This window comes from Miniopterus schreibersii (assembly GCF_964146895.1).
Source record: "Miniopterus schreibersii genome assembly, chromosome: 12".
Lineage (NCBI taxonomy): Eukaryota > Metazoa > Chordata > Mammalia > Chiroptera > Miniopteridae > Miniopterus > Miniopterus schreibersii.
The window spans coordinates 69298545-69515315 of record NC_138112.1 but is presented as its reverse complement, the minus strand read 5'-3'; the positions used below and the strand labels follow the sequence as shown (position 1 = coordinate 69515315).

The 216771-nt window shown below is 54.4% G+C and overlaps 15 protein-coding genes and 2 long non-coding RNA genes across 55 annotated transcripts; 6 read left to right on the top strand and 11 right to left on the bottom strand.

Annotated features, from left to right (window-relative positions):
* The first annotated feature begins 5454 nt into the window (after positions 1–5454).
* AP5B1 (adaptor related protein complex 5 subunit beta 1) lies at positions 5455–8725 on the top strand. Its single transcript, XM_081153027.1, has 3 exons — positions 5455–5525; positions 5870–6037; positions 6125–8725. Exons 2-3 carry the CDS (start codon positions 5888–5890, stop codon positions 8609–8611), a joined length of 2637 nt encoding a protein of 878 aa, XP_081009153.1. The 5' UTR covers positions 5455–5525; positions 5870–5887; the 3' UTR covers positions 8612–8725.
* An 8225-nt stretch (positions 8726–16950) lies between these two features.
* On the top strand, positions 16951–18157 carry RNASEH2C (ribonuclease H2 subunit C). The gene is made up of 4 exons (XM_081155719.1): positions 16951–17197; positions 17386–17549; positions 17629–17748; positions 18061–18157. Exons 1-4 carry the CDS (start codon positions 17026–17028, stop codon positions 18085–18087), a joined length of 483 nt encoding a protein of 160 aa, XP_081011845.1. The 5' UTR covers positions 16951–17025; the 3' UTR covers positions 18088–18157.
* A 105-nt stretch (positions 18158–18262) lies between these two features.
* On the bottom strand, positions 18263–25657 carry KAT5 (lysine acetyltransferase 5). 11 transcript variants are annotated; one of them, XM_081155716.1, is made up of 14 exons: positions 25329–25657; positions 25163–25229; positions 24805–24873; positions 24577–24713; positions 24140–24295; positions 23976–24050; positions 23798–23872; positions 23210–23458; positions 23042–23131; positions 21352–21492; positions 21179–21272; positions 19114–19273; positions 18902–18983; positions 18263–18817 (listed from the first exon to the last, which is right to left on the bottom strand). In XM_081155716.1, the coding sequence occupies exons 1-14, from the start codon at positions 25338–25340 to the stop codon at positions 18683–18685; spliced, it is 1542 nt and encodes a 513-aa protein (XP_081011842.1). In that variant the 5' UTR covers positions 25341–25657; the 3' UTR covers positions 18263–18682. The 11 variants fall into 11 exon arrangements, with proteins under 11 accessions (XP_081011842.1, XP_081011840.1, XP_081011836.1 ...); XM_081155714.1 differs by having other exon boundaries at positions 24140–24322; positions 25329–25421; XM_081155710.1 differs by having other exon boundaries at positions 24577–24752; positions 25329–25359.
* An 11864-nt stretch (positions 25658–37521) lies between these two features.
* Positions 37522–46614, top strand: RELA (RELA proto-oncogene, NF-kB subunit). Of its 2 annotated transcripts, XM_081153807.1 has the most exons (11): positions 37522–37835; positions 38397–38423; positions 38525–38676; positions 38821–38969; positions 39868–39959; positions 40300–40431; positions 41265–41369; positions 41587–41799; positions 43933–44013; positions 44108–44182; positions 45228–46614. In XM_081153807.1, exons 1-11 carry the CDS (start codon positions 37829–37831, stop codon positions 45818–45820), a joined length of 1626 nt encoding a protein of 541 aa, XP_081009933.1. In that variant the 5' UTR covers positions 37522–37828; the 3' UTR covers positions 45821–46614. The 2 variants fall into 2 exon arrangements, with proteins under 2 accessions (XP_081009933.1, XP_081009934.1); XM_081153808.1 differs by lacking the exon at positions 44108–44182 and having other exon boundaries at positions 37739–37835.
* A 2738-nt stretch (positions 46615–49352) lies between these two features.
* SIPA1 (signal-induced proliferation-associated 1) lies at positions 49353–59775 on the bottom strand. The gene is made up of 16 exons (XM_081152914.1): positions 59684–59775; positions 56608–57374; positions 55817–55944; positions 55555–55731; positions 54477–54651; positions 53645–53748; positions 53252–53409; positions 52555–53164; positions 51991–52265; positions 50898–51116; positions 50669–50780; positions 50465–50573; positions 50270–50371; positions 50124–50178; positions 49829–49907; positions 49353–49732 (listed from the first exon to the last, which is right to left on the bottom strand). Exons 2-16 carry the CDS (start codon positions 57278–57280, stop codon positions 49586–49588), a joined length of 3123 nt encoding a protein of 1040 aa, XP_081009040.1. The 5' UTR covers positions 57281–57374; positions 59684–59775; the 3' UTR covers positions 49353–49585.
* Positions 59776–60426: 651 nt separating this feature from the next.
* On the bottom strand, positions 60427–81753 carry PCNX3 (pecanex 3). 7 transcript variants are annotated; one of them, XM_081154710.1, is made up of 35 exons: positions 81517–81753; positions 80951–81138; positions 80615–80714; positions 80455–80494; positions 80264–80359; positions 78914–80038; positions 78305–78428; positions 78048–78226; positions 77477–77567; positions 76926–77061; positions 75572–75732; positions 74650–74803; positions 74345–74377; positions 73927–74098; positions 73713–73823; positions 73271–73362; positions 72988–73097; positions 72692–72797; positions 72490–72582; positions 72149–72299; positions 70952–71096; positions 70455–70632; positions 69340–69448; positions 69052–69181; positions 68543–68601; positions 68224–68439; positions 67301–67554; positions 63426–63656; positions 63158–63261; positions 62725–62872; positions 62395–62625; positions 62043–62317; positions 61530–61663; positions 61148–61446; positions 60427–61073 (listed from the first exon to the last, which is right to left on the bottom strand). In XM_081154710.1, the coding sequence occupies exons 1-35, from the start codon at positions 81667–81669 to the stop codon at positions 60879–60881; spliced, it is 6123 nt and encodes a 2040-aa protein (XP_081010836.1). In that variant the 5' UTR covers positions 81670–81753; the 3' UTR covers positions 60427–60878. The 7 variants fall into 7 exon arrangements, 6 of the variants coding, with proteins under 6 accessions (XP_081010836.1, XP_081010840.1, XP_081010837.1 ...); XM_081154714.1 differs by having other exon boundaries at positions 75572–75693; XM_081154711.1 differs by having other exon boundaries at positions 78048–78223.
* Positions 81754–82266: 513 nt separating this feature from the next.
* On the top strand, positions 82267–98270 carry MAP3K11 (mitogen-activated protein kinase kinase kinase 11). Of its 2 annotated transcripts, none has more exons than XM_081154719.1 (10): positions 82267–84611; positions 88846–89026; positions 89218–89366; positions 89460–89635; positions 89768–90011; positions 90506–90619; positions 91485–91620; positions 91711–91802; positions 96368–96784; positions 97427–98270. In XM_081154719.1, the coding sequence occupies exons 1-10, from the start codon at positions 83876–83878 to the stop codon at positions 97738–97740; spliced, it is 2559 nt and encodes an 852-aa protein (XP_081010845.1). In that variant the 5' UTR covers positions 82267–83875; the 3' UTR covers positions 97741–98270. The 2 variants fall into 2 exon arrangements, with proteins under 2 accessions (XP_081010845.1, XP_081010844.1); XM_081154718.1 differs by having other exon boundaries at positions 82276–84611; positions 97403–98270.
* Positions 98271–99505: 1235 nt separating this feature from the next.
* KCNK7 (potassium two pore domain channel subfamily K member 7) lies at positions 99506–102304 on the top strand. Its single transcript, XM_081154720.1, has 3 exons — positions 99506–99997; positions 101334–101732; positions 101966–102304. Exons 1-3 carry the CDS (start codon positions 99679–99681, stop codon positions 102166–102168), a joined length of 921 nt encoding a protein of 306 aa, XP_081010846.1. The 5' UTR covers positions 99506–99678; the 3' UTR covers positions 102169–102304.
* A 218-nt stretch (positions 102305–102522) lies between these two features.
* EHBP1L1 (EH domain binding protein 1 like 1) lies at positions 102523–117902 on the bottom strand. 4 transcript variants are annotated; one of them, XM_081154706.1, is made up of 20 exons: positions 117538–117902; positions 114967–115024; positions 114666–114761; positions 114260–114313; positions 113992–114170; positions 113771–113913; positions 113256–113291; positions 113099–113167; positions 112853–113015; positions 110644–112687; positions 110041–110198; positions 109905–109953; positions 108635–109282; positions 104874–104979; positions 104698–104753; positions 104477–104600; positions 104109–104208; positions 103300–103373; positions 103102–103216; positions 102523–102989 (listed from the first exon to the last, which is right to left on the bottom strand). In XM_081154706.1, exons 1-20 carry the CDS (start codon positions 117639–117641, stop codon positions 102890–102892), a joined length of 4476 nt encoding a protein of 1491 aa, XP_081010832.1. In that variant the 5' UTR covers positions 117642–117902; the 3' UTR covers positions 102523–102889. The 4 variants fall into 4 exon arrangements, with proteins under 4 accessions (XP_081010832.1, XP_081010834.1, XP_081010833.1 ...); XM_081154708.1 differs by having other exon boundaries at positions 111949–112687; XM_081154707.1 differs by lacking the exon at positions 113256–113291.
* Positions 117903–119823: 1921 nt separating this feature from the next.
* Positions 119824–122637, bottom strand: FAM89B (family with sequence similarity 89 member B). Of its 2 annotated transcripts, none has more exons than XM_081155660.1 (2): positions 121112–122637; positions 119824–120649 (listed from the first exon to the last, which is right to left on the bottom strand). In XM_081155660.1, exons 1-2 carry the CDS (start codon positions 121409–121411, stop codon positions 120371–120373), a joined length of 579 nt encoding a protein of 192 aa, XP_081011786.1. In that variant the 5' UTR covers positions 121412–122637; the 3' UTR covers positions 119824–120370. The 2 variants fall into 2 exon arrangements, with proteins under 2 accessions (XP_081011786.1, XP_081011785.1); XM_081155659.1 differs by having other exon boundaries at positions 119824–120670; positions 121112–122417.
* ZNRD2 (zinc ribbon domain containing 2) lies at positions 122294–143797 on the bottom strand (the record flags this gene model as incomplete). Of its 3 annotated transcripts, XM_081155658.1 has the most annotated exons (6): positions 143677–143797; positions 129240–129500; positions 123500–127976; positions 123253–123404; positions 123036–123120; positions 122294–122637 (listed from the first exon to the last, which is right to left on the bottom strand). In XM_081155658.1, exons 3-6 carry the CDS (start codon positions 123516–123518, stop codon positions 122294–122296), a joined length of 600 nt encoding a protein of 199 aa, XP_081011784.1. In that variant the 5' UTR covers positions 123519–127976; positions 129240–129500; positions 143677–143797. The 3 variants fall into 3 exon arrangements, with proteins under 3 accessions (XP_081011784.1, XP_081011782.1, XP_081011783.1); XM_081155656.1 differs by having other exon boundaries at positions 123500–129500; XM_081155657.1 differs by lacking the exon at positions 143677–143797 and adding an exon at positions 130998–131320 and having other exon boundaries at positions 123500–129500.
* LTBP3 (latent transforming growth factor beta binding protein 3) lies at positions 131345–145865 on the top strand. 2 transcript variants are annotated; one of them, XM_081155645.1, is made up of 28 exons: positions 131346–131724; positions 134675–135004; positions 135147–135349; positions 135516–135621; positions 135789–135881; positions 136056–136178; positions 136665–136823; positions 136912–137097; positions 137678–137694; positions 137771–137843; positions 138022–138108; positions 139850–139975; positions 140070–140201; positions 140317–140445; positions 140683–140805; positions 141106–141228; positions 141334–141456; positions 141694–141813; positions 142697–142825; positions 143135–143302; positions 143460–143543; positions 143813–143941; positions 144036–144173; positions 144264–144404; positions 144523–144684; positions 144774–144854; positions 144946–145077; positions 145207–145865. In XM_081155645.1, exons 1-28 carry the CDS (start codon positions 131394–131396, stop codon positions 145356–145358), a joined length of 3900 nt encoding a protein of 1299 aa, XP_081011771.1. In that variant the 5' UTR covers positions 131346–131393; the 3' UTR covers positions 145359–145865. The 2 variants fall into 2 exon arrangements, with proteins under 2 accessions (XP_081011772.1, XP_081011771.1); XM_081155646.1 differs by lacking the exon at positions 137678–137694 and having other exon boundaries at positions 131345–131724; positions 136912–137098; positions 137770–137843.
* On the bottom strand, positions 145733–157918 carry SCYL1 (SCY1 like pseudokinase 1). 9 transcript variants are annotated; one of them, XM_081155649.1, is made up of 18 exons: positions 157729–157918; positions 157233–157373; positions 156954–157076; positions 156648–156874; positions 156128–156218; positions 155897–156052; positions 152898–153056; positions 151910–152017; positions 151051–151164; positions 149127–149282; positions 148361–148549; positions 148164–148239; positions 147729–147893; positions 147351–147493; positions 146582–146653; positions 146276–146488; positions 146130–146184; positions 145733–145998 (listed from the first exon to the last, which is right to left on the bottom strand). In XM_081155649.1, the coding sequence occupies exons 1-18, from the start codon at positions 157837–157839 to the stop codon at positions 145874–145876; spliced, it is 2424 nt and encodes an 807-aa protein (XP_081011775.1). In that variant the 5' UTR covers positions 157840–157918; the 3' UTR covers positions 145733–145873. The 9 variants fall into 9 exon arrangements, with proteins under 9 accessions (XP_081011775.1, XP_081011773.1, XP_081011777.1 ...); XM_081155647.1 differs by having other exon boundaries at positions 146573–146653; positions 157729–157904; XM_081155651.1 differs by having other exon boundaries at positions 146288–146488; positions 146573–146653; positions 157729–157904.
* Positions 157919–160658: 2740 nt separating this feature from the next.
* LOC308565053 (archaemetzincin-2-like) lies at positions 160659–161578 on the bottom strand (the record flags this gene model as incomplete). The annotated part of the gene is made up of 2 exons (XM_081153834.1): positions 160659–161233; positions 161377–161578. The coding sequence occupies 2 exons, from the start codon at positions 161576–161578 to the stop codon at positions 160659–160661; spliced, it is 777 nt and encodes a 258-aa protein (XP_081009960.1).
* Positions 161579–171472: 9894 nt separating this feature from the next.
* On the bottom strand, positions 171473–184483 carry LOC308564835. Of its 3 annotated transcripts, XR_013999992.1 has the most exons (3): positions 184184–184483; positions 183618–183732; positions 171473–179587 (listed from the first exon to the last, which is right to left on the bottom strand). It is a non-coding gene; the product is annotated as an uncharacterized lncRNA (long non-coding RNA). The 3 variants fall into 3 exon arrangements; XR_013999993.1 differs by lacking the exons at positions 183618–183732; positions 184184–184483 and adding an exon at positions 180648–180908; XR_013999994.1 differs by lacking the exons at positions 183618–183732; positions 184184–184483 and adding an exon at positions 179811–180896.
* Positions 184484–187939: 3456 nt separating this feature from the next.
* On the bottom strand, positions 187940–204705 carry LOC308564834 (ubiquitin-like protein FUBI). Of its 4 annotated transcripts, none has more exons than XM_081153592.1 (5): positions 204550–204705; positions 204204–204394; positions 203958–204102; positions 190287–190389; positions 187940–189424 (listed from the first exon to the last, which is right to left on the bottom strand). In XM_081153592.1, the coding sequence occupies exons 2-4, from the start codon at positions 204276–204278 to the stop codon at positions 190292–190294; spliced, it is 318 nt and encodes a 105-aa protein (XP_081009718.1). In that variant the 5' UTR covers positions 204279–204394; positions 204550–204705; the 3' UTR covers positions 187940–189424; positions 190287–190291. The 4 variants fall into 4 exon arrangements, with proteins under 4 accessions (XP_081009718.1, XP_081009719.1, XP_081009717.1 ...); XM_081153593.1 differs by having other exon boundaries at positions 204540–204657; XM_081153591.1 differs by lacking the exons at positions 187940–189424; positions 190287–190389 and adding an exon at positions 200354–203594.
* A 2268-nt stretch (positions 204706–206973) lies between these two features.
* On the bottom strand, positions 206974–209655 carry LOC308565414. The gene is made up of 3 exons (XR_014000038.1): positions 208755–209655; positions 208418–208531; positions 206974–208013 (listed from the first exon to the last, which is right to left on the bottom strand). It is a non-coding gene; the product is annotated as an uncharacterized lncRNA (long non-coding RNA).
* Between the last annotated feature and the right edge of the window lie 7116 nt (positions 209656–216771).

The window sequence follows — 216771 nt, the reverse complement described above, 5'->3', positions numbered from 1 at the left end:
CGGGACGGAGGGATGTACAGTCCATGCTGTCCACAGCTCTCTCTATACCTGCTATTGTGGGTTGCCTGGCATAGTTGGTCAGCAATGATATTTATTGAATGAATGAGTACCCTATTTTTCTTGACTTGTATGACCCATTTAGCCTTTCATGTTCTAACTTTTGGTACAGGCACGGATACAGGGCAAAGTTCTTCATTATAAGGAGAGCAATAGTGCAAATTCAGTTGTAAAAGGCAACTGGCGCTGAATGTCAGGGAGAGACTAGAGAGTGGTGGGGACTGTGGAGAATGTGCCTATCTAAAGGGACCATGACAATTGTGTCATGTGAGCACAGAAACCCAATGTGGCCACATCTGTCCATTTTCCAAGAGAAGCAGAAAATTCAAGCTTGTATGTGAATGCTATCAGGTTTTTGGGGTTTTTTTAAAAAATACACTTTTATTGATTTCAGAGAGAGGAAGGGAGATGGAGAGATAGAAACAGCGACTGCTTCTGCACGCCCCCTACTGGGGGTCAAGACTGCAGGCTGGGCATGTGCCCTGACCAGGAATCGAACCGCAACCTCTTGGTGCCTGGGACGATGCTCACCCAACTGAGCCACACTGGCAGGCTGAAAGCTATCAGTTTTTAAAAGTTCACTCAGAAAACAGAATGAGTCAAACAGAATACCTATGTGGGTCTGATTTGACTCAGGCTGCTGGTGTGTGGCCTGTGGTTCATGGGCAGCTCTGGACCCAATGTGTGTGAACTTGGGTAAATGCCAAAACTAAACTATGAGCTCCGCGAGGGCACCGTCTGCTGTGTTCCCACAATGCCGGTTAGATCTCGTTCATTCATTCCTTAATTTAGAGAACTGGGATTTATTGAACGCCAACTATATACTAGGCACCTAACCTGTTAAAGAAAAGACTAAGGAAACTATTAGTGTGACACAGGACTTTAACTAGTGATGGGTAGTGACAGGTGTGGGTGCTGAGCTCTGAATTGAGCGGTAGGAGCCAGCTGTGTAGAGCAGGGAAGAGCCTGACCCGCAGAGGGAGCAGCTGGTGCGAAGGCTCCAGAGTGGGGGTGAGCGTGTGTGTGTGTGTGCGTGTGCCCATGTGTGTGCGTGTGCGTGCAAAGGGCAAGGTGGCGGGATTGTGAGGGGATGGGAGGCTGCGGGAACTGAGGTTGCAGAGGCGGGTCGGCCATATCACGAGAGGCTGTGTGGTGGGAAGGCTCAGGGTCTGGTGACGGGAGAATGGAGGGGGGGGCGCGCAGCAGGGAGACCGGTAAGGGAGGCTGCTGTAATAGTTGGAGCAGGAGGTGGTGGCCTGGGTCAGCTGCCAACAGAGCCATGAGCGTTGACTCTAGCTGTTCTGACTGGACACTTCTCGGAGGCAATAGGGGACAGGGGTGTGAAGGAAGGTGGAACCCCAGCAGGCAAGTGAGGACCATGATCCCCAAAGAGTGCTTGGCTGCCATCTGGAGCAGCCCAGGGAAAGCGAGGGCACAAGTTGGATGGCAGGAGGAGAAGGTTCGGAACCAGCCCTGCCTGTTCTCAGAGAAGGCTTCGGGGAGCCGGGATGGTGTGGAGGCTGAAGGCAGGAGGGCTTCTGGAAGCTGAGATGTGCTGAGAGGGCAAGCAGGAAAGAGCACTGGGCCAGTCGGGTGCCCCAGACTTCATCTTGGGGACCTGGGCCAAGCCACCTCACCTGGCATTGCCTCAGTTTATACATCTGTGAAGTGGAGCTCCTAGCTCCCGCTCTGCTCCTCAGAGCTGAGTGGTGCTGCCGATTTGTTTCTGTCCAGAAGGCTAGCATCCCTGGAAAATGGGCACAGCTTTAAAGCAGGCCAGTGGTGTCCCCAGCCACCAAGGCCTCTGCTCTGCTCAAACAGTGGTCTTTCCAGCCCTGACAGCAGCACTGCGGAGGCTACAGAGCCCCTAACAAAGTGTGAGGTGCTGTGCGTGGCTGATTCCTTCACCTCTTGCTGAGTCCCTGCCCATGAGCCTTTCAGTTCACCGCCAGGGTGGGTCATGGCCCCTTAGGGCCTGGCAGGGAGTGGGGTTGGGGGGCTTCATGTGGGTAGAAAGCTCCTGAGGTGGAGGTAGGGGCCACGGGCAGAGGAGCAGGCTCCCTGGGCCAGCTGGAGCCTCGGAACGGTGCAGGGGGATGGCGCAGGTTCCTGCTGGAGGGGCCCAAAAGCCTGGTGAGGCTCACTGCTGTGGCCAGGTGACCTGCCAGACTTTATTTCATCCTCGCAGTCCTCACAGCCTTCTCCACCTCAGATACTGAAACCATCTCAGATTCTCAGGGCGAAAGCTGGTCATCCTGCTTCCTCCACCCACCAACAAGGCCCATCAGCTCCCAGATCACGGGCATCCACCCACACCGCCATCTCCACTTACCACCCTGGTCCAAGCCCCTGTCACGTCTCCCCTGGACCACACACCAGTCTCCTGACCCAGCCAGATGTCTCCCCTCTGCTCCCTCCAGTGGAATCCAGTCCTCAAGGCCGGCGCACACTGGCCCCTGCTGGCCTCCTGACCCTTCGCCTCTCCTTCCCGCTGGTTCTGTGAGTTCCAGCCATACCACTTGCCCCTTGTCCACTGAACAGGCCAAAGCTGTTCCCAGCTCAGGCCTGTCCCCTGCTATGCCTTGTGCCTGGAACACCTTTCCCTACTGGACGGCTGCCTGCCTCTCGTCACTCAGGTTCCAGCCAGATGTCCCTTTTTCCAAGAGGCCTCACTGACCTCCCCAACTATATCTTTGTCCCCTAGTCACCTCTGTCCCATTACCCTATTCTGTTCTCTGCAGCGCCTTTGCTGTCTGTCCCCCTTCCCCCCCATGTAAGTTCTGTCAAAAGGAACCTCTTTTAACACGACGATGGTAGCTTTATTTAGATATAATTCATATATCATAAAACCCAACCTTTTTAAAGTATACAATACAGTGGTTTTTAGTATCTTGAGTTGAGCAGCCATCATCCCAAATGAAACCCCGTACCCACGAGCAGTCATTCCTATTCCTCCCAGCCTCTGGCGCCCACTACTCGGCTTTCTCACTATAGATTTGCCTCTTGGCATGTTCTTTTTAAAACATCTCCTATTAACCTATGCCACCCCAATACATTTAATTTTAAAAAATAAAATAAAACATCCCTGTGCCCCCCAGTTCCCAGTGCTGTGAGGATGGATTGGTCACATCCCCCATTTTACAGGTGAGAAAACTGAGGCTCAGGAAACTGAAGTCCCCTTTTCCAAGCCTTGTGTTAGCACCTCCCCAGAACAAAGCTGCACTGGGGAGCACGGAAACTCAGCAGGAGAGAAGCAGCGAGCTGGGGCCTCCAGTGGGAAGCTCCCTTCTCAGCTACTATGGCCCACACCTGGGTGCCTCTGGGAGGTCACCTTCAGAGGCAGGTCTGCTGGCTACAGATTGAGGGAACATTCATGCCCTCAGTGCTGGTGGGCCGAGTTCAACTCTGTGTCCAGCCTGTGCCAGGGACAGACCAGCACCACCCTCCCACCAGGGAGCAGGGCAGGCAGGTGAGGGCAGGGCCCATCCCAGGATCTGGACACTCAAGAGGGTTGAGGGCAGCTGGTGTGGGAAGAGGGCCAAGTCAGGGGCCGCGAGGGGCTGTTTGCTTAAGTCCGGGCTCTACCTCTTAGGAGCTCTGTGACTTTGGGCAAGTGACTGTACCTCTCTGGGCCTTCCTTTCCCCATCTCAGTGGGACCCATGCTTGGGTACCTCAGGGTTGCTGTGAGCCAGTGAGTCCATGTGGATCAGCCCACCACAGCCCACCACAGCATCGGGCCCCACATGTGGGTGCCCTCCCTTCAGACCCTGGGCTCCAAGGAGCCAAGGCTCAGAAAGGCTGTCAGAGGCTGAGTGGGGGCCAGAGCCAGTGTCGGATTTCCTGACCCTTTGAAGCCTGTCTCCTCAACTGTTTAATAATCATTCCTCCCTCCCTGTGCGTGGTGAGGGCTGGGGATGTGCAGTTATCAGCACCCTCTGGGCCTCAGACAGGGAAACCAGACAGGCTCCCTCCCAAGGCTGCTCTCATCCTGGCCTCTTTCATCTTAGGCTTAATTGGCCAGGCTGCCCCACCCCACAGCCTCTTGGGTGGGACTCATCTCTCCCATTTTATAGATGGAGAAACTGAGGCACCTAGAGGGAAGTGGTTCAGGGCTGCCGCCTGTGAGTCAACTGTGGAGCCAGGGCCCAGAGGAGCTGGGACCGGGCTTTCCAGCTGGACCTGTCCCTGGGGTTGGATCCTTGTCTCCATCCCCCTGGCATCCAGAGAGCCTCTTTGCCAGCTACCCCACCACCTCCTACCTCCTCCCATCTGGAGGGCAGCAGGATGGGGTAGGGAGGGAGGGACCAGTAAAGCCTGGAGAAAAGAGAGAAGCTAGTTGGCAGCTGCTAGCATGGGGGCTCAGGTCTGTTTCATCTTCAAAGCCGGCTAATTAGAGCCAGAGGCGTTAGTCAGGCCAGCTGGGCTGTGGGGTCTGAACGCTTGCAGTTCAGTGCTCAGGAAACCTGCAGTCACTGGGGCAGCAGCCTGGGTCCCCGGCCCAGAAGAGGTTACTAGGGACCCCCTGGCCCAGCTCCCTGGTGGCTCCAAAAGCCGTGATCCAGCCCTCTAGAAGTCAAGAGTGTTGGGTTCCGGCCCCAGGTCTCCCGGCGAGGCCTGGGTTTCCCGGCGGCGCTAGGCAGGCCGTGTCATGACCCCGTGGCGCCCAGGCTCTGCCAGTCCGCATGTCTGCATCCCGTTGTTTTCCGGCTTCACGGTTTATGGTCTTGTCCCTTCAGCTTTACCCTGGCCTGGCGGCCGCGGCCGTGGCCGACCGTCGGTGCAGCCTTTGGCAAAAGTCATCAGCTTCTTCTCGCGGTGACCTGGGCGCCGGCTCCGCGCCCCCAAGCCGAGCGGGTGGGGGGCCCCCCCGGGCCGGCGTCGGAGAAGCGAAGCCAAGCCCCGAGGCGCCCGCCCGACCGGTCCAGCCAGGGCCGTGGCGCGCGCTTCCTGCGGGCGCCCTGGGACCGCACCTCGCACCCCCCAGCGGCCGTCCTGGGAGCAGGGGGACCCGCACCCTACTCCGCCCCCAGGGACCGCGCGCGGGTGGCGCGGGCTGCGGTGCGCCTGGGCGCCGGCCGGGGGCGCGCTGGCTGCTATCGTCGCCAGCCCGGCGGTCGCTGTCCCCACGAGGGCCCTGGGATCGCAGCTCGCGCGCGGGGAGACCCCGGCATCGGGGAGCCGGGTCCACCCAACTCCACCGCCCCTGCCCCGGCCTGCGGCGGTTTCGGGGAAGGGGGGCCTGCGCGCAGCGGGACAGTTACTCAGCCCAGCGAAACCGGCGAGTCGGCACCTGCCGGCGGGTGGGAGAGGAAGGCGGTGGCCCCGTTACCGCCCCGCCCGGCCTGGGCCCGGCCTCCCACGCGCCCCGCCCCGCCCCGCGCTGCGCGCCCCGCCCCGCCCCGCCCCGCGCCGCCCGCCCGGAAGGAGCCGGCTGGCCCGAGCGCCCGCGGCGGCTGAGTCAGGCGAGGTGAGCGAGGCCGGCCCGTTACAGCAGGCGCTGGGGGCCGGGGCGGCGCTGTGGTTTCGGTGCCGGCTGCGGGCGGGCGGGCGGTCTAATGAGCTCTCGGCACGCACCCCGCGCGGGCGGCTCGCCCGGCGCCCCCGCCCCTGCTCTCCCGCGTTTCTGCCCCGCGGGGCTCCTGGCGGCCCGCCCCGGCATCACCCCCGAAACTTCTCGGTTTCATCGCGGGACCCAGGCACGGGTCCCCGCTGGCGTTTGCGCGTAGCCGAGGGTGGCTGAAAGCCGCACAGGCCCGGGGTGACGATGGCTCCCTCGGGGTTGGCCTGATTCTCCCTCGCTCCTCCCTTCAGTGACCCGCGTGCCCGACCATGGGGCTGCAGAGCCGGGAAACCTGGGCCCAGCGCCTGGGCGCCTTCCGGGCCAGCCCGGCCGCCTTCATGGCAGCTCCCGAGGGTGAGGAGCTGGGTCGGGAACTGCTGAGCGACCTGAGGAGTGAGAAGCTGAACGAACAGACCAAGGTAGGCCTTGAACGCCCCCGCCCCGGCTCATGTCACCTCAACCCACTGCTCCCTGAACTCCGTCTTCTCCAAATCCCCCATCTCCAGGTTTCCTTGCTGGCCCTGAGCTTGGAGTACCCAGCCCAGCTGTGGCCGGATGCCCCTGGAGCTGAGGCAGCTGCCACCTCCTTTTTGGACACCCTGGTCCTTCTACCCCCTCGGCCGTCAGCTCTGCGGCAGCCCCTGTTGCTGGCAGCAACCACAGCCCTGGTGGCAGGAGGTGTGCTCGGCCCCACCTCCGGAGCCTCCCTCCGGCTCCTGCCCCTGCTGCTTGGCTTGGCTTCCGGTGGCGATCTGGGGCGAGGCTTTGTCCCTTCCTCAGAGCAGCGACCCCTGCAGGCCACCGCGTTCGAGTGCCTGCGGGAGCTGGAGAGCTGCAAGCCTGGGCTGCTGGCGGGCTGCCTGGGGCTACTGCGGGGCCTGCTGGGGCAGGAGGGCCTGGTGGCCCCTGTCCAGCCAGTCAGCCTGCTGCTGACACTTGTCCTGCGCAACACCTTGGTGATACAAGCTAGGGCCAAGGCCAGCCTGCAGGGCCTGCTCACAGTCAGGACCTCTCCCACTGGGGGTGGCCCCTGGAACTGGACACTAGCCCAAGAGGGCGATGCCCACCTTCAGCCCCAAGCGCCTAGTTGGCCAGCAGCAGAGGAGGAATGTGGCCTTTCAGCTCTAGAGCCTAGTCCTGAGGAGGCCCGGGAGCTGCGGGCTGCAGTGGCCCAGCTTCTGGACACTTCGTACCTGCTCACGCCTGTGGCCCAGGCTCAGGTTCTGTGGCTGCTGGGCTGGGCCCTGCGAGGTCTGCGGGGACAGCCACCAGTGCTCTTCAAACCACAGTTGGTCCGGCTGCTGGGCACAGCACAGCTGACATTGCTGCACGCTGTCCTGGCTCTGAAGGCAGCCTTCGGCGAGGCGCTGTTCACAGCCCAGGATGAGGCCTTGCTGCTCCGCCGGCTCACCGTGGCCGCGCAGCACCCAGCCCTGCCCCTGCCCACCCATCTCTTCTACCTGCACTGCCTCCTGAGCTTCCCGGAGAACTGCCCACTGGGGCCCGCAGGCGAGGAGGCCGCCCCGCTGCTGCTAGAGCCCCAGCTGTGCCGTGGCCTCCTGCCCAGTCTCCTTCACGACCCCATGGCCCTGCTGGCCCGCCTGCATCTGCTGTGCCTGCTCTGTGCCGACGACAAAGAAGAGGAGAAGGGCCAGGGCCAGAGCCCCCGGTGCTACTTGGGGGAGCTTCTGGCCGGACTGCGGCAGAGGGCGGCCCTTAGTGGGGGCCCCCGGGCCTTGACTACTCTCTGCTTCCAGGCCTCATACCTGGTTGCTCACTGCCTGGCCGGGCAACCTACAGTGCTGACACCCTTGACCCACGGATTGGCCCAGCTCTACCGAGCCCGGCCTGCTCTGGCCCCCCATTTTGTTGACCTTCTGGATCAGGTGGGCCCTGAGCTTGGGGAGCCCCTGAGGGTGGCGTTGCAACAAGAGGTGGTGTCCAGGCCAGGTAGGGATGAGGCCCTTCGTTGGCACCTGCAGATGCTGGCAAAGGTGGCAGACAGGGATGCCCAGAGTGCTACCCTCAGCTTCCTGCAGGCTGCAGCTGCCCACTGCACAGACTGGGGCCTCCAGCAGGCCTTGCTTCAGGTCTGCCGGGCCCTGCTGCGGACAGGCATTGGGGGAGGCCTGGCAGACTTGCTGCAGACATTGGCCAGGCAGCTGGAGGACCCTGATGGACGGGACCGTGCCCGCCTCTACTACATCCTCTTGGGCCATCTGTCGGAGCCTAAGCTGGGGGTGGCCCTGGGCCCCTCGCTTGCTGTGCCTGCATTGGCCTCTTCACTGGTGGCGGAGAACCAGGGCTTTGCCACAGCACTGATGGTGCAGGAGGCCCCGGCCCCGGTTCGGCTGAGCGTGGGGCCCGAAAGGGGCGAGGGCCCGGTCCCAGTGCTGCAGCTCCAGGTGGAGGTGCTGGAGCCAGTGTACTCTCTGGAGCTGCGCTTCCGAGCGGAAGGACAACTCTGTGCACCTCTAGGGGCTGTCCATGTGCCCTGCCTGTGCCCCGGCCGCCCCGCCCACCCTCTGCTCTTGCCCCTGCAGCCCCGGCGCCCAGCCCCCACACAGCTGGATATCCAGGCTCTTTACACCAAACCCACTGGTCTCACATGCTATGCCCACCTGCCACCCCTGCCTGTGAAATTCGCTGACCTCTTCCTGCCTTTCCCGAAGCCCCCTGAAGGGGCCCGGCTGGGCTTCTTTGAGGAGCTCTGGGACTCCTGCCTTCCAAAGGGCACTGAGAGTCGCCTGTGGTGCCCTCTTGGGCCACAAGGTCTGAAGGCCTTGGTGTCCCGCCATCTAGAGCCCTTTGTGATGGTGGCCCAGCCCCCCACTAGCTATCACATAGCCATCCGCCTGCCCCCAGACTCAAAGCTGCTGCTGCGGCTGGAGGCAGCCCAGGCGGATGGAGTGCCTGTGGTCCTGCGGACCGATGACTGGACTGTGCTGCCCCTGGTGGGGGACTACCTCCGCGGGCTGTCAACTGCTGTCTGAGCCCAGGGCCAGCTGGGAACAGGATTGTGGCCCTTGTAGGGTCTTGTCTAAGAGAGGCGGCTAAAGAACAGGACTCAATCTTGTGGCTCCTTTATTTAAAAACACGTTCACCAATGACCCTCGTGGTTTGTTTTCTTCTGGGCCCTAATCAGGAGCAGAGCCCCTGGGATGAGGGTCAGAGGCTCCCAGAAAGCTTCCAGAGTAGGACCCCCAGACTGTGGTGTTCCAAACTTCCTGCCCAAATAGGCTGGGATTCTCCAGATCCCTGCCCAGGAGCCAAGAGAATCGCCATCCTCATCTCTGCTTCCTGGAGGGTCTGGTCTTGCCCAAAGCCACCCAGCAATGCAGCAGTGAGCCTGGAGCCAGGCCTGGGCCTCCTGACCTGTGAGCCAGCATTTTCCAACTCCTGAGGTTTGCAGGGTCCCTGACCCCAGGAGCTTAGGCTAGAAACTGAGGAGGCTTCAGTGGCCTCTTCCCTGGGGAGTGAGAGTCCCCCAGGCTGGGGGTTGGAGCTCTAGGAAGGGCCTACTAGTCCAGTTTTGGTGCTGAGAGGGGGCCCTGTGGTCTGGGCTAAAATGAAGCTGGCTTTTCCTCACCCCATCTAGGAAACTCCTCAATAGACCTAGGAATCTTCCCAGGTAAGAACCAGCCCCCCTAGTTTTTTGATTTTTTAAATATATCTTTATTGATTTCAGAAAGAGGGGGGGAGAGAGAAACATCAGTGATGAGAGTCATTGATCGGCTGCCTCCTGCACGCCCCCTGCTGGAGATTGAGCCCACACCCTGGGCATGTGCCCTCACCAGAAACAACCTCGATCTGGATCGTAGGTGGATGCTCAACTGCTGAGCCACGCCGGCCGGGCATGCCCCCCTAGTTCTAATTCCAAATATGTAAGATGCTCAGGATTTCCACGTATTGAGGCCAGCTCTGCTGCTGGGCGCCAAGCTAGTGTTTTCCACGTACATTGCCTTACTTTATCCTTGCCACAGCTTGTCAGGGCCCCACAGACAAGGAAACCTGTGGGCCAGAGGAGTCGAGTGATTTTCCAATGGTCGCCCAGCTGGTTGGTAATCATGTTTTGGTGAGTTTTGTAGTTATTTTGATCGTTGATGGTAATTGAGTTTTGTCATCCCGCAGCAGGTTTCTGTTACCACACCGTCAGAGGAAAGCTCTGCACAGGACACAGGGACACAGAGGCTTGGGCCTCACTGTCCTGGGTGCAGGGCCTCTCCTGTCACCCATGCTTCCTGGGCTCCCAGGTCACAGGTTCCTGTGGACCAGCCTTACCTCTCCTGGTGGGCAGGCTAGGGAAGGAAAGGGCCTGGGACAAGTGGGGCTGTCACAGGTCAGGTCAGGTAGTCTGTCCCAAGCTCAAGCTCCAGCAACAACATGCTGTGCGATCTGATCACACCACTGCAAATCAGGAAACACTTCTCCAGCTGCTTCCAGCAGAAGGGGGTCTAAGAATCAGCTACTTATAGAATCTCCAGGGAGGCTAGAGGATGATCCTGCAGGAGGCCTCCGCTGGGACTGTTCAGTTCCGGAATACTTTCCTGCCTGCAGTTCAGCTCTCAGCACCCAGGAAGCTGGGCCCAGACCCTGGAACATGGGGTAGGGCTGCTGTCACAACCTTTTGACCCCCAGCAAAGCCTGAGAGCTGACAGTGCTGCAGAAAGACTGGAGCTTCCACAGCTGGCAGGCGGCTGTGACCTCATGCCCTCTGTCATCCAGTTCAGAGAGCTAATGAATGGAATCCATTTCTCAGACCTCTAGTAGCAGAGGAATCTGGAAAATGTACTTGTGTTTTCTTTTTTACTTCAAAGATGGTATTAATCCTTTGCCCCAGATTAAGACAATTGGTCCATGTGAGGACTCACCAGCCATCCTTTCACCCATCCCTACCCATCCATGCGTCCATGGTCAGGCTGTCTGGGCACTGAACCTCCTGCAGTGCCAGTGGCTGGGGCCACAGCTGGCTGCAAGTGCATTACACAACAGCCATGCAGTCCAGAAAGTGCCCAGGGTGTGACAATGTGTACAGCTGCAGTTTAGGTCTTGGGCCATGGTGGTGACACAGAAGATGGGAAGGTAAGACTCCAGGGTCACCCATGTGCCAACACAGTACTCACACCCCAGCCCATGTCCCACGGCAGGCACTCTCCTAGGTCATTGAGCTCCCCACCATCCAATTCTGGCTTCACTGGCCAGACTTCCACCTGTTCTCCCACTCCACTCACAGTCCCTCCTCTTGCAAGAGATTACGGAAGAGACAAAACCTGAGTGGGGAGGAAGGAAGCCTGCAGCCAGCTGTGTATCCATGAGCCCAAGAGTCACAGCTGTCCTCTGTCTTCAAGAGTAATTCAGCCCCGGCCACGTGGCTCAGTTGGTTAGAGCATCATCCTGTACACCAAAAGGTTGGGGGTTCAAGCCCTGGTCAGGGCACAAACAAGAGGCAACCAATTGGTGTTTTTCACAGCAACATTTCTCTCTTCCTCTAAAATCAAAAGCAAAAACATGGCCCTGGCCAGTTTGGCTCAGTGGTTGGAGCATTGGCCGGCAGACCTAAGGGTCTTGGGTTCGATTCCGAGTAAAGGGCACATACCTCGGTTGCAGATTCGATCCCCAGCCCCAGTCCAGGCATGTGCAGGAGGCGACCAGTCAATGTGTCTCACATCAATGTTTCTCTCTCCCCCCCTTCCTCCCTCCAATTCTCTCTAAAGATCAATGGGGAAATATCCTTTGATGAGGATTTTAAAAAAACACCATATCCTCATGTGAGGATTTAAAAAAAATAATTCAGTTTACAGCTATGGTACCTGGAAAATTTGCCAAGGTGGAAATGCTTGAATATCAAAGAACTTCCAACACAATATTCACACAGCTCCCAAGCAACTCTTCCAGGAAGTCAAGGAGGCCCTGTCGAGTGTAGACAGCTCTGCCAGCCTCAGAGTGGAGCCACTGAACAAAGTCACAGAAACATTCAACTTTTCAAAGGCCCCAGGACTAGGTTCAGGGCAGGTAAGACACCACACAAACCACCTGCTCCTTTGGGCCTTACTGTGCAAAAATTGACCCTCTCCCCCGACCAGCCCCTCCTACTACAGGAGCTGGGTGTCCTCCGACACCTGAAATCAGGCGAGGGACAGAAACCTAAGCCCCAGGGCAGCTGCTGGACACTCTGCAGGTAACATGAAAACAATCTGCAAACAAGGCAAGAGGGCCTCGTCTTGACCTAAACTAGCCCCAGAAAGACTAAGTCCACTGTAAGTCTGAAAATGTTAAAAAGTGCCTGGGGGCCTAGGGCTGGGACTACAGGGAAGGGGTGTTTTAAGTATATGTACCACTTGAAGGGGCAGCCTTTGAAACACGTAATTTCTGGGGGAGTGAAAAACACAAAAAAGAAGAAGTCTGGGTGTGAAAGGGGAAGTAAGTGGAGAAATCTCATGGTTCTGCAAGACAAAGCAAAATTGGAGGACCTACAACTCCTCCCCCACTCTGCAAGCAAATCTGTTGAAGTATCTGGACTCCGCAGTGTTGACAGAAGTGGGCACACTAAATGGATTTTATAAAACATCCAACACCATAGAAATGAACAAGACAAAGAGCAACAGGTTCGTACAGAATTATTACAAGATGTCAGAAAATGAATCTCACCACATATCAACGGGTGATTCACACACATCCCCCTGGAAAAGCAGCCTGGAAGCAGAAGAAAGCTGTAATATAACACAATGAAACAGACTCCAAACAAGTATGTAAAGGTAGCAAAACTGCCTTGGATGAGAAATTTATTTATTTAGAGAGAGTGGGAAGGAGGGAGGGAGAGAAACATCGATGTGAGACGCATCGATTAGTTGCCTCCTGCATGTGCCCTGAGTGGGGCTGGGGATCGAACCTGCAACCCAGGTATTAAATGAGAAATTTTAAAAGAACAGAAATAGACAAAACCCAGGAAGAAGTGCACAAGATAAAAGAAACACAAAAGGTGCTCACTTCAGCAGCACATAGACTTAAAAAGAAAGTATCTAGAAATAAAGATTACATCACAGGACCCCCAAGGGAGAATAGCCTTAAAATATAATAAGGGGCATTGAAGGAAGACCCAAAAACGATTGAGAGAAAGAAAGCGAGACAGTGCATCTCAAGGGGTCACAAGGAAGTAATGGAAACAGCAGATAGTCGAAGAAGGAACCACGTTTGTATTACAGGGTCCCTGAAGAAGCACTGAACGATAAACCAGCACCGATATTTATTACTGCATTCTAAGAAAACTTCCCAGGGAAGGACAGTCTGCACACTCAAAGGGCCACTGGGAACCTTGGAAAATTAACCCAGAACAATCAACTTGGAGACGTATCCTCCTAAAACTATTAGATTTCAAGGATTTTTTTTTTTCCCCCAACAAAAATCCCCAAGATCCCCAGGCAGAAAGATCAAATAACTTACAAAGGCAAAAGAGTTAGAATGACAACAAACAAAGCAAGACAACACTTGGAGCACCATCTTTTTTTAAATTTATTGTTGAAAGTATTACAGATGTCCCCCTTCCCCCCACTGACCCCTCCCCCTCCTCCCATGGAGCACCATCTTTTTTTAAATTTACCTTTATTGTTGAAAGTATTACAGATGTCCCCCTTCCCCCCACTGACCCCTCCCCCTCCTCCCATGGAGCACCATCTTTTTTTAAATTTACCTTTATTGTTGAAAGTATTACAGATGTCCCCCTTCCCCCCCACTGACCCCTCCCCCTCCTCCCACGGAGCAGCATCTTTTAAATATATTTTTAAAAATATATTCCTTTTCTATTCTCACAAACTGTTCAAGTGTCAAGGCTATAGGAAAGTTTTCTGGTTTTCAGCAAGTATTTATGCACCCATAAACTAATCTGATATGTGACCTAAGACTAAAACGAAGGTGGGCATGAGGGTAAATAACTAAATAAAAATGTTATATACCGCCACAAAGTAGAAGTAATATCGCTGAAAGCATGAGGGAAGAAGGGCGAGGGAGAGAGAAAGTAAGATAAGCTGACTGGTGGCTGTGCAGGCGCCTCTCGGCTGCAAATTCCCTCCTCGGGGCCTGCTCGGCGGAAGCAGATCCGCACCCGGCTCCCCGCCAGCTGGCGCGTGGCGGAGCTTCGTCGGTAGAGGGCGCAGAGGAGCCACGCAGAAGGGCGTTTTCCTTCCTCGTGGGCGCCACTGGACGGGACGGGCCCCTGCAGCGTGTCCCGTACCCGAGCGTCGCCAGCAGCCGCTCCAGTCAGTGCTCTTGGCCTCCCCAGCGCTAGGCTCCTGCAGTGCGTGGCAACCAGCAGTGCAGCGGGCGCCCCGAACTCCGCTGGGATGACTTAAGCTCCCACCCCCACGCTGTTCGCCCTGACCCCACCTTGCCTTTCCCTCAGAAGCCCAGTAAACACTGGGGCCTATGCTGTCCCCTGTCTTCCTTCTGCCTTCCAACCCGCCCCAGTGCTTCCCCACGTGGTCCTGAGACTAACCAGCAAGCTCTCGTCTGGCAGCGGGTGGCATAACCGAGTGGGTAGCACGCCCCGGGTTCTTCAAGCCTGCTGTTCTGGGAGACCGGCTCAGGGTAGGGCCAGTGATGCCCATGGCTCTGGTCCCATTACTTCTTTTGTAACCAAAAGAGCTATCACACTAGGAAGCAGAACTCCGGGGCAGGATGGAGGAGCTGGGATACTGCCCTGAAGATGTTGGCTGAGGCACTATGGTCAGAGAGGACAAAGCCATGCCCAGAAGCAGCAAATTCTGCCCCTTTCATAATGGAAGGGATCCTGTGTAGTCACCCTGAAACTGGGTGTCTGGCTGGTCTCCTGAGTTATATTCTGCTATTTTGGGAGCTCAGTTCTGGTCTCTCCTGGACATTAGACAGTAGTCAGATCAGCTTTGCTAAGGAGAAATTCAGCATGTTGAGCTCACCAGGCATCACTTGCATCCCTCACCCATGATGACTTTTTTAAAAAAATTTATTGACTTGAGAGAGAGAGAGAAACATGGATTTGTTGTTCCACTTATTTATGCATCATTGGTTGCTGCTTGTGTGTGCCCTGACTGGGAATCAAACTGCAACCTCCGAGCATTGGAACAACACTCTAACCAACTGAGCTACCCGGCCAGGGCCTCCCATGATGACATTTTTTGTGAGCCTGTTGGACAATGATAGACATGATTTGTAAAGGAAGGTGCTGCCTTCTACCTGCAGAAAGTGCTCTTTGGTGAACGTTCACAGAACAGTTAATATTACACTCTGGATCCATTCCTAGAAGCCTACTAATACCAGAAATGAAAGAGGGGTCATCACTACTGATCCCACGGACATTTAAAGGATAGTGGCCGGGCTGCCATCGCTCAGTGGTTGAACGTCAACCTATGAACCAGGAGGTCACGGTTCAATTCCCAGGCAGGGCACATTGAGCACACTGGGCTCAATTCCCAGTAGGGGCTGTGCAGGAGGCAGCCGATGGATGACTCTCATTGATGTTTCTATCTCTGTCTCCCTCTCCCTTCCTCTCTCTGAAATCAATAGAAACATATATTTTTAAAAATCTTTTTTAAAAAGGATAATGAAATATTATGAACAACTCTATGACCATAGTCTGATAAATGAAATGGACAAATTCTTTGAATGACACAAAGTAAGGCATAGCTCGAACATATTTAGGGTTTGGTTCCAGACCACCACAATAAAACGAGTATTATAATAAAGTGAGTCACACAAATGTTTTGGTTTCTCACTACCGGCTTTTACAAAAAAAGTTTTATTGGAACACAGCCATGCTCATTCATTTACATATTGTCTATGACTGTTTTTATGCTATGACAAAATTGAGCTATTGTGACAGAGCCTATGTGAGGTTTGCCAACCTCCGCTATGTAATAACCAGAAAGTAAAATGGAAAAAAGATCTAATTTGTAACAGAAACACAGTTTCTCTTTCTCAGAACATGCTGTTTCTGTTACAAACATCTAGGAATAAATTTGAAAATATGACATCTATTGTATATGAAGAAAATCTCTCAACTGTACAGATAGACATAAAAGAAGATGAAATTGGTATCTTATTCTTGATAGAAAACTAAAGCAGGACTCTCTCATTTGTCAATACCCTCCAGCCAAAGACCACCAGGAACACATTTGTAGTTGAACGAATGGGTTTATTACTCTTGCCCCCTGGGACAGCTCAATAAGTGGGTGTTAGGAAGGATTTATGGGATCCCTGCTTGTTAGGTGACTTGGGGGAGGGCTTAAGGAAGTGGGGCTTCTCTCTGGATTGTATGCTGTCGGGAAGTGGAAGTAGTTCTGTGATGGAATAATGTTAACAAATCTCAATTAGACTGAGGCTAAAGCTGTAATTGGTAAAGAAACAAGTCATGTATAATCCAAGATAGAGGGATGTTTAATCATTTTTGTGGCTTGGACAATGCTTGTGCCTTTGTCCATTTTCACATGATTACAGAGTGACCTTGTTTTTCTCTCGATCCCTTATGTCACAGAGTGACCTTGTCTGATAATCTTTGGAATTGTTCATGTTCAACAGAACACCAAGGCCAGCTCCAGATGTCTGGGGACGTTTTTCTCTTTCTCAAATCTATGAATTAAATGCAACTTTAATCTTAATCACCAGTTCGTATGTGTTTGTTTTATGAGAAAACTTGATATGTAAGTTGGGTATCTTTACAAATAAACATTAGAGAAGAGTTAAGAAACCAAAAAAGTATTGTGAAAACTAAAAGACATTTAAAAAGGTTGATAAATTTGACTACACAAAATAAAATTCGCCTGTGTAATAAAAAATCGAATATACACAGATTTGGAAAACAAACCACAAATTCGTATGAAATACCTTCAACTCATTTGAGGACGAGCTGATGTCCCTCATAAAATTTAAAAGAACCTCCCTACCAATCAACATAAAAGATTTACTTTTTGGAATCGTTTTAATTTTTTAAAGTAAAAATGTACCATTCTACACCTGGAACTAATATAATATTGTGTATCAGTAGAAAAAGATTTTAGTTAAAATAAAAAATACGCCATTGAAAAACGCTTCAAGACCAGATGGTTAGAAAGTCGCCCTGCTGCACTAAGGTTGCCACGGTTGTGTTTGATCCCTGGTCAGGGCACATACAAGAACCAACCAATGGATGCATAAATGGGTGGGGCAACAAGTCGATGCTTTTTCTCTCCCCCCCTAAAGTAAATAAATCAAACTTTAAAATTTCAAGAAAATAAAAAACTGGGACTTAAACACAGGGAGGTGGGGCTTGCAAAGGAGCCTCAGAAACGGACTACGCTTCCCAGGAGGCTCTGCGCCGGCGGTTCAGGGCGCCCCGGGAGGCTTCGCGCGCTTTTCGCGCTGCTCGGGTCTCAGTCAGCGAGACACCGCAGCTGGGCAGAGGATGGAGAGCGGCGACGGCGACGACGGGAAGAAGCACCGCATCCACCTGCGCCCCCTTACTCTGCGCAACGCCGCCCCTGTCACGCTGCACCTTCTGCCGTGTGAGGTCCGGGTGAGCCGGCCCGCCCCTGTGGGGCGCTTCTTCACCCCGGCCATCCGCCAGGGCCCCGACGGTGAGCGCTCGCGGCCGGACTGCGGCTCCCGGCAGCCTCCGCGCCGGCGCCGCGCTGTCGTGGGCGAGGACCCGCGCGAGGGCTCCTGGGAATCGCAGTCCCCCGGAGGCGGCGGGAGGGCCGCCCCGTGCTCGCCCCGCTGGGCCTGGGTCAGGCCCTCACTGTGGCCCTGCGCCTGCCTCCTTCAGGACTCGAAGTGTCGTTTCGGGGCCGCAGCCTGCGGGGCGAGGAGGTGGACGTGCCGCCCGGCCTCGTGGGATACGTGATGGTGATGGAAGAGAAGGGAGACGCGTCGGTGGGGAAGCAGGACTATTCAGAGGGTTCGGGCAGTGCCGAGCTGGAGCGGGACTTCGTGAGCACAGGGGCACAGGGGTGGCAGGGGGTGCGGGCGGGAGCGGCGGCCCCGATGCTGAGCCGGGCGCCTTCCGCAGGACCGCTTCATCCGCGCCTCCGCCAGTTTCAGCCGCTTCACCCTGTGGGGCCTGGAGGCCATCCCTGGCCCGGATGCCAAAGTACGTGCCGCCCTAACCTGGCCCAGCCTCGCCGCAGCGGTGAGTAGATAGATGGGCCCTCTTCTTACCAGGCTCATCCATCCCCCCTCTCTGGCTTCAAAGTTATTTACTGGGTTGTCCAGAATCTTGCCCTAAGTGGATTTGGGGCATTGGGGTTGTGGAGCACAATGGGGCTGCTGGAGCCTGGCTCTGACTGGAAGGTTAGATGGGGTTAGAGCCGCGTGGCTCCCCCACCATTCTCGGGCCTGCCTAGAGAGGCTGTTATTCTGAGCAGCTGAGTCCCTCCCCAAGTATGTGGACCACCCAGCCACTCCATCTCAGAAACAGTAGTAAAGGTGACTCCTGTTGCAGATCCATGCACAGGTGCGGGAGGACTGACGACCAACCACAGCTTGAAATTGAAAGCCACCAATCCCTTCACACCAATAAACGAGCTCTTCACTTTGGACCTACTGATTCCATCACCCCGATAAACGAGCTCTTCATAGCACCCGTGAGTTTGCCCGCACCTTGGAGCAGCTACTTCCCCCACAAGAACCTTTCACGGCTCTGGTCTATAAAAACAATTTTATTGTCAGGGAGCAGTGGGGGCAAAAGAGGCCAGAATTTTGCAGCCAGTACCCACCTCACCCCCAATTCCTACTTTACAAAAGAAATTTTTTACAGCTACCAGCTCTCTGTACAGAGTGCCCCCACCCCCATCTCACTGTACACATCTGCCTGGCTCCCTCTGGTCCCTGGATCACAGCAAGCCTGGGCCTGCAGCCAGCTGACCTTAAAGTTGACCTGAGCCCTGAGCTCACTTCGGTGCTGTGCACCAACTGGCCCCTACCAGGCCAGTCCTCTCCTTGTGGAACTGTCCTCAGCCTGGTCCGTCTCCCTTAGTGTCCCCCTTGGGGGTCCTGATGGGGGCGGAATGGCTGTCAGCTCCAGTTCTGCGGGCTTTGTCAGTGCTACCATGGGCTGTGCCTGGTCACCACTTCCCCCTCTTGCTCCAGTCCTTGGGAGTGAAGTGCAGACACTTGGAGTCGATGCGGAGGAGTCGCTTGAGCATAGCCCGTTCGTGCCCATCCACGATGTCCTCTGACAATGTGAGGATATACTGGCCCTGGGCAGGGGGGACAAGGCAGGTCACCCACGGGGCCTGCACTCCGCACCTCCACACACCTGTTTCCCCCATCCACCTCCCTACCTTGTAGTAGTTGATGAGGTTAAGGTACTGTAGAGTGGAGATGACGTCCTCTTTCTTGATGCTGGTGATTTCACTGATCTCACTGTGGGAGCACAAAGATCAGGTCCCCTGGGGCCCTTCATCTTTGTCCCAGGCCTCCAGGAGCCCCAGGGTAAGAAGCCTGGAAACACAGGCCAGGCCATGCACCCCCAGGTAGGTGGGGCCAGGCTCACTTTATGGTGATCTGTGGCCTCTCCCCACTCTCAGACTTCAGCCCCATCAGGATCTCCAGGATGGTCTGGGACCAGTAGCTTCGGTAGGACAGGAGGCCAAGGTCCGAGAGGGGCTTCTCAGGGGTCCCCGTTTTCCCTTCCACTTTGGAGAGTTCATAGCCTAAAGCAATGGAGAGGGAGGGAATGGGTAAAGGGTCGCAGCTTCACGTGATCAGCGCTGAAGAGCACAGGTGGCAGAGGCAGACTGCCTGCTTCCCATCCTGGCCTTGCTGTGTCGCGGTTCTGTGAGCTGGGGTGTGTGGCTTGTCTGCTCTGTGCCTCAGTTTCCGCATAAAGGACTAGGGAGCATTCACTCTTCACCTGTGTGCCAAGCACAGTGGAAGGTATTGAGGGCACTGAGAGAAGTGGCTACAATCAACTGGGAGGGGTGTTGAGTCAGTGAGAGGTTAGAAGTGGGGCAGGAGAGGCAGAGAAAATGGCTTCTAGAAAGAAAGTGCCTCCAATTTTCCTGTGTCTTCCCACATTCTCTCTGAACTTGGGTATGTGAGGAGGGAAGGGGGCAGGCCCAACCTGTTCCAGGCCTGAGATGCTCCCCCTAGCTGTGACCCCAGGAGCATCAACAGCTCTAAGACCAGGCTGGCCTGACCAGATGGTTGTGAGGCTGCGGAGTGCCAGAGTGCTTCCCAACTCAGAGGGAAGACATTTCTCCCTCTTGAAGCTTTCCCTCCCACTCTGACTGCACCGCCCTCCCTCCTGCTGACCCCTGGGCACTGGCAGGCAGTTCCTGGTGAGACCTCAGGCCCTGCAAAACCCTACATGCTTCACATTTCTTGGTAGTCTTCATTCACCCAGTCAGGACCCTGGGATGTCTCTACAGCTTGTAGAAGCCCTTCCTCACCCTCAGTCATAACCATTCCGTGTTGCACCATAGTCTGTTCTGCTTTCTTCCCCTTGGTGCATCTTTATTTATCAGCCAGTCTGGCCCTCTTGCCCAATCTTATGACTTCCACCAAGAAACCCGGTGGTGAGAAGGACAGAGAGGCTGGTGCTTTGGGGAGAGGAGGCACAGAAAAGAATGGGCACACGCTGGGTTCCTACTTAACCTTGCTGGGTCTGTGGTGCATGTAGAGTCCTGACAGATCAACTGGACATCACCGGCCACCTCAGCTGTAGGGAAGGCCTAGCCCCTCCTCAGTGTCCTCCTAACATCCACCCACCCTGTGTGCCAAACTGAGCACACCTCCTTGGTGGCCCTGCCTGCATCCCCTCTCCATTGAGGTCTGAGCTCCACAGCCCCATTAAGCAACTGCCTGCTTTACCAGGCTGAGGGCTTCCTAAAAACATGACTCCCATCTTACCATCATTCTACCAATAAAGTTTCTCAAATGGACCATGAGTTGATCAAGTCAAGCCTTTGTGTCTTTCCCGAACAGCTAAGGCTCTCTCCCTGTCTTCTAGCGCAGAACTTGGTTATCCCAATTGAATGGTGAGTTGAATAGAATGGGAGTGGGAGGCTGGGAAGCAGAAGGGAGAAGGGGTTGGGGGGACACTGAAGAGCTCATGAAGGATGAGGGGCAGAGGCCCTTTTGGGCTTTAAGAGACTGATGTGACATGATACAAGGAATAAATGCCATATCCATGCAAGTCAGTGCTTCCATCTCCCTGCTGAGTTAACAGCATTTTGAACATCTGTCTACCAAGCTCAGGAGACAACTAGTCCTCACCGAGGAACTCACACAACAGTAGCAGAGGGATGAGCAACAGTGGCTCACTTGGCTTCTGCTCATGACCCTGGGCAGGAGTAGATGAGTCAAATTTGGGGGATGCTTGGATCCTTGGCCAAGGAACAGTGAGGGGCTGAGAACCTAATCTAGACAAGAGAATGAAAGAATCTTGGAAGAGTCCCATCTTGATTTTTGGCCAAGGTGAGTGGGCTGCAAGGCCAGAGCTGAGAATCACAACAACCCGGCGTATCTGTATGTGAGGCCCCGATGGGAGTCCTGGTGCTGGGCCTGGGCCTGCCAGTACCCACCTCTAGCCCCTGGCCGTGAGCATAAGTACTCACTGAATTCAATCAGCAGCTTGCCATAGCCCCGACGCTGGTAGGGAGGCAGGGTCAGGATGCAGGCCACATTGTAGTCTTCTGTTGATTCCTTTTCCTGTAAAGGTGCAGGTGAGTGTGAGGGAAGGGGACCCTGTTCAGGGTAGGGCTGAGCGACAGGCTGGATAAGCACTCACCTTAGAGAAGTAGCCCACGATGTGGAAGCCCTTGCAGTCATACTCCGTCATGACATAGAAGAGGAAAGGGTCTGTATCATAGTACAATGTCTTGTGGTCAAGGAAACACTTGGCCAGAAGACACAGGTTCTGGGAATAACTCTGAAAAGGAAAAGGCCTGTTACCGCTCTGGGTACCCTGCTTCAAGCATGGCCATTGGGCCAGGGTCAACCAGGAGCTTGTTTATAGCCCAGGCTGATTGGTGATGAGCATTCCTCCCTGAGGCCTGACCCATTCCATCAGTCAGGCTGTTCCTGCCACTCAGGCAGGGCCACTTCACAGTGAAAAGGAATCCATGGACCAGCCCATTGAATAACCTGCCTCCTGGTGAGTTGGGCAGGTTTACCCCTGCTCCCCATGCCTCCACCTAAGTGGGTCCTGGGGGCCTCCACTGCCCTCTGCTGTAGTTAACAGTCAACAAACTGACATGTACCTAAGACTGACCAAGGCTTATAAGAAGCTCTGCCCATGTGACAGTCCTAGGAGTCTGGCTGTCACAATTCTTCTGCCTACAGTCACATCTCTTAGGAAATGACCTGGTAGTCTACAACTCAGGTAAGGAATTCTGAAATTTAACAAAATAACAGCCTTAGGAGCCCCACCCACTAAAAAATTTATAATCTTGCTATTTTACCTCTGCACATAATTTATCCTGCATTTTAGACATAACTTTCTTTTAAAATATATCTTTATTGATTTCAGAGAGAGGAAAGGAGAGAGAGAGAGAGAGAAACATCAATGATGAGAGTCATTGATCAAGCCCGAAACCGGGCATGTGCCCTGACCGGGAATCGCACGAACCCTGATCGCCTGGATCCTAGGTCGACTCTCAACCGCTGACCCATGCCCGGCCGGGCCAGACATGACTTTTTAACTACATGCCAGGCACCACGATCTGGATGCCCAAGTCCACACTTAATAATACGTAACAGTGGTTAGAAAAGTATCTTCCCCTCAAGCTCCCCCTGCACCCAAGTCAGAGCTCTCCCCTGCCAGTCAAGGTACCTGCCTTTCCCTCACCACCCTCTCGGCCCCCGGAATGGGGGAATCTCTCAATGGTCCCTCCAGTTACTCCTCCCTACAGCCACAGACTAAAGTAAGTATGAAGCCCCAAACTTATGGTGTCCCCAACTCCTCCCCAACTGACCTCATTCCCACCTCTTGAGCTGTCCCTTGTAACAGTCTTCCCTCCTCTCTGCCCTTCAACCAGAAGGGTCTTTGCCTTTCACCACACTTTCTCTCTACATCCATGCCTGCCCTTCAGAACCCCCCTGCTTGGGAGTCCCTTGCCCACCTTGTCCTTCATGTCAAGGCTCAAAACTCACCTCCTCTGTGAAGCTTTGCTGACTATCTCCTCTGGGTCCTAATAACTCATTTTCTGCTTCATGACACTTAACACTCTGGGATCTAAAGTGGCCATTGATGTGTCTGTTTTCCCCATGGACTGAGCTCTCAGAGAACAGAGATTATGTCTAATTTCTGGTCATATTTACATCTCTCAGCATCTATCCTTCAGCAGGAACTCAATAAAAATGAGGTGAACCGACATGTGGCCAGACTGGTCAGTTTTCCTAGCAGGAAAAAGCTGCTCATTTGACTTCCCCCAGACTCTTAAGTTCCAAGGACTCCCCGTTGTCCCCCAGCCACTGACCTTATTCTTACGTCCATCAATCTCGAAGAAGGAGATGGTGCCCTTGCGGTAAATCTCGTTGCCTGGAGGATGTCGCAGGTCACACTTGGTCTGAGGGAGAGAGGTGGATCAGGGGAGGGGGAGGAAGGGTTGGGGTGCTAGTAGGGCAGCACCTGGAACCCCTCATACCAAGTGACGCTGCAGACACTTGAGGCTACGACCATACTTGAGGCAGAACTCGCAGAGATAGAGGACTGGCAATGTGGTGAGCTCCTGTGGGTACGGGGAGAAGTACCACGGCTTGAGGCGGTGCCGGCCCAGCTCGATGCACTCGATGTTCTTCATCCGGGTGACGATGTCGTCGTGGCTCCGGTCAGACACCAGGCTCCCAGTCATGCGCGGAGCTGACGGTATTCCATCTGAGCTGTCCTGGGAGTCCTGCCCAGGGCCAGTGGAAGACACCAGGTCACAGGAGACTACAGCTCACATACCCCCCTCCACCTCCAGGTTCTCTTGTTGAAGCCTAACAGCAATCCTATGGGGGAGATACCATGTAATCCCCACTTTCCAGATAAAGAAACCAAGACTTGGAAAGTCTTAATTCAAAACTTGGGTAAGATCACCCAATGACTGACCTCAACCAGCTCTGCCTAGCTCCTAATCTCATGACCACCATGGCTACCAACCAATGGTTTATTTCTAAACTAGCCACTCAACTCTCCACTCCTCTTCTATGTCCCCTCCTTCCCACTCAGCTTCCCTCTTCCCGAGACCTACCTCATCAGTGCCCAAGCAATTTGATTTTCGCTTCCGTCCTGGCTGAGCCGCCACTGCCCTGCGGGCTGATCCATTCTGTAGGTGAGGTGATAGGAATAGAAGTGGTTATAAGATGAGTCTGAAAGGGGCTACAAGAAGGTACAAGAAAGGAAGGGAAGAGATGGTTTGAAGGACTCACCTGAGGAAAAACTGAGGCTGGAGCTGTCTCACAGGGCACTGGAGTTGCTGGTGAAACCACCTCCACCTTCCGTTTCTGCAGAGAGAAACCAAGAAAGGTGGGTCAGAGGGTAGAGAAGGGGGGACCTGAGAGGAAAGCAAGGTCCCTGGAATTGCTGAGGGTACCGTTGAGCGGTGGTTGGGCTGCAGGCAGGAGCTGGAGGAGAGCGGCTGGTCGGGCTCACCACCGGGAATGGCCTCCCGCTCCTTAGGCAGGTTGAAGCGGAGTGTGATCTGGACCGGGATTGGCAAGGTCTTCCCGCTGGCCTGTGCAGAGGCCGGCTGTAGAGATAGGTCCAGGGTCTTCCTCTGGGGTGGGGATGGTGGTGGGATGGGGAAGGGGAGTAGGGGCCCTTCAGCATGGAGTGACCAAACCCCACCCTCTCAAGGACACAGGAATAGCCGCTGGACTCTGGAAGCTACATCTGCAATATGGTCCCCATCCTTTGCAAGCTGAAGCCAGGGTGGGAGGGTGCTGCCTCCAGCCCATCCAGGAACCACTGAGGCCAAGAGGAGAGAAGTAGGAGTCAGGAGAGAAGAGTTGAAGTTGGGGACCTACTCACCACCTCTCTCTCTGGAGAGCCAGGGCGTGACCCAGGAAGTCCGTTCTTGGTGGGGGTCTTGGCCTCTTTCTTGGGGAACTGGATCTTCTTCAGGTCCAGCCGTTCGTGGGTCACCCATTCATCCAGGCGTTTGTTGACTGCAGCAGTGGGGATGGCTCAGGAAGGAATGCCAGAGACTACCCTCCAACCCCACCTTGCAGCCCCTCCTCACCCCCGCCCAGCACTCACAGTCAATGTAGTGAACATAGAAAAGCTTCCGGCCACTGATGTCCTTCACGCTCAGGATCTCGGCCAGGGCTGTGGGAACAGCATAGGGACATTAGAAGGGTCGGGCCATGAGGCCCCACCCTTCTGCTACCTGATGAACTCCACCGCCAAGCCTGATCCCTACACCCCAGCACTTGGAAGCTCTCGCCCAAGCCCCGCCCTATCCATCTCCGAGCCGCTACAAGCCACGCCCCTCCAGTGTATCTGCGCCCCGCCCGCCCCAGAATGCTCCAGGCCCCTCCCCCTCCCTTGGGTTCAGTTGACTCCCTCCCGCCCCTCGCCCTTCTATTCCTTAGCCCCGCCCCCCGACGTCACTCACGCCACTCATCTTCGTTGTCCTGGTTCCGCCGCAGCACCGGCAGGCGGCAGCCTTCGATTATCTCCCCCTGGGGAGACAGCGCGGCGCCAGGGTCGGCTACTGGGGGTCCTCGGGCTCTACCCACCTCCCCTGGCTCCCTCCGCCCCGCCCCGGGCACCGGACTCACCACCTCCGCCATCTTCCCTCCCTCCACTGCCACTTCCGGCCCCTCTGGGAGACGTCACTTCCGGGACTGAGCGCGTCGTAGGCCCGGGCTTCCCGAAGCCGCTCTGGACAAGGACCTTTGAAAGACACCAGCGCCCAGCTGGAAGAGGGAGGCCGGCCCGTTTGGCTGGCAGGAGAATGAGGTGTTTTAAGTCTCGGGCCAGGTCCTGGGTGAAATCCCCACAACGTGCACAACGATTGGAGGAAAGCTGAGTCCGTCACGTGACGCTCACCGGGTGCGACGCCAGTCACGTGGGTGCAGCGCGGGTCACTTGGTACCTGAGTTGTGCTGAGGCGGTGGCGGGTTCCGGCGTCTCCTAGTGGCGGTGAGAGGCGTCTAAGGGAATGAACTGCGCGTGCTCGGCGGGGTGGGGCGAGGGCGAGGGCGGGGTGGTCTGGAGGGTTGGGAGGCTGGAGAACTGGGTGGGACTGAAGGGAGTGCAATGCCTGGTCAAGTTTGTGCACTTCATTCCTTACTTATGGGGACTCACGGAATATTTCTAGGGTTTTTTGTATATTAGGTTTATAGTTATAAAAGTAGTGCAACATTATTCACTCAGACATTCAACAAATGCTTAATAATCTCCTATCATGTGCGAGGGGCTATTCTAGGAGCCTGGAACGCATCAGTGAGTGAAGAACTGTGCCCTCATAGAGCTTACATCTGAGAGTTGCGAGGAAAAGAAGGGTTTATGTAACGAACAGTAAATACACTAAAAACGAAATTATTTAGTATATTAAAGACAGATATGTGTTTGGGGAAACCTAAAAATGCACAAGGTAGGGATGATGGGCAGGTAGGTTGCAATTTTCGGTAGGGCACTCACGGCACACCTGGCTGGAAGTATTACTTGAGCAAAGGTTTAGAGGGGGAAGGGAGGAGCCCTGCAAATACTTGGGGGAGGGGGAGAAAAATCGAACTTCAGATCATCTTGGGGGGAAATGTCCCCAGTGAACATTTTGGTTTGAGTGTCCTATAGAGTCCTGTGGATAATCTATGGCCAGCTGGCCATATCCAACCTTTGGCTGGTTTTCCTACAGCCAGTGAGCTAAGAATGGGTGTGTGTGTGTGTGTGTGTATTTTTAAATATATCTTTATTTACTTATTTATTGTTAATCCTCATCCAAGGATATTTTTTCTGTTGATTTTTAGAGAAAGTGCAGGGTTTTGGCTTGAAGAGTGTTAAGTGTTCGCTCAGGGAAATAGGCCTCTGTCAGGTTGAGCAATCTACCTCAAGGTGTCACCTGCCTTCCATTCTACGTCATCAGCACAGGGGACCTCAGCTCCATCCTACCACCTTCAGAAGAGCTTCTGTGCCAAAGCAAAAGAGAGATTCTGGTTGCTGTATCACGGGGACAAAAACGGGAACACCTACAGGTGATGCGTGTGCAGGTTGGGCACGATGCTCAGCACATGGTGAGCACCCAAATATCAATAGGTCTTCTTTACCACAACAGTGTGGTTAAGTGTTTTCAATGTCTCACTTGTGCCTGCTGTTGCAAAAATAATTCAAGAAGAAATAGAATAGTCCTATGTCTATTAAAGAAATTGAATTCATAAGTTAAAACCTACCCACAAAGGAACTTCCAGGTCCAGATGGTTCACTGGTGAATTCTATCAAAGTTAGGGAAGAAATAATACTGATACTACACAAATTTCTTTTAGAAAACAGAAAAGGGGACACTTCCCAACTCACTTTATAAGGCAGCATTACCCTGATACCAAAATCAGCTATCACAAGGAAAGACTTCACAGGCCAATATCCAGGTGAACATAGATTCAAAATTCTTCAATAAAAGATTATGAAATAACTCCTCTTCTTCACTGCACTTATCTCTGCTCAGTATTCACATGCTTGTTTATTACCTGTGTCTTCCAAGTAGAATATGTTTCCTGAGTGTAAGTATCCTCTCCACACCACCATCCAGCATCTAGAACAGTGCTTGACCAATATTAGATGTTCAACAAATATTTGTTGAATTACTAAGTGAGAGATGGACCTCCTGTTGATTTCAGGAGACACGTTGTTGCCCTTGTGAGCCCAACTATAGACAAAGGTAATGGGGTACATTTTAAAAACATCAAAATGAAGATTGCAGTCCTCACCCACTCTCATATGTTCTATTTTTAAATGCAGGTAGATGTATTAATAATGCTTTAACTTCTGTTTTGTTAAAACATACATAACATAATATTTATCCTTTTAACCATTTATGAATGTACAGCTCGGCGACATTAAGGACATTCACAACATTATGTAACTATAACCACAACCCAGCTCCAGAATTTTTTCATCGTTCTGAACATAAACTCTACACATTAAACACTTATTTCCCACCCCCCTCCCTAATTCCTGTAATCTCTACTCTGCTTTCTGCCTTCTGAATTTGCCTATTCTAGGTACCTCATATAAGTGGAATCAAACAATATTTGTCCTGTTGTGTCTGGCTTATGTCACTTAGCATAATGTTGACCTTAAACAGCCAGTTATTAGACCAGCAAAAAAGGGTTTACTCGGGAAGTGCAAAGAATTGTAATTCAGGGCAAGCAAGCTATATAGCAAAAGCCATAGGCAAACTGACAAAAGAGAAGAACATTATTTTGTGGGGAAAAAAGGAAGTTGGGAGGAGTTGTTTTAAACAGAAGTCCTTTGGAGAAAGGCAAGAGCTCAGGGAGATGAAGGTTTCTCATTAGCTGAGTTGCTGGGGTGGTCAATTTCTTGTAGGAAAGGCAATGTAAATCTTTTCTTGGTGGTGCCTGTAATTGATCATTCTTTCCTGGAGACGGTTCTCTTGGGGTCTGTAATTGACAGGTGTTATAGTTGGCATCAGTGGTACTGTTTGAGAGCTCCCCCTACTGGCCTTCTGGCTCCTTTTTAATGAGGTTTTTCTTTATTTTCGCAGTGTCTTCAAGGTTCATCCGCAGTGTAGCAACTTTCAAAAATTCATTCATTTTTATGATTGAATAAAATTCCATTATATGGATAGAGCACATTTTGTTTGTTCACTCACCTGTTGATGGGCCTTTGATTTGTTTCCACCTTTTGGGTGTCGGGAACAATGCCACTGTGCACATTTGTGTACGCATCCGTTGGAGTCCCTGCTTTCAGTTTTTCTGGATATATACCTAGGAGTGGAATAGCTTGGTAGTGCAATGTCTAACTTTTTGAGGAATCACCAAACTGCTTTCCACAGTGGCTGTGCCATTTTACATTCTACCAGCAATGCACAAGAGTTCCAGTTTCTCCACATCCTCACCCACATCTGTTTTAATTAAGAATTTAATTTTAATAATTATTCAGATTACATCAAGTTTGGTTGCTCCATGGCTACAGTTAATTAACTACATATTCTAGAAACTTGATTTAAATATGTAGTTTCCTTCTTTGTTTGTTTTCCTCTTTCTTAAAATATGTACTGTTTCTGGCCCTGGCCAGGTAGCTCAGTTGGTTAGAGCATCATCCTGATACACCAAGGTTGTGAGTTCGATCCCCAGTCAGGGCACATGCAAGAATCAACCAGTGATGCATAAATAAGTGGAACAAATCAACGATTTTTTTCTCTCTCCCTCCTCTCTCTAAAAAATCAATCACTAAAAATATGTACTGTTTCTAAGCAGTCTTTCTTATTTTAAGAATGAGATTTGCCCTGGCCAGTTTGGCTTAGTGGTTAGAGCGTCAGCCCGCGGACTGAAGGGTCCCAGGTTCGATTCCGGCCAAGGGCACGTACCTCGCTTGCAGGCCCGATCCCTGCCCCTGTCAGGTGCGTGTGGAAGGCAACTAATCGAGGTGTCTCTCACATCAGTGTTTCTCTCTCCCTTCCACTCTCTCCGAAAAGCAATGGAAAAAATATCCTCAGGTGAGGATTAAAAAAAAAAAAAGAATGAGACTGAGTTTTATGGGTTCAAAAAAGAATCTTGATCAAAATCTCATCAAACTTTATGGGTAGAAATTGACAAGCTGATGCTAGAGTATATAGAGAAATTCAGAGGACCTAGAATAGCCACCGCAGTTTGGAAAAAGAGGAACAAGACCAGAGGTAGTGTAACGTTAGCATAATAGAAACAAGTGAAAACAGAGATCTACGGCACAGAAGAGAGCCCAGAAACAGATCCGCACGTATACAGTCAATTGATTTGTGACAAAGTGAAGAGAATTCACTTTGGCTTTTTAACAAATAAAGCTGGGATAACTGGACATCCATTTGGAAAAAAATGAGCCTTGATTCTTCATACCCTATACAAAAATAATTAAAATTTGATTATAAACCTAAATGTAAAACTAGAACTATTAAACCATAACAACAAAACTATAAAACTTGTAGAAGAGGGCACTCTCCCTCCTGGGAACACACCAGTGCCATTCTCTTCCCCCTGTTCTTGCCCCACAGGCACGTATCTCCTGAGCAGTAGGCAGTGGCAGCTCCTCCCGGGCTAACCCCCTGAACCTGTCTCCAAGGCCTCCTTTTCTCTGACTTCCCAGTGAGCTAGAGCAGCCCTGCCTGGGTTCTCCTGTTCTAGGCCCTTCCTCGATTCACTGTGCTAAGTGTGTTTTTGGTGCAGTCAATAAATTCTTGCTTGCTTTTGTACACTTTATCTCTTGATTGAAATCTTTCCTTCAAGAAGACAAGAAGTGAGGTTTCATTGTCTCATGGGTAACACTTTGGATTGATTTATGACCAAAAGGGGAAACTGGACAAAAAATAAAAGGGCCACATACTAAACCTGACAAGCTCACGGAAGGCCTGCATGGTGAAGACCTTACAAACTCAGAGACCGAAAGTAACCACACAGGATGGTCTGAAATGAAAACTTTATAACTAAAAGTGAGTCATCGTGGGTAGTCATAACCTAGGCCAGTATCTTCCTTGAAAAAGGTCAATCTTTACGTTAACTGAGCTTGTCTATTGTCTTTTTGCATCTAACATAACATACTTTTGAAGTATCAGAGTAATCCCCTTTTTTCCAGATCCCTCAAGGCACACACACACAAATTCTGGAAGGAAATGCAGGAGAAAATTTTTGTGACCTTAGGGTAAGCAAAGATTTCTTTGATAGGACATAAGCATGAGCCATACAGGGAAAAAATTTATGAAATAAATAAAAATCTACTCTTAGACATCAACAGTTGAATGAAAAGGTGAACCACAGACTGGAAGAAATGTTGTACATCTTGATTGTGGTGATAGATACATGGATGTGTATATTGTTAAACTCATTGAAGTGTACACTCAAAACATATGCATCTGTTGTATGCAAATATATCTTAATAAAATTGATTTCTAAAAACAAGTGAAAATACCTGCCCTGCCACTTCTGTGCTGAGTCCTAGAGTGAGTGTCTTCGTTTCAATTCACTCCTCCAAAAAATTGGAAGAATAGCGTCTCACAAGGTTGTTTTGAGAATGAAATGAGATTCACAATAAGGGTTCCTGTTGTGAGCACTCCACAAAAGCTAGATATTACTATTGGGGGAGGGGCATCTGGTCCTTGCTGCCACGTGTGCAAAGTGGGCTTGGTCCCTTCAATCACGTCCCATGCCTCCCTGCCCTGAGGGCAGGGCCACTCCGGGTCTACCAGCTCTTGTTTTAAATGCTTCTTCAAGGCCTTTGTGCTTGTGGATTTCTTCCCCCAATCCCCTTAACCCTCCTTTGGCAGCTCGTTCTCTGTATCTATGGGTCTGTTTCAATTTTGTTTTGTTCATTCACTTCTTTTGTTTCTTTAGATTCCACTTCTAAGTGAAATCACATGGTACTTGTCTTTTTTACCTCACTTAGCACAGTACCCTCTAGGTCCATCCATGCCACAAATGTCGAGATTTCGTTCTTTTTTATTGCTCCATAATATTCCATCACACACACACCATATCTTCTTTATCCAGTCATCTATCGATCGACACCTAGTTTGCTTCCATGTCTTGGCTATTATAAGTAATGTTTCAATGAACACAGGGATGCATATATCTTTCCAAATTAGTGTTTTTGCTTTCTTCTATCAGCTCTTGATATTAAATCACACAACTCTTTGGGCTAGGGAAGCCATTATTTTGTGTCCTGATCCCTCCCAATGCCCAGGGACTCTGTGAAGCCCCTCAGACAGAATCCCAGGCTCCCACTTGAGTACCTGAGTGCACCCTTGACCTGGCTCCAGCCCAGAAACGGCACAGGCATCGGGGCTGTCAGCAACCCAATCTCTCTGGGTTCTCTCTTCCTTTCTACACTTCAGCCAGGGTGGGGGCTGGTGGGGACTGAGGCACAGGTTCCTCTGGGGACACCTCAACCTCTCCACTTCTTTCTGAAACTTCTGCTATTTCTCTCTTTTTCTCTCCTCATCTTTTCATGATCCCCCTTGGTGGGGGGTGGTAAGTTGATCATTTCAATGTCTGAGCTTTCATTCATCCAAATCTATTAATGACCCTGAAACCAGTGACTTCTTCTGTTCCACTATATCCTGAGTCAGTGACTAGAGAGGGAGTATCACAGGGTAAAAGGAAGAGTGTGTGTGCACGACCTGTGACACTGTCTCCAAGTGTTCTTCTGTTCCAAAGATCTGTCAGGCTGGGGAGCTGAGGAGGAAGGGTTCGAGTCTGAGGAAACAGCACTGACTCCTGACCTAGGGCTGAAGAAAGATTTTGGAGGTGGAAGAGGCAGAGGATAGAGGAGGGACTGAGACGTGGGTGTCTGGGGAGCACAGTGAGAACAGGCCAGCAAGCTCTGGGCTGCCGAAGGCGGAACGCGAGCTTGGGTAGCAGTGCGTGGGCCCTGGCTCGGGGAGCGCGGAGCCGGTGCGGGGGAGAGCTGGGGGGCGGGGCGGGGCTGGAGTTGGGGACAGGAAAGGGAGGCCAATGGAATGGGCGTGTCTTACTGCCTGCTGGTTTGGTGTATGGCAGTTGCGAAACAGGATTTTCTTTTCTTTTGCCCCCCAGGTTTTGGACAGAGTGAAGCTCTGGGATTGTCCAGGACCTGTGGCTACTCCAACCCCCCGGGAACAAGCCAGGGTATATCTTGGGGGGTCATTGCAGGTAGCCCCATGGCCCTGTTCTTTGTGTGACTGCCTCATCTGGGGCCACATTTCCAAAGGGTATCAAATCTGGAAATCTGGAATGATCCTGAGAGGCTTGAATGCGACAGGGTATGAGTGTGTCACTGTCAATATGAAACTTATTGTCTGTCTGCTTTTAGAACGTTAACTCCACCAGGGCTACGACTTTGTCTTGGTTACTGCTCTGTCCCACGCACACTGAGGGCACACGGTCAATATCGGGTGAATGAGTGGGTCAGGATCTGAAGGGATTCCCTAGCATGGGGAGCAGCCTTATGTCTTCTCTAAGGCCCCATAGGGCAGAAGGCTGACCATTCATGGAAGCCAAAGGGAGACAGATTTTGACCCTACATCAGAAAGGACCTGGAAACCCCAGAGCTGCTGTGAGTATCCTGCTGCCGGAACTGACCATGTTGGGGCCAAAGGTGGATCTGGAGGGACACTGAGGAAGCTGACTTGCTTCCAGGTGGACCCGAAGGGCCCCTGAGGGCCCTTTTAGCCACTGCATCTGGGACTTGGCTCCTGGGTCACATTGTGGTAGGTAACTGCATCAAAATGTCAGCTCTCAAATCAGACATAACTGGGATCAAATCCTGACTCCTCCATTAAGCTGTGTGACCCTGGGCATGTTACTCAGTGTCTCTGAACCTGTTACCTCATCTGTAATGTGGAGATAATAATGGCATAACACCTACCTCAAAGACTGGCTGTAAGCTTTAGATTCAAATGGTCACCCAGGTACAGCATTTAGCTCAACATCTGGCACTCAGCCAGTGCTCAGCAAGCATTGGCTGTCACCACAGTGCTGGAGACGGACCAGAGGGGCTGCTTCCCAGGGCCCGTGAGCAAGGGCAGCTTGCACCTGAAGTGGAGCTGAGAGACGAGGCAAACGCGGCACAGCCAACCATTTATGTAAGCTGAAGGAGGCGTGTGTGAGGTTAACACTTTCTTTAACATTGAGCGTGTTTGAAAACGTTCATAATGAAAAAGTCGAAACCTTCCTGCCGAGAAAAACAGCTGCAGGCAGTTTTACCGGCGAGTTTTACAAATCTTTAACAAACAAATCATTCCAAACTTACATGGACTTTTCCAGAGAACAGAAAGGGGGTATTTTCCCTCAAATCATTCTCTGAGGCTGGTACAACTGTGATACCAAAATTAGACAAGGCCAGGAAAAATAAAGGAAAACTACAGCCATCTCATTTACAAATATAGTTGCAAAATCCTCTCCTAAATATCAGTGAATCAAATTCAACGATATGATAACACACCATGAGTAAGTTAGGTTTATCCCAGGAATACAGGATGGTTTACTATTAGGAAATCTATGTCATACTCTGCATTAACAGATAAAGAAGAAAAATCTTATGATCTCCTCTACAGATGCAGGAAAAGCATTTGATAAAAATCAACACCCAGCCCTGACTGTTTTGGCTCAGTGGTTAGAGCGCCGGCCCTTGGACTGAAGGGTCTCCAGGTTACCTCCATGGCAGGCTGGAGCCCCGGCCCTGTTGGGGCACGTGCAGGAGATGACCAATTAATGTGTCTCTCTCTCACATCCATGTTTCTCTCTTCCTCCCTTTCTCTCTCTCCCCGCCTCTTTCTCTCTCCCGCTCCCTTCCACTCTCTCTGAAAAATCAATGGAAAAAAATATCCTTGGGTGAAGGTTAAAAAAAAATTAAAAAATTTAAAAGCAACACCCAGCCCAGCCATTGTGGCTCAGTGATTGAGCATCAACCTATGATCCAGGAGATCATGATTCGATTCCTGTTAGGTAAGGGTCCAACTTCATTCTTTTGAATGTGGATATCCAGCTTTCCTAGCACCATTTGTTGAAAAGATTGTTCTTTCGGCCCTGGCCAGGTAACTCAGTTGGTTAGAGCATTGTCCTGATATGCAAGCCAGGGCACGTACAAGAAACAACCAATGAATGCAAAAATGCGTAAGTGGAACAACAAATCAATGTTTCTCTCTCTCTCTCTCTCAGGAAAAAAAAAAGCCCTGCCCAGTGTGGCTCAGTTGGTTGGAGCATCGTCCTGTGTGCTGAAGAGTCTCGGGTTCAATTTCTGGTCAGGGCACATACCCAGGTCGCAGGTTCAATCCCCAGTTGGGGCACATAGGAGAGGCAACAGATTGATGTTTTCCTGTCACATCAGTGTTTCTCTCTCTCCCTCTCTCTCTAAAATCAATAAAAACATATCCATGAGTGAGGATTAAAAAAAGATTGTCCTTTCTTCATTGAACAGTCTTGGCACACTCTTGCTGAAAATTATTCAACCATATATGTGAGAGTTTATTTTTCTGGACTTTCTATTTTTTTTATATATATCTTTATTGATTTCAGGGAGAGGAAGGGAGAGAGAGAGAGAGAAACATCAATGATGATCCATTGATCGGCTGCCTCCTGCATGCCCCCGACTGGGATCAAGCCCGCAACCCAGGCATGTGCCCTGACCGGGAGTCAAACCCCAATCGCCTGGATCCTGGGTCGACGCTCAACCGCTGAGCCTGGCTGGCCTGTACTTTCTATTCTATTCTGTTTCATTGGTCTACATGTGTGTCTTTATGCCACTACCGTATTGTTTTGATTACGATAGCTTTGTAGTAAGTTTTGAAATCAGGAAGTGTGACTTCTCCAACTTTGTTCTTATTTTTCAAGATTGTTTTGGTTACTCAATTTCATATGAATTTAAGAATCGATTTTTTCTGTTTCTGTAAAAAGAGAATTGAGATTTTTTTGACATGGGAGTAATATGTAAGATGATTGAGGTTAATTTAAAACCCTGTAGTCCTAGCTCTGGCTAGTGTGGCTCAGTTGGTTGAGTGTGGTCCTGAGCACCAAAAGGTTGCTGGTTCAATCCCCAGTAAGGGGCCTGCAGGAGGCAGCTGATCAGATGTTTCTCTCTTTCTCTCCCTTCCTTTCTCCCTAAAAATCAATTAAAAATCTTTTAAAAAAACAAAAACCCCACAAACCCTGTAGTCCTAAATTTGAGAGATGTCAGTATGAATTCCTAGGGCATTTCACATAAAAATATGTATATATTACCTAACTGTTCCATGAAAAGGTCTACAGTGACTAACCTAGTTGCAATAAGTATCCTGAGCACTCATACTGTGGTCTCTAAATATCATTTTCCACTGACAGGAACCAGTTGAAAAGTCCGATTGCAGATCTTGGACACTACTGGAATTATGTCAAAAGGACCAAAGAACTTGCCTGGCCGGGCGTGGCTCAGTGGTTGAGCACCGACGTGGGATCCAGGAGATTGCGGTTCAATTCCCAGTCAGGGCACATGCGGGGGTTGTGGGCTCGATCCCCAGTCAGGGGCCGGCAGGAGGCAGCTGATCAATGACTCTCTCATCATTGATGTTTCTATCTCTCTCCCACTCCCTTCCTCTCTCTGAAATCAATAAAGATATATTTAAAAAAAAAAAAAAAAAGGCCAAAGAACCAACTTGAAAAGGTTCCCACTGGCCAAAGATGAAACAATTTGAACTTCAATAGATTAAAGCATATCAAATATGTTGAAACTCATGCATTCATTGAGATATATTTTTTTAAATGCATATAAATCAATTTTGGAGGATGCTAGAGAACCAAGGCATTATTCTGAAAACACATAAAAGGAAATTCTATACCCTAATAAATCACTTTTAGGTATATACCCAAGAAAATTCCTGTATACGTGTAACAACAGGAGACATTCATCACACTGCTTACAAAAGCAAAAAACTAGAAACTCAAATGGCCATCCTTGGGATGAATAAATAATCTGTGGTGTATTTACACAAAAATACAGCCATAAAAAGCGAATAAACTATGGAACGCATGAACCTTAGTAATATGCTGAGTGGGGGGGAAAAATAACAAAGACCAAAAATAATGATACTCTTTTCACAGTTCAAAACTAAGCAAAATGAAACAACATGGTGTGTAGGCATGTGTACGTGAGTAAATTTTTTTTCTTAACCCCAAAACAGTCAAGCCGGGGCAAGCGGGGGCGGCAGGGTGCGGAGGTAAATCCCGGCGCGCAGTGGGTACAGGGGAATTCAATTTCCTGATTTAAATTATAAATACATTTGAACTTTTAAAGAGGATCAGCAAGGGTCAGTGATGACTGTGTGTCATTAACCAATGGCTATAATTAACCTATTCTGCCATCTGAAGTCGGCCTCCCCAGAAAACGCGCTGACTTTCCTACCCGGGGCCAGCCACGTGAGACACTGAAGTGAGTGGGAGCGGTGGTAACTGTTTTCACTTTTCGCTTCCTGTTTTCTCAAAGCTTGAGAAAGCAAGTCAGAATTTCCAGTCTTTCCCAATTCCCACATGATTCCCTAGTTTAGAACGAAGTCATAGAAAATAAGGTTTTCCCTTCTGGGGAAGACTCCGCCGCCCGCCGGGAGCGTCCTCGCTCTGCGACGGGGAACCGGCCCGGGGCGCGGGTGCCCCAGCCTCCGCCCCCTCCCCGGTCCCGCACGAACGACGCCCTGGGCTTCACTCGGGGCCCTTACCCCGGCTTAGGGGTCACATGACAGCTAATTAGTGGGACCGCTTTGGCCGACTTCTGGTCCCTGACAGGAGGCCCCAGGGAGAAGAGCGGCGGCGCCGTGACATTACGGGTCAAGAGGCCACCGGGGGTCCCGGAGCTTCTAAGACGACAGGCGTCAGTTACGGCCACGGGGCTCCGGAGATGCGCCCCCGAGGGCTGGCAGTGTGAGGCGCCTGAAACCCGAGCCTGGCGGCCCGCGGGGGCTCCGGCCGCCCCTCGCGGGTAGCAGGCTCCCCGAGGCAAGGCCAGGTGGTCAGGTCCGGGCGCCCCCCACCCCACTCCCACTGCATCTAGGTTGGGGTGGATGGGAAATTAAAAAGTGCTTCTGCGCCGACAACCACAGACCCCTGTAGCGATTAGGCAGCCAGGTGGATGGAGCTCAGCCGCTCGGCCTCTGCGGGCTGAGCAGGCCTGAGCCTTCCCTACGCAGGGCGGGCGGCCGCAGCCCGGCACCCTGGCTGTGCTCCAGACCCGGCCCGGGTGACATCATCAGACTCCTCCGATCGGCGGGAGGGGGCCCCGAAATCCCCTAAAAACATTGTGAGTAATCGCCGGGCCCGCCCTCCAGCTGGGGCCCAGACAGAGAAGCGAGCCGAACCCAGGGGCCTGCGGCCCAGGAACCTCTCGAACCCCGGCGCGGCGCGCACTTGCCAGCCGCCCGGGCCACTGCGTGCGCGCGACCTCTCGGTGCCCCGCGCGGGCCGGCGGCGGCGGCGGCGGCGGCGGCGCAGCGCGCAGGCGCGGCCGATTCCCGGCAGTGACGCGGCGGCGAGCGCGCGGCGCATTTCCGCCTCTGGCGAATGGCTCGGCTGTAGCGCGCCCGCGGGCCCAGCTGCGACCCCGGCCCCGCCCCCGGGATCCCGGGACCCCGGCCATGGACGGTGAGGGCGCCCTCTACCCCGGGGGGTGGCCGCGCCGACGCCGCGGGAACCGCGGCGAGAGCCTCCGCGCCGCCTCCCGCCCCTTCCTGCGCCGAGGGGCGCTGTGCGGGGAGCGGCCTCCGGATGGTGGCGTGGGGCGGGGCAGGCGTTGTGGGGCCTGACTCACTGTCCCCCCTGCGTGGATGGGACCTTGACTCAGTAGGTGGTGGAGGGGGGTGAGCCTTGACTCAGTTTCCCTCCGGGGCTCAGGAGGGCAGTTCTTAGTTTTCTTGTTCGGAATGTATCTGACTCAGTTTCCTCTCAGGATCCCGGGTGGGGAGTGCTGTCTTTTAGTTTTTCTTGTGAAAGTAGAAAAGGCCCTGACTCAGTTTCCCCGAGTAAAGGGAGAACATCATGCCCGGTGTTCTCTCAGGAAACAGGTGTTTCTGGCTGCTTTGCTCCCACCCCTTAGTTTCACCATAGGTTCCAGGGAGCAGGCCCTGACTCAGTTTCCCTGGGAGGCCCTCCCTGGTGAAGATCGGAAGTGAGCTTGTGCTGACCCCTTTCTCCCTCCCCTTTCAGACCTGTTCCCCCTCATCTTCCCCTCTGGTAAGTGGACCATCCGTCCTCAGTGCTTTGGGAGGAGCTCCCCAGGGCTTGGGGCAGTGGGGGCAGCCGCCTGACGGGGGCTGGCTGGTGTGTCCCCGCAGAGCCAGCCCAGGCCTCCGGGCCCTACGTGGAGATCATCGAGCAGCCCAAGCCGCGGGGCATGCGCTTCCGCTACAAGTGCGAGGGCCGCTCAGCAGGCAGTATCCCGGGAGAGAGGAGCACAGACACCACCAAGACCCACCCCACCATTAAGGTCAGCAAAGGCTGCGGGACATGGAGTCAGTGGGGAGGGACTGTGGATCCCCAGCAGGTTTGCCTCCAGGTCCCCTTGAAATTTGTGTCTGGGAGTTAGCTCTGAAATTCCTGAAGCTCAGGGTGCTGTCTGTACTTTGGACAGATCAATGGCTACACAGGGCCAGGGACAGTTCGCATCTCCCTGGTTACTAAGGACCCCCCTCACCGGCCTCACCCCCATGAGCTCGTGGGGAAAGACTGTCGGGATGGCTTCTACGAGGCTGAGCTCTGCCCGGACCGCTGCATCCACAGGTAAGCTCCCCACAGGCCGGCAGGGCTTTGGGGGTGAGGTGGGAGGACAAGAGGAGGGGCAGTTGTGTCACTGTTACAGTGTTACTTTCTGGACCCAGGGCAGAATGCCTCACACTTGCTCTGTCCCCTGCTCAGCTGCAAGCAGATTTCCTTTGTCTTAAAATCATGTATTATGTGTCTACTCTCTCAAGTACATGCCAGTTTCATTGCAGCACAGTGGGAAGCCATGTCAGATGGGAATGGGTCCATAATTACCTCTGACCCCCAACCCCTGTGGCTGGAACAGCGAGTCCCTTAGTGTCACATCTCTTGTAATGAGAAAGAAAACCATAGAACCAGCAGTCTCCCCTGGAGCTTACATACCAGTTGACAGAGACAGGCTGTAAACAAATATATAAATAAAGCAAAACACTGTTCAAGAATAATAACTTAATGATGAAAATGAATTAGTAATAAGCTGGAATAGCCCAGCATGGGGTGAGCGAGGAAGCTGTCCTCGTTACTTTGCACTGGGAGGTCTGGGAAGGCCTCTTCCAGGTAAGATGCATGGTGAGAAAGAGTAGGTAGGGAAGCGCGGACGGAACGTTTTAAGCAGAGTGAACAAGTGCAAAGGCCTTGGAGTGGGAATGAGTGTAGTGTGTTGGAGAACAGAAGAGAAGCCTCTGTGATTGGGGAAGGAGCCGGCAGGGATTGTGGCTAGGGCCAGATCACAGGCAGAGGGTCTTGTCAGCCAGAGCAAGGAGTGGGTTTCATTGCAGTGCAGTGGGAAGCCATTCAAGAGGGTTAAGCATGGAGTGGTGGTCTGGTCAGGAGGTAGGGGAGGAAGGGGCAGACTGGGCGAAGCAGGAGGGCCCAGGCGCTGCTGGAGACAGTGTGACTGATGCCCGGGGGAACTCAGCTTCCAGAACCTGGGGATCCAGTGTGTGAAGAAGCGGGACCTGGAGCAGGCCATCAGTCAGCGCATCCAGACCAACAACAACCCCTTCCAAGGTGAGGGCTGAGGGGGAGAAGGCCCGGGCCTGCCTGGAGCACCCCCACCCTCTGTCCCCCTTCCGAAGCCACCTTCCCTGCATCTCTCCCTCACTGGCTAAGACTCACAGTACAGATGGAATCTTGCTGGCCATTCAGTACACTCCCATTTTACCATTGGGAAAACAGACCCAGAGAGGGGACGTGACAGCCAGGGTCACACAGCTCAGTGATGGGTCTAGAACCTTCTCTCCCTCCTCTAGGACTCCTACTGTTTCACACACCCTCAAACAGCCCTTCTAGCAGAGCTCCCTGTCGCACCCCCTGCCCTGGCTCTCCTGACCATCTGTCTTTCTGGCAGTTCCCATAGAAGAGCAGCGCGGAGACTACGACTTGAATGCTGTGCGGCTCTGCTTCCAGGTGACAGTGCGGGACCCATCAGGCAGGCCCCTCCGCCTGGCACCTGTCCTCTCTCATCCCATCTTTGACAACCGTGAGTCGCCAGGGAGTGCAGGAAGGGGAGGGGATGGGCCTGTGAGGGGAAGGGAGTGAGTGGTTACAGCCTGTGAGAGGGCTTGGGCTTTGTACAGTCATCTGGACTTTTCGTCTCTCCTCTGTCCGGCTCCACTGGCCTGGGAGCCATGGCAGAGAGGACCCAGAGCTGCCCTTGTGTAGCTTTCAGGCTGGCAGGGAGTCAGATGGGAGACAGGCATTTCCTGTATGTGATGAGAGGATGGTGTGCCCAGAACTGCATTAATGGCTCCAGGAAATAAACTCCCAGGAAAAGACAGTGTTAGAAAGTAATACTTCAATGATAAAAGCTGACAGGAAGTTCACAGATCAATTAGGCTGACATTAACTGCAGTCTTTAATTAAGTAACCAACAGGAGGAATGAAATAAAAGGGCTCTAGGCCCTAAGGACAGGAAACTGAACGGAGGGGGGGGTCAGGAGGGAAGAGTTCATTGCCATGTGAGTGTAATAAACTCGGCCTTGAAGACTGCTTGGGTCAGGTGGAGAAAGGAGGTGTGGCCAGACTGGTTCCCACTGAACTGTAACTCGAGGAGGGCAGATATGTTTAGGTTCCGTGGGTTGTTGCATTCTCCATTTCTACAACAGTGCTGGGCATATGGTAGGGGCTAGTAGATAACTAGTTGCTGAATTGGTTGGAGTGGGCCAGTGGGAATGGTTGAAACTTGGCTGCAAAGATGCGATGAGCAAGCGCTGGGTAACCTTGACTTTGGGGTCACCAGGCGTTGGATCTCCTGTAGGCCACCTGGAGACCTCTGGTGGCTCAGGGCTTTCTTCCTTATTCCCACACCCTCAGGGGCCCCCAACACAGCTGAGCTCAAGATCTGCCGAGTGAACCGAAACTCGGGGAGCTGCCTCGGGGGGGATGAGATCTTCCTGCTGTGTGACAAGGTGCAGAAAGGTACATTCCAGGAGGCAGGGTGGGACTCCGGAAGAGGAGGTGAGGGGAATGGCTGCCTGGAGATGGCAAGTGTCAGGAGCTGGCTTTACATGCTCCCCCCAACACCGTGGGGGCAGCACTGTGATGGAGCTCAAGGGACAAATATCAGCGATTGGGTGGGCGGTGGCTGTGGGTGAGTTGAGCACATCAGCCCACACTGCCACTCCTTCTCCTACAGAGGACATTGAAGTGTATTTCACGGGACCAGGCTGGGAGGCCCGAGGCTCCTTTTCACAAGCTGATGTACACCGGCAAGTGGCCATTGTGTTCCGGACACCTCCCTATGCGGACCCTAGCCTGCAGGCCCCAGTGCGTGTCTCTATGCAGCTGCGGCGGCCTTCAGATCGGGAGCTCAGTGAGCCCATGGAATTCCAGTACCTCCCAGACACAGGTACACAGCAGCCGAGGACAGCGAAGCCACGGCTGGATGTCTGGGGCCATAGTTGAGGGTCAAAAGCTGGAGCTGGGTGGAATTTACACAGTAACCAGGTTCTCTCTCTTGCCTTGTTTAGTAATAATGATCTCCAGCTTTACTGAGCTCCTGTTAAACGGCTTGCCTCTATTTCAAGCATATCAGTGAATTACCTGATTTTATTCTCTCAGGAGCCTTTTGGGATAGGAGATAGGATCTAATTTGCCTGAGGTCACACAGGTAGTGAATCATAGTCAGCACTTGAATCCAGGCTGTCTGGCTGCAGGGTCCTGTTGCCACACTGTGTTTCTTGTCACCGTCACACAGCCATGGTTTGGTCCAGGCTTTTGGGTATCTGACCACAGTAGGAACAGCCAGAATGATCCTCTCTCCAGTGCCTGTATCTAGCCGGAGAGTGTTTTCTACCCTAGGAGCAATCTAATACAGTTGGAAAGCAACCCCAAAGTAGCCATCAGTTCATTCCACAAGTAATTACTGAGAGCCCACTTGGTGCCAGGGCCTGTGCCAGGTATTGTGAATATAGAGATGAATAAGACTTGTTCCCTGACCTCCAGAAGTTCAGTCACATGAGGAAGACACATGCAAAACAGATCCTTAAGTCACAGAGTTACATACGAAGTGGAGGGAGGGATGTGCTGGGGACAGCTGCATGGAGGAGGTGCCGTGTAAATTGGAGAAAGACATAGAGGCACACTCCCTAGGCAGGTGGACCAGCACGTGGAAGAGCAGGGGTGTCGGAGCATGCACAGCATGTTTGGGGGCAGCTCTGTGGTGGGAGGTGACATTGGGCAGTGAACAGGCCCAGGCAGGAGAGCCTAGAATGTTAGGCTTAAGACATTCATCCAGGGTTTCATCCTGAAGGCAGTGGGCAGCCACCAAAGATTTATAAGCAGAGAAGTGACATGAGCAGATCTGGAAGCTCAGCCTGGCAGCGGTGAGTAGAGGATCTGAGAGGGAGAGGCTGGAGGAGGGGAGGCCATGCTGGAAGATGTCACAGTAGTCCAGGAAGAGAAGATGCGGCGTGAACCTTGCAGAGGGAATAGCCAGAGAGATGATATCATGACTGCTGTCCTCCGTTACCTGTCAGCATCCCCCGCACCAAGCTCAGTCCCGCCTCAGGACCTGGGTTCTAGCTGTTGCCTCTGCTTGAAGTGCTTGGCCCCCAACCTTCATGTGATGGGCTTCCACCTGGGCTTCCACCAGTGCTTTCCTGGCCACCTCTAAACTAGACTCGCTGACCTCATTTTCGGCACTGTTAGCATCATCACCCCGTGTCTCTTCCTTAGTGCTTTTATCTCTCGTATATGGTTGTATCCCTGCCCCTCTGTCACTAGGGTGTCGACTCTCGGGAGCAGGAACCTTGTCTGGTTACTCAGGGCCATATCCCCAGTGACTAGGATGGAGCCTGGCACCTAGCAGGTGGTTGGTAAATATGTGTCAAGTTAGTGAATAGTGGCAGTGAGAGGAAGATGGTGAGGATGAGTCCAAGGTTTCTCGCTCTGGTGACAGGGCAGACAGGTGGTGAGAGAACACAGGAGGAGAAAGCCAGGTTTCTGAGGAGAGATGATGAGGCTGGCTTTGGACTGATGGTGTTAAGTACTTCGGAGTTACCCAAGTGCTGCTGTAGTTAGGAAGACAGTTCTGAAAGCTCTGACTCAACTATCAAACCATCAGAGGTGAGAATAAGAGCCCTTGTGGAAGCCTTAAGTAAGCCTGTAATGCCTCAGTGCCCCAGAGTGCAGAGACATCACCGCCAGGCCTGGAGCGAGGCTGGAGGGGAGCTGGGATGCGAGCAGTGCAGGTAAGAATAAGCTGAGATTAGGGCGCCGTGAGGGCTCCTGCTCTCCCAGAGCATGGCCCCTTTGCCTGGAGGCACTCATGTGCCCTTCAGAGGTGACAGATCAGACAACAAGAGGCCTTCTCAGAAAGCTGTGGGATTCTTGTATCACGCAGCTCTTCTCGTTGACTCGGAAGGTTTGGAGAAAGGGCCTAAGGAAAGCTTGGCTCATCACCTTCCTCCTCAGGGCGCTCTGAGAGCTTGGGGGTGTAGCTGAGAAGAGCAAGATTCACTTTTCCCTGTTACTTTCCCAGATGATCGTCACCGGATTGAGGAGAAACGCAAAAGGACATATGAGACCTTCAAGAGCATCATGAAAAAGAGTCCTTTCAATGGTGAGATGGGTAGTGGGGAGAATTATAGAGAAGGTAGTGGGTGGAGGAGGGGGGATCCCTGGAGGCCAAGAACTGACCCAGACTTGTTCCGCAGGACCCACGGACCCCCGGCCGCCTCCTCGGCGCATTGCTGTGCCCTCCCGTAGCTCAACTTCCATCCCTAAGCCTGGTAAGGATTTCCTGTAGTCCCACAGGAACTATAGGCTCAAATCTGTTCAGCCTATGGTTTACACCCCCTCGGAGAGAAAAGAGCAGTTCAACCTCACCAGCAGGTGTCTGAGGACTGCTGTGTGTCGGGCTCATGTTTCTCAGGGCATGACCTGATTATCTGTGCCAGAGCCATCTGGAGAGTGGTAAAGATGCAGATTCCTGGGCCCCATTGCAGATCTATGGAATCAGAAGTGTGGTCCAGGTCCCAGCTACTTCCTGGGGATGCCAATGCACACTGACGTCTGAGAACCACTGTGCCAGTTAAAAACTCCGTATCAGATACCTAGGGGTACAGAGTTTAAAAAGTTGTTACAGTCTCTGCCCTCAGCTCTCAGTTGAATTAGGGAAACAAAAAGGTCACGTCTAAAATAGCAAAATATATGTGTTCGTGTGTGGCTCAAAAAAGAGTGCCCTGCTTCAGGCTACACTCACTGGGCACTCCTTGGGCCCATGTCCTCTTAAGGCTTGGTTTTTCAGCTGTAAGATCACATTTTACCAGCTGATCTCTGAAAGCATCCTTCTAAAAGACTAGGAGAGCTTTCCGGGCTGGAGTGGAGAGGGCTGCAAGGAGGTGAGGCTAGAACTGGACCCCACAGGCTAGGTCAGGTTGGGCAGAGGGTGCTGGCATGACTGCACAGGGAGGGATTGATCCTGTGCGCTATTTTTTTTTTTTTAATCCTCACCCGAGGATACTTTTTCCATTGCTTTTCAGAGGGTGGACGGGAGGGGGAGAGAGAGAGAGAAAGAGAGACATCAATGTGAGAGAGACACATCGATTGGTTGCCTTCCGTACACACCCCGACCAGGGCCAGGGATCAAGCCTGTAATCGAGGTGCATACCTTTGGCCAGAATTGAATGTGGGACCCTCAGTCCACGAGCCAACGCTCTAACCACTGAGTCAAACCGGCTAGGGTGATCCTGTGCACTACTGATATGGTAGGGTACAGAGAGGACGGGGTGGGTCTCATGCTTTCTCTGACCCCTGTCTCTGTCTCTCTTCCAGCACCCCAGCCCTATGCCTTTACGCCATCCCTCAGCACCATCAACTTTGAGGAGTTTTCCCCCATGGTCTTCTCTCCTGGGCAGATCCCAAACCAGACCTCAGCCTTGGCAGCAGCCCCTGCCCCAGCCATGGCATCAGCTCTGGTTCAGGCCCCAGCCCCTGTCCCAGTCCTAGCCTCCAGCCTTGCTCAGGCTGTGGCCCCGCCTGCCCCCAAGCCCACCCAGGCAGGGGAAGGGACACTGACGGAGGCCCTGCTACAGCTGCAGTTTGATGCTGATGAAGACCTGGGGGCCCTGTTGGGCAATAACACTGACCCAGCCGTGTTCACAGACCTGGCATCCGTCGACAACTCTGAGTTTCAGCAAATGCTGAACCAGGGTGTGTCTATGGCCCCACACACAGCGGAGCCCATGCTGATGGAGTACCCTGAGGCTATAACACGCCTGGTTACAGGGTCCCAGAATCCCCCTGACCCAGCTCCCGCTCCCCTTGGGGCCTCTGGGCTCCCCAACGGCCTTCTCTCAGGGGATGAAGACTTCTCCTCCATTGCAGACATGGACTTCTCAGCCCTTCTGAGTCAGATCAGCTCCTAAGGGAGTGACACCTGCCTTGCCCCTAGCAGTGGGCTGCAGGAGATTGAAGCCCTCCCAAAGCAAGCACTTATGGATTCTGGGGGGGGTGTGTGCTCCAACTGCCCCCAACTTCTTTGGGTGATGTCTTTGTGGTGAGGAGGGTGTATTTACTCTTTTATTGGCAGTATCTTTCTATCTCTCATTTTGGAGGTGCTTAAGCAGAAGCATTAACTTCTCTGGAAATGGGGGAGCTGGGAGGACTCAAACTCTTCCTTCCTCTATCCTTATGTTAAGCTCCTTTCTCTCTGTAGGGAATTCTGGAGGCCCCCAGCCCCACCCTCCAGCTTCTAGTACTCTCCTAGAGAGAGGGACAGGCTGGAGCTACGGCGTTGGAGGCCACAAAGCCTTACTATCAAGTGTCTTCCTCAAATCATGGATTCATTTACATTTGAGCCAAAATGATGCTCCTGTTACCAGCTCTTCTGTGGTGCTGGCATTGCCCTCATGCATAACACCAGCATTTGAGAGGCTGGACTTCTGCCCTGCCAAAGTCTCTGCCAGCTCTTTTCTTTGCTCAGCTGTGGCTGAAGAGATTGATGGGACAGCTCTGGCCCTCTGCATAATCCAGGGAGGTTGGGTCTGAGACTTTTCTGTTAACACCTTTTTCAAGTGCCTTAATAGGAGGGTGAGTTGTCTGGAGAGTGGGGAGGGCAGGCTGGCAGCTCTCCAGTGAAGAAGCTGTTTTTACTGAAGAATCAAAGCAGTTGGACTCCTGCTCTTTCTATTCTGAACTAATAAATTTGTTGCCAAGCCTATCAGAGGTTTGCCTGCTTTCTGGTCACATCAGGCTGGGCATTGGTGATACAGACTTGGATGAATATTTACACTGTCATCTGGGAGCTTGCAGTCTGAGGGTGCCCTTGAAAATCCCTAGTCACTGTCCAGTGGATGAAAATAGACAGCTAAGGTGGGTGGGGTTCCCAATAGGGCCCATTGACTGTGGGAAGCTTCAGTTCGTAGGGTCGACAGAGGAAGGTGGGTCTCAATGAGGGACTAGCCAGCATTTGTAGGTGAGCAGGGTAAGACGATGTTGGAAAGCTTCAATGGGGCCCGGCTGTAAAAGATCAAGAACGTGGGCTAAGGTTTGGAGAGGGCGTCTGTTGGGGAAGTGCCAGATAAAGGTCTATGGTTTGATAGCCTGTTCTGCTAGGGCCAAGGGTCTAAAAAATCTTAAATCTGCATTCCCACAACGCCTAAACAAAGCCAGGACACAACCCAAACAGCTAGAGCAGAGGTACTTCCGGTTTGGCCTGACGCATGCGCAGTGAAGCAGGGTCGGAGCGCGAGGCCCTGCCTTTACGAGTGCGCATGCGCACGTGTAGTATTCGCATCTGCAAACCGAGTAGTGCGCTTTGGGAAAACCCCTGAAGCCGATGACGTCTGTGTCCCGGGCTTTGCACCGTTGCGGGAGGGTGAAGGCAGGGGCAAGCGATTTATCAGTGAGACGTGCTGCAACTGCTAGCGAGGCCCCTGAGGACACAGCGGACCCTGGGCGCAGGCTCCGGTGGCCAGGCCTGCAGCGGGACACCCCAGCGGGCGGCGGAATGTCGTGGAACTGGAGACTAGCGTGGACCTCGCTCCAGCCTCTGGCTCAGGGGGCGGGGCCAGTGGTGGGGCCTAAAGCGGGGTGGGCTGGTCAGGGGTCAGCACCAGCTGCACTTCCGCGAGGGGCGCACCCGGTCGCCGTGGCAGGGCCTGGGCGAGCCGGCCGGCGGCCCCTGGGAGGCGGGGCTCAGCGGAGCCTCGGGGCTGTGGGCGTCCGGGCGAGCCCGAGAGCGGCCTGGCCTGGTGAGAAGGCTCCAAACCCGAGGAAGTGGGTGTCGGAGCTGCCCGCAGTGTGGCCAACCTGAGGCACAGAGTACTCCAGCCACGTCTCATTTCGCTCTTGGCATTCCCAGTGTCCTGCAGTGTCCTCCCATGACCCCCGGAAGCTCTCTAATGGCCCTTCCCACACTTCCTGAGTGACCTCATCCTTCTCATGGCTCACCAGTCCCAAATCCTTATCTCCAGCCTAGACCTCTCCCTTCTGCGCACCGAAGTCCCTCAGGCCTCTCCAACCAGCCCTGTTCCAAACGACCAGAGCCATGTCCCAGCCTGCCCTCCCCATCCCAGCCATGGCCCTGTGCTCCTCAAGGGATTCCCGCCAGAAACTCGGCTACCACTGTGGATGCTGCATTTTCTCCCCAAATCCACTCCCATCACCAGGTCCTGACAAGCCTGCCCAGGTCTCCCCATCTCTACCCCATGACCTAATTTAAACCACCACCACCTCCCGCTGGGGCTGCTGTTACAGCCTCCTCCCTGGCTTTGCTTTCTCTGCAAACAAAGGGCTCTGACACCCAAATTTCACCTCATTGGTCTCCCTTTGAACATCTATCTACGACATGACCAGATCCGTTTTCTGCACAGAGTGGCCAGAGCCTCCCACACTGCCCCGTGAGGGCTGCTCAGTACAGTCCACACCAGGTAAAGCTGGAGTGTTGGGAACTGCTAGTCCAGGACCCTAGTGCACCCTTCACAGCTCTTTCTGATTCAGCTGTGGCCTCTTGCCCTGACTCCAGTCCAGTAGCCCCCAGACCGTTCCAACTCGGGATACCTTTGACTCAACCTTCAAAACCCAGCCCTCGCATTACCTTCTCCATGAAGCCTAATATCCTGATGCTGTTCCTCAAAGCCCAGTTCATCCTGCCAAAGCCTAAGTTAATGGGTGGACCCAGTGCCTGGGTCTCAGCAGGGTGAGCCTCAGCCAGCCTGCAGAAGGGGCTGGACTAGGCATGTGACCCTGGGGAAATCAGTGCCCTGTTGGGGCCTCAGATTCAGAAAACTAAAGGTTTAGATGAAATCCCAGTTTGTCCCTGCTGATGGCGCTCATGGGAGAGGGCCTAGCCTGGGCAAGAACAAAAGGTCATAGGCAGGTCAGGAGAGAAGTAGGTCAAGGGGATTTCCTCCAGGACATGGAACCTCCCAGCCAACTGAGGCACAGACACCACCGCCTCTGGAATTGGGCCCTGTAAGATCTGGCCCTGTGATAGAGGGAATACCAGGCTTGGGAGCTCAGTGACTAGAGAGGAGAGGTAGGGCCTACACTGGGGGATAGGGCCTTGCAAGGTGAGAAGCCTTCATAAGGGGGTGTGGTCAGGCTCTCCTTGACCCTAAGCTCCATCTCTTCCCTGCCCTGCAGATCCACCCTCTGCCCCAGATCTCAGGCCCTCAGGTTTGGTTCCAGGGCAGGGGCCTGGCTGGGCCTGGCTTGGCCGACTAAGCAGAACAGGTATGGGTGTGGCTACATGCTTCCCAACAGACCAAATAAATATTTGTGGAAGAGAAGCCAAAGGGGAGGCCTAGCATCAGAGAGCCCCTCAGCGAGTGCCAGTTCAACCCTGAGCCAATGTCCCCAGGGCCTGCCTTTCTCACTGGTCCTGGGAGCTTGGCTGGGGCCTCTGGGGGCAAAACGCCTTCCTGTCATGTCATGAACATCAAACACAAACAGACATAAACAGCAGTGGCTTCTTTACTCCCTGAAGTCCCCTTTTCTTCACAGAATATTTACAAACAGGAATGGAGTAGAGGAAACTTTGGGCTGGGGAGAGGGGGCAGTGCTAAGACGCGCCTCTGCGCAGGGAGAGTTCCTGAGGGGGGCCCAGGGCCCAGTGGGACCCCGGTGCCCTAAAGGACTTGGGCAGTTCTGAGCAGGTCCACAGCCAGGCTAAGGCTGGACTAGACGGCTCAGGCCAAGTCGGTGTTGGGCGAGCCCAGCTGCTTGGAGGCCAGGAGCAGGCGCGTGGCCGCGCTCTCCGACTCGGCCTGCAGCCGCCGGTTGTTGTTCCGCAGGTTCCGAACCTCCTCCTCCAGGGCTGCTCTGTCTGCCTTCTCCTGGGGGAGCGGGGCCAGGAAGCAGGAATCAGAATGACTGGTCCCTTTCCTGGGGCAGCCCTGTGACTCCCCAGCAAACCCCAGCCAGCCCATCACCTTCTGCAGGTCCTCCTGCAGCTTCCTGAGCATGGACTCCAGGTGAGAGACCTTCTCGGACAGGCTCCCAGGTTCTGGCCTGAGGACAGGGGGTCAGCACTCAGCAGAACTGAGGCACAGGGCAATGCCACAGCTGCTCCCAGACCCTCCTGGATGAGAGCGGCCCAACCCCCATCTTCTCAGACACATGGATGTGTGAAAGCAGAACCCTGGGACAATGCTTAACTCCACTGAATGGGCAGACGGTGGTCACAGAGGCATGGTGAAGGGGCTAGATTAGGGTGCAGAGCCTTACTCAGCATCAGATTTTGGGGTTTCCTTGGTATCTCCACTCTCTGGGATGGGCTGTCCTATGGGGAAAGAGGGACCGTTTGAGCAGGTTGGTAAAGGAAATAAGAGCCCCATCCTGGCTCCTCCCCACAGCGCTCTCAGTGGCCTCACCCTCCCGGGACAGCGACTCCAGGATGGTGTTGCAAGTGGAGGCGATCTCTGAGATGGACTGCCACTCGTCTTCCAGAGTTTCACTGCCTGCCTCGGACATGACTGGGCAAAGGAAGTGGGCTCAGCCAGGGAAGCCCAGGCCAGCTTCCCCACCGCCTGCCTCCTAGCCTATAGCCCACTGCGCTCCACACTCACTTTTGCTGATGGAGTTTCGAAGAGACAAAGTTCGTGGCAGGAAGGAGTCCCTCAGCTCTGGGGCCAGGTCACCCCTGTCCTTACCACCACTGGGGCTGGTTGGCCCATCCTGAGGGGCAGAAATGGATATGGATGCAGCGATGCCCACTATCACCACTGTGCCCACCGCTGCTTATAGGGTTGCAGAGCCTTGTATCTGCTCACCTGGGTGGGGGGTGTCTCCCTGCCAGCACTAGGTGCTGGTGGCTTGGCTGTGGCAGCCAGGAGGAGGTCCGGGGTAGTGTTGGGCAGGACTGGGGCCTCATCTGACAAAGAGCTGGGGAGAACAAGGACAGCTCAGCACTAGAAGCTGCATGCACCCCATGGTCTTGCTTTCAGAGGCCTGCCTGCCCAGCCTCACTGGGCCGGATGAGAAGGGTGGCCGAGGGTGCACCTGCAGGGCGATGGCGAGTTCTGGCTGTGCAGGAACTCAGTCCTCTCCTCCGCGAGGTCTCCGGGCCCTGGCGGACTGCTGCCATCACTCAGGCACATGTGAAGCAGCTGCTTTGTGATGGGCATCAGGGCCACTTCAGGGACCTCATCCTGCACTGGCTCTGGGGCCCCCCGCCGGCTGGGCTCCTGCAGAGACAGCCTGTACAGCTCCGAAAAGCTCCTGGGGGGAGGAAGGGGCAGCTTCAAGTAGGAACACCCCTGCCCCAGCATCTGGCATTACCACTCGTCTTCAGGTCCTCCAGCTGTCTCTGAGGCTCACTTCCAGGAGAGCTCTCTAAACTCCCTAACAGTGAAAAATGTTTGCCTGGCTATTGGCCATTTTTCCAGACCAAATCGCAGCGCTGCCCCTGTGTATCCTGGGCAAATCACTCTGAAGGTCCACTTCTCCATGTGTGAAATGGGGGTAATAGTACTGATCTCATACCTTGCTGTGAGGATTTAAATAATAGTACAACTACTGTTTGGGGACCAAATTCCAGCCTGTGGCTTTTATGTTTTAGATGTGCCTGTTTTTGAACTAATGCACACCAACAATCGTTTTTACATTTATAAATAGCTGAAAGAAATAAAAAGAACATTTCATGACATGTGAAAATCATAAAATTCAAATTTCAGTGTCTATAAATAAAGTTTTAGCCGACCAGGCGTGGCTCAGCGGTTGAGCATGGACCTAGGATCCAGGCGATCCGGGTTCGATTCCTGGTCAGGGCACATGTCCGGGTTGCGGGCTCAATCAATGACTCTCTCGTCATTGATGTTTCTATCTCTCTCTCTCCCTCTCCTTTCCTCTCTCTGAAATCAATAAAGATATATTTAAAAAATAAAAATAAAAAATAAAGTTTTAGTAGAACTTGGGCACACTCCTTTACTAAATGGCTTCATTCTACCCACGGGGAAAGTGCTGTTCAGAGAGATGAAGAGGCTGGGGTTTCTCAAGAAGGAAAGGCCTTCAGCTTCTCCAGAATGCTAATGGCGACACACGCGCGGCCAGCTGCGCAGTCCCCCGCCTTCCCGCACCCATCGGGCGCCCTGACCTGCGGGGCCGGCCGCTCTCGTCCGGGGGCAGGACGGTGATGCAGACCTTGGGCGCGGAGCGCAGCAGCCGGGACGCAGCGTCCGCGCCGAGGCTGGGCAGCGTCTGGCCGCACACGCGCAGCAGGCGCGCCCCGGGCCGCAGCCCCGCCTTCTCCGCGAACGTGAAGCGCTCCACGTGCTTGACGAAGCCCTCGGCGTCCACTTCGAAGCCCAGGCGGCTCTGGCCGTCGCGGGGCAGCACCAGCTCGCGGGTCTCGCAGCCGCGGCTCACCAGCTGGGGCGGGGCGTGGCATAAGGGGGCCGACCCGAGGCGGGGCCGCCCCAGCAACCTCGTCCGAGGCCACACAGCCCTTCCCCCCACCCCCAGCCCCCCAGCAGAGCGTGAGGGTCCCGCAGCTCGGAGACCAGGGTCCAGCTTCGCTAAACTCGGGCTGGGACTGCCCCCCTTGGCTCTCCCTTTCGCAAGAGAGGCAGCGGGAATGGGTTCCACAGCAGGCTGCGCCCCAGACGCGCGGAGGGACCCGGCAGCGCCCTTTCGCCCCGCCCTCGTTCCTGGGTCTTACCTGCAGGCGCGCCACCACCTCGCCCACAGCTTGCCCAGGGGGCCCGTCGAACCGCAGGGTGATCGCCTCCCCACCGCCATGGTACAGATCGAGCTGTTGCTCCGAGAAGGTCCAGGCCAGCACGTCGCGACAGGCACAGTTAAAGACTACGCGGGCGTCGCGTGGCGCCACCAGCACCAAAGCCTCGGCAGAGATGCCCAGCAGGCAGGGCACCTCCTTATCATCGGCGCTGCCCGCCTGGCCACCGGCCAAGCCCCGTGCCCCCGGTGCCGCGCGCACTCCCCACACCAGCGCGCCAGGCGCCTGCAGCTCGGCACCTGCACTGCGAGGGGACGCCCGTCGCCTCCCGCCCAGGGAGGGCAGGCCAAAGCGGGAAGCTGAGTCCAGCGACGTGGTGGTCACCTCATTGGTGGCCAGGTCCTGTAGGTACTGCTGGCGCGTGCGCGTGGCCATGGTGTGGAACTGGCGTGCGTGGCCTGCCGCCTGCTCGCCATTGAGCGCCTTAGCCAGCAGGAACGCCCGGAAGTCGGCGTTGGCGGGGAAAGGGCCTCCACCTGGGGGCAGAACTGGACCAAAGGCCGGGGTGTCCTGGGTGCGGCTCACAGCCACCCTATGGGAGGAAGACCGTAGTCAGGGGCAACAGGAAGGATCCGGGAAGCCTTGCAGGTGGCAGAACTGGGACCACCGGAGCACCCACCTGTAGGAGGTGTGCGGAGTGCAGGGCGCTTGTGCCCGCACCACCAGGAACACGTGCTGAAAGTGTGAGCGGATGGTGGTGGGGGAGAAGGGCTTGCTGCCTGGTTCCTGGAACACGATGGTCACAATGTTGTTGCCGATGTGGCGCTTCCGCAGGAGCTGGGGGTTAGATGCAGGGGGATGTGAGTGGGACCTGCCTGCCCTCCAAGTCCCTCCTATTCAGTCAGGCAGGGCAGAGCCTGCGCACCAGGGGTTCCACCATCTGCCCCTGGGTGTTTGTCTTTAAGGAGGGTTACCAGCTGGGAGGGTTGTTGGAGGTCAACAGAGCTCAGGCCAAGGCTCAAACATTGCCATCCCCACATCACCCCTCCATGGTTCCCCAGACCTCTCATACCTGCTGCTGGTTATTGGGGGTGTACGGCAGCATTGTGGACACGTGGAACATGATTTCATGGTCTTGGTACGTGGTGTAGAGCGAGTGTGTGCCCGTGGAATCCGCTGTGGCCAGGGAGTTGGGACACAGAGGGAGAGAAAGGGTCACCTGGCTGGCTTGAACCTACCATCCTTGCCTGCGGTTTGGAGCCTCTGTGCCCCCAACCAGCAGGTGGACAACCCTTCATGCCCCCAGCCAATGTCCAGGCTATGAGGTCTTCAGCCTGGGTTGCTCCACTTCCCCTCCACCCAAGGTTCCAGCCTCTAGCCTGGGGTCAGATTGGGGGTGCTGAGATAGAATGAAGACAGAAATAAGAAATGGCCTGCCAAGAGAGAGTCAGGACAGATGTCCTAGGAAAGAACAGATGTTGGCCCAGGCACCAGCATGTGTTGAGCAGCGAGAGTGGAAGGCAGGCAGGAGATACTCAATAAAAACGCCTCCCACGGGTCCTGGCACCCTTCCAACCAGGAGGCAGGGCACTCTCAGGAGCCTGAGCTGTTGGAATATGTGTGTTTGATGGAGGGGGTGGTGCTCCCAAGCCTCCTTGGCCCCAGCTGAGGCAGTAGGCCCCAGGGCCTTGGGGACAGTCCCAGCCCCTCCTCCTAGCCCATGGCTTGGCCTTTGCAGCCCCTGACCCATGTCCCCAGCCTACCCAAAGAACTCGCCACTCCTGGCCCCAACCCTAGGACAATATAAGACAGAGAAGTGACAGGACAGTTGGTTCTCACCAAGGCATCCTGCTCCTCAGGCGGGTCTACCCCCACCCCTCAACCCCCAGGGCCCTGGTCCTCACTTTTGGTGTCCAACTGGGCCCGGTAGCTCTCAAAGCCTTTGAGCCGCACCACGTCGCCCAGCAGGGTGAGGAACTGCATGAAGGCCGGTCCCGCCTCCTGGTTGTTGTACATCTCCTCTTCTGAGCCCTGGCCCGCCCGGCAATACAGGATGCCCACCTTGCGCTGGAAGCTCAGCTGGGGGAGGGGGGTCAGGGAGGGCACAGGCAGAAAGCACAGGCCTCAGTCCCTCCCAGTCCCACCCCCACCAGGCCTTGGGGATTGGATGGGACACTGGCCTGGAGGCTGGGCTGCCTTGCTGCCTGGCCCTGAGGGCCAGCCTCTCTAAGCCATCTCTGTGTCCTCGCCTATCAAGTGGGTTTGGTCTGTCCTGCTCCCAGTGCTCAGGAGAGTAGAGGTCACAAGTGGACAGGACTGGGAGGGGCTGGTTCTCCTGCGGCCACAGAGGAGGTGATTCATGGAAAGGGCCCTGAACATGGTGTGCTCAGTCCCAATAAATGTTCAAAGTCATCCTCCTCATTTCCCCTGCTCCCTCAAATCCCAGGCACACACACCCACCCCAGCCTATGGAGGCCTTGAGTCCCACACTGCCTCTGCTCATTGTTTGCTCCTGCCTCCTTCCCATCTGTAGTTAACTGCACAGTTCAAGGCACTATGACCCCATGCAAACAAGACCCATTGCCCCCAGCTCTGGCCTCCCTTCTTCATCTAATCCTGTCTGTAACCACAGTCCCCACTTTAATTTCATCCCCCCATCCCCTGCAGCCCCACTTCCACCCCAGCTCCTAAACCCCAACTCCCCTGGATCTTCTTAAAGTACAGGCTTTCTTTCACTAGCTCTGAGGCCAGGCCCAAGTATCTGCATTTTAACAAGCTCCAAGACGGTGTGGATGCTGCTGGTCTAGATCTTATTTATAGAGGCAAGGCTCCAGATGACCTCTGATACCCTCTCACTGAAAGCCAGCTTCCCTGGGGTCACAGTCCTGTCCAGGATCAGGGTCAGGGCTAGGTGTATGAGAGCTGGCAGGCTGGGTTCAGACCAGGTCTAGCATTAGGGCTGGGGGCACCGCGGCCACTCACCACTTGCTCATCCAGCGTGAGCAGCGTACGCGGCACCTTTGGTGAGGCTGAGCCCAGGCGCAGGCAGGTGGGGCTCAGCCGGGGCGCTACATGCTCCAGAAGCTTCCGCGGGGACAGGCCCTTCGGGGGCCCTGGTGGCAGCGCCTCCTCTGAGATGGTGCCACGGAGAGTCCGGAGCTGAGGAGGAAATGCAGGGGCACTCAGGATATACACGGGTTGTTGAGGATGAAATCCACGGTCTGGTCCCATGACCCCGGCCCACCTGTATGGTCCGCACGATGATACGGTAGCTGTGTAGAGTGCCCCCTCCGCTGCCCTCCTTCTCCTCCCGCCGCAGGCTCACTGCCACCGGACCAAGCACCTCGTCCAGTCCGAAGAAGTTCTGGTGTTCTGGGGGGCCCCAGACAGCATATGACCGGTCCTACAACCCTGCAGTCCCACCCTCGCTGGACCACGCCCATCACTAAGTTCCCACTCAGGCCCCTTCTCATCTCCTAAAGCAGACCCTAGACTAAGGGCCACCCCTCCGAAGCTCCACCCACATCCTACCAAGCCAAGTGCCAGCGCCTGGACCCCGGGCCCTATGCCACGCCCCTCTGCATCTCTGCCCTGTCACACCTTGTCAGATCCAGGAGGCCAATGCCTGTCTGCTCCCACGCCTAGATCCTGCCATGACCCTGCCCAGCATGCCCATATTCTCCAGGATGTCTGGGACCCTCCCTTCTGGACACTGAACAGAACCAGGTCCTGGGTTGCAGGGGTTTTCAGGCCTCAGTTTTCACCTCACAGAAATGTAGGTACAAAATCTCTCTCCAGCCCAGAGGAGTATGAAGATGAACCAGATGGAAGCAGGGGCGTGCCTGGCTGGGGTGGAGGCTGGGTGGCCTTAGGGAGGTGGGTAAAGCTGGGCCCAGCAGAGAAGCCTTGGCCCAGAGGCAGAGCCAACCCTCCACACGGCCAGAGACTTGACAGAGAGTGGACAGCTCATGAGTACTACTGGTGTGTACTGCAGGTGACAGGGACCTCTGCCCCTCCCGGCCGCCTTCCTCTCACCTTTGTTATAAAAGTACTTGCGGTAGTAGCCAGCACCCAGGTCTGCGTGCTCCAGGCTGTAGGCTGAGGTTCGGTTCTGTGGCTCCTCCAGGACTGACACGGCTGCGTTGGGCAGTGCAGGAGGCACAGGTGGGGACACGGGCCCACCCAGGCCCAGTTCACCTTCACCCCCAAGCTCACTCACAAAACCAGGTGCCTCAAGCAGCAGGTCTGAGCTGACAGTCCGGTCCTCAGCCGAGGCCAGGGTCCCAGAGCTGGCCTCTGTGTGGCCCCCTGTCCCCCGAGGCCTTGGAGCCCAGTCAAAGAGCAGGCTCTGCACGTCATAGTGGGCGAACCAGCGGGGCTCAGGCACTGGCGGGAAGGAGGGCTCCGGCTCCTCAGCTGGCAGCCCCAGCAGTGCCAGTGGGTCAGTGAAGAGTCGAGGGGGGACCGCAGCAGGGCGGCTGGCCTCCTCGTGGCTGTGGGCACGGGCTCGAGGGCTGGCTGGCGTGGGGGGCCGGGCCTCGCCTGCGTCACTGCCACTGCGCAGAAGGGGGCCCCGGGTTGGCCTTGGCTCGAAGGTATGTGGTGTCAGCGGGGGCCGTGCTGGCTGGCGCAGCTTTCGGGCAAAGAGGTCATCGGTGGGCGCAGGGGCCGTGCCCCGTCGAGGGCTCCCAGCGCCGCCGGCCCACATGGGCGTGCAGCGGGCCTGGCTTTCCGGGGACCCGGCCGCATTGGGCACGGGTGTGCTGGATGGTTGGTTCCCAGCCGGCAGGCTGGTTCCTGCCCTGAGGGAGGAGGGGGCTGCTCAGAGGGGACTGGGGAGAAAACAGGAACCCAGGTTTCCAGCCTGGTCCTCCTCCACACGGGTGGCTTCCGGCCCCCTCTGAGACCATCAAAGCCGCTTCCGCTTTCCTGGCCACTTCCTCGTCTGCCTCGGCTAAGGTTTCCAGCCCCCTCCTCCAGCTTAGTGCTGGGAAGGGCCAGGGCTAGGCTGTCCGGGCCTTGGCCCTGAGGATCTGGAGCCTGTCCCCCATTTGCCATTCACACACCTTGGCTTTGGCCTGGGCCCAGACTGAGGGTTCCCACCAAGGCCTGGCCCAACTGGACAGATGATTTGTCTCGGCTGGGACGGGAAACCCATGGGGCCACTGGTGTCTGGGTCCTGCCCACTTGACAAAGGGAGGACGTCCTGTCCCCAGAGACTTTCCTCCCTGCCCTTCCCACTTCCTCTGGGGTCCCTGAGGAGGTGAGCACCCAGAGGCCATGTCTCAATGCCCTGGCCCTCACGGCCTCAAAACCTCAAGGACACAGAGGTTCCCAGGGGGCACTGGCAGGGCAACAGGAACGACAAGAGGACTTCCTTTGGCACAGGAAGTGGCCCCAACTCTGGGCCCAGCCCCCTGCCCAGCCCCACATCCTGAGGAAGGTGGTGGGGTCACACCAGCTCAGTCATGGGACCCAAGTCACACTGGCCTGAAGGACAGGCCCTGGCTCACCCTCTTGCAGGCTACTGTGGCCATGCCTGGGGGAAGGGGAGTGAGTCACAATGACTGAGCCCCTTTGCTGGAACTGGGACCCTTGGGGATCTCCTCCTATCTGGCCTCACTGATGTTGACAGGGAGGTCCGAACCTTGTATGACAGTCAAGCTGAGGTCCAGATAAGGGGATGCTCTTGCCTGAAGCAATCTCATGTCAGAGCTAGGATGTGAACCTGGCTCTGTCAATCTCTAGGGAACTAAACAGTGCTGTACTCACCCACTCCTGTCCCTGAGTGTAGAGGTGTGGGGCAGATGGGGGCTGGGCTGAGGCTCAAGATCTCACAGGATGTAAGACTGAGACACCCAAGGCCCCAGGGACCTGCTAGGTGCGGAAATGTGTTGAGGCCAGGGGCAGGTGCAAAGTGGTGTGAGAACATAAGGGAGAGCCACCCACAAGTGAACCCAAGATGGAGTTGGTCACTAGGGGTGCAGGCTCCTGCTAGTGGGTCTGTGTACATCATCCAGTAACACTGCCTGGGGCTGGGCTAGGAGGGGGTGGGGGCAGGGGCTCCATGCATCCCTCAGCTAAGCTTCAGAACCAAGCAAGGGTAGGCCTCCAAAGCTCCAAGTGCCTCCTCCCTTGTTTCTTCTAAGACAAGCTCTGATGCTGACCCTGAGCTTCTGTTCTCATCTCTAAAATGGGCTTAACCATTCCCATTCCTTCGCAACACTGCGGGGAGACTGGAGGGTGAAGCGAGTGAAGCCGGCCATGTGTTAAGTGTGTAGAGGCAGATGCAGGGCCTGGCTCCATGTGCCAAGCTCTTGGGCCTGGACTGTGGTGTGTGGAGGGGGTGAAAGGGGACAGGAGGGAGGGGTCTGTGCAGTCCCCTGCTCTGTGTGAGCTGAGCTCCGTGTGTGTACGTGCACAGCCCATGGGCTGCTCTTGCTTTGGCCCAGTGCCGGGCTCAGGCCCTGCCTTGGGGGATGTTCTTGGGTTCTGCCCCCCACCCAGCAGCTTCACACAGGGTCCATTGAGGCCGGGACATTCCTCCCGGCCTGTGTCACTGGGGAAGGGGGGGCTGGCCCCGCCCCCACAGATCCGGAAGGCCCGGCTGCCCCAGGAGGAGGCGCTGGATGCTTCCCAGCACATCTGGAGGTCATGACCCCATTTCTGCTGCCAGGGGGTGCGACAGATGTTTCCTCCCAGGCCTGGCCCTGGACTGGGGGTGGTGTGCAAAGACTAGGGAGGAGGCCACCCAGGGAGCAGGGGAGCCCCCAAACAGGGGGAGCTCTGCACACAGCCAGCAGCAGGGGCAGTCGCCAGTGCCACTGAGAGAAGTCAGGGGCCGCCGTATTCACTCGCTCGCACACTCGCACACCGGCCCGGTGGGGCCGTCAAGCAGAGGACAAAGTGGGAGCCTGGGGGCTGGAGGCAAGGGACTAGACATTCCGACTCAGGACTGGAGTCGGAGTCCGGAGGGAGGTTGGGAAGGTACGGGCGGCTAACGCGGCAAGGATCCCCCTCCCACACACACACCACCCGAGCCCACGTCAGTCCACGTTCTCCCCTGTCCAGCCCGACAGTGGTGACTCCACTCCCCCACGCGCGCTGGTACCTCTAGGGCTCCCGCCCGGCGGCCGCCTCCCGCGCTGGGGTCCCACTGCCGGCTCTCCGGCTACCGCTCCGGTGCCCGCTCCGCCTGGGGGCGGGGCCATGCCGGGGGCGGGGCCACAGCAGCGGGGCGGGGCTGGGCCCGGAGCTGGCTGCGCTCTTCCCACCAGAGCAGAGCGCCTGCCAGAGCTCCGCCCGGGCCAGTGAGCTGTCCGGTTTCCCAGTCTTGGGCTAAACAAGCGTACCTGCCCTCCAGACCAACTGGGAGGGCTAGAGCAGGATACCTAGTGTCCAGCTCTCCCCGGCACAGAACAGGTGCTCAGGAAATAAGACTGTTTCTGTCTGAACACTTGCTAAGCACTGGGCTCTGCTCTATGCACACTCTCATTTATACTTAAGACACCTTAGACAGGGGTCATTTTTATAGCTAGAGAAATTGAATTCAGAGAAAGGTCTTGGCCAAGGTCAGGGCTGATAATTGTAGGAGCCAGCCACTGGAATTAGAAGTCTTCAAATATTATAGAGGTGAGAAATTAAACAAGATGAATTTCAGATCAAGGCTTGAAAAGGAAACAGGCTTGCGAGGAAGGCGATCCAGGCCTACTTGAGCCCCACCTTGGTCTGAACTTGATCTCCCTCAGAGCCCAGACCCACACCCTGCATCCTCTCCACCCTCATCCACTCCGTCCTGCCCCACTCCTTTACCCTCCAGCCAAACATTCCCAGATAGAAGTAGAAACCACCAACCAAAATCAAAAATAGTGTTATTAATTCTGGTGTCTCCGAAGCACGGAAAAAAAAAAAAAAAAGAAAAAAGAAAAAGAAACCACCCTTCCCACATTTCAGCCCCAGGTCCAGGCCAAGGGGCTGCCCCTGCAGGCAGTGCAGGCCTAGAGGCCAAGTCAGTCCTGGCCTTGGGCTTGAAGTGGGACCAGCCCATGGGTTTGGCTCTTAGGACCTGACTGGGAGGCTGCCTGCCTCAGTTTGGGGAGTCCAGGCCCTGGACTAGGGATGAGAGATGAGGGGTCAAGGTAAGAGGTCTGGGCCACTCAGTTCTGGTGCTTTGGCTAAGGCAGCCAGAGGTCAGGGTTCAGATGTGGAAGCCAAAGCCATTTAGTTCTGTGGTCCAGCAGAGAGGGCCAGAGGCCAGGGTCCGAGTTACTGAGTCCTGGACTGGGATCCATAGAAGAGTGGGCCATTCAGTACTGATGGTCCAGCAGGGGCTGGGCAGCTGGGCTTTCACGCTCCTCAGCAGGGGCAGGCCAGTCACCCGGAGCCCCAGTGGGCGTGCCACTCTCAGGAGCACTGCTATCCAAGCAAGGAATGTCCTGGGCTGCTCTGGGGGATGAGGCATCGGTGCTGATATCCGGACTGAAGCTGAGGTCTAGGGGCGCCTGAGGGAGGACAAATAGGTTGGTAGAAGAGCACCTAAGCTGCCCAGCACCCACCCTTCCCACAAGACCCTTACCTGAGATTTGGGGGTGCCTCCTTTGGGGCTCCCTGAGGCTGGCTCCCCCTCGGATCCCCCCAGCCCTTTCCGACCCCCCAGGCTCCACTTCCCACTGGGACCCTCAGAATAGAGGAGACCAGGGCCAGGGGGCCTTGAGGGCCGGGGACCCTCAGTGGGGGCAGGTGAAGCAGGAGGCAGTCCAGGGAGCCGAGGGGGTGGCCACTGCAGCAGAGGAGGAGGGCGCCCATCACCAGAACTGCTAAGGGAGGGCCTCGGGCCCCAGCCAGCACCTGGTGGGAGGGGTTGGTCGCCACTGCCTGTGGAAGACAGATAAGAGGGCAGAGACCTCAGCTAGGCTGTCTCCCTCACTTACTGGTTCAGCCTGGCCTTGCTGGCTCACCTGCTGTGTTCTCAGGTGTGAGATGTGCCAAGGGGGGGTTATTGCTGACGGAGGTCAAGCCACTACCTCCACCACAGTCTGAGTCATCTACGTTCCCACCACTATTGCAGCCGGCACCACAGCCCTTATGAAGCCTGGGAGGGGGGGAGGGGGGAGGAGAAGAGGTTGGTGGGAGGGCCAGAGACCACACAAACAGAAGTTCTCAGTCATAGGACAAGTCACCTAACATCCCTGAGCCCCAGGGTGCTGTCTCTAAGAGATTTTGCCATCTACTTTACAGGATCTTTTCAGGAAGGCATTATCAGTGGCTCTGAAAGCTAAAGGCCACCTTCAGCTGCAGGGTGGGGTAGAGCTGGGTCAGCTCTGGGAAGGGGTCAGCTCTCTCTTGGGGCTCCATCCTGGTACCAGCACCCTCTCACTGAGACCTTGGAGGAAGTGGCTTCATCTCTCTGAGCCTCAGCTAGCTGTTCCATGAACCCAGCCTCCTGGGCAGGGGTGGCAATGAGGGCTCACCTTTCCCAGCTGCGCAGAAGCCAGCGGGCAATGGCGCCCAGGCTGATAGGGCCACCCCACAGCGCCCGCAGCTGAGGGTGGCTGCCAGCCAGCGAGGTGGTGAGGGGTGACACGTAGATGGGGTAGCCGAGTGGCTGGTCGCAGGAGGAATTGATCATGTTGCGAAGTGCCTGCTTGGCGTTCTGGATACTGCCACGCTCTGGGTTGCGGTTACGCAGAAACACCAGCTCCTGCTGCTGCCCAGCCCATAGGCCACGCACACACTCTCGGTTCACCTGCAGGCAACCACATGCAAAGGTCAGGGGGCTGGAATCAGGATAGCGGCCAGGTCAGGTGGGTGGGCTATCCCCACCTTGATGACTCGGAAGCTGAGGTGGCGCCGGTTGAGCATGATGATCTTGTATTCGTCAGAGGCATCATCCAGGACGTGACGCAGTGCCAGTAGCGAGGGTGTGTTGCTGAGGATGGCACTGCGCCAGGCTGGGTCGCCCTCATGCGAGATGACCAGCCGCTCCTCGTTGGTTGCAATGGCATCATATAGGGCAGCTGGCTCCTCATACTCATCTGGGGAGGTGAAGTGGTCCTATAGGGAGGACAGGAGGGCTGGAGTCAGGGGCCCCTGCCCTGGGGAGGGGCTTTGCCACCCCACTTGCACACCCTGCCTAGGCACACCTCACCCCACCTGGTGAAGCTTGAGGGCCATGCGAACCCCAGGCGCCACCACGCGGTGAAGCAGGTCCATGTCGGCAAAGACCCACTCATCTCGAGGGGAGGTGATGCGGAAGTCCCCCTTGAACAGGGCGTGCAGACCATAGAGGAAGGGCTCCAGGCTGCAAGAGGAGCAGGGAGGTGAGCGCCAAGGTTTCTGAGTTCTCATTCCACATGCAGTGATTTGAACCCAGACCATTCTTCACGCTGGGCCTCAGGTTCCCCATCTTGACAAGGTCAGTTTCTGCCCCAGGTGCTCACAGGGCAGTGACTAGGAGGTGCCTTGCCCACGAGAGAGCCACACTGAAGGAAGAATTGAGGTGATTCCTGGGGGCCTCTGGACTGAACTCTTCATGGGTGGGGTAGAGGGGAAAGTGGTAGGCCCAGTTGGACCTGTGGGCACTCACCTAGCAGACATGCTATGAGAGGCTGTCCCCAGGGCCCGGCGGCCCAGCACGCACAGGCCAAAACACAGGGTGACCAGCGGTGAGTTCCAATCCTGATCCACAGGCTGCGGCACAAAGACCCCCATCCCCAGAGCCCAGCTCAGACCTGAGACAGGGAACCTGGGGTTGGGGTTGGGGTTGGGGCCAGGTCCCAGGTCAAGGGAGATTGAGGGTGAGAGGAAGCCACCCAGGGAGAGAAGAAGGCAGTCCAGGGTAGTGGTGGCCAGACCTGGCTGCGCCGGGAGGCGCAGTACTGGATCCACTCAAGGTGCACCGCACAGAAGGAGGGCAGCGAGAGGCCGGAGAGGCGAAGGTCGTAGTCTTCATCCACACTCAGGGAGAAGGTGGGGTCCGAGTCAGCATAGCCGGGTGCCCGCACAGGCCGCAGGGCTGCCAAGATGCCCTCATGGCTCAGCCATGCCTCCAACTTCGGCGAGCGGCTCACATAGTAGATGATACTCTGAGAGAAGAGGACAGGCATCAGGGCTGGACCAGCGATGGGATAGTGCCTTAGCCCTGGCCACTGCAGGAGAAAGTGTTGGGGTAAAGAGGCTTCTCCCTGACACCAAGCTGATGTTTACTCTCTAGAACCACTCATCCCATGTCCCATCTCAGCTTCCTGAAGCCACACAAGCAAATCTCCTCTCCTCTAGGCCAGGGAGGAGAGTAAGAAAGCGGAAAGGAAGCAACCCTCCTTCCAGAGCATCCCCTGCAGAGTCCTGCACTGTGGCAAATGCTTGCATGGTTGCCTCAGAAGATGCCCCATTTGTAAGGGAAACTGAGGCTCAGACAGACCACAGACCTGCCTAAATTTATACAGCAGGGCTGACTGAACTGGGATTGGAATTGCAGGACCTTTAATACTATGATGCCATGGGATCCAGATCTCAGAAGCCTTGGAAGGTCCAGCTGACATAGTGGGGCTGCTTCCAGGGTTACAGGTCTCTTTAGGTAGCTGAATGTGACAGCCACAGGGCCTACCCTCAGAAAAAAAGCATTCTGTGCCCTAGCCAGTTTGGCTCAGTGGCTAGAGTGTAGGCCTGCAGACTGAAGGGTCCCAGGTTTGATTCCAGCCAAGGGCACGTTCCTCAGTTGCAGGCTTGATCCCCAGCTCTGGTCGGGGTATGTGTGGGAGGCAACCAATTGATGTGTGTGTGTGTCTCTCTCTCCTCCTCCTACTCTCTCTGAAAAGTAATAGAAAAAATGTCCTCAGATGAGGATTTAAAAAGATAATAAAATAATAAAAATAAATTAAAAAAAGAGACTGCTAGTTTCTAAGCAGGAGTCTGGGCAAATGGAGAGGAGCTTTTGGAAGGCAGGCAGCTGGCAGAGCCAGGATGGATGGGTAGTGAGGCTGGCAGTTGGCAGGCAGTGAGGTTACTGGGATTCCATGTGCCGCCCTGGGATGGAGCCACCAGGGTTGTTGGAAAAGGGTGGGAAGTCCAGAGTGTGGAGGATGGTGCAGGTGGCCATGAATGGAGGGCACACAGGCAGCAGGAGGGCTCTGGTGGGGCATGGAGAAGCCAAGAGCCTGGGCACAAATGACTATAATACAAACCAGGAAAAGCCAAGGGCCTCAAATAGTCCTTGGAGGACACCTAGAGGCCATGGCTTTGGGTAGGGCCTCATCAGTTCCCAGTACATGGCAGGTGGCTGGACAGTTTGAAGAGGGCTGGACTGCCCCCTTAACAAGAGGAAGGGGTACCAGAAGTCTAATGGGGTGAGTAGGGACAGGATGGCTGTGGGGTCACTTTGGGCTCCAGGCAGACCAGCTCCTGACTTTTTGCCCAGAAGGCATCTCCACAGTCTGGGCCCTACCACAGCCTCCAAGAACAAAAAAAGAAAACCCTCAGGAGTGCGGGGAGAAGCTAGCCTAGCACACAGTAAGTGTTCCATTAACTTTTGGCACTGCCAGTGTTTTGTGAGACTCCAGCTATCCTAGGACCCAGCCCTTGGAGTGGTTCTCAGCTGTCACAGCTCCCATCCGTGAGCATCTACAGGGAGTGGGGCCCTGTTCAATGTTCCATGTGGGCCAGCTCATTGAATCCTCGCAGGTCTCATGACTGTGGCACCTTTTCTCCTCTCACACCCACCTAACTACAGGGGCAGGTCTGTGAGCCTCAGTTTCCTCAACTATAAAATGAGCCACTTACCAGCCCTGCTTCTTCCAAAGGTTGCTAAAAGGACAAAACAGTACAACAAAGGTGCCTGGGCTTGGAAATGTTGAGATGACCCTCAGGCTTGGCTGTGGATGGATGTGGAGCCTGCATTTCCATGGCTGCAGGGTTTGGACTGAGCCTCTCACAAAGCTGCACTCAGTGACTCCAAGGAAGGGCAAGGTGGAGGAGGAGGTGCAGAGGGGCACAAAGTGCACAGGAAGGGCTTTGCCTGGTCTGCCAACTCCATGGGCTGGATGGGACACATCTCTGAACTGCCCCCAGCCTGAGGGGCTGCCCTGCACACCTGCTGCCCCTAGGCCTGTCCTTGGCACAGCTGCAACTGGTCTTTCCAAGCTTCACGCCATACTTTATCTTTGGCAATGCCTCCTCCAGGTCCTCTGGGCATCTCTACCCGCTCATATTCTGCCTCACCTTTGAGGCAGCATGGCAAATTGGCTTCCCTATGGGAAGATACACTGGACAGGGCGGAGTTCCTCTCAGTCTGCCAGCCCCAGGCCTGGCTGGGGACCTGGTGCACAGCCCTGAGAAGGCTACACTGGCCTTGGGTTGGGCTCTTGGGAGGCAGCAGGGTGACCTGGGCAAGAGCAACTCTCTTGAAATGGGAAGGGAAGGTAGCTAGGACCATGACCCCTGGGTATCCTAGGGCTGGGAATGTCCCTGTCTGGACCACAGCTGCCCTCTTGGTGAAAATGAGGAGTGAGGGGCTTACTACCCCTTCCCCAGAAGTGAGTGGGTGGACAGGAAAACAACAAAAATTATAGCTTTTATATGTGACTGATGGGATGTCCACTGGAGGCAAAGGGATAGCTGGGCATGCAAGGACAGCCCTAGAGAGAAGCCCAGGCCCGGCCCAGGTGTCCCAGAGGTTGAATGTTGACCCATGAAGCTGGAAGTCACGGTCTGATTCCCAGTCAGGGCAAATGTCTGAGTTTTAGGCTCCATTCCCACTAGGGGGCATGCAGAAGGCAGCTAATCGATGACTCACTTTCATCACTGATGTTTCTCTATCTCTCTCCCTCTCCCTTCCTCTCTAAAAAAATAAAAAATAAAAAATTTAAAAAAAGAGAGAGAAACAGAAGCTCAGGTAGGCAGGCTCACCTGGGCCCCAACAGGTCACCCATCCAGGCCCCACAAGGGAGCCCCAGGGCAGACACTAAGAGAGCACGAGGGGACCTGGACTGTGACTATCAACCCCACTTCCATAAGTGCCCTTATTCCAGGGGCCACAAAGCCTCACAGTTCCTGCCACTTCATAGAACTATAATAATCCCCACTTCTTAAGGGGATAAACTGAAGCATAGCAGGGAAGTGACATCCCAGGCTTCCCAAACCCAGCTCTTTCTGGACCCCACACTGTGCCCTCACAACCTCTAATGCCCCCAACAGGTATGAAGCTCCTCAGGCCAGGCTTCAGGCACCCAGGCTGAGACAGGGAGGCCTAGGGTCTAAGCCTGCCCCGACACTTTCTCCTGATTCTAGGGCCTCATGTAGTCACTTTCCCCTCTGTAAGCCAGCCTCCACATCTGAGACAGGGTCTGTCCTGGACGTGGTGAGCTTTACTTGGCTTGGGAGAGGTGCCTGGGAAGGTAAGCATCTGTGCTTGGCAGCTGCCACCGTTAGCATCATTGTCACTCTGTGTTGGTGGCACATGGAGCAGGGGGACTGGTGGTCTGAAAGGCTGGCCTCAGCAACTATACCTCCTGGGACCAGCAGCCCAATGTGGGGCCCTGAGCTCATACTGCCAGCCTGCCCTCAGTCCTCACTGCCCCAGGTGAGCCTCTGAAGGAGGGTGCTTAGGCTCCCTGAGGCCTCCACTTCCCTTGGGTAAAACAGGCTCCCAACAATCCAGAAGACGGCACACACACGCTCCTGGTCGGTGGGCGTCCCGAGCAGGGCCACCGTTTCCCAGCCGCCGCAGCCATACCTTGACATAGTAAGTGATGAGGATCTTGCGGAGGTCGAAGACCTGCAGCATGGAGGCTGCGTTGTTGTCGCTGATGCTGTAGCCCTCCAGGACGTACTTGCTGGCTGTCACCTCCCAGGCCAGCCAGCGCTGCCCAAAGGCAGCATTGAAGGACAGGACCCGAGGCAGGTGGCCGGGCTCACAGCAGCAGCAGCCCTCGTCCTCCTCTACACCCTCGGTGATGGCCTCCACCTCGCGCTGCTGGCAGTACGTGCCTGCGGGAGAGGCGTGTCAGGGCCACTGGACACCCTGCCTACCTCCTCCCCACAGATGCCCAGGCAGGAGCCAGAGGTCTGCGCTGACCACCCTCCCCGCTGGGGTGCTATGTGAGAACACTAACAAACGAGCCCCTTTCTCCCCAACTCCCAGTGGCCACAGTGGGGAGAGTGGAGGGAACAGGGCTCGGTCCTCATTTATAGAAACAGACTGAAGCTCAAAGAGAAGTGACTTTGCTCAGGTTCATGGTATCATGGGCTGTGCTCAGAGCACTGTGCACCCTTAAGGGGCCTCTTCTGAAGCAGGCACCCAATGTGTACGTCTTCCTGTGGGGAAGAAGCTAGTTCCCTCACCAGGGGTTGTGTGTGGCACCCAACCTGGGCCAAGCCCAAGGCCACAGAGCAAGCCAGCAGGAGCCAGTGGGAGAACTGAGCTTCAGGCCCAAGCTTCCACTACAGCAGCTGTTCAGTCACCACAGACCCAGTCAGGGCAGGGACAGACCAAGGCCAAAGGAGACCCTGCCACCTCGCTGCTCAGACTGGCGAACCCAGGAGGGAAGAGTGCCTCACTCAAGGTCACCCGGCAGACCAGGGCAGAGCTGGACTAGAATCCAGCCTGCACACATTGTGAAACAGCACCCTGTGTCAGGCCCAGGACCAGCAGCTCACCCCGGAACTCAAGGCCACGCAGCTGGAAGGTGATGAGGCCATTGCCAACCTCGATGAGGTGCACCAGAGCGTTGAGGTAGTCGGAGGCCAGGACAAAGCAGTCGCCGGGGCCGTAATTTCCCCAGCGGCCCAGCACCAGGTCCCCACAGAGCGTGTGCTGCAGCGAGCGTGTCAAGTGCTCATAGAAGATGGAGTTGAGGTTGTTGTCATCAGCGCCTGGGACCCAGAACAGACAGAAATGTGGACAAAGTGACAAGTAAGCAAGGCTCCCTCTTCAAGAGACCCTGCCCAAAAGCCCCCTGAATGGGTGAGTACACACCGGGGTTCCGGTCCAGCTGTGTGACCAGGCGGGTATTGGAATGATCCACACGTTTAGTGCTATTCAGAGAAAGAGGACAACACAGTGGGCTCAGAGAAGAGGCTGCTGGGGGTTCAGATGACGATTCCTGCCAGCACACCCTCATGTCCTCCCTGAGCCCACACCCCCATGCTCTGGGCAGATGCCATTACAGCACTGTTACATAGAAGAAGGCTAAGGTTCAGGGACAGAAGAGGACTCACCAAGACCACACGACCAAGAAGCCCAGGGCGTGAGCCCAAGGCCTTGGCCTGGCCTTTGCCCTCATTAGATCAGCTACCTGAAGCCCACTGTGCCCAGGCACTCAGCTCCACTGCAGACCCCTCTGCGCCCCACTGGCCTGGGCTTCCAATTCCTCCCTGCCCCCCTCCCCCCCTCCCTCCCTCCCGGCAAACTTCCCTGTCCCATTCGGCAGCCCCATTCCTCCCAGAGTTCCTCTGAGCAAGGTGCCTGTCTCCCTGGAGACTCACTTGTAGTCACGCTCCCAGAACTTCAGGGGCCGCGCATAGGACATGATGAAGACGGCGCTGCCCAACAGGGGGTTAAGCGGCGTGGAGAAGAGCGCTGAGAGCAGGGCCTGAACGAATAGCATGGCCGAGTCTGGGCACGAGTCAAGGAGGTGGCCAGGACACTGGACCCTCCCCCACCTCCCTCACCATCCCTCAACCCCTGCCAACCCATCCTGTACTCCCCCCATCAAAAGCCACGGTCCTCTCTGCACACCCCCACCCAGGCAGTGGGTGCGATAGGCCGGGTACGTGGCACGGCGAAGGGCTGGGCAAAAGCGTGGAAAGCCGAGCCCCAGGTGATCTGCCAGGGCGCGATGTAGGTCAGCACAAAGCGCAGCTTGTACAGCAGGTCCCATAGCTGGCAGGGTAGGAGGGGGAGAAGGTTAGAGATATGAGGTCACTTATAGAGGTGCAGTCTACCAAGTATCCACTCAGAGCCTTGGGGCTACCCCACTGGCTGCCCACATGGAAGTTAAGCTCAAGCTCACTACAGCCCTTTCTCTCTGGACCTGCTCAAAACACCTGTTAACATTAGTAACCCTTGACAAAGTATCCACTCTAAGGGGACATTAGCCATTTAATTCCTACAACCGCCCGAGGAGCTTCTATTGCAGTCTCACTTCACGGATGGGAAAGCTGAGGTTCAGAGAAAGTAGAGCAGGTCAATGACTCAGGCAATGCCTCTCAGTCAGTGATGAGGCTGGGCCTTGACTATGGTACCAAAACTCAAGACAGTCACAGGCTCCACCATGGAGCAGGACTATGAAGGCCAGACAAGAAAACCAGGTTAGGATGCCCACATGAGTAAAAAAAAGGCCAGGGACTATACTGCACTCCACTGCAGGACTCCAGTACAGTGCCAGGAGCGGTCCTTTGTCCAATGTGATCCCCCAACCCAACTGGGGAATCCTGCAGCCTGGCAGAAAAGTTTATGTATACCCAGGCCCTAGGGGCTTCTGAAACTCAGCTCTTAACTGGGCTCCAGGACTGTTGCTGGCAAAGGGGCAGAGTTCAGAAGTTGGTGTCCAGAGAACAAAGCCAACACCTACCTACTGCTTACGAGGAAGGTAGTCAAGAATCGTGATTCAGAGAAAGGACTGTAAAGTCAGAAAGACCTGGATCCAAATCCTGACTGGCCACCAATTCTCTAGGGGAACCGAGGTAAGTCACTTAACCTCTTTAAACCACAGCTTCGTCTCTACCCCTCTAGGAGCTGCTACAAAGGCCCACAGTGGGGCTGATGTGGAACAGTAGCTATGAGTGTGCAGGCCCCTGGGAAGTCACCCCCCCAAACCCCACACTGAGGCAGAAGAGCTCTGCTCCTGACGCACAGCCTGCAGTCTGCAATGCAGCCAGTGGCTCACCTTGCTGCAGAGCAGAGACATGAGGAAGTAGTCGAGTAGAAAGCCCTGGGAGAGGCGCGGGTAGTCAAAGTGGAAGAGCAGGACTGTGAAGGCCAAGGTCAGGTACTGCTGGGGTGGACAGCAGAAGGCAGAGCGCAGCAACTTCAGCCCAGCCACGGTCATCAGCAGTGCCCGGCAGCTATGGGTGAGGGACAGGTATTAGGTGCCTGGCAGGGACTCAGGGAGGAGTGGCTGTGATGCCTGGGCTCTGCTGTGCTGGCCCTGCTCTTTTGGGCCAGTGACACTTAGTTTCTGCCCTCTAAAGGGTCACGCCCTTTGGACACATGGGGGACACATCTGCTTTCAAATAGGCAACTGCTCAACAGAAAGTGAGTTAGGAGCTAAGGTCCTACTTTAGCTTGCTGAGCAACTAAGGCAGGTCTCATTTCCTGCCTGGGCTTCAGTTTCCCCATGTGCCTCATGGGAACGTAGATGGTGGGATGGGGGGTGGTCCTCACTAGAGGCAGAACTTGTCCGGGTGGCTGACAACAGTGTGGGCGTCCACTGTGAGGGCGTTAAGCACCACGGCAGGGTAAATGAGGTACTTCTCCACACACTGCAGACCGGCGTACAGCTTCTCAAACCACATCACCTGGGCAGCGCCTGCAACACAAGGCGGGACTATTGGCCAGCACCTGGCTCTCCACACTTCCCTCCCACTGCAGGGTGTGCCCTCAGAGGAAACCTGGAGGGAGGGCGGACCAGAGGATATGGTGTTCCGGGTCCCCAGGGACTCTGAGTAGGGGAGAGGAGGTGATCTTTGGCACTCAAATGAAGGTGAGGAGGCCCCAGCAGGGCACATTTAGGGGCTTAGGGAAGGTGCTCTAGGGGCTGACAAGAACATCTCAGGTGCCCACTGCAGCCAGGGCAGCCTGGATGAGGACAAGTATACAGTGACTCTGAGCTCCAGGGCCCTTCTGAAGGAGCCACTGTGACTTGGCTTGAGCTAGTTACTGCCACATGGAGATGCTAGCCTAGAGGGCTAAATCTTTCATTGTTTTAAAAAACAACAACAAGGCATGTGGACCTTTGTATAACAAATCCAGACATTTAAATACCGGCTCAAGTGTATGTGTATGTGTGCTGCATCGCCCAAGCAAAAATGTGCACCAGGCAGATTTAGTCCACTGGTAACCAGTTTGTAATTCTGGACAAGAAATCTTTTTTTTTTTAAGGGATTTCTTTATTTCTTTTTTTAAAATATATCTTTATTGATTTCAGAGAGAGGAAAGGAGAGGGAGAGACAGAGAGAGAAACATCAATGGTGAGAGTCACTGATTGGCTAGCCCACAACCCAGGCATGTGCCCTGACCAGGAATCGAACCCTGATCGCCTGGATCTTAGGTCGAAGCTCAACCGTTGAGCCAAGCCCGGCCGGGCTGGACAAGAAATCTCTTTAAGGCCCTAGAATTCATCCATCTCCTAGGAGAACACAAGGTGAGCAGAAAAGGGCAGAGCAGGCAGGATGAGAGCAAAGCAGGGGCCAAGCTGGGGGCCAGCAGGCAGGAGAAGGCACAGAAGGCAGTGAAGAAGACAGGGCAGCCCAGGCAGAGGATACCCCCTGCTGGTACTCTGAGCAGGGAGGACCGCACTGTGGCCAGTCAGGAAATCCGGGCAGGTGGGGTGGAGGGCCCCAGCACAAGGCAGGCACTTACCTCGCACTTCGTACTGGCTATACTCCAGCGGCTTCAGCACAGGCTGCGACAGGCAGAACCAGGGCAGCTGTTTGCGGAGTTGTGGCAGCAGGTAATGTGTGAAGAAGCCCACGGCCCCAGCCAGTGCGTACAACACGAATCCTAGCACTGACTGCAAGAAGGAGAGGCCAGAGGCTCAGCCAACGGCTCAGCCAACGGGAGTGAGGCAGGGGACCATAGGGGACCCGGGCACAGGCTAGGAAGGGGCAGAGGGGACATGAGGCCACAGCTGCTCAGGGCCCTCAGGTCAAGCAGGCTCCTGCAAGAACGAGTGGGGAGGGGGTGGCCTGTGCCATACAAACCTTCAGGGCAATGAAGACGGTGCTGGCACTGATGGCAAAGGTGAGCACGGCAATCACCACACACATCACCAGGTCAGAGTGCAGGACCTCACGCTGCAGGGCCAGGAAAAACCAGCTTGGGTGGGATGCCATCACCCAGTGGCTGACCACATCCTCTCTCAGCCCCACCCCAATACTGGAGCCCCATACTCAGGCCCCTCACCACTGACTGGCGCATCTTCTCTGGCAGTGGGTCTGGGGGCTCGGCCCGGGCTGTCTCTAAGCTCCGCTCCTCCAGCTCAGGGAACAGCTTGCTTCGGATCAGAGACCTGAGTTGCGTGAGAAAAATCAGGTACCTGCGTCTGAAAAGACCCCCTCCTCCCACAGGTCCCAGGGTCAGTTGGTGACAGGCACATGCGCAGACCCAGATGCCCCCCAACCCTTGCCATGCAAAGGCACACACACAGACACACACGTGTGTGTTTTTGTGCACAAAGACAGGCACATGCAGGCACCCACCAGAGCACGGTGGGGTCACTGCTCTGCCGGCTCAGGTGGTAGGACAGTGCCACCAGGAGGCCACAGAAGACTGAGAAGAGGACCGGGACGTGCTGCTCTGGCCAAGGAGTCTGGGGAGAGAACCCATGCTGGTCAGGGGAGGGGAGGGGAGGGGAGAGTAGAGAGGGAGAGGGGATACCACCCTCCATGGGAGAAGCCATTGCTGAGCTAAGCCTAATTCACAGCCCTGTCCCAACAACAACCTGGGCCTCAGCATGCCCTCCACTCCACAGGTCATCTCTACCTTGATGGCCCCGAGGCAGAAACCGTAGAGCAGGGCAGCAGCGAGCAGGCTGCGGGAGAGGCTGAAGACTGCAGTGAGTGGGCTGGTGGCAGCTGCGAGGCAAGAGACAGCAGCTAAAGCCCTAGTCCTGCCTGTGGGCACCCTACCTCACCCTCACCCCACTGCCCCTCAACTCCCAGAGGCTAACCTCCCTGGGACCCTGTCCCTAGCCCATTGTTCTCTGTTCCCCCAGCCCTGGGAGGCCTCCAGAGGTTCTGGCATTTTGGGGTTTAAACCACTTGCCTCGAGAGGAGAAGGGAGGAGAAGAGGGGAACAGATAGGGTCTCAGAATCAGTGTCACTGCGGAAGAAGGCTCAGCAAAGGACTGGAGCAGCAGACCCACTGAGTGGGCCCTCTTAGGACTCCCCTGCCTCCAACCCCAAGCCATCTGTGGGCATCATACCTGTGCCCCCAAAGCCGTGCATATCGATTTGTTCCAGCAAGTACATGAGGCAGGTGTTCACTTGGGGCAGGAGGCCAAGGAGAAAGACGAATGGGAAGCACAAGGTAAACACTGGTAGGAGGGGAAGTAAGGGCCCAGTCAGCCTGTAGGCTGGCCCTGGGCCCACCCTTCAGGCCTTGCTCCCCCAGACCACTGCAGCCCTGCTAAGTCTCACCAGTGGCCACGTCACGGGCACAGAAGAAGAAGGAGGCGGAGAAGAGCGTGAGGCCGTAGAGGGAGACGGGAGGGAAGGGCTGAGCTGAGCCTAGGGCGTCCAGCAGCCAGATGAGCAGACAGCAGATGCAGAAGTAGACAGGCCGGCTGTACGCGATCACCCAGTTGTGGCCCTAGGGAGCGGGCCCATGAGGAGCTGGGCCTCCTCCAATGACCACCCTGCACGCATGTGCACACACTCATGCATGCACATGCACACTCATGTGCCCCAGGCCTGGCCCTGGACCCAAGATAGAAAGCCTGGCAGGGTAGGGGCAGAAGCACCGAGGATCCAGGGCTAGCCAAACCCCTCCCACCTGGCCTCAGCCCTCCCTAGGACCCAGCCTGCTGGGCACAGGTGCTGCTCCTCCAATACTCACGTGCATGGGAGATGCAGCATCAGGCTGGACACTCTGGAAGAGATTGGAGCTATATTGGCAACAAGAGCTAGCACCCTCAGGGGGTCAGAGGCCCCAGGAGCCGCTCAGTTCCACCACTGGACTATTATGAGTGATGAAGGAAGGACCCTAAACTGTGCTGAGCCTTAGTTCTCTCACTGGTAAGATAGAGAGCTGGCTACAAGGAATTTAGGCATCTTTCTTGCCTTCTAGCTAACTCACCCCCTCAAGACAGGTCATGGAAGGGGGGCCACTGGGAAGAGGTGGGGAAAGGAGCCAGGCCTGACCTTCAGTAGAGAATACTGGCAGGAGGCGATGACCAGGCAAAACTGGAAGACCCAGATGTCGGTGAAGAAGCCCTTGAGTAGCAACAGGTAGCCCAGGAAGGCAACCAGGCTGCTCAGACCGACGCCGAGGATGTTTTCCAGCAGCCCCCGAGTCCTGGAAAGACAGTAGGGTCAGGGCACACCCACCTCCTCACTGCTAATGAGGCAACGAGTAGGGGGGCAGAACCCATCGACAAAGGCCTCTGTTTGGGCCTGTGCCCATGCCAGCCCTCACGCTCTGACTTATATGAGTTCTCAGGGGCTTGGCCAGGTTGCAACTGCTCCAGGAAGCTACCCTGTGGCCACCTTGCAACCCAGTCTCTGCCCCCTCTACAGACTGAGGGCTCCAGGTGCCACCACTCCTGGGACCTGCCCATCTCCAGCTAAGGCATGTCATGCTATGTACACAGGCAGTGCCCAACACACACTGGTCACAGTGCCTTGGGACACTCAGAACACAGGAAGCCAGGACATGGGTTCTAGGCTGAAATTGTCCACACAGACAACAAAAATCATCTGACTTCTCTATCTTACTTTCTGGGCCTCATTTTCCTCCGAGAAATGGGAAGACAAATGGTTTGTAAGCTTTTTTAGACTATAGGAATCAATTTACCCAAATATAGCGTACAAACAGATAAAATAATAGACTAAAAAAGGAATAGTTTGTCTTGAGAGGAGCTTTGGGGGAGAGGGCATCACCCACTTGGCCATCCCTTTGTACCCCAGAGGAACCTAAAGAAACCCCGCTGCAGACTCCAGCCTCAGTGACCCCCAGCAGTCAGGTTCTCTGATGCTGTGATAGCTTCCACATGTTCATAAGGTCTGGAAGGTCAAGGGCTAGGAACACTCCAGGGGATGGAGGCTGACACAGGTGGGCACTCACCGGTCCAGAAGGGCCAGCAGGGCGAGACGCTCGTAGCGCACAGAAGTCCAGCGGCCAGGAAACAGCCAGTACTTGTAGCTGTGCTGGGGACGGGGTGGTGCCTCCTCCATCAGTGTCTGCTCCTGGGATTCGTGCAGGGAGTCCTGGTCCAGCAGGTCAAACTGCAGTCCCCACAGCCGCGGCCATCAGCCCCTCGCCCTCTACATGATCCACTGCCACCCCACTCCCCACAGTGCACACTGTACTGGTCAACCATCTCCTCCAGCACAGAAAGTCCCCACCTTCTAGCAGTCCCTTAGCCTGCCCTGACTCTCCACTGCAAGGGCCTCCTCATTGCTCCAGGTTCCCAGGACAGGGCTCAATGCCTACTCAGGACTTTGGGGCTGCCAGAAGCCAATTACTAGCTCCGTGTCTGTCTTCTCCACTCAGGCAGTATCTCCTGCCTCTTCCTGGGCTCACTGAAATCCACCCTGTCTTTCAGCACTCAGTGCTCATGCAACCCACCTCCCAGACAGAGCCACCAAGGTAAATCTGACCAGCCCACCCTGGCACACACAGAACACCGGCCGAGGACAAGCCTGTTGCCAATGTCATTGCTGTAAGGCCCTAGGTGAACGACTTAACCTCTTTGACTTACGTCCTTCATTCAATACGTACTTGTAACGTACAACCTTGGGCCTAGCCCTGTGCTGGGGATGCAACGGAGAGCCAAAGACACACAGCCCCTGACTTTGGAGGTGACTGTTGGCTGTGCCAGGACAACACTGCTACCCCATATGAAAGTTAAGGAGAATATGCATCAGGAAGGGGCACCTAGGGCTTCTGAGCGATGCTCATGGTCCACTTGTGGCCCCAGGTGTTAGATCCCTGGTGCTTCTTTTATGACTACTCTTTAAACTCAGGATCTATGGGCCATACATTCTTAGTACTTCCGGTACTGGCCTGACCCTGCAAGTTATTGTCCAAATCAGGATACTTTTAGGAGAGCACTATGAATGACTGCTGAAATGATCAGCATGAACAGCATCTCTGAGCTATCCCATGTATCACGTGCCTAGGGCAGGGAGCAGCAGTCACCATCTGGCAAGTTAAACTGCTCCTCTGTAGGTATCATTGCTAATACCCATTGTCTCCACTAACTACGGGTCTCTCCAGGTTAAAGATACTCCAGCTGCATTTGCCGAATCATTCAGAACCAGGCAAACACTGTGCCAGCCATCAAAGGCCAGAACAAACACCTTAAAGCCCCTGGAGCCCTCACTCAGTCACCTGTCCCTCCTGGTACCTTAGGGAGGGCTTGGTGACCCCTACCCCACTGCCCCCTCCTGCAGGTCCTTTCCTGACTGCTCCTCACCTCCGGTATTTCCAGGGGCACTCGGCGCACCTGCATGCCCTGTAGAACCACGGGCCTCGGCTGCAGCAGGTTCAGGCCACCAGCCACCTCAGGGACATCAGCCGAGTGGAAGCTGGAGGAATGTGAGTGGCGGTCCCTGTGGGAACCACAGCCATGTGGGTCAGGGCCATTGGTGAGCCTTGGCACAGGGTGGGGTTGAGGCTGACACCAGGCCGTAACTGGGGCCCCAAAGAGGGACTTCTCAAGTCAGAAAAAACAAAACAGGGAGTTCCAGAGGAGGTAGGTGGCCTTGGGTTCCTAGAAGCCTCCTGCTTGGAAGTATCAAAGAGCCAGGGACCCAAGGAATCTCTGTAGGCCTGCCCTTCACTGTTCCTCACCTAGAGGTTCTGAACTGCCCCTTCCCCAACCCAGCAAACAGAGAGAAATGGGGAGACAGGAAGAGCCACCACCATCCCCACCTGGACGTACAGCTCAGCCTTAGAGAGAAAACTTCCCAAAAAGAGCAGCCCACCAGCTGTGGGCCCAGGAGAGCCCACACTTGGGAGACTCACCAGGCACCGTTGGCCGTCTGCTCCCCCTGCTGCCCTACAGGGTTCTCATAGCCACCTCCAGCCAGCCCAAAGGTGTAGGAACGCCGCACACCTACAGCAGGGACATGTGGCAACATGTTAGGGATGGGAGTACCAAGGCCTGACCCATGTGGACACCAAGTCCATCGAGAGAAGAAGAGCCCTGTGCTATGTCTCTCTGGAAGGCAGTCCAAGCCGAGGACAAGAGCTGGAGAGGAGCGGACTTGGCTGTCAAGGGCCTGGACCCTGCAGTCAGCCACTCTGGGTGTGGATCCTATTCTACCACTCACTTAGCCTGTGACTTCAGGCTGTGCCTCAGTTTCCTCATTGGCAGAATGGGTATGATGAGACTACCCATGCCTCAGAGGTTGCAGTCTGATGTCAGGCAATGCAGGTAAAGTGCTCACCAGAGGGCCAGAGGGTAGTATGTGCCTGACAGTGAGCATGGCTGCTGGGATGACGAAGACCCTCAGCAGGAGAAAGAGGGGGCACTAGGCTAGCTGAGGTCAGAGGCTGGGCCTATGGGGTTCTCAGGGCTCAGGGAGGGTCTCACCACTCTCGTCGTAAAAGTAGTGCACAGCCCCTTCGGAGGTGTCATCAAAGGTGCAGGCCTCGTGCACGTTGGCGCCGGCCCGGGTGAGCAGCAATGAGGAGGCGAAGTGTAGGGCAGAGGGCAGTGTCAATGCCCGGGAGTGGGAGGCAGCCCGGCCCCGCTGAGCCTCATGCAGGCTGCTGGAGAGGGTCAGCTACGGTCAGCACCACCTAGAGCCAGCTGGCCCCACTACCCTCTGACCCGTGGCAGGTACTCACCTAGGGGGTGAGCCCATGACAGATGCTGGAGGAGTGGGGTTACTGCCTGCATTGTGGCGCCTCCGGATCGCCTGGGTCCGCCTCACATTGCTCGAGTGGTCCCGCTTCCCAGTCTCCTCGGCTGCTGCCCAAAGACCCCCAAGCATAAGTGACAGTGACTTGGACAGAGCCAGGGGTAGGGGTGGGACAAGTTCTCCTGCCTGGAGATAGGTCAGGCCTAGTCCAATCATGCCCTGGCTCTTAGTGAGGTCACCTAACCACTCATGGCAGTTTCCACATTTGGAAACAAGGACAGTATGATCTGTGCTGCCCCACTAGTGGCCCAGGATGATGAATGTGGATGCTAAGTTCTCAAGGGGCAGGGGTTTCAGGTACCAACTGCAGGACCAAGAACAAGGTGCCTGAGGTCTCTCTGCCTGTCTCCCCATTGCTGCAGCACTGCTTACCTGAGGGGTTTGGCAGACAATGTCACTCAGGCGCTGAGTTCACATTCATCTGCTGCCTGACAGGCTGAGCCAATTGACTGGGTCCATACCAGCCTGCCCCTTGCCCAAACCCAAGCCCCTACCTAGCTCACTACCACTCCCCAGCCCTGGAACTGGCACTTACCTCCCCCCACAGCACCTTCCTCCTGCAGCTCCCCCCGCCAACCAGGCTGGTTGGCAGCAGGTCCCCTGTGGGCCTCAGCAGACAGCACAGTGGGCTCACCAGCAGCCAGATCCACCCCTTCCTGGGCCTCCAGCTCAGCCTTGGAGCCAGCCAGGGGGGCCCTTAGGACATCACCCCCCGCCCCATCCATGCTCAGTACACGGGCATGTGTTTTGGCGCTGGCAGTACTAGGCGTCCGCTGGGTCCCGTAGGGACGCTTAGGGGGCACAGCAGTCCCCTCCTCAGCCCCATGGGGGGCCCGTCGCTTCCGAGGACCCCCTGCTGCACCCCGGGAGCTCTCGGGGGAGTAGCAGGAAGAAGAGGAGCTGTCGCTACTAAAGCGGCGCTGAGATCTGAGGCTGGAGGCCGGGCTCAGTTCACTGCCCTCACTGGTGTCTTCATCCTCAAAGAAGCCCCCACCTTCCAGCAGGGGCCGCCGAGGGGCATGGCCAGGTGGGGAGTGTCTTCGCATGGGTGGCCGCCGTTTGCCAGGCCGAAGCAGGGCCAAGTCTTTGGGCCGTACAACCAGGAGTGGCTCAGCTGGGCCTGGCGGCGTCCCTGCTCCTATGACTGTGTCAAAAGAACGCAGTGTGTCATCTGAGGGGACTCCAGCATCTGGTGAGGCAGGCAGCTCAGCCTCAGAGGGTGGGTCTGTGTCACTTCCATCAGGGGCTTGCCCACCAGGGGGGCTGTCCAAGTGGGTTGAGTTGGTCTTCTCACTCTTAAAGCTGCTCAATGTCTCCCTGTCGGTGCCACTAAAGCAAGAATCTGAGGAGCCAGCTTTCTGGGGCATGGGCTCCCCTGAGCCCCGGCGGTCCAGGGGCTGGTAGCCACCCACTCCCCGGCGTTGTTCCCGTCGACTGCTGGTCCTCACCAGGGCCCGGTCAGGCCGAGACAGGGTCAGGAAGCTCTTGCTCAGCTCCTGGCTGAGGCTCCCCTTCAGCAGAGGGCTCATAGGAGTGTCAGCAACACTGCTCCCACTCCAGGGGACTCCATCTCCAGCCAGGGGAGAACGTTCTGAAGAGTCCGTGCTGGGAAGAGAGGGGTCTGGGGCAGCCCCCAGAGGTGTCTGGGGAAGGTCTCCAACTGTCAGAGGAAAGGACGGCAGAAAGTGAGTGAAGAACACATTGCAAAAGGAACTGGTGGCTAAGGGGTCCTATGGCCTGTGCTTTCCTGGAGAGTCCAGCTGGGGTAGAACCCTGAGGTCGCCCCATCCAGAACAAAAAGAGGGCCAGGGGAGCAAAGTTGGGGTGACTCAAAGACAAGATAGCTAGTCTTTCCCCCAAGCCCCTGCCACATCATGCCACTCACTCAGTTTCTCCTGTGAGCTTAGCTTTAGCATCTCTCGATCGGCTGAGGTCACAATCACGTTGTTACTGCCCTGCTCCCGCACCAGCTCCTTGATGTCTGCAACCATATAACCCCAAAGGCATCAATAGGACCCAAGGGCAGCTGTGTGCCATCCACACCACCACCTTCAGCCATGAGCAGCAGCCACCTACCTCTGAGGGGCCCAGAATCCTCCATCCGGGGCAGCAACTCCTGAGCAGACAGAGAAAGATGTGAAGGAGTAAACAGGGTAGGAAGTAGGCCCAGGACATACCCATGGTGGGAGGGCTCCCAAGAGAGGAATGGGAGAGGCTGAGGGCTGGAATAACTCACTGAGACCTGGTTGAAGCCAAACACGGAATGCTGAGAGCTACAACGTACTGGGGGCGTAGAACTCACTTTCCGAAACACTGTCATCTCCACTCCAGGGTCCCTGGAAGTAGAAAAGAGCATCAGTACTCTATAAACCTATCCTTTTTATAGAGTACTTCCTTTGCCATCCCCATCACTTCTCTCTTCTCAAAGATTACTTCACAATTCCAGGGCCGGACACAAAATAAGTACTCGCCACTAACGGAAACAATGTTCCCTACGCCCCTCCTTCATTCCCAATGCTCAGGCCCAGGCACCAAAAACCCTCAATCCCCAAGAAGACCCTGCTCTACCCACCTGAGCAGATTGCTGTCCCCTTGGGTAGGCTCTTCCTCCTGCTCCCCAATGGTAGAGTTGCGCTTCTCCACAATCTCACCCTGGTCGAACATGGCATGCAGCCGATAGTTGACTGTCTTGATGGTAGTAAAGATGACAGCCACCACAAGGCAGTACACACCAGCCACCATCAAGCTGGGGGGCAGGACCTGGAGATGTCATCAATAGCAAGTCAGGTCCCTCCTCAACAGCTCTACCCCCATGGGGTGAACCTACCACCACAGTCCAGGCTAGGATTCACAAATTCACAAGAAGACTTCATCACCTCTCAGTGAAACTTGTAAAAATACCCTGCCAGGAGTTCTGTCTTGTAACTGAAGAAATTAAGTGAGGTGCTCAAGGTCACCCAGCCCAAGAACGGAAAAATTTGGATCCTTCTTTATACGTCCCAAACTCTGTGGAAATTTCTCTCTCCGCATCCCAGCACCCAAGGCACAGTCCTAAATCCCTGCCAGGCTGCCAACCCTGTGACATCTGCCTTCACTTTCGCTGGCAGGAGTTACAGGTAGGTGGTGGCAGCATCTCACCATGTACAGCAAGAAGGGAAAGGTGAGCAGGAAGATCCAGACGTAGAGGTGGAAGCAGTTGGAGAAGGTGCTCTGGTGCGGGTCGAAGAACCAACCGCCGGTGAGCGAGGCCCACACCCCCTGGCGCAGGATCTGTAACACCTGCGACCCCATGGCCCCGCGGCTGCTGCGCGCGCCCCCCTCCCGGGACCCTCATGGGGGCGGCCCCCGGCCCATGCCCCGCCTGGCGCCCGAAGGCCCCGGGGCTCGGCCGCGCACTCACGCCATGGCCTCCCCCAGAGGGGAAGAGGGGTCGACGGGGCGAGGGTGAGGGCAGGGGGCGGGGCCGGCCGGAGCAGTCAGCGGTGCGAGGCTCCGGCGCGGCGGTGGAGCCGCATCAGGGGCGGGGTCTGGGCCCCCAACCCCGGCCCAGTACTGTTCGGAAGGGCCGGGCCGGCAAACAGGAGCTGGGCACGAGCCGGGCACCCGTCGGCTGCATCCAGAGGTGGGCGTGGGGAGGGTGCTCCGGGGATGCAGGCGACGACTCCCCGGTTCCGGCCCCGGGAGAGCCCCGGGACCCTGAGGTCCACTTCCGGGGTCACAGGTCACTCGCTTCGGGATCCGCACTCGCCCCGCTTCAGCTAAAGCCGGCCCAAGGGGGAGGCCGGAAGAAGGAGCCGCGAGCCGCCAGCCTGCAATGGCGCATGCGCTAGACAGGCCCAGTTGGGACCCGGAAAAGGAAAACCTGAAGGCAGGAATGCGCAAGCGCAGGAAGGCGGTGGAGCGATAATAAGCGGGGGTGCCTTTTGGGCTTGCGCGCAGTCCAAGTTTAAGGGAAGAGAATCCAAAAGGAAGAAGCGTTTGGGCGCATGCGCACATCTACACATTTCCAACCAAGCGAAAACCACCGCTGGGTGGAACCAAAGGTGCTCTGGTGCGGGTCGAAGGACCAGTCCCCGGTGAGCGAGGCCCACACCCCCTGGCGCATGATCTGTTAATTGGCGAAGTTAATTAGCGCAAAGCTCTCCCAAAGAGTTACTGGAGGTGAGGAAAAGGAAGGGTGATCTCCCCAAGGCTGCAGCGTCAATTCTGCGCCACTGGAGCACGCCCTTCTCAGTCGGCCCCTTTTAGTGCAGGACCTCAAACGTCACGAGCGTCTGTCGACCGGAGCTGCCTCTACTTCCGGGTCAGAGCTCAGATTTTGAGTGTAGAGAGCAACCCTCCAGAACAGGCGGGAATAGTCGAAATAGGATAGCGTCGTTTTTCTTAAAGTGACAGGCTCAAGGCAACTGGGGTCAATGCTGTGGTTGTGAGGGCGACTTAGCTATTCTGACTCCAATCACTGGGCCAAGTTCGGGACAAGTCTCAGGTTTCTGCCTACTTGGGATGGGGCATGAAGTGAATTGCTTCCCAGGTGAGGGGAAGAGAGCCTTAGACAACCCGATCCAAGAGCTTGAGGTGCAGTCGGTTCGGTCCTCCTCCAGTCTCCCTCACCCCCGCCCCACTTGCTCTGCAAAGCAGAGCTTCTGGTCCCCATTTCAGATATGCCAATGAGGCGCAGAGAGGATGGGTCACAACATCGGAGCCAAGATCAGACTGGGGTTTGCCCCACTTCCAAGTCAGGTTCTTAACTGACGCTGATGCAGAGGGCGGGGGTGGCCCGTCCTTAGCAGATACAACCTCGACCGGGGTCGGGGCTACCCTTCCCTTCCTTCTGCCTCTCCTCCACCTCGACCCGGGAACTTCCCAGCTCAGGCTCCCACAGCCTCTGGGAGGGGAGCGGTGCTACCCGCTCGCGTCATCTGATGCTGTTTCCTGCAGGAGGGAGAAGAGCGGAAAAAAGTGAAACTCCACCCTCCACCTCTGCCTCCCGCCCCCGGGGCCAAAGTACAAAGGGAGGAGGAAGAAGGGAACGGGGTTGGAGCCATCGGGCTGAGGGAGCTGGGCCAGGAAGGGGCAGCTCGGCCTAACTAGGGACACTCCAGCCACCCCTGAGCGAAAATACCCAACCGGAGTTCAGGCGCTGCCTCTCACTGGCCCCACCTTACACTTGGCGGGTGCTGGAACCGGGCTCCCAGGACTGCTCTGGGACCGAGGGACGCCTGGGCCCCACGGAGCTGGCAATGGTGAGACGCCAGAGACCCCGGGGTCCCACCCCCCGAGCCTGACCACACTGCCCTGGCTGGCCCTCCTCAGAAAGCCCGAGATGCGGCGGGCCAGGAGGCGACACTCCTGGCTCCCCAGAGAGGCGTGGGTCTGGGGCTGAGGGCCAGGGCCCGGATGCCCAGGTTCCGGGACTAGGGCCTCCGCAGCCAGCAGGGGTGGAGACCAGGGGCACCCAGGGAAGGTCCCCCACAGGCCCCATCGCCAGCTCCCAGCCATGGAGCCCTTGAAGAACCTCTTCCTCAAGAGCCCACTGGGGTCATGGAACGGCGGTGGCAGTGGGGGCGGTGGGGGCAGCAGTGGAAGCTGGCCAGAGGGGTCCCCGAAAGCAGCGGCTTATGCCAACCCTGTGTGGACAGCCTTGTTTGACTACGAGCCCAATGGGCAGGACGAGCTGGCCCTGCGGAAGGGTGACCGTGTGGAGGTGCTGTCCCGGGATGCAGCTATCTCAGGCGATGAGGGCTGGTGGGCGGGCCAGGTAGGCGGCCAGGTAGGCATCTTTCCGTCCAACTATGTGTCTCGGGGCGGCCCGCCCCCCTGTGAGGTGGCCAGCTTCCAGGAGCTGAGGCTGGAGGAGGTGATCGGCATTGGTGGCTTCGGCAAGGTCTACCGTGGAAGCTGGCGAGGCGAGCTGGTGGCTGTGAAGGCAGCTCGACAGGACCCTGATGAGGACATCAGCGTGACAGCTGAGAGTGTGCGCCAGGAGGCGCGGCTTTTCGCCATGCTGGCACACCCCAACATCATTGCTCTCAAGGCCGTGTGCCTTGAGGAGCCCAACCTGTGCCTGGTGATGGAGTACGCAGCTGGTGGTCCCCTCAGCAGAGCCCTGGCTGGGCGACGTGTACCCCCCCACGTGCTGGTCAACTGGGCTGTGCAAATTGCCCGTGGGATGCATTACCTGCATTGTGAGGCCCTGGTGCCCGTCATCCACCGAGACCTCAAGTCCAACAATAGTGAGTTTTGGGGAGCATGGTTGGGGGGGGGTGTGGCCCAAGCACACATGTACTGCCAACTCAGCTGAACCTACCTGGGGTTCCCTAGCCTCTGAAAGGTACCTGGCCCCCAGCCCTCTGAGTATAGCCTTTGTGGTACTAGAGGTAGGAGCTCTTGCCCAAGGGGAGTCCCAGTTGACTGGGATGGCCACTGTCCCCAAAGCAGGAGTACCAGACACCAAACAGAAGTCCTTGACCCCAGCTCACAGCTACCAAGTTAAAAAGTTGGGATTTCTCAGGTGGGCCATAATTATCCTGCCTAATCATGGCCACCACCTCAAGGCAGCAGAACACTGGATGCTGGCACTCCTCACCTTCCCATCCCCTAAAATTCATACTTGTGCTTTTAGCACTGCTCTCCCCTCCACTTATGATGGGCAGGTACTCCAGAACAGAGATCTCCCAGGGGAACGCTTGGTGGTCCTGGTCTCAAGGCTGGGCCAGGGCTGAATATCTGGCCCTCCCTCTCCCCCTGGCTGCATGACCTCTAGGTGGTTATTTTAACTCAGAGCCTCAATTTCAGACTGTAAAAAGGGAGTAACGGGGAGGGGAAAATGGCTTAACAGTCTTGGCAAGCCCTGGTGTCTGATGCCAACACACAGTGGGTCCTCAGTCATGTGGACATTTGAGGGTTCGATCACGAAGAGGGCCTTGCCTGGAATCAGCCCTTGGGGTGGGTGTGGTGGGACTAGGCACTCCATTGCCAGCCATTTCAGGCCCCACACTCTGCTCAGCAGGAGCCCAAGACAAGGAGTGACAAGTTCAGAAAGCTTCCTCAAGCAGGCAAACTTCTCACCAGGCCAAAAGCAGGCAGCATTCAGAGAGGCACCTAATTGGATGTCCAGGCAGGGCCTGACAAGAGCAAAGGCCAGGAGGCAGGACACAGCACAATAGTGGGAGACACAGGATTGGGCCTTCTGGGGCCCAGGGTACAGGCTATTGAGCAAAAGGGGGGGCAGTAGGGTTATTGGAGAGGCCTGTGCAGCCCTTGGAGGGGTGACTGTGGATATTTTGAGCCTTCTGGCCTGAGCTGACCGTGGACAAGGGACCTGGAGGGAGCAGAACACCAGGACTCGGTGCTATCCAAGTTCTTGCCAGGGCAAGAAGGGGCCAGGGGATGTCTATCAGCCACCCCACCCATTCCGCTCATCTGTAATAGAGGACAGTTTCCACCTCTCAGTCTTACTTCTGGTCCTAGCCATCCAGGGACCCCAGCTCCCTGCCACAGCCTGAAGGGGATTCCCCCGAAGGCCCCAGGGGGAGGGGACTCCGTCTTCTGTTTTTCCTCCAGTTTTCTTTCCAGAGAAAATGGAACAATAGCCCAGGCCCCTGCTCCCCACCCTCCCCACCGCTTCCTGCGTTTCCTGCTGCCCCTGAGCCAGCTTCCTGCCTCTGCTCCAGACTCTGCTCCCTCCCCAGTCCAGCTGCCTGCAGGGGAGGAAAGAGCTGGGGGTGGGGGGTTTGTAGGAGAGGAAGGAGCCAGGGATTGCACCCCCACTCCCCTCCAGTTCCCCTGTTTCCCTCCCAGAGTTGGGTGGTGGTGAAGGACAGGCAGGATGCCCTCAGCGTCCCTGAGCCTGGCCTCCCACCTTGCAGACCCCAGTTCTAGGCCTGGGGTGCTGTCTGCAGGATTGGGGCGGGGGAGTCCCTGGACTGGGGGGCGCAGGCAGGAAACAATGGCGTGATTTTCCTGGACAATGGGGGCCTTGTGAGGAAGCCTGGCGGGGAGTGGAGGGGGAATTCTCCAGGCCCACGAGTCACAGGACTAACCAGCCAGCCCGGCCTGGGCCTGACCTCCCCCAATTCTCCCCCAAAGGACCCCCCCAGTTGGAGACCTGGGCCAGGCCCCCAGAAAGGAGAAGTAGGGACCATGGGAGGGAAGCGGAAGAGGTGTGAGCTGCCTAGGCCACTCCCAAGCCCCACAGAGGCCAGCTGGGAGGGGGCTGGGGGCCAGGGAACCCTAAAGGAGCACTGAGAGGGGGATTTCTAGCCCCCTCTCTTCCGGGTGGCCCCTGACCACGCCATTCCCAAGGTCTACATCAGACACCAGAAGAGCAACTTGGGTTGGGAGAAATTCAAGGCACTTGGAGAAAAGCAGGAGATGCAGAGGAGAGGAGGAGGCTTTGAAGTGTTAGGTCAAGCTGGGGGTGGGAGGTGGCAGAAAGACCACCAGTACAAAGAAGTCCTGAGACTTGGGTGAGTTACCTGGGTCTCAGATTACTTGGCTAAAAAGGAGAGGCTGGTCTGGCCTAAGATACTGGTGCAGAAAGTGCTTCACTAGTCTGTGAGGTATCACATGTGGCTAGAGACCCAGCCAGGAAGCAGCAGGGGTTGGTCTTCAAGAGGATGGGTGGGTCCTGGCACCAGAGGAGGCAGGAGTCCCTCCCCAACCCCAGCACACAGACCCCCTTGGCCTGATCTCACTCCAGCCACCTGCCCCCAGCCTGTTTTGGTTCTTGGGAATGAGCTTGTGTAGAGTTTACCAAATACTCCCGTTCCCAGCCTCCAGCAGCCAGGCTGGAGGCTGTTGCAAAGCTGGGAATGAGTTGTGATAAAGGATAGAGAAGAGAGAGTCTACAGAGAGATGTTAGTAAGCGACAGACTCTTTAGGACAACTGGCATTTAGCATGCTCATGCTGGATGTCAGACCCTGTGCTAAGGCTTTAAAAAGCGGGGTCTCATGACAACTCTCTGAGGTGGCTTTTGATATCATCCTCAGCTTTATTAACTGTTCAGGACTCAGCCCCAGTCTGGCTCAGGAGAGGAGGGGAGGTTGCAGGACCAGTCTCTGAATTAGGAGAAATAGCAGGAAGATTTGTCGGGATGGTGGGATGATGGTGGTTGTTGAGGGCCTATGGACATCAGGTAGGGCAGCTGATGGGCAGCTGAATTGACTTCTGGCCTAGAGCTCCAAATATGGGAGATGCCAATGGGTGGCTGGCATCTGGGAGAGGCCAAAACAGTCTGGGAGCAGTGGCAGAGGTTGTGGAGAGGCCAGGCTCTGAGGAACACTGGCATTGAAAGGGCTGAGGGTGGGGGAGGCCCTGAAGGAAACACCACAAGCAGCCAGAGGCCCCCGGAGCCAAGAACATGAGAGAAGGGTTGGGTAGCAGTGCCAGATGCCCCCACAAGGCCCAGAGAGCTTGGCCAGAAGCAGGATCGGGAGTTGTGGCTTTAGGCCTGGAAAAGTGAATGCCCTGGTTCTGCCACCTCTTCTGAGAAGTCTTCTCTGACTCACTGGGCTGTGTTAGGTGCTGGCCCGCCCCTTACCGAGGAGCATGCTGGTACTCCACCCCAAGCACCCTGTGCTGCCCCCATTATTATGCTGTCACCTGGGCAGGAGAGCTGAGAGATATGCCCTGAAATGACATGCTCAGAAACAGTTGGCTTGATGTGGCTTCTCTACGTGCGGTTTTCTATAGGTTTTCTATAACCAGAAAAGTAAAGAGGCCCTTCCAGGCCCGCAGTGACTCTATGGCTTTGTCCTCTTTTTACCTCTAAAACTCCTCATCTGAGCCATGTTTTTCCTGATGAGAGGTTTACAAGTTGCTGCTTCTCTCTGTACAGAGTATGGTGGCCCCATTTGGGTAAAAGCCATGAGCCCCTGCCAAGTCTAACCATCCACTCCTACATTTATCCCAAGCTCCTCCTTTCTGGCCAAGAACCATCATTTTCTCAGGCTCCTCCCTTTCTCTCCTCATCCAACTGCATTAGTAGTTATCTTTTGGAGTCTCTCTCCCTTGGGAGTGGCTGCACTAGCCACACTGTGATATGGGCACCGGGCGCCTGTGGTGCCTGTTGGGCTTCCTTTCTCACCAAAGGGCTCCCTCCTGCTCCCCACCCCAGGGGAGGTTCTGATTAACACTCTTGCCTTAGCAAAATGACAAGACACAGGTTTGTCTTGAAATTAAAGCCATAAAGACTAAGAGCTGCTATAGTGCTGGTTTCTGTTCAATGCAGTGTTAGGAGTAAGTTACAACAGGACTTGCTTTGAACCACACAGAGTAGGTTGGAATCTCTGTTTAATTTACTTGATTCTGTCCCAACCCCAGCAGTGAGCTGTCCAAGGCAAGATCACCTCCGTGCCCCCAGTACCCAGCTAGATGTCTATCAGATGACAGTTAGCTCCCAGCTCCTCCCTTGTCCCTACCACCTGAGCCTGGAGCAACCATAATCCTATCCCTCTCTTCCCCAGTTCTGCTGCTGCAGCCCATTGAGGGTGACGACATGGAGCACAAGACCCTGAAGATCACTGACTTTGGCCTGGCCCGAGAGTGGCACAAAACCACACAAATGAGTGCCGCTGGCACCTATGCCTGGATGGCTCCCGAGGTTATCAAGGCCTCCACCTTCTCTAAGGGCAGCGATGTCTGGAGGTGCGGCCTAGGTGAAGGCTGGACAGGGCTAGCTGTGGGGCTGCAGAGGGCAGAGGTGGCTGCCAGAGTCTAGGGCTGGGCAGACAGCTGGAGCTCAGGGCAAGGGACCCAAACCATTTAGTTCCTGGTTGCTTTGGGGTGAAATGGCATTGAGTAGAGGAGAGGACATAGACCCTTTGTCTCCCCCACAGCTTTGGGGTGCTGCTGTGGGAACTGCTGACTGGAGAGGTGCCCTACCGTGGCATCGACTGTCTTGCTGTGGCCTACGGAGTGGCTGTTAACAAGCTCACACTGCCCATTCCATCCACCTGCCCCGAGCCCTTCGCACAGCTTATGGCCGGTAAGGGGATGGCGCGGGACGGTGAGGGGCAGAGCTCACATCCACCCACAAAACCTCTTCTTATTCTGTACCCCGTCCATGCTGTGTCCCCAGATTGCTGGGCGCAGGACCCCCACCGCAGGCCCGACTTCGCCTCCATCCTGCAGCAGTTGGAGGCGCTGGAGGCGCAGGTCCTGCGGGAAATGCCGCGGGACTCCTTCCATTCCATGCAGGAAGGCTGGAAGCGTGAGATCCAAGGCCTTTTCGATGAGCTGCGGGCCAAGGAAAAGGTGGGAGTCAGGGTCCAGGGGTTGGAAGGAGACGCTGGGAAGGAGTGACTCCCGGGTCTCCACTGGGCAGAGTTGGGGCGGGCGCCAGGGTCGGTATGGACTGACCCCACCGCCTTCACTGTCCGGGGACAGGAACTACTGAGCCGCGAGGAGGAGCTGACCCGTGCGGCGCGTGAGCAGCGGTCACAGGCGGAGCAGCTGCGGCGACGCGAGCACCTGCTGGCACAGTGGGAGCTGGAGGTGTTCGAGCGCGAGCTGACGCTGCTGCTGCAGCAGGTGGACCGCGAGCGGCCGCACGTGCGCCGCCGCCGCGGCACCTTCAAGCGCAGCAAGCTACGGGCGCGCGACGGCGGCGAGCGCATCAGCATGCCGCTCGGTAAGGGCGCGCCCCGCCCCGGCCTCCTCCCGCCATTGGCTGCGTGGGCGGGGAGGCGGGGCTAGGTCTTCAAGCAGGATTGATTCAGGGTGTTGGTGGGCGGGCCCGTGAGCTAAAGGCTAGTAGCGGTTGGGACTCGGGTTGTTTGTGGGCGGGTTCTGGCGGGAATATTTGCATGTCTGCCTGAGAGTGGCTGCGGCGGGGAAGGGGCGGGGATCCCGGAAGTTCTGGGAAAGCCGAGGGGCGGGGCGGGCGGCCTCGCGGGAATCTCCGGCTCCGCCGCGCTTCTCCAGGCGGTGGAGCCTAGGCGGTCCGGTCCTCTTCCCTTACCGGGAGTCTGGGCCCCAGGAGGGCAGTAAGGCTGGCCCCAGTCACACGACCACCGTGCCAGGCCCGGGCCTGCACTGCCTAAGAACCAGCCCAGGGCCCCTGCAGGTTGGGAACTTGGCTGTCCTTCTCCACGAACCGGCACCCTGCTTCCTTCCCAAACCCAGACTTCAAACACCGAATCACTGTGCAGGCCTCGCCCGGCCTGGACCGGAGGAGAAACGTCTTCGAGGTCGGAGCTGGGGATTCACCCACCTTTCCCCGGTTTCGGGCCATCCAGTGTAAGAAACCTCACCTCTCCATGCCCTTGCCTCTGCCTCTTTCTGTCAAACCTTATCCTTGGCGGTGGATCCGGGCCCCAGCCTCCCTTCCCTATCAGTCTAGACTGGTACCTCTGAGTTCCCCAAACAGCATTTATTTTACTAATTTAAAAATAATGTATCTTTATTAATTTCAGAGAGAGGAAGGGAGAGGGAGAGAGAGAGAGAGAGAAACATCAATGATGAGCGAGTCATTGATGGGCTGCCTCCTGCACACTCCCAACTGGGGATTGAGCTCGAAACCCCGGCATGTGCCCTAACCGGGAATCAAACCGTGATCTCCTGGATCCTAGGCCCACGCTCAACCGCTGAGCCACGCCCCAGGCTATTTTACTAATTTTTAAAAGTCAAACAATTATATGATATTAGGATTTTCTAATTGTATGATTCCTCGTTTTTCTAAAAGTTTGGCTAATATTAACTTAATTCCTCACAATAACCTTGTGAGGTAGCTGTCCTTATTATTAAGTTTTATAAATAAGAAAAGTGAAAAAAAGTAACTTGCCTAACATTACCCAGCTAGTAACAGAGTCTGAATTCAAACCCAGGGCATTTTCTGCAGTGTCTGTACTAACTACTAAGCAGCAAATGCCAGCTGAAGGAATAGATGAGATGCCCCACCCTACTGCCTGCCCCAGGACCCAAGCCCACCTACCTAGCCCCAATTCTGTTCAGTTCCCTGCGGCCGAAAGCCCACCCAGGGGATGATTGGGCCCAGCCTGCTCCCAGCCTCTAACATGTTACCCCAGAGCCTGACTCATGATGGGAGAGAACAAGGCTCAGAGCTCTTGACCTCAGTTCAGACTCCACCTGTTTCCTTTCACAGTGGAGCCTGCAGAACCAGGCCAGGCGTGGGGCCGCCAGTCCCCCCGACGTCAGGAGGACTCAAGCAATGGAGAACGTCGAGCATGCTGGGCCTGGGGTCCCAGTTCCCCCAAGCCTGGGGAAGCCCTGAATGGGAGGTGAGTGCCCCCAACTCCGGTATCATCTGCCTCCCAACAGTCCTGAGATTCACGAAGCACAACCCCCCTTCTCTCCCTTCCTGTAACCAGGAGAAGGTCCCGCATGGACGAAGCCACCTGGTACCTGGATTCAGATGATTCATCCCCCTTAGGATCTCCTTCCACACCCCCAACACTCAATGGTGAGTGACCCATTGACCCCCAGCAGACTTTTGCTGCACTCTTTCTGTGGGTACTATGGGGAGACTGCCAGAAGCTAGCAGGCATAGCAAAGCCAGCCCTAGAACCCAGTTCTGAACTAGAGTCCCACAACTGAGCTGGATACAGCCCAAGCCTTAGGGAGCTCAGTATCTGAAAGAAGGCTGTTTCCTGGCCCCGTGGCAGTTACTGTGCCCTCAGCAGGCTCTAGGGAGGGAAGGAAGATGGAATGGTACCCTCCAATTTGGGACCCAAGGAAAGCTAGGCCCAGAGAGGGGAAGGAAACTTCCCATGTGGGGTGAGACAGACAGGTAGCTGCCACACTTGGAGGTAGAGAGGTGGGTAATAAAGCTGAGCAGGCGGGGATCCAGGGCCCATTCTCACTGCATCTGGGGCAATTCTGGGCTTTTCTCTGTGATGATAACAGCACTTACTATGTGCCAGGCATTCCATCCAAGCCACAATCCTCTAAGGGAGGTGCTATTACTATCCCCATTTTAAAGATGAGGAAACTGAGGCTCCAACAGGTGAGGTAACCTACCTCCAGCCCCCAGCTAAGGATTTGAACCCAGGGAGACTTCGGCTCCCATGCTCATGGTGAGCTTCCTTGGAAGCTTTCATGTGAAGAAAGGGTTTCTCACATACAAGCTGCTTGGGAGCTAGGGGATCAGGCAGAGAGCAGGGCTCCTGTGTGAGATGGATGGTGCTCAGCTCAGCACTGCGCAGCATTGGCAGGGGCTAGGAAGTTGCAGCCTCCCTTGCTTGTGGGTCTCTTCAGAGCCCTCAGCTGCTGCTGCTTCTCACAGCCAGAACATAGAGCCTGGCTTAGCCATGTCTGACGAGTGTCCTCTTCAGAAAACTATTTATTAGAGAGAGGAAGGGAGAGAGAGAGAGATAGAAACATCAATGATGAGAGAGAATCACTGATTGGCTGCTTCCTGCAGGCCCCCTACTGGGGATCGAGCCCGAAACCCTGGGTGTGTGCCCTGACCGGGAATCGAACCATGATCTCCTGGTTCATGGGTCAATGCTCAAACACTGAGCCACACCAGCCAGGCTTCAGCAACAATTTAGACTCTCTTCTCTTACCCCACCCAGCACATCACCTCTACCATCACCTGAGCTACTGTCCATAGTAATCACAACAGCTAACATTTACTGGGTCCCTCCTGTGTGCCAGGCAATGCTGTCAGGTGGGTAGTATTATTAGCTCCCATTTTCTAGAGTAGGAAACTGAGGCACAGAAAGGTTAAGTGGTTTGATGTAGGGCACACCACAGAACAGTGATTTGAACCAGGTCTGACTCCAGAGGAAGGGCCCTGGACCCCTGTCCACCACACCATTTTCTGCTCCAGCAATTGCATTGCCCCAAGCTGGCTGTGCTACAGGGACTGAACTGAGACTTGAAGGCCAAGAGGCCTGTTTGGATTCACCTGCTTTAGAATGTACCCTATAGAAGGGTCAATGAGAACCTAAGTGGGTAGGTTAAAGTAGCCCTCAACCATGTTCTGCAGATCCCTTTGGCCTTGCTCTTCCTGAGCAACCAGGGATAGAGACACAGGGACCTGGACCCCATCCTCAAGCTCACCACCTTACCTGAAAGGACATCACCTACTCCAGCCCAGCTACTGGCTGAGCACTGTTTTCCCCTAGCATAAGCCCACACTCCAGTCACCCACAAGAGTACATGATCTTAACCTCCCAGCCCCTCAGATTCAGAAGCCTGGCTGGCAACCAAAAAAGACCTATGGGATTGTCCAAAGCATAAGCCACAACTTTGGGGAGTCCCATCTCCCACCTCCCCCCCTGGATATTCTGGCCCCTGGAGGACTGGTTGCAATGAGTTGCATGTTGGCCAATGCAGTCAGGCCTCACTGACAGAAACTGCCCTGTGATGCTTGTTGCCATGAAGCTGATACCACGTGGCCCTGTCCTTTCCATGAGGCCCCCCTGAAGCTATTTCACCTTCATTTCTGGGTCAAGAATAGATGTGCTGCTTTTTCCTAAACAGCAGAGCTGCCAACTTTGTTGTTGTTAATCTGTACCCAAGGATATTTTTCCATTGCTTTTTGGAGAGAGTGGAAGGAAGGAAAGGAGGGAGAGAGAGAAACATCAATGTGAGAGAGACACATCGATTGGTTGCCTCCCGAACACACCCAGACCAGGGCAGGGATGAACTTGCAGCCCAGGTACATACCCTTGACTGGGAATTGAAACCAAGACCCTTCAGTGCATAGGCCAATGCTCTAACCACTGAGCAACTCCAACTAGGACAGTTGCCAACTATTACTACCGGGAAGCTTAGAGGCAAATTAAACCCTTGCTGATTTACCGTGGGCAAGTCACTTACCTCTCAGAACCCCAGTGTCTCAGGCCATTGACTGCAAGAATTTCTTTCCACTCCAATTCAACTCCAACACTATCTACCTAGAGTTAGTTACCTGGACCCCACAGGTTAAGAATTCAGTCCCCCCAAACTGCTCCCACTTCAGATGCCAGTGGCAAGTTGTCACCTGTGCTTCTGACTGACTGGCTATAAATTGGAGGTTCCCACGAGCCCCTCCTCAAGTTTGATAATTTGCTAGAGCATGTCACAGAACTCAGAAATAAGTTTACTTACTATATTCCCAGTTTATTGTAAAGGGCACAGATCAAGAACAACCAGATCAAAGATATGCATAGGGCAAGGGTTGTGGGAAGGGGCACGGGCACCAACACCCTCTCTGAGGGCACCACTTCCCCAGCACCCAGATGTGTTCACTCACCGGGAAGTTCTCCAAACCCTTCAGCTGCAGTTTTTATAGAGGCTGCATTAAGTGGACATGATTGATTGATGAAATCATTGTAACTGAACTCAGTCTCCAGCCCCTCCCCTTCCTGGAGGTGGTGGGGCTGAAAGTTCCAACTCTAATGGTATGGTTGGTTCCTCTGACAACCAGACCCCCATCCCTAGGGACTTTCCAAAAGTCACCCCATTAACATGAACTCAGGTGTGGTTAAAGGGGCTTGTTATCAATTTTAAAAGGTGCTCCTTTTACCTTTATTACTCTATCACTTAGAAAATTCCCAGGGTTTTAGGAGCTTTATGACTGAATGAGAGGGAGACCAAATGTATGTTTCCTATAAATCACAATATCAGCTTCACAGAGGAGGTGACATCTGAGCTGGGTCTTGATGGGTGGGAAAGGTGTGATGGGCAGAGGGAGCAGTGTGCACAGGCATGGGGCTCACCAGACCCGAGCAAGAGGAAGCCTGGCTGGAACTCAGAGGGAAGTTGAGAGCCAGGGGGTGACAGGAGGGGCTAGGCCTGCACCTCCTGGGTCTGTGAAGCCCAGTGCAGCCCGGCATATCTGTCAGCAGGAGTTTGTTGAATGAGTGAGGGAAGCTGTAAAAATAAGCAGGAGCCAGTTCAGGAAGGGCCTGGAAATGATGGGGAGTTTTTATGCAGAGACCTGTCTTAAAAGGCAGACTGGGGTAAAGGTTGTGGCTGAGAACAGGGACAACCCCACCCCCAAACCAAGTCCTGGTTCATAGAAGCTCATTTTTCCCCAGCCTTGCGTTTCTTTCTCTTGACACCCAGCTGTGTGCTCCTCTCCAGGCAGGCCCACTCTGTGCTTGGCCCAAAGAGAAAGGGGAAGGTCGAAGGGGCAAGGCTGTGAAGGGCTTTCAAAGCCCAGCCAAGGAGCTTCAACTTTCGTCTAGTGGCAGTGGAGAGCCATGGCAGGTTCTAGAGCCAAGGAGGACCTGATGAATTTGGGGTTTGTGGGAGGCGATCGTAGATGCCCCCCTACCTCAATGACAGGTCACCTAGTCCCACAGGTAGGACACAGATGTCCTGAAATCCAGAGCAGTCTGGTTGGAAAGTGGTGGAGAACAAAGGCTCTGTTGCCCCTGCCTGGAGTGAGGCTCGCTCCACCCCATACTGGCTGTGCAGCCTTAGGCAAGCCCTTAACCTCTCTGAGCCTGGGACTCCTGGGGCATGAGATCAGACAACATAACACCCATAAATCGTACAACTGGGGCCTGGCACAAACAGCTGACCTCTCAAAACTTGCTTCCTCATTTCTGGAATAGGGACAGTGATTATGTCTCTTGGGGCTGTTGTGTGCATTGGAGTTGACCTGCATGCCCCAGATAAGCTACTGCTGGAGTGGGGACAGGCAGAAGGACCAGGTTCTGCCCATCCAGGAAGGATGTGGGCACAGGACGGGTCCTATTCCTGTCCCTGGGGCCCAGTAGATGCTCCTGGCTGACCATTGAGGCCCACTGTGATCTGGCATCAGCTTGCCTCCTGGTAGACCCCTTTTCCTCTCCCCACATCCCCCATCTCTGGGCTGCAAGACACCTAGCTGCCTCCCAGGCTTTGCCCCTGCTGGTTCCTTGGCCTGTACTGCCCTCCCCCCACCCCCCACTTCTGAAAGGCCAGAATGTATGTGTGATGGGGGAGGCATGTGGGCGGGGGCGGGGGGAATGGGAGCAAAACTCAGACCTTGTACCAGGGCGCCCCCTCCTGAGGACAGCCTAACCTATGCCCCGTCCTGGCCACCAGGTAACCCCCCGCGACCATGCCCAGAGCCGGAGGAGCCGCGGCGGCCGGCCCCGGCCGAGCGCAGCAGCAGCTCGGGGACGCCCAAGCTGATCCAGCGCGCGCTGCTCCGCGGCACCGCCCTGCTGGCCTCGCTGGGCCTGGGCCGCGACCTGCAGCCGACGGGAAGCCCGGCCCGCGAGCGCGGGGAGCCCCCGCCAACACCCCCCACACCACTGCCCACACAGTCTCCCACCCAGCCCCCTTCTCCACTCCCCTCCCGGCTCACCCGCTTCTCCCCCAAGACGCCTGAAGCTCCCACCTCCCGGTTGAGCCCCGACACCCCCGGCCCACCCACCCCCAAGCCCCTGCTCCTGGAACTGAGTGTCCCTGCGGGCCAGCCATCAGCCAAGAGCCCCCGGCGCGAGGAAGAGAGGCGCGGTGAGTCTTTCCTGCTTGTGCTGGGAGGAGAGGAAGGGCTGATGGGGACATGCAGGGCAGTAAAGCCCTGCCCACAGGCCCACCGTCCCCTGCTGGACCTACCACCTGGGTGCTGGGCAGGCATGAAAGGAACCGAATTCTAAGTTGAGCCACCCAGTGATCTGGTAGAGTGGGGCCCACCAGGGTGGTTGTGAAAATAACAGAATTAATTATACTGATGACCATGGGGATGATTGCAGACTCCTTCCCATTGGTTGCTCGCTTATGCCAGGTACTGTTTCTGGTGCTTTACAGAGATTGTCTTTATTTTTGTAACTAGCTGCTCTTGTTAGACCCATTTTTAAATAAGGCAATTTAAGGCCAGAGAGCAAGGGATTTGCAGCTCCCAGTAGTAAATGACAGAGCTGGGCTCCCAGCCCAGGCCTGTCTGCTCCAGAGGCCTGGCTCTTAACCACTACATCATAAAGCACCATGGAGCATAAGGGGCCATGGAGGTGATGAGTCAAGTAGCTCACTGTGCAGATGGGGAAACTGAGGCCCAGAGCAGGCTAGTGCCTCCTGGGGATGTCCAAGAGTAGGTGGCTGCCTGATCCTGTGCCCCTCTCCCACTCTTCATAGGAAGCACTGTTTCACCCCCACCAGGGATATCCCGCTCGGCTCCTGGCACCCCAGGCACCCCACGCTCACCGCCCCTGGGCCTCATCAGCCGACCTCGACCCTCACCCCTTCGCAGCCGCATCGACCCGTGGAGCTTTGTGTCAGCTGGGCCACGGCCTTCGCCCCTGCCCTCGCCACAGCCTGTGCCTCGCCGGGCGCCCTGGACCTTGTTCCCAGACTCAGACCCTTTCTGGGACTCTCCACCTTCCAACCCCTTCCGGGGGGGGCCTCAGGACTGCAGGGCACAGACCAAAGACATGAGTGCCCAGGCCCCGTGGATGCCAGAGGCCGGGCCATGAGTGAACTGGGCTGCTCCCCATGCTCCAGCTGCCCCAGCGGAGCTACAGCATACACTGGAACGGGAGCCAGGCGAGCCTCTGTAGCTGCCTTGGTTTCCCCCAGGGACCCGCCCCCTTTGGGGGTCAGGAACACTACACTGCACAGGAAGCCTTCACACTGGATGGGGGGCCTGTACCCCCCCACATACCTGCAACCTGTGGGTCCCCCGACTTACCTGCCCCACTGGGGCCTGACACTGTACCCAGCTGGTTGGGAGGACCATAGCCTGTCTCAGGGAATTGCCCCCAGGGGTAGTGCAGGGAGGAGGGGAGGTGCAAGGGAGAGGGCCTGGCCTCAGCTGTCACCAACACTTTTGACCAAGTCCTGCTACTGTGGCCCCTGCCCCAGGGCTTAGTGCCTGGACCCCCCCCCCGCCCTGGGGCCATCTGGGGCCAGGGTTCTCTAGGCGTCTTCCTGCTGCCCTGGCCAGGGTTGGGGCCTCGGCCTCGGGATCCAATGAAGCCAAATAAACTCCTCAAGCTGTCTCCCCAAGCACAGCCTGTCACCTTTCTTGGAAGTAACCAGGGTGACTTCATGCCCCCAGCACAACAGGCAGTCGGCCTGGGCCTAGGCTGGTGGCTTGCACCACACCCCTCTCCTGGGATCAAGTCCACCAGCTTCAGTCAGGCATTCAAGGCCCTTGTCAGCCTCCCTGGCACCCACACAAACTGGCCTCACCCTTGCCAGGCCTTCCCACCCTTCCCGCCTCCCCACCCTTGCCAGGCCTTCCCCACCATTGCAAGTGACTTCACCCTGTTTAGTCCTGCTGCCGGAAGGTCCCTGCTTATCCTCTGGGGCCAGTTGGATGCTTGCTGAACCCAGGAACCCACAGCCCTCTGGGCAGCATTTTGGGGGTTTGTCCTGGCTGTGTCTGTCCCAGGGTCTCGACACAGGAGAAGTGACCCACCCTGGCATCTGGTTCCATTCACACTTCCCTTACTACCATGGGTTCAGCAGTTTATGGGAGTCCCAGTCTGGGCTCCCCTCCGCTTCATACTCCATGGCAGCCAGACTCACTGTGTCTCCAGTGTTCAGGAGGGTGGGGCACAAAAGGTTACCGGGAAGGACTTGGAATGGAGACCCAAGAGCATTGTCTATCCAGGGCACTCTGCGTGTCCTCAACTCCTTATACCACCCCGTCCCCACGAGCCCCATCCCAAATCCCATATTCCTCTCCACTCAGCTGCCCAGGCCACCACCTTCCATCCAGGATACCAACAGCAGCACCCCACAACAGGTCCCCTGGGTCACACTTGTCCTCAAGGCCCTGTGTCCTTACCCCACAGCCAGCTCCCGGTTCCTCTCATGCCCCATCTCTTTCCCACCTTGACTGGCCTCTCCTGTCCCCCAGCTGAAATGTCACTCCTACAGGGGCCTTCCCAGTGAGATTCCCCTCCCCCAGAGCTCCCTCCCATTACCCAGGGGTTTCCTTCAGGGAGTAAGTGACAATGTGAACGTGCCATGTTTCCTTGCCAACATGTTTCTTGTATGAACACCAGGGAGGAAGGGACCTGTCTTTCCCCTTCCCGTGTCCTCAGGATCTAAGCCACTGCTGCGTGGATGAATGGAGCGTGTGACTGAGTGAGTGTGCTCCTGAGTGGACCACCACAGTGTGATTTTGAGCCAGTCATTTACCTCTCTGGGCCTTGCCTTCTTCCAGCTTTGGGGAATTGGGCAAATAATGGCTGCAGAAACTGGGAGGAGTGATCCAGCTCACCCCCAAGCCTGAGCTGCCCTCTTCTCCCTCCCATTCACACTCACCCCAGCTATGTTCCAGGCTTCCCTCGCTCTCAGCCACCCACACAGCACCTCCTCCCAGCCCCACCTGCCAACCCTCCCAGTTGCCTGAGGTGGAGCAGCCAACTCTCAGGACACCTCAGATTCCCAGGCAGCACATCATGGGGGGTCTGAGGCCCTGGGCCCGATATGGACTACTGCTTGTGGCCCACCTGCTGGCTCTGGGGCTTGGGGCTGTGGTGCTCCAGGCCCTGGAGGGGCCTCCAGCACTCCAGCTCCAGGCCCAGCTTAGGGCTGAGCTGGCCACTTTCCAGGCGGAGTATGGGGCATGCCTGCCAACTGGGGCACTGGAGGAACTGCTGGGCACTGCTCTGGCAGCCCAGGCCCATGGGGTCTCCAGCCTGGTCAATGGCTCAGAGGCTGGGAACTGGGATCTGCCCTCAGCCCTGCTCTTCACTGCCAGCATCCTCACCACCACCGGTAAGGCCGCCCAGTGGCTGGGCAGAAGGGGCTCCTGATTCCAGCACTCCCTGGTGTCCCTGGGGGTACAGCACTTCCCCCAGCTCCAAAGTGCTAGACAGAGCCCAGGCCCTATTAGGCCTGACATCACAGCTGGGGCTCGCCACACCAACACACCCCAACTGGTGCCTCAACTTCAGCTGCCAGGAGGGGTGTGGCCTCCCCAGCCCCACCCCAAGGCACCCTTTGAGACCTAGGAGAGGTGCCCAGACCCCATGGGCCTGAAGCTAGGCAGGGAACACGTTATGAGATGGATTCTTGGGTGGGAGGAAATGGAGTGAACCTGGGGAGTACAGGTTAGGAGCACTGACCCAGGAGAGACTGTGAGGGATGGCTCCTAGGTGAGGAAGTCTTGATGAGACGTTAGCCAAGGCACAGATATAAGGGATAAAGGGATTCCTGGCACAGGGAACAGCATATGTGAAGGCCCAAAGAAATAAAGAAATGGGACCCACAGCCCTGGGTTTTTGGTGCGGTTTTTTGATCAGCAAAGTCTCTAAATATTTTTTTAAATTAGTCTGTTTTCCAACTTATTTGGGAAAAATCAAAAAACCTATTTGCATTGAGCCAGAATTCCTGCAAGGCAACATGTTGGCTGGGGTGGAACAGGGCCTGCCTTTTTGGGCAGAGCACATGTTCTATGGTGCACCCCAGTCCCCACCACTCCCTTTTGCCTCACATCTGGCTCCTCCAGGCATTTGTTTACAACCTCTGAACTAGCTGATCCTGTTCTCTCCCTCTCTCACCTCTCCCTGGCTTTGTACATGCTGTCTGGCAGTGAATGCCCTTTCTCATGCAGGCTGCCTCTTTTGCAGCTCTTCATATCAAGTGCCTTGACAGATTTTCCTGCCTGTCTCCTCCACCAAATGGCAGGGCCTGAGCAGACTCAGATTCAGCGCAAAGCCCAGCACACAGGATAATTTGGGGAATGAAATGTGGGTGATGTCCTGCCCAGTGGATGCGGAAGTATTGGTCAAGGGCAGAGCTGAGGAATCTCAGAAAGGCCACTCTCAGGCAGGACAGCAATTCTCAGAATTGTCCCAGCTACAAGAGGCCTGAGGACATACTGTCTATTTTAATTCTTTCATTTTTCCAGAAAATAAAAGAGTAGCCCAGAGACGTTAAGTTACTTGCCCAAGATTCCCCAGTGAGTGAGAGAGCCAGACAGAGCTCTGAACAGTTCCAGCAGTTTCAGCCACTAGAGGGCAGCCTTCCGCTGAGGCTTGTTGAGGGAAGTGGGGACCCCAGCAGGCATTGCACTCAAGCGCTCATCGCCTACTGTCTTTCTCCTGTTCAGGTTATGGCCACATGGCCCCACTCTCAGCAGGTGGGAAGGCCTTCTGTGTGGTGTACGCGGCCCTGGGGCTGCCAGCTTCCCTAGCACTTGTGGCTACACTGCGCCACTGCCTGCTGCCTCTGCTCAGCTCCCCGGTTGCCTGTGCAGCTGGCCGCTGGCAGCTGGCCCCAGCCAGGGCTGCGCTGCTGCAGGCAGCTGGACTGGGCCTGCTAGTGGCTAGTACCTTTGTGCTGCTGCCAGCAGTGCTGCTGTGGGGCCTGCAGGGCAGCCGCAGCCTGCTGGAGGCCATCTACTTCTGCTTCGGTTCACTCAGCACCATAGGCCTGGGGGACCTGCTGCCTGGTCGTGGCCGTGACCTGAATCCAGTACTTTACCACCTTGGCCAGATCGCGCTTCTTGGTGAGTTCAGCCACCAAGGAGCTCCAGTGGGAGGGGAGGAGGGAAGAGTAGCCTGGACTACAACTCCCATAAACCACTGGGGGAGGCTGGGCCTGAGGCAATTGTAGTTGGAAGAACTTAGATAGCAGAGAATTATGAGTGCCATCAGGTGCCAGGGTGGGTCAGCAGACTAGGAGGTATGCAGGGAGCATCATCGGCACCCCAAAAGCTGCCCTAGCAACTTTCCTCCCCAGGTTACTTGCTTCTGGGGCTCCTGGCCATGCTGCTGGCAGTGGAGACCTTCTCGGAGCTGCCACAGGTCCGTGCCTTGGTGAAGTTCTTTGGGTCCAGTGGCCCTTTGACTGCTGAGGACCAAGGAGGCATCCTAGGCCAGGATGAACTGGCTCTGAGCACCCTGCCCTCCTCAACCTCAGCCCCAGAACAAGCCCCAGCTTGATGACAGGTGTCAGGTGATGGAGTTAACTCCTTTCAGGTGAAGAAGCCTGAGGAGGAAGCCTCTAGAGATGGGAGGGAAGGGATGGATGCGAGAACCTGATAATAAAATGTTAAAAAATAAAATGGGCAACAACCCCAACTGTGTTTTTGTCTCTTCTTTGAAAATGGTTCTTCCTTACAGTGATCAACAACCCAAACCCCCATCGACCTTCCAAGGCTGAGGTTCTGCCTCCACTGGCATCTGGGAACCTCAAAGCCCGCACAGCCCGTTTAGGATCGCAGACAACCTTATGGGCCTGAGCACCAACCCCTTCCTCCACTGAAAGCCCAGCTGTCCTGAGAAAGAGCCGACGGTAGTGTAGCCTTGTCCAACTTTATTGCTCACAGGGAACAGGAAGCAGAGGAGGGCGGGCGCGGCAGTTCACAACCATCCCGTTCCCCTGGGGCTGGCCACCCGGACCCTGCCGCCGAGGAGGGGTCCTGCGCGGCGCTCCGGGGACCCCGGCCCCCGCGCGCACACACTCGCACACAGACAAATAAATACGGCCCGACGGCGCGGCAGCCCGGCCGCCGCTGTCCTTCGGGACCGAAGGGCCGCCATACCCTTCCTGGTAAAGGGGCGCCAGCGGCCCCTAGAGGCCGCCGCGGCAGCCGAGGGGGCCCGGTCGTCCGGAGCGCACGCCGGGCGCGGCGACGGAAAAGCCGGCTCCCCGGGCGCGGCCTCAGCTCAGCGCGCAGCGTTCGCGCCGGCTCAGCTGCCGGCTCAGCTTGCGGCGCCGCTGCTCCAGGCCGCGCTCCAGGCGCTCGTCCTCCTCCAGGGCGCTGCACGGAACGGGTGCGAGTCAGCCAGCGGCCGGCCAGACCAGCGCTCCCGGGACTGCGCCCCGGGACCCTCCCCCACCCGCGCGGCCCGGCCCGGCCCCGCCCCACTCACATCCGCTCCTTGTGGTCCAGGTCCCGGACCAGCTCGTCGCGCTGGTTCACCAGTGACACCAGCTCCTCCAGCAGGAGCTGCTCTCGGTGCTGCTGGGCCGCCGTTTTCAGCCAGTCTGAGGGCGGAAGAGGCGGAGGGTCAGGAGGCACCGGCCGCTGCTCTGTCCCCGGCCCCAGCTCCTCCGGCCCCAGCTCCCACCTTCGATGGCTAGCATGGCCCGGAGCTCCCGGCTCAGCAGCTCGAACCTCCGCTCCAGGTCCTGCTCCTCGATGCTGGGGGGCGGAGGTGCCAGGTCAGGAAAGGGGACCGGGAGGGAAGGCCCGGCTCTGACCACTCCCTGGCCCCCACCACCTCACCACCAGTTCCCGCGGAGGGCTGGGCGAGGGCAGAGCTGTGTCCTGGAGTCAGTCCTCTCCTTTGTTCCAGCTGGTCCCCAATTGCTGAATGTTTATGTTGTCTCCTCCCATTTCCCACCCCCTTTTTTAATTTTTAATTATTGATTTTAGAGAGAGAAACATTGATATTATTCCCACTTATTTACTAGTTGCTTCTTGTATGTGCCCTGACCTGAGATCAAACCCACAACCTCGGAGTAGCAGAGGATGCTCTAACCAACTGAGCTACCCGGCCAAGGTGCCCCACCCCTTTTTAAAAATAAAAAAAAAGCCTAGACTGGTGTGGCTCAGTTGGTCGAGCATCATCCCGTGCACCAGGAGGTTGCCGGTTCAATTCCCAGTCAAGGACACATGCCTGGGTTTCAGGCTGGACCCCTGTAGGGACTGTGCAGAAGGCAGTCAAATGATGTTACTTTCTCACATCAATGTTTCTCTCTGTCTCTTCTCCCTTCCTCTCTCTCTAAAAATCAATAAAAACATTAGGAGAAAAAAAAAGATCTCCATAGAAAGAAGAAAGCAGTGAGTCACTCTAACCAAAGTAGCTAGGCTTCTCAGCTCTGTAGGCCCTGGGTGGGCCGGGTGGGGCCTGGACAGTGAGGGGCCAGCACTCACAGCAGCTGCAGCTGGTCCTGCCTCCGGATGAGAGCGTTCTTCTTATTGACCAGTGTGAACCACTCCTGGATCAGCACCTCCTCCTGCAGCCTGTTGGCACCTGAACCAGGCCTGGACAGTCACCAGGCCTGCCATCATCCCCAGTGGGGTCAGGGAGGGGGCTTGCTCCCTATGGAATCCCAGAAGCCAGAGCTGTGTGCCTCTAGCAAGCTGCTTCCCTGCTCAGGGCCTAAGCATGCCCAGTTGTAAATGAGGGTGAAGAACCCAGTCTTGCCTCCTCCCAGCTCCTCCCAAGGTCAGGAAGGGCTGAGGGACTGGGCAGATCTGGTGGCATGTGCTGGGGAGTGGACTCTAGATGCCTCGCCTACCTGACTCCATAAGGCTCCTCAGCTGTGTCTCCACCTGGGCTGCCCGCCCATCTATCTGCCTCTGCTCCTGTTCCAGGGCCTGTAGCTCTGCACACACATACTGACTTGTGTCCTGGAATCGTTGCTGGGGTAAAAAGGGGGGGGCAAGGAACAGGGTGGGTTCAGCCTAGGCCCTGCCTAGGAAGTACCCACTCAGCTCCTCCCACCTCAGCCCACCTTACCAGCCCAGCCTCTTCTCCTGGGATTGGGGGTGGTTCCTCCGATGGGGGACTCCCACCTGCAGGCAGAGACCAGGCTAAGACACCTCCAACTGACACCTGCCCCCAAGAGGTCCCCAGTGCAGGATCTATGAGCAGTTTGAGCTGAGCTGGGTCACCACCCCTTCAAAACTACTCACCAGAGGGCTGCTGTGGGGCTGGGGCTGGGGCTGGGGCTGGGGCTGGGGCTGGGGCTGGGGCTGGGGCTGGGGCTGTGGGTGGACTGAGCACAGAGCTCAGGCCTTCCTGTGGAGAAAGGAGACAGTGAGGGATTAGAGGGGTTCCCCAACAACCCAGCCCTGGGGCCAGCCAGAGCCTCAAGTACATAGGGAAGGGCCCTCAATTCCACACCCTGCCCACCCCATCTGTGTCTCCAATCCTGCATGCACAGCACCCCAACCCCTACCCCCTCTAGGAAGAGTACCTCCTCAAAGGAAGGCCATGACCTTCACCATCCCTGGCCCTGTGGTCCTGGGCCAGTCCACTCCCACTCTGAGCCTCACCATCCTTTCCTGGGGCCTCACAGGGCTTTGGTGAGATTTAGGGGTGAAAGGCTGTGAAGGGGCTGGGGCCTCTCCTTCCCTCTCTTCCATGGAACTCCCTCCGGCCACCTCTGACTCCTCTCACCTACTGTTGGCATCTCCATCATGGCCAGGGCCTCACACAGTGACACAGAGCAGGCCTATGGCCACCCTGAGCCAGCACCTCCACCTACTGACCAAAAGGGGGCGCTCTCCTGCTATTAATTCCTATGCCTAGAGTCAGCCCCACTTCACATATAGCTCAGAACAGAACAGGTTGGCTGGAACTACCAATTTTAGCCTGGAAGGGCAGGGCTGGCCCCTGATGTGCCCTGCCCCTGGTGACTTCCTGGGGCAGTCAGACCTAGGGACCCCCAACTTTCAGCTCAGCTGATAGCCAGGCCCCATTGATGGTTCCTGCTCTGGCTACCTTTCTAGGTCACAGAGCAGGGAAAAGGGGTTGAACCATCCGGCTCTGCACCTCCTCTGAGAGGGAGCCCTGGACACCCCTTGCTTAAGTGTCATCTCTCTGGCCTGAGTCAGTGGTGCCCTCCTTACCAGCCATTGCCCATGCTCTGCCTCCTGACTCTACCCTCAAGCCACATTGAAGGGTCTTCCTAAAACCTCCACCACACCTACCTCAGCCCCCAGCCTTATTGCCAGGCCTACTGGCAGCTCCAGCCTCAACTCCCACTACCCTGAACCCCACCCAGATGCTACCCTCGAGACTAGTCATGGACTTTCACTTCCCCAAATAGCTTACTCAGCCTGGAGTCTGCGTACACCGTGACCTTCATGACCCAGCTCACTTCTACCTCCTCCAGAGGCTCCTTTGGGCTCCCATACTGCTTCCTGCCTCCCTGCTTAACCTTCATGCCTCTTGAAGCACCCCCAGATCCCCAGGCTGGGCAGATGCTCCCTCCATGGCCTCCTGGGTTTCCCCAGTCACAGCTCCAACTCCACCCCGTACCCCATCATGGCTGCTGGTTACCCATGTCTCCCTGGCCAGAGGAAGCCCCTGTAGACAGGGCGGGGCCCAGAGAATGCACTCAGAGTACACTGATTAACATAAAACTAACATTATGAAATAATAGCTGACATTGACTGAGCATTCATATGTTGGGCACTATGCATGTATTGGCTCATTTAGTTTTCCCAAGAAGCCTGGGAGGCAGGGACGACTACCACTCCCACTTTACAGATGATGAAACTGAGGGTCAGAGATGAAGCTCGTACAGGGCCTGGCACAGAGCCCCCCCAGTTGGCTTTTTGCCTCGGGGCTGAACACATCCACTGGGCCTCTGTGTTCTTGAATGTCAAATGGGAAGAAATCCCAGCCCTGTGTATCCTGGGGTTCCAGGGCTCCAGAAAGGCATCTGGGTTAAAAACAGAGCACCCTTTTTAGAAAGCACCCCAAAGTGGTGTCTCAAGGCTACTTTGCAAAGAACTTTCATGCCTTTGTCTCTCATCTTCAGGAAAAGAACACAGAGATTAAGTGGCTTTACCAGGGTCACACAGCCAGTCAATAGTGCTGGGCCCAGCAGAACCTGGGTTCACACCTGTATCAACACCCTTCGCCTCTTTCATCATCTCCCTGAGCCTCAATGTTCTCACCTGCAGAATAGGCATTCCTCCCTGGAAGAGGCGTTGTGAGGAGTCAGTGAGGGGTTGTGGGGGCAGGACAGGCACACAGCAAGAACTCAACCACCAAGGCAGGCAGAGGCAGGACAGTGGAGAAACCCCAACCTCAGCAGCAACTGGGCTTACTCACACCAGCCCTGATGAGAATTCAGTACTTCCTCATGTCTGACCCAAATTCCCCTTCCCACACCCTTACGGGTGGCCCCTCCTCCACAAAGCCTTGCTGAACTGCACCACAGGCCTACTGCCCTCATCATGGAATTGCTTCAGCCCCACCCCAGCTTCAAGGTGCTTGACTTCATCCTGCTCCAGGACACTGGGAGTGTCCACGGGCGAGGCCAGCCCAACATCCTCCCACTGCGCACATGAAGCATGGGGGATGGGAATGGCCAAGGAGAAGTCTCCTCCAGTCCCACTGGTCAAATATCTCCTGTGGGACTGGAGGAGGGCCTGGCTTGGAAGGACCAGTACTGGGACTTGGGCCCAGAAGACTGTAGGATGGAGTCTCCTCTCTAATATTTAAAGAGCCACTGACACATTAACAAGGCTGTGTCCAGAGGCCAACAGACAGGCCAGGCCGCAGGTGGCTATGTCCCTCTGACTGCTGTCTAGCACATCTCCTATGTGTGCCTTTGGGGCCTCCCTGTCTCACCACAGGCTCAATGCTGTGCCTGACCCTGCACTCAAGGCTCCTGCTCCCCAGGCTGGCCTCACCGCCACCTGTGGACCTGAAGGGAGATGCCTGGCAGGTCTCTACATGAGACCTGAGATTTCCTGCTGCCACGTTTTTGCTTGTGCGGGTCGCTCCACTTTGGAACCACCCCTCTCATTTTCCCCTGGAAACAGGTCTGTCTTATTGGCCTGGCTCAAACGGCGCTTCTTCCAGAAAGTCTTTCCCAGTTTATTCCCTCCTTTCCTTAGAACTCAGGAGCCATCCCCCGGCAGCTGAAGGCTTGGAGTGGCCTGGCTGCTGCTCCTGCTGTCCCAGGCAAGATGACGTAGTGGATGGACCCCTGCTAGAAAGCCTGTGGCCTAGACTTCAGTGGCTGTGAGTCCCTGAGCAAAGCCCTGCCCTCTCTTGGACCAACTCCCCTTCAGATCTGCAGTGACCACGTGACACCCTGGCAGACTCTGACTTGAGACCCACAGGGGATGAGAGGACAAGGACGTGGGTGCCCAGCAGGGTCTCCAGTCTCCAACCTCCCATTATCACAGAAAAGAGGAAACTGGTCTTCAGCATGTGGAGTTAGAGACCCACGTGAGAGATTCTTGGTGTTGGGAGGCCCTCACAGGCCCCCTTGAGTACAGAAACCTTGCCCCCAACTTCCAGGGAGCAGCTGCTACTGGTTAACCCTGGCCCCCTGCAGGGGAAGAAAGGCCCTAGCCCACTTTAAAGTCCATATAGAGCACTGCTGAGTGCTGACAACCAGGAGCCTTCTGGGAGCTTCCTTCTATAGCCCATGATCTCACCAACCCAGTGCCAAGACTTAAAAACCACCAGCATATGCCCAAGGCTGGCAGCAATGGTCAGGACCCTTCCCAGGCAGTCGCTCAGGGCCTTGCTGACTCTTCCGCAGGCATCATGGTCCCTCTGATCAGAAAGTGCCTCCCTGAGCACCCAGCTGTCTCCCCTCTCCCCACCAAGCGCCCACATCGTGCCAGCTCTGCCCTCGGGACCCTTCAGGATCTGCTCCGCTCCTGCGCTCCCCGCGACCCCCATACCGCCGGGAGGCACTCACCGCAGCCGCGGCTCCGGCGGTTCCCGGCGCTCCCGAGTCGGGGTCGTCCACCGAGAAGGAGTTGCTGTTCCGCAGCCGCGAGCGCCTCTTCTTGAGCAGGTCAGCGTCCCGCACGTGGGAAAAGGAGCCGTGCGCCCGGGGCGGGGGCACCGGCCCGGCCTCGCCGGTCACTGACGACCGCCGCAGCCGCACGCCGCCCCCCGCAGCCGGCGCCGCGGCCCCATTCACCAGCCCCTCGGCCGGGGGCACCGACGCTCGGGCTCCATCGGCCGGGGCCTCCGCGGAGTGCGCCTCCTGGGCGGCCTCGGCGCCGCGGTCCTTGGAAGCCACCTCGGGGGCTGCCCCTTCCACGCAGCTCTGGGCCTCCTTGGGCTTCTTGGGCTCCTCGGTCCGGTGCTCCCGCAGCCTCAGTGCCAGGCCGCTGGCGTCCAGGTCGTCGGGCTGGCTGGGTTGGGTGCTGGCTACGCGGTATGTGCCGGCGCCGCCGCCGCCCTCCAGCTGCACCAGCTGCAGCTCCTGCCCCGTGCAGAAGGCACGGATCTGGCACAGGTACGTCATGACTATGAGCTTGTCGGGCACCGACAGCAGCACCATGTCCGCCGGCTCCAGCAGCCGCGACACGCCCAGGGCCGCAAAGCCATCGAAGGCCTAGGAACAGAGCGCTGAGGTCAGCGGTGGCAGGTGTTACCCAGACACGCTGTGGCCCCACCCTGGACGGCCGAGGGACCCCACGACCTGCACACCTTCACCCTCCTACTAGGGGAAATGTAGGGCCCAGCCTCACATTACCCAGCAACTGCACAAGAAAGAGTGGCTTGGGAAAAACCATCTAGTGGAAATATGCTTTAAAAACCCCACACTGCCCTGCCGGGCGTGGCTCAGCGGCTGAGGGTTGACCTAGGATCCAGGCGATCCGGGTTCGATTCCCGGTCAGGGCACATGCCCGGGTTGCGGGCTCCTTCCCCAGTCAGGGGCGTGCAGGAGGCAGCTGATCAATGACTCTCTCATCATTGATGTTTCTCTCTCTCTCTCCCTCTCCTTTCCTCTCTGTAACCAATAAAGATATATTTAAAAAACAACAACAACAAAACACACAACAAAACTATGGAAAATGAACAACTTCAAAGACCAAAAGGCTAAAAGGTGGCAGAACTTCCGAAAGCCACAGCTGAGGCCTGCAGGCCCAGACTCCCCTCCTTCAGACCTTCGGGCCCAGTCCTGCCCTGGGCCTGGCCCTTGGCCCCTCCCGGCCCTGCTCCCCGCATCGCACCTGCTTATTGTTCTGCTTGATGTTGAGGGGGTCGAGGGCGGCATAGTCGCTGTGGAGAGAGCTCTGGTCAGAGGCTTGGCTCCATTGCCGCCCCGGCAGGCTCCCCAATTCATTCCCACCCCCTCGGGCAGCTCACATCTTATCTGGGTAGAATCGGTGCAGGATGGCACAGAAGGCCAAACCGTTGCGCCAGGATGTAGTGAAGTTGGTGACCCGGACACCACGGTAGCCAGCAGTGACCTCCTGACACCACTCTAGTAGGGACTGGCTGGAGCTGACCAGGGCAGGCAGTGCCTGGGAACACAGGGATGGGCTTAGGGAATGTGAACATGTGCCCTCTGCCCCTAGCATAAAACAGCCCCAGCTCTGGGTGTGTAGGAGTCGCCAGAGACCACTGGCCAGAGCCTTGGAGCCAGGCAAAAGGGTTTCCAGCTCTGGGGTTATCTACCAAAGTCATCTAGATCAGTGGCCCCAGGCAAGACCAGAGATCACCAGCAGCCACACCTCAAGGTCAGCCCAGAAAATCAGCTTAGGGATGTCCAGCTCCATGCAGCCCAGGGAAGACCGGGTAGGGGAGCCAGGGCATCCTGAGAAAGGAAGGGGGGAGGGGGCTCCTTGAAGCTGAGCCCCTGTCCCACCCCACCCAGTTGACCAGGTGGGTCCATGCAGAGCCGCCGTTAGCTCAGCCCCAGGTTAGTGGGAAGCAGAAGACTGGGCCCTCGGCAGCCCCCATCCCTACCTGGCTGCCCGGCAGCCTCCTGTCCTCTTCAGGCCCCTCTGGGGAAGGGGCCCCTGAGGGCCTGGGCATCCCAGCCCCTGCCCCACTGGCCACCTGCACCTCAGCCAGGCTGGCCTCAGCTTCTTTTCCCTTCTGGATTCCCAAGACCCCAGCCTCTGCTTCCAGGGCCTCAAAAATACCAGATTGGTTCTCTGGAGGACCTAAAACCTCCATCTCTGCTTCAGGGACCTCCCGAACACCAGACTCAGCCTCTGAAATCCCCAAAACCCCAGCCTCCACCTCCTGGACCCTCAAAACTGAAGTCTCTGCCTCTGCTCCCTGGGGTCCTAAAACTCTGTGCTTAGTAACTGGGGCCTTTAAAGCCTCACATATGAGGCTCCCCCAGAGCCCAGTCTCTGCCTCCAGGACTCCAGAGATCTTAGCCCTCTCAGCCTCCAAAACTGTAGTTTCTGTCTGTTGAGTCCCCACTGCCTCAGCCTCTGCCATTCCAACCTCTGGCCCTGAGACCCCTGAATCCCCCACCGCTGTCTCCTGGGCCTCTTCTGTCTCAGTCTCCATGCCTGGGACCCCTGAACCCCCAGCTTCTATCTCTTGGGTCCCCAATATCTCAGCTTCTACTGTCTCAGTCTCAAACCCTGCAACCTCAGAACCTCCTAACTCTGTTTCCTGGGTCCCTGCCATCTCAGATTCTACCTCTAGGACCCTTGAACCCTCAGCTATTTTCCCCTGGGTCCCCAATATCTCAACTTCTGCTGTTTTAGTCTCAAACCCTGTAACCTTAGAGCCCCCTAACTCTGTTTCCTGGGTCCCTAATATCTTAGATTTTATTGCTGAGGCCACTGGCCCCCCCATCTCTGTCTCCTGGACCCCCAACATTGCAGGTTCTGCTATCTCAACTTCTATCCTCAATACCCCTGAGCCCCCTCTTATCTCCTGGGTCCCCAATATCTCAGTATCTGCCATCCTAGCCTTTGTTCCCAGAACTCCTGAAGCCCCAGCCTCTGTTTTCTGGGTCTCCAGTTCCTCAGACTCTGCCATCCCAGCAGTTTCTGACTCTAGGTCCCCTGATCTCACTATCTCTGTCTCTTGGGCCCCCAATATTTCAGCTTCTGCTGTTCCAGTCTCTATCTTTGGGAACCCTGATCCCTCTGCTTCTGTCTCCTGGGTCCCCAAAACCTCTGACTCTGCCATCTCTGTCTCTGTTCCCAGGACCCTCAAGTCCCCAGCTGCTGCCTCCCGGGCCCCCAGATCCCTAGACATGGCCCCCTGGTCAGCTGCAGGTGGGGCTTCCTGGGACCTGCTCACCTGGGGCCTGGTGCTTGCTGCTCCTACAGAGGGGCCCTGCTCCAGGCCTGTCCCTCCAACACCAGAGGCCCCGCCCCTCACCTCTGCACCCTCTCTCTCCTGGTCTGCAGCACCCCGGGACCCCCTGGAGTCACTGAGATGCCTGGTATGCCCCGCAGGCTCTGCTGGGGGTGAGCTCCGGACAGTAGGAGCCTCATCCCAGGTCCTGACTCCTATCCTCCCCTGAGAGGCCCTCAGAGGAACCTCAGGAGTCCCCTTGAATCTTGCCTCAGACATCACCCCTGTAGCCTCTGGTCCCTTAGTGTCCACATGTCTCATCTTTGACCTCTGTTCAGCAACCACTTGACTAACTTCTGAACTCTCTTCAGCCTCCCCAGCTCTGACCTCTGACTTCGTGTTCACTCTTGCTCCTAACCCCTGCTCAGCGTCCACCCCACTGGCCTCTTGCCTGTCCCAAATGGTGCTTTCCTCAACACTGGCTTTCTGCCTTCCCAGGGAGTCTCTGCAGCCTCCATCCTCAATGCCTGGGCTTGGCCTGGCTCCCTGGGCCTCTGTCCCTTCCTGAGGGCTTGCCTGGGCCTGGGTCTCCCCAGCAGAACCCACTCCTGCTGGGAGAGCCCCTGAGGCTTTGGGGACCTCATCCTTCCCTTGGGGGACTGAGGGCCAGGGGGCATCAGAGCCTTTCCGGAGCCGAGGGGCCGGGACGGGGGCCAAATCCTGGCCTGCATGTCTTGAGGACCTGAGGAGAGAGCAGGAGGGGACGTTGGGGAAGTCATATGCCCCCCCCAAGCCCCCACCCCGACCCTTCAGATTGCTGGAGCAATGGAAAGGTAGGTTGTTAGGGGGAGTGCAGCTTTCTAACAGTGGTCAGGGCATAGGGGGTGGGGCTGATTCCAAAGCTCACCTTGTCTCCAGTGGGGTTCTGGGGGGCCTTGGGGCTTCAGGCCCCACCTGGCCCCCAACTACAGTAGCTGGTTCTGACCCCTGGCCCCGGGAGGCCCTGGCTGGGGGCGCAGGGGCACTCACAGGGGCTGGGCTGATATCCTCAGTACCAGAAGGGCTGGCAGCTGGGGAAGACAGAGGGCGGTGCTGAGGCCTGGGCCCTGCGACTGTAGGGCCAGTCCCCATTCAACCCTGGCGAGGGCCTCACCTGCCTGCCCGGGCCGAGCTCGACCCTCCTCTGCCTCCTCACAAAGTGTCTTCAGCTCTCGAGAGGGATCTGAGGAAGGGTTTGGTGGGGCAGGTTCAGCCCAGGGCAGAGCCCTGAAGGTCTGACCCCCTCCCTCCAGTTAGAGTGCTGGGCCTACCTGGGAAACGCCCCAGCCTCAGGGCACCACCCCGGCCTGCGAGAAGAGACAGGCCCAGAATGAAGAGAAAAGGAGAGAGAAAACCACAAGGACAGATGGAGAAAAAGCCTGAATAAGTTAAAGGGCGGGATAAGGGAGCTAGTGACGGAGCAGGAGCGAGGGTGGTGAGCGAGGGCGGTGAGACGGGACTGCAGCCCTCTCCGCGCCTTTGGTGCAGCTGTTAGAGGGCAGGTACAAGGTGAGGGAGGCACCCACTCAGTGGTGAGGAGAGGGCCAGGGGCGCGGGGAAGCGCTAGGAACCACCCTGCAGGACTTGGCTAAGGACCCAGGCCACCACAGGACCGGGGGCCAAGTTTGGACCACCAGGGTGCAGGGCAGGTTGGAGTGATGTATAGTGAGCTCCCATCACGGGGCGCGCAAGCTGGCCCTGCCCCAACATGGCAAGTGGCTTATATATCCACCCTCCCTAGGTCTTGGCGGTCTCAGTCCACACCCATGGCAGGCTGTGAGCCCACCTGGCTGGGGGGCATGAGCCCGTGCCTCCGGGGCCCCTGGACCACTAGCCTCCTCCTCGTCACTCTCAGCAAAGTCGTCCAAGTTGCCCACGTCACTAGGCTTCACGCTCATAAGGCTCGCAAGACTCTGCATGTCATCGTCCCTAGGGATCAGATGTCAGAGATGAGGGCTGGGGTGAGAGGTTGAAGACTAGGGCCAAGGAGGGCAGGCAGGCACTCACGTGGCACGACCTTCTCGCAGCAGCACCCCCGAGAGGGTGAGGCTCAGCTCCGCATGTACCACCTTCACGGACTTGGCCTTTAGCCGCAGCCGCAGCGGAACTTGGGCAGGCACGGGCCCCGCATGGCGGGCCAGGTCCACCTCAGCTGAGGCCAGCACCTTCCGCTGCCCCTTGGACTCCTGTGGGCCAGGGGAAGGGGCCCGAGAATAAGCATCCATGCTGCTCCAGAGTCCCCAAGCCCCAGGCCCCACCCACCCCAGTCACTCACATTCTCAATAATAAACGTCCACTCTTTGGCCTCATACTGGTCCACGTGAGGGTCCTGGGAAAAGGGGGCACTGGTGAGTAAGGGGCTGCTGGGGTAGGGGCAGTGTAGGGAGAAGACCCTGCGCTGGCCCAGGGGGTGTTTGGTTGGGGCCTGCACACATGCTGACCCATCCTGCCTGGGAGGCTCCCTAGCTTCTCCTGATCCCAGCCATCTCTCTTAATGCATGTGGCAGGTAAATGTGACCTCCTCCAAGGAGACCTCCTGGCCACTGACGCTAAGTAGGCCCCTGCTGAGGTAGTTGGCCTCACAGCTCTGTTCTTTCCTATTTGGATTGACAACCCACCAGGGAGCCCCTGGAACTGTAATCACCAGCCCAGGCCTTCTATGTGGAGGGTTAGAGACTCACCCTGTATAGCGTCACAGAGATGTCCACATTCTCAGGTACCATCCACACCACGGTGCCCCGGTATGGGTTCTGGATGCCCGGCTGCCAGCTGTGGGCCTACAATGAGCAGTCTGAGTCCTCTCTGAACCTTAACTCTCCCCCTCTCTCTTTGCCTTTGTCGCCAACCCCCAGTATTTTTCTCTCCATTCTGTGGATTCTGTTCTGAACCTGACTCCACGACCCCATCAGCCCCCACCCGCTTTACCTACACCCCCTCACTGGCCCCACCCCTAACCTGGATCCCCAGTTAACATCTCCCCACCTTGGAGCAGATGCGTCGGTTCCGCCGAGTCCACACCACCACCAACTTATCCGGTTGCCTGGGTGGGGTGGGGGAGGGGAGGGGGCTACTCAGTCAGGCTACCCAGCTTCTCCACCTCCTGCAGGGTCTTCCCTCTGCCCACATCCCCCTCCCCCAGGACAGGGCATGGACAGCCTCTTATCTGGGGCCACAGGGAGCAGGGTTGGGCTGCTGAGGCAGGGTGGGGCCCAGGGCAGAAGGGCAAAGGCCCAGCGTGGGTCAGCAGGGATTAGAAGAGAGACGGAGAGACGTACAGAGGTAGGCACACACAGAGACAGAGAGATACACAGAAACACAGCAAGGACCCTGCGAGAGACACAGACCAGGGTAAAAGAAGTCCATTCACTCACAAATATTTGTGGAGTGCATACTATATACTCAGTCCAGTTTAGGGGCAGAGCAGCGCAAAACAGAGGCAAGACCCTTCTGGGGCTCAGGACAACAAAGGTGGGGGAAGAGTGCCAATCAGGAAGAAAAAGAAATTAAGCTGGCTTCAGGGAGAAGGGAGAGAGCCCCTAGGGTTTCCTTAGGATTGGGTGTGGGAGCGCAGGCACGATTGGAGGGATGGGCTGTGCTAGGGCTCCAGGTAGAAAGAATGGTCAGTATAAAGTCCAAGTTTGGGGGGAAGCCCGGGCGTCATAGTGGGGAACAGGGGAGGAGGGGGTCAGAGAGGCAGAGGGTCTGCTTGTTATTAGATGCCCTCCCAGGGCCTTCTATGCCCAGTCTTTGCTGGGCCGAGGGGTCCGGAGAGTCAGCCATGCTTCCCACCTCTCAAACCCAGAGCCTTGGACCCTAGCTTTGCAGGGCCCCTGACTCTGTGAGGGGCAGCAAGGAAGACTTCCAGGTTCTACCTAAGCTAAACAGCATATGCCAGGCAGACTCAGAGGAAAGGCAGAGATATGAGGAGACAGAGACAAATGAACAGGAGAGAGTCACCTGTGCAGGGCCCAGTCCCAGACACAGAGCAGACAAATGGCTGGGCATTGGAGGAAGAGGGCCCCTTTGGGTTAGTGTCCAACTACTGCCCAGGAGGGTGGGGATGGTTAAGGGCAGCACGAGAGCCCTCCTTCCCTGTAGCCAGTCCCATGCCAGGACACGTGAGTTCACCCAGTTCACTGCCCCTCTGGAGTCTGAGCCAAGACAAATGGCTCATCTGTCAACCCCTGAGGATGCTGAAACCCAGAGAGATTGGGGGGTAGGCAAGGTCACACAGCTGACCCTAGAGGCCTCTGGCCTAGAGCCATGTTCCTTTCCCCAACCCCAAACTACAGCGATGGTTGAGCAAGGGTATCCATGGGGCCTTCTCAGAAAGGGGAAGCGGACAAGGGGTGCCTAGGGAGGGCGGGGCCTGGCCAAGCAGCCTGACTCAGGCTAGGCACGCCCTCCTGAGGAGCTTGGACCTGGACAGGGGCAGCTTCCTAACCTGGGCTCCAGGATCAGAAGCCCATGTGCCCCGTGATTCACATGTGTTGACATTGCCCACACCTTTGGCTTGCTGTCCAGGACTATGCACAGTCTCCTGCTGACCTTACTCAGGGTGGTGGGGTAGACGGCAGAAGCCAGAGTTCATGTACCATCCCTGTGCTGTGTTACCCCAGCAGCCCCTGTCCTCTCTGGGCCTTGCTGAAAGGGCTGAACAGCCCTCTGGCTGGCCCAGTCAAGACCAGGAACATGGCAGCTACCTAAGGGACCCCAAGTTCCCTTCCTGCCCCAGCAGCCCTTCCTCTTGGGAGCCTAAATTTAGCCCCCGCCTGGTGGGTAAGATCCCCTCAGCTGTGCCCTAATCCAGCCAAGGGAAGCTGACACCAGTGAACACATATATTTAGGGTGTGACGCAGGGGCCTAGGCAGCTGCGGTGGGGACATGTGAATGAGATGCCCCTGGATCCTTTGGCAGGCCAGGCCAGGTCCTGCAGCCCCACCGGGCCACCTCGTCTTCTCTAGGCCCTCTTCCCAGACCCACGACCTCCTAGGCTCTCAGGCTCCTTTAAGCCACTCCCGCCCACCTCCTCATCCCTCCCAGTGCTCAGTTTCCCCTTTTAAGGACATTGTGGAGATGAATCCAGCCTCCCAGGCCCAGTCTGGCTGAAGGGGGGGAGTCCTCTGGCTCAACAAGTGGGCAGGGGAAGGAGGGGGCAGCATCCTTGCTCTGAGCTGGATTAAGGTCCGTGAAGGCTTCTGCCTCAGCCTGGCTGCCCCACACCTCAAAACTCACCACCTTGAGCTGTCCCTCTGGCCCAAAACATGAGGCCTCTCTTCCCCCCTCCCTGAGCGCAGCTGAGGGAAGTGTGGGCACAGAGATTCTCAGGCCGGGAAGTCCCGACCTCCACTCCCCCAAAGCTCCTGTACCCCCAAGCTCTAGGGGTCCCACAAGCTGCAAGGGCCCTTCTGAGTGTCTGTGCTTGGACAGCAGAGCCCAAGCTGGGGTAGGGGCCGCTTTAGCCATTGGGCTGGGGACAGGGTTCTCTCAGGCTCCCAAGGCCCGATGGGGTCCCCGCCAGTCTGGGGGTCCCCGAGGCCTCCGTCCACTCACCATTTCTTGGTGCACTCCACCACCAGCTCGTGGTAACAGGCCACAAACTGGAACTTGGCGGCCCGCTTGCCCACGCGCTGCAGGCGTTTCCACACCGAGGTCATGGCCCCTGCAGCCGCTCCTCAGACTCCGGGCTCCCGCTGGCTCGCGACCGCTGGCCCCGCCCAGGTCCCCATGGCCTCCCGGGCTCCCAGCCACGCTGCCCGCCCCGTCTATGCCGAGGTGTCTGAGGCTCAGACACGGGGCCACTGTCTGGACTGCCGCCTGTGGGTCCGGCCGAGTTGGCGGGGTCGCCCAGGGCGCGTCGGGTCGCTGGAGCGCAGAGCAGCGAGCGCGCCGTTTCCTGGAGCCGCACCCCCGTCGGAAGGCGGGCGGGGCTCCAGCGGGAGGGGGCGGGGCAGCCGGGCTTCCGGGGCCTTTCACCGCGACCGCGAGTGGGGGGGGGGGCGGAACGGGACGGAACCGGTCGCTGGGACAGCAGCGCCCGCTCCTTGCGCTCAGGCGGTGTGAACGCGCTTGCCCGGGAGAGGGCAACCAGCGACTTGGTGCCGCCCTCGCAAATGCTGCCAGGGCCGCCTCCCTTCCTGCCCGCAGCCCTGCGGGGTACGTACTGGTAGACCCATTTCACAGGCTAGGAAGCAGAGACCCAGAAAAGGGAAGAGACTTGCTCATGGTCACAGTGCGAGTCTGGGCCAGAGCCAACTGTACTCAACACTGGGGTGGCAGACTCCTGTTGCCACCTACTTCTTAACCAGAGCAGGAGCAGAGTCAGGTACCTACCTGGGTGGCTCTACCTGTGGACAGCACCCATTTACCCGTCAGAACCTGACTCTTCAGCTGTGAAGTGGGAAGACAGTCCCAACATCCAACAGGCGGAGCTGGGAGTTCAAATCCTGCCTTCCAAAAAGTGTGTGACCTTGGGCAAAGCACTACCACTTGGGGTCTCAGTTCCCACCTCTGTTAAGTAGGAATAATTATGGTTCCTCCTTCTAGAGTGATTGAGGATGAAACCTTGGAAATTTGTACTTGGAAACCTTATATTTTGCGAAGTTTCATTCAATAGAACCCGTTATCACCAACGGGAGTGTTTACTCTCCCGCCCCTGGGAAGTCTGCCTTGGGCGTTAGCCACTCTGTTCACACCTAGATTAGAGCCCTAGCACTTACCAGATCCACCCTGCATGGTAATGAGCCACACACAGGTGTCAAGCCCAGAGTTAGAGAACTGTCCTGGGGCAACACATCAGCCTGTTCCCTCCCCCGCCAATGCCAGCCCACTGCAAGGTTTGTGAATGGATGGAAGCCTGGTGCTTGATCAATACTCATTCCAAGCAGGCCGTCTCATCTTCCTGGAGTACCAGCTGAGTTGTCTCCAGGAGGCAAGTAACTGCGTGTGCAGCCAGGCATGGGTATGAGCAACCTGAAAGCCTGTGTGCAACTTCCAGGTCCTCTCCTTTTGGTCTCATAAGTTGTGGGGGTGTTTGTGTGTGCACGCAGGTGGGGGAATGAGTATCCACTATCCCCAAATGTGCAGGCTTCCTCTGGCGGGCCTGCCATGGGTTTGGCTCCCAGTCCCAGCAGTGTAGTCCTCCATTTCCTCTTTAGGAGAGCCTTTTACTTACAAACCTCAAGGTCCCAAGTGTTGTGGGCAGGGCCAGGTGGTCTGTATTAGACTAAGTGAGAAATGGGGGTGTCTGGGACCCCAATCACCACTCACCACCACTGTCTATGCATTAAAGCTTGGGGCACTGCCCCCATCTCTCTTTCAGGGCTTGTCTGGCCTCTGGGGAGGACGGCGACTCCTTCTACCTCGGCAGCTCTTTCCTCCCACTCATAGGGCACTCACTAGTTTCCAGGCCCTTCCCGAAGGCGCCTTCCCCTCTGGCTTGGATGGGCCCCTAGGCCAGCGAGCTTCGGCCCACCCATTTCCTGTGCTGCCCAACTCCGCCCTGACTCGGGGTGGAAAATTTCTCTCCTTAAGATGGGCGGTTCCTTCTCCTTCCTTCCCGGCCAGCCAGGAAGGTCCAATTCGAGTGGGGAAGGAGGTTGGGCCCCCAGGCCTCCTCCGGCCAGAGAGGGAAGTGACTCGCCCGCAGACATACAACTGCGGGACCAAGCTGGGCCAACTTGGAAAGCTCCGCAATCCATCTGGGGGAGGATTCACGCCCTGCCAATGCCAAACCGTTTTTTCACTCAGGGTCTCGGCGCCACCTGCCGGCGGAGCACGGCGCCGCACTTGCCAGAAAAGGCTCTCTTCCCGCCGGGGACCAAATAATCAGAACACTGGAACGCTGAGAATATTTATTTATCTATGCGCCCAGGAGGCTGGCCCCTAAACTTAAATATCCAGCACGGAGCCTTGGCCCTCCCGACTGTGGGTGGGTGCAAGAATGGGTCCTGGAGCCCTCATCTAGGGCAGTGGAACCCAGGGACCAGAAGTGGGATGCCCCTGAGCCAGCAGCTGCCAAGAGCTGCCACAGATGAAAAGGAGATGGGAGCCAGCCACTCATCCCAATCCTAGAGACACCAAGGGAAGTGCAAGATGCTTTGGGCCACACTGCCAGACTAAAGGTTGGCCAACCTGGGGTGCATACATCAAGTGGAGGTCCAGTGCCACGGGCAGAGCCTGTAGCCCAGGTACCTGCCTCAGTGCCAACTAGCCTGACAGGAGAGGGGCTTGGCAGCTATGCTTCTTGAGGGACCCAGGCCTTGCCCTCCTGTGGAATGAGATGGTATGGGGGGAAGCAGGCACTATAGTCTGAGTACTTACTGATGGGGCAGTTTCTGAGCCTTTTGCATGGGTATATGCCCACCCCCACCACACTCCCAGCTCTTCAGAGGTTGATGTGGAAGGCGTCTTGCAGCCACTGGTCACGGGCATTGTGCGTCTGGGGCACAGTTAGGGGAGGTGGGTCCGGGGGCAGGCTGGCATCAGGAGGTTCATCATCATCAGATAGGCCAGCATCAGGTGGGTAGGAGCTGTCTGAATGCAGGGAGGATGACAGGTCCTGGCACAGGCTCAAGTCTTGGCACAGGTGCTTGTAGTCCTGGATTGACTCGTATAGGCCCCACAGCTGGCACAGCAGGGACATGTCCAGCTGCCGCAACCCCACCTGAAAAAGACTGAGGGTGGGCTGGGGTTGGGGTGCAGGTCACCCTCAGCCCAAGCCACAGCCATAGCCAATCTTCCCACACTTTCTAAGCACAAATTTTTGTGGACTTAGACACCACCTGCAAGCTATGAATCTTTAGGCAAGTCACTGATCCTTATCTGTAAAGAGGTGATAACATTCATCTAGAAAGATGGAATGCAATACGACGAGAAAAACATTGAAAAACACGTGGTAACTACTGCCATAAACGGTAACTCTAATTAGTATTGTTATAATTAGTATTGTTAAAGGTATTAGTATATATCCCTTCTGACCCAACCGGCTTCTGCATGTCCTGAGACCCAGGCCTGGTTCCGCTGCCTCTGGGCTCCGCCCCACCTAGGGACTCTCGTGATCGGGAGCATCCCCCCCCCCCCGCCCCCTCGCGCGTCAAACCCCCTGGCCCGGGGCCCAGCTACTCACCATCTCCTTGCGCAGCGCCGCTAATGCTGAGTCGAGGTTGACAGGACGCCGCAGGCCAGGGGGACCGGCGGCAGGTCCAGCGTTGGCGGTGCCTGTGGCGCCGCGGGGCCCTTCAGGGACGCGGGCCGCACGGCTCAGCTCATCGTGGATACGGCTGCGCTGGCTGTAGACGCGCTCCAGCTCCCGCCACGAGCCCCCGCTCGCATTAAGGAGACCGCTGAGGCCGCGCGGTAGCGGCGGGAGTCCGGCCAGGTCGCAGCCCGCGCCGCCCGGCACCTCAGCCGAGGGCAACCCATTCATGGCCCGGCCGGCGCGGGCGACGATGCCGCCTCCTTCCCTCTAACGCACCGCGCGGGCTCCCGCCCGCAGGGCCCGCACCCTGGGGCCCCACCGGCCCAGCCCAGCCGCAGCCCGCAGGCCGCGCTTTGTTCCTTTCCGGACGCCTCCGACTCCTCCCCTGCCCCACCCCCGCATGGGCGGAGCCTCCCTTAAAAGGGCAACGGCTGTGGGACCAGGCCGCCCCTGTAGAGGAGAGCCGAGTAAAGAGAATGGGTCACGGACAGAAAGGAGACAGAAAAAGTGGAGCGGGAAAAGTGGTGGGCATGGTTCCTTTACAGTTCTTTGTGCTCCACCGCAACACTGTGTTTCATTATTCTGTCCAATTATAACTCCCAAGGAAAAGGATCTAAAAGTGGGGGTCAGGAGGCTGGGGTAAAGCCATACCTGGTCCCTAACTTTCAACCTGACTCCTTGTCAGTGTCTGAGTACCTGGGCTGAGCGTGAGGTGGGAAAGGATGAGGCGGTCTCAGGATGCTTCAGGAAAGAAGCTACCAAGGGGATTAGAATCCCCATTTCACTCAAGGGTGGGGAAAGAGCACTAATGGCTCAGGAGGCTACAGAGGTGCTGCAGAGGCCCATCCCTCTTGTTCCTGACTTTGAGGAGGCAACTATCTCATAGTCCTCTCCCTCCCTGTCATCCTCTGAGTGGGGAAACTGAGTGGAAACAAGCCCAACTCATGTCTCAGGGAATCAAGGGGATCAGATAGTGGTAGGGTGAGAGATCAAAAGCAGGAAAAAGGCAAGTGGAGCTGGGGCTGGCATGCACACTCAGAACCACAAAAAGAACAAATCACACAAGAGGAACAGCTATTTTTCTAGAGGGTTTTTCTCAAGCGGGGTCTCTCAGTGTTGCAGCTGCTGCAGGCTGTGCAGGGCTTCAGCACAAGCCCGGATAAGGCTACACAGCTGGATGCTAGTCTCCAGGGAGGTGCTAGAGCCCAGTTCAGCTGAGGCCCAGGTCAGCTTCTGCAGGAGGGCCTCCTGTGTGCTTGCCACAACATCTGCATTTGGAGGCACAGCAGGAGGGGGTGTCCCCTGGGCTGCCTTGAGCCCTGCTGCAGCTCCCTCACAGTGCTCTGGACGGGGTACTGGGGGCTGAGGGGTGGGACGAGAGCCTGCGGGGAGCTCCAAGGCAGAGGCGAGTTGGTGTTCTCGAGCTTGGGAAAGGGCGGCCTGGGCATTCAGAGCTAAAAGAGGAGAAATCGGGTGGAATGGTCAGAATGCCTGGCCCACCTCGGCCCTGAGCCGCCTCCTTACTCTCTACTGCTCTGCTCTTTCTGTGCTTCAGATGTTTTCCCTGCCACTCTATAGGGCAACTATTCATTTTCTCCTTTGTATCAGATTTACTTATGTCCTTGATTCATCTCTCCCATCAGGACTATGCCTTATTGAGCTGGGTCCCTCCACTGTGTCTAGCACACAGGAGGTGCTCAGTGCTCTTACCGAATGAATGCTCCCCTATAGAGCTAAAAGGAGAAAGCACCTTATATCTGCCCCACTCATGGACGGTACTGTCACTTCCCAGGACTACTGTTCCCAGGGCTCTATCACCACATTTCTCCACCAAGCACACTTAGCCCCTCACCCGGATTATCTTTATCCACGTCTGAATCGAGCTCCTGACAAGCCACGCAGTAGATCTGCCGCTGTTTGTTTTGGAGGAGGATCGTCTAGGGACCAGAAAGCACAGGGGGCAGCGGTGAGACGCCAGGCAAGGGTCCGGAAGAGGAGCAGTTGGGGAAGGACCGTGCGGCCTACTCTGTGGCGCCATCCCCGCTCCCACGTCCCAAGCCTCTCCTCACCCCGCAGTCGGCGCACGTCTCGCCCAGCATGCGGTAACCACGCAGCAGGTAGTCGCCCATGAGCGAGGAGATGCGATTCTGCCGCTCCCGTCGAGCTTGCAGCACCTTCGTCTCCGCTTCGGTCGGGGGCTCCCAGCAGAAATCGTCGACCTCTGGGGAAAGAAAGGCACAAAGGGCCTGGGGCTCTAGCCGAAGCAGGCTGCCCCCCGTACCTCACAGCCGCAGACCCCGCAGCTCCAGCGCTCACCTGCACCATTCAGAGCCATGTTGCCGTTGTCGCCGAGGCTCAACGGAAGTGACGCACAGGCAGAGCGCCTTTCCCCGGCTCCTCCCCCTCCGTGGGGGGCCAACGCCGAGGGTGGAAATGACGTAGGAGCGCTTCTCCGCCGTCGCGACGCCCGGAGTGGGACCCTGTGCAGTTCGCGCCCCCCAGCGGGAGCCCAGTGGACAAAAAGTTTCGACTGGCGGCGCGGAAGGAGAGGCTTCGCGGTAACGGCTCAGATCGCAGCGCCCGGAAGTGACTGCGCAGGCGCCCCTCCTGCCCCCCGCCTCCCGCTCTGCAGGGGTTTCCCTTTCCGCACGGGCCGGACCTTTGACAGGCGGGACGGTGGCGTCATCACAACACCCTCGCTAATAACCAACGGCCCCTTTTCAGGCCTCAGTACTTGTCGCTTCAACCTGCAAGGCAGGCCAGGCGGAGAGCATTCTCGCTTTCTGTACCTTTCAGCCTATCTGCGTGTTTGGTGTCCCAGTCGCTCCATTCCCTACCAACCCTAAGGCCTGGGACTGACACAAAGTCATCTCCTACCTTCTTGAAGTTAAGCCCGCAAAAAGCTTGTTGCCTGAAAAAGCGCCGTACTGGGCATGCGCAGTTCCGGTAGCAGCCCCAGCCGAGAAACGCTTGCTGGAGAGTGAGCGTGACGGGCTTATTTCACACGTCGGGGACCGTTATGCTTTTCCTGGGTGAGCTGCTGTTAAAAATACTCGTGCTCCCTAACATTGGTCTTGGTGATTTTTTTTCTCTTCTGTGTTCTTTTCCATTCACATCCTCTCTCCTTTTAGGTTGGAGAAGCCAGAAGTGCGGCCGGCAGTCCAAGGCTGTACACTGGGCAGTGGAGGAGCTAGGCCTTAGCGCCCCCCCCCCGCCCCCCGCAGTGTCATCATCAGCCTCCTCCTTTGTTTAGACAGCACATGATTCTTCCATATCACTTGAAGACTGGGTGCCCTCCTCCTGGCGCCACCTCCCTTCTGCATAGACTCTTTGGAACTGCCATTTTCTGACCCTTGCTGCCTCTTGCTTACTTGGAGAGCCCTGTGCCCTCTTCACTCTCCGTCTACCAGCAGTGTACCTGACTTAGGGCCTGACCCCGGGTCAGTTCTGCTAAGCTGGCTTGAGGGACTCTTGGACTCTAGCCTGTATGCACAGGCCTTCCAAGTCCTCACTGTCTTCAGCCCTGAATTCTTCAGTGCACCCCTCTGTGTCACCATCATGGCCAACATCCGTTCAACAGCCTATTCCGATTTTCACTCATCCATTTATTCCCTTTCATTTCCTCAGGACAACCTTATGGGGTAGACACTACAGTTACCCCCACTTTACAGAGCAGGAAACTGAGTAATTCTTTTAAAATATAAATTAGATTATGTCACTCTTTTCCTTAAAACTCTTTGGCATCTCCCCATAACATGGGGAGATGAAAACCCAAAGTCCTTACTATGGTTTCCAATGTCCTACAAATCTGACCCTTGGCCCTCTCATCTTCTCCCACCCTCCCTGCATTCTTCCTCTCCCACTACTCAAGGGGATTCCCATCACCTTTCTCCACTCAAGGCCCCTCCCTGCCTCAAGTTCCACAGGAGGGTGGACAAGGCACAGGCCTGGAATCAGGCAGGCCTGGGTTTGATCCTGCACCTGCTGCTTACTGGCTATGCTGCCTGGAGTAACTTACCTCACCTCTCTGGATGTCAGTTCCTCATCTGCAAAACAGGACAAGTTATACCTACTTAGCAGGCCAGCTCCAGCTGGAAGGCAATGTGGCTGTGATTGCTGAGTCGAGGAGTTCCAATTGTGAAATAGATAATGTCGCTAACAACCTTGCTGCCCAATAGAGGGTTTTGGGATGGCAATGTTTTCAGCTAACTGGAAACAAGTCACAGCTGATCAAACTATCTAAAGCACTATATGGATACCCATGCAGGGGCCCTTTCTCTGATGAGACTGACAGGAATCAAGCTGTTGATCGACCTCGCACTTCCCAGATTGCCTCCATCTCTGCCTGGATCCATCATTGTACCAGACATGGCAACATGCCAACCATAACTGAATGGGCACAAAGTAAAGGACTCTATACTCCTGAGTCCTTCCCAGTCCTTGATGGAGTGGGCACATAGAAGGTCCCAGAAGTGCTGGCGATAAAGCCAATTTACAGCAGTCATGGTTGGCAGACCGGCTGTCTGGGAAGCAGTGAGCTTGGGCTCTTTCATACCCATCCCTCACTAAAGAATTCAGACACTCTCTTGTGAGTAGCCCAACACCTGTGGCACTGTTGACATAGCAGTAGTTAGGCCCATTCCTGAGTGGAGGCACACACAATGGTGGCATTTTCACACACAGCTCAATTACAGCACCCCCCTCTTGACTGCCTCATTTGAGGGAGTTGTTGGGTTCTCATGGCAAGGACTGGCTTATGCCGCATAGCTGTGACTCTGGAAATCATAACATATTACTGTATTTTCACACTAACAGGCTCTGCAAAGGGGTCGGCTTTCCTTTTTGTTTTTCACTGCAATGTGAATTGACCTGACATTTCTGTGAAACAGGCAAGGGCCAGATGATATACAGTGATAAAAATAATAATACTTAGCTTTAGTGTATATTTTCTTTGGGCTAGGCACTGTGCTAAGAGCTTTTCATGAATTCTCTCGTTTAATCCTCAGGACAATGCTGAGGCAGGTCTTATCATTAACCCCGATTTGCACATGAGGAAGCTGAGGCTTGGACGGGTCTGCAGCCTAATTCTCACCAGTGGACTTCTCCTGCATTTGAAAGGTGGAGAGGAGTGGTGGGGCTGAAGACCCTCTCTGAATTATCAAGAGTAAAGATAGGTTCATTTCACTTTCCAGTCCCATCTCTCAGGGCCCTTCACAGTATATGGCACATCAGAGGGACTCAGTGACAGCCACTTTCAGTAAAGTGTCATTGGAGACACATGCTTCAGGGCAGAAATATCCCCTACAGGTCTCTGAAACTTCCAACCCTCATCTTTATTTTTATTTATTTATTTAATCCTCACCTAGGATATTTTTTCCATGGAATTTTTTTTTTTTTTTTTTTTTTAGAGAGAATGGAAGTGAGGGAGAGGGGGAGAGAGAAACATCAATGTGACAGAGACATATCGATTGGTTGCCTCCTACCTGCACCCCAACCTGGGCTTAGGATGAACCAGCAACCCAGGTATGTGCCCTTGACCAGGGATCAAACCTGCTTCCCTTCAGTGCACGGGCCGATGCTTTAACCACTGAGCACACCAGCCAGGGCAAAACCAACCCTCATCTTTAGAACTGATGTGCAGCACCCCCTCACTCACACCCCCCCCAAAACCTAGAAGCTTCCCAAAGACATTCAGAACTCAGAAGGCACAGAGCCTGGCAACAGTCTGCCCTTTTTTTTTTTTTTTTTTTTTTAAATATATCTTTATTGATTTCAGAGAGAGGAAGGGAGAGAGAGAGAGAGAAACATCAATGATGAGAGAGTCATTGATCAGCTGCAGTCCGCAACCCGGGCATGTGCCCTGACCCGGAATCGAACCCCGATCTCCTGGATCCTAGGTCGATGCTCAGCCGCTGAGCCATGCCTGGTCGGGCCAGTCTGCCCTTTCAATGGTACCTCTCCTCCCACCAGCCATCCCATCGTGGCTCCTAGACCCAGATACTAATGAAAAGAATTAATGTATACCGAGTACTTACTATGTGACCAGCATCTACTAAGGACTTCCTAAGTATATGCTCCTTTGATTCTGTTTACAAATGAGGAAACAGGCATAGAGAAGTTCAAGAATTTTTCCAATTCACATGGCTGGTACAGAATGCAGCCAGGAAAAATTAATGCCAGAAAATAACCATTGTGCTATGCTGCCTCCTGAAACATAACTTCCATTATGCAGGAGGCTGCTGCCCTGTCCAGCCGATTCCCCTAACAAGGCATTAGGAGCCTGGGTTTGAGCCCTGGCCAGTGTGTCTCGGTGATTAGAGCATTGGTTCGTGCAAAGGGCCATGGGTTCAATTCCCGGTCAAGGTCATGTACCTGGGTTGCAGGTTTGATCCCTGGGTGAGTCAGGGCACATGTGACAGGCAACCAATCAATGTGGCTCTCCCACATCGATGTTTCTCGCTCTCTCACCCTCCCTCCCTTCTACTCTCTGAAAAAGCAATGGAAAAAATATCCTCAGATGAGAATTAACAAAAAACAAAATTTAAATTTAAAAAATCAATGGAAAAAATATTCTCCGGTGAGGATTTAAAAAAAAAGGCAACTCTGTCACCAAGTGGAGGAGGGACTGGAGCAGGTAGAAATGGTGGGGAGACCTGTTAGGCAGCAGGAACTATCTGAAATGACCGCAGAGGTCATGGTCTCCTTGGACTTACAGGAGAACTTATGTCTTGGAGGCATGAAAATGAGCGAGTAGATGCTAGGAAGATGGGGTGCTGGTGTGGTGGCACAGGAGCTGAGGATAGAAAAGGCGGTTAGGCCAAAGACACCACGCACGTGGGCTGCTGCAGTCTGCCCTGCAGATCACCGGTCATCCTTGTTCCAGGCTGACGTGTGCTATGTCCACCCGGGCTCCCCTGCCTGAAGGCTTCCTTTTGGGTTGCACCCTTGGGAGGCCCGACTGGCCGGGAGGAGACTAGGGTAATATTTATTTCCCCAGCTCCCTCCCTGAGGGCCGCAGGTGGACAGATGCTGCAGGTCTCTGCTGAAGGCCACAGCTCCAGCTCTCGTGGCCCCACTCCAGGTGCAGGTTACAGGGGAGTGTCTCCCTCTCGCAGTCGCTTGAGTGGGGCTCTGCTTCCCTCTGCTGCCCTTGGTGATCTCCTTAGCCCTTGGTAAACAGTTTCTCCATTCTTGTTCCCTCAGTCACCCATTTGGGGGTGCTCTCTGTCTCCTGCTGGGTCCCCATGAGCTTAAGGAGTTTGGCAATGACAATAGACAATAGTTATTGAGCACTCATGTCCCAAACTGAGCTGGGGGCTTGTTTTCTCTGCTCCGAGTCACTGCTCTGTGAGCGGCCCCTGAGAAGGGCTGCCGTTACCCCCATCCTACTCTCAGCAGCACTGGACACTGTTGGCCACACCCTCCCCCCCCCACACTCACTCCTCTTGGCTCTTCCTGCATCGCACTCCTGGATTTCCTCTCTGCTCCCTCCAGCTCTTCTGAGTCACCTCTGACGCCGCCTTCTCTCCCAGACCTGGGAGTGGTGACCTCCCTAGTTCACCTTGGCCCTCTTCTCTCCTGAGCTGAGCCCATCTTTTCCCGTGGCCAGAAATGCCCCTTTTGCTGAGGACCCTGAGTCTACCTCTCCGGGCATCTCCACTCGGACAACACAAGCATCCGAATCTCAGCAAGTCCCAGCCAGAGCTATTCATGCCACCTGTCTCTCCGGCACCCCTGACTTCTCCCAGTTTCTAGATTCCATCTCCCAAATACGTCTCCACGGCATCCAAGCTGGATCAGCAACAGCACCCCCTCTGGCCCTGATACAGTCCCATCGCAATGAAAATAAAACCGAGATTCCTCCCAGGGCCTTCCACCTCCCAAAGCGCTCTCTCCCCCTTCCCACCCTGCTACTCCACGGGCCTCTCAATTCCTAGAACTGAATCTCTTTCCCATCCCTCAGCCCTGAGTGCCCCTTTGGGAACTGTCTCTTCACCGCAGTCCCCTCAGTCCCTCGGGCCTCCTGCAGGCTTCCTCCGGTCGGCTGGCTGCTCACCAAGTTAACTCCGGTTCCTCCTCCAGCTTCCAGCTTAGAAGTCCCTTTGGCAGAGGGGCTTCCTGGACCTCCAGATCCCACCGCCACTCTTGTTCCCTTGCTCTTCTGTCACAGCACTGACCTCTATTGTAGCCACAGCCAAGTGTGAGTTGATTTGTCACATGTCCATCTCCCCCAACATGGAAGCTCCAGGAAGACAAGGATTACTTCTATTTCTTAGCAAGAGCTTAGCATGTGGTAGGTTCTCAGTTTGTTGAATGACTAGAGAATAATAGAGAATGCTGAGGTTTAGGAACATTAAGACTCTAACCCAGGTCTGTTGATTACGCTGTGTTCCAAGGTGAGCCACTGCCTGCTCTAGGCAGAGGTTCAGACGAGTGTGAGGCAAAAATGACTATCAAGTGCTCAGCCACACACACGGCAGGTGGTAAACTCTCAGTATTATTCCTGCCTCAGTGTGTGACCTGAGCCCTGAGAGCAGGTGGAGCTGCCCCTCCCACCCTCTCCTGGATCCCAACAGCAAGGAAACCCTGGGGACAAGGGACTGCCCCTGTCCCATCCCTGCAACACCAGCCCGGGCAGTTCAGGCAGGGGCTCCACTAACGGATTTCCCCCAGTCCTCCCCAAACTACCCGAATAAATCTACCCTCAAAGTAAAAACCATGAGTTCCCTGGACAGGTGGACCTGAAAGACAGATCCTGAACCTCCTCTCCTTCAGCCAGACTGCCATCTCTGGTGCCCAACAGGAGGGTTTGCTGCCACCCTGACTTGGCAGTGTCCTGCTCTGAATATACCCGGGTCACACCCACCCCCTGCTGAGTTCTGTGAGTCAGAGACTGAATCCTGGGGTGTCCTGGCCAGGCCTTCCCCCTTATGACCTGGGTCCCAGGATACTGTAACCCTCCAGGGCCTCCCTTCCCGACCAGTGGACAGGCCTGGCTCCTCTCCAGCCTTGCCCAAACTCAAGGCCTCTCCCCAGCCTCTGCCAACCCCTGCCCTGGGGCCCTGCTGTGCCCCTCCCCAGGCCCCTGGGCCCTCAAGCAGCACCCCCCTCCTCCCGGCTGTTAGCCTGGGAAGGGGGCCAGACCCTGAGCTCAGACCTTGGCGATTCCAGAGTGTCTGAGGCCCAGCGCCAGCCCGGCCAGACAAGCACAAGGGGGAGGGGGTACAGGGTGGGCACCAGGAAGCCATTTGGAGGGGGCTGGCAGGGAAGCTGGTTTCCAGCTTTGTTCGTTCTGCTCCTCTTCGGGACCCCTCACTGAGCCCCTGGCCAAAGGGCAGCGCCCCCTCAGCCTCTGGCCGAAGAAGAGTGGACCAGAACAATCGGGAAACGACTTTGGGGTGATAGGACCCCCTCACGTGCAAGGGAGGCCGGGAAAAGGCTGAGGCCTGGGTTCCAGCCCCACCTGGCCTCCCCTCCTCGCGTGCCCTGGGCAAGGCCGCTCCTCGGCCCCCAGCCTCGGTTGCCCGCCCCATGGGCGGGCGCGGTCCAGGCCGGCCCCCGCCCCGCCCGGAGGAATCCGGGGGCCGCGCGGCGCGCCAGGTGAGGGCCCTCTGGACCCGGCCCAGCGCGGCGGTTCCGGCGGGCGGGCGTCTGGGCGGGGACCGCCCCCAGCCTCCGCTCGCCCGCACCTCCTGGCTCCTCCAGGCGGGAGCGGCGACGCTTTAAACAGAAAAAAAACTGTCTCCCTGGCCGGGGGCCAGCGTCCCAGCCCCCTCGCCGCCGCGCCGCGCCGCAGCCAGGGAAAACAACTCACTTCTCCCCGGGTCCTGCCCGCGCGCCTGCTTCCCGGCCGCCGGAGCCCAGCCGGCCGCGGGCGGCGCGCAGCGGGCCGGCCGCCCGCCTCCCTCCCGCGCTCCTCCTCGCCGCCTCGCCCGGCTGCGGCCTCCTCGCGCCTGCCTCCGTCTAGGGCCTTCGCGGGCCCCGGCCGGCTGGCGGCTGGGCTGCTTTCCGGGCGGTGGAAAGTTCTGGGCTCCCGCGGTCCAGCCCCCATCTCCCGGCCTCGCGTGGGCCCCGGCCCGCGCCCGCTGTCCGCTCCCAGCGCGCTCCCTCCGTCCCTGCCCCGCGCGGCCTGTCTCCCTCGCCCGGGGCTCCCCCGGCTCGCTGCCCGCCTTGGGCGCCCGGACCGCAGCCCCGTCCGGGCGCGCCCCGGATGCCCGGGCCCCGAGGGGCTGCCGGCGGCCTGGCCCCTGAGATGCGCGGGGCGGGGGCGGAGGGGCTGCTGGCGCTGCTCCTGCTGCTGCTGCTGCCGCTGCTGGGCCCCGGCGGCGGGGCCGAGGGGGGGCCGACGGGCGAGCGGGGCGCCGGCGGGGGCGGGGCGCTGGCCCGCGAGCGCTTCAAGGTGGTCTTCGCGCCGGTGATCTGCAAGCGGACCTGCCTCAAGGGCCAGTGTCGGGACAGTTGTCAGCAGGGCTCCAACATGACGCTCATCGGAGAGAACGGCCACAGCACCGACACGCTCACGGGCTCCGGCTTCCGCGTGGGTGAGGGCCCCGGGGCACGGGCTGGGGAGCGGGGAAGGCCGGACAAGTGCGGGGTACACGGCAGAGTAGGCAGAGCAGCTCTCTGGGGACCTGGGCCCCAGGGCCATCAGGGGACTTGGGAGGCTGGAGTCCTGGGGGCAGAGTTCCGAGGGCTGCATGGTTGCCAGGACTTCACAGCTCTGCCTTAGGGCCGAGGCCCAAGTAAGGTGTGGGGTGATGCTGGGGTCCTGGGTGACACGGGCCTCTAGGAAGGTGCTGGGCTCTGAAACAGAGTCAGGGTCAGCACACCCGGGCTTTGAGGGATGAGAGCTGGGGGCAGCAGATCTCAGAGGAGGGGTAAACATTCCCCCAAGAAACAGACTTGCTGGAAGAAACAGGAAAAGTCATTAAAAATGTCTAAAGTCAGGCCTGCCAGGGTAGACACCTGCATGCTCCAGGAGGAGGAGCTAAGGTCAGGGTTGGGGGTGAGGGACTTACTTACTGGTAAGGTCTGGGAGGGGAGGGGTGTTGAGGCCCAACAAGTGGGGTACAAGCCTGGAAGTAGGGGCTGGTCTGTGCCTTCACCCCTCCTTTTCCTGGTGTCCCATCTGTGCCATTATGGAGGACATAAGCCCTCAACACCTCTGCCTCAGAGGCACTCAGTCCCCCTGCCAACAAGCTCTTATGACTGCCCAGTTCTGCCTGCAGCCCACCCCTTCCCCAGCATCTCTCTTCAAAGGGCCAGGCCTGGGGCTCAGCTCTCCTCCCCCAGGGCCCTGTGGGCCAAGCGGAGGGAGGTGTCCCAGCAGTAATTACCCTCCTGGACAGGGTGATTAGGCTGGGCCCAGGATGGCACCAGCAAAACAGCCCCTCTTACACATTCCTATACTCACAGACCCGAGGAACTGAGATGGTTCATAGTTCTCATGAGGGGTGTGTGTGTTTGTATGTGCACATGGCACACACACAGGAGCATGCATGGGCTTTGGTGTGGCACAGTGATTAAGTACTTGTTTCTTTGTGCTGTTGTCTTAGGTGCATGTCTCCATTCACTATGGGAGTGGTAATGTGAACCTGTGTTGGTGTCAGAATGAGTCTATGAGTGTGTGTGAGACAAGATGACTGTGCATGTGAGTGTATGTGGGCTGGACCTCCCAGACCCCCTGGCCATCCTGCCCAGGCTGCTGTCTCCATCCCTGCTGCCCACATCCCCCAGGCTTGGCGCCCAGGCCAGTGGGCGGGTGTCACTGGGAGGTCACTCTCACCGCTATGGGTGACTCACTGGGAGGCAGGAAGGAGAGGATCCTGCCTCCCCCGGCCCAGGACACACCCCTTTTGCCCTGAAAGTCCTGGCCCCAAGAGGCCAGGCAGGATGGGCTGGGCTGGGATGCTCTTAGCCAGGCTCCCATGGCCATGGAGTTGGGCTGACCCTCTGAGCTCCTTCAGGTGTCCAGGAGAGCAGCACCCCCACCTTTCCATCCTGGAAAGTGAGGGCAGCTGAGCCTGGTATGTGAGCTCAGGGCCCCAAGGCTGGATGTCAGGTTGGAATGTGAGTGTGTGTGACAGAGACTAAGGTCCCAGCCTCTCAGTCACTCCATTCATTCCCCCTGCACCTCTTCTGGAGCCCATAGCTGAGGCATACCTGGCCCTGCCCCTCAAAGCACCTTTTATTGTGTGGGAGACAGACATGACTATAATAACCAAGTCAAGTGCCAGGCAGAGCTGGAGCAGAGGGTGATAACGCAGGAGAGGGAACAGGGGTGGTTGGGATATGAGGAGAAACTGGCACCCAAAGGATAAGATCTGAATGTACAGAGATGGGCACAGGGCTCTGAAGTGGAGGGAATGGCATGAATAAAGCCCCGAGGCAGAGGATGTGGCTCCTTTGTAGTGGGAGTTGAGTCCTGGGGCGTGGAAAATGCAGAGGGATGGGCTGAAGGAAGGCTCATTCTGGACCGCAAGAGCCTTAAATGTCCCAGCAAGGAAGCCAGCCATGAGCAGGGGTGTGACTATGCAAGGGCTTTGCTTGCGGTGGGTTCTGGGGAAGGGGATGCTGGGATGTGAACAAACAGAAGAAAAGCAGGGGGCCAAGGAGGAATCTGGGTGGCAGGGCTTGAAGCAAGAGAGGGGCAGAGGGCATGGGGAGGAGGGGAGACGGATTCATGAGACAGTACAGAGGCCAGAACTGGGCAGGGTGGGAACAGGAGGGATGGGCCTCCAGGCTCAGTTATGAGTGACCAGGGCAGGCAGGGATCCCTAGTAGTCCAAGGTCAGAGGAGGTGGGCAGAAGGATGCTGATTTCTGACAGTGTCGCCTGGGTGGAGGTGCCCAAGAGAGGTCCCGGGGAGCTGTAGCTACAAGTGTGGGCATTGTTGGCAGTGGTGAGATGTGGACACTAGGATGGCAAAGCAGAGAGAGGGAAGGATGGGGAGAGCCCAGAGAGGGCTGAGGCCCGAATCAAAGGGGGGATTTAGAAGAAGAGGAAGTGTCAGGTAGAGACCGCATTCCAGGAAAGGCCCTGAAAGCCAGAGGAGAAAAGCCTATTCCATCCATACCAGTTGCCACTACTTATGAACTACCCTCTGTGTACCAGGCACTGTGCTAAGCATTTGTACAGACATTTCCTCATTTACTAGACACAGCATTCCTACAGACGGGGACACTGAGGCACAGGGAGGGGAAGTAACTTCTCAGGGCCACACAATTGGCACATGGCCTCCTAGCTAGGATTTAAGCCCAAGGCTTAGAGCTCCAGAAGCCAGCGCGGGCAGAAGGATTTGGGGGATCCTACAGGGCAGTTTCTGTGTGTTTACGATGTGTTTACAAAAACCAGGTTCTCAAGGACAGAGCCAGTGGGTGGCAAGGAAGTAGGAAGGAGGGGGGAAGACAGGATGTGGGTGAGGGTCTGGGCCTGGGTGCTGGATGCTGGGGGTGGGGTTGGCCTGAGCCCTGGCCCACCTCCTCTCCCCAGTGGTGTGCCCTCTGCCCTGCATGAATGGCGGCCAGTGCTCCTCCCGAAACCAGTGCCTGTGTCCTCCGGACTTCACGGGTCGCTTCTGCCAGGTGCCTGCAGGAGGAGCTGGCGGGGGCACGGGCGGCTCGGGCCCTGGGCTGGGCCGGGCTGGAGCCCTGTCCACCGGCGCGCTGCCGCCCCTGGCTCCGGAGAGCGAGCCGGTGGCCAGCAAGCACGCCATCTACGCCGTCCAGGTGATCGCCGACCCTCCCGGGCCCGGGGAGGGGGCCCCTGCCCAGCATGCAGCCTTCCTGGTGCCCCTAGGGCCAGGACAGATCTCAGCAGAAGGTACCGGGCGACAGGACAGACCTGGGGAGGCCGAAGTGGGCGGGCGCTAGGGTGGCGGGACGGGCAGAGGCGAGCCCCGAGGAGCTCCTGGCTGCCAGCCCCCCCACGGGGCAGCCCTGAGGCCACCGTGCCCCGCCCCCAGTGCAGGCCCCGCCCCCCATGGTGAACGTGCGCGTCCACCACCCACCCGAGGCCTCTGTCCAAGTGCACCGCATTGAGGGGTTGAATGCCGAGGGCCCAGCCCCTTCCCAGCACCTGCTGCAGCACCCCAAGCCCCAGCACCCCCGACCACCCACCCAGAAGCCCCTGGGCCGCTGCTTCCAGGACACGCTGCCCAAGCAGGCCGTGAGTGAATCCACAGACCCCGCTGGACCTGGACCCGCCCTGCGGTCTCTCAGGGTTGCCTTGTGCCAGTTCACGGGGTTGCTCAAAACTGGGGGTCTGCGGCCTGAGGAGGGAGGTTGGGTGGGGGCTGAGCGCCCTGTGACCTGGTTCATACTCCTCCCCTTAGTGTGGCAGCAATCCCCTCCCAGGCCTCACAAAGCAGGAGGACTGCTGCGGGAGCATCGGTACTGCCTGGGGCCAGAGCAAGTGCCACAAGTGCCCCCAGCTGCAGTGTGAGTGCCTAGGCTCAGGGATACCCCCTACTTCAGGGTGGACCCACCCACACCCCTCCTAGCCCACCAAATTCCCCTATATCCCACTCTGCCCCTCTCCTGTGCCCTCCCTGCCCTCCCTGCAGGCCCTCAGTGCCCTCCCCTGCCACACTCTCCTCTTTCTGCAGACACAGGGGTGCAGAAGCCAGGGCCTGTACGTGGGGAAGTGGGTGCTGACTGCCCCCAGGGCTACAAGAGACTCAACAGCACCCACTGCCAGGGTATGGCCAGCCAGGAGATTCTGTGGGCTGGAGGGGCAGGCCAGTTGTCCCTGGGGGAGGTACCAAGGCATGCAAGGGAGGAGAGGGGGCTGGGCAGGACCTTGAGGGTCTTGGAGCAGCTTGCTGTCACCCTATGGCCCCAGACTAGAGGGACCAAACTCCCACTTACCACAGACATCAATGAGTGCGCAATGCCCGGCATGTGTCGCCATGGTGACTGCCTCAACAACCCTGGCTCCTATCGCTGCGTCTGCCCACCTGGCCATAGCTTGGGCCCTTCCCGCACACAGTGCATTGGTGAGATTGGGGGCTTGGGTTCCTGGGAGGTCACAAGGCATGGGCTGGAGGGGTAAGGCTACAAGCAGCAGGGTCAGAGGTCAGAGTGGGATCAAGAGTTGAATGCAGGAGGAACAAGGCCCAGAGCAGTGGGGTCAAAAATCAGGGAAGGTAAAGAGTCACCTAAGATCTGGGGTTAGAGGTCACATGGGGTCAGGGACTATATGGAGTCAGGGTCATAGAAGACTATGGACTTGATGGGTAGGAGGGATAAAGTCTAGAACAGCTAGAATTGGGTCAATGGGGTCAGTGGTCACAGAGGTTTCAGAGGTCACATGAGGTCAGAGTAACAGGTTCAGGAGTCACATAAATTCAGGGTCATATGGGGTTAGGGGTTACATGAGGATCAAGGGTTATCTGCCAGAGAAGCCAGGTCTGGAGCAGCTGGGAAGAGAGACATGGCAGTGTTTAGGCCCAGATGCCAATGCCCATCACTGGCCCCTGCAGCAGACAAGCCAGAGGAGAAGAGCCTGTGTTTCCGCCTGGTGAGCCCTGAGCACCAGTGCCAGCACCCGCTGACCACGCGCCTCACCCGCCAGCTCTGCTGCTGCAGTGTCGGCAAGGCCTGGGGAGCGAGGTGTCAGCGCTGCCCCGCTGATGGCACCGGTGAGCCTGGGGCCTGTGGGGCTAGGGCTGGCTAGCTGTGTGCCTGCCCAGGAAATAGCCACTTCTTTACCCCTTGCTCTGGCCACAGCTGCCTTCAAGGAGATCTGTCCTGCTGGAAAGGGGTACCACATCCTCACTTCCCACCAGACACTCACCATTCAGGGTGAAAGTGACTTTTCCCTTTTCCTGCACCCGGACGGGCCACCCAAGCCCCAGCAGCTGCCTGAGAGCCCCAGCCGGGGGCCACCACCTGAGAACACAGAGGAAGAGAGAGGTCTGACCTGACCCTTTCCATTCTCTGACAGATGCTGAACCCCTAGCTAGACCTAACCCCTTGATTCCTAATCCACAGACATGACCTCAGAGTCTAACCTCTAACTTCTAATCCCTGTCCTAACCACTGACCCCTAGAGCTGACCCTCTCACCCTCAGCAAGATTGTAACCCAAGGATTTAACCCCTGATGGGCAAGATTTGGCCATCCATTTCCCTCCAGATCTGTTCCTCTGACCCCAGAACCCCTTTGATTTCTAGACCAGGGCATTGATTCAGCCCAAATGCTGGCCCTAGATGTGACCTTCTGACCCTTGACCCAGGGATTTGACCCTAGCTATAACCTCCTAAGCTCTGTTCTATAACCCAAGGACCTTGACCAACCAATCACTCCCCATACCTGTTCCCCTGACCTGTGATATAAACCCTCCCTGACCCCAGGATCTAACCCTTGACACTCGACCCAGAGACATGATTGTTGAACCCTTAGAGACCCTGACCACAAATACCCGACCGCAGATCACAGACTTGACTCCCTTCCCCCAGCTCAACACTTAATGGCACCATCTTCTTCCCTCTTAGGGGTGAGCACAGACTCAGTGAGTATGAGAACCCAGGCGGGAGGGACAGGGAGGCAAAGAAGACACAGAGGGCTCATGCTGCTGTCACCTGCAGCCAGTGATCGAGGAACAGTCAGCACAGCAGAGTCACCCGACCGCCACCACATCTCCTGCCAGGCCCTACCCTGGTGAGATGGGCACCGCAGGGACCAGTCCTCAAGGGCTGTCACTGCTGGGGGAAGTTGACAGCCTAGTCACCAGGGGGCGGTGAAGCTGGGTGTAAAGTTCCCAGCTGATGGCCTGTGGAGAGAGGGGCCACTCTTCCACCCTCCTCACCCTCTGATGGGCGTGTGCTGCTGCCCCCAGAGCTGATCTCCCGGCCCTCTCCCTCCACTGTACGCTGGTTCCTGCCGGACTTGCCCCCATTAGAGATCGCCCCTACTCAGGTCACAGGTAAGACCTGCCCACCTAGGCCACACCCTGGGTAAACCATGTCCCCTAGCTCAGTTTTCCTCCTTTCCTGCCTTCCTCCAATCATTCTGGAGATATAATACTTACCTGGGGCTTACTGTGTGCCAGGCCCTGGGGACCCCTCCGTGTGCAGCAGAGACCCCACTCTACCCTCAAATGATCTGGGTATTATGGTGGTCAACCCAGCCTGAAAGCATTTATTCAAAAAAAACATTTATTGAGCACCTACTATGTGCCAGACACTGTTTAAGTGCTAGGATATAGTAGTAAACAAAAGAGACAAAAATTCCCTGTCCTTGCAGAGTAGGCAGACAACAAACAGATTAATGAGAAAAATCTAGTGTGTCTCATAAATGCTATGAAAAAAATAAACCAGAGAAGAAAGGAAGTCTGGGGGTTGTGATAATATGTAGGGTGGAAATGAGAGAAGGCTTTCTGAGCAGGGCTTTAAAGATTGTTAGAAATTAAAGAGGAGAAGGTTGGTGAAAAAACATTCCAAGTGAAGTTAAGTTTGGGCAAAGCCAATGGAAACATGAAACTGGTGGAAGAGGGAGAAACCACACACAGATCAGAGTTTCTGAACCAGAGCAGGGCCGGCACAGGGAGCCTTGTTAAGAGGCTTGGGTTTGATCCCAAAGGCTGTGGGAAGTGTCTGCAGGGTTTGGGGCATCATAATTGCTAGCTATGGCTGAGCAGTCGCCCTGTGCTGGGCACTGACTGAAGAGTTCTACATACTAAATATCATTTAGCCTCTCATAGTCTGTGAAATGGACACCGTTGGCCTCATTTTCCAATGAGAAAACTGAGGCTCAGAGAGGTTCAGTAACTTGCCCCAGGTCACACAGCCAAACTAGATTCAAGCCCATGTCTTTGTGAATTCCAAAGCCACAAGGGAGCTGCCAGCCTGACTGAAACCCAGAGGCTAGATTTACTCCTGGGGTGAGGGCTTGGGTGGAAGATGGCTGCCCTGGAGGCCTGCACTGGCTAGGACAACCCAGTGACAGCCATGGGGATGTGGGAATATGAGGAAGAGGCACCTGGGGAGGGTTCTCAGAGGAGGAGGTGTTGAGAATGCCTAAGGGGAGGCACTGGAGGCGAAGAGAACAGCCTGCCAAAGCCCACTGGCCAGGAGTGTTTGGAGCAGGGTAGAGTTCAGCATCGAGACCTAGGCTGCATGAAGATGGGGGGGGGGAGATGGGGGCAGGGGAGGGACGAAAAGGAGGGAGAGGTAGGAGACAAGAAGTCCTGGGACTGGTGACAAAGAGGGTAGGAGGGGTTCCTGGATCTGACCACTTACGCACAACTGTGGGGCAAGCCACAAGTCCCAGGAAACCAGCCTGCCTTGGGAGGGGAGAATATCAACCAGTGGGGGGCTAGGTCCCCGAGGCAAGGGGGTGTTGAGAGTCACGGGGCTAGAGGATAGTGGTGTGACTGAGGCTGCAGGGTTTAAAATATTGAAGTGACTGGGGTCAGGGTCTAGTGAGTGGGGACAGAATATCAAAGGTTCTGGAGTTGAGGAGATAGGCATGTCAGGGACCTGGGGTCACAGTGTGGGGTCACCTGGGATGGAGGTGTAGGAAATCCTAGGATTGGAGTGTGGGTGTACAGGGTCCTGAGGTCACAGCGTGACCAGGCTCAGGTATCGGAATCATTAGGAATGGGGTATGGAGGTCCGTACGGGGACGTGGTGGAAAGTGAGGGCCCCTCCCAACCCTGCCCTCAGAGACAGATGAGTGCCGGCTGAACCAGAACATCTGTGGCCACGGAGAGTGCATCCAGGGCCCCTCCGGCTACTCCTGCGTTTGCAACCCGGGCTACAGGTCGCACCCGCAGCACCACTACTGCGTGGGTGAGCGGAGCGGGCCGAGTGGGTGGCCCGGGGACCCCGACCCCCGGCGCTGGCCCCCGACCCCGTTTGACGCCTCTCTGCCCGCGTCCTTCAGACGTGAACGAGTGTGAGGCGGAGCCGTGCGGCACCGGCAGGGGCATCTGCATGAACACCGGCGGCTCCTACAACTGCCACTGCAACCGCGGCTACCGCCTGCACGTGGGCGCCGGCGGGCGCTCGTGCGTGGGTGAGCAGGGCCGGGGCGGGGCGGCGGGGCTGAGTGCATGGGGGGCGCCTCCCGACGGCTGCGGAACCCCCCGCGCCGCCCCTTGCCCTCCGCTCGCGCCCCTTCTTCCGCTCAGACCTGAATGAGTGCGCCAAGCCCCACCTGTGCGGCGACGGCGGCTTCTGCATCAACTTTCCCGGCCACTACAAGTGCAACTGCTACCCTGGCTACCGACTCAAGGCCTCCCGACCGCCTGTGTGCGAAGGTGGGGGAGACGCCATCCAGGCCCACCGGGGTCCTCGGCTGTCCCCGGACCTGGGGAGGGGGCAGGGGACCTGAACCGCCTCTGCCCAGCTCAGAGCCTCTCAGAGGTTGGGGTCCGGAAGCCCAGAGGGGCCGGTTCGCCTTGTTTACCGTGATGGGGGAGGCCCTGCGGAGGACCCTGAGCGCCAGGCCGGCCGCCTAGTTCCCAAACGGGTCCTCCTCTCTCCCTCCCGCGCAGACATCGACGAGTGCCGGGATCCTAGCTCCTGCCCCGATGGCAGATGCGAGAACAAACCTGGGAGCTTCAAGTGCATCGCCTGCCAGCCTGGCTACCGCAGCCAGGGGGGCGGGGCCTGTCGCGGTGAGGGCGGGGTCTGGGCTACCTTTTAGGGCAGAGGGCGGAGCTTCCAAGGCAAATGAGAGGGCGCCATCTCGGAGTTGTTCCCACGGGAGGGGGGGGCTGAGTGGTCTCCAGGTGAGGCGGGGGCGGGGCTAGTGGCCGTGAGAGTCTCCTCTAGGGCGGGGCCTCCCGGGAATACATGGACACCCCCGGCCCACCTACCCACCCTCCCCACCCCCGCCCACCCAACCCCCGGCCGGGAGGGGACGCGGGAGGGGACCCGTGCAGTGGGGCAGAGTCCGAGACAAGCTTCCCCCACAGACGTGAACGAATGCGCCGAGGGCAGCCCCTGCTCGCCGGGCTGGTGCGAGAACCTCCCGGGCTCCTTCCGCTGCACGTGCGCCCAGGGCTACGCGCCCGCGCCAGACGGCCGCAGCTGCCAGGGTGAGCTCTTGTCTCCTGGCCGTGGACAGGAGTGGGAAAAGGGTAGCAGAAGCTTGAGACAGCTCCCCCATCCTGGCACTCTGACACACATCCTATGCCCTGCAGATGTGGACGAGTGTGAGTCTGGGGATATGTGTGACAATGGCATCTGCACCAACACGCCAGGCTCCTTTCAGTGTCAGTGCCTCTCTGGCTATCATCTGTCAAGGGACAGGAGCCGCTGTGAGGGTAAGGAGGGCCTAGAGCTGGGGGGCTGACCTGTCCCTACCCCACAACCTTCACTGCCCAGGCCCCAAGTCCAGGAGATGGTAAACAAGCCAGGCGTTCCCATATCCCCCCCATCCAGATCCAAGATGGGGCATGGAGTGTGGCCCTGCCCTGGGGCTTTGCAGGGAAGCCTTGGCAGCCTCAGGCTGTGTGAGGGGGTCAGCCACTGAGATTCTCCACTTCTTTGGTCCCCTACAGATATTGATGAGTGTGACTTCCCTGCAGCTTGCATTGGGGGTGATTGCATCAACACCAATGGCTCCTACCGATGTCTCTGTCCCCAGGGGCACCGGCTGGTAGGCGGCAGGAAGTGTCAAGGTATGAGGGGGATTGGGTGTGAGCTCCTGAGGAGGAATGGCAGAGAGCAGTAATCTTCTAGACACATTGTTGACCTGTCTGTCTTTACGTTTATCCGTCCACTCAGTCCTCCTTCCATTCTTTCACTTAGAACAACAGCAACAATGACAGTAATTATGAGGTGCCTACTATGTGCCAAATCACCCTTACATGTATTCATACAAGAGTTTACTGAGAACGTACTATTTGCCAGGTGCTGTACTATGTACTAGGTATTGAGCAATGACCCAGGGCTCCCAGCTAGGAGAGGCTGATGTGTAAACTGATTCTTACAGTTCAGGGTGCTGGGTGTCAAAAGTGGTCCGGACTAGTGATTAATTGCAATGGAGTGGTGACAGTTGAATCAAAACCTGAAGCATGAATAGGATTCCCTAAAGCATATGTGTTCCCTAAGCAGAGAGAGAAGCATGGGATGGTATTCCAGGGCCAAAGACAGTATTTGCAAACCACAGAGATCCGGAAGGAGCTAGTTGTGTTTTTAGGAGAGAGTAGACACCTGTACCCTAAACATATACTAGAGGGTGTTGGTGGTTTAGAGTAAAAGGTGATGAGACTTAAAGATATTGGAAGACCAAAATGAAAAGTTCTCAAATGCTGAGCTGAAAGTTAGGATTTCATTCTGTTGTCAGTGGGAGCAATTGAAAGTTTTATGAAGAATAAAGTCTGCCTCTGTTCACATATCTACCCACATGCAGACAAACAGGAGAGGACTTCCTGTTGTGTGTACTTTGAAATCAAAGTGAAAATTCGGTTTCTGAACTTGTGTGAGTCCCTTGAAGCTCACCCCCAGGGTAAGGAGCTGGTTTTCCTCTGAGAAGCTCTTCCTCTCCCTCTCTCCCCAAAGACATAGATGAGTGCAGCCAGGACCCGGGCCTGTGCCTTCCCCATGGGGCCTGTGAGAACCTGCAGGGCTCCTATGTCTGCGTCTGTGATGAGGGCTTCATGCCCACCCAGGACCAGCACGGCTGTGAGGGTGAGTGCCTCCCAGTCCCTCCTCTGACCAGGGTGACTGCCCTGAGCTGCAGCTGGGGGTCAGAGATGTATCCTGGTCCCACCCTCAGGAATTTGGGGAACAGGGAGAAATCTCTTTTGCCTGGAAGTGTCCAGTGGGGCCACACCTGGCAGGATAGCCCCAAATGCGAGTTTGAGGATGGAGCTTGGCTATAACTGGGTGGCTCTGAGGAGCCAGGGAATGTGGGGAAGCAGAGGGAGGAGGTTGGTGGGCAGTGTGGACAGGAAAATACAGTCTGCAGGACCCTAAGCAGCCCTTTCCTCCCCTCAGAGGTGGAGCAGCCCCACCACAAGAAGGAGTGCTACCTTAACTTCGATGACACGGTGTTCTGCGACAGTGTGCTGGCCACCAATGTCACCCAGCAAGAGTGCTGCTGCTCTCTGGGGGCTGGCTGGGGAGACCACTGCGAGATCTATCCCTGCCCAGTCTACAGCTCAGGTCAGGAGACGGCAGGCCCTTTCCCTTCCTAGAGCCTGTTTTTTCATTAGGAAATGGGTTGGGGGAAATGAAGTGGAGAGCTCCCACCTGAGCCACAGCCAGCACACAGGCACATGCTGCTCAATCCTGCCTCCTTCCTTCCGCTCTCATTCCATAGCTGAGTTCCACAGCCTCTGCCCAGATGGGAAGGGCTACACCCAGGACAACAACATTGTCAACTACGGCATCCCAGCCCACCGGGGTAAGCTAGGACAGGGCTCCGCCCACCAAGATTTGGACCTTCCCCAACCCCCAACGGAGCAGGTGATTGCGTGGCCCCACCCACACCACCATAGTCCGTCCAGCCCCCCCACCAAGCCCCACCCATCACTCACTGTCAGTGCAGGAAAGGCCTCACCCACTGAGTGCGCTCTGCTCTGGTGGTAAGCCTGGTTTACATCTGGGGATGGCCAGAGCTCAGTGGCCCCGCAGGGAGAGGCCGCTGGGCGCCCATGGTTTGTCACTTTGCAGACATCGACGAGTGCATATTGTTTGGGGCGGAGATCTGCAAGGAGGGCAAGTGCGTGAATACACAGCCTGGCTACGAGTGCTATTGCAAGCAAGGCTTCTACTACGACGGGAACCTGCTGGAGTGCGTGGGTGAGTGCAGCCGGCCCGGTGGCCAGGACAAAGCGGCCAGGAGACACGCATGACTCTGGGCCGGCTGCTATCCCTTGCGCTTTCCTCCCCGCAGATGTGGACGAGTGCTTGGATGAATCCAACTGCCGGAATGGAGTGTGTGAGAACACGCGGGGCGGCTACCGGTGCGCCTGCACGCCCCCGGCTGAGTACAGCCCGGCGCAGCGTCAGTGTCTGAGCCCCGAGGAGATGGGTGAGGCCGAGGCCTGCTGGGGAACAGGAGGAAGGGGGGGGGCTGGGACAAGCTTTGACCATCACACCCAACCATCCCTCGCTGTCCTAGATGTGGACGAGTGCCAGGACACCGCAGCATGCCGCCCTGGCCGCTGTGTCAACCTACCAGGCTCCTACCGCTGCGAGTGTCGTCCGCCCTGGGTGCCTGGGCCCTCGGGCCGAGACTGCCAGCTTCCCGAGAGCCCGGCTGGTGAGGGCGAGGGTCCTCCTGGGCTGATTCCAGGGCTGCCTGCCATGTGCAAGCCCCAGGGCGTAGGCGTGTGGTCCTCGCTTTGAGCTTCTCCCTGATGCCTGGTCCGCTTCCGCAGAGCGCGCCCCGGAGCGGCGAGAGGCGTGCTGGGCCCAGCGTGGAGACGACGGCATGTGTGCAGGGCCCCTGGCTGGGCCCCCACTCACCTTCGAGGACTGTTGCTGTCGCCAGGGCCGCGGTTGGGGCGCCCAGTGCCGCCCGTGTCCACCCCGTGGCGCTGGTAAGCTGATTAGAGAAGGGTTGCCCAGAGAGTAGGGGGGCAGGAGCGGCGATGCATCGGCCGTGCTGACCACTGACCGCCCCTCCCAGGATCCCAGTGCCCGACATCACAGAGTGAGAGCAATTCCTTCTGGGACGCGAGCCCCCTACTGCTGGGGAAGCCACGGCGAGGTGAGTGTAGCGGGGGGCAGAGCGGACAGAAGCAAGGGTCACAGCCATTGCCGGGGGCGGTGCTGACATCTGTGTTCTGCCGCGGGCGCAGAAGAGGACAGCTCAGAGGAGGATTCGGACGAGTGCCGCTGTGTGAGCGGCCGCTGCGTGCCGCGGCCCGGCGGAGCCGTGTGCGAGTGTCCGGGTGGCTTCCAGCTCGACGCCTCCCGAGCGCGCTGCGTGGGTGAGCTGGGTGGAGGAGGGCGAGGGGGGCGGGGCGGGGCCCTGCCGAATCCCGCTGGGACTAGAAGCAAAGGGAGCTGTGTAGCTCTGGCCCCCTCGACAAGCCCACACCTGTCACCCCCACCTCCAGACATCGATGAGTGCCGAGAGCTGAACCAGCGCGGACTGCTGTGCAAGACCGAGCGCTGCGTGAACACAAGCGGTTCCTTCCGCTGCGTCTGCAAAGCTGGCTTCGTGCGCAGTCGCCCGCACGGGGCCTGCGTGCCCCAGCGCCGCCGCTGACACTACCTTCCGCCGGGACCTCAGCGATCACTGAGCGGTTCCGCCGGACACTGGGGCGAGCTCAGCCTCTAGCTTCTGCCCGGACATGGGGCTCGGACCCAGGGACCCTTCAGGCCTGTAGACCCCTTCCAGAGCCCCGTGTCCCAAGGGTGCCCATCCAGCTCCACAGGTTTACAGGTGGATGTTGGGTCTCCCGGGCGCTGCCGGCATTCCTCCCAGAGGGTGTTCCCTAGAAACTGATAAATCAGATCGTGCCTCTTTACTCTTGGCTTTGGAAGCAAATTGTTATGTTCACGTCTGTGGTAGGCACGGACTTTGCAGGGCAGCGCCAGACCCTAGCCTCCTCCGAGGGCCTAAACTGAGCCCAGCACAGGGAGTGTGAAATAGAATTTATTGTGGCTCTGATTATGTACATGTGAGAGGTGCCTGGCCGGGCTGGCCAGGCTCGCATGGTTTGTACAATAAATACATCCATGGGGCCTGCTCCATGGCTGGGAAGCACCCACACCAGCAGTTCAGTCCAGCTTCCGGGTCCCCAGCTTCATGGGGCCCTTGGCAGCCTTCTTCTCAGCACGTTTGGCTTCCATCTCCCGCCGACGCTCCTCCCGCTTCTTCCGGGCCAGCTCAGCCTTCACCTGCCCTGGAACAGGAACGGGAGGCGAGCTGAGGTTCCTCAGGACAACCTGGGTCTCAGATTCCCAGCCCATGCCCGCTAGAGGGGTGAGGTTAGGATTGCCCTAATGTGTCAGCCCTCCTAGGGGAAACACTTACGGCTCTCAGTCTCCAGGCCATCCCAGTTGTCATCACCCCACGAATCAGGTCTTGGCTGAAAAGGAAGCATGGACTGAAATAGAGATCAGCTCCCTGTGGAGGTCCATCCCAGGTCCACACCCTCCCACTGGACCAGTGTTGAGTACCTGGGTACCAACCTCCCGACGCACCACCAGGTCAGCAAAGGGGTCACCTTTGTCACTGGGCTCTGTTCCACCCCAGTTATACTCGCTGGTCAGCTGTGTGCCCTCAGGGGGTGGCTCCTGGGGACTTGGCTCCTGCCAACCCTGCTCCCATGAGCCCTCAGCTTCCCAGCTGCTCCAGTCCGACTCAGGGGATTTGTGGTCAGGGTTGTTGGTCTGCAGAAGAGAAGGGGGAGGTAGCACCAGACAGGGAGGGAGGGGCCATGCCCGCTTCCCATGCATACACACATCCTGTCCCACCTGGCTCACCTGCCCAGCACGGCTGGCTTGGCCCCCAGTACTCCAGTTGTCCTGCTGAGCTAACACAGACTCGGCCTCCTGCTACAGTGTGGAAAGGAGAGCAAGACTATAGGACCCCCACACACCCCTAACCCAAAAGGGCAAGGAAGCCCTCGGCCCCTTCCTAGCCATGGGTTCCACCCCGTTTTGCCCTCCACCTCTTTGCTCCTCCAGCCCGGCGTCACATCTATAAGGTGCACACATTGAATCTGGTCTGCCATCACTCCTCTATGAGGCTAGAGATGAGATCTAGAGTTCCACACTCCTCCCCATGGCTTAGGGGACCAAAGACTGCTGTCAGCCAGATGGGGAAACTGGGCCCAGAACTTTGCCTCCACTGCCTTCAGCAAAGCTCCACTCCATCCTCAGCCTGTCCTGAACCCACCTCCCCCAGGGAGCACCAGTCTGGCTCTAGGCCTGAGAGTGGCCTCTCCTTGCTGACCACTGGGGCTAGCTGGGCACTGAAGCAGGTGGAGGGACAGAACAGACGGGAGGAAGGAAGATCAGTGGGCTGCTCCAACTAGTGCCCTCCCGGCCTCTCATTTCCCACCCTGCTGTCTGGAGTTGAACAGAGCTCAGCTGCCAGCTCTGGCCCACAATGGCCACTCCATGATGCCTACTCACCAGGGATACTGTGCAGATGAGGACAGGCCTGATGCAAGCCACATGATCCCCTTGAATGGCAGCCTGTGACCTTTAAGCTAGGGTCCCCTGGGGAGGCCTCCTCAGCCCCACTCACCTCCAAGCTACCCCAGTCTTCGTCATCCCATCTGTCGGCAGCACTGCTGTCCTCTGTTGTGTCCTTGCCCTGTTCTTGTTCCTCCCAGTGTCCTGAGGTAATGGGAGCGGGAGGGACAGGGGTGGGAGCCGGGGCAGGAAGTCCTGGGAAGCAAAGATTCACTGAGTTCCCACACACTGGGGCCCAGAAAAGTCTCGGAACAGGGCAGAGGTTGCTGGGGGTGGGAGCAAGGCATAGGGAGGAGAGGGAAAGCTCACAAGGGGATTAGACCCTACCCTGTCCCCTATGTCACCACCTCAAGGGGAGCCAGACAATAATAGCTCCTGGGTGCCTGCCCTCTAAGCTCTGTCACTGATGTAGCCAGCCTGGGACACTCACCCTCAGGTGTGGGTCTTTGGGAGACGTTGGGTTCACCTGGGGCAGCCGTGGGGTGTGCGCGGATCAGCTTGGAGGTAAGCGAGGAGACCCCTGTCACGGCCCATCCTGCCCAGCTGGCTGCGGCTCCTCCCATCCCAGGGCTGGAGGCTGCATGGACATCCTTCTCTGGGCAATGATAGGAGAGACAGGTATAGGCACCTCAGGTGTCCATGGGGAGTGTGATAGGGCAATAAGGGAATAAAAGGAACCTGTAGTGGGCACCCCTTCTCCAGGCCTGCCTTCTCTCATCTCCAAGATGGGGGGGTGGGGAGAGTAGTATCAAGTCTGCTCTCTAGGGTTCTTCCAGCTTTCAGAGAGTCCAATGACGTGGAAGGGGGCCACAACAGGAGACAGTCAAGGATGCAGCAGGAGGGAACATGAATGTGAGCTACTCACCCACTTCAGCCAGCTGGGTGGGGTCCTCTGACACAGACTCCAGTTTGGAAAGGAAACTTCGAATGGCCTTGAAGGTCTGTGGGGTAGCAAGGGGCAAAGCTGGGGCCTCCAGGGCTCCTGTGAGCCCACGAGGCCAACTAGGGTCCAGATATCCCCCAGAGCCCCAGCTCCAAGGCCAGGCTCCAGTTGTGCCTCACCTGGTCCCGCACAGATTTCTCGGGATCCACAGTGAGGCCACAGAGTACAGGCAGGATCTTCTGGGCACAGTCGTTCATCGAGTAGAGGTTGTGGGTGGCAGCGAAGCCCAGAACACCGGCAACCCGAGATGGTGCAAACGGGTCCTTAGTGGCACGGCTGAAGGCTGAGGTGAGGACCCTGTGTCTGGTCTGGAGTGGGGCAGGAGAGAGGGCTCAAGTGTAGGGTCAGTCCAGGGGCCCAGAACTGCCAGGCCTCACTTCCCAGAGCAGAAACCACCCACAAGGCCCCCAGAGTCTAAAAAATGTAAATTAGTTACTAACAAATGGGGAACAATATGCTTAAAACTCTGTATCTTGGCTTCTTGTCCCAGATTACTGAACTAAGTGCCTCTTGGTGACAGGGGCCAGAGCAGCAGCTGCCCTGGGGTGGGGGGTTGTGCCTCCCTTCCCACCTGCCCTACTGGCCTAATTCATTCATTCCTGTTAACTATCTGGGTACTGCAGGCATCTGTATTTGAAAACCCTGGCTGAGAGGATGCACACAGACTGTGGGGCCAAGCAGACCTGGGTTCAGTTCCCAGATCCACAACCTACTGGCTGTATGACCTGGCACAACTCACTCCACCCCTCAGACATCAGGGTTAGGAGTACCAAGGACCTAGGTCTCTGGGAGAAAGATGGTCCACAAACAAGGAAGCCTGGCCCTGGAAGAGGCTATGATCCTGTGATAGTGACAGAACTCCTGGCAGCTGTGCAGGGCACTCACACTGGCACTGAGGTAGGAGCCGATTTTTCCCAGGCAGACGGTAGTGTTGCAACGAATGGGGCCCTGCTCGTCCTTGGCCTGCAGCCGGGCGAAGTGCTTCATCAACTCCACATTGAGGTTGGCCTCATTCAGCTTCGGGGCCAGGAGCAGCATGGACTGCAGGGCAGGGACAGTGGGAATTGTGGGCCTCGGCAGGCCAAGGGCCACATGAAGGGTGGCCTCCTGGGAGGGTACAGAGGCCACCAGTGGCCCTGGGCACTGAGAAGACCTGCCAAGCCCTACCAAGCCTACCTCCCAACCTGGTCCTGTCCCCTACCCAGAATGCTGAGGAAAGGAACCCCATTTCTCTTTCCCTTTTACAGCAAAACCTCCAAAGTTCGTCTGCACTCCTGTCTCCCACCACTCATCTGCTCTCTCATGCATGCATGCACTCTACTCAGACTTTTACCCCACACACTTTCTACCAGTTGGCTTGGGTTGAGGTTACTGCTGACCTCCGTCGCTAAATCCAATGGCCAATTCTCTGTCCTCGCCAAACTTGACCCCTCAGCAGCTTTGACACCTGTGAGCTCTCCTTCCTTGTTAAGACTTTGGTCTCTTGTCTTCCAAAACACCACGCTTTCCTGGTTCTCCTCTGACCTCGCCAGCTGCTCCATCTTGGTCTCCTTTAGGTGAGCTCTTACTGTTCAGACCCCCAGAGCTACTCCTCAGGCCCCTTCTCTTTTACACCTCACCCTAGGTGATCTCACCCCTTCCAAGGCTTTTAATGCCTGTTAGCTGACAATGCCCAGCTGTACACATCTAACCCATTTGTTTCCTAAAATGCACATGCACATAACCAGACTTGACATCTCCACTGGCCAAGACTAAGCCCAACTCCTGCACACCTGTCCCTCCCAGTCTTGACATAGCCAAGACTAAGCCCAGCTCCTGCACACCTGTCCCTCCCAGTCTTCTCAGTAAATGGCAATTCAACCTTCTAGTTGCTCATACCAGAAACCCTGGAGCCTCCCTTGACTCCATAGCCATCCACCAGTGAATACCATTGGTTTTACCTTCAGAATGTGGCCCCTTCTCTCCACCTGCTGCTACCACTCACATCTCAGCCTCTATCAGCTCTAACCTGGGCCACTGCAACAGGCCCTAACAGTATCTCACTTCTACCCTTGCTCTGAGAGTCAACTGTCCACATAGCAACATAAAAAATCTTTTAAAACAAATCAGACAAGGTCAGTGCTCAGCTCATGTGTCATTCCCATTGAATGCAGTTGGTCCCTCCCACACCCTATAGGGCCCTGGCCCCCAATCCCACCAATACCTCTCAGGCTCCACCTCCCACACCCATGCCTCTTCAGCCACACTAAATCTCTTGCTGTTACTTCTATACTCCAGGCACATGCCAGCCTCAGGACCTTTGCACATGCTATTCCTTCTGCAGGGAGCACATTTCCTTCAGATCTCCATGTAGCTCAATCCCTCACCTTCTTAACTTAAATGATACCTCCTTAACAAGGTCTTCCCTGACCACTATTCGTAAAGCTGGAAACCCTTCTCTTCGCACTCTATCACTTTCTAACATAATACATATCTTCTAATTCTGTTTATTGTCTGCCAAGCCCATACCCCGTCCTCTCAAAAGCAGCTCCACAACAGCAGGGAGTTTGGTCTGCCTGTGCATACTGTATCCCAGTGAGGTGCTCAGCCAATATCTACTGAACAGAGTAGACTATAGGCCATGCCCACCCTACTCCCCCCAACAGCTGCAGAACTGCACCCATAGCCTGGACTCACATGCAGGATGGTGCCTGCCCTTCCCATAACCTTCTCAGACCCACAGACCAAAACCAAGACCTCTGTGTCCTGGGGTAAGCCCCTCCAATCCTTGGAAAACCAGGGTGGCCACTCTGGACCTGGCAGCACCTACCTTGACTGTCTGCTCCCGGATGGCAGGGTTGGTATCCAGGAAGCCATGGACTACGTGGGGAAAGATCTGGGTGTTGACTGTTGGTTCATCAAGGTATTGGATGAACTGTTCCATCTGTGGCCCAAGTGGGAAATGTGAAAACTCAGTCAGTCCCTCCACCCCCCACCACAGCCATGGGACCACTGTTGGCTTGGTTTTTCCACCTGACAGGTACTGGCTGGCCATGTGAGTCTCCTGAGCCCTCACCTCAAATCTGGCCTCTCTCTGGCCTCAAGCTAAGTGGAGGGGCAGGAAGAGGCCAGGAGGGTGCTGGGAAGAGCCAGGGACTGGGAATTGGAGGGCTGGACTCTGGTCCTCCTTAGCAGGCCGACTGTGTCATGCCCCCTCTCAGACTCTCCACTACCTCTTCTGTAAAAGGGGGTATAACCCTGTGAGGAGGGCTGGTACATTTGGCAGCTGGAAAGGGAATGATAGCTGAGAGCCACCAGGTATTTCCTGGTTCACTGGGGCCCCCATCCTCGGTCCCATCAATCCTGTCTGATGTTCCCAGCTGCCCTGGGGTTGGCAGAAGAGACATTATCCCTACTGGAGTGACTGAGCCCAGAAATGGGGGTGTTTCAGCTTGGCAGCCTTGGCGGACGGGGCATTCCCAAAGCTGCCAATGAGCCCTGTGATTATCTCAACTTCCGGAGAGCACAGCCTCACTGGTCCCTTACTTGTATGTTTGGGAAGGGGTTTCTCAGGTGCCAGGGCAGGGGCTACAGTCACCTGCCTAGGGCTGGTGGTGAGGCAGTCTCCCCAGCAGCCAAGGTGGGGTCTGGGGAGGGGGCAGGGGGCAGGGCCTGGCCAGGGCCCCTACCTGCTGCAGGAGGCGGATGCGCATGGCCCGATCGGTGGATGAGAACATCTTGACCACGACGGGAATGATCTTCTGTTGATACTCCTCAGCACTGAGGAACTTCCCCACCTGAGGAAGGAGCAGGAAGAGGGGCTCGGCTACAGCCAGCAGAACGGGAGACGTCACCGGGCTCATTTAACTTCTGCTGATCTCCCAGGGCGGGAACGGGGTGATGGGGGGGGACAGGCACTTCCTCAGCAGCCCCTCTGCCCATATTCCATCTCAGCCCTACCCTTAACCTTTCTGGGTCCTCTCTTAGGAGGCTGATGAAAGTGCTGTGCCCTCCCTATAATCACGTACTTACAAGCCACTTGCACACACAATCCTGCCTACACTTTCTGGGGATTCCCAGTGACACAGGGAACTTCCCCACATGCCAAGTTCCTTCAGGAGAAAGCATTCTCCCAGGGTGGGCAGAAAGGGAAATGGTAGGTGCCAGTTAAGGGTGGACTAGGGTCTGAGGAAGGGCATAAGGACTAGCCCACAGAAGCCAGGAGAGCTGAGTGCTGAGTGGTCACAAGGGAGGACAGAAAGTGAGGTGGTAAGCAGGTGGTCCCCTGGGCCTTGGAAAGCTGGATGGGACCACAGGTCAGACCAGGAGGGCTGTCTTGGAAAAATGGAAGAAGGACTGAGGGCTCTGAAGCAAGGGGTCTTCGGAAAAAGAATTCTGGAAGCATAGGGTTTCCCCTCCCCACAGACCATAAGTCCCCTCAGCCTCTCTGACAGCTGGCTAGCTGAACCACTGGGGTGTCGGCAGGAAGCAAGTCCTTCTACAGGCTTGGGTCTGCCCTAACCAGACTCCCCTCCCCAGGATGGCCCCGTGAGGCTGGCTCCCACTCCAGAGCCATCTCTTTTGTGGTTCTGATCCACCAGCCCGTCTCTGGGCCTCAAGTTCCTGAGGCTCCGAGCCTTGCTGCTGCCCCTCACTGAGACCCCTGGCCCTGCTCACCTTGAAGAGGGGGGTGAGGACCACAGCCCCCGCACTGCCAAACTCGAAGGCAGTGAGCAGCTGGGGCAGCACCTTGTGCCGGCAGAAATCCTCGGGGAACGAGTCTAGGTTCTTGCTCAGCTCTTGGAAGAACTTCTGCTTCTCAGCTGGCTCTTTGATCTGGGGGAGTGAGGACAAGATGCAGGGAGGAGTAAACCAGCCTAGTCATGGCCCTCCCCAGCCAAAGGCAAGGACAGGGGTCACCCCAGCCGGAAGGAGAACTTAAGCTTGTGAGCCCAACTGCCTGAGTTCAAATCCCAGCTCTCCCATTCATTAGCCAGGAGACCTTGGGCAAGGTTCCTGCATCTGTAAAATGGGAATATATCTATACTACCTCCCAGAGTTGTTCTGAGGATTCAACCAGGAAATGACAGACAACTGTCAGCACAGTGCCTGGTAGACCATAGGTGCTGAGTCAGTGTCATTCTCATCACTGCCACCTGACCTATTGCTAGGAAAGCAGCCACTGGAGGGATCAGGCCCTTTATCAGCATTGCCTCTACTCACAACCACCCAAAATGCACCACTAACTCCATCACACAGATGAGGAAACAGGCTAGAGAGGTGAAAGGGCTACTCCATTCCCCTGACCCTCACTGGGTCGGGCACACCTGCATGCTGGGTGGAGTTATGGCAGGCTGTGGGAAGGCAACGATTATTTTACCCCAGACATGGTTCTCCCACTCACTAAGTCCACAGGGCCAGGCTGTCAACAAAGTTCCCTTTAGTCCTCCTGACCCCTCAGAGGCCATAATATCCACAACTTGCATTTCTTGAGCACACACTACATGCCAGGCAGGGTTACATGCTAAAACCTTTACACAAATTAAATAATCTTCCTCACAACTTTATAAAGGTACCAACATAATCCACATTTAATCCAACAAGGAAGCACCATGGCCAGTGTGGCTCAGTTGGTTGAGCGTGGTCCCATGCACCGAAAGGTTGACAGTTTGATTCCTGATCAGGGCACATGCCCAAGTTGCAGGTTCAATCCCTGGTGCAGGGTAAGTACAGAAGACAACTGACTGATGTTTTTCTCTCACATTGATGTTTCTCTCTCTCTCCCTTCCTCTCTCTCTAAAATCAATAATATATATATATTTTTAAGTCAAATTTATTTTTTTAAAAATCCAACAAGGAAGCTGAGGCACAGAGAGGGCAAGGAGCTCATCCAAAGTCACATGCTGAGAAGCAGTCAGGCCCTAGTTGGTTTGGCTCACTGGATAGTATCGGCCATCGGACTAAAAGGTCCTGGGTTCGATTCCACCAAGGGCATGTACCGCTGTTGCAGGCTCGATCCCTGGACCCGGTCGGGGCGTGTGCAGGAGGCAACCCATCAATGTGTCTCTTTCACATCGATGTTCTCTCTCTTTCCCTCTCTCCCTTCTACTCTCTCTGAAAAGGCAATGGACATAATATCCTCCGGTGAGGATTAAAAAAAAATTTTCACTCAGCAGTCTGGGACCTCAGCTGTGCTGCACCCTGTGAAGAGGTGCTGTCATTCCATTCACCAATGAGGACGCTAAGACTCAGGGACACCTGCCAAGAGAGACCACACAGGGATTCTAACCTAGTCCTGTACGAATCCAAGGTTCCTGTACTCTCTGCTGTACCCTCACCCCCACAGCCACCACTTAGCCCAGGAGAGGTGGCCTCTGGCTGGGGATGAAGAAGACCTGGTTGGCTCTCAAGCAGCTCAGCCCAGCGTGGGAGGCAGGCTTGGAGCTCTGACAGCAGGGTTCTGGGGGAGCCAAGGCCCAGAGAAAGGCCAAACCACATCCAAGGTCGCACATCGAGTCACAGCTGGGCTCTCTCCACCACTCCACCACCTGGGCACCACCCGCCCACATTCTCCTGGCCAGAAACTGCCTATTTCCTACAGAGTACATTTTAAGAAGGGCAGCCCAGCAGAGCCAGCCATGTGAGGAGAACTCCATGTAACAAAGTTCCTGCCGCCCCCACGCTCCCCAGGAGGCAACAGGGCTCAGTGTTTCCAGCGCGCTTCAAAATGCAGCTCAGGGTCTCCACCCTCCCAAGGCCCTCACAGACCCATTGGAGTCAAGATTCCACAGACCATCAAGGTCTATGGAAGTGCTTGTCGCTCCTCCCGACTCCAGATTCCCAGTCACCTCTCTGTGTGCCCCCCCCACAGGAGGGTCAGGGCAGGTATCCAGAGCAGAACCTCCCCTTCATTCCCTACAACAACCCTATGGGCCAGCAGATACTACTGTCATCCCCATTAGACAGATAAGGAAGCTGAGGTTCAAAGAGGTTAAGCCGAGGGCTCCCTCCTCACCATCTTTCCGTCTGCTGTTCCCTCTCTCTGGAACGCTTTTCCCCAGTTACCATCCCCGTCCTACCCTCACCCACTTCAGGTGTCAGCTGAAATGTCACCTGAGAGAGCCCTTCCCTGAGCACCTGCTCTGCTATTTTCCTTCCTGGCACTTACCCCATCCCAGGGAGCACACGTTCCCTCATTTATGTGTTTTCTGTCCCTGTTCTCCAACAAGAGTCCCTAAGGGGGGAACTGGTCCATTTACTCCCTGCTAGATCCTTGTGGGCAGGGATCTCGGTCTGACTCCTACCTCCACCCTCCTGCCCATGCTGCAGCCCAGCACTGGGCATGGCACACATCAGGGCCAGGGCCAGAATGTTTGAGTGGAGTTAATGGTGTGCCAGGAGCAATCGCTAAGCACCTACTATGTGCTAGGCACTATACTATGCACTTTAAACTCACTAAATCCTCACCACACTCTTCTAAAGTAGGTACTGTTATTAGGACTGAGCTTTAGCCAAGGGAAATCACACAAGAGCAGGAGCCAGTGTTTGAACTCAGAGGGCCTAGCTCCACAGTCTACTGTGGTCTCCAAAGATCTAATTATGAGGGAGCCCGCAAAGAAGGGAGATGGGATGGGGGTGAGGAATGCAAGCCCAAAGCCTAGGTGGGGGTGGCTCACCTGAATCTCTTCCAGAAAGAGGTTGGTCTCAACAAAACGGTTGTTCATAAACCCACCAGGTGCCCGGCAGTTCTGCAAGAAGCGGGCTGGGTTGGGACGCACCTTGGGGTTGGCTCCAACCAGCTCGCAGTAATGGGGCACCAGCGATTTGGGGATCTGTGGGAGAAAGATCGGTGTTAGGGCAGGCCTGGTTGGCTGGCAGGGAGGGGCTGGGGAAGGCCAGACACTCACCTTCCCAGGGTTGCGCAGAGCGGAAGCCCGAGGTAGAGGCCCATTGAAGACTTCCCAGATGAGGCAGCCCAACCGCCACATATCGGCCGACCTGAGGCAGTGACCAGAGCTGCTCAAGGCCCTGCCACCTGCCAGCACAGGCTTCCAACCTGCCTTGGGCACTGGGCACACACTGCATGGCAGACTCTGGGCTGTGTCCTTCAGCTGATCCTCCCATCAGCTCCAAGAAGGTTTCATTAGCCCATTTGACAGATTAAAAAACTGAGGCTCAGAGAAGCAAGGACATCTGCCTCAGGTCATGCAACTTTCAGATTCAGAACCACCTAACCCCAAAGCCTCTGTTTATCCTGCCCCACCTCCCTGCGGAGCTGGGAGCAAAGGAGTGGGTTCCACCTTGAGGACTCTCTCCCTAGCTGGCAGCAGGGGACAGGGAATGCGCACCAGCTAGTCTAGGGGCCCTGAGGCTGCAGGGGCTTCCAGATCAGAGCAGCTTGGGTCATGCCGCCCCCCAGTCACCCACCACTTCTCTCTGACGGCTCTGCCACTGCCATCAGCCAACTCCGGAGGGTCATACTGCTCAAGCTCGGGGATCCCCTTGTGGGGGGGTGCCCCGCCATTGCCCTGGGAGGAGTACATGTAGTCCAGGCCCCCAAGCTTCCACTCGCCGGCGCGGTCCACAAACACAGCAGCCATGCAGACATTGTTGTGGATGAGGCTGCAGTCATTGACCAGGAAGCTGAGGGCTTTCTGGGGGCAGAAGGAGCCATTACACCCCAGTCCCTAAAGCCCCCACCCCTGCTCTCATGACCACGGCCCCCCACCTCACCACGATCTGGTGGAGCCCCCAGGAGAGCTCCAGCTCCTTCGGGCCGCCAGCCTCTGCTCGCGCCTTGAGGTACACTCCCAGCGGAGTCACAGCCTCTGTCACTACGTGGAGGCATTTGTCTGTCTGAAGAGGGGACACCGGGACATTAGGGCAGGAGAGGGGAAGCGGACGGGAGGTGAGAGGCATGAGGGGGAGATGGAGAAGGGGAATCAAAGCTGGGGCGTGGGGCGGAAGGGGCGGAAACTCGAGAAAGTGAGGGGCGGAGGGGGCCGCGGGTACCTCCAGCCCATCGATGTAGGACAGAATGTTGGGGTGCCGGAGCGTTTTGAGGCGCTTGAAGGCAGCCTTGGCCACCTGGGTCTGTTCTTCGGCGCCAGGCTTCACATCATACACGAAGATGGACACCGGGCTGCCTGTGGCCTGGGGAGGGCACAGGGGCCTCAGGGTGGGGGCCGGGCGGGCCGCTCCGGCTCCGGCTCCGGCTGCGGCTCCGGCTCCGCGAGGGTCCCAGCGGCCGCGCCTGGAGCGAAGGGCCGCCGGCCGCTCTCTCCCAGGTCAGTCCTTAGGGGCAGAGCCGGGCTCAGGCCACCCCGGCTTCGTCCGCCTGTCGGTCCCTCGGTCCTTCCTCCCGCCACGTCGGCGCGGCCCGTCCCCCTCCCGCGGCCCGTTGTCCCGGCTCCGAGGCCACGTCAGGCGCGGCGCGACGCGGCGGGGCCGGCGGCGCTGACTAGGCGAGGCCGAGGTCCGCCGCGGCCTGCGGAGGGGCCGCGCTCACCTTCTTGCGGCCGCAGTGCAGGGCCCAGGGCCCCGGCGGGCCGCCTTCGGCGGGTTCCGGGCTGAGCTCGAACGGGAAGTCCCGGACCGGATCCCGCACAAAGAACCACATCGTCCCCGCCGCCGCCGCGGGCTCGGGGCCTCAACTCCGGGTCCTCGGCAGCCCGAGCCGGGGCGGGGCGGGGCGGTCCGGGGGCGGGGCCTGGGGTGGGCGGGGCAAGTGGGCGGCGGGGGGCGGGGCGGGGGCGGAGGGCGGAGGGCGCGCGCTCACTGGACGCCGCCAGTCACTAGCTGCGTGGCGCTGGCAGGTCACCCAACCTCTCCAGTCCCCTGTGTCCTTATGTCTAAAATGTGGGTGCTAATACAGTCTCAGGCTCTCACTCAGCCTTATGACAAGAATGAGAGCTTGAGAAGGGACAGAGGGTGGGGAAACCGAGGCACAGAGGAGGGACGGGGAGACATTGGAAGTGGAAGTCGACAGACAAGAAGGGGTGCAGGGATCAGTGCGGTAGAAACGGGGAGAGCGATTGTCCCCGAGCCAGACACTCTTCCCCACCAGCCAGTGGGTGCCTCCAGGACCCAGCAGGTGGCAGTGTTGTTGGAATGACTAGTGACCAGGCGACAGGCACAAGGAGACAGCGGCTGAGGAGCATGGGTGGGGGCCAGAGAGTGGAACAAAGGTCCAGGCGATGTCCAGGAACCCGGGGGCAAGGGGAGGGGACGTGGGGAGGGAAGCGGCAGTGACCCCCGGGAAGTAGAAGTGGGTGGAGGAACAGCCCAGCAAGTCCAGAAAAAAGGGCCAGACAGGGCCCCTGCTCTCCTGAGCCCAGCAGTCCTGCCTCTCTCCAGGGCCAGCATCTCCTCCAGGCTCTGCAGTGCCCCGACAATTGGGGGCTATCAGCAGCAAAGTGGTGTCAGCAGCTCAAATGTCAGTCACAGGGCTGGGGACCCAGCCCCTCAGCTGGACAGAGCCCCATGTCTAGGAGGGGCTGGACAGGCAATGGCCCTTATGCAGGTAGGGTCTCGGGGGACCCAGTTAGGGACAGTCCCACAGCCACACCCTATGGAGTATGGGCAAGATCCTGGAACTGCTTATGAAACATCTGGTTAGGATGCCTTTGGGAGCAGATTCAAGGGCAAGGATGCCAAAGTCAGCAGAGCTTGGTTTGAATCCTACCTCAGCCCCTCTCACTGGTTGTGGGAACTCATTTGCCCTCTGGGAACTTGAGTTTCCCATTATAAATTGGGGTGAACGGTGCCCTGCACCTCACTTGACACAGAACAGCCATTCAGCAGAGATTCATACTCTTCCTTTCCCTGCCCAAGTGCCTGTGTGACACAGTCACGCAGAGGGAAGATCAGGCGCGGTGTTGGCTGCTTGTGACAGAACAGACATAATGACTACAGATCTTCCTGTGCGGCTTTGATAGGAAGACATTGACAACATTGCGAACATGGAGTTGGCAATACAGGGGGTGGGGAGCATCCTGTCACTGGAGGGGAGCAGAGGTCTTAAACGCCAGAATATGGAGTCTAGACCTTTGTCCTACTGAAGAGCTGTGATTGTGAGTGTGGCATGATGGGGAGGGAGAGACTGGGGTGGGGTGATGCTTTGGGGTAGAGGTCATGGTTGGTGGGGAAGGTCTAAAAACAGGATTCACGTGTGGCACTTAGTTAGTGGCACGTTCTCTTAGCACCTCCAAATGTTAGGCAGGAGCAGTGTATGGGGCCTTGCCTGTAGAGGAAACAGGTGCAGCGGGCAGGGCAACTGGGTTGGGGGCAGATCTGGGAGTCCCCGGTGCACAGAACAGTGGGAGGCAGGCACCAAGCCTAGGACACGCAGGGCAGAGCACATCAGGAAGCATAGTTACAAACGAAGAGTCAGAGTTGGGAGCTGCCCAACCGATTCTCTGCTAACTGACCATACTTCCACAGCGGAACCTGGCACAGAGGGGCTGCCATGTTTTTTGTGGGTTTTTTTAATGTTTTTGTTGACTTTAGAGAGAGAGGAAGGGAGAGGGAGAAAGAGAGAGAAACATTGATGTGAGAAACATCAGTTGCCTCCAACTGGGAACTGAACCTGCAACCTGGATATGTGCCCTGACCAGAAATTGAACCAGAGACCTTTCCGTGCACGGGATAAAGCTCAACCAACTGAGCCACACTGGCCAGGACCAAGGCTGCCATCTTAGGAAGGGGGACAGCATCCCTTTCCCAAGCTCTCACCTTGTGCCCTCACATTGTGAGCCTCCATTCCATCCACTGTAAATGGGGATAATTCCAGTTCCTCATTACTGCCCCATGAGGGGGGGGCAGTGTTGTCCCCATCTCACAGATGAGGAAACTGAGGATCTGAAAGCTCATGCAGTAGGAAGTGGCAGGGCCTGAGCCACCTGCTGCCTCCCTCACCAGAATGAGTTCACTCAGTCCTGCAAGCCCTGCCATGACCCACGAATGACCTGGGGCAGGCAGGCCTGGGGTCACTCCGGAGGACACACAGTAGGATGTCAAGCAGGCAGAACCTGGAGGCAGATGCCTCGGTCTGAATTCCATTTCTCTGGGATCCTGCGCAAGTCGCTTCGGCCCCTTTTCCTCCTCTGTGAAAGGAAGACTATAAAAATAACCATGTAAGTGTTCCTCACTGCTCTTAGTAGAAGAATTTGGCCCCCTGTAAACAACACACGGGAAGGGAAATAGAAGACATCTGGGAAGCAAAACCTCTTCCTCAAGAAATGCCATCCGCGCCCTCTCCTGGCAAAACTTAACATTGTGCCACCTGGCCAAGGAAAAATATTTAAAGGACCCAGATCCGTTTGTTTTTTTGTTTTTGTTTTTTCCACAATGTGCAAGTATTTCTTTTAATTACTCCTAGTGGAAGGTTCTTGTCTTTGGACAACAGCAAGGCATCTTATTATCCATTCTTTCCACTCCTTAAAGGCTTCCACAGGTTTGGGCAAATTCACTTTTCTCCTCACGACGATGTTCCGGGGTGACTTGGGGTGTGTCAGCAGATTCATCATCAATCCACCTCACCAGTGCTTTGTATCTTCCTACAGTGTTGAAGCGAATAGCGCACTGCAACTTGCATAAACAGATAGGGCACAGATCTAGGGGGCGCCGGTCAGCTTCTTCCAAGTGGTTGGAGCCTTGCATTAGGCATGCCAGCCACTGGCAGTGTCCAAGTCCAAATATGTGTCCAATCTTGTGGGTTAAAGTCTTACAGGACCGGAGCAGCAAAACACTAGTCACTGCAGGAGTATGACAGTTAAACACCGAATAGCCGCTGGAAGATGTCCTCTGCGACGCCTTCACTCTGCCCTGATAGCCTGAGCTGTAAAAATCACTGGCATACCTGGCAAAGCTGAATATCCCCACACCGTCTGTCAAAGAGGCCTGTCCAAAGACAAAATTCCAGGAGTCCCTGGGGTAAAGACCAATCATTGTTACCCCCACAATACAGAAGGCATCTTCAGGTTTCTTCAGTTTTAAGAACTTCAGGATGTGCCCTGCATGTATCTGTAGGTTCTTTGTTATCACTGATTCTAAAGGAGCACCCCGTTGCAGACAGGAACCGGTTCTGGCAGTTTTACTATCAAGCCATAGAAAAATGCTTCACAGTAGCCCTTGAGCCACTTAACATACTCTTCACTGATAACTGTGGTGTTTCCTAGAGATCCAATGCACTGGATATAAATAATGCGTTTCTCTGGAGAGGGTGTCTTTCTGGTAGGATCACTGAAAAACTGTTCAAAGTCTTGGGGAGGCTCAGGATGGGAGGCGATCCAATCCCATTGAGAATGCAAGGAAATGGGTGCAAAGAGATCACTGGCTGGTTGGAAAGCTTCGTGCATCAGACGCCGGTCTGCAGCATCTGGGACACAAGCGCTGGGTTCGAGATGAGAGCTGTTCTAAGTGTCAGTTCCGAGTGCCCTACTCTTTTCATCTTCAGGAAGGGCGCGCCTGCGGCAGTGCTTGTTTCCCAGGGACGGACACGGCAGGGCCGGTGGGGAAGGTGTTGTGCGGGGTGTCTTCACCCTGCACCCTGCCAGGCCGGGAAGACGCCCGACCACCCGCCTACCACCGCGGCCCCCCCAGATCCGTTTTTGCAGAGCAGGCGCATATGATGAATTCGGAGCTGGGAGGCAATAAATTAAAAACTGGCACAGAGCCATTAGTTCCCTCTCTACAGATGAGGAGACAGGCTCGAGAGGGAGGCAGCACAACCGGTGCTAGGGTTTGCTGGGCTCTCCGAAGCATTTAGAAAGCAGGCTGCGGAAGAACCCGTGTCCACCACTGTGGTAATCACTCCGCTAACCGTAACCGTGCACAGGCTACTCTCCCTCCTGGAGGGATGTGCGCCAAATGCCAGTGCTTCCCGCAGAACCTGGGCCCACAGGGAGCTCTGCTGCTATGTTACCAGGTTGAACAGTATGAAAGTGCTGTGTTTGTAGTTAAAAATAGTGAAATAGCCTGGCCAGGCGTGGTTCAGCAGTTGAGCATTGACCTAGGATCCAGGAGATTGCGGCACATGCCCGGGTTGTAGGCTCGGACCCCAGTGGGGGGCGTGCAGGAGGCAGCCGATCGATGACAACTCACTCATCACTGATATTTCTGTCTCTCTCTCTCTCCCTCTCCCTTCCTCTCTCTGAAATCAATAAAAATAGTTTTTAAAAAATAGTGAAATAACTGGCAATTTCATATAGTTCAACATATTTATTTCTGTGATGTAATGTTTGAAGTTTTTACAATGAGTGTAAATTACATTTATAAACATGAAATGATACATATGTATATGTATACTAACATACATATATGTCAACACATTATTTATATATTTACATACATGCACAACAAATGTGTATATTATGTATGCATGTTTTGGAAAGTCCTCCCTCCATCTGTCTTTTGCCTGTAGTGGTATCTTGTGCTCCAATAAAATAGAAACTTTAAGCTAACAGGGATCCAAAGACTTCAGGGGAAAATATCTGTGCTCAACACTGCAAGTTCCCAAGAGCTACTTGCTAATGGTCCAGGCTTTGTTTCTGGACAACTTACCATACTGTCATTTGTTAAGTTTTGCCAGGAGAGGGCGAGGATGGCATTTCTTGAGGAAGAGGTTTTGCTTCCCAGAGGCCTTCCATTTCCCTTCCCAGTGTGTTGTTTACAGGGGGCCAAATTCTTCTACTAAGAGCAGCGAGGAACACTTACGTGGTTACTTTTATAGTCTTCCTTTCACAACTTACCAAAACTGTCATTTGTGTCCTTTTACTTATTTTATGAGATTTAAGTCATGAAACAGAGAAGCTGCTATTAAACAACAGTGGAGCTAATGTGGCAGTTAACCAGATTTAATTTTAGAAAGTATTTTAATCGTGCTTCATCTGACATCTAAATATTCAGAGTTAAAGAAAACATTTCAATGTCTGCAAAAACATGAGAATAACTTCAAGGTAAAAGCTACGTTGCCTTCATACGGGGGGAAAAAGGTTGATTCTGGCCTATTGTGGGAGGCGGACTAATGACCCCACACACAACGACCACAACCTAATTCTCAAAACCTGTGGACGTGTTGCAGGACAAAGGGGGAATTGAGGCTGAAGATGGAATTAAATCTAATCAGCTGACCTCACCATAGAGTATCCTCGATTATCCAGGTGGGCCCAATGTGATCGAGTCCTCGAAAGTGAAGGAGACCCAACATAGCAGAATATATAGGAGTGGGCAAAAGTCGGTTAATGATAATAATAATAAATAAATAATACAAGAATAAACTGTGTTGCGCGTACTCACAACTTCCTCTCTAAAATCAATAAATAAAATTTTAAAAAATGAAAATTCACATGGAGTTACAAGGGATTCGGCAGAGCCAAAACAGTCTTGAGAAAGAACACAGCTAGAGGACTTATTCTTCGCAATTTCAGAACTTACCCCAAAGCTCCAGTAACCAAGACAGTGTGCTGCTGGCCTCAGGGAAAGCAGAGAGGGAAACAGACTAGACTCGGGGCCGCTGCACTGTCTTGACTGCTGTGGAGGTTACACGGGGACGCACATTTGTCAGAACTCATCAACCTGCGCACATAAAAGGCATCAGTTGTATTCTATGTAAACAAGTGAGATGATTTTTTAAACAGAGCTTGCCTCCTGCCTCAAAGAGTAAAGCCAAATACAGCAGAGTCTTCCCCAAGCACAGTGTTCAGCATTTCGGGCCCGGGGAGCTCCGCGCGCGCCGGCAGCCTGCAGGGCCTGCGGTGAGGACACGCGCCGGTTTCTCTGCTTCAGGTTTATCTGATGACGCTTGTTTGCAGATAAAAATCTTGCCAGCAGATGATTCCTGTGGGGAGGCCTGGAAGGAGCCCTTGGTTTAAGGGGGGAAAGACGAAGCCAGGAGGGCTCGGGCCGCCCGCGGGAGGCCCTGGCCGGGTCGGGGAGGTCGGCCATCCGGAAGGAAACAGGCTGCTGAGGGTGGCGCGGCCAGAACCGCGGGTCACAGGCATCCGCGGGGCAGCCCGGGGAAGGGCGGGGAGGCGTGAAGCACTATCTGGAGGACCGCAGGGAGGGGCTGTGGGTGCCCGCTGGGGAGCCCCGCGGGGCCGGCGCAGGCGTGGTGGGCAGCGAGAGGCGAGGGCAGGGCGGGCGCTGCCAGGGGGCCGGGGGCAGGACGAGGGCGGGGGCCAGAGGCGGGGCCAGAGGGGCCCAGAGGCGGGGCCAGATGGGCAGAGGCGGGGCCCGAGGCGGGGCCCGAGGCGGGGCCACACGCGGGGCGGTGTGGAGGAGGGCGGCTGCGGGACCGCACGGGCGGGCTGGGTGCACTGCCTCCGGGAAACCTACCCTAACCCCAGCCCCGGTGGCCCTTGTTCTAACTGCCGGGCGCCCAGCCTCTATGAGCAGAAGCCAGGGCTGACGACGTGCCCCCTGGGGACGGGACAAGGCCCCTGTCCGCTCTGACATCGGGCGGGCCCACACCCGCACTCACCCGCCCACCCAAGGGGAGTGTGCGTTAAGAGTGTGAGTGGGTGTGTGACAGGCTGCCTGCGTTCAAATCTCAGCTATTTTTTTTTTTTTAATTCTCACTTGAAGATATTTTTTCCATTGTTTTTCCGAGAGAGTGGAGAGAGAGACAGAGACAGAGACAGAGAGAGAGAGAGAGAGAGAGAGAGAGAGAGAGACCAGTGTGGGAGAGATGCATTGATTGGTTGCCTCCTACACGCACCCTGACCGGGGCTGGGGATGGAGTCTGCAACCAAGGTACATGCCCTTGGCTGGAATCAAACCCGGGACCCTTCTGTCCCCGGGCCAGCGTTCTAACCACTGAGCCAAACCAGCTAGGGCACAGCTATTTTTTTTAATTGAATTTATTGGGGTGACACTGGTTAATAAAATTATACAGGTTTCAGGTGTACAAGTGCACAGTCCATCATGTGTATATTGCACTGTGTTCACCACCCCGAGTCAAGCCTCCTTCCATCACCATTTACCCTCCCTATACCCTCTACGGCCCCTACCCCCCTTCCCTCTGGCAATCACCACACTGCTGTCTGTGTCCGGGAGTCTTTTTGTTTTTTCTTTGCTTAATCCCTTCACCCTTCTTCAAATCTCAGCTACTGACTATTGGTGGCGTTCATGTTATTGCTACAAGTGACTGAACGAGTCAGATGGGACAGTCTAGTGGGGTGGACGGATGAGGGACAGCATTGACTCCCCCTGGCCTGGCTCCACTGGCAGAAATGGGTCCAGCTCCAACCACCTGTTTGCCTGCCTGTTGCCTGGACCAGGAATGCCTGGTTCCCCAGGATACCAGGTCCTCAGGGGACCCATTTCAGCTTCGAAGTGGGCTAGCCTGGAAACCTGCTGACTCCTTCCACCACCACCACCTCTCCCCCACATCATTTCTCTGGGGAAAGTGCCTTCAGGGTAGCAGTGGAACCCCCTCACCCTCTCTGCTCTGTGCCCTGTCACCTCCCTTCTCAGGCTTGCTAGCCCCCACCGTGGCAATTGTCCCAGGTTCCAGGCAGGCCCGGGGCAGGAGCCGGGGCTCAGGAGAGGCCAGAGCCACCTTGCGACCCTCCCTTGTGACTCCACCTTCTGGGGATGCCTGGGCTCCCCGAAGGCTGCGTGTGGGTTTCCCTCCCTGGTGGGAAAATGAAGGGATGGGGTTGGGGAGGGGAAAGAAGAGCAGAGAGCAAAGGGAGGGGGGTAGAGGGCTGGGGCGGGCAGGGGCACTCGGGTGTGAACTGAGGGGCTGCCAGGCTGCTGTCCTGGCCATACTTTTTGCTGGGCATTCGTTGGCAGTGCCACCAGTCAGGGGCTTTGAGATGAGCCGACACAGGGCAGGTGGCCTAGCCAAGGCAAGCACCCCAGGTCACCTTATAAAGTCCAGGGCTTTAAAGGCCATCTGCATCCCCCCGCCCACCCCTCACCTCGGGGTCCTTCCCTGAGACCGGCCCCAGCAGTTCCGCCTGGGTGGACAGCGGGCTCCCCACACTGAGCTCCTGAGCTCCATAAACCTGCTCAGGCTCGCCCAGCAGCAAAGGCAAGTCCACCCCTCCAGGCCTGAAGCCAGGGTACCCCAAGGCTTCCTCCACATCCCACACAGGGGCTCCAAACACCTGGCACCTCCACCTCTTTTCCCACCCTCCCTATCACCGCCCCACTGCCAGGCCACCAGCCTCTCTTGGCTGGGCCCCTGCAGCAGCCGCCTCACTGGTCTCCCCACTTCTACCTTTGCCCCCTGCAGTCTACTGTCCTTGCAGCCACCAGAGGGATCCTTAGGGAATGCAAGTTGGGTCACCTGACTATGCCGCTCAAGACCCTCCAAAGCCCCCATTTCACTCAGTGTGAAGTCGGACCCTGTCCTTAGCTTGCAAGGCCAGTGCCACCTGCTTCTGGTCTGCTCTCTGCCCACCCTCTCGCTTGGCAGGACTGCCATCCAAAGCAGAGCACTTCTGGTCCAACCAAATGTGGTCCCTGATTCCATTTGCTTCCCATTGCTTCAAACTGTTGTGCTGAGTTCTCTACGCATTTCTTTGTCTACAACCATAATGTTGAAATGTCACATGCAGTAGTAAATTCATTTGGTGTGATTCTCAGTAAAAGAAAAAATCATTGTAACTCATTGGACCACTTTTGTAACTTTTCTGTATGTCTAAAAACATTATAAAGTAAAGTTTATTAAAATAAAAGAGAAAGCCCTGGCCGGGTAACTCAGTTAGTTAGAGCAGGTCCGGAATGGCCAGGGTTTCGGGTCTGAACCCCAGTCAGGGCACATACAGGAGTCAACCAATGATGCATAACTAAGTGGAACAACAAATCGATGTTTCTCTCTCTCTCTTCTTCTCCCTTCCTCTCTCTCAAATCAATAAATTTTTTAAAATTTTATAATAATAAATAAATAGCCCTGGCCCATGTGGCTATGTATTGGTTGCGGGTTCAATTGCCAGTGGGGGCACATGCCAGGGTTACTGACTTGAATCCCTGTAGGGTGTGCAGGAGGCAGCCAATTGATGCTTCTCTCTTGCATTGCTGTTTCTCTCCCTCTTCTTTCCTCTCTCTCTAAAAAGCAATTTAAAAAAATATTTTAAAAATAATAAAAGATAAATAAATAGGAAGGAAAGAAGCAGGCAAGGGAAAAGGGAGTAACTGGACTGAAAAAGGTGTCACTATCCAAATGCGGCCTCACTTCGCAAGAGCCACTCTTCCTGTGAGGCAAGTGTGTAGCAACACCGGGGGCGTGACTAGGACTGTGACAGGCACACGCACGTGTACACACACGTCTGTAGGGGAAGGTATGGTCCTCCTATTTTAGCTGAGTGAACCACAGCATGGCCTCAGGTCGCACAGTCAGACTAAGCCGGGTTGGACCGGAAACCGGAGCACAGGCCTCGGGGAGCCCAGGGGACCTTCCAGAGGGTGGGCGGGCCCGAGTGGCTGCTGCGCCAGCAGAGGGCAGTCGGGTTTCGCCATCGGGTGTGGAAGCTCCTGATGAAGGGACAGAAGGGGGCGAACTGAACTTAATGGCCTTACAGCCCAGAAGCCTTCTCTGCCTGCCATCTCCCAGCTCCCCACCCAGATGCTGCTTCCTTACCTTCCCTGCTCCATGACTCTCTTTTTTGTCACTTGTTCATCCCTCGAGGTGTTTACTCCACAAGGGTGCAGACTTTTACGGCTGGTTCATTTCAGTATCCCCAGGTCCTGTGATTGTGCCCAGCTCCTGCTGTTAGAATTTGTTGAAAGAGTGAATGAATGAATGAATGAATGAATGAATGAATGAATGAATGAATGAATGAAATCTACATTCAGGAGGCAGGAGGAAGAGGAAACAGCCCAAAGCTGACTGAACTACACAGGGAAGCCAGAAAGGCCCCCCCAGGTCCCTTCCTGCACACGGTCCCCAGGCAGCTAGCCCACTCTGATGTCACCATCTGGGTGGTGCCTGGTAGCTCGTAGATCCAGCCCAGGCCCATCCCTGGGCTCCAGCCTGTTCATTTGGATCACCTGCCACACATCTCCACTCGGACATCCCTTGGGATCCTCAAACTTGATGGTCCAGGACTCACCTCATTGTCTTCACCTGCCGCCTGCCCCCCCCCCCCGCCCCCCCAACCCACTCCTTCCTGCCCTGCTCTGCCTTGGGGGTGGCACCTCCATCCCTGCGGCCCTGAAACCAGATTCCAGGGACCTTTCTCAAAGCCCTTCTCTCCCTTAGTCCTGGCCTAGGGATTTTACTCCCTCCATGCCCTGGTCTCCTGACCTCTAGTCCTTCCTGCTTTCCAAAAATCAGTTTTTTTAAAAACTTTAAAAAATAATAATAATAAAATAAAAACTTTACTCTTCAAAGACACAACTACAAAAAATCAAAATGAAAGGCACACATATTTAAAACAAACATTGACAAAGGGCTTGTATCTAGTATATATAAAAACCCTTACAGCTCAACAGTTAGAAAGATAAAAACCCCATAAAAACACTGGCAAAAAATTGAATAGTTCCAGAGACATAGAAGCATGGACCAGACTGAGGGGTCTCAGAGGGAAGGCGGGGGTGGGGGACGGGGTGGGGAGAGATTAACCAGAGAACTTATACGCATAAATGCATAACCCATGGGCACGGACAAGAGTGTGGGGAGGGACTGGAGGTGGGGGGGATGCGAGGTGGAGGGGATCAAAGGGGAGGAAAAAAAGGACATCTGTAATACTTTCAACAATAAAGATAAATTGTTTTAAAAAGTTGAATAGAGCCCTGGCCAGTGTGGCTCAGTTGGTTGGAGCGTTGTTCCGTACACCTAAAAGTTTCAGGTTTGATTCCCAGTCAGGACACATATGAAAGGCAACCAATCGATGTTCTCTCACATCGATGTTTCTTTCTTTCTTTCTCTCCCCCCCACCCCCTCCCAAAAATCAACAAGCATATCCTTGGGTGAGGATTTAAAAAAACTGAATAGACACTTTACCAAAAAATACATATATAAATGGCAAGTGAGCACATGGAAAGATGCTCAACGTCACTAGTTATTAGAGAAATGCAAATTAAAACCACTACATATTCACTAGAATGGCTAATATTTAAAGACATGACCACACCAAATGATGGCAATGATCATGAGCAACTTGGGACTCTCACACATTGTTGGTGGGGGTGCAAATGATGCAACCGCTCTGAAAAATAGCTTGGAAATTTCTTTAAAACTGTGCATACACCTACCATACCACATCTTCAGAAAAAAGAAAGCATACGTCCGCACAGGCTCGTACACAAATGTTTATAGGAGATTTATCTGAAATTGCCAAAAGCTGGAATTAACTCAAATGATGATGTTCATACAATGGACACTACTCAGCTGTCAGTTTGTTGAACGTGTCCCAAGTAGTCCACGGACAGAGCTGCAATACTGCGTTTTACCCTAGATGGCGACGAAGGCCCACGCATACCCGGTCCCATCAGCCGGGCCTGGCTCCCCTCCCTTACGGGCGTGGGCAGGGCGGCCCTTGTTCCCATTCCACCCGGAGGAAACTCAGGCCTGGAGAGGGCAGGTGACGCTGCCAGTGTGCCAGCCTGTCAGAGCCCGGAGCTAGGATCTGACCCATACTTCCTAGATATTCTGGGCTTCCGAACCAGCCCCTCCCAGGTAGACACTCCCACATCTCAATTTCCCCCACACCCTGTCGGACCCCTACCCCCTTGCCCTCTCTCTCCTACTCTCACCCCTTTACTGAACTCAGAAATCTGCTGTCCAAGTCCATACCAACTAGCCCTGGGCCTGAGGACTCCAGGGGAAGCTCTGGAGGCTGCAATACGGTGGACCTACCGCTTGAATTCAGATTTTTAGCCCCTGCACCCCTGGGATTGCCAGGATGATGAAATCCAAGGACATGGGTGTATAAAAGACGTATCTGGTTGGGGGGTACGTTGTCAAGACCTGTATACCCTTGACTTAGGTATAACCTTTGGGGAAATGTTATGTAGGCCTCCTCCACTCTTCTTGTGCTCAGAGGGCAGAAAGTGGCTTCTGGCCTACTTTTCTGCCCCTTCCTGTCCCTAACTATGTCTGGCCTTTACATTTCCAATCCCAGCCAACTTGGAGCCTGTGCAACACAAGAAACCAAGTAGCCCCTGGCAAACCCCTAGCCCCTCTTCTCTTAGTTCTTTGCTCCTAATAAGTCTTAGTGCTTCAGGGAGTCTTCCAGCTCTGGAAAAACACTGGGGGCCTGAGATCTTCCTCCATAAGAGGCTCCAGTAAGTCGCTGAGAGTCAGCATCAAGGGGGACCATGGCATCTAGTTCAGCTTCTCCCTAGCCCCAGCCCCCACTAGACCACTTCAAGGGAAGAGAAAGCCCCTCTGCCCAGGGTCGGCACAGGCTAGGTAGGTTGGTCATTTGTCCGCTGACCTGTCTAGATGATTGCTTCACCTGTACTGGAGAAAACAGCAAGAGCTGAAGTGTTAGAGACTGACTAGGGTTCAAATCCCAGCTCTGCTGCTTTGGCAGAAGGACCCGATCAGAGCCTGCACCCATTTGCAACACAAGTAACCCTTCTTGAGTTCAGGGGTGTAGGAAAAGCAGCAGCTTACTGAGGCCCCTCCCCTGGGCGGAGCCATAGGATCCCTGTGCTGCATTTTGGACCTGGGTCCCCCAGTCTCCTAGGCCTGGCTGGGTTTATTGGATTGAGACTCTCCCACCTGCTGAGAACAGGGTCTGAGTAGCAGCAGACACTTGAGGTACTTAAGAGGCCAGTGGAACCTGGCCTCTTGCCTCCCTTGCAACAGAGGAAATACTACCTGCTACCCAGGCCATTCCACAGAACAAGGGACACATAACCAGTTCTTTTGGGAGCTGACAACTGATACAAGGACATGACCACACGAGTCACCCATGACTTAAAGAGGGAACATCAGATGGCTCCTTATTGGCTCAAGTGCCTCTAAAGTCACAAGGGTCTTTCATGGAAGCAATGGAAACCCTCTCTTCCTCTCCTCCAGGCATTTCTCTCCACCCCACCCAGCTCACAGCCAACTGAACAGAAGGAAATAGGCTGCTTCAAGTTCCCATCAGTTTCTGGAATTTTATCGGGCCACTCACCCACCCCACATCCCTCCTACACTTTAAGATTGTGCTTTATCACCGTGAGGTGTTGGGTGCTGCTTATTAGACCACGAGGTAGACAGGAACAAGGCGGAACCCCCACAGAACACCCAGTTCTCCCATGTACTCAGGGACAGAAACTTGGGTTCATACACAAAAGGATCACACCAATGAAGAGCTTTTAAATTTTTATTAGTATGAAATCTTAAGTTTTTAGCCCTTGCTGGCATGGCTCAGTTGGTTAGGCTTCGTCCTGTGCACCAAAAGGTTGTTGGTTCGATTCCCAGGTCAGGGCACAGGCCCAGGTTGTGGACTCCATCTCTCTCTCTCCTTCTCTAAAAAGTCAATTAAAAAAATCATTTAAAGAGGCTAATTGTGAGGCTTCTCAAACATGAGATGCATCGGAAATACCTGAAAATCAAAGACAAGGCAGTTACATTGTGTCTCCCTGTAAATGCAAAGATTCAGGCTTCTGACAAATTCAAAAGCTACTTTATTTTACTCCCGACTCCAGAGCCCAGCAGTCCCTGAAGAGAAAAATGGAGAGTCTTGAAGGCAGAGGTTATTCAAGCAAAGACGCCACAGGGACTTGAACCCTGTCCTGGAAACCAGGAGTGCCAACCACCAGCATCTTTTGCTTTTTTTTTAAAAAGCTATGAAAAGGCCAAAAAGCAAAACCTGAGAAAACAATCTTTTGTTTTCTCAGGAAAAGAAAAACCTTTACAATCCCTACTGAAGAGCACTGGAGAATCTGCTTCAGCTAAGATGCTAGCTTGGCCAAGTCTGCTATGTTCACCTGAAAAAGTCTTAGCAGAGAATTGTGCAATCCCACCCCACAGCCCTTTCAACCACTAACATGCCTACCTTCAGCTTAAGTTACACCTTCCCACCCAACATTGCAGTCTTAAATGTTATTCTGCATTACTGGTATAAGTCTGTTTTAATCACTGGTAATAGTGCTGAATATTTCAAACATCTTAGAGCTCAGTGTGGTTTTAGTAACAACCATTTGCAGGCAAATTAATGGCCTTTCTAGTAGTGCAACCCACCAGAAGACCTCAGCACCACTGTTACCTTGAAACCGATATGGACCATGCCCACAAGGATCCAAGCTACTGGCAGCATCGAGGTGAGGGGTGAAGGGTCTGCGCTAGGCCAAAGGCAGGGAGTAGCGATGTGGCAGAGAAGTCACTTGAGGGGAGACCTTGCTTTTTAACAGGCTTCTGGAAAAGCTAGGGAAAAGTGGTTGCCCGCTTTCCCCCCTTTCCCTCCCCTTCAAGCATCACTTGAAGTTTAGGCTTTAAGAGCTGCTATAAAAACAGCTTAATTCAATGTTAGGACAAGCCTGGGGTTTACAAGATACTCAAGCATTCCTTTGGACACTTTTCACTCCCAAGGAAAAAGGGTCAATGCTTGTCTGCCAAGTGTGTTAAGGCAAGTCCTCATTTCTGACAGATGGGGTTATGAGGCCCACACCATTTGTGACCTTAGCATAATAGCGCTTTGTTGTCTCTCTTGCCACAGGAAGGCTCCAGGGTTGTCCTACTTTAAGCCTTCGGTGCCTTTAGTGAGGTATACCTGAAAAATCTTAAAGAAAAGGCTTAGCGCCCACCTCACCCCTCCACCCCAGGCCAATGTGCTCACATGCTGTTTACTCCAGCATAAAGCTGGTCTCTTTACCACTAAGTTACCCGTAATGCTCTGAGACTTGGTATGTAAACAGAAAAAGCTTGTTCACCTGTTGTCCTCATTTTGTCCACTGGTGAATTCAACTGGAAGCTCCTTCTATAGTCTGAAGAATACCATCTGAAAGAACTAGTGGTTCCCAATCCCCACACAGAATATGGAATATTTGTTTGTTTAAAGTAAATAAGCTATTTTTCCTTACTGGGTCTGGCTTCTCTGGCCCTTCGCATACGTCTGCTGTTTTGAATGTTCCTGCGTATAAGAATTAAGACCAAGGGAGGGGAGAGAGAAACCCACACAAAGACAATGCACTAAGACCACTGAACTGTGTTAAACATTTCCACTTGCCAGTTAAATTTCTTCAAGACTGTTGCTTGTTTGGGATTTATTTCTTGCCACTGATTTTAAGTTGCATCTGGAAAAGACTAAAGGCTTCAGTGCCCTCCCCACCCCCCTACCAGAAAAGAACAAAAAGCATTTTACCGAAAGCACAGCAAAAGGTACTTGGCTTCAATCACAAACACGAATGCTTAAAGCTGCAGAAATTTCCTCTCAACACTCAGCTTTTATCATTCAGCTGGATTTTCCTTCAACAATCACTACTCCAAGCATTGGGGAAAACACAACTTTTAATCATACTCCAGTCGTCTCACAATGCATTCTAATAGCAGCGGATAGGAACAGTACTGCGTTATTACTTGCCAACATAACAGACAGACCTGAGGTCAAGACAACTGCATTCTGTGTAGTCTGTAAAAAAAAAGCTAAGACAAGTAAGCCCCACCCCCTCCTCCCTTCCCTTGAAAATCAGGGGGGAAATTTTACTTGAGTATGCTGATAACTCACTGCAAGGTCTCACACACTCACTAGGAGAACAGAAGGCAGAGCCAAGCGCTTAAATGCAAGTCAAAGTCCTGAACAGCTTCATGAGAGATGAAATGAAGCCTCTGCAAAGGAAAATTCTTTAAAAACCCACATTCCCCCCCGTCTATATAAAAGGCCAATAGTGTAAACATTGGCTAACACTCGATGCGATGGTCATAAGCATTTAAAGTTAACATGCAAACTTTGGGAGTGTGGATAGTATTTTATTGCTCTAGTTTACAGACCCCTGAACTTTCTGGAAACAGTGTAGGTGCAGTTACCTGTTATTCTGATCATTATCTCCCACCTGTCCTAAGAGGTATTTTATTCCTTATTTAGAGGGCCTCTATTGTCATGTGCCTGGAATTATTAAGTGCTCATCAAATGATCATCAATTTATGAAGAATAAAATGTGTCTTTCCTGCCTTAAGAGTTAAATTCCTTCTTCCGCTCAATTCCTGATCTTGTCCGTTAAAGTGTTCGCAGACCAAGTTTCTGAAAGATTAGAGAAGAATCCCCCCCAAGATTGCCCAAACACTAACTACAAACAAACAGTACTTTATTTAAATAAGGAGACAGCTGCTTCCTAAAATCATACATTCTCTATTAAAAATGTTTTATTTTGAACGATTTAAGTTTTCTGCACAATATACAATCACAACATAACATTTAAATTTTAGCAAGATTAACATGTGATTCTTGTTAACAGCACCCCTTATCCTATCCTTTCATGGAGTTTTTCAGAGATTCAATGCTAAACAAAACTTTTATTTTGATCAAAGTTGTTTTATCATTAAGCACTAACCTGGAGAGGCTTCTGAGGAATTAACTTGCCTCTGAGTGAGGTGCTAGCCCATCATGGAAGCCCACAGGCAAAGCCCTAATCTTAAAAAGGCTGGATGGGAAAATTCCTCACAATCCTGGAATCCCCAAGGAAGGGATCAGGAAGGTGGCCATGTAATACTTAAGACCTCCACAGCTCTTAATAAAAATAAGCACTTATCCCTAACATGCAATATTGCAGATGCAAGTTAAACTTATCTGTTAACAGCTGCCTGCTGTTTTCTGCTCCCAGATGAAATGAAGCAACTCTTCTGATAACGAAGAGAAACCTGTCTGAGGCAAACGAAAGATTGGCAAACAGCACAGCCTCCTCTCCTCTGAATCCACTTGATCCCAACTCCTCTGAATTATTTCAGCTTCGTTTATTCCGGGGTTAATGTAGTATTATCATTTTCATTTCATTTCACTTATAGCCTGCTTTTGTAAAAGCAGTATTTTGAGATGGACATTTGATCTTCATTGTATTGCTCATCGATTCATTATTTTAATTTCTCATCAATTCGTTACTTTTGTGGGTATAGCTTGATAAGCCGTAACTTTAAAATGGTAGATTCCATTAACTTTAAATTGGTAGCTTTCATTTGCTTTTTTTGGCATATGCAGACAATATTTTCATCAGTAGTTAGGATCTCAGGGTTATGCCTTTCCCCAATGGAGGTATGAAATATAATCTTTTCTGCCTTTTACTTATCATTCACCAAGGAGTTGTTCCCTCTCCATCTAGGCCATCATTATTGCCAGGCTGGTTATGACTCAGAAGATGTTATCTGAAAAAAGTCTACAGAAAAAAAAGGTTTCCCCTCCCTCATCAACAAAAGCCCACCCTTTTTTTTATTAGTTATGATTTACAAATACTTAAGATGCAAACATGAAATACACAATTAATAATTTTAAAGCATACCTTAACATCTTGTTTTGCAGTCAAAGGAAAAACATTTTTCCTACACTAAAAAAAAACTTGCTTATGTACAATTGAAAATAGAATCTTACTTGATAATATAAAAAGCTACCATCAGAAGAAATCCCTTCAGGATTAAGCCACTTCCTCTGCTCTGAAGCTCCTATAGTAGTATTAAGTTTTATTAAACCACCTGAAAAAAATTCCAAATGAGAACCACACACTGCCAATATCCAAACTTTACTGTTTAAAAAATCCCCAAGATATTATGTATGTCAGCCAGTGGGCTAGACCAACCCCGTCCAACACTTTCCTTCCCCAGGCCCTACACTTTGAATCCAGTGGATCTTCAAGAAACTTCCCAGCTGCTCAATTCAAAAATTGAGGGAAAACAAAAACTTGAGGATTGGGAGTTACTTGCCAACTTGGAAGTTGAGATTTCTTAGTTTTTCCATCCTAAGTATTTAAGTTCTCTGGCATGAGTTATCTGAAATCATAAACTAAACAATTACCTAAACCCAACCCCCCTCCCAACCCCAACCATAACAAGCCGTTGCCAAAGACTAATTGCCAAAATTTGCCCCTCCCCTTTAATAAAGACAGTTTCAAAGTCACATGATTTGAAAACTTAACTTCAACATTTGGCCTAGTCAAGATCTTCTTAAGTCCACGTGAGAGGACTGAATGTGAACCAAAGCTGCACTGCGCTGTACCTTTCAGCTTCAACTGGCAACACTCTTCCAAGGGAAAAGCAGCTCCAGTCCCTAAAGGCGTTGTTGCCAACAGCAATGGGCACAATCCTTCTCTAACCCAGCTTGTCAATAGTACTATAGCATCTGTGGAAAATCTTAGAAAAAACATTTTGCTCCCCCACCCTCTTCCGTTAAGACCACCCCAAAATACTTCAAATAAAGTTAAGGAGTTTACACACTTTTAAAATCTGATTAAGGGGTGGAAAAAAGAATAACTACCAGCCATTTCTTCAACGCACAGCTCCGCCACAGACCTCAAAGTGAGAACTGCTCGTGCTCTAGTTTCTAGAAACTGTAAACCTGTGGTGTTCTGATTATCCTGATACTGGATTTTCTTTTTTTCTGTTACCTTGAGTCATTTGCCTTTGAGATTCTAGACAGACCTAAGGGGAAAAGAACTCAAAACATATTTTGCCCCCCACCCCCACAAAAACTTCCCCCCATTACACGCCCAAACTTGACATTCACATCTATTCACAAAACTAAAATGCTTCATTACCCCAAGCTAAAAATAAAAGCTTACAAAACTTGCCTTAATTTTGTCTCAAATTCATTTATTTCCCTCAAATTGGTTGTTAAAGACAAAAACCATAAAACTTGCCATCTACCATTCCTCGGGCCTTGGAAGTCTGCCCTCAAAAGCTTCAGACAAGATGAGAAAATAAGCCTGAAAAAGAGAAACCTACAACACCCGGAAATCGGCCTACATTCCGTAACCAAGCCCTTGCTGCTTACGTCCACGACTCCCCCATTACCGTTAGTAGAGGTTACCATACTCAAGTTACCAAACACCAGGACCCGGCCGACCGCCCGGACTTGCGCCACCGCCGGCTGCCCGCGCGGCCTGGCCTCGCCTCGCCTCGCCTCGCCCCGGGCGCTCGCTGCTCTAGGCGCCTAGCTAGCCTCCACACCGCCTGCTCGCCGCCTCCGCGTGGTCGCCAAGTCGCACGCCGGCGTCAGCACACCGCACTGGCTCCTCCTTCCCGGAATCCTCTCCTAGCTGCACCTCCAAAGCGTTAGGGCTCCTTGCTTCTTGCTAGCTTCCTTCACCACATCGCACTGGCTCCCGGACTCTTCCCTATCTTCGCGAACCGCTGCTGGCTGCTCAGTCCTAGCTTCACCACACTGGCTCCCGGAATCCTGTCTGTCGCTCCTGTCTTCCTAGCTTCACTGAATCCACTTCTGCGTGGCGCCTGGTCAGCTGACAATTAACGCTAGTCCTCAGGATTGAAATCATCTGAGCTCAGTCCAAAGCCAACACGTTAAGCTGGCGATTATTCTTGATCTCGAGTTACTTCAATTATGAAAGTCCTTTAAATTTTCCAAAGAACTAAGCTAGTGTATTTAGGCCTTTCAAATTGTTAACTCTTCCAAAAATATCCTACCGTAAGTTTTTAAATTACTTCAGTCCTTTCAGTAGCTTTTGCTGTAATTTTTTAACCGACTTCCCTCCTAGCTTCTTCCGGATATTCTTCTAAATTAGTCCTGGTCTACAGCAGTTTAAACATCCTCGTCTTCTCAAATCTAACTTCTACACCACCAGAAATTAAACCCATGGGCTCATTATAAATTATTAAATTATAAATTATTAAAAATTTAATTTCCTCCTTAGTTTTGTTTCTGTACTAATCTTCTAGCTGAAACTCTTTTCCTTGACAGTATTTTCAAACCTTTTATCTTCTCGGTTTCTATCTTCTATTTTTCTAACAAATCTGTATCTTCTATCTTCTCCTTTTCTAATAAACTTGTATCTTCTCGTTTCCTATCTTCTATTTTTCTATCTTCTACTTTTCTAATTAACTTGTATCTTCTCGTTTCCTATCTTCTATTTTTCTAGTAAATCTGTATCTTCTCGTTTCCTATCTTCTCCTTTTCTAATAAACTTGTTATCTTCTCGTTTCCTATCTTCTATTTTTCTATCTTCTACTTTTCTAATTAACTTGTATCTTCTCGTTTCCTATCTTCTCCTTTTCTAATAAACTTATCTTCTCGTTTTCTATCTTCTATTTTTCTATCTTCTACTTCTCTAACTTGTATCTTCTCGTTTCCTATCTTCTATTTTTCTAATAAATCTGTATCTTCTCATTTCCTATCTTCTCCTTTTCTAATAAACTTGTTATCTTCTCGTTTCCTATCTTCTATTTTTCTATCTTCTACTTTTCTAATTAACTTGTATCTTCTCGTTTCCTATCTTCTATTTTTCTAATCTGTATCTTCTCGTTTCCTATCTTCTCCTTTTCTAATAAACTTGTTATCTTCTCGTTTTCTATCTTCTATTTTTCTATCTTCTACTTCTCTAACTTGTATCTTCTCGTTTCCTATCTTCTCCTTTTCTAATTAATTTGAATCTTCATTTTCTATCTTCTAGTTTTCTACTAAATGTGCATCTGTGCCCTTAGTTGCTTTGGTTTTCTAGTTTGTCTCAATACTCTCTTCTGCTTTCTACCTTTTGGAATTTAGTTTTTCTGTCTTCTAAAATGCACGTCGTATCTTCTATTTTCCTATCTTCTCTAAGTCTTTTTCTTCACCTTCCTGTACACTTCTGTCTTCAAAGTTTTCCACTTCAAATTTCTAATCTTTCTCCAAAATTTAATCCTACGATTTCTTAATGCCGTAAGAGCAATTAGGCCTCAAATGACGCAATCTTTCCTGCGCCATGTAGCTGAAGGTCTCTCTTACACCACCTTCAACTTAACCTTTTTAAAAGACAGCATTTAAAATATTTTAATCTCCTACTTTTTAAAAATGACGATTATGTTCTATTTATGTCACCTACATACTAATGGTATTTTAAAGTTTGCCTTTCAATTTATTTAAGGCTTTTTTGAATTCGGACTTGGAAGTCCTATTAGCCATTTCTTTGAAAATTATTTTACTTCATTAAGTTTCATCTCTTATCTCCATGTTCTAGAAATATTTTTCTTCTCTCTTCCTTTCTGAAACTACTTTTTACGTCTTCATGTTTTCCCTTAAATAAGATATTCGTTATAAAGATTAAAATTTTAATACTAAGCAATAGCTCTAAGTATTTTCGCTATTTAAGTTTCCTAAAGAATATTCTTTTTAAAAGAAAAACTTATCTGGTCTCCTCAAGCAGTGCCTCTCGCCTCAACAGCCACCTCTGCGCTCGCTGCCTGAATGCCTGCCGCAGAGCCCGGAGAGGCGTATTTATGGGCGAGCAACTCATGCCGTTGATATTCAGTAACCCTCCGCCGTCTTTGTGAGGGGAAGCAAAAATAGTCCCTAGGAAAGGTTAAAAATAGAATCGGTTTGCACCCCTTTCTAGATTTTTCCTGTTTACGCAAAGTGATTACAAACCGTGTGTCCAGAAAAGACCCATTAGCAAGTAGGTTTGAGCTGAAAATGTAGGTAAAAACAATGAAAATCACAATTAAATAGACCATCAAATAGCTCACAAAAACTCAAGAGCCATTGCTTGGGGCGTTTTTAGTAGATCTCAAAATACCTTTCATGATTTTTCGCAGTACAGCAGGTAACCTTTAGTGCTCTTTGAAGGAAGGTTAATATGGGTTTGCTGACGGCCTCAATTTTCCTTTTGTAACAGCATCAGCCGGACTAGTATAGACCGCAGCCATTTTAGCTGCCGCAGTCTTGAGGGTTTTTCCCCCCAAACTGCTGAAGTCCTGCGAGGTGTTCCGGGGTTGTACTACCTTTTGATTGCCCTTTTATTTGAGAAGTCCAAGTAGTCTGGGTTACCTGCTTAAGAATTCTACTAAATGGGAAATTCTACTAAATGGGGAAATCCACTAAAAGAAAATGTCTTTAAGTAGCCACAACATACTGTCGTCTCCTGCAGCAGGGCCGGCATCCATCTCGGACGCTTTCTGCAACCTGAGGCGTCTGGGGGCTCACAGGTTATTTTACATGCTTAATGTCCTGTTTTTGCCACTACTGCCAGCTAGACGCCCTGTGCTTTTGGTTGCCTGCTGCGACACTGAAAACCAAGCCTGGGTTAACTTTGTTCTTCCCAAAAGTGGACCGTTTCTAAGTTTTTCTCATTAAGATTATCAAGATCCAAACCAGCTGTCAACACTGAGCTTAAGCGTCCTCTATAAAGTATCCCAAACAGCGGAGGGTTTTGCCCGCAAAGACACCGTGACCTTGCGCAGGCAGCGGCCGTCCATTGCTGCTGGGAGCCGGCTTTTCTAGCTGCCTTCAGAGTCCCTCTCATCTCTGCTTTGCTACATTCCCAAGGCTTTGTGACTTGGCCCTGGAAGGGAAGCTGCAGCTTTTCTCCAACACGAGGCCTTTTCTCCCTGCAGTTTGAGTGGCTGCATCTTACCCCCCAAAAGGAAAGGCGTGTCAGGCACCAGAACAGGGAGCTTGCAGACTTGGTTCCCAGGCGGCAGAGCCCTGCCTCCCCAGCGAGGCCTGAGGCGCGGGGAACGACAACACAGGGCGCTTCCCAGACAGGTGGCCAAGCACAGAGAAGGCTAAACCGGGCCGAGGCCGTCCCCGCGGCTCCGCCCCGCCCAGTTTAGTCTCCGGGACCCCGGGTGCCCGGCCGCCGCTCCCACACGACAGGCCCACGAGGGCCGCGTCCCCGGACCCCGGCGGGGGACAAAGGCTGGGGGAAGGGCGCGGCGCAGGGATACACGGGCCGTGAGCCGCCGCCTCCCTTTGTGAGGCGTTGGCTTCCGGCCGGGCGTCACCGGTTCTAACCGGTTCCAGCTGGTTCTAGCATCTTCCCGGAGCGGAGGCGGTTGACGCAGCGAGCTACTGCGCACGCGCGCCCCGCCCCCAGTGCCGGCGCCTCGGAGGACCGGGCGTTGGGGGAGGGGCGCGGGGCTGCGGGCGGGGGCTTCTGGCCGCCCCGTCCCGTGGGCTGGCCGCCCCCTCCTGGGGCCTCTGCCCCCTTCTTCATCTTTCGTCCCAGGCCTACTTTTCCTTCCTCTCTCAAAGCCATCCAGTAATTTAAAATCTATAAAATGGCGTGTCTTTAAGCGGTAAATACCTAGAAGGGAAGATGGGGTTTAGCGACACGGTATAGGTTAGGATGGCAATTAAATAATAAAGGACTTGTCTAAAGTGGAGTTTTTAAAACCCCTTTGGCTCCTGTAAATGACAGTGGTTGTGACAGTGAGGGGGAGCTGGCGGGGCGCTCTAGCCTATGGTGCTGCGTCATGCTAAGCCCTGCACCCCCACCCATAAAGCGGGGCGTCAGGCAGCCACCCTAAGGGACCGGGCAGGCTGTCCGCTCTCCCCAACCTTTCTTTCCCTTTCTTCTCTCTCCTCCCCCCTCCCCTCCCCGGCAGAGTGGAATATTACTGAGATGCAGATGGTTCCCTTCAGATGCTGTCTCGATGTCTGTTCTGGGCCTGGAAATTTTTTAATAGAATTTTAGCACTGGAAGGAGGAAAACTGAGTTGGGTCACCTCATTTTACAAATGGGGATTTGGGAGCCTGGGGAGTTGGTGATTTGCCTAAAACCAGACACAGCTAATTAGTGCCAGAACCTGTTCTTGAATACCAGAATTTCCACTTCATGGGGCCTCCCTGCCCCCCACCCCCTGCATCCACGTTACCCCAGTACTGCTGTGGGCCTCCGGGAGGACCTAGGGCCCCCTCTGTAATCTATGATCTTTCTTCCACTCTGGAGCCCAAGAGATGAATGTTAAGAGCCCTGAAGTGCTTCAAATAAGTGTCAATGTCCCTAAACTAGTCAGTCCCATTCTCTTTTCAGATTATAGCATTTTTCTTATACTGTGGAAATGGCTGCATATTATTTGGTTAATTCTCCCTGGGTTTGGGGAAAGAAATAGAGGGTTTGAATGCAGCTCAGCACCGTGCTACGGAGATGGCCTGCCAAGCCTAGAGAGAGAATTCTAATTTTTCTTTCCTGGTTGGTAAATGAAAAATATTTTAGAGAAGATTATGGACGCTAACTCCTGTTTTTATTGCTTAGGCCCAAACATTGACTTCCTTCATCTCTCCTAGCTTTTGCTTTACAAAACAGTTTCCAAAATATTCTGATTCCTACCTCCTCTCCTTTACATAGTGAGCCTCTTCTTTTCTGGCAGATGTACTTAAACAACAGGGTAAAATCACCACGTTCTCTGGTGAGGAGATTAAAAATACATTTGATTATGTGCCTTCTCTCAACTCTGAGCGAGGAATCCCTTTAACATAAAACTGCATTTTTTCAAGGCACTTTTCCATAGCCCGAATCCATGTTCCTTTTAACTTCAGAACGTCTAATTGACGGCTGCCACTCTCTCCACTGGTACTTCAGTATCCTACTCAGTCTGAAAACCTAGTGTTCATTTGAGCCTAAAGATACCCATAATAAAAGGGCAAATCCATTTTAGCTGGTTGTCTCCCGATCCCCATCCCCCACCCTCAAAAAGCCCAGGGCTAAAAATAGATCCTTGGTTTCTGGCAATCACTCCACTGAGGAACACTTATGTGACCTTGGGCACTAACCTAAATGACTTCTCAGTGGCAATTTCTTCAGTAGAATGAGGAGATTAGATGACAGAAGTGATGATGCTAATTGTAAACAAAGAGAGAGAAGATTTTAAATCTCCTGCCTGGTTGTGGCTTCAGGGAAGTGGGACATTGAAAAGGACTGAAGTAGCAAACACTTAGAATCAGGACTCCAGGGTCTTCCAATCCTGCATTACCAGAGACTGTTCCAGAAATGCATGTCTCAAACAAAAGGCAACCAGAGTCCCAAGAAGCAACTTTGTTTTCTAAAGACTAGGACTGTGGAGTTCTCAACTCCCTCCTGCCACCCACCTTCCTGGAGCTGATTTCTGGAACAATGACTGTTCAAAATGTCAGCTCCCTCATCTTTGCACAGCAGCCAGATCCTGCGGTAGGAAAAACCCCAGAGATGACTCAGCTCACAGCTCTCTTACCCGGAAGAGAGAGCAACAGGAACTAGAAGTGGCTAAAGGAGAGACATCCTTAATCCTGAGTAATTTACAGGCTAGTGAGTGAGACAGGTGTGTAAACCAATCGTAATACAATCTTTGTTACTGTCACGAAGATTACCAAGTGCTATGGGAAAGAACAGAGAGACTTGGGGTGGGAGGGATGGAGGGTGGGGTGGTCGGAATCTTCGGCAGGAAGTAGGGAGTGAGGGAGAAGTAACCCCCACTACAGAGGGCGCCTGGGGGGTGATGTAGAAAGCAAGAGCTTATCTTTTGGCAGCCAAGGAATACCTGACCTCTAGAATATATAATCTACCATGACCTGAAAGCTTTGTCTTTTAATAGCAAATAAGTTAAAGAGATTGCACTTCACTTACCAATGCCAGAAGTCAATGGTTCGCTGGCCTCACTGGCTGAAACACTGACATTATGGCCTGTTGTTGGATTGGAAAGAGCCCAGAGATCATTCTTGATATTGTTTCTTGTTCTACCCTAGGGGATAAAAGTCAAGGATTCCTAAATTTGATTGAAAGGTATAGTGTTAGAAATTCCACCCTTAAAAATAACCTGTATGCCATAGTAACATGGGAGGACGGAATGAGGAAATCCAAGCCCTCAGTCTGCCTCTTTCCTTGCACTTGGGGAGGGGCTGGGGTCTTTGGACTTATCTACTTTATCTCCTCACAGTGTCTACTAAGGACCAAAAATTGCTAATGTAAATAATAGTAAATTACTGACCCTAATTCTTTTACAGTCTGTTTTTTAATCTATTTGAATTAAATAAAATATATTACTCTTGGTTTTAAAAAAATAAAATAACCTCTAACCATGAACACAAACATTGACATGTTAAAGCAGTCATTCTAAAAGCTGAATCTGGAAAGAAGGAAAAAAATCAAATGTATCCTCCAGCAAAGAACCCCACATGAAACAGAAAAGAAACCTAGAAGTGGCTTTGTCACCCTGGTCTTCCTCCAAAACGTGGCCAGGAAGAGGTAGTCCTGGTCTCTCCCGCGCAGACACTGGGCAGAAGAATGAGGGAAACATCTTCTCTTTCTGAGAAGAGCATCCATTTTTTACATGCACCCTCCCCTAAGACTCAGAGGAAGGATTGTGTGTCATAGAGTCCACTTGCTGGGCTGGGGACAAAGGGGAAGGTCTCTTGAAAGAGCGGTTCCCCACCCGCAGCCCAGAGCCTCCCTGCTGCTAGTTCCCTTCTTTGGTTAATTCCCCTCATGATGCCTCTGGCTATGGGCCCTGCAGCCTGTTTTGCGGATCTTTCCAGAAGGCGTGGGTGTGGAGTGGAGCACCTTAAGCTGTGGGAGGACAGAGTGACAGCAAAGGGCAAAGCACGGCTCTCCAGAGGAGCTGCTTTAGCCCCATCACTCCCAGCCTAAGAATTCTGAGGGGCCTCTCAGTGCTTCACCCCACCCAGCATTTCTAGACCTTTCTTCCCAGGCTGCCCACCCTCCCTGTGGTCACGCCTCTTGTTCCAGTCTTCGGCAGGGACTTTCCACTGAACTCGACTCCCCAGCAAGAACAGAGTCACCATGCTTTCCTTGGCCCCTCCACTGTCCCTGCTGTGCCTGCAGGACAGTAAATCCAGCACACAGCTTGCTTTTCTGTCACACTGAAAGAGCACTGTCATGATCACTTCAGTTCTCACAACCACCCTGTGAGGGAGATGCTGCTGTTATCCCCTTAGACAGATGAGGACTGAGGCCTACGATCCCTGGCTCGCTATCGAAGCTCAACGTGTCTATTGAGTGATAACCGAATGAATTGGAACAGTATGTCTTGAGGTTAAAAACCCGAGAACAGTGAAAAGAGCACCATGGTAGATGTTCTGTAGGTGCAGCGTGGCTGAGTGAGGGACAAGCCAGCCTGGCAGGGGCTGTGAGAGCACCAGGGTTCCCCCTCCTGGGACATCCTACAGAGACACTTGTCACAGGAGGCTCAGTGGTAGTGTGAGGTTTTCAGCAGTTTGCTGTGTTAAGTACTGGAGTATTGTGCTGAGTGTCGCTAGTGAGGAAGGAGGAGGTGATTAGACACAACTGGACGTGTTTCCATAGGAACAACACACATTAGATTTGACATAAATTCAACTGCCCATCAGGATGGAGTGACTGTAAGAAATGGGGACCTGCTTCCCTCTCTGAAGAACTTCTAGACAGACTGCGACCCGCAAAGGCAGGGGAGAAAACCCAAAGGCCACCTTAGGGCTCACGGAGCTCTAGATGAACATTCACCCTCCAGGGGGGAGGGGGGAGCGGGGAGCGAGGGGAAGGCTCAGGCCTTGCTGTCATTCCTCTGTGTGACTCACTTGGGGAGGCAGTGAGTCCAGCCCTCACCTATGCTGGGCCTATCCTCACTCACCCTCGGGCCTGCTGAGTGGACCTTCCTTCATAATAGCCAAAGGAACGGGAGGCTTCCCAGTGAGTCATATTTACATTCTGGTGTCCCCACCTGTGATGTTCGCCCACTTTGAGGTCCCAGGCAGCTGATGTTTGTGTTAGCATCACGCAGGCATTGTGTACCCAGCATGAAGCTCATTAAACACTTCACACCTCCCAGCACTCGTTCATCCTTCCTCAGTACAACTGTGGCCCACATCCCGCAGAAACAAGTCTTATAGGGCAAGGGACAGAGGTCATCCAGTTCCAGGAACTTTGCTAGTGGTGAATTTCTCAACATGTGCCAGGTAAAAACAGAAGCCCGGAGCATTATGGATCCTTCCTGGGGCTAAGGTCATAGTAGAGTCATCCAGTCATTGAGGTAGAGTGGACCTTAAAGCTCAGTCAGTGATGGGAACCCACTAGAAAGTAGGGGAAGCAGGAAGAGAAGACTAGAGTGAGGCCTGAGAGGGCTTGAATTACCTGGAGAGGGAGTTTGAATTCTGCTTTGGGGCAAAAGGATGGCTCCTGAGCTGGGAGAGGCCCCGGCCTTGGGAAATATTGTGTGGCTGCTCTTGGCAAGATGGCTGAGCTGGGAGAGGTAGCAGAGGGGAGGGCACTGAAACCCATTCTTGCAGCCCAGGCCAGAGGTCATGGAGGCCTGGACTGGGTGGGTGGTGGCCACGGGACAAGAGGAAGAGAACAGGTATAGCAAATCTGCCTGAGGTGCTCTGGGCGTCCCATACTGGTCTCCCCCGTCCGTCTCTGCAGCACCCCTGGCCCTTTCCAGATTCACGTTCTTTACTCTGGAAAACACACCTGCTTCGCATATACACCCCAACTCTTCAGGTGAGACTCACTCTTCTATAAGGGCCCTTTTGAACAGCATATCCAGTCCTCTGGTATCACCACCCAAGTTATCTTCCCCGCTGTCTCAGCACAGCCTGTATTTTCCTGGATGCTGCCGTGTGTGCTAACGTGTCCCCTGCTCCTCTGAAAATCAGTGGAAATGCAGATTTTGCAGGCTGGTTGGTGGGAGGTGGGGTGCCACTGCTGGAGCCTGAAAGTGGGGACAGAGAAAAGCGTCAGGCTCACTCATGCCCAGACGTGGGAGAAACAGGCCTGTGTCAACCTCTCTGAGGGAGAGTCCCCTCCCAGCTGTGGACAAAGGATGCAGACAGCAAAGAGACATCATTTCATTCTGTTAGGTAACTCCACTTTATTGCCCTAAGGCCAGAGCTCCGTCTGCCCTTCATCCCAGTGTTGCTGCTTTGGGAGAGACTGACTAGAGATGAGGCAGAGCTGGGAGTCCAGGGTAAGGAGGGGCGGGGTGGGGAGAGAGCCTCTGGTGTCTTCCACTTGGGAGCTGTTAGAAATAAATATACAAAATACTCCCCCCAAGAAAACAGAGCAGAAGTGGTGCACACCCACTGTTTAGGTGGCCCTGGGCTTGTTCCAGGCCTGCTCCTCTGTGCTCTGGGGAGCTGGCCTGGCTCCCAGGTGGTGGGAACTGCTGTTCCTTCCCTTTGTCTTCCCAGGAGCAGGAGTCCTGGGGCCTCTGGGACCTGTCAGTCAGGGTGGCAGCTCCAGTTTCCATGGGGGCACAGTTCCCTGTGTGCCTAAAGCTCTGACAGGTCCACACCAGGCAGGCCTCTGTGGCTGTCATGGAGTCTCTGGGGCCAGTCCTGGCCTCCTCAGCCTGCAGGCCACTCAAGCAAAAGAACTTTGGACTCAGCAGGACCTGGAGGAAAGTGGAGCTGAGAACAGCACTGGGAAAATAACAAGTGGAAATTTCCATGGCCATTCTGCTTCGGCAAAGACTTCAGCTGAGGCTTTTGCTCTAGACAGACACCAGTGGGCTAGAGACCATCAAAGTCACAGTGTCACCCTTCCTCACCATCACAGATCCTTATCACTTACTGTCCCACCCTGAACCAGGGCCATAAAGGTCAACCAGTTGTTTGTTTCCCTTCTCTCTAGCCCTGCTTGCTCTTGGATCCCTAGTTCATAGGACATGCCCGTTTTTCCTGTGGTGGGAGCCTCACCCGTCAGGAGCCAGGGCAGAGCCCTTCCCTCCTGCAGGAGGCTGCTGAATGGTCAGTCCTTCCTGCAGACTCCTGTGGCCTTTGTGGTTCAGTGACCTCAACAGCACCCCTGTGATCACACCCTTCACTCATGATTCATCTGTTGTGATCCTAAGCTATGGCATATGACTTCTGTTGTTTATCTTTGTCACTTAACATCCTTGAACACAGAGTTGGGTCTTCCTGTTCTGGTGTGACCCACGACAGACGACCACCAGAGTTTGTGTTTGAATTTTGGAGCCTTTATTAGCTGGCCGGCGGCTACAGTTGCAGCGTCTCACCCATGTAAGAGCCCAACTGCAGCCCTGACCCTCAGTTCTTCCCTCATTTTATACTCAGTAACCACAAAGGCACTGCGGTAAAGGGGTCTCCAAGAATTTGTTAGGTTGTCAGCTTTTGGTACAGGAAACAAGGGGGGACCTTTAGTAACACAAAATGGACGATTTAAACACAATGTTTTACAATGAGTAATGGGGTTATGCTTGGCTGGAGCGTGACTGGTTTGTTTTTTCTATAGGAACCCAGGGTGGGGGGGCGGTAATTATTGGGCCAGCTTGTTGGGCCTTGTCCTGTACAATAGGGATCTTGTTTTACCTTTACTGTTAGTTCCTTAGGTATATTCTTCTGGCCATGGTGGCCAGAACATTCCTACAGCCCTGCCTCAGCTCAGAGTAGCTCTGTGCACTGCTTATGTTGACCCTGTGTGGCCTTGGGCTTGTGCTGGGGACTCGGGGAGGCTCTCCACACCCCAGGCCCCAGCTGCTGGTTCTTGGCTCTGCCAGCAGCCCAAGCCAGCACTTCCCAGTACGAGTTCAGCAGGACTGTCTCTCCCTGCCCCCAGCCAGGATTCCAGCACCGCCAGTTCTACAGGCTGAAAGGTAAGGACTAGGCCTGGGCCCTGGCCTCAGCCTGCCCTGGGCCCGTCTGGCCTTACCCAGCAGCCCTCAGCTCCACAGCCAGCAGGCGTTTCCTCCCTATTTTTCCCTTCAGCCTAAAAGTCATGCTCCTTGGTTGGTAAAGCCTTCCTTCAGCTCCCCTGAAAACCATGGCTGCCCCTCCTCTGCAGCCCCCCCCCCCCAATCTGGTCCTATAATACTGCAAACATTAGAAAGTCTGCATGGAAAGAATAGCCCCGAAAGTGTCACAGGCTCCGAGCCTGGGTTCTCAACTTGCTGGCTGTACTCTGCGACGTGGGCAAGTTCCCTAACCTCTCTGAATCGAGTCTGTTCCTTAGTGACATAGAAACGATCTGTGTCATACCCTCTTCTCAGGGGTCTGAGGCCATCAGGAGCTTGGTACAGGGCCTGGCTGAAAGGATGTGCATTTGACAGTCGGTGGCTGTCACTACCGACTTGGGCTACTTTCCTCGCCCCTGCAGTACCAGGCACAGTGACGGCCACGCTCCCCTCTCCCAGACCCCCGGATCTGACTAGAGCCAGGCAGCGCACACATCCAGGGAAGGGGTTAAACACTGGCAGGGACTTCATCCCCCACCCCCAGGCAGGATGGAGGCAGAGAAGGTAATAGAATCAGGCAGACGGCTGGGTGGAATTTTCCAGAGCCCATAAAACAGGACCAGTCTGAGTTGCTAAGGGAGGTCACCATGGAAACGGTCACGTGTGCCTGCCTCCTGGTTATTCCCACCTGGCTTGAGGCCGATGACTCAAGCTCCAGGCCTCTTCATTGGCTGTCGCCGCCCTCTTGCCACTGAAATCCAGAAGGAGATTGGTCAATCGCAGTTGCTGGGCTGAGTTAGACCTTCCCCACCCCCACAGGGAACCTGCTGAAAGCCCTTGTTTTGAGACTGAGGAAGACTGGTAGGCTGCCAAAGATGTTGCCATAGCAACTGCGTTCCTTTCTGCCCTACTTGGAGTTAATAGTTAACTTCTTTGCAGTTGAAGGACTTTTCCAAAGGCAGAGAGGGTGTCAGCCATTTTACACTAACCTGACCTCCTACCAGGGTAGTCCAGGAATTTCAGAGCCTCCACTTACAGCAGTGGATGCCAGTCCACCCCGGGCTTGGTTTCCTTCTGTGAAATGATATATGTATTCATTCCAGGACTCACTACCTTCTAAAGCTGGAGTAAGGCTCCCACTAGCCCAAGTTTGCAAATGATCATTGTAAACTGTAAAGCTCTGTGCACTCACCATGTGTCTTTAATTGATTGTCATTGGCATTAGCTCAGGGCAAAAAGACCCTATGAGGTGGTGTTGACCCTCCCACTCCTGGGCCCCCCAGAGCAGAACCCAGAGCCCCCAGGACAGTAGGGGGGGGCTTTGGAGTTTGCTTCCTCTTCTGCCACCAACTGCTGTCTGGAGCCATCAGCAGTTCACATAGCCCCGAGGAACACATTTTCTATAAAAGGATTTCTGTAGATCTCAGGAGGCCGTTCCAGTTCTGACATTCCTGCTTTCCGCAATAAACCTGTGGAACTCCTCATGCCCACAGGAGGTAAAGTTACTGGCAACTGCCCTACCTGAGCACTTTCTATGCAGCAGGCACTGCACACGCATTAGCTCAATCTTCACAGCAACCTTAGAAGGAGAGTACCATCATTCCAGCACATACCCATTTTACAGATGAGGAAACTGAGGCCTGGGATTAGCAAGGTCAAGATTTGAAGCCTGGTGGTCTGGCAGCAAGTCTACACAGCTATCTTTCCAGGTACCAGCTGAAATGAAAACAAATAATATGCATTGATTCAGAGGAGGTAAAACATCGGGCGCAGCAAACCCTGGAATAGCAATGAGAAGCCCTAGGTTCTACTCTAGGTCCTGCTGTTGAGTCACGCTGTCACCTCCAGCAAGTAACTTCCTCTCTTGGCCTCAGTTTTTCCATCTGTAAAAATAAGAGGTTATGCCAGACCTCTGAGGGCCTTTCTGGTTAAACAGTCTTTGAGAGAGCCCGGCCGGGAGTGGCTCAGCGGTCAGGATCTAAACAGAGTGCACACATTTCCTTTCCTATGTCTCTTAAAGCTCTATTATGTTCTATAGTTTTCCTCTCCCCACCTTTCTTTCCCCTGTAATTTATTTGCTGAAGACTCTGGGTTGTTTGCCCTTGGAATTTTGCACACGTGGATTTTGCTAATCAGATCCCTGTGGTGTGATGTAACAAATTCTTCTGGCTCCTCTGCATTTCTTGTGAACAGGTGATTAGATCTAGAAGCTTGATCCAACTTGGGTTCCTTTTTTTTACAAGAATGTTTTCTGGATAGTGTTGAAAACATCCAGTTTAAAAATAAAATTATTAGCCATGTAATCCAAAAAGCTGGGAGTCATACTGCTCTACCAGGAATTATTTGGTTCTAGGCCTCATGCTTGGGTCTAGCCAGAGCCCCAGAAAATGCCTTGCTCTGCCGTGCAGAGCTGCACTTGCTGAGCTGTTCCTGGCATCCTACTCACTGCAGATGTCGCAATGCTCCGTGAATAAGGCCTTTAGTTAGGAAAGCTGCTGTCAACAGCCGCCACATCCCTATGTGAAGACCTATGTGAAGAAATTTCTTACAAACTGTCACCAAATGTTTGCTTTCCCTGAGAAATTGGGATGCTTTTCCTTATGGACAAGATAAAGCATGTAACAAATTCTGTCCCCTTTTTCTTTGGCTCCCAGGAAACTCAAAGCCATATGAGGCACAACTTTGGTGGTGATACAGGATTTTATGACTTTTTTTTAATTCTATGGCCTTTTCCCTTGACCTTATTATTTTTTTTAATCCTCACTGAAGGATATGTTTTTTTCATTGATTCTAGAGAGAAAGGTTGCCTCCTTTATGTGCCCCGACTGGTGATCAAACCTGCAACCTGGGTATGTGCCCTGACCAGGAACTGAACCGGCAACCCTTCGGCGGCAGCCCTTCGGCGCATGGGATGATGCTCAACCCACTGAGCCACTCCAGCTGGGCTCACTGTATGTTTGTTTTTTAATTGTTTAAAATTCTTTTTTTATCCTCACCGGAGGATATTTTTTCCATTGCTTTTCAGAGAGTGGAAGGGTGGGGGGAGAGAGAGAAACATCGATGTGAGAGAGTCGCATCGATTGGTTGCCTCCTGCTCTTGCACTGACCAGGGCCGGGGATTGAGGCTGCAACAGAGGTACGTGCCCTTGGCGAGAATCGAACCTGGGACCCTTCGGTCTGCTGGCCGACGCTTTAATCACTGAGCCAAACCAGCTAGGACTCACTGTATGTTTAAAAGCTGTCTCCAATCCTTTGTGTAAAAGGTGCATATAAAGAGATAAATTAAAAAATTAGTAGCAGAGCAGGGGCTGGTCTTCCTGGCTTCTAGCTTCAAGTCTTTATATGATCATGGAACAGAACTGCATTCATTCAGCAAACACCGTCCGTGCACGGCAAAGCTAGTGAAAATAAGGTTTTTGCCTTCCTGGAGCATACATTCTAGTGGAGGAGTCAGGAAACAATTCCAGTGACTAGCAGCCATGTAAGTGTTCTTAAGACAGTTCGGCCGTGGGATATAGAGAACCAGAGGAGGAGGCCAATTTTAGATAGGGTGGACAAGGACAGTGACATTTGAGCAGAGTTGAAGGATGAGCATGAACCAGCTTTGAGAAGAGATGGGGGAATCTGGATGGAAGGAAAAACAGGGTGGACAGATGAGGTCAGGGTCACAAAGAAATCTGTCTCAGGGAAGGGCTGCTCCCCAAGGCGAGAGGGAGGTTCCTTCCCCTCACCTCATGCAAGAAGTCTCCTAGTAACAGGCCATCTGTCCTTGGCATATGAATGTGCAATATGCAGCTGTTGTTACTGCCCCCAGATACCTGTGTTGAAATACATGCCTACAACCTTCTCTGTCCGTGGGGGCCCTGAGCCTTCTGACTCTTGGGCTTAACCTCAGACAGGCAGCTACTGGTATCCTGGCTTCCTGCACCATGTGTCCTTGGTTCTCCTGCTCTAGGGGCTGTACCACAGGGCAGGAGCTGGGTTTTACCTGGACGAGCACAGCCCCAGAGGAGCCACTCCCCCCATCCCGGCTATCTCCAGAGAGCAGAGGTGGATGTTGGGGGTGGGGGGGTTCGCGCTCAGGATTGTTTTCACTGGTGTTGGTGCGTCAGTCATCACCAAACACCTTGCTCAAGCCTAGACCAGAAGGGGCTCCTTCTCCAGGTTATAGAAGTGAAGGTGTGGTGGGGGCTGATGTGGAGGAAGCATGGGAACTGTTAGAGCACAGAAGAGGGCTTTAACCCAGAGGGCTTTAACCCAGAGGGCAGAGCTAGGAGGGCTTCCAGGGCAAGTGATCCACAAGCTCAGAAGAATACTAAAACATGAAACAAGAGGCTTGGGACTTGGTTTTGTTCCTGTAAAATCCTCATTATCTAAACCAGTGACCAGTCTCTGCCACATAGTAGGTGCTAAGTAAACATCTGTTGAATGATAAAACAAGCCAGGCCTAAAGGAATGTTGATTTAGTGGTAAGTAGTGAGCTCCCTATCAGTGGGAGAAACCAAGGAGCAGCTGAATGGTCACTTGTCCGCCAGAGCCTTCCATCCCCAGGCAGTGTGAGGTTAATGAGAATAACCTGAGGCCCGCCAGGGGCCCAAAGATGCCAATCCAGGTACACGCAGACTGCGGGTTTAACCTCTTTGAACCCGACCCCTCCGCGCCTCCCAGCCCCGGCCTCGTCCACGCCCTCCGGCACTGGAGGCTGCCGATAGCGACTCCGCCCCCCAGGAACCCTGAACCCGAAGGCCCGCCGGCCTGCGCCGCAGGGTCCTGCAGCTCCGGCTGCTGGAGTGCGGAGTGGAGCGGGGCCCAGGCTGACGCAGCTGCCCGGCCCCGCGGCAAAGGGAGGAGAAGGGGCGTGGGCCTGGGTCGCACTTCCCGACCCCACTCCAGCCCCAAGCTGGGACAGAGAGAAGTTCTGGGGCGCGGCGCCCCTCCTTTCCGACATTGTTCCCCCTGCCACCCTGCTCAGCGTCCCCTGACACCGATTCCCTTGGAGGACAAGTGACCGGTCCACTAAGCTCCCAGCCCTGGGCGGTTCCCCAGACTCAAAGCCCTTTCACGGAAAGTGCCAGGCCCTGTTCCAGGGGAGCTGACACACGCGTTGGTTCCTGGTTTGGGGAGGCAGGAAAAGAAGTGGGGCCGAGAGTGGAGCTGGTGGACGCGCCCAGAGAAGACATTCCAGAAGGGACTGCTCTGGGGCTGGCTACAGGGGCGCTGGAGTTCCCGGGGACAGAAGGGGGCGCGGGGAACAGGGCAGCGGGGGCGGGGGACGGCGCGCGCAGAAGCACAGAAGTGTGTACGCGCGCCCCCTGTCGGAACAGGCGGGGGACGTGCGCAGAGCGGACGAGAAGGAAGGGCACTCAGAGGGCACGGGCTGGGATGTGAAGGGCTTGATGCCAGGCGGCCGGTGGAGCTGGGTGCCAGGGAAGGCCGCTGGCCCTGTAACTGCAGGGCCAGAGGGGAGACGGGCCACGCACGAGAGCCAGAGGCTGAGGCCCGAGATGCCAGCCCCAGCTGAGGCGCAGCAAAGGCTTGAAAGCCGTTTTGGAGCGGGTGGGACAGAGTACTTTATAGATAACCTTCCTGAAGACCGCAGTCCTGCTGCTCCACCTCTCACGCACAGGATCCTGGGTCCTAGTCCCCTCCCCTCCGCCCTGCTCCTCCCAAGATGTTCCCTCCATCCTTTCTCCAACCCTGGGGCACTCCTCTCCCTCCAGTCAGTCCTGACACCCCCACCCCTCCACCCCCGCATCTGTCTTATACCCCAGTTATGAGGGGCATGGTCTGATGATCCCAGGGTTGCTCCTTCTGGAGCCCTTTCCCGCCTCTAGACTCCCCTCCCCAGCCTGGAACTCCTTGGGTTTTCCCATCCGTAAAGCCAGGGCAGAGACCGTGGGTGCCGCTCCACCCCACCCCGATTTGGAGCTATGGGGCCAAGGTCTGAAGATTGGCCGCCAGACCCCAAAGCCCTGCCAGATCCAGGGAGACTCAGGCGGTGGCGCCTCACCTGACTGTCCTAGTAAACATCCCTGCCTGGGTATCTGGGACCCTGGACCTGGGGAAAACCCACTGCCTGCTCTCCCCTTGGGCAGAGGCCGGAAAGGGCTGGGGGCGGGGCAGGCTGCCTCTCATCCGCAAGTCTCCCCGCCTTGGGCGGTTCCCCGGTCTGTTCCTGGAGGCCAGGTGGGAAGGAGGAGCCTCGTGGGAGGGAACTCCAGGGTCTCTGTGGGCCTCCGCTTTTGAGAACTGTTTTTTCCTACGGACTTGGCCTATCTTGGTTCTTTAATAGTGCTGGGGTGTGTATTGTGGTCCCTGATCCAAAGGCTAGGAAAGGAAATCTGGGCAGAGGTGCAGAGCAGCAAGGGTGGTGGGAAGGGCCCTATAGCTGGTTCAGGGGGTCCAGGAAGGTCCCAGGGATGGAGGGGGTGAGTCAAGTGGGGCCAGTATCCTCACTTTTTTTTATTTCAGAGAGGAAGGGAGAGAGAGAAACATCAATGAGAGAGCATATCGATTCGCTGCTGTTGTTCCATTACTTTGTCCTTCCATTATTTATGCACTCATTGGTTGATTCTTGTATGTACCCTGACAGGGGATGGAACTCAAAACTTTGGGGTATCAGGACGATGCTCTCATCGAGCTACCTGGCCAACTTCTGCCAATTCTGCCTTCTCCACGTCCCCCTTCCTGCACTGCCCCCTTCCCCCAGACCTCTCCATATTTACTCTCCCCTGTCCCCCCTACCTCTTCCCCTGAGTCCCACATCTTCTCCCTTCAGGAAGCTTTCAATAAACCATTCTTTGGTCCTGTCCCATCCATGGCCTTAGTGAATAAACCTAGGCTTCTATGGCTACATCAGGCCCTTCAGGACTCAGCTGCCCCTCCCCTGTTCCAGCTCCTCCTGGCACTTCTGGCTCACCTCATTCACCCCCTTTCTCTCAATCCTGGTGAACTCCTTTGTCCTGGGGACAAAAAAGGGGTTCTATGGAAAGTAACCTCACAGAGTGATCTGATTATAAATTCCTAACTGGGAAGGTCGTGGTGGGTAGTCATGCCCCAGGCAAATAACTTTTCAGTAAAAGATTTCTTTGCCTTAAGCAGGCCCGGTCCCTGCTTCTGTGCATCTAGGTTAACGCACCTTTGAACTAAGCCTAACTAACCTCAAGAGAGCAGCACGCACTCCTGTTAACTGTCCTGTAACCCAGCCCCTGCCTGGCTTTCTCCCACCTCCCTCTAATCTTCCTAAGCTCCCTTCCTAATTTCAAATTTATAAAAGAAGCTGCAGAACTGTTCATCTCCAGAGCATTTGAGACCTTGCTCCCTGGCCTATATTGTCAGTTTGGCTCAAATAAACTCTTACAAAAATTCTCTACAGGTTTGGATGTTTCTTGCGTCAACAGTCCTGAGATCACCTCAGCCCTGCAGCCTCCTTGAATACGTGAGTGTAAAGATTCTGTCGCAGGGCTGCCTAACCTTAGGGAGACAGCTGACCCATTCCTGTCCCTGGGGCCCAGCTCAGGCCTCAAGACAAGGGCACCAGTGACACCAGGCCCCTAGTGTCTAACTCAGGTCTCAGAGTGCTGCCACCAAGTGTTGTCAGTCCACTCTCGCCCAGCTAAGACCAGTAACTCTGGGAAGCGCAATATCAGCAGAGATTCAGAGAAGGGGTTACGTAACACTCTTGTTAGGAAAAAAATCATTCACAATTTGAAAACAAGGCAGAAGGATGATTGCCAGTCCCAACTTGGCAATGAATAGATCGATGTTTCTATCTCCCCCTCTCCCTTCCCCTCTATAAAAATCAATAATAAGTCCGGCCGGCGTAGCTCAGTGGTTGAGCATCGACCTATGATCCAGGAGATAGAGGTTCAATTCCTGGTCAGGAAACATGCCGGAGTTGCAGGCTTGACCCCCAGCACAGGGTGTGCGGGAGGCAGCCCATCAATGACTCTCCTCATTGATGTTTCTATGTCTCTCTCCTTCTCCCTTCCTTTCTCTGAAATCAATAAAGATATATATATTTTTTAAATCAATAATAAAAATTAAAAAAAAAAAAGGATTGGAGATCTAGTTTGGTACATGAGACCTAACAAACTATAAAATACATAGGGATAAATTTAAGAAATGTGTAAGGCTCTATGTATAAAGTTATGAAAGATTTTGGTATTTTATAACAAATGTTACAAACAAAATGTTGTGATATTTAAACCTGTAACATTGATATGTTTTATAAATAACAGTGAAATGTACAAAGAAAAAAGTAAACACATACACTAAAGCAAGAACACTGTTTTCCCAGGCTTCTTCTCTACCTTTCTAAGTATATTTCTGGAACTGGCTTTTGGGGGGTGAGTCAGGAACTTGAACACATCTATAAATAGATAAATAGCTGTGACGCAGCTCGGGCTGAGCGAAATGCTGGTGCTGAGGCACCGGGCACTGGGAACCTGCGTCAGGGAGACAGTCATGAGCACAGGGAGGCTTCCGTGAGCGGGTGGGGCTTCAGTTAGGCCGGAAGGATGAGTTGGTGGATAAGTTGGCAGGACATTCCAGGAAGGGGCCTTCGTCTGGAGGTGGGATGATAATTTTTACACAGCAGATTCCTAACAAGGGTGAGACTGAGGCGCCCAGAGAGAGGCGTGGGCTGAGCCAGGCAGAGGCCCCACAGCCAGTGTCCTGGCTCCAGCCTTACGGAGAGCCAGGCTAGATGCCGAACCAGTGGCTCAAGTTCCAGTCCCAAGAGACAGGAAGGGTCCAGGCTGTGAAGCTCCTGCACTGCTCAGAGTGGGGGCCATGAAGGAGCTCCTCTTCACTGCAAAAAGGAGGTCTGTACCCCTAAAGGGTCTTTCCAGAACGTCGAAGAAGCTGGGAACATGCTTGGTGCAGGAATGGGAAGTATGCCTACCACCACCCAGGCAGGGCCAGGCATTGCCCAGAGGTGGAGCTCAGGGCTCTGAGGGCTGCAGATGAATGTGCTTTGAGTCACAAGATCTTGTTTCCACCCAGGGAGTTTCTCTGAGGAGCAAACTGCCCCCTAAGGAGCGCGTGCCTGTGGTACAGCCTAGCAGTGTGGGCAGGGGAACACCTGATCCCCAGAGGGAAGCAAAGCCTTCACCCCCACCCCCACCCCCAGCCTCTCCATAGCCCTGGGAAACAGAGGCACAGAGAGGGCCAGGCCTGGCTCAGGGTACCCCTGTGAGGAAGTGAAAATAGCCCGTCTAGATCTTAGTTTTGCTGCTCTGCAGAGTCAGTTTAGGTCTATGTTTGTTTTTTATTTTTACCCTTAAGAGACAGGCCTAAATCCCATCATTACTTGTCAGAGTCCCCTGCTCAGACATGGCAGCATGGCATGCAAGGTCAAGGCCTAGGTCTACCAGACCTCCTCCTATTTCACCTGAAACTCCCACTCTTCCCAAAAAGGAGGTGTTTATTGTATCGTGTAAGTTAAAACACAGAGGTGGTCTAGGCCTCTGGCCAAGGTGGCCCCTTGTAAGCCACAGCTCTCCACCTCGAGGCTCTGCTACCCTCTGGCTGCCTTCTCAGGCCTTGGATGAACTGGTTTGTAGTGTACATAATAAACAGGGAATGCATGTTAAACTGGTTTAACAAGTATTAAAAAATGGACAGCTTACTGTGATTTTCTCATGCTGTGGAATGCTACAACCATGAGGGACCACAGGGTTTCACAAGAGGTTCCTGGGAGGTATTTCAGAGTTATCCAAATATTAGGCTCATCAGATCGCCACGAAACTGGAAGGGAAAGGCCTGTGTCAAGAAGGTCAAAGCAAAACAGACTAGGCCAGAAGAAATGCAAAGGGGATGTGACAGTCAAGGGATCAGAGAGGACAAGGAAAGAGACAGGCCCCAGGAGTCTGGGTGTTGAAGTTCAGTGAGAGTTCAGGAAACGGGCTGAAGCAGGAGGGAAGGCCAAACTTAGCCCCAACTCAAAGATGAGAACAGTATGACCCTGACTCGTTTCCCATGCTCAGTAACAGGGGGCTTACAGTACATGGACCTAGTGTGTGGCTGACAGAGGCCTTCTTTCTGCAGCTTGCTCTGGCTCCTGTGCCTCATGTTTGCATGGTGTCTCTGGTTCTAGTGCTCTTCCATTTTCCTGCTGAGCTCTGCTGAGCTCTTCCAGGTCCCTGGATCCTTCCAGCCCCATATGTTATTGGGAGACAAAGTCACCTATGGCCAGGAGTGACCGGGAGTTGGCTGTTTTCAATTAGAGACTCTACATATGTAATTTTATGGCCTCCTGTGGGGCCCTGGAGCATGGACTCCTCCACTGGGTCTGCTTCCTGGTCACAGGAGGGCAGTGGCCTTGGCCAGGAATCAATTTTTTTTCCTCATTAACATTATAACAAGATGATGTCATCCAGCCAGGCGTGGCTCAGCTGTTGAGCATCAACCTAAGATCCAGGCGATGGCGGTTTGATTCCCAGTCAGGGCACATGCCCGGGTTACGGGCTCGAACCCTGGTTGGGGGCGTGCAGGAGGCAGCCGATCCATGACTCTCTCATCCTTGATGTTTCTATCCCTCTCTCTCCCTCCCCCTTCCTCTCTCTGAAATCAATAAAGATATATTAAAAAAAAAAAAAAGAAGATGATGTCATTTGAGGACCTGCTGTACATTGTTTTGCCTTAAATGGTCAATTATCTTCTAAAGCCTTTTACACTTATCCATATAGCTGTCATTTCTGGTATTCTTTATTCCTGTTTGTCTATCCTCATTTGCAATTTGTCATTTCCCGTCTATCTGAAGGACTTCCTTTAATATTACTGTAGTGTGGGTCTGCTGGAGATACATTCTTTAGCATTTGTATGTATGAAAAAGTCTTTATTTTGCCTTTGTTTTTGAAATATATTTTTGCTGTACACAGAACAGTAGGTTGACAGGTTTTTTTCTTTCTACCAGTACTATTAAGAATCACAGGGGATCAGGTAAAATACTCAGAAGGGTTTTGCCCAGGTAGCAGGCAAAATTAGCATTAGCTCTAGATTAAAATCTTCCCTGGTCTTGCCAAAGAAAGCTGAAAAGCAAGATCCAAAAGGAACAAACTGTTTCCAAACTACAAAACTGCATCCCAGAAGCAGTCTCTGTCTTGCACTGCTGTCGCCCTTATCTTTAACCCTTTTTATGTAACGTCTCTTTTCTTTGGCTGCTTTTCCACTCTCACTAGTGGGATCCCAGTCCTATGTGATCTGAGAATTTTTCCTTCTTATCCCTTTGGTGGCTTTTTTCCTGGCTTCAGATAGTTTTCATACATTCGTGCATTGATCAGGAGTCACCTGAAGACCCAAGGGAGACCCTCTGTAGATCTTTGAAGTTCCTTTCTGGTTCTCTGCCCTGTGAGCTTTTGCCACTTTGGTCTCCCAGCTCCCTCTGCCTGGGTTCCCCCTTACTGTACCCTGTGCCTTGAAAATTTTCTCCAGCAAGTTTGGAGAATTCTAGGGCTCACCTTCTTTTTTTTCCTGCTTCTCACAGTTCAGTCCTTCAGTGCCTGATGATCAACATCTTAAAAACTGCTGTTTCTTATATTTTGTCTGGTTTTCTATTTGTTTGAGGTGGCATGGTAAATCCTGTCCCTGTTGCCCCATCTTTGCTGGAAGTGGAAATTTAATGTATTTTACATTTATTTCATCTATAGTTCCATACAATAAATGAATCAATAATACTTAATGATTTAATGGTAAGATTCAAGAAGAATACATTCCGTTTCAATCTCCTCTTTCAGGATACATTATGTTAATGTTTTCTCTTTTTGTAGTTCAAAATGGACCCATGACTTTTCAGATTTATTATATGTCAATTGATCTTGGCCAACAGTCTCCTTTTGATGCCTGTTTATGTGGACATCTGTCTTCTTTGTTGCCCAGAACCCAAAGACAGATAAGAAATAAGGCCTGCATCAGTCAAGGTCCAATCAGGGGAGAGGAACCATACAATAATTTGAACAGGGAAGATTTAAAATAAAGAATTGTTGCCCATCTGGAGTGGCTCAGCGGTTGAGCGTTGACCCATGAACCAGGAGGTCACAGTTCGATTCTGGGTCGGGGCACATGCCTGGGTTGCAGGTTTGATCCCTGGTGGGGGTGTGTAGAAGGCAGCCGATCAGTGACTCTCATCATTGATGTTTCTCTCTCTCTCCCCCTCTCTTTGAAATAAGTTAAAAAATATATTTAAAAAAATAAAATAAAGAATTGTTAACTACAACAAGAGTAAGGAGAATTCTAAAGAAATAGCAGATATAAGGAACAGCTACTACCCCGAGGGCTAAAGTAGGTGCTCAAGGAAGAGGCTCCTCACAGCAGGGCTAAAATCCTGACCTTGTTGGACAGGGCACAGTCCACTCCTAAGGAATAGCAGGGACATTGCTGCAATGGCACACTGTCAGAATTTGCTGGAAATCTGTCCTCTAGGGTATGAGGGAGGCTGCTCATGGGGAAATGTTTGAGCAGGACTGCATTACATTACTGCCTGAGGGGGGAAGCAGGGGAAGTGGCTGGTTCTGGTACTGCTGACTGCTCGCACTGTAGGAGCCTGTTGCTGAAGAAGCCACCCGCACTGCAGGAGACTGCCAAGGCTGCAAACCAGAAATGAAAACACCGTTCTTTTGCAATGTCTCTAGCGCCCTCTACTGACAAAGCCTAATACCATACTTGCTGCCAAAGGAAAAATATTTACAGGGCCCCGATCCATTATTGGAAAGCAGACATTAAAGGGTGAATATGGAGCTGAGAGGCAAGAAATTGATAAATGATACAACCTGGCTCAAACATCCACAGACATTCTACAGCTCAGGGCAGCAAGTGATAGTTTTTCCCTGGCTTGAGACCAGTAGAAAAACATAAAAACTAGTTATAGTAACTAAGTCCATTAGGCAGCAGTCGCAAACTAGGTGGGTAGCCAAGTAGGTTACAGACACGGACAATAGGCCAAGTGTATGAAACACTCAAATGCCAAGGAAAACCATCTAAACTTAATGTTTTTATTGAACCACAGTGCAAACAAAAAACATACAAAATTTATAATACTGGATATTTCAAAGATAAAATTTAAAAATATACATTGAAAAATAGAAATCTTTAATTATTAAAATCTTCTTTCATAATCTCTTACTCCTTTGACTTAGAACCAGAAACCTGACACCTTTTTTTCTGCACCAAGATGTCAATGTCTGGTCTCATATTTCGAGTTGCAATGTGTAGAATTGAATTCAATCCTGTATCCTTTAACTGGGAACGAAAGTTAGTTTTACTCAATTTCATAACAGAAAACAACTGCTCACAGACATAGGTGCTTCCAAACATGGACAGAATCTTTGCACAATGGTTTCTATACCTAGGGTAGCTCTTGCTGAGGTATTTATAGAATTCTGGTATTCCAATGTCGTCGTATTTAGTTTTCAGTACCGTATTACACTGCAGCTCAATAACTTCCATTTGTAATTCCTCATTAACACTATCAATGTTAACTGAGAAAGGTGAGCTAAACAATGCCAGTTCATTTTCGTAATGTTTGAAATCAGAGAACCTTTTTTGGAATTCAATCTTCAACTCTACAATTCTGGGGATGTAGATTAAGCCATCACTTTCATTTCTGGAAACGGATTTCAGTGTAGGAAAGTGAGCCAGGTTATTTACTGCCAAATGAGTTTCCCAAAGACTCAATTTTGCTAGGAAAGAGCAAACGGAATCATACATTTGTGTAACTACCTGTGAACGTGTTTGCAGAGAAATATTCAAAGAGTTTAGATGATTTGTAATGTCAACCAAAAAGGCCAGGTCTCTGATCCAATCTTCACTGGTGAGCTGGGGAAGGGATTTGCCCTTGGATGACATGAACATATCTATCTCTTTTCTCAATTCAAAAAATCTCTTCAGTACCATGCCACGACTAAGCCACCTTACCTTCGTATAGTAAAGGAGGTTACCGTATTGTGCATCCAATTCCTCAAGCAAGGCACTGAACTGTCTGTGGTTGGAGCCCCGGAAGCGTATCCAGTTCACTGTGTTAATCACTACATCCATGACATGTTCTAGCTTTAACTTCTTAGTACAAAATAATTCCTGGTGAATAACACAGTGAATGGATTTAAGCTCTGCATCCCTGCAGAACATTTTGACCTTGGATTTAAGTTTTGCAACAAGTCCAATGTTATCACAGACCATTGCAGGAGCACCATCTGTGGTCACACTTACCAATTTTGACCAATCAACGTTAAACTTTTCGAGACTTTTCTCAACCTTCAAAAATAAGTCATTTTCAGATGTTGAGTCTGTCATGGGTACCATGTCTAAAAGTTCTTCAGTGATGTCAAAATTCTCATCAACACCCCGGATAAATATAATCAACTGGCTTGTGTTATTTATATATGTACTCTCATCAACTGCAATAGAAAACCTCACGAAGGACTTCACTTTTTCTCGTAACTTGTCTTGCAAGTTTTCAGCCATGTCTTTTACTCGCTGAGCAACAGAGTTTCCAGTTAGACTTATGTTTGCAAATGCTTGTTTCTGTTCAGGACACAGGATTTCCACTGCACTTAGCAGACAGTCTTTTATAAACTCACCATCTGTAAAAGGTTTTGATGCCCGGGCAATTTTTTCACTTATTACATAACTGCATTTCACAGCAGCATCGTTTATTTTGTTTGTATTCGATGATAAATGGTGTAGACAGCTTAGACCTTTTTTTAGTTCATTAAGTTTTTCATCACGCATCTTTTCTGTATAACAGTCAAAATTCTTACTATGGTTTGTTTCATAATGTCGCCTTAAGTTGTATTCTTTTGACACAGACAAAATTTGGTTACATATTAAACACATAGGGCTATTCTTTACTTCCACAAAGAAATATGCTCGCTCCCACTTTTCTTGAAACATGCGACGCTCTCGATCCATCTTTCGTTTTCCCACTTTTGACAGACATAGGTGCAAAAAGAGAGTTGACCTTTATTTACTGTAAGAAACAACAGCTCAAGCCTCATGCTACAAGGTAACTGATATGGTTTTGAGAACCACAGCAAACTGTAGAGCCTTGCAAAGAGGGCAGCCACTACTCAGCTATGGCAGACTGTTGGTATGTGGGAACACAGGCCCACTGTCACCAGATCACCCCAATTTTTGAAGCAAAGCCAAACAATGAATTTTAACACAAAATCAGCTGACTTTCAGAAGTTGTAAGTTAAATTTAAAAATGTTAGACACTGTGAAGGGCAAATAAAATTAGTCTAAGGATCATGAATTACACCAGTTTGGGGCCTCTGTAGACCACTCACCTCCTAGCATGCGGCCAACGACTTCCAGGGTCATTAGGGCCTCCACCCCACACTGGCCCAGGGTGGCTTCATCCTGCAGGGGAGAACCTGCCAGAAGCACGACCTTATCCTCTGTGGTGAAGCCCTCCAGGGAGGCTACGAGGGCCTAGGAAGGAAAGGGAGAGTCGAGAATGCTCTGTGAGGAAGCCACAGGACAGGCAAAGGGCGATGGGTTAGGGACGCTCAGGATTACACTATTATCTTTACCTTGATCTGGGCAACTGTCTCCAGGCCGGTCACTTCAAGAGTGTGCAGCTCCCGGGCGCGGACAAACAGCTGCATGCCGGCGACTTGAGGACGGAGAGGAGCGAGGTCAGCAGCTGGCAGAGGCAGGGGGAGGATGCGGGAGCGCAGGACAGTTCGTGGGGCTGAAGGGCGCCCGAGGACCCGGCAACATCCTACGGGAGCAGTGGGGCAGAACTGACTAGAGCCCGCAGGACGGGCACGCGCGGCGGGCCAGTCCCCCTGCGAACCCGGGGGGTGGCCCCCGCTTCCCCGTCCCCCGCAGCCTGCGCCCTCCAGTCCTTCAGGTTTCAGTTCTACCTTGTTTTACCTGTGACACTGCCCCGCGCCGCCGTAACCGTGGAAACGGGATCCGCAGGCTACAGAGCGAGGGCGTGAACACACCCGCCGCTAGGGGCGCATTGCGTCATTGCCCCGCGACGGCCGCCCCCAGGCCGCGCCCCGGCCCTCGCCACGCCGCGCTGCCATCTGCGCAGGCGCGGCCCCGCCCCGGGCGCGCCGGGGCTCCGGAGAGCAGGCTGCCGGCCGGACTGTGGGGCGCGGCCGGTGATGGGAGGCGCTTAGTGTAGCGCCCAGTCGGAAGCCCAGCTGTTTGTCCGGACCTCGGACCCATGAGCCCTCCGCCAGAACCTTGGTTTTTCTTTCTTTTCTTTTTTTTAAATATATCTTTGTTGACTTCAGAGAGAGGAAAGGAGGGGGGGAGAGAGATGGAAACATCAATGATGGGAGGGTCCTTGATCGGCTGCCTAGCCCGCAACCCGGGCGTGTGCCTTGACCGGGAATCGAACCCTGATCTCCTGGATCCTAGGTCAATGCTCAACCGCTGAGCCACGCCCGGCCGGGCTCTTTCTTTCTTTTTTAAAAAATATGTTTTTATTGATTTTAGAGAGGAAGGGAGAGGGAGAGAAACATCAATCGGCTGCCTCCAGCCCGCCCCCTACTGGGGAATCTAACCGGTAACCTGAGTATGTGCCCTGAGCAGGAATCGAACCAGCCACACTGGCCAGGGCTGGAACCTTGTTTTTTCACTGGACGTGGACATCTCTCCTTAAGCACAGAAAGGGTGCAGAGCAAGAGAGTTGGTGAAGGGTGTGCAAGGGGCACAGGGGCTTCAGGGGCGGCGAGGGGCAGAGGAGGCGGGGGCTGCAGGAGGGATACTAGATGACCTCACTACAGTGAGCCACCTGGACAGCTAGCTAACACACCCCACCTTGCGGCCCCTCTTGCATTGTAACCCTGAGGCCTAGTCCAGCAATAAGTTGTTGTGTTGGAAAGACATACTCCAAGTGGATCCTTAAGGCAGAATAGTTATGTCATAGATTGTTGAAAAAAAACTTGGTCTGAATTCTAACTCAGGATTTACCCTTTCCAAGCCCAATTCTTCTCTTCTGTGAAGTTGGGTAAAAGTAATTACTGTCTTGTAAGATTGCAGGAAATATGTATAACTCTCAGCACAGTGTTGGGTGTGTCTGTATAAATCCAAAACTGGGGAAAACCTGTCTCAGAAAGGGACTTTTTTAAAAAAATATATATATATCTTTATTGGTTGCAGAGAGAGGAAGAGAGAGACAGAAACATTAGTGATGAGAGTCGTCATTGATCGGCTGCCTCCTGCACGCCCCCAGCTGGGGATCGAGCCCACAACCCCGGGCATGTGCTCTGACTGTGAATCGAACCTCGATCTCCTGGATCCTAGGTTGATGCTCAACCGCTGAGCCATGCCCGGCCGGGCAAGAGACTTTTAAGTATGAAAACTTTAGACCTTTGCCTGGTATAATCCTTCACACTCCAGAGCCAGACTGAGTTCAAATTCCAGCTCCATGGTTTACAGTCTCTGTACCTCTCACTTTTCTTATTTCAGAATGGAAATAAACTACTCCTGAGAATTAAGTTAATGTACAGGGTGGGAATAAGTAGTTTTACAGTTTGTATGGAAAAAGACATGCAGGTTATGATTATTATAATAACTTTATTAACTCAAAAGAATGTCACAATGCAACTGTAAACCTACTTTTTCCCATCCCTGTATTTATAAAGCATTTAGAACAGTGTCAGGCAGAGTAAGTAAAACATAAATTATTGTTAATAAATAAAACAGAAACACTATGTTGGGTTTGAATTTGTGATCCAAACCTTCAAATGCATCTCCTCACTTGCGACCCACATGTGGAAGAAGCAGACATTTCAGAGGCCAACCCTTTTTCCAGCCTTGTACTCCCCTAGTCTGAACTCCTGGCAAATTGAACCCAATGCTTTTCTACCTGCCCTACTTTATGGGGTGCTCTCAGGTGCACAACATCTTCCAGCTTGTCTGCAAGGACCACCTACTTATACCAAGCTCCAGATGAAAAGAGGGGAGACATCTGGCAAGTGGGTGAGTGGGTCAGACTTCTGGTCTCTGCCTTTTCGGGCCTAGGGAGCTGGAGCCCACAAGGCTGAACTGTCCTCCCTGTGGTCTGGAGGGATGAGGACTTCCGTTCCACTCTCCCACACCCTGCTGTGGGGACTCAAGCCAAGGCGAGCAGCAGGGACTTGCAAAGGAGGGAGAGTGGAACAGGAAGGCTCCTGGGAGGCACCCCACCCTGACACCTCTGCCCATGGAAACAATGGTGCCCCTGATAGTGTGGGGAGGAAGGGCCTGGAGTGGGAGCTAGAAGGAAGCAAGGACACCACAGGGACTCGAACCCTGACCCAGCAGTGCTGGGTGTGCCACCACCAGTGCCTTTTGCTTTTTCCTGCTCATTTTCTCACAGACTCAAAGGTGAAAAGCAAAACCTGAACGCGGCCATGAGCTGCGTCCAGTAAAAGAAACACCTACGGCGGCTCCGCGCCTCCCTCCCTCCCAGGCTCACTCCTTCCTATCCTGACACCCCTTTCCAAGTACAGCTGGGGGACTCTCGTCCCCTCAGCTTCAGGGCCACAGGTTTCCTGTTGTGCTGGATGCACGTCCGAACTGCAGGAGCCCATGAGGTCAGACGGGCAAACTGAACCACAAGTTATGGTCCTGCCTGTTCTAGGAAAGTGACAAGTTTTTTATGTGTATAGAAATTTCCAGAAAGATTTGAAGAAATTTGAGAGGCCACCTCTGTGTAGTAAGACTGGGATGGGTGAGAGAAAGGGACTTTACTTCCCTTTTGTATCTTTTCCATGGCTTGAATTTTCTACTCTATACAGATTACTTTTCTATTTAAAGATAAAAAAATCTTAGGTTTTTTATCAGAACAGGAAACCTAAGAACTAGGGGACAGTCCGTTTGGGCACTCTGGCCCAGCTCGAATGCCAATGGCTATCCAGGTCACACAAATGCGTCCACCTGCCTCGCCTGCGGTCCTCCGATCTCTCCCATCCTCGCTGTGGAGTCCTTTCTGGGACCTGCCATTACTTGAACATGAAGTCAAAAGCATGGTGCCCCCACTGGCCTCTCACCGGAGTCTGAGTTCCAGGGAAGACGGGTCTAAGTCACCAGGGCCCAAGGTTCATGAAGCCCATCCTGGACCCTTAGCCAGTACCTGCCCCAGCCCACTGCCCGTAGCACCCACTGCTCCCAGCCCAGGCTCTGCCTCTGCGGGCCCCGACGGGTCCAGTGGAAGCATCCCCCACGAGCTCCGCAGTCCTTGTCCCGGAGTCCCATCACCTCCTCTCTTGGGGAGGGGCCCTCATGTCAGCCCTGAGGAGTTCAGAAGTCCATCCTCAGCAAGGTCCAGGTGAGAAGCTTTGGCTCAGAGAGGGATGAATTCTGCTCAGGGTCACACGGAACTGAGAACTGGGTCCTTTCTACTCATTCCAAGGAATGAATGTGAGCAGAGCCAGCCCCACTTCACACACACACACACACACACACACACACACACACAGTCGTACATAACGGTCACACAGTCATATACACAGTCATACAGATACAGCCACATACATACAGTCATACATACACTGTCACAGTCATATATACACAGATCAGCCACACACACACAGTCATACATACACTGTCACACACAGTCATATACCCACATAGTCATACATACACAGCTTGTGGACTACCAGGTGGGCTGAGTCACACCTGCAGGCTAGCCCCGCACCTCTCACCCCGGCTCCCTCACCCCCCCAGTCCCTCCTCCTGGCCCGTCTTCCCTCACAGCCTCCCTTCAGCTTCACCCCCACACACCACAAAGGGCAGCACTTACTGATTGCAGCAGGAGAGAGGAACCATGAACGGCCATCTAAGTCCCAACCTGACGATGAAGGAACAAAGCTCTGGCCTTAACAGGCCTCAGAAATGTGGGGAGTCAAAACATACTCTGTAAGATGAGCAAAGAATTAACGTAACATGTTAGTGACAGGCCTCAAGGCTTGTACTGCGGGGACCCCAGGGAGTGCACTACAGGGAAATGCCCGCCGCTGGCTAAAAGGGCGAAAGTTAGAATGGCTTCAAGGAACCACTCCGCACTCAGTCCATGAGCAGAAGTAAAAAGAAATTGTGTCTGCAGGGCCATGGGGGAAACAACAGTGTACATAACTCACCCCTTAGAACCATCCGGAGGGCACGGGGCAGTGAGCAAGGACAGAGCAACTGCCCCTTCCCTTTTGCCAGTTGGGACTGCTAACCAAAGGTAGCCTTGAGGTGTAAAGGGAGATTTGCCCAAAGACTCCGACGGTGAGTTACAATCACAAACTGCTGGAACCAGCCCCCCTGGCTCACAGGTGGCCCTCACAGGCTCACCCTGGCATTATTTCAGCATGGGGACCTGTGCCCACCACATAACCTGAAGTGGAAAAGCAAAATAACCAATCACAACCGTGCGAAATAAAGCAGAAAAGAAATGTAAAAATAGCTTCAAAACTCTGTAGTTGAAAGTAACCCCCTGACAGGTACTTCAGTCAAATGCAAATGCAAACAGGACGCCGCCCGGTGAGGGGGCAGGGGGCAGGTGCAGGTGCAGGTGCGGGTCTGGCCTGTCCACAGCAGACAACGTGAATTCCAAGCAGAGAGCCCTCCACAGAGGAGGTCGGTTTGTGCTGCCGGGAATCTCGAGGTTCCAATAACACTGCAGTAAAACACATGGAACAAAACTGTAAGCTGCCTCCATGGGTGTGGGGAGAACCAGAGGTGGTGGGAGTGTGGGCCCACTTCTCATTTACAGGATAGAGTGAATCTGGATCGGACCGAAAAACACCCAGAGGAAGGGACTGAACCAGAGTGTGGAACATGACCGACAATACTTCCCTGACTGCCGCGGGACATCGATAAAAATAGCATACCTGAGCAATTTAGAAAGGGAGCCACAGGCTGGAAAAAGCCGAAACTGTACAGGTCACTCACTCAGGTAGCCAACCATTTGTTAAATCAGAAATTGATTACAATAGTTTAAAAAATAAAATTTTCCAAACACTTAAAAATTTTAAAGCATGCTTTTAGATAACTAGTCACATTATACAGAAGTGAAACCACAAAGCATACAGGACATAAGGGCAACAAACTCTGTCCCCAAATATAGATGGGGAGGCCTTCCGGTGCCCTGGAGTCACACCCTGAATCCTCACGGCAGCCCCCACCAGCCCCAACTTGCACTCTTCTGGGCCCCAGCCAGGCCCCTTCACAGCTCAGAGGCTTTGCCCATGCCCTTCTCTCAGCTGGAAATGCTCTTCCTTACAGATTTTCCTACCCCAAAGTGAGAGCTCAAAGGTCCCCTTCTCTGGGTGAGGGCTTTGTCTTCACTCTCAGGCTGCTCTTTATTGTTAGTTTGTTTAATGGGGGCGCCATGAAGGCAGGGCTGGTCATCTTGTTTGCCTGTGTCTGTGAGACCATCTCAGTCTCTGCCATGGAGAATGTTGTTGGAGGGACCGCTGGAGATGGGAACCGTGGAATGAAGCAACGGTACTTCTCTATTTCCCTTTGTGATGCCCCCAGGTGCCTGCTAGGCTCTGGCCCAACAGAAGCCAGTACCTCTATTTGGGTGGCATCGGCAGCCTCCATAGAGAAACTCCACGCCTCAGCAGCTGAGGCCTTGTCCAAGGTCACAGGGGTGATGGCGTGGCGGGGCTGGAGCAGGACTGCCGCTTGCCAGCCTCCCTCACTGTGCTGCACCTTCCCTTCCCACTGTTAAAAGTATGGGAGTCTGAACATAAATGAAGACTAGAAAAACAGTAACACAACAAAATCCAAGGAAAGCAGAAGAATGAAATAAAAGAAGTAAATAACAAAATGAAAGCAGTAGAACTGCTTATTTTATCTAAAGCTGTTTCTTTGAAAAGGTCAATAAAATGCATTTCTACTCAACACAAAGGAAACTAGGAATAAGAACGAAGTGAGAAAACTACTCAGAAAGAGAATATTAAAATGTAAAAGGATATTTTATACTAATATATATGAAAAAGAATTTTCTTAGAAAATATAACTTTAAAATTAACATAAAATAGAAATATTCACTAGCACAGTAGCTCAGGAAGAAATTGACCCTGCAAAAAGGAGTTGCGGCAGCCCCAGGAACCTGCCTCTGGCTCTATTTCTATCATAACAGGGACAGGAAGCAGCTGTGCCCCTCACTCCGCTGTGTCCACACCATGTGACCTCATTTCAGCTTTGCACAGACCAAGAAATAGGTTTAACACCGTTTTTGTTCTCATTTTATCACCGAGGAAACTGCCTTAAAGAATTTAAGAAATTTGCCCAGACGGTATGGCTCAGTGGTTGAGCATTGACCTAGGATCCAGGAGATGGCGGTTCGATTCCCGGTCAGGGCACACGCCCGGGCTGCGGGCTCGATCCCCAGTCGGGGGCACGCAGGAGGCAGCCAATCAATGATTTTCGCATTGTCGATGTTCCTATCTCTTTCTCTCCCTCTCCCTTCCTCTCTCTGAAGTCAATAAAGACATATTTTTTAAAAAAAGAATTTAAGAAATTTGGCCAAAGTCACATGCTATTAAGTGACAAAGCAGGGAATAGAGGCCAAGTTGTCAGAGCTGTGCTCTTAGCCAACGCTCTACTGTGCTTTTCCTGATATTGTTACCAAAACCTGCCTGACAACGCCCCTAAGTCAACAAGGACCTTCTGATTCATTTCTGTGTCGACAAAATAAAGCTCCAGGCCAGGGAATGTTTGTTTCAGAAACAATAGGAGAGCATACTATTCTATTAATATTAATGAAAAAATTAATACTCCATTAATATAATTAATCATTAGAAAATGAAAGAAAAACCTGAGGCTCATCTCAAAAGATGCAGGAAAGACATTTTAATAAACCCAACATCTATTACTGACTAAAAAGCAAACACTTCTGAGCAACCGAGATTCCAGGATACCTAGTGGTTGATGCCAGCTGACATCACACGTGAAGGGGTGCACCCGAGCAACGCTCTCATCTGTTTCACATTTAAGGATCGCACTTCTTTATCTGCCTCCAGACACTCGTGGTCTCATCGGGGACACCCTCCAAACTTTAATCATTCACACACCACTGTGAGACTCCCCCCCTAACATTTGAGTATAGCAGCCCCCCCCCCCATTAAATTAATTCATTTTAAAGATGTGAAAGTGGAATCACCAACTCCCACCTGAATGCGAAAATGTATCTGCAAATGATATATCTGATGAAGGTGTAGTATCCAGAATATATAAAAACTCTTAATAACCCAATAATGAAAAGACAAACACCCAATTTTAAAGTGGTCAAGGATCAGCATAGACACTTTTCCAAAGAAGACACACACATGGCTCACAGCACATGAAAAGGCGTGTGGCATCAGTTATCAGAGGAAAGCAAATCAAAATCACATGAGCCATCACCCCTCATGCCCGTTATGACAGCTGTAATCAAGTCAGATAAGAACAAGTGCTGGCAAGGATGGAGAAGCTGGAAGCCTCGCAGAGTACTGCAGGGATGTAAAACGGTACAGCTGCATTGGAAAGGTTTGGCAGTTCCTCAAAAAGTTAAACAGTTATTACATGGCCCAGCAATTCCTCTCCCAGGTCGACACCAAAGGGAATTTAAAACTTACGTTCACACAAAAATTGGCCCACAAATGATCAAAGCAGCGTTATCCATAATAGCTAAGGAAGTGAGAAGCACCCAGATTCCAGATGATGAATGGATAAACCAAGCGTGGGATATCCGTACAATGGAACTTCGTTCAGTCACAGGAAGAAACAAAGTGTTGTTAAATGCCACACTATGGACGAACCTTGAATACATTATGCTAAGTGAAATAAGACGGACACAAAAGGACAAATACATGATTTCACTTATATGAGATACCAAGAATAGGCAAATTCGTAGAGACAGGAAATATAATAAAGGTGACCAGGGACTAGGGGAGGAAGGGAAGGGCAGTTATTGTTTCATGGGTAGAGCTTCTGTTTGCGATGATGAAGTAGTTCTGGAAATGAACACTGGTAATGGTTACACAACAGTAAAATGTTAACATCCACAGAACTGCGCACTTCGAAAGCATGCATGTTCTGGCATGTGAGTATTTCAACCTAAAAAAGGAAAAACAGGAAAAATAACTTTATTTCAAAAGAAAACTATATTATCACCATAAATGGAAAACCAGTAATTTTTCAAATACATGTTAAAATAAATACATAAATATTAAAATTTAAAATGACTATCAGCAGATCATCCCTAAGGACCAGCAGCAGGGCAATTACCCCTTCAGCGACTTGATGCAGGCTGCTGGGGCTTATGTGCACCTTCCAGGGCCCTGCTTGACCCCCCCTCCTTCATTTGCTGACAAATCCCACAGGTCAGGCGGGAGCAAGACTACGATGCTCACAGCTCATTAGTAATTATAGCCAATGCCAAGAAGACAGGTGAGAGACGTGTGAAAAATGAATAAATCACATGGATAATATACTTATTAAAGGTGACTTGTTACTTACTTGGAAACCCTAAGAGAACAGTGCCAAATAAGCACAATGCTTACTTTAACCTTCATCCCACTTCTTAGTAAATAATACGATTATACTTTTTTAAAGATGGGGAAACTAAGGCAGAAAGCTGGTCACAGTAAGAGGCGGGTCCAGCGTGAAAGCAGGGTGATCTGGCTCAAAGGCTTACACTTTTAGCAAGATACTGCATTGCCTCCAACTGGCCCTAATATTGAAGTTCAGCATAATTTACTACACACACGTCTTACCATATGTTACCATCATCTGAATTTCTTTTCCCTTTATTAGCAATAATCGCAACTCAGATAAACCTCATTAGCTACGATGCTGCCATTGCGCAAAGCTCGTCTGAAATTTTAATTGAAAAACACACCCAACCACAATACAGAAAAACCGTTCTAAAACAAATGTCGTAAGTGTGCATAACCTGTGTCAGAGCAGTCTGAAATTCCTGAATCTAAATTTCTTAAGGAAAATCATCCTATCCTTAATGAACAGGGAGGCCAGTTTCTAAATGGGAAGTCAGTACTGTAATATGTTTATATTCATAATGCAATCCCAATAAAAATTCAAATACTTTCATTACAAATCTAAAATAATTAAAACATTGGGTTGGCTCAAGGAAAGACAGATCAGTGGTACAGACTAGAAAGTTCAGAAACAGAACCTAGTAATTAGATTATTTAGTCCATAATCAAGCAGTGGCATTTCGGATCGACAGAGAAACAATTATTCAGTAAATGGTGCTGGGAAACTCGGTTAGCCATTCTGAAAGAACTGAATTAGCTCTGTGCCTCATACTGTACAGCAAGTTAACTGCTAGGTGGGTTAAAGAGGTAAACCCCGGGGCAAGACCCAACATGCAAATTTGAAAGGCGAACTACAAACCCGGAAACCTCTTTGTGATAAGGGTGACTGTCCTCAACCCGAAGAGCTCCGGGGAGTGGCAACTGAAGCGGCGCCCAAAGCAGCTGACAAACGCCAGAAGCGAACATTCGGCCTCACGAGTCGAAATGTGCAAATGAAAACACCGGAACACTGTTTCTTGCCTTCCAACGAGCAAAGATAAAATCAAAGAGGGCCAAGGGTGCGGGAGCTGCTGCTGGTGGGCCGGGAAAGCCGAGCAGAGCCGCCAGGGCACCCGGCAGCCTGGTCAAAGCCTCCTCGCGGGTCACACCCTCTGAGCCAGCAGTGCCACTGCGAAGAAAGTCCCTTAAGGAAACAACCAGATTTCGGCATGACAATGTCTTAGAAAACAGGAAAAAGCAATCTATCCTATTTCAATAGTAAGTCAGAGGCAAATTATCATCAGGAAACAGAAGAGTGTTTGACTGAAGGCCGGGCCCACGCACGCTACTCCCGAAGCGCGCTCCCGCCGCGCCAGTGAAACAGCGAAACCGCCGAGGGCGGGCTGCGCGGTCTTGCTTCCAGGCCCCTGCAGTTCCGCCTCGGCTACAGCACACAGGGAGCCCAGAAACGGAGGGGTGGGCTGACCCCGACTCAGGCCCCCACCCGGAAGGGCAGTCAGTGAGGGGCCACGCTAGCCCCACCTCGGCAGCCCCCCAAAAACCACTGGGTTCCAGATGGACAGCACGTTCAAGACGGTGAATTCCTCTGAGGGGAAACTTTCCCCCATAGTTACAGCTGCCCATGTACATAAAAACACATGCAACAGACACTCAGTAGAGCCTCATAAACAGTAAAAATTGCTGGAAGCAACCTAATTGTCCCCTAGGAGAGGAATGGATAATTCAAACATGGATTATGGCGCAACCATTGAAAAGCTAAGGTCAACCATAAATACAGATACGCAGCGAGCACCTAGACATGCTGTTGACTGAATAATCCGAAGTGCAAGAGAGGGTATGTGTCGTACCACAACCACTATGGTTAAACATGTACACAGCTTTCTCGAAAGAAACTCCAGCAAGTGGCCACAACAGTTGCCTCTGTGGGAAGGGAGTCCAGGGTTAGAGAAAGAGGTCATTGTACCTCCTACAGGTTGGGATTTAACATGTGCATCATGGGGCAGAGGCAGGACCTTGCTTTGACACAGACAGGTCACAGTTGTCACATCGACAGAAGAGTAAGGGGACCAGTGCACTGACAACCAACCGAGGCTGAAAGGGGAGAGACGACCTCTGGGGCAGATCCTGACAGTAAGCTCCCATGACCCTATGAGTTGAGTAAGAGACAGTAGGGTTCACAGCTGTGCTCACGGCATTTGGTGGCCTCTTGGAGGAGAGGGAGAGTGTACTAAAGCAAGAAAACAGCCAGGGTCGTGCTGAGCAGACGGCAGCCAGGGGAGCAGACTGTGCCCCCACGCACATGCACTCTGCCACTCAGGGCTATAAATGCTTAGATAGGTGAGAAGATTTCAACAGATCAACACAAGATATAATTAAATGTCACTTTTTTGCAAATGTCACAACTGTTTTCCTAGAATAGTTAGAGGAAAGAACACCAGAAAGTAGAATGTAAGGCTTGTTTTGTGCTAAACAAGTCAGACACCAGCTTATGCCAAATTCTGGAATGGACAAGCAGCTTCAACAACTGAAGTCTCAACTGAACTCCACGGCACATCAGGAGAAGGCCAGCATACTCCACTGTGGCAGCAGAAGTCTCAGCTCCAGACCCGGCAGCACAAGGGAAGGAGGGAAGGAGGGAAGGAGGGAGAGCGCTGCGGCGGAGCAGGGGTGAATGCCTGCCGCTGGGCCTCCCCTAGGCATTCCAGTCACGTGGGGCTTAAAGGCATGGGGGGGTGCGTTCTGAGAACTTCGGTGACTTCCTTGTGCGAACATCACAGAGGACACTTTCACACACCTAGGTGGTCTGGCCCACAGCACACAGGCTATACGGTCCACCCTAATGCTCCTAGGCTGCAAATCTGTACAGCACGTTACTGTACTGAATCCTGCAGGCAACTGTAATAGAACGGTATTTGTATATCTAAACACAGAAAAGGCACAGTAAATTATGGTTTAAGAGATAAAAAATGGTGCACCGGTACAGGGCACTTACCAGGAATGGAGCCTGCAGGACTGGAGTTGCTCTGGGTGAGTCTGAGTGGATGTGAAGGCCAGGACCTCACTGTCCACGACTGTAGATGTTATCAACACTGTACACTCAGGCTACACTAAGTTCATAAAACAAGAGATTACAAGCACAGAGAGCACGATACAATCAGAGACGCAGTAAATCCATGAAGTGTGAGGCTGCCGCGGGTATGACATGGATGCTGTTTCACAGCAAACTTGTTTTTAATGAGTAGAAAGAGCTCTCTAAGAGAATGATGAAGCCTAGTGCTGCACACCATGTGCAAGATTAAACGTCACGGAGCCAGGAAAACAGCCAAGTAGCTGCAGAGCAGTACGCACTGTTCGGTCTCATTTTAAAGCAAATAGTAATAGGGCCCGTTTTAGTACGCCCACGGAGGAAAGATGTCTGAAGGAACAGCAGCTGTCATCAGTAGTTACCTTGGAGAGAAAGAACAGAGGAGCGCTTATCTTCCACATTGGGTCCACACTGCTTGAATTTAAATACAAACCCAGTAACTTATAAAGGGATTAAAATAAACTCTGCCACATACCACAGCCCCAGCCATACAACAGTACACAATATAGTAACACTGGCCATGGCCTTATCTAAATC

What these genes read in the sequence shown, in the direction of transcription:
- LTBP3 (XM_081155645.1), top strand. Translation starts at nt 131,394, where the DNA reads ATGCCCGGGCCCCGAGGGGCTGCCGGCGGCCTGGCCCCTGAGATGCGC. An exon ending in TCTGAGCCCCGAGGAGATGG is followed by an intron (nt 144,174 to 144,263) that starts GTGAGGCCGAGG and finishes TCGCTGTCCTAG; the next exon opens with ATGTGGACGAGTGCCAGGAC. An exon ending in GCTGGGGAAGCCACGGCGAG is followed by an intron (nt 144,855 to 144,945) that starts GTGAGTGTAGCG and finishes CCGCGGGCGCAG; the next exon opens with AAGAGGACAGCTCAGAGGAG.
- KCNK7 (XM_081154720.1), top strand. Translation starts at nt 99,679, where the DNA reads ATGGGGGGTCTGAGGCCCTGGGCCCGATATGGACTACTGCTTGTGGCC. An exon ending in CAGCATCCTCACCACCACCG is followed by an intron (nt 99,998 to 101,333) that starts GTAAGGCCGCCC and finishes TCTCCTGTTCAG; the next exon opens with GTTATGGCCACATGGCCCCA. An exon ending in TGGCCAGATCGCGCTTCTTG is followed by an intron (nt 101,733 to 101,965) that starts GTGAGTTCAGCC and finishes TTTCCTCCCCAG; the next exon opens with GTTACTTGCTTCTGGGGCTC.
- FAM89B (XM_081155659.1), bottom strand. Translation starts at nt 121,411, where the DNA reads ATGAATGGGTTGCCCTCGGCTGAGGTGCCGGGCGGCGCGGGCTGCGAC. An exon ending in CGGCGCTGCGCAAGGAGATG is followed by an intron (nt 120,671 to 121,111) that starts GTGAGTAGCTGG and finishes CCCCAACCCCAG; the next exon opens with CCCACCCTCAGTCTTTTTCA.
- SIPA1 (XM_081152914.1), bottom strand. Translation starts at nt 57,280, where the DNA reads ATGTGGGCCGGCGGCGCTGGGAGCCCTCGACGGGGCACGGCCCCTGCG. An exon ending in CAAGTACTTTTATAACAAAG is followed by an intron (nt 55,945 to 56,607) that starts GTGAGAGGAAGG and finishes GGGGCCCCCCAG; the next exon opens with AACACCAGAACTTCTTCGGA. An exon ending in ACCCCAAAATCTGATGCTGA is followed by an intron (nt 49,908 to 50,123) that starts GTAAGGCTCTGC and finishes CCCTGTCCTCAG; the next exon opens with GCCAGAACCTGGGAGCCTGT.
- LOC308564834 (XM_081153591.1), bottom strand. Translation starts at nt 204,278, where the DNA reads ATGCAGCTGTTTGTCCGCGCCCGGGAGCTGCACACTCTTGAAGTGACC. An exon ending in AGACAGTTGCCCAGATCAAG is followed by an intron (nt 204,103 to 204,203) that starts GTAAAGATAATA and finishes TTTCCTTCCTAG; the next exon opens with GCCCTCGTAGCCTCCCTGGA. An exon ending in CGTTGGCCGCATGCTAGGAG is followed by an intron (nt 203,595 to 203,957) that starts GTGAGTGGTCTA and finishes GTCTGTCAAAAG; the next exon opens with TGGGAAAACGAAAGATGGAT.
- PCNX3 (XM_081154710.1), bottom strand. Translation starts at nt 81,669, where the DNA reads ATGGGGTCGCAGGTGTTACAGATCCTGCGCCAGGGGGTGTGGGCCTCG. An exon ending in GCACGGCTTTGGGGGCACAG is followed by an intron (nt 73,363 to 73,712) that starts GTATGATGCCCA and finishes CTTGCCTCGCAG; the next exon opens with CTGCCACCAGCCCACTCACT. An exon ending in GAGGCACCCCCAAATCTCAG is followed by an intron (nt 61,074 to 61,147) that starts GTAAGGGTCTTG and finishes GTCCTCCCTCAG; the next exon opens with GCGCCCCTAGACCTCAGCTT.
- SCYL1 (XM_081155647.1), bottom strand. Translation starts at nt 157,839, where the DNA reads ATGTGGTTCTTTGTGCGGGATCCGGTCCGGGACTTCCCGTTCGAGCTC. An exon ending in AGAGCCGTCAGAGAGAAGTG is followed by an intron (nt 156,219 to 156,647) that starts GTGGGTGACTGG and finishes TCACTGCCTCAG; the next exon opens with GTCGGCCGATATGTGGCGGT. An exon ending in TGGCCTGGAGACTGAGAGCC is followed by an intron (nt 145,999 to 146,129) that starts GTAAGTGTTTCC and finishes TTCCTGTTCCAG; the next exon opens with GGCAGGTGAAGGCTGAGCTG.
- RNASEH2C (XM_081155719.1), top strand. Translation starts at nt 17,026, where the DNA reads ATGGAGAGCGGCGACGGCGACGACGGGAAGAAGCACCGCATCCACCTG. An exon ending in CATCCGCCAGGGCCCCGACG is followed by an intron (nt 17,198 to 17,385) that starts GTGAGCGCTCGC and finishes TGCCTCCTTCAG; the next exon opens with GACTCGAAGTGTCGTTTCGG. An exon ending in GGCCCAGCCTCGCCGCAGCG is followed by an intron (nt 17,749 to 18,060) that starts GTGAGTAGATAG and finishes CTCCTGTTGCAG; the next exon opens with ATCCATGCACAGGTGCGGGA.
- AP5B1 (XM_081153027.1), top strand. Translation starts at nt 5,888, where the DNA reads ATGGGGCTGCAGAGCCGGGAAACCTGGGCCCAGCGCCTGGGCGCCTTC. An exon ending in AGCTGAACGAACAGACCAAG is followed by an intron (nt 6,038 to 6,124) that starts GTAGGCCTTGAA and finishes CCCCATCTCCAG; the next exon opens with GTTTCCTTGCTGGCCCTGAG.
- RELA (XM_081153807.1), top strand. An exon ending in TCATCCCATCTTTGACAACC is followed by an intron (nt 40,432 to 41,264) that starts GTGAGTCGCCAG and finishes CCACACCCTCAG; the next exon opens with GGGCCCCCAACACAGCTGAG. An exon ending in GAAAAAGAGTCCTTTCAATG is followed by an intron (nt 44,014 to 44,107) that starts GTGAGATGGGTA and finishes CTTGTTCCGCAG; the next exon opens with GACCCACGGACCCCCGGCCG.
- MAP3K11 (XM_081154718.1), top strand. Translation starts at nt 83,876, where the DNA reads ATGGAGCCCTTGAAGAACCTCTTCCTCAAGAGCCCACTGGGGTCATGG. An exon ending in CCGGTTTCGGGCCATCCAGT is followed by an intron (nt 90,620 to 91,484) that starts GTAAGAAACCTC and finishes TTCCTTTCACAG; the next exon opens with TGGAGCCTGCAGAACCAGGC. An exon ending in GCGCGAGGAAGAGAGGCGCG is followed by an intron (nt 96,785 to 97,402) that starts GTGAGTCTTTCC and finishes CACTCTTCATAG; the next exon opens with GAAGCACTGTTTCACCCCCA.
- EHBP1L1 (XM_081154706.1), bottom strand. Translation starts at nt 117,641, where the DNA reads ATGACCTCGGTGTGGAAACGCCTGCAGCGCGTGGGCAAGCGGGCCGCC. An exon ending in CTGCGAGAAGGTCGTGCCAC is followed by an intron (nt 113,914 to 113,991) that starts GTGAGTGCCTGC and finishes TCTGATCCCTAG; the next exon opens with GGACGATGACATGCAGAGTC. An exon ending in AGAACCCCACTGGAGACAAG is followed by an intron (nt 112,688 to 112,852) that starts GTGAGCTTTGGA and finishes CTCTCTCCTCAG; the next exon opens with GTCCTCAAGACATGCAGGCC.
- KAT5 (XM_081155708.1), bottom strand. Translation starts at nt 25,340, where the DNA reads ATGGCGGAGGTGGTGAGTCCGGTGCCCGGGGCGGGGCGGAGGGAGCCA. An exon ending in CTATGTTCACTACATTGACT is followed by an intron (nt 24,714 to 24,804) that starts GTGAGTGCTGGG and finishes CCACTGCTGCAG; the next exon opens with TCAACAAACGCCTGGATGAA. An exon ending in CAGCCTCAGTTTTTCCTCAG is followed by an intron (nt 23,873 to 23,975) that starts GTGAGTCCTTCA and finishes CCTCACCTACAG; the next exon opens with AATGGATCAGCCCGCAGGGC.